Here is a 267,935-nt window from a genome sequence, read left to right as displayed (position 1 = left end):
TTTAAGATATAAAGTATTTTATTATTAAATTAAACTGACTTTAAGAGTCGATTTCATTTGACGTATATGCAATGGAATAAACATTTCTTAAGTCTAAACGTAGTATAAAGTTATGTTTACAGTCGAGTCCTTTTCGTTATAGTTGTCCTTTATTATCAAAGTGTTCTAACACGTTGAAGATGTGAAAATATATTTGAATGGATCATGATAGCGGTAAAGGTCTCCAATGCGATCATAAGCTAAATTATAACTAAGCAGTCAAATGTAAATAGAGTCTAATAGTACGTTTATATATATGAGGGTTAACCCACTGGATTTGGATTTAAATTGTCATATCCATTACTTTTACTTCAAATAAATCCCCTCAAAATAGGTTAACCGTACAAAAACTTCTAACGTAAACATGGCATAAGTATAACAGTACGTTTATGTAAATATTCTGATCTAAACATGATGTTTCTCTCAGTATTTCCCTTGGTAGAAGAATACAGGTAGATGCATCAACGGAACATTGATATGTCAAACATTTTTTAAATGATTTTTTTTAATAATCACATAATACACAAATCGTAACTTCGTATGGTATATATTTTTCAACAATTTTTACAAATTTCAATAATTTTTCATTTACAATTTTCAATTTCAAAATTGGTTTGACAGTTCATTGTCCCAGCAGCTGTGTCGATGTGACTGCCTGTATTCTTCCACCATGGTATTTTTCAATCGGTAATTTTAGAAAATCATATAGGATATAGATTTCTCAGTCTCTATTGTACAAAATCAATTTATTTAAATATTTAATGTATAATATATTTGTATAATATTAAGAAAGAAATTATTTATTATACATATGTAGAGTTTTCTTAAAGTGATCTCTTTATAAAATTAGAATTTATAATAAATTTAACTATTGTAAAAGTTTCAAAAGTACAAAATAAAACATTAAAAAAGAACGAAAGTTTTTTAGAATTTCTTTGAAAATTATTCCCATGTACAAAAAGTTCTACTGAACTTAGAGTTATTTTGGGTCTGTTCCAGAACTGCAAGAATGTAAAAGTCTTTACTACAATAAACGATTTTCCCTTTATGCTGTCGACAAAAAATTGCAAAGCTAGTAGATTCTTGCAGGTTCTGGAACAGAGCATTTGTAATTATTTAAAAAAGACACTCAAAAATTCCTGATTTGAGAGACAGCAACCATGGTACAATTAAAAGGTATGGTTAAACTACCAACTGATTACAATTTTATCTTTCTAAATGTGCCCGACGTCTGCCAAATGCGTGTATGTATTTGTTGTTTTAAAAAATAAAAACAAAACTTTTTCAAAATCAATGAGTGAAAGAAACTTAATTTGCTGGGCGCGCATTAATAATAGTTGTGTTCCAGTTCTTTTTTAGTAGTAAAACTAGCAGAAGAGAGAACAGTACGAAATGCCATTCTCATTTAGGTGTGCTCAAAAAATAAGGGAACGGAAAATTAGCAGAAATGCGCTAAAATGTCAACATTAAAAATTCCAAAAGAAAACAGTCTAAATCGGACTGGTGAAACCTTATTGAAATGGACGCCAAAATTTAATAAATGAGTATTGAAAATAAGTTAAAATTAATAATTATTTTTGAATGATGTTTATTTAGAAAGTTTTGTTTTCAGAATGCGTTGAAGAGTATTTTTTGTTTTTTTTTTTTTTGGTTTTAGAATGTTGAAATTGAAGAGTATTTAGAGGTGGAGTTTTCTCAAATCCATTTGTTGTTACGCGCGAACCAAGGTAGATCTAACAGGTAACCGCATCGGCGAATTGCTACAACAAAGCAACTTTTGTGGTCCCCTCAAATGTCAAAATTGGCATCTAAGGCGAAAAACATAGATTCGCCATGACATTTAAAAGTTGCGGCAAATTTGTTTCAACCAATCAGAAACGAGGTGTTTGTTTACATTTTATTTTGTGTCCCTCTCGTCGTAAACGAACGTCGCAATAAAAGTTTTTATTGTAAAACAAATAAGAGTAAAATAAGTATTAATTGTAGTATTGCGATATTTTTTAAACAAAGAAACTTATAATGACTATATTTTACTGGTTTAAACCGAAAGTTTTCCGGAACTGCAAATGACAAGAGTCTAATTCTTGCACTACTTCCCGTGATGTGCTTTGGGAATCTTAGATGTTGAGGCTAACTTAATTCTTAAAGCTGCACTCCATTCTAACCTCCTTCCTTCATGTTCTTTTAATTTTTTACTGGTTTCACTCTTAACTTACTCTTAAATTATTTGAAATATTATAAAAAGGTACTTTTAGGGAAGACAACATAAACAAATTTGTTGTTGCATTCATTTAGGGCGAATTCTTCATTACAACAATTTGTTTTGACATTTAATGGTGCCGTCAGCTGGGCTGATGCGATTACCTAGTACATCTACCTTGGCGCGAACATTGGAATTTATTAGTACATTTTTCAACCTTGTTAGCCCTGCCAATTAAATGTCAAATTTACAATTTGCACATTTCTGCTCGGCGAAATTCATGTAGCTAAAACAAGCAGAAATGTGCACCACTCAGCGCCATTTTTATACCCTACACCACATAGTGGTAAGGGTATTATGTCTTTGTGCATTTGTTTGTAACATGGAGAAGGAAACGAGATAGACCCATAGTTACTTTTGAGAACCTTCATAGAATCACTTTCTGAGTCGATTTATGCATGTCAGTCCGTCTGTCCGTCCGTCCGTCCGTCCGTCCGTCCGTCCGTCCGTCCGTCTGTCCATGTATTCTTGTGAACAAAATGCAGGTCGCATTTATTATCCGATTGAGATGAAATTTTCCAAACAATATATTTTTGGCCCAAGGACGAACCCTATTGAAATTGGTGAGAATCGGATCAAATTTAGATATAGCTCCCATATATAACTTCATCCGATTTCGGGTTAAATGTGCACCAAATGTCCACTATCAGTCCAAATCACCTGAATTTTGGCACACTCAACCGAGTTCGGCCTAGAAGCAAATATATCAAATTTGGAGAAAATCGGTTCAGATATAGCTATAGCTCCCATATATATCTTTCATCCGATTTGATCTTTAAGTCCCTCACATTCCTACTATGCACTCCACAACCGTGATATTTGGTACCAGGTATTAGATGGAGCACAGAAATAGCTGTTTTAAATTTTATCGAAATCGGTTCAGATTTGGATATAGCTCCCATATATATCTTCATCCGATTTCGGGTTTATTGACTACCAAATGGCCAATATCAGCCCAAATGGCCCGAATTTTGGCACATGTGACCGAGATTAGCCTTAAAGCAAATACAACAAATTTGGAGAAAATCGGTTCAGAAACAGCTATAGCTCCCATATATATGTTTTATCCGATTTGATGTTTAAGCCTCTCACATTCGTAATATGCACTCCACAAGAATGATATTTGGTACCAGATATAAGATACAGCCCAGAAATAGCTGTTTGTAATTTTATCGAAATCGGTTCAGATTTGGATATAGCTCCCATATATATCTTCATCCGATTTCGGGTTAATTGTGCACCAAATGGCCGATATAAGTCCAAATGGACTGAATTTTAGTACATCGGACCAAATTCAGCTTAGAAGCAAGTATATCAAATTTAGTGAAAATCGGTTCAGATATAGATATAGCAACCATATATATGTTTCATCCGATTTAGTGTTTTAGTCCCATACATTCGTGATATTCACTCCACTACCGTGATATTTGGTACCAGGTATTAGATGGAGCACAGGAATAGCTGTTTTAAATTTTATCGAAATCGGTTTAGATTTGGATATATCTTCATCCGATTTCGGGTTAAATGTGCACTAAATGGTCAATATCAGCCCAAATCACCTGAATTTTCGTACATAAGACCGAATTCAGTCTAGAAGCTATTACGTAAAATTTGGAGAAACCCGGTTCAGAGATAGCTATAGTTCGTAAAATGCACGATAGAATTAGATAGATATTGATTTTGTACCAAATATCTAATAGAGCTCTGAAATGCCCTGTATAACCCTTTTTACGAGAGCTCTACTAAATATGCATAGTGGTGTAGGGTATCATATAGTCGGCCCCGCCCGACTTTTGAGCTTTCCTTACTGGTTTTTTTTCGAGAGAGCTGCAAGTTTTGCTAGTTTTTGGAGTACGAGAACGCGTTGTAGTAGAATTAGCACTAATTAGTACTAACTTGTAGGTTCTGGAACACAACTAATATTAACCATATTTACCATGAAATTGAAAGATTGAACACTTTAGATCATATTTTTGAGAGAACATCCAGGCACTTCATTTATCATTCGCGCTATTTAACTCATTTTAAAAATGAGGAATAATATGAAAAAAAAATGAAAACAACTTGTTGCATATAATTATGTGTCATGTGCGTACTCACGCCATCTATACGCCACATACCGAAACTCGTATAATTTTGTCTGTCACACCAAGTGACATATGGTTTGTTTATCCTGTCATTTCAAAAAGGGAAATTTTAAATGTGGAAAACATATTGGAAATAGGGAGCCAATAAGCCATGTAAAATATTCAAAGTTCTTTCTTTTTATTTCTGGAGTTCTTGGCAGCAGGAAGTGGATCGAGCAAAAAGAAAATAGTAAAGTTTTTACCCACGTTAAATACAACCGGTGTAATAATACCCGCATATCACAAAACAAAATTTTAAAATATTTATTGCCTTTATTGCACGAAAAGAGAAAAAAAACCTCAATAACTTTTGAACAAAAGGAAGTAATCCAGCACCAAACACCTTTGCCAGCATCGATAACGATATTTGGACCACCGATCCCGACTCCTCTGCCCATCGTTGGATACGCTGTTGAGCACCAGGCATTCCGCGGTGCTGAGGTACCTAAAAATAAAAGAATATAAAACTGATATGGTGTAAAACGAGCTATTGACTTTAACTCATTACTTACCTCCAAACTTATTGATAATTACTTGCGACGGACGGACTGCCCATAAACCTAGAATAAAAGGGTATAGAAAATACGTAGCCTTAAGGGTAGACATTTCCTTTTGTTTTCTTTATTATTCGAATTTTTATTCTCATATCCTCTCCGAATAGATAGAGCTCTCTCTAGGCAGGTAGGACAGGTTATTAACCACCAGGAGTTAGTTGCTCCCATACACAAAAGCTTAATGTTGTCCCTTTGCTTTTACTCCACTTAAAATAGAAGAAAACTTTTTATTCAGGGTTTGAACTATAAAACTAAAATACAACACTCATACTTACGAGATTAACTGACGGATAATAAGCTCCATTGCCAGCAATCACCGCCATAATAGGACCTCTGTTCAGCATCCCTGGAAAAGAAAGAAGAGCAGCCATCTTATATTAAATTTATTAAATAAATACCCAAAAGTGGTACTTACCTAAGTTTCGTTATTATGTACAACGTTCAAAATTATAATACTTACGATTTTCGAATATTTTACACTAGTAAAAACTCTTTGCACTAGTAATAACCTTTTTTAACAATGTGAATTTCAAAGTTAAAATTATCCACAATTTTTTTGTATTAAAAATTAAGAACCTTGAATTAAAAATAAAATTATAACGATGGATATGAATTAAAATGTCTTCTCCATAAGGAAATTTAATTGAAGGTTAGGAGGGTGACGTGCTAAAGAAGAGGTAGGTATGGGGGCAATATGAACATGTTTTGATTGCCAAGGTGGAACAAGTGTTCCAGTGGGAGGGAAGAGCTCGGTTTAACACCTGCCGAGTACTTTCATGATTTTTTTTCCCATATAACTGGTTGCTTTTTCTTATTTATGCTGTGGTAAAAGTCATTAATAGTTTACTATTTCTCTCGGGCTCGGAATACCCTTTTTTTTTTTTTTTTTTTTAATTTTGATCAGTCTGGCATGATATTTTTTTTGTTTAACGTATTGCCAACCTAGTCAATGTCGTCAAGAACCACCCCCATCCGGCGAGCACTAGCCGTGCAAAAGCCAACATGCCAGCAATGACGATGTTTGATAGAAAACAGGAATTATGTGAAATCAACTGACGGTAGTACGTGACAAAATGGCGCCCACAACGTGGGGCCCGAGATGAAAGCAAAAAAATAATTGTAGCCATATATTATTTAAAGCAAGTAGGTCCCGTTTGAGTAACTCAAAGAGTCCTCCCGGCTGCCACTTGGTTTAAATAGTATACCTTTTGAACGATATTTCTTCATTTTCAATATCACGGTCCAATGTTAAAATCTCAGTCCCGACCTAAAGTTTTCTAAATCGGGGTCGTGAGGTGGAGATTTAATTTTGAATCACCAAACCTTTAGGCTACATATAATCGTAGGTCTTATCGCCAGTGTTAGTAACACAACGCATTTAATTGCCACGATTGTGTGGAGTTTTTGGGTCACATCCAATTAGTTTTTCATTGCAATAGCCATTTTTAACAATCATTTTGTATTCGAAAGGAATTTCGTTGTCCGGAGTCAATTCTTAGACAGAAACACTCATAGTATAGTCAACGAGATTTCTTTCGATGTCACTAGGTTGTTAAACCAGATTTTCCATATCCACAGTATAAAAAGTTAAAGCACAGGATTGCAGGAGGTAATTATTTTGTTTACCTTATTTCTTTTAAATCTGAAAGTAACATCTACTCTTCTAATGGCCGTCACCTAGAATCCTACCTTATGATATATTGAAAGACTTTTTGATATTATTTAATACATCATTATTTTCCTACCTCGACAGAAGTAGAAGCATTACTACTAGTATATATGTTTTCTTGATTTTTAGTTTTTATTTTTAATATTTCTTAGGAACACAGTTATTAGTTTACTATTAATTTTGGAATGGTTTGACTAGAAGTGGTAGTAAGCTACAGCCAAATAATATGGAAAACAACGAAGAAGCAGTTAATTCCGAGCCAAGGGTAGGGGCACAGAACACGCAAACTCAAGTTCCTACGAACAACCCACCAACTTTGCAAACCAACACTGGAACGGGAGGCATTGTCAGATCGTCAAGCGCTCCATCGATTGGCAGCGATGCATCGATCAGTCCGGATGAACTGAATAATACTATACTTTCTCCAGCATTTTCAAGTTTGACCGCTCAGAACGTAAGACGAGAATTTCGACAGGGGAATGGAGACGATAGATCGGAATTCAACCAGGCTAATAATCTGCAGGAAATGATGGCATCCATTGGGTTAGCACAAGCTCAACTGATGCGCAGTATTGAAGTGATTCGGCAGGTTCAGCGTGATCTACAGCAAGCACGGCCAACCGTGAGAAATTCCACCGAGGAAGGTTTGTCGGCTGAACACGCAGCTGGGATACAGACTCCAGCTATAGCTCCAATGACGAGCGCGCCACCGCCACTAACACGTTATCCGACAGTTGTAGAAAACACTCAATCAATGCACGGAATTAGGGAACCTCCTCCATCGCAGGCAGTTCGAAATGAGGCATCAGGAGCCGAGAATAACAATCCTATCATTGCGGTGGATACCAGAGGTCAAGATTATACGGGGAATCCAACAGAAATGAGACCTCAGAAGCCGTCGAATGCATCATCCTATCACGGAAATGTAGCTCATCAAAGTAGCAATCGAAAATACAAAGTTAAAGATTGGGGAATGCGCTTCAATGGCAGTGAGAAAAACGCAGATGCTGAACATTTTATCTTCTGTTTGGAGTCTACGAGGCAAGACTATGGTTATCCATTTGACGAACTTCTCAGGGAGTTCCCACAGTTACTTGAGGGTAGTGCCGAAAGTTGGTACTGGCAGCAACGACGAATTGCCCCGTTTAGGCACTGGAATGAGTTGAGGGAAGCATTTTTAGCCCAATTTCGTCGGTACCAGAATGAATTTCAAATTCAAAAAGAAATTATGGGTCGTCGTCAGATGCCGAATGAAACATTTGATGAGTTTTTCGATGCCGTGCTCAAAATGAGAAACCAACAACGATCTCCATATGATGAAAACGACTTGGTAGAGATCATGAAAGGAAACTTAAAATCATCACTTGCTTCTCTTATTTTCCCTATTCAAATTAAAGGGTTGAACCATTTTCGGCAGGAGGTCAAACGGGCTGAATTGATGGTAGCTGGACAAAGACAAGCATACCAGCAAAGAACGTTTCAACCACAGAAAGTACACGAACTAGAATACACAGAGGCCGAATCTGAATTGGACGTAGACGCTTTAGCAGTGTCCAACCGCTACACGTGTTGGAATTGCAGAAAGGTTGGTCATAGTTACATTGATTGTCCTGTACCCATATCAAAGGTGTTCTGCTTCAAGTGCGGAAGAGAGGGAGTAGTTTCCCCAAAATGTCCAAGGTGCCAGGGAAACTTGAATCGGAGCGTTCCTCGAACTGGGGAGGCGCGCTCCACCCAGACGGAGTCCCAGCAGGAACAGTAGAGGGAAAGTGTAACGCGAAGAAGGTAATCTTATTAGTCAACGAAAACAAGAGGGTGAATGAAGAGAAGCCGATATTACGAGTGTTGAAACCATTGCATGTAAGGAAAAAGGAATACGAAGAAGCTAGGTCGAGAATTTTCGGTGTAGTGTCCAATAAAGTAAAACGGGCTAGAGAAAGATACAACGAGAGAAGGAAATTGAGAAAGGAAATTGCATCTACTACCCTATATGAAGGTGAAGATTCGAGATTTTACACCAAAATTCACATTAATGGCGAAGAAATTGAGGGTCTTCTTGACAGTGGAGCAACGGTGTCTTGTTTAGGTAAGGGTTGTCTAGATCTGGTAGGAAAAATTGGTTTAACTCCTCAAGATTTCTTTTCTTTTGTTAAGACTGCAGATGGAAGTCCACACAAGATAACCGGGAAAATCCGTGCAGATATTACCTTCAATAATATGACTCACCCAATAGATTTCTTTTTGGTTCCTACACTTAACCGACAACTCTTCCTTGGAATTGACTTCATGAAAACCTTTAAAATGTTTGCGTCTATTGAGAGTCTCACCACCAACGGCGTCAGTCTTTGTGATGAGGCTGATAGTGGAACCAGTGATGACAGAACTGTTCATAAATTGTCTGATCCACAACGGAAACGTTTGGATGGGATAATAGCAAGATTTCCTTCTTATTCAACACAAGGCTTAGGCCGGACTAAGTCTGAGGTCCACACGATCGACACAGGTGACGCAACTCCAGTTAAAAGTAGACACTATCCTGTATCTCCAGCTGTACAAAAGCTCATGTATGCAGAGCTGGATAGAATGCTCGATCTAGGAGTCATTGAGCCGAGTGAAAGTCCGTGGAGTCATCCTGTCACTCTAGTCAGAAAGGGCGACAAAAATAGGCTCTGCTTGGATGCTCGTAAGCTCAATGCTCTGACGGTCAAGGATGCCTACCCACTCCCGCACATTGAGGGATTGCTTAGCAGGTTGGGAGATACCTATTTTATCTCAAGTGTCGATTTAAAGGACGCTTTCTGGCAAATCCCATTAGATGAGTCCAGCAAAGAAAAAACGGCTTTCACAGTACCGGGAAGACCACTCTACCATTTTACCGTCATGCCTTTTGGGTTGTGCAATGCGGCCCAAAGGTTGTGCCGTCTAATGGATAGAGTGATCCCTTCGGTACTGCGGGACCGCGTTTTTGTTTACCTGGACGATCTTTTGGTGGTTTCGCCAGACTTCGAAACCCACCTGGAGTTGCTGAAGCGCGTTGCCGATCTATTAGCTGAAGCAGGACTAACCATAAATGTAGCTAAATCTAAGTTTTGCTTCAAGGAATTAAGATATTTAGGCTACATCGTTGGAGGTGGTGAACTCAAACCAGACCCAGCAAAAATTGAGACAATAACTCGTTTTTGTTTTCCAAAAACCGCGAAACAGGTACGCAGCTTTACGGGGGCAACAGGGTGGTATCGTAGGTTCATACCAAATTACGCAATGATCGCCGCGCCCATTTTCGATACCTTAAAGAAGGGAAAAGTTTTCCATTTTACTGAAGAGGCAAAGATAGCTTTTGAAAAACTCAAGACTGCATTAATCACTAGCCCTGTCCTGACTCATCCTGATTTTTCTAAACATTTTTATGTGCAGTGTGATGCTTCTGATCTGGGAATCGGAGCAGTGCTATTCCAAAAAGATAGCGAAGGAGGGGAACATCCCATTGCTTACTATTCCCAGAAGCTCACATCGGCACAAAAGAATTATTCAGTCACGGAGAGAGAGTGCTTGGCGGTGGTTAATGCAGTAAAGAAATTTCGCCCTTATATCGAGCTTATGCCATTTACAATTATTACCGACCATAGTAGCCTGAAGTGGCTGATGTCGCATAAAGATTTAAGTGGGCGATTGGCTCGATGGAGTCTTCATTTACAATCATTTAGTTTCGATATAGAACATCGCCAAGGGTCCATGAACGTAGTACCTGATACACTGTCAAGATACGATATGGAAGAGTTGTCGGTAAATGTAGATGCTTTAATAGACCTTTCTTCATCAGCTTTTCAAAACGAGGACTATAAAGATCTTATAGATAACGTCAGTAAGAACGCGGATCGGTTGCCAGATATAAAAGTGATAGATGGATTCGTCTACAAAAGGACACAATTTTACGACGGCTCACCTACCAATGAAGATTTTGCTTGGAAATTGTGGATTCCATTGGAGTTAACCAATGGAATTATCGAAAAAGCCCATTGTCTCCCTGTGGCCTCACATGGTGGTTTTCATAAAACCCTAAAAAGAATCAAGGAGTATTTTTATTGGCCCCTTATGAATAAGCAAGTTAGAGATTTCGTCCTTAAATGTCAAGTATGTAAAGAGTCTAAATCAGCCAACATAACGCTACGTCCTCCCATGGGCAAAGAAGCCAATGTGGAGAGACCTTTTCAAAGAATTTTTGTAGATTTTTTAGGTCCCTATCCGCGTTCAAAGGCCGGCAACACTTATATTTTCATTGTCCTTGACCATCTTAGCAAGTACGTTCTTCTTAAGGCTATGAATAAAGCCAGTACTAAAAATGTGGTTAAATTCCTCATATCAGAGGTATTTCATAAGTTCGGTACACCCGAAGTACTAATTTCAGATAATGGACAACAATTTGTAGCAAAGGAATTTGAGGACCTTATGACAAACTTTGGTATCTCTCACGTGCGCACAGCAACTCATTCGCCAAAAAGCAAAGTGACTTCAAAAGGAACTTTAATGCTAAACTAGGACCTAAATTTGTAAAGTGCAGAATTGTTCGACCAATTGGAAATTGTCTTTATGAAATAGAGGATTTGAGAGGGAAATCCTTAGGAGTATTCCACGTGAAAGATTTGAAACAATAAGAAATGGTTTTTCTACCGCATCCCATAATAACAGAAGAAGTCCTCTCACGATCTGAATAACACCAGCAAAAATTTAATGTTTAATAATTATTCACGGAAAAATATTTTCCTTACGAGCTCATAGATTCATTTTCTCCTAAACTATATTTTTGTTATTATAAAGAAATAAAACGATTGTTCACTTACCGGCACAAATCCAAAAATAGATATATCATAAGATTACAGCGGCAAAGTAGAGATTTCTGCATGGTGGTTTTTACTCCTCATAGTTGGGCACAAAATCAGAATTTATTTGCTTTTCCACTTTAAAGTATAATCGCAACGTTGATTCGCCGTTAAATCCACAATCATTAACATTATTTTGTTTTGCTTTTATATTTCTTTTATGTTTTGATTCAAATTAGCCTTTGTTTTGATTTTGCTTCGCATTTGTTTTGATTCATTTCTTTCCTCACTTTCGTTATGTTTTTTTTTCCGTTAACCTTTTTGTGACTCTACACATGTACTCTTTATTCTCTCTCATAGCTGTATTTCACACTCTTTGATTTTACTACTCTTACACTTTTGCTTTTAAGAAATCATATCACAAGAAAAGTATGGTCGTATGCACAAATATTCCCACTATTACAACAACAGGAATAACGTAGGCTTTTAATTAATGAAAAAAACTTTTCTGATAGGTTTTTTTTTTAACAATGCTCACTTCTTTTTGTTTTTCACTTGCATAGCCAATTAATACGCATATGAAAATATAAATTATTGGACTTTTATTGCATACACAGATTTAGTATTGATGAAAATTATATTAATTCCATTTATACACTTTTCAACACACATAATTTATATCTTTATTATTAATATAAAATTGAATTTCTATATTTTTCCTTAAAATTTATATTCTTAGGCAGCACACATTTATTTTAGTAATTAAACGATTTTCTTAACTTTATTCTCTATTCTTTTAGTTTTAGATTATTTTCTGTTTTTTTTTCAATTACACATCGCTTTGTTTGCACTGAAGATGATCGACGATTTCTAGAATGAAACGGTTATTTCAACCCAGCAACAAACCTATCACATAGTACGCAACTCGTTGTGGTACAGTCGTATGAAAGCACAGCACAGTTATATGACGCCAACTCGATATTACGTTTATAACACTTTTTCATTCGTCGTTTCTTCTTTTACCCGTTACAATTTTATCTTATTAGGAAATTTCAGATTTTGTTTATTTTAGGATTTATTTTTTTGTAGCACATTAATATTAGTAAGACACTATTGGTAATCACAAAAAGTTTTTTTAAACAGCAAATTCTTGGTTTTTCTTTTATTCTTAATTGTATATATTTTTTTTGAAACCCCGGTATTCAATTGTATCGCCCGCACTTCAAGAAATTCACTACATATGTATGGTCTGTCTATGATAACGTAGCCAGTTCAGTAGAAATAATGACGCAGGCATATTTCATTGACAAAGAAGAGCTGACAAGATCGACGTCCTATCGAAAATAAAAGCGCTCCATTCAAATGAAGCTTTCTACAAATCATCGAACTTATTTTTCGCACTTTTTCCCTCCCATCCTTTTACAGTGATGTACAAAGGATGGTTGGGTTTGTCATGTGCGTACTCACGCCATCTATACGCCACATACCGAAACTCGTATAATTTTGTCTGTCACACCAAGTGACATATGGTTTGTTTATCCTGTCATTTCAAAAAGGGAAATTTTAAATGTGGAAAACATATTGGAAATAGGGAGCCAATAAGCCATGTAAAATATTCAAAGTTCTTTCTTTTTATTTCTGGAGTTCTTGGCAGCAGGAAGTGGATCGAGCAAAAAGAAAATAGTAAAGTTTTTACCCACGTTAAATACAACCGGTGTAATAATACCCGCATATCACAAAACAAAATTTTAAAAATATTTATTGCCTTTATTGCACGAAAAGAGAAAAAAAACCTCAATAACTTTTGAACAAAAGGAAGTAATCCAGCACCAAACACCTTTGCCAGCATCGATAACGATATTTGGACCACCGATCCCGACTCCTCTGCCCATCGTTGGATACGCTGTTGAGCACCAGGCATTCCGCGGTGCTGAGGTACCTAAAATAAAAGAATATAAAACTGATATGGTGTAAAACGAGCTATTGACTTTAACTCATTACTTACCTCCAAACTTATTGATAATTACTTGCGACGGACGGACTGCCCATAAACCTAGAATAAAAGGGTATAGAAAATACGTAGCCTTAAGGGTAGACATTTCCTTTTGTTTTCTTTATTATTCGAATTTTTATTCTCATATCCTCTCCGAATAGATAGAGCTCTCTCTAGGCAGGTAGGACAGGTTATTAACCACCAGGAGTTAGTTGCTCCCATACACAAAAGCTTAATGTTGTCCCTTTGCTTTTACTCCACTTAAAATAGAAGAAAACTTTTTATTCAGGGTTTGAACTATAAAACTAAAATACAACACTCATACTTACGAGATTAACTGACGGATAATAAGCTCCATTGCCAGCAATCACCGCCATAATAGGACCTCTGTTCAGCATCCCTGGAAAAGAAAGAAGAGCAGCCATCTTATATTAAATTTATTAAATAAATACCCAAAAGTGGTACTTACCTAAGTTTCGTTATTATGTACAACGTTCAAAATTATAATACTTACGATTTTCGAATATTTTACACTAGTAAAAACTCTTTGCACTAGTAATAACCTTTTTTAACAATGTGAATTTCAAAGTTAAAATTATCCACAATTTTTTTGTATTAAAAATTAAGAACCTTGAATTAAAAATAAAATTATAACGATGGATATGAATTAAAATGTCTTCTCCATAAGGAAATTTAATTGAAGGTTAGGAGGGTGACGTGCTAAAGAAGAGGTAGGTATGGGGGCAATATGAACATGTTTTGATTGCCAAGGTGGAACAAGTGTTCCAGTGGGAGGGAAGAGCTCGGTTTAACACCTGCCGAGTACTTTCATGATTTTTTTTTCCCATATAACTGGTTGCTTTTTCTTATTTATGCTGTGGTAAAAGTCATTAATAGTTTACTATTTCTCTCGGGCTCGGAATACCCTTTTTTTTTTTTTTTTTTTTAATTTTGATCAGTCTGGCATGATATTTTTTTTGTTTAACGTATTGCCAACCTAGTCAATGTCGTCAAGAACCACCCCCATCCGGCGAGCACTAGCCGTGCAAAAAGCCAACATGCCAGCAATGACGATGTTTGATAGAAAACAGGAATTATGTGAAATCAACTGACGGTAGTACGTGACAAAATGGCGCCCACAACGTGGGGCCCGAGATGAAAGCAAAAAAATAATTGTAGCCATATATTATTTAAAGCAAGTAGGTCCCGTTTGAGTAACTCAAAGAGTCCTCCCGGCTGCCACTTGGTTTAAATAGTATACCTTTTGAACGATATTTCTTCATTTTCAATATCACGGTCCAATGTTAAAATCTCAGTCCCGACCTAAAGTTTTCTAAATCGGGGTCGTGAGGTGGAGATTTAATTTTGAATCACCAAACCTTTAGGCTACATATAATCGTAGGTCTTATCGCCAGTGTTAGTAACACAACGCATTTAATTGCCACGATTGTGTGGAGTTTTTGGGTCACATCCAATTAGTTTTTCATTGCAATAGCCATTTTTAACAATCATTTTGTATTCGAAAGGAATTTCGTTGTCCGGAGTCAATTCTTAGACAGAAACACTCATAGTATAGTCAACGAGATTTCTTTCGATGTCACTAGGTTGTTAAACCAGATTTTCCATATCCACAGTATAAAAAGTTAAAGCACAGGATTGCAGGAGGTAATTATTTTGTTTACCTTATTTCTTTTAAATCTGAAAGTAACATCTACTCTTCTAATGGCCGTCACCTAGAATCCTACCTTATGATATATTGAAAGACTTTTTGATATTATTTAATACATCATTATTTTCCTACCTCGACAGAAGTAGAAGCATTACTACTAGTATATATGTTTTCTTGATTTTTAGTTTTTATTTTTAATATTTCTTAGGAACACAGTTATTAGTTTACTATTAATTTTGGAATGGTTTTGACTAGAAGTGGTAGTAAGCTACAGCCAAATAATATGGAAAACAACGAAGAAGCAGTTAATTCCGAGCCAAGGGTAGGGGCACAGAACACGCAAACTCAAGTTCCTACGAACAACCCACCAACTTTGCAAACCAACACTGGAACGGGAGGCATTGTCAGATCGTCAAGCGCTCCATCGATTGGCAGCGATGCATCGATCAGTCCGGATGAACTGAATAATACTATACTTTCTCCAGCATTTTCAAGTTTGACCGCTCAGAACGTAAGACGAGAATTTCGACAGGGGAATGGAGACGATAGATCGGAATTCAACCAGGCTAATAATCTGCAGGAAATGATGGCATCCATTGGGTTAGCACAAGCTCAACTGATGCGCAGTATTGAAGTGATTCGGCAGGTTCAGCGTGATCTACAGCAAGCACGGCCAACCGTGAGAAATTCCACCGAGGAAGGTTTGTCGGCTGAACACGCAGCTGGGATACAGACTCCAGCTATAGCTCCAATGACGAGCGCGCCACCGCCACTAACACGTTATCCGACAGTTGTAGAAAACACTCAATCAATGCACGGAATTAGGGAACCTCCTCCATCGCAGGCAGTTCGAAATGAGGCATCAGGAGCCGAGAATAACAATCCTATCATTGCGGTGGATACCAGAGGTCAAGATTATACGGGGAATCCAACAGAAATGAGACCTCAGAAGCCGTCGAATGCATCATCCTATCACGGAAATGTAGCTCATCAAAGTAGCAATCGAAAATACAAAGTTAAAGATTGGGGAATGCGCTTCAATGGCAGTGAGAAAAACGCAGATGCTGAACATTTTATCTTCTGTTTGGAGTCTACGAGGCAAGACTATGGTTATCCATTTGACGAACTTCTCAGGGAGTTCCCACAGTTACTTGAGGGTAGTGCCGAAAGTTGGTACTGGCAGCAACGACGAATTGCCCCGTTTAGGCACTGGAATGAGTTGAGGGAAGCATTTTTAGCCCAATTTCGTCGGTACCAGAATGAATTTCAAATTCAAAAAGAAATTATGGGTCGTCGTCAGATGCCGAATGAAACATTTGATGAGTTTTTCGATGCCGTGCTCAAAATGAGAAACCAACAACGATCTCCATATGATGAAAACGACTTGGTAGAGATCATGAAAGGAAACTTAAAATCATCACTTGCTTCTCTTATTTTCCCTATTCAAATTAAAGGGTTGAACCATTTTCGGCAGGAGGTCAAACGGGCTGAATTGATGGTAGCTGGACAAAGACAAGCATACCAGCAAAGAACGTTTCAACCACAGAAAGTACACGAACTAGAATACACAGAGGCCGAATCTGAATTGGACGTAGACGCTTTAGCAGTGTCCAACCGCTACACGTGTTGGAATTGCAGAAAGGTTGGTCATAGTTACATTGATTGTCCTGTACCCATATCAAAGGTGTTCTGCTTCAAGTGCGGAAGAGAGGGAGTAGTTTCCCCAAAATGTCCAAGGTGCCAGGGAAACTTGAATCGGAGCGTTCCTCGAACTGGGGAGGCGCGCTCCACCCAGACGGAGTCCCAGCAGGAACAGTAGAGGGAAAGTGTAACGCGAAGAAGGTAATCTTATTAGTCAACGAAAACAAGAGGGTGAATGAAGAGAAGCCGATATTACGAGTGTTGAAACCATTGCATGTAAGGAAAAAGGAATACGAAGAAGCTAGGTCGAGAATTTTCGGTGTAGTGTCCAATAAAGTAAAACGGGCTAGAGAAAGATACAACGAGAGAAGGAAATTGAGAAAGGAAATTGCATCTACTACCCTATATGAAGGTGAAGATTCGAGATTTTACACCAAAATTCACATTAATGGCGAAGAAATTGAGGGTCTTCTTGACAGTGGAGCAACGGTGTCTTGTTTAGGTAAGGGTTGTCTAGATCTGGTAGGAAAAATTGGTTTAACTCCTCAAGATTTCTTTTCTTTTGTTAAGACTGCAGATGGAAGTCCACACAAGATAACCGGGAAAATCCGTGCAGATATTACCTTCAATAATATGACTCACCCAATAGATTTCTTTTTGGTTCCTACACTTAACCGACAACTCTTCCTTGGAATTGACTTCATGAAAACCTTTAAAATGTTTGCGTCTATTGAGAGTCTCACCACCAACGGCGTCAGTCTTTGTGATGAGGCTGATAGTGGAACCAGTGATGACAGAACTGTTCATAAATTGTCTGATCCACAACGGAAACGTTTGGATGGGATAATAGCAAGATTTCCTTCTTATTCAACACAAGGCTTAGGCCGGACTAAGTCTGAGGTCCACACGATCGACACAGGTGACGCAACTCCAGTTAAAAGTAGACACTATCCTGTATCTCCAGCTGTACAAAAGCTCATGTATGCAGAGCTGGATAGAATGCTCGATCTAGGAGTCATTGAGCCGAGTGAAAGTCCGTGGAGTCATCCTGTCACTCTAGTCAGAAAGGGCGACAAAAATAGGCTCTGCTTGGATGCTCGTAAGCTCAATGCTCTGACGGTCAAGGATGCCTACCCACTCCCGCACATTGAGGGATTGCTTAGCAGGTTGGGAGATACCTATTTTATCTCAAGTGTCGATTTAAAGGACGCTTTCTGGCAAATCCCATTAGATGAGTCCAGCAAAGAAAAAACGGCTTTCACAGTACCGGGAAGACCACTCTACCATTTTACCGTCATGCCTTTTGGGTTGTGCAATGCGGCCCAAAGGTTGTGCCGTCTAATGGATAGAGTGATCCCTTCGGTACTGCGGGACCGCGTTTTTGTTTACCTGGACGATCTTTTGGTGGTTTCGCCAGACTTCGAAACCCACCTGGAGTTGCTGAAGCGCGTTGCCGATCTATTAGCTGAAGCAGGACTAACCATAAATGTAGCTAAATCTAAGTTTTGCTTCAAGGAATTAAGATATTTAGGCTACATCGTTGGAGGTGGTGAACTCAAACCAGACCCAGCAAAAATTGAGACAATAACTCGTTTTTGTTTTCCAAAAACCGCGAAACAGGTACGCAGCTTTACGGGGGCAACAGGGTGGTATCGTAGGTTCATACCAAATTACGCAATGATCGCCGCGCCCATTTTCGATACCTTAAAGAAGGGAAAAGTTTTCCATTTTACTGAAGAGGCAAAGATAGCTTTTGAAAAACTCAAGACTGCATTAATCACTAGCCCTGTCCTGACTCATCCTGATTTTTCTAAACATTTTTATGTGCAGTGTGATGCTTCTGATCTGGGAATCGGAGCAGTGCTATTCCAAAAAGATAGCGAAGGAGGGGAACATCCCATTGCTTACTATTCCCAGAAGCTCACATCGGCACAAAAGAATTATTCAGTCACGGAGAGAGAGTGCTTGGCGGTGGTTAATGCAGTAAAGAAATTTCGCCCTTATATCGAGCTTATGCCATTTACAATTATTACCGACCATAGTAGCCTGAAGTGGCTGATGTCGCATAAAGATTTAAGTGGGCGATTGGCTCGATGGAGTCTTCATTTACAATCATTTAGTTTCGATATAGAACATCGCCAAGGGTCCATGAACGTAGTACCTGATACACTGTCAAGATACGATATGGAAGAGTTGTCGGTAAATGTAGATGCTTTAATAGACCTTTCTTCATCAGCTTTTCAAAACGAGGACTATAAAGATCTTATAGATAACGTCAGTAAGAACGCGGATCGGTTGCCAGATATAAAAGTGATAGATGGATTCGTCTACAAAAGGACACAATTTTACGACGGCTCACCTACCAATGAAGATTTTGCTTGGAAATTGTGGATTCCATTGGAGTTAACCAATGGAATTATCGAAAAAGCCCATTGTCTCCCTGTGGCCTCACATGGTGGTTTTCATAAAACCCTAAAAAGAATCAAGGAGTATTTTTATTGGCCCCTTATGAATAAGCAAGTTAGAGATTTCGTCCTTAAATGTCAAGTATGTAAAGAGTCTAAATCAGCCAACATAACGCTACGTCCTCCCATGGGCAAAGAAGCCAATGTGGAGAGACCTTTTCAAAGAATTTTTGTAGATTTTTTAGGTCCCTATCCGCGTTCAAAGGCCGGCAACACTTATATTTTCATTGTCCTTGACCATCTTAGCAAGTACGTTCTTCTTAAGGCTATGAATAAAGCCAGTACTAAAAATGTGGTTAAATTCCTCATATCAGAGGTATTTCATAAGTTCGGTACACCCGAAGTACTAATTTCAGATAATGGACAACAATTTGTAGCAAAGGAATTTGAGGACCTTATGACAAACTTTGGTATCTCTCACGTGCGCACAGCAACTCATTCGCCACAAGCTAACTCTTCTGAACGAGTCAACCAAAGCATTTTATCAGCCATACGTTCATACTTAAAGGATAGTCAGACAGAATGGGATAAATATTTGTCAGAGATAGAGTGTTCTTTGAGATCATCGGTTCACTCCGCAATAGGTGTCACTCCATATTTCGCCCTTTTTGGAATGAACATGGTGAATCATGGTAGCGTATTTGCTCTAGCGCGAAAGCTTAAGGTTCTGCAGGATCCGGAGGCCAATGTCCTTCCACAAACAATAAAATTAGAAATAATCAGAGAGAAAATAAGAGAGAATCTCCACCGAGCATACCTAATAAATGAAAAAAAGTACAACGTGCGATCTAGGAATGTGAAATTTATACCGGGGCAGGAGATATATCGTCGTAGCTTTCAGCAAAGTGACTTCAAAAGGAACTTTAATGCTAAACTAGGACCTAAATTTGTAAAGTGCAGAATTGTTCGACCAATTGGAAATTGTCTTTATGAAATAGAGGATTTGAGAGGGAAATCCTTAGGAGTATTCCACGTGAAAGATTTGAAACAATAAGAAATGGTTTTTCTACCGCATCCCATAATAACAGAAGAAGTCCTCTCACGATCTGAATAACACCAGCAAAAATTTAATGTTTAATAATTATTCACGGAAAAATATTTTCCTTACGAGCTCATAGATTCATTTTCTCCTAAACTATATTTTTGTTATTATAAAGAAATAAAACGATTGTTCACTTACCGGCACAAATCCAAAAATAGATATATCATAAGATTACAGCGGCAAAGTAGAGATTTCTGCATGGTGGTTTTTACTCCTCATAGTTGGGCACAAAATCAGAATTTATTTGCTTTTCCACTTTAAAGTATAATCGCAACGTTGATTCGCCGTTAAATCCACAATCATTAACATTATTTTGTTTTGCTTTTATATTTCTTTTATGTTTTGATTCAAATTAGCCTTTGTTTTGATTTTGCTTCGCATTTGTTTTGATTCATTTCTTTCCTCACTTTCGTTATGTTTTTTTTTTCGTTAACCTTTTTGTGACTCTACACATGTACTCTTTATTCTCTCTCATAGCTGTATTTCACACTCTTTGATTTTACTACTCTTACACTTTTGCTTTTAAGAAATCATATCACAAGAAAAGTATGGTCGTATGCACAAATATTCCCACTATTACAACAACAGGAATAACGTAGGCTTTTAATTAATGAAAAAAACTTTTCTGATAGGTTTTTTTTTTTAACAATGCTCACTTCTTTTTGTTTTTCACTTGCATAGCCAATTAATACGCATATGAAAATATAAATTATTGGACTTTTATTGCATACACAGATTTAGTATTGATGAAAATTATATTAATTCCATTTATACACTTTTCAACACACATAATTTATATCTTTATTATTAATATAAAATTGAATTTCTATATTTTTCCTTAAAATTTATATTCTTAGGCAGCACACATTTATTTTAGTAATTAAACGATTTTCTTAACTTTATTCTCTATTCTTTTAGTTTTAGATTATTTTCTGTTTTTTTTTTCAATTACACATCGCTTTGTTTGCACTGAAGATGATCGACGATTTCTAGAATGAAACGGTTATTTCAACCCAGCAACAAACCTATCACATAGTACGCAACTCGTTGTGGTACAGTCGTATGAAAGCACAGCACAGTTATATGACGCCAACTCGATATTACGTTTATAACACTTTTTCATTCGTCGTTTCTTCTTTTACCCGTTACAATTTTATCTTATTAGGAAATTTCAGATTTTGTTTATTTTAGGATTTATTTTTTTGTAGCACATTAATATTAGTAAGACACTATTGGTAATCACAAAAAGTTTTTTTAAACAGCAAATTCTTGGTTTTTCTTTTATTCTTAATTGTATATATTTTTTTTGAAACCCCGGTATTCAATTGTATCGCCCGCACTTCAAGAAATTCACTACATATGTATGGTCTGTCTATGATAACGTAGCCAGTTCAGTAGAAATAATGACGCAGGCATATTTCATTGACAAAGAAGAGCTGACAAGATCGACGTCCTATCGAAAATAAAAGCGCTCCATTCAAATGAAGCTTTCTACAAATCATCGAACTTATTTTTCGCACTTTTTCCCTCCCATCCTTTTACAGTGATGTACAAAGGATGGTTGGGTTTGTCATGTGCGTACTCACGCCATCTATACGCCACATACCGAAACTCGTATAATTTTGTCTGTCACACCAAGTGACATATGGTTTGTTTATCCTGTCATTTCAAAAAGGGAAATTTTAAATGTGGAAAACATATTGGAAATAGGGAGCCAATAAGCCATGTAAAATATTCAAAGTTCTTTCTTTTTATTTCTGGAGTTCTTGGCAGCAGGAAGTGGATCGAGCAAAAAGAAAATAGTAAAGTTTTTACCCACGTTAAATACAACCGGTGTAATAATACCCGCATATCACAAAACAAAATTTTAAAAATATTTATTGCCTTTATTGCACGAAAAGAGAAAAAAAACCTCAATAACTTTTGAACAAAAGGAAGTAATCCAGCACCAAACACCTTTGCCAGCATCGATAACGATATTTGGACCACCGATCCCGACTCCTCTGCCCATCGTTGGATACGCTGTTGAGCACCAGGCATTCCGCGGTGCTGAGGTACCTAAAAATAAAAGAATATAAAACTGATATGGTGTAAAACGAGCTATTGACTTTAACTCATTACTTACCTCCAAACTTATTGATAATTACTTGCGACGGACGGACTGCCCATAAACCTAGAATAAAAGGGTATAGAAAATACGTAGCCTTAAGGGTAGACATTTCCTTTTGTTTTCTTTATTATTCGAATTTTTATTCTCATATCCTCTCCGAATAGATAGAGCTCTCTCTAGGCAGGTAGGACAGGTTATTAACCACCAGGAGTTAGTTGCTCCCATACACAAAAGCTTAATGTTGTCCCTTTGCTTTTACTCCACTTAAAATAGAAGAAAACTTTTTATTCAGGGTTTGAACTATAAAACTAAAATACAACACTCATACTTACGAGATTAACTGACGGATAATAAGCTCCATTGCCAGCAATCACCGCCATAATAGGACCTCTGTTCAGCATCCCTGGAAAAGAAAGAAGAGCAGCCATCTTATATTAAATTTATTAAATAAATACCCAAAAGTGGTACTTACCTAAGTTTCGTTATTATGTACAACGTTCAAAATTATAATACTTACGATTTTCGAATATTTTACACTAGTAAAAACTCTTTGCACTAGTAATAACCTTTTTAACAATGTGAATTTCAAAGTTAAAATTATCCACAATTTTTTTGTATTAAAAATTAAGAACCTTGAATTAAAAATAAAATTATAACGATGGATATGAATTAAAATGTCTTCTCCATAAGGAAATTTAATTGAAGGTTAGGAGGGTGACGTGCTAAAGAAGAGGTAGGTATGGGGGCAATATGAACATGTTTTGATTGCCAAGGTGGAACAAGTGTTCCAGTGGGAGGGAAGAGCTCGGTTTAACACCTGCCGAGTACTTTCATGATTTTTTTTCCCATATAACTGGTTGCTTTTTCTTATTTATGCTGTGGTAAAAGTCATTAATAGTTTACTATTTCTCTCGGGCTCGGAATACCCTTTTTTTTTTTTTTTTTTTTTAATTTTGATCAGTCTGGCATGATATTTTTTTTGTTTAACGTATTGCCAACCTAGTCAATGTCGTCAAGAACCACCCCCATCCGGCGAGCACTAGCCGTGCAAAAAGCCAACATGCCAGCAATGACGATGTTTGATAGAAAACAGGAATTATGTGAAATCAACTGACGGTAGTACGTGACATATGAATCATTCTGACAGGAAGCGGGCATAGCTTCAGGGCTGTATTTCTGTAGTTTTACGAAGCTGTTCTACGTTCTTATTGTACCATGGGTATAGCCATGGTACAATGAAGAGAAGGTAGGCCAACTTTGAAAAAATTGCAAGTATAGAAGTCTACCCGCTTGGCTTGTAATGTTAGAATTAGTATCAAAACTATAAAAAAACAAACAACTTGTTGCATTTATTTTGAATAAATAATTTAAAACCGCGATAACTGAATGAAAGGACAACACTTTTTTTCAAAATCATGTACTATGTATCTCTAAAGGATTATTTCGCTACAAAAACTATAGATTTTGTCGATGCATACGTTGAAATAAACATTTTGAAAACACCCGAATTTGAATATTTTCTGAACATTTTTTTTTGTTATTGAAAAGAAAACACATACATAAACAAATAAAGATGACTTATTAAGCCAAGAAAATAAAAAAATTAAAATCATATGGTATCATAGCCCTACCTAGATATCATTGTACCATGGGTATGATTATGATTTAAACGACTATAACTTCGTAATTTTACCATACGATAAAATTTCCAGTAAAAAATACTCATTAACCTGTATTGTGAGAATTTTCTCCCTCACGTGCAAATTTTGCGAAATGTTATCAAACAACATTCAGGAATATCTAGCAAGAAAGCAGCTGTTTCGCAAAATGACTGATCAAACTTTTAAACTGTTGGATAAACCCATATCAAAATGAGACTTTTTATAGTGTACAATTAGTTCCCTAATGATATGATACAACAATGGGACAAGAGCAAGATTAAACTACTAAATCCACTCGATTTCAAATGTCAATTCCATAGCGTATACGTCACGTAAATCCAGTGGATATTATTGCATTCTTTGTCCCATCAGCTGTGTCAATGCGTCTACCTTCCATGGTACACACCACATATCATGCTAACCATTCCCTTTGAAAACTCGTCATAGGAAGAAGAAGACTAGATTACTTACCTCTATTGTCGAAAGTGTGAAAAAATAAAATGATTAAAATACATTGAAAAAAACCAAGAAAATAGTTATTTTTTAGAATTTTTTACACATTTTTTTACTCGGCTTTTATTACACAAACTTCCACAAAGAAGTCAAAAATATAATACCAAAAAATATGAATATACATGACGATAAACGGCAACCTCCAGTGCAAGCAATTAAACAATTATCGCGAGACGAAGATGATGATGATGAAATGGAACGTATTCCTAGGCCACCACCACCAGTAGCCTCAAGGACACGTTCACAACCGCAGCCGACACCACAACAACAGCAGCATTCGCTTAATTCTCGTGCCAGTTCGACCACCGAAGAGCCCGAACCCGATTCCAGATATGAATGTGCAATTTGCATGAATTGGTTGAATGAGCCAGTTTTGACATCGTGTGGTCATCGTTTTTGTAAATCATGTCTGCACTCTTGGCTGAGGAACAAAAGTCAATGGTGTCCCATGGATAATAAAAAGATAACAGATAAAGACATATTTCCAGATAATTACACGAAAAGAGAAATTGAACAGATCCAATTGAAATGCCCTCACTTGGGTATGGGCTGTGATTATGTGTCGTCACCTTTGGAAATGGAACGTCACAAATTTAACTGCCCCTACCGTGGCGATGATGAGCCGGCTGAGGAAAAATGTCCATTTGCCAGTATTAAATGTGAATTTGTGGGAAGGCCAGAGACCAATGCTTTGGAGGTGCATCTTAAGGAAGATATGCCCCACCATTTGCAGCTGATGCTAAGAAGCCTGCAAAATACAGCCATCTCTACATGGAATCCCCAAAAACCACAGAAATCAAATGGACAAACAAATGGTCATGCGGGTGGATCAAGTGGTGTACCTCCTCCACCACCGCAATATGCCAACGGTGCTGAAGAACAACTAATACAGGCTATGTATCAGCGCATTGTGGTCTTGGAACAGAGGGCCTGTGAACAGGATGTTAAAATCGAAAATCTAAACAAGCAGCTTTCACTACAACGCACTCAAGTTGATCCTCGCTACTCCATGGGCACCATACTCTGGGAAATAGTAAATTTCCACAACTTAATTGATCATCTCAGGGCGAATACCAATAACTTGGTCTATTCGCGTGAATGTTATACCTCACCGTATGGTTATAAGTTTTGTGCACGTCTCAATATCCAACCAAAAAATCCACATCTCCTTAGCCTACATGTCCATCTGATGCAGTCGGAAAACGATCATCATCTGGAATGGCCATTTATAGGACGCATTCGTTTGTGTATGGTCCATCCACGGGATATGAAACTATCACAACATGATACGATCATGACTAAACCGGAAATTTTGGCATTTCATCAGCCAAAGGAGCGGATCAGTACACGGGGATTTGGCTTTGTGGAATATGCCAATATAACGGATATTATTAAGCGGGGATTCTGTGAAGATGATCGTCTATTGATTAAAATACAAATCAATATGGTGTAAGGTAAAGACAATTTGGGAAGATTTGCAGTGGAAGAAGACTCTGTTCCCAGAGGAAAAGAAAAAAGAAAAGTAAATTAAGGAATAACTAAGTGCATGTTATGTGTAAAAGAAAAGAAAAAAAAAACTGCAGATATCGTCACGTCCTCATGGTATTATACATTATAATACAAAAAAAAAAAGAATCCCAACTAGAAGAAGAAACCAAAATCGGAAAAAAAACTTGAACCTCAAATACTTGGGTACATGGAAGAAAGATATAAAGATTTGGTGTTGGATATATATTTTTGTATCTTACGCCAAACTTTAGTCAGGATAATATGTATTGGGGCATTGCTTTCAAAGGATTCGATATATATTCGTAATTTCTCAGAATCATTTTCTTCCTAGATTTCTTTTGATCCGCCAGCCATGTATTTTGCAAATCGACGTATAACTGTTAAGTACCCTTTTGAAATTTGAAATTGGTCCTGTTGGAATTTTGGAACGCCTCTCTATTTAGGACAAGCCTAAGAAAATTGGTAAATACATATACAGGGTGAGATGAATAAACTGCAACAAAGTCAAACTCCATAATTTTTTACATTCTTTTTTAAATCTTATTGAATGAAAGCAAAAATGTCGGAAATAGCAAATTGAATTGGTCACCATTGGCACGAATCATGGCCTTCAAACGGCCAATGACATCGTCACATGCTGCCTGAATGTTACTGTACGGTATTTTGGCCTATTCCCGGCGAAGCCCTTGCTGGAGGTGATCGATATTTTGGTATTTTTTAGTGCCAACCTTGCTTTCCAACATACTCCAGACACAATAGTCCAAGGGATGGGTGTCCGGAGATTTTGTGCGCTGGAAATAAAGCGAGCGACTTCATTTTGTATCAATTCTTGGGTGGCGCGTGCTGAGTGCAATGGTGATGAGTCCTGTTGGAATGTCCAAGGTCTGCGGTCAAAATGTTTGCGCGCCCAAGACTTTAAGACGCCCTCCAGAATATTTTTGCGATAATATTCGGTATTTATTCGTTTAATAAGGGCGGAGAGCGACCATCGGCTGTTATGGCGGCCCACACCATCAGCATGGCCGGCGCTTGAGTTCTGGTGGCCGCCCGAAAGTGCACATTTTCAGCTGACCTCTTTGGCAAGTAAACACGATCATTTTGTTTGTTTACAAACTGCTGGACAACGAATGTTTTTTCATCGGAGACGGAGAAAACCAAATCCGCAGTTCACCACTTTCGGCCAAGCGAAGCAACTCTTCGCTCTTTTGAGTCTATTTTCTTTCTGTTGCGGTGTAAGTTCTTACACTTTTTGGAATTTCAACGGCTTTACCCCGAGCTCATTTTTCAATGTTAGGCGAATGGAATGTTGCGATATGTTCAGCTCACGAGCCATTTTTCGGCCACTACGACGCGGGTTTCGATCAAGTCGCTTCTTTACTTTTCGAACCATTTCTGCTGATGTTGCTGTTTTCTTCCTTGACGTCCACTTCCTTGGACGGTTACGTCGGGTTACGCTACCAATATCGCGATGGTACGAAACACAAAAGATTTATTCACATTGAAATGCTGGAGTGCTCTAATTGATAGCCACTTGTGGTTTTCCAGCCAAATGTAAAGAAATCACACTATCACGCTTGAATTCCTTCCATCACGAATAACTTTTTTCCGGGAAAATTTCATCAAAATGCTTTTGTATGCTTGTAAGCAATATAATGAGCTGTCACGGGAATAATTTTAACAGCTGTCGGGCGAGTGGCTTGGAAATGACAGCAGTCTGGAGTTGGTTGCTGTTTTTTTATCTCACCCTGTATGTCCCAATGCAATTATGTGTTCCATTTCCACTGCAGTGTCCATCTAGTCAAGAAGACATTTTACACAGACCTCTGAATTCTGGCTTCAAGGAATTGCGGACTAAAATGTTAGAGATAAAGATATGCCTGTCCCACATCATCTTTTTCCGTTTTCCAGTGTATTCCACACTAAAGTTATGGATGACATAATAGGTTTATATTTGGCCTAGGAATATCTCCTTCAGGTTTCATTTAAATCTTGCTACAGATTTATATTAGAATCTCAAAAATGTATATTCATTATCCAAATTCAAATTTATGTCGCTCTTATGCCATGCCATATTGATTATATTTGGGGTATGTTATTTACTGCCTCGAAATACCACTGGTAAATTACATTCAAATCGTTACAGATTTAGTTATAACTCGAATATAAACCCATCATCTAGATGCATATTTTTACCGCACTAGGCATTCTATATTGAAGAGATTGAGTATGACACGTCAATGAGTGTGTAGAAGTAACGCTGGATGTTTATTCCGTTCTTAGAAATGGCTCAGAAAAATTGCATTTAAATTAGTAAAGCCATCAGATAGACCACACAATTTTGGTCTGAAAGACTTCTCGCATAACAATATATGAATTATAAATAAATAGCTGATATCCCCAAATTCAAAAACATGCCTCCGACATCGCATGACTCTTTATTTCCAAAAAAAAACTTCTGATTAAGAAACGTTTTAGATGTAGCGTATACATACACTTTAATACATAAATCGATATGATTATATGGCATCTCACATCGATAATATTTGGTATGGCAAGTTTTTGCAAATCAGATTGGATTAAGTTCTATTTCCCTTTAATAGTTTTCGTAGATTTAAACAACACCATATTCATTTCAATTTCTACACCAAAGCCTTTTAGAAATTCTTTTCTTATTGAATATATTCAAAAAAAAAAAAAAATGAGAATAGGATACCATACATTTGTACCCATATAATTGAGGTTCATCTTTCATATTATTTGAATGTAAACAATTATTTTTTCTGAATTATTGATTACCTCCGAAATATAACGATTATTTGCATTTAATAATTCTAAAAAAATAATAATAATAATAAATCACATTCTAATCTTGCAATAGAAACTGAAATGTAAACATAATGAAAATAATTACTTTTAAACAATTTAAGACTCTTGAGGATGTGCTTTGGAATATTCGAAAAAAAAATGAAAAAATATTGAGCAAAACAATTGCTGTAGTCTTGGTCATTTTCCCATAGTGGGTCCAATCCAATTTTTACCTTGGAGTTACCATGCGAAATTTAAATCTGGCCACAATGAGATATCCTGATGGGGTAGCTTTGTCAAAAAAAGTGGTATAGAAGCATTTTCGATGCTCTTTCCAAAAATGAGCACCACAAAGAATTTTCCGATTTGCCTTTTCGATGCTCTTTCCAAAAATGAGCAACACAAAGAATTTCCCGATTTGCTTTGTCAAAATAAGTGGTCTAGAAGCATTTTTCGCTGTTTTTTTTCAAATATGGACACCCCAAAGCCGTAGCCTTGGTCATTCTTTCATAGTGGGTTCAATCCAATTCTTATCTTCTAATCTGGCCACTGTGAGTTATACCGATGGGGTTGCTTTGTCAAAATAAGTAGTCTAGAAGCATTTTCGATGCTCTCCTCAAATATGGACACCGCAAAGTTGTAGTCTTGGTCATTTTCCCATAGTGGGCCCAATCTAATTCTTACCTTGGAGTGACCATGCGAAATTTAAATCAGGCCACTGTGAGATATCCCGATGAGGTTGCCTTTTTAAAAAAGTAGTCTAGAAACATTTTCGATGCTCTTTTGAAATATGGACACCACCAAGTTGTAGCCTTGACTATTTTCCCACAGTGGACCCTAACCAATTTGACTTTGGAGTGACCAGGTGAAGAAAATATTCTGTAAAAATCCACGCATATTCTTCTTGTTGTCTCTGAAAGAAAACCTTGGAAAGGAGGGTATATTAACTTTACCCTAAATATTCATCGTAGACCCCATAATCAGCATAAAATTCTAAGTCGATTTAGCGATGTCCGTCTGTCTGTTGAAATCACGATACAGCCCACATTATTTGACGTAGAGCGTCAACATTTCGCAGAACAATTTGTATCGTGTCTAGGATGTTTGATGATTTTTGCCACAGTTTTTCACGGATTTGTCCGGAAATTGGGGCTCCAGATCGTGTGGCGAAACATTGCATGTATAGGTCGACGTTTGGTATAGCCACCATACAAGGGTACCTCTCGATATTCGGTATTTTCATGATTTTTGCAACATTTTTCCATGGATTTGTTTAAAAATTGGAATTTGTTGGTCATGATGGGTTCTAGCTCCGGTGGCGAAACATTATGTATATTGGCCCACGTTTTGGTATAGCCCCCATATAACGGTACCTGACGATATTCGGCATTTCGATGATTTTTGCCACATTTTTCCACGGATTTGTTTAAAAATTAAAATTTGTTGGCCATGATGGGTTCTAGCTCCGGTGGCGAAACATTGTGTGTATTGGCCCACGTTTTGGTATAGCCCCCATATAACGGTACCTGACGATATTCGGCATTTCGATGATTTTTGCCACATTTTTCCACGGATTTGTCTAAAAAATTGTCTAGTTCCGGTTAAAAACATTGTATGTATAAGTCCATGTTTTGGGAAAGCTCCCATATAACGGTACCTCCCGATACACGGCATTTCGATGATTTTTTAAATATTTTTTCTCAAGAACTATTAGCAATTTAATCCTAAGTGGATTTAAATCCGATAAAGACATATTCTCGACAACTATTCGTTTGAATTTCATTTTCAAGAATTTTAAATTTATTTCATTATTTTGCATTTCAGATAAATAATAACATCCAAGCATCACATACTACATGTACACGTACAATTTTTCTCCAACTGCATTTGTTATTGCAATTTGAAGTCTTCCCAATAAGCTCAAATGAATTCATTCAAGAATCAAGCAATAAATAACTCAAACTACCTATAAAGGACTTGAAAATATGGATAAATAAAAAAAGCAAAATGCAAATAAAACGAAATAAAATACAGGAATTTTTGAAGAATAAAATCGCAAACAGAAGATAATCTATGAAAAAAAAATATATCAATTCACAAAAAAATAAAATATATTATCTCACTTAGTGTAATACTACTGTACTTAAAACTTTGGCATGGTCCAGCAAGGAAAAAATATTTTTATTCCATTTCCATTGTATGCTGATAAGTTAAGCGGTTTTGAAGTCCAATACATGGAAGACTTTCATGAAAGGAATCCACTTTTTTGATCTACTTTAAAAGGTGCGACGAAAGAGCTATTCCCATTGGAAAGATCTGAGAGCCTGCTTGAAGTTTGAAGTCCAACGCATGGAAGACTTTCATGACAGGAATCTACTTTTTTGATCTACTTTAAAAGGTGCGACTAAAAAGCTATTCCCATTCGAAAGATCTGAGAGAAATTTTTCTATGTCTGGCCTCAAAACTGTATTTGTTTTCTTAAATTTTTCCTAGACCATGTCTGAACATGCTACTATCCCACATTTATCCTCTAGACTTTAGACTTGATAAGCTATATGATATTGAAAAAAAAACCATTGTAAATTATTATTTCATCTATCTTTTAACAACAAAAAAAAAATTAAGACATTAGAAAAAATTTTCCAAATTTATTTTTAATTTTTGGAAAATTACTAATTTTATTAATTTAAAAAATAAAAATCAAGTTTACATTTGATATCTATTTTTTATGCATTCCCTCTATTACATCAATTTTGTTTATTTAATTTATTGAATATTGAAATATTTGTTATTATTTTATTACCAAACAATTGTGATTTTTTATAAACGTCCATATCATAATTTGTAAAAATTACCATTTATTCTATTTTTTATTATTTTTACTAGAAACCTACAACAAATACTTATAAATGTATGTACTTATTGTGGTAAAGAAAAAAAAAACAATTGCCAAATGACAAAAATATGTTTAAACAAAACATGCATATACAAAAAATAAAATATTTATGTTACAATAAATGCAATGAAAATATCAATACTTTTTTTAATACATTTTTTTCTGATGGACATCGAAAAAATATTTTTTTAAAATGTTCCCCCTCAGATGACCATTGTAAAAAATATATTTGTTTTTAAATCTCCTCTTTTGGGGTTAAAAAAAATACCTTTATAAATCCATTTTGGGGCATGAGCAAGAACCTAGGAAAATTTATAATGGAATGACCTTGCGAAATTTAAATCTGGCCATTATGAGATATTCCTTTGGGATTGCTTTGTCAAAATAAGTAGTCTAGAAGCATTTTCGATGCTCTTTCCAAAAATGAGCATCACAAAGTTGTAGTCTTGGTCATATTTCCATAGTGGGCCCAATCCAATTTTTACCTTGGAGTAAATATGCAAAATTAAAATCAGGCCACTGTGAGTTATCCTGATGGGGTTGATATGTCAAAATAAGTAGTCTGGAAGTATTTTCGCTGCTCTTTTCAAATATGGCCACCACAAAGTTGTAGTCATGGTCATTTTCCCATAGTGGGCCCAATCCAATTCTTACCTTATTCTAAATTTTTAAAAATGCAAAATTTAAATCTGGCCACTGTGAGTTATTCCGATGGGGTTGCTTTGTCAAAATAAGTAGTCTAGAAGTATTTTCGATGCTCTTTTCAAAAATAGCCTTGACTATTTTCCCACAGTAGACCCTAACCAATTTGACCTTGGAGTGACCAGGAGAAGAAAATATTCTTTAAAAGTCCACGCTTATTCTTCTTGTTGTCTCTGAAAGAAAATACTTTGGTTCTTGAGACATAATTTTTATAAATCCACAATTATTCCACTTGTGGTCCTTAAGATAATATTCTTTAAAAATCCATGTACAGGGTGAAATAAAAAAACTGCAACAAAGTCAAACGCCATCATTTTAAAACATTTTTTTTTTTTAATTTTATTGAATGAAAGCAAAAAATGTCGGAAATAGCATCAAATTTTAGCATCAAGTTTAGATTTCTTCGAATTGGTCACCTTTGGCACGAATTATGGCCTTCAAACGGCCAATGAAACCGTCACACGCTGCCCGAATGTTGCTCTGCAGTATTTTGGCCCATTCCTGGCGAAGCGCTTGCTTGAGGCGATCGACACTTTGGTATTTTTTAGTGCCAACCTTGCCTTGGTATCCGGAGACTTTGGTGGTCATTGTGCGCAGGAAATGAAGCGAGGAGCCTCATTTAACGTCATTTAACCATGTTACCATTCTTGGGTGGCGACATGGTACAATAAAAAGGTAAGTTAGAGCTCCCTGAGTGAGTGTGCCCGACTTCTGCCAATTTTGTGTTTGTATTTGTTGTTTTGAAAAATAAAAACAAAATATTTTCAAAATCAATGATTGGAACATGGTACGATAAAAAGGTAAGGTAGAGCTCCCAGCTGACTACAAATTTTTTCCATGTGTGCCCGACTTCTGCCAATTTTGTGTATGTATTTGTTGTTTTGAAAAATAAAAACAAAATATTTTCAAAACCAATAATTGGAAGAAAATTAAATAGCGGGGCACGCATTAATAATATTAACGAGATTTGCCATTGAATTGAAAGATTGAACACTTAGGATCATATTTTTGAGAGAAGATCCAGGCATTTTATTCATCCTTCGCGCTAATTGTCTCATTTTAGAAATGGCCAAAAATATCAAATCAATGAAAACAACTTGTTGCCTATAATTTTGACAGGAAGCGGGCATAGCCTTAGGGCTGTTTTTCTGTAGTTTTACGAAGCTCCTTATTGTACCATGGGGTGGCGCGTGCTGAGTGCGATGGTGCTGAGTCTGCGTGTCCAAAGCTTTAATACACCCTCAGAATATTTTCGCTATAATATTTGGCATTTCTTTTCTTATTTGGCATATTTTCTTTCAGTTGCGGTGTAAGTTCTTGCACTTTTTGGAATTTCAATGGCTTCACCACCACGAGCTCATTTTTCAATATTTGCCGAATGGAATATTGCGATATGTTCAGCTCAAGAGCCATTTTTCGGCCACTGCGACGCGGGTTTCGATCAAGTCGCTTCTTTACTTTTCGAACCATTTGTGCTAATGTTGCTGTTTCCATCCGTCAACTTCCTTGACTTCGTCGGGCTACGCTACCAGTATCACCGTAAAGAGCGATGGTACGAGACACAAAAGATTTATTCAAATTTAAATGCTGGGGTGCTCTAACGATAGCCACTTGTGGTTTTCCAGTCAAATATAAAGAAATCACACTATCTCACCAAAATGCTTTTGGAGGCTTGTAAACAATATAATGAGCTGTCACTGGAATAATTTTAACAGCCGTCGTACGAGTAGCCTAGAAATGACAGCAGTCTGAAGTTGGTTGCAGTTTTTTCATCTCACCCTGTATATATTTTTTGTAATTTTTCTTTCTTATTTAATAAAATGTAATAAAATCCATGTTCGACTTCTTGTAAACATATTTTTAAAATATCCATGCCTTGGGCGGAACATAAAAAATGTGTTTTTTTTTTTTTTCTTAAAAATACACTTTTGAAGTGCCATGGAAATTTTTAGACAAGGAATACTTGATGAAAAGATAGATGACATGCTTTTTTCTAAATTTATCGCAAATTCGCCAAGAATAATCCATCCATTTAGGGGTGGGACCCTCTTCAAAATGACAATTAAAGAAAAATACATATTATTTTTTTGATTAAATTAAGTTAATCTAATCTGAATTGTCTTTCTTTTTAAAAAAAAAAACAAGAGCTAAGTTTTGATCGATACATGTGTCCATTTCTTCTACCAAACTATCTAATCGTCAAGTTTTTTTTTTCAAATGTGCATTATATATTTAAAACACTTTCCAGCCTACATTTTGCGATTAGTCTTTCGTAAAAGTTTCCAAAGATGAGAACATTGACGTTGGGAATATTTTGCCTGCTCGCTGGCCTGGGTAAATAGAAAAACATTTTGAAATCCAAATCAACAAAAAGGAAAGCTAAAGTACCTTGTTTCCTTTTCCCTTAAGTTGCTGTGAGTTGTTCCCCCCTGCGCAGCAGCAGTGAGGATTTAATTGAAAATCGTGCCACTGGCAATGTCAAGTTTTATCTTTACACCAAAAGTAATCCCAGTACGGGCCAGCAACTTTTCATAAATAATGAAGATTCGGTGAAAAAATCCAATTTCGATAAGTCCCGAGCCACAAGGTGAGTTCAAGTTAGAAATTGTAAATTACTTGATTTATTTTTCCCTCTCCTCTCCAGAATTATTATTCACGGCTGGGGTGGTTCCTATACCTCCACTCCCAATAAGCCCATACGTGAAGCCTATCTATCCAAGGATAATTATAATATCATATCCGTTGATTGGAATGAATATGCAAAATTAAATTATGTTTCCGCCCGGGCCAAGGTTCCGTTGGTGGGCGAGGATGTGGCCGAATTTATTGATTTTCTAAATGCAAAATTTGCCATGAGCTTTGGTAATTTGGTGGTGATTGGCCATAGTTTGGGTGCCCATGTGGCCGGCTATGCTGGCAAAAACGTGAAACGTGGTAAATTGGAAGCCATTGTTGGCTTAGATCCTGCCTATCCCCTGTACAGCTACGATAGCCCGACCACACGTTTGGCTTCAACTGATGCCAAATATGTGCAGACCATACAGACGAACGGCAACGTAAAGGGTTTCCTTAAACCCATTGGCACAGCTTCATTCTATCCCAACTGGGGTCGTGTGCAACCTGGCTGCGGCACTGATTTGGATGGTGTCTGCTCCCACGGTCGTTGTGTCAGCTATTATGCCGAGGCCATTAAGGGTTATTCTTTTGCTCCCGTCTATAAATGTCAAAGCTATGATAATATTTTGGATAAGACCGGTTGTAATGTTGTCGATAGCAGTGCCCAAATCGGAGATCCAATGCAGGTTAAGCGTGTTAATGGCATTTTCTATTTTAAGACGAATAGTGCGGCGCCATTTGGACAACTGTAAAATATCGTTTTTGGGAATAAATAAAAATGCAAAAACTAAATAAATGAAATGATAACAGAATAAGCGTTGAATTAAATACTTAAGCGTTTACGACAATATTTATTTAAAAACAATGAAAAGTGTAATTTTTAAGCTATCATCTTTTTGACAAAAACTGGTTTAAACAGCTCACGAATTTTGTTTGACAGTCAAACATCTTTAGTTCGGTCTATGATCAACGTTTTCCAAGTCATTGAATGTTGTTCTCAAAGTGAGTGCTCTATTAAGAAATGGCATTGTTGTGTGCTTTTTTGCCCAGTTGGATAGCACTCAGCTGCGGAAAGGTAATTTTTAACTACCTCAACTGCCTTCCTGATTGTCAGAATTTCTGCCTTGAATAGGCTGTTGTTATTAAGCATATACGAGTTCTTAATGGTTGGATATTCGCAGTAGACTCCCACACCAGTGTCTTTCTCCATCTTATAGTCTTCTACTGTTTTTATAAAACAATTGTTGAAACAAACTGAATTAAAAGCAAACATACATTTCTACTTACACTTGCATCTCCTCCGTCCATTGGCACTTGGCGATGTCGTCGTCGTTGCTAGTTTCCGAGTTCTTTATTCTTTCATGATTTTCATTTTAAACTCCTTTAGAGTTTCACTAGGTTTTATTTCACTCTGTCCTCGCTGAAGCCTTTTGTTAAGATTCTTCTTTGTATCTTTGAAAATATGCCGCAGTGATTTATTTTCACCCTACTCATCACTATCGGAATGATGAAAATTTTCATAATCTGAATCTATCTTTGGAATTTTTAATTCCTCCCTAAAAATTATGGCATTCATTTCCATCATTTTACCACATCTTCTTCTTTTTCAAGATTAGTAACCTCTTCAAAATGCCAATGAAATGAAAAATACATTTTTCTTTTTGATTTATGTTAATTTAATCTTATCTGAATTGTCTATCAAATGGACAAGAGGTAAGTTTTGATCGATACATATGTCCATTTGTTCTTCATAACTATCTAATCGCCAAGTATTTTAAATATATTTTATTTAAAACACATTCCAATCTACACTTTGCGATTAGTCTTTGAGAAAATTTCTAAAGATGAGGACATTGACGTTGGGAGTATTTTGTCTGCTTGCTAGCTTGGGTAAATATGAAAATTGGAAATATTAGAAGAAAAAAAATTTAATGCACCTTGTCTATTTAGTTGCTGTAAGTTGTTCCCCCCTGCGCAGCAGCAGTGTCGATTTGATTGAAAATCGCGCAACTGGTAACGTCAAGTTTTATCTTTACACTCAAAATAATCCCAGCACGGGTCAGCAACTGTTCATAAATAATGAAGATTCGGTGAAAAAATCCAATTTTGAGAAAACCAGGCCCACAAGGTGAGCTAAAAATTAAAAAGATTAAATTGAAAATAGTTTAATTTTCCCTCTCCTCTTCAGAATTATTATTCACGGCTGGGGTGGTTCGTATACCTCCAGCCCCAATAAGCCCATACGTGAAGCCTACTTAACCAAGGATAATTATAATATCATATCCGTTGATTGGAATGAATATGCAAAATTGAATTATATTTCTGCCCGGGCCAAGGTTCCGTTGGTGGGTGAGGATGTAGCCGAATTTATTGATTTTTTAAATGAGAAATTTGCCATGAGCTTTGGTAATTTAGTGGTGATTGGTCATAGTTTGGGTGCCCATGTGGCCGGCTATACTGGCAAAAATGTCAAACGTGGTAAATTGGAAGCCATTGTTGGTTTAGATCCTGCATTTCCACTGTATAGCTACGATAAACCTGCCACGCGTTTGGCTTCAACTGATGCCAAATATGTACAAACCATACAGACGAATGGCAATGTGAAAGGTTTCCTTAAACCCATTGGCACAGCTTCATTCTATCCCAATTGGGGTCGTCTACAACCTGGGTGTGGCACTGATTTGGATGGCAGCTGTTCCCATGGTCGTTGTGTGAGTTATTATGCCGAGGCCATTAGGGGATATTCGTTTGCTCCCGTCTATAAATGTGAAAGCTATGATAATATTTTGGACAAGGACGGTTGTAATGTTGTCGATAGCAGTGCCCAAATCGGTGATCCCATGCAGGTGAAGCGTGTCAATGGCATTTTCTATTTTAAGACTAACAGTGAGGCACCATTTGGCCATTTAAAAGATCGTTCTTAAGCATATATAAGTGTAAATACAAAATAAATTAAATAAAAAATAAAAACATTTATTTTTTTTACAAAATATTTGCTCCAAAAATGTATATTTAATGAACTTCTTTTATTTTATAAAATCTACATTTATTTCAGATGAAATTTCATGTAACTGTAGTTTTTCCGCTAAGATAATTTTTTCCACGGCTGTATCACCTTTTCATATTACATCACGTGTTTCCTTTCTTTCCCTTATCGATCCCATTCATCCTTCGTAAAATATAAATGTCTATACAAAATTTCCAATTTCCTAGATTTGTTCTTTAAAAATATTTAAAAAATCAAGGTCTTCTAGCTCTTGATAATAATTTTTGAAATCCACATCGCTTTAATAGAGTTTTTATTGCGTCGCCGCTTAATAAGTAGACAAATACCAAAGTCACCAGTCTTGTCAAGATGATTAACTACCCCAGCTGCTTTCCTGATTGACATAATATCTGCCTGAAAGTGCGATGGTGCTGTTAGCTTTATACAAGTTCTTAAAGGAAGGATAATCCCAATAGACTCCAGCACCAGTGCTATTCTCCATCTAAGAGGATAGAGGAGGTACTGCTGATACTAATCAGTGTTATAAACAAATTATTGAAATAATTAATATTAAAAGCAGGTATACATTTCCACTTACACTGTCCATTGGTCATTCGCAATGTCGTCTTCGTTTCTAGTTTCAAAAATGATTGTTAGTTTAAAGTTTTTTGGTCGTTTCATGTGGATATCATGTTTTTCAATTATATTTGGAGGTTCTGCTGACATTGTCTGCAGACAGTTTTGGCTTCGAGCTAAAATTTTGATTTTTCGCGGACTTTTGCTTCCTTGCAGTTTTACAAAAATTTCTAACAACGATTTATTTTCATCCAAATCATCTTCACCTTCGGCCTTTTCAAAAGATGACATTGGATTATTTTCATAGGGGACATTTTCTTGTTCTTTGTCTTTTTCAAATTTTTCTCCAATTTTTTTGATTCTTCTACCTATCTTTTTATGAAGAACTATCAAAAAAGAGTTATTATTCAAATCATAATAATCATCATGATGAGTGCACATACTTAAATCATTATGTTCTATTTGAATCTCATCTATACACTCTTCAAAACTCTACTCCTGAATGGGGTCATCGGGAGGATATTCCTCAATTTTAACATTTAAATTATTAATTGATGTTGACACCGGCTCACAAGTTCACCCAGCTAATTACTTTTTTCGAACAGTGTTAAATGTTGGCTCTCGAGGAGATACTAATAAATTCGCCACATTTAGCATTATCGTAAGTTTGAAATTTAGCAATAGATTTGGGATGTAACATCCTTTTCTGCAAAACAAAAAGGGAGAGTATGAGTTTTTGCAAAATTTGAGATTGAGAAGTTCCAAATGGATATTCCAAATAAATCTTTCAGTAAAATGTAAGAATAAAGATTCTTATAATTTTTTTTGATAATTTTCAATTAAAATAATGAAAAGACAGGTCATTCATCTTTCGCGCTTTTTGACTCATTTTAAAAATGAACAAAAAATATCAAATAATTGAAAACAACATTTTGCCTATAATTTTAAATAATTCTGACAGGAAGCGGATATAGCTTCAGGGCTGTATTTCTGTAGTTTCACGAAGCTGTTCCACCTCCTTATTGTACCATGGTTTGAAATAATACGAATTCCCAAGCTGTCTAATATTTTAAAGCAACGCCGTTAGCATCTTTATTTTAAAGCAATGCCGTTTGAATCTATTTGCTTAATGACATTTCTCGCACATCAAAAAATAAATAAATGACTATAAACAAATAAATTATTATTAAAAATGTATGTTAATTTAATGTTAACAAATTAATGTTTAATAAAATCCTATTCAATATACACCATCAAGTGCATAAAGAGCTCAATAAATTGCAAAAACCCATGCCGCAAATTTTATTCATTGACGCCGTCGTCTTTTCTCCCTTGCTTATTTCTCACCCAAGGAAAAAATTAAATTAATTAAAAAACAAAAATAACAATAAATAATGGTTAAATCATGTAATAATAAATGTGGAGAAGTTTATTATCGAACCATTCCCGAATTTGGGTTAAGTATTTCCTGCGTCATTTGTGATGACAGCATATCTTTCGAGGAATTCTCGGAGCATTTTCAGAGCTTGCACTTACCCAAGAAAGAGGTGAATAATATAGGTCAAGGCCCGATTATAATTAAAAAAGAGGCCGGAATTTTGAATGAAGATGAAAAAATTATTTTACACGAAGAATTCTTTGCTGAGCCCGTAAATCCTGTGGATCCTTTATCAGGCGATGGAAAAAATGAGACTTGCGGCAATTTAAGTAACGAAGATGATAATGATGATAAACCTTTACAGTATATTATTAATAGAAGCAAAGCTGTTAGAAATCAAAAAGATTTGGATTCCAAACATGAAGATGGACAGGGAGAAACAAAAGTTTTTACAAACAATGATAATTCCCAGGAAGACGACGACGATGACTATGAATGGCCAGATGAGACGGATGTTCATGACAATAATGTAGGTAATTATAATTTTAAAAATTTACTTTAATAACGTATTTCTTCTTCTCTTTAGGATGGTGATACGAAAGGTGAGCCTCTGAAAGATCTCCCCTTTAAATGCCAGCTATGTCCCCGTTCTTATGCCATAAAACGTTCTTTGCAAAAGCACAAGCATAGTGCCCACAATCCGAATAAAGCAAAACGTAAAGCAGCCACCAAACTGCAATACAAATGTGAAGAATGTGAAGAGGTTTTTCGAACAGAGGCTATGTTAAGAAATCATAAATATAAACATACGGGAATATTTTGTGATATATGTCAAAAACCCTTTCGTCAAATTGGAACTATGCTGCAGCACAAAATACGCCACACGGGCATTAAGCAACACAAATGCGACAAATGTCCCAGGGAGTTCTTTACGGACAAGGAACTAAAATCTCATATGATAAGTCATGTTGGCATGCCGTTTGTTTGTGAATTGTGTGGCAAGCGTTGCAGAGATCGTGGTGTTTTGACAGCCCATATGCGTCGCCATACCGGCGAGAGGCCAGCTAAATGTAGCGTATGTGGTAAATGTTTCTTTTCGGCATATGATTTGAGTATACATGCCGTGGGTCATTCGAATGAACGACCATATCCGTGTGAAATATGTACTTCAAGGTTTGGTACAAAGAAAGCATTACGTGTTCATCGGCGTATACATGCCAAAAAACAAACCGGAGGATCAGGAGAGGAATTTCCCAATGAGAAACTTATGATAGTTAATCAAGAGACTGGATCTGTGGATATTAAAATCACCATTTGATAATGTTGACATAGATTTAAATGATGTAGTTTAGCTTATAAATTATAAGTTGCTTATCTTTATTTTTTTTTAAAGCATAACAAAACGATTTTCTTTATAAATGCTTGTGGCTAGTGGAATTCTTGTTTCTAAAATAGTCTGGGCAATTCCCACTTTTGCCACCATAAGGTAGGGGAGATTAAAACTCCCCACAATCTATTTAAAATAATTCCCTTGAGAAAAAAACAATGTTACTCGTACTTGCTTACATTACGTTCACATTTAATATCCATGAAGAGATACACTTCTGCCGACAGAATTTCAACTGGTACCAGCACCATGTATAAGCATATGCTTTTTCAAATTTCCCGCTTGCGTAAATGTCTTGCCGCATATACTGCAAACATGTTTCCTCTCTTCCGCTGGCAAATGGGTGCGCTTGTGTATACGCAACGCTTTGCGTAGACGAAATCTTGCATCACATATATCACATGAGAATGGTCGTTCGTCGGAATGTGTAACGGAGTGAATATTCAAATCATGTATGGAAAAGAAGCATTTGCCACACACTGGACATTTGGCTGGTCTCTCGCCCGTGTGACGTCGCATGTGAGCCGAACGTACTCCACCATCCCTACATCGTTTTCCGCATATCTCACACACGTGTGGATAGATGCGTGTATGCGATATCATGTGAGCTTTCAACTCTTTGGCGGTGAAAAACTCCTTTGGACATTCCTCACATTTATGCTCCTTAATACCGGTGTGACGTATCCGATGACGTCGCATATTGCCCATCTGAGAAAATTTTTGACCGCAGATATCACATACAATGCCGGTATGTTTTTTCAAATTGTGGGCCTTGAGATCACGTTCATTACGGAATTTTTCCTTGCATTCCACACACTGATGTTTATAACTCAACTTTCTCTTGTACATTTTGATGTTGTGCATTGCGGTGACATGACTACACAGTAATTCAGTGGACGAAAACGTTTCTGCACATAAGGGGCATGGTAAATTGACCTTCTTGGTGTTCGACTGCAAAGAAATTCAATAAAAAAAATAAAAATTGGAAAATTTGTGAAGAAAAAGTTAGGTTATGAAGAATTATTTTTTAACACAAAACAATGATCACATACTAATCAAAAAATCATATTCCCATCTAAAAATTGCATTAAAATCTTTCAATAGTCTTTCAAATCCCTACATCAAATGTAATTCAATAAAAAAAATAATAATTGGAAAATTGTAATGAAAAAGTTAGGTTATGAAGAATTATTTTTAACACAAAAAAGGATTACATACTAATCAAAAAAATCATGTTCACATCTAAACATTGCATTAAAATCTTTCAATAGTCCTTCAAATCCCTAGGGATAATAAATACATAACCTAACCTCAATTACAAAAAAAAACAAAGCATTTTTTAAAAATTTAGTGGGAAAAAAATAAATATGAAGCAAAAAGCCTTTATATTGAAATCATATTAATACAGGGTGAGATAAAAAATACTGCAACAAAGTCTAAAAATGTCGGAAATAGCATCAAATTTTAGAATAAATTTAGATTTGTTCGAATTGGTCACCTTTGGCACGAATTATGGCCTTCAAACGTCCAGTAAAACCGTCACACGCTGCCCGAATGTTGTTCTGCGGTATTTTGGCCCATTCCCGGCTAAGCGCTTGCTTGAGGTGATCGACACTTTGGTATATTTTAGTGCCAACCTTGCTTTCCAAAATACTCCAGGCAAAATAGTCCAACGGATTGGTATCCGGAGATTTTGGTGGTCATTGTGCGCTGGAAATGAAGCGAGGAACCTCATTTTGTAACCATTCTTGTGTGGCGCGTGCTGAGTGCAATGGTGCTGAGTCCTGTTGGAATGTCCAAGGTCTGCGGCCAAAATGTTTGTGTGCCCAAGGCTTTAATAAACCCTCCAGAATATTTTCGCGATAATATTCGGCATTTATTCTGATGCCACGGTCGATTAATACGAGCGGAGAGCGACCATCGGCTGTTATGGCGGGGCCCACACCATCGCCATGGCCGGCGTTTAAGTTCTGATGGCCAACCGAAGGTGTACATTACCAGCTGACCTTTTTGGCAAGTAAAAACGATCATTTTGTTTGACTACAAACTGCTGAACAACGAATGTTTTTCTCATCGGAGAAAACCAAATTCGGCAGTTCACCACTTTCGGCCAAGCAAAGCAACTCTTTAGCTCTTTTGAGCCCATTTTCTTTCTGTTGTGGTGTAAGTTCTTGCACTTTTTAAAATTTCAATGGCTTTACCCCGTGCTTATTTTTCAATATTTGTCGAATGGAATATTGCGATATGTCCAGCTCACGAGCCATTTTTCGGCCACAGCGACGCGGGCTTTGATCAAGTCGCTTCTTTACTTTTCGAACCGCTGCATTTCTGCTGATGTTGCTGTTTTCTTCCGTCCACTTCCTTGACATCGGGTATCACGGTAACGAGCGATGGTACGAGACACAAAAATTTATTCACATTTAAATGCTGGAGTGCTCTAACGATAGCCACTTTTGGTTTTCCAGCCAAATATAAAGAAATCACACCATCACACGCTTGAATTCCATCACGAATAACTTTTTTTCTGGAAAATTCTCACCAAAATGCTGCTTTTATGCGCTTGTAAACAATATAATGAGCTGTCACCGGAATAACTTTAACAGCTGTCGGACGAATGGCTTAGAAATGACAGCAGTCTGAAGTTGGTTACAGTTTTTTGATCTCACCCTGTACTTTTGGTAATTTACAAAATTTGTCGGTAAGTTAGCCACGAAATCAAAGTACTCGGTAAGACCTACCCATAGATACCAATGTTATCAACTTTAACTTCACTTTTATATAAAAAAAATAAGTTAGAGAATGGAATAATTAAAAAAATGTAAAGTACAAAACCTAACCTCAATGTTAAAAACAAAAGCAAATTTCTTTGAAAAAAAAATGAATTTGAAGGGTGGAAATACAAAAAACGCATATTTGGCTGGCTTCTTCGTGGATGAACAAAGGAGTTTTAGGTTGACTCAGTTCGATTTTGGCCCTAGGCTCCTTTGTTTCCGAAGAAGCCAGACGATGACTTAAGCCAGCCAGATAAGCGCTTTATCTATTCCCACCTTTAAGGCTTTTTGCTTCAAATTCATTTTTAGTTCAAAGAAATTTTGAAAAATGCTTTGTTTTTAACATTGAGGTTAGGTTTAGTACTTTTAATTTTTTACTTGGCCAAATATGCGCTTTATGTATTTCCACCCTAACAATGAAATCATATTTATGGTCTGATTTCTTTTTCTTGTTTCAAAATGTACACAGAAATAATATTCTACTATAATATAATTACACCTAAGTCTGTTTTTACACGGTAGATTGGTTCCAGAAGAAGCCGTGTAAAAAAAAAACGTGTAAAAAAGACATTGGTCTTATACAGAAATGGGTGATTTATTCCTAATCTCTAAAACCTATTAAAATTAGTGAAAAACAAGAATTTATAAGAACAAGAATTCATGAAATCACCGATTGCTTAATTGCAATTTCATTTTTTTATAGTTCTTATTGTGGCTTCATTTAAAGCGAACGTTTTACCAAGAGCAGTTGAGCCTTCTCCATTTCGAAGGCAATCTAAAATTTTAATCTTGGTTTCCAAAGAAATTGCCTTCTCTTTTAGTTTTTTATCTGACATTTCCTTTTAGGGATACATAAAATATTTAACAAAATTAAAAAACATAAATAACTGAATAAATACAAAATATTTTTTGGCTTACCTTTTATCTTAATGCGTTAAAATTAAATTTAAATTTAAAAATTTAAGTACATAACATTTCAAATCGTGCTAAATGGAATAAAATCGTGTAAATAAATTAAAAATATTCAATTTTCAAACCGTGTTATATCAAAACCGTGTACAAAAAGACCGTGTAAAAACAGACTTAGGTGTATTACTATTTCATAAAAAATTTTACAATTAATTCAATAACTTCCCTTTATTAGTAGCCCGATTTCATAGATTCACTTACTTTACGCTACGAAATAAAAATTCGCCTTCGTTTATTCAAATCAAAAATTCAATTTACATTTTATTTACATTCAATGCGCCTCCTTAGAATTACCTAAACTCCTTGGGCATTTGGCATAACATTGACGACATTGTCCGGTGAACCTTCAAACACCGTTGGAACATACGATTCCTCCGTGTTCGATTCATTCTTCGATTCTTCGCTGTTGTTGGTCTTTTCCTGAATATTACCATGTCGGCGCATGTGTATCCTTAGATGACCCGACTGGACAAATGTCTTGTCACAAATATTACATGAAAACTGTGGTGGCAAATGTATGAGTTTATGGACCCTCAAGGTTTTCTTTAGCTGAAATCTTGAGCCACATATTTCACAGGAAAATGGCCGCTCTGTTGTGTGCATAACAGAGTGGGTATTCAAATCGTGCACTGAGAAAAATCGTTTACCACAAACATCACATTTCGCCGGTCTTTCACCTGTATGGCGACGCATGTGGGCCGACAGATCACCACCATCACGACACCTGCGACCACATATCTCACAGATATAAGGTAATATTCCGGTGTGGCAAATGGTATGGGATTTCAATTCTTTGCTGGTATAAAATTCCTTGGGACATTCTTTGCATTTGAATGCCTTAATGCCACTGTGGCGCACACGATGTCGCCGCATATTGCCAGCCTGTGCAAACATTTTGCCACAGATATCGCAGGATATGCCCAAATGTTCTCGCAATTTGTGGCCCTTGAGATCACGCTGGGTTCGAAACATTTGTTCGCATTCATCGCATTTGTATTTGTAGTTCACTTTGCGGGATAGGACTTTGATTTTATGCCTCAACGACATGTGTTTGTTGAGAAATTTTAGAGCTTTGAAGGTGCGCCGGCAGATGCGACAGCTTAGTACTTCCTTGCTATCAATTATCTGCAAGAGAAGAGACAAGATGGAATGTGACCAAAAAAAAAACTATGGGAAATAAAGTAAGCGAACCTATGACTTTAAAAACAAAGCAAGAGTGTTTGAAGGTTCTGTGAAATATATATTCAATTTATTGTTTGGTTTTGAAAAAACATCGGGCTACTAAGGAAGGAAATTGAATTGAAAATGTGTTTCAAAAGGATATATTCTATAATAAAAATCAATTTAAAATCTTACTTCTAAATTCGGTTCATTTTCCACAAGACTATCATCCAACCAATCGGTGTCTTCTTCGGCTCCATCGTTATCCTCCACCGCAGACTGATTGTCGTTGTGATGAACTTGTTTGTTTGCCACACCATCATCCTTTGGCATTGGCATCATTCCCATGAATTCCATTTGCACTGTTTCAGTTGTGGACATAGCTGCCCTAAAGCCTCTTTTTCTCTCCTTGTGTTCACTGTTGGGTAGCATTGTTATGATCGATGATGCATTTTCCAATTCCTTTTGATGTTTCAGCTTGTGTGCCCTTAGATCACGTTCGATTCGAAACACTTGATCACATTCGTCACATTTATGTTTGTAGTTGACTTTTCGCGATAGGATTTTAATTTGATGCGCTGCAAACATATGTTTGTTGTGTAGTTTTATGGTGGTATATTTGCGGTGGCAAATATGGCAGGATAATTCATTTTGTTGCTGTTGTTGTTGCGTATGTTTGCCCTAAAAGATGGGAAGAAATTGAAAAATGTAGTAGTTGAGAGGGTGAGATGAAAAAAACTACAACCAACTTCAGACTGCTGTTATTTCTAAGCCACTCGTGCGACTGCTGTTAAAATTATTACAGTGACAGCTCATTATATTGTTTACAAGCGTACAAATGTATTTTGGTGAGAATTTTCCCGGAAAAAAAGTTATTCGTGATGGAATTCAGGCATGATTTCTTTATATTTGGCTGGAAAACCACAAGTGGCTATCGTTGGAGTACTCTAGCATTTAAATATGAATAAAGCTTTTGTGTCTCGTACCATCTCTCGTTAGCGTGATACTGGTAGCGTAGCCCGACGTCAAGGAAGTGGGCGGAAGAAAACAACAACATCAGAGAAAATTTGTTCGAAAAGTAAAGAAGCGACTTGATCGAAACCCGCTTCGCAGTAGCCGGAAAATGGCTCGTGAGCTGAACATATCCCAATATTCCATTCGGCAAACATTGAAAAATGAGCTCGGAAGTGCAAGAACTTACACCACAACTCAAAAGAGCTAAAGAGTTGCTTCGCTTGGCTGAAAGTGGTCAACTGCCGAATTTGGGTTTCTTCGATGAGAAAACATTTGTTGTCCAGCAGTTTGTAAACAAACAAAATGATCGTTTTTACTTGCCCAGGAGGTCAGCTGAAAATGTGCACCTTCGGTTGGCCACCAGAACTCAAGCGCCGGCCATGGTGATGGTGTGGGCCACCATAACAGCCGATGGTCGCTCTCCCTTCGTATTAATTGACCGTGGCATCAAAATAAATGCCGAATATTATCGGGAAAATATTCCGGAGGGAGCCCTGGGCACGCAAATATTTTGGCCGCAGACCTTGGACATATTCCAACAGGACTCACACCATCGCAACACTCAGCACGCGCCACCCAAGAATGGTTACAAAATGAGGTTCCTCGCTTCATTTCCAGCGCACAATGGCCACTAAAGTCTCCAGATACCAATCCTTTGGACTATTGTGTCTGTAGTATTACCAGCGCACAGTGGCCACCAAAATCTCCGGATACCAATCCGTTGGACTATAGTGTCTGGAGTATTTTGGAAGGCAAGGTTGACACTAAAAAATACCAAAGTGTCGATCACCTCAAGCAAGCGTTTCGCCGGGCTAAATGGACTAATATACCGCAGAGCAACATTCGGGCAGCGTGTGAAGGTTTCATTGGCCGTCTGAAGGCCATAATTCGTGGCAAAGGTGGCCAATTCGAACAAATCAAAATTTAATGCTAAAATGTGATGCTATTTCCGACATTTTTGCTTTCATTCAATAACTTAAAAAAATGTAAAAATTAAGGCGTTTGACTTTGTTTTTTATCTCACCCTGTGGAGTTTTCTTGGGAAAATTTGTTGAAGATCTAAAATAAGTTATTAACACCCGGAGGTCTTTAAAAAAAGTTTCTAAAAATTGATGAGAGTTTAAAACAAAATTTTGTTTCTAATTATCTTTTTAACATTCTCATTATATTCACCGTCTTAGCTCTTGGTTTTGACTGCTCCTCCTCCTCCCCCTCCTGTTTATTATTTTCAGGATTTTTGTTTAACATTTCCAATGGATTTTCTTCACCTTCCTGCACAACTGCTTCGTTGTTGATTGAATTTTGAAACTCCTCTGTTGTATTAAAATTATCCTCCTCTATCTCCTCTCGCTTCGCTTCTCCACCATAATTGTAGTCTGATTTTAAATTATGATTACATTTCAATGTGTGTGCTCTTAAATCACGCGGCGCCCTAAAGGCTTTCTCACATCCATCACAATGATATTTGTAATTGACTTTTCGGGAATATAATTTAATGTTGTGCGAATAGTACATGTGTTTGTTGTAGTTTTTCAACGATGTATATTGGCGGTGACAGATTTCACAAGAACGCTGCTCGGTGGTCTTTGCTTTCGTCTGGAAAAAAAACAGATTGGATTAATTTTAATTTGGATTTTGAACAGATCTATATAGTATCGTGTACATAATAGCATGGATATGGACGGAATATCTCATGGAATTTAGTCTTCCTATAGAATATCTTGTGAGAATTGTCATCCCAAGTAGTCCTGTCCTTCATTAATGAAAGTGTTGATTTTCATCACAACTAGAAATCGGAAAATTAAAAAGAGCAGAGACAAGGCAAATACCCGGCAAGGCAAAATGTATATTTCAACTCATGAAAACATGAAAACAATTGATTCAAATGAAAACAAAAAAATCAGTTTCCATTTTCCCAAATTCCACAAACGCCGAAGATTGCATTAGGGAAATACTGAGTGAGCGAAGAAGAAGATATATGAATGAGCTAACAGTTTCTTGGAGTCTTTCCAACCTAAACTTTAAATCTGATACTAAACAAGTAACTATTTTCCAAGGAAACTTTTTATAATAAATTCTTAAAACAAATGGATACAAACTTCTAGAATATATATAAATAAACCAGATTAAATATTAATTTTAAATTACAAAACTAAAATTAAATATTTATTACAAAATTTAACATTTGTACAAAACTTTTATGTATCTTGAATTAAGAGACCAGCGGACATGGTGGCCACATCATTTGCACCATCATTTTTAACAACAATTACAGCAGATTCTTGTATTTCTTTATTTGCAATGACGTTCTCAGTTTTCTCCATGGCAGTATCATGTCTAATCATGTGCGTTTTTAAACTACCCGCTTGCGCAAATGCTTTCCCACATATCTGGCAAATGTGTTTACGCGCTTCTGTGTGTATTCTTTTATGGATACGTAAAGCTTTCTTTCGTTGAAATGTAGCCGAGCATATGTCACATTTAAATGGCCTTTCGTTGGTATGAGCCACGGCATGGACATTCAAATCGTGAAATGAGAAAAAACTCTTCATGCAAACATTACATTTTGCTGGCCGTTCGCCAGTATGTCGACGCATGTGGGCCGTTAAGACACCACGATCACGACAACGTTTTCCACATATCTCACAAATCCACGGCATGAGACCAGTGTGACAAATCATATGCGATAGTAGTTCTTTTTTGGTATAGAAATCTTTAGAACATTCGCGGCATTTATGGGCTTTGATGCCATCATGACGCATTCGATGTCGTCTCATATTTCCCACTTGGGTAAATGTCTTGCCGCATATATCACAAAAAATGCCAGTGTGTTGAAATCTATGGGCACCCATTTCACGTTCTGAACGAAAAACTTTATCACATTCATTGCATTTATATTCATCCGCCGGTTTTTTGCCACTTCTTTTTCGTTTTCTCTTAGCAGCTGTTCCATTGGGATTATGTACCAGACGGTTGTGTTTTTCTAAACTCTGTTTGCTACGATATGATCGCTGACATATCAGACAGGGATGTGGAAGTTCAATATCTGAGTCGTTAGAGCTTTCCTCCGACTGAAATTATATTGAAAATGAAAAAGATAGATAAATTTGAACAAAATGAAAAACATATTTGTCAAGATCTTACTCAGCAAATGTGGAAAAACTTAGTAGCACAATGTAAATAAATTAGCAAATTAATTAAAAGGGAGGAAACACTCTGACCAAAAACGTTTCATTGAAGTTTTTTCGTTGAAAACAGTCCGGGATTTCGATCTACAGACTATTATTAAATCCTCAATTCAATACAATATGAAAATAGATTTTTAAGAAAATCATGTTTTTTCGTCAAAGTCTGGGAACAATCTATCGAATTTTTTGAAAATTTTCCGCTCAATTGATTTTCCTCATCTACAAATTGAGCCCTACAATGTGAGCTACCTTTACTCATTCATTAAATACCATACGGCAGTTGTATAAGCAACAACCCTAGTGAAAATATGGACCCTTTACAATTTTTATCTAAACAAATTTTCAAAATATCATTATATAAATTTGAAAACAGCTTTTTAATCTATATTTACCCTGGTATTCGCCTTTTTGTCCCGTTTCTCCAGCCAATCATCATCGTTATCATCATCTCCATTGCCATCATCATCACTATAATTTTTCGAAATATCCAGCTCATTATTAGCATTATCTACTGCCAACGATATTGATAGCTCCACCAGTTGGCTTGATGTCTCAAGACTTGAATTAACCTCCTGCTTTGGTAATTTATCACATCTCCGTTTCTTTGTAACCTTTTGTTCGTGGGATTTTTTGCTTTCATGCAGAATTTCCAGCAATGATCTATCTTCATCTAGATACTCTTCATTGTCACTAGCTTCACGGTCACAAATACTCTGAAGTGCCGGCACTTCAACCAAATTTCCTTTGGATAATTCTTCTTTAATCGGGTCATCAGGTGGATCCTCTTCAAATTTAATTTCCACCACATCACATGACCGGGAATTGGTTACCAAATCTTGCAGGCTATAGCTCTCCTCGGCCAGTGTTAAGTGCTGCGACTCAAAGTGTAATGCATACTTGTCCAAGCTTATTTTTTGGTCACACAGAATGCAAGTAACATTGAATACGGCTGGCGGCGAGGAGACACAGAATATTTCACCACATTTGACATTTTCATACGTTGGTAATTGGCCAATTGCTTTCAACATGTTTTAGGCAAACTTTTTTGCGGACTTTATGTGTTTTGGAAAACCTCTTTCATTTGCGTGCAAATGAAATTGCAAACTATTGCGCGTGGAAAACAAAAATGAAAGACGTCCCCAACGAAAGAAATAAGAAAACAAAAAGGAATGCCCGATAAAAAAGAAAGATAAAGCAAAATCCCCGAGGGACCTATGTTGTTTACGAATGAGACATGAGGAAATCGAACCCCTGGACACATTCATTAAATGAACCGTGGGAGTAAGTTCCTTCAACTCGAGGAAGAAATTGGCCGGCTTTAGGTCGTCATTTTGACGCCGTTACACACTAAATGCGAAATGAATGAGTATTTTTACCGTGTGAATTCAGTTCAGTAAAAACAATATACAATCCAGCATCACTCTTGTGCCGCCATAAAAACTAACGCCGTTATCAGATTTTTACGTCGGCAATATACTTACTGCAAACTCTGATGTCGGTCTGTTACTGTTATCGGCGGCAAAGCTTATAGGAATTACAGGGTGAGATAAAAAAGTGCAACAAAGTCAAATACCATAATTTTTACATTTTTTTTAAATATCATTAAATGAAAGCAAAAAATGTCGAAAATAGCATTATATTTTAGAATAAGTTTAGAATTGTTCGAATTGCTCACCTTTGGCACGGATATGACCTTCAAACGGCCAATGAAACCGCAACACGCTGCCCGAATGTTGCTCTGCTGTGTTATTTTGCCTGCACTTGCTTGAGGTGATCGACACTTTGGTATTTTTTAGTGCCAACCTTGCTTTCCAAAATACTATAGAGACAATAGTCCAACGGACTGGTATCCGGACATTTTGGTGGCCATTGTACGCTGGAAAAGAAGCGAGGAACCTCATTTTGTAACCATTCTTGGGTGGCGCGTGCGATAGTGTTGAGTTCTGTTGGAATGTCCAAGGTCTGCGGTCAAAATGTTTGTGCACCCAAGGCTTTAATGCACCCTCCAGAATGTTTTCGGCATCTATTCTGATGCCACGGTAGATTAATACGAGCGGAGAGCGACCATCGCCTGTTATGGCGGCCCACACCTTCACCATGGCCGGCACTTTAGGTCTGTTGGCCAACCGAAGGTGCACATTTCCAGCTGAGTCTATTTTCTTTCTGTTGCGGTGTAAGTTCTAGCACTTTTTGGAATTTCAATGGCTTTACCCCGAGCTCATTTTTCAACATTTGCTGAATAGAATATTACGATAAGTTCAGCTCACGAGCCATTTTTCGGCCACTGCGATACGGGTTTCGATCAAGTCGCTTCTTTACTTTTCGAACTGCTGCATTTCTGCTGGTGTTGTTGTGTTCTTCCGTCCACTTCCATGACGTCGGGCTAAGCTACCGGTATCACGGTAACGGGCGATGGTACGAGACCCAAAAGACTTATTCACATTTAAATGCTGGAGTGCTATAGCGATAGTCAATTGTGGTTTTCCAGCCAAATATAAATATATCACGCTTGGATTCCATCACGAATAACTTTTTTTCTGGAAAATTCTCACCAAAATGTTTTTGTACGCTTGTAAACAATATAATAAGCTGTCACTTTAATAATCTTAACAGCTGTCGGACGAGTGGCTTAGATATGACAACAGTCTGAAGTTGGTTGCAGTTTTTCCATCTCACCCTGTATATGTTTCCAAGAAACGACAATATGGCACTAGTTTTTCAATTTTTTAGTTAAAAAATATTCCTATACACGAGAGCCTATCAAAACTTGAAGGCAAATGAAAAGAGCACAAACATATTTTGATCTGTTTTACTAAGGTCTATTCATTGCCTACATAAGGTCGGCTAGTAAGCTTATATGAAATGAAAATTGCTATCAAAAACATAATTGTGTCCATGGCTCAAAAAGAAAGGTTGCTCAACTTCAAAGATTATATGTTAATCACTCACATTGAATATCAACATTATCAAAGGAAAGAAGAAGACTCAGTCAAGATTACTTCACTTTAAAACTTAATTGTGATTTAAAATTCAAAGAGGATCAAATCACAATAGTGCAAAACTATGGCCTTGTCAAATCACAATAAGGTCGGCCAGTAAACCCATCTGAAAACTAGGTTTGCTGTCATGATTGTGATTTAAAACTCAAGAAGAGTAAAATCACAGTGGTTTAACAACCACTACTGTCGAAATAGTCGTCTTGTTGGGAACGTTTTTTATTTAGATGTTGCAGGGCTCATTTGCTCTCTGCCCGCCTAGAATAGAAAAAGAAGATGGACGGACTCAATCCACCAACAAGAAGGCTAAGGGTTTTGGAATTGAACATACTGGAGGAATAAATATAAGATATGTGAAAAAGTATTTATTAAACACTATTCAAAAATGGAAAATAAAGGAAACTTTTGCGAAATCTTCGACTATCAAAGTAACGAACAGGAAAGCACAAACCCGGACAACATAGATTGTGGAACAATTACTTACAATAGCAAAACGCGCATATTGCAATTTATTTGTTTGTTTTGTAAGATAAACTATGAAAATATTGAATATTTTTGTCAGCACTTAAGCGAACATATTGATGATACGATCCCTGAAGACGTCGAAGAAGATCTTATAGAATACTCGGACTTTGATGAAATCGCTGGCGAAATCTACGAAGAACGGGAAGAGCAGCCCCTTGTGTCAAAAGATGATAATTTCTTATATAAATTAGAGAACGATGCAAGTAGTGTCATCTCTACTGTTGAATCGTTGGATAATAATGCCACTAAATCAGCATCGGAAGACTTGGAGCAAAGTGATTCCAATGACCATACTATGGAAGTTACTGAAGCAACATCCGATGAGTTATCCTCTTGGGATCGTCAAATTCCGTGTTATGCCTCAAGTGTGCCCGAGAGCGAGAAGTCGAAAATTGTTTCAACGGGCAAGACATTTGAGGAATGTTTTCTAAAAGAGACTAACATTGAAAAGATCCGTACGGAAGGAATTGTCATAGAAAAAGAACCACCAGTTAGATACCCACATAAGGTCAGTAGTTTTTCAAAAAGTGTTCAAATTTATTCCTAAAATTGCATTTCCAGAACAAATTCGCCAAGGAACTATTACGCCCGAAACCTAAACGGAAAAAAGTCACTACGGTAAAAGTTATTGCTGTAAAAAATCGTATTTCCGAAATATATGAACGCATAAAAAGTGAACAAACAAAATCACAACAGATACTGTCTTCCAATGGTTATCTAAATCAAAGTCATTCAACGGAGTCATTGAATTGTTCGGTCGAGGAACAAGATATCCAAGACAGTTTTGGCGATGACAAAAACAATGGAAACAGGAAACTAGTTGGGGAAACCCTCATTACGCTTATACCGGAAGGTGCTAAAATACCCAACGCTTTGCCATCACCAGCGGACGGACTTTCGAAAAGTATAAATATAACGACTTTGAGAAAGGGCGCTCCCAAAGAAGACCATCAGCCGAGTACATCTAAAAATAAAGATTCTCATGATACGAGACCCATTTGTCCAGCATGTGGAAAAATATTTCGCAGTCATTTTAGCTTGACAATACACAAACGTATTCATTATTTAGAATCGGACAGTTCCGTAAAGTTGGCCCTAGCCTGTCCGGATTGTAACCAATTATTTAACAAGCTGACTCAGCTAAAGCAGCACATTGAATCTGTCCACTATCCAGATGGCTTTGTTTGTAAAATTTGCAATCGCAAATTGAACAGCCTTAGTCTTCTCGAACGTCACATGATAAAGGTTCACTTGGATCGTCCCTTTAACTGTCAGCAATGTGGTAAAAATTTCTCGGATCCCGTAACGTTTGAGGAACATGTGATATCTCATAATTCCCATAAAGTACATAAATGTCGTATTTGTGGTCGTAAATACTCCACGGAGTTCTTTTTAATGGAACACATGCGCAATCACAAGGAGCAGATACGCCAGACATGTGTTGTCTGTGGTAAGGTTACCCTGCGCATAACACAGCACATGAAAATTCATACTCCCCGCCCAAAAAGACTGCTAAGCTGTTCGGTGTGCGGTAAAGTTTTCAATTTCAGTTCGGGGCTTAGTCATCATTTTAAAATTATGCACAAATTGCCAAGGCCTCCACCGAAAATGAAAAAAGATAACCCCTCCGCAAATGGGACAACAAAAAGGAGAAGGAAACCTCGTGCTCAGAAGAACGCCGAAGATAATATAAATATTATAACAGATACCTATAACAACACAGGGCAGATAATTGAAGAACCATCCGAAATACCAGATGAAGTATATAACGATGAAGATTTATCCGCCATAAAGGAATCATCACGTCATACTGATCATATTGATGAAGATGAAAATCCGACACATTTCAATCATTTGCTGGATCATGAAACCGGTTGCCATCCGAGTTTCGATCCGGAAGAAGTAAATCACAAGGAAGAAGAGGCAAAACGTGTCATTGTCGAACTCATACAGAATTCTTCTTATCCCTCATTTTTCCCTGACAATTTATCCTGTGTTTTAGAGGTAACCCCGCCTATAGCTGCTCGAGAAGAAACCATATCGGCAGTTAATAGTATAGTTCATGATTGTTAGTTGTAAGTGTTTTAAAGAAAGGACATTCACAAAACCTTATTCAATTTTTTGCCAAAGTAAAAATGCTACTCACAAAATCGGAGAAAATGTTTTTATTTTAAAACTACAATAATAATATATTCTATAAGAAACTCACCACGAATTTCATGCTTTTGTGCCTCGAATAATTCGTAATTTTCGGGATCGCTTTTTTTGCTATGTTAGCGCACATATTAATCTTTTTAATAAAGAAACATTGTGAGAAATTTTTGAAATCTTGATGGCAATTCTTCTAGAAGAAGTATTATAATTCTTTTTAATTGTAAACGTCATTCTTACTTGTTTTTTTAACTTACCTTTAAGTAAAATAATAGATTCTTGCAGGTTCTGAAACAAGGCTATTATATTACCATCCCAATATCTAATATTCAATTGTAGCTTTTTCGTAGTTGCATGGTAGAAAAATACAGGTATTAGATGCATCAACGCTTGGGAGCATTGATATGTCAAAAATTTTTAATTTTTTTTTAAAATGTAAGTAGATTTTTATATGTTTTCTTATACGACGTCATTTTGAGGTTATTTTAATATGCATTTTTCAACAATTTTTACAAATTTAAATAATTTTTCATTCAGCATTTTAAAATTCCAAAATTGGTTTGACAGTTCATTGTCCCAGCAGCTGCGTCGATGCGTCTACCTATATTCTTCTACCATGCGTAGTTGTGTGTATAGAGCTTTTTAAAGCCCTTTAAACCGAATAGATGCTGCTGTTTCCGATACAAATCTAATAACTTTGCACACTAATATGATATGTGGCCATCCATCTAAAGCCTTGTTTTCTCTCTCTCTCTCAGTGAACAAAACATTTGTTTGCGAAACTCATTTCGATCTTTAGAACCCTTTAGACCAATTTCTTTTCCTATCTTTTAGAACCCTTTTCCTGGGATTTGTTTTGATTTCGATATTTATTATTTTTTCTTCGGCCTTCTGTTTCTCCTTGTTTCTTATTGGTTTACTCCATTTTCTTGTTTGAACTTCTTGGCTTGAGTGGCGTCGCGGAAATAGCAAGACATCCTTCTCGGCTTGGAGACATATTAAGGGAATAAAATGTTAAAAGTCCTTCCACCCATCATAGGCAATCGAGCTAAAGCGAAATGCGGCGAAATTTACTTTCATAACTCCACCGAATTCACCATTTTATGTGTGTGTGGTCTGAAACATTTTGTTTTCGATGACTTCCTGTTGCACATCCAGAATGTCCACTTTGAAAACGACTTACTCAAAACGGAATCCTTTAGCAGTAAAGATGACACCAAATACCCAGGAGTGGAGATAAAATCGGAAGGTGAAATAAATATACCACCCTATGACCAATTGCATGAGGAAGAAATATGGGATAGCCAGGCATTAATTGGTGGAGAAGAAGATTTCCTTTCAGGTAATGATCACAACATCGATGGAGATGATGCGGATTCCGAAGAGGATAGTTGTGAGGAGGAATTTATATCGGTATTAAAAAAACCAAACAAAACCAAGGCGAGAGAAATGAAAAAAATTAAAAGTGATATTGAAGACGACGAAGAGGACGAAGATCATAGTTCGGATGAAGATTTTAAACCACCAGTAAGTAAGATCATCCCTTTTCAAAGCGAATGTATTTATAAAAACTAATTTCTTTTAGTTGGACGGCGAAGCGGCCACAACGGAGGCATGTGTGGAATGTGAACTTTGTTGCAAATCCTTTCGCAATGCTAGACTTTTGAGGGCACACACAAAACGAGTACATGATGAAAGTGGTATTAAGAAAGAAGTTCCGGAAGCGAAGGAGCATAAATGTTCAGAATGTAACGAAGTGTTTAACAAAAGAAAGCATTTGGACCAACACATCATCGAAATCCATGGCGGTTTTAAATGCTCGATGTGTGGGTTGCGCTACAAACAACGGCATCAGCTCAAAAGGCATGAAAAGACGCACAGTGCGGAGAAAAATTTCACTTGCCATGTTGAGGGTTGTGGGAAAAGTTTTGCGGAAAAATACTATCTGCGGCGCCACATAGATGTCCATAGAACCGATCGAAGTTTTGTGTGCGATTTTGAAAACTGTGGAAAAGCTTTTCACACAATGCGTCGTTTGCGAGCCCATCAAAAAATCCACACTAAACCGAAAAATCTCATCTGTGATGCCTGTGGCTATACATGCCGGGAAAACGAAACGTTGCGGGTACATCAGCGATCGCATACTGGCGAGAAACCCTATGCCTGTGAGGTATGTCAGAAGCGTTTCGTGTCCAGTTCGGCACTGGGTGAACATATGGCCTCCCATTCGACGGAAAGACCGCATATTTGCAAAGTTTGCAATGCCTCATTTGCCCGACAAAAGGCACTCTATCATCACAGTTTTCTGCATTCGGATGTTAAAAAATTCAAATGTAAAATTTGTGGTAGTGCCTATAAGCAGGCATCCGGTTTAGCTGGTCATATGCGTAAGCATAGGGAGGAAGGCATGATGTCAATGGTACCTGATAGAAGTAATATAGTGCCGGCCGCACCAACTGTGGTACCACCAACGTCGTCGTCTTTGAGGGTAGCCTATGTTCCACCAACGTATCAATTTAATGCGTTTTAGTTAGTAATTAAAGACCCACAATTAATTTAGTGTAAATAGTTAAGCAATAGTGTTACATAAAATAATAAACTAAATTTTTAGCGATTTAAAAAACCGTTCGAACTATATCAAAGATCACGATTCAAAACAACATGAGAGTCCTGTCACGCAGTTAATTCTAAACACCTTATCAAGTCTTCCTAATTTTCCTTCCCAGTGTTTGTGCCAATTTAAAACGAAATGTGGAGCGATTGTTTGTTTCCCCAATAATATCCTTATATCCACAATTTTTTTTCGGTTTACGAACACAATACATCTTAATTTATGTGGAAAATCGCCAATATGTGCATTACTGTTTGAGAAAATAAACAATCTCGTTCCTTTGCTCATTCAGTGAACATTACAGCTGTTTCATTGACTATCCCCTTATCCAAACGGTTAATCGGGGTTTTTGTTTTGATTTTTTTGTTTATACCCAAATTTACGCTTTGTTTCTCATTTCTAGCTCTCCAGTTTTTTCGAGCTGACAAACTATCGAGAAATTTTCGATATTTTACATCGATGGTTTGTCACCTCTAAATCAAAACAATTAGCTTCAAAATGCTAAAAAATTGTTTTTTACCCGTAAATTACAATAAACCAGGACAGTTATGCGGTGAAATATTCTATCAAAACTTTGACGAGTTCATATTCAACTGTAAATTGTGCAAAATAAAAATATTCGATTACTTTGATTTTGTAAAACATCTGAAAAATTCCCATGCCAATGAGTTATCAGACATCAGGAAGAACGAGGGAACAGCATCATGGAAAAATGAAGAAACGGAAGATGTTGAGTATATTTTAAAATGCAATTCCAGCGTTTCTTCCAACACTGCTGACCAAGTAGATGCTTTAACGAAGGAATTTAAGGTGGAGCAAGAGTTCATTATCGATGATGCTTATAATAATAATGAAGCGGACGACGATGATTATATGCCAGACGAGGAAGAAGAGAGATATTCTCTTCACTCGGATCCGGAGGAAGAGGATGAACCCAAAAGTATAATAAGAAATACCAATGTACCAAAAGAATTTCCCTGTGAGTCTTGTGAAAAGATATTTGTGACCAAACATCGTTTGCACTTGCACATGAAAATGGTTCATATGAGGGAAAGACCGTACAAGTGCGACTACTGTGATAAGTCCTTTTTCGAGAACAGTTCTCTGCAGAATCACATTGGCCAACATACCGGCTACAATTGTCCGACATGCAACAAAACCTTCTCAACCAAACGTAATTTAAAGCGCCACACATATTTGCACATAGAAACCAAGGAATTTGTGTGTTCCGTGGATAATTGCGGCAAAGCGTTCTCCAACAAAATTCTCCTAAAGGAACATGGACGTGCCCACAAGAGGGATATATTCATCTGCGAGGAATGTGGCTATAAGTGTCGCCAGCGAGAGTCGCTCATAGTACACAAACGAAGTCACACGGGTGAGAAACCATTCGGTTGCGAATTGTGCGACCGTAGATTTGGATCAAAACCCTTGTTGAAGGAACACATGGCGACCCACGAAACCGAGCGTAATCACATATGTGATGTCTGTGGCAAAAGTTTTAATCGGCCGAAGGCACTGTATCATCATAAGCACTTGCATTTGGGCATTAAGAAATATGTGTGTAAAGTTTGTGGCCAGGCGTATGCTCAGGCAGCAGGTCTATCGGCACATACGCGTAAGCATCGGGAGGATGCGGGACTATTTCCAAATGTACTCTCTAATCCGTTAAATGTAAATACTATTTTTAATAATATGTAAGCTGTTGAATAAAGAAGTTAAGTAAGTGTATTAAGGAGTGTTTTTTATTTCAATACTTTCTAACTTCCACTTTAATGTAATTAATGTAATTTTGCACAAGTCATTCCTTTGTCCCAAGGAAGATTTGACAACGATTTTTTGAGGGAAATATATCAAGTACAGCACAAAAATACCTTTCCCAAATTTTATCGAGATTTGTTCAGATTTGGATATAGCTCCCATATATATCTTCATCCGATTTTGATTTCATTGTGCACCAAACGTGTCATATTTGCCCAAATGGAATGGAATTAGGCGCTAACGACGAAATTGAGTATAGAAACAAGTGTGTCAAATTTGGTATAAATCGGTTCAGATATAGCTATAGCTCCCATATATATATTGTTCATCCGATTTGTTACAAGTCCTCATAAAAATACAATTTGACTTGCAGAATCCGAAGTGATTTTAAACCGAAAAAAATGTTCGTTATACATTTTTTGGAGAAGCTAAATACGGAATTAAAACCACTTTCGTTCGGAATTCGTACCTGGATGTACAGGGTAAGATGAAAAAACTGCAACCAACTTGCAACCAAATTTCTAAGCCATTTGTCCGAAGGCTTTTAAAATTATTTTAGTGACAGCTCATTATACAGGGTGAGATGAAAAAACTGCGACCAACTTAAGACTGCATTCTTTTCTAAACCACTCGTCCGACAGCTGTTAAAATTATTCCAGTGACAGCTCATTATATTGTTTACAAGCGTACAAAAGCATTTTGGTGAGAATTTTCCAGAAAAAAGTTAAGTAAGTCAAGCGTGATAGTGTGATTTCTTTATATTTGGCTTGAAAACCACAAGTGGCTATCGTTAGAGCACTCCAGCATTTAAATGTGAATAAATCTTTTGTGTCTCATACCATCGCTCGTTACCGTGATACTGGTAGCGTAGCCCGACGTCAAGAGAGTGACGGAAGAAAACAGCAACATCAGCAGAAATGGTTCCAAAAGTAAAGAAGCGACTTGATCGAAACCCGCCGATAAACGGCTCGTGAGATGAACATATCGCAATATTCCATTCGGCAAATATTGAAAAATGAGCTTGGGGTAGAGCCATTGAAATACCAAAAAGAACTGCAAGAACTTACACCGCAACAGAATGAAAATAGACTCAAAAGAGCTAAAGAGTTGCTTCGCTTGGCCGAAAGAGGTGAACTGCTGAATTTGTTTTTCTCCGATGAGAAAATATTCATTGTCCAGCAGTTTGTAAACAAACAAAATTGTCGTGTAAGAGGTCAGCTGAAAATGTGCACCTTCGGTTGGCCACCAGAACTCAAGCGCCGGCCATGATGATGGTGTGGGCCGCCTTAAAGCCGATGGTCGCTCTCCGCTCGTATTAATCGAATTAATGCCGAATGTTATCGTGAAAATGCTATGGAGGGTGTATTAAAGCCTTGGGCACGCAAACATTTTGGCAGCAGACCTTGAATATTCCAACAGGACAGAGCACGCGCCACCCAAGAATGCGCTTTATTTCCAGCGCACAATGGCCACAATGGCCAAATTGAAAAGCAAGGTTGGTACTAAAAAATACAAAAGTGTCGATCATCTCAAGCAAGCGCTTCGCCGGGAATGGGCCAAAATAGCGCAGAGCAACATTCGGGCAGCTTGTGACGGTTTCATTGGCCATAATTCGTGCCAAAGGTGACCAATTCGAACAAACTTAAACTTATTCTAAAATTGGATGCTATTTCCGACATTTTAGGCATTCATTCATTAAAATTTAAAAAAATATGTAAAAATTATGGCGTTTGTCTTTGCTGCTGTTTTTTTTATATCACCCTGTACGTGCTGTCACTTTTATTGTACATGTGTATTTCCGTGTGTATGTTACAAATTCCATTTTACATATGACTCATAATTCCTGCTATCGCACACTTTACATTACATTACATTGCGATGAAATTAAAATTACATTGTGATTAAATTGTATTTTCTATACCACAAATTAAATTTATATATATTTTCACACAACAAACAAACAACACTTTTGATTTAATTATATTTTTCCGATGGAAATAGGGATCGCTATGATCGAAAAAGTTCATATGTGCTTCACTCATGTATTTCTGCAATGTCGTCCATGTATCACACGATGTGTATAACTTGTACATATGGAAAATTGGACACAGCCTTTATAATATCGAAATGGCAAAACTATTAGATTTTTGCAGCCTCTGGAACAGAGCATATGTGACGCGGCGTTAAGCCGTCGGCGGCCATGTAATCTCATGCGGCTTCGCTATACACTATTGTGAATTGAATTTCTTCGAATAGCAAATCACAATAGAGTGTTTTGACAGCAAACTTAATGAATACACACAATTTCTTGGAAAATCATATTAAAACGCTGTAAAAAGCAATAAACTAAACATTTCTTTAAACAATATGCATTGAAGTAAACGTGAGGAATTGACGGCCAAGAATATCGAGAATATAAAAATATCAAGATTTGTAAAAACAGACACAAAAACAATGGATGGTTACATGAAAGAAGTCTTACGTGTTGCCGTGGCCCAAATTTGCCAAACCATTGGATACAATGCTACACAAACAGCTCCGCTTGAATTACTGCAAGATGTACTGGACAAGTTCCTTAAGGAATTCACCCGTGATCTTAGACGACAAGTGGAACACTGTGAGTCCTCTGCATTCCATAACAAAAACGAGTTTGTAATGATATTGTTGTTGTTTTTTTTTTAATTCTAGACAATCGCACAGAAGCCAACTTAGACGATGTGACATTGACATTGAACAGCATCAATGTGAATGTAAGTGAACTACTGGACTATATTAATAATGTGGAGCCGGTACCATTCGCAATGGAAATGCCAAAATTTCCGGCACGTAAAAATTCGTGTTTGAACTTTTTAAAACCTGGTAGTAAGGAGGTATTGACAAGGCCGGTACATGTACATGACCACCTGCCGCCTATGTTGCCTGCCGAAATATCACAACCCAGTGATACGGCACCACAGCCATCCACCTCCTCCAATTCGAATGGTGGACCAAGTGGTGTGGATATAAAACCCAACCCAGACAATTTAAATGTTGGAGATCAAAATAATGCAAATGGTATGTAATGTTGAGTGGATGTAATTGATTTGTTTTTCAAAAACGCAAGTTTGATTTTAGAGAATAATGTTAGTCCAGGACTGGCGAATCCAGCACAAAATGTTAATAAATCTACACTACAATCATTGTTTAAAAGCAACTCCAATTTTGAGGACAGCGATAGACCCAGTACCCGGGAGGTGAGCAGTGTGGTTATGACAACTGGTGGCTATATATCACCGGCTGTAGAGGGCAAAATGCCAGAAGCTATTGTACCCGATATAATAGGTAAGTGGATGGAAATATGGAGTAGATGAACTAGTTGGAAATGTTTTGTTTATTTTTTTAGATAAGTTAATGGGTTTAGATGAACCCCCTCCGCCCACACCACCGCCACCACCACGAGTTCCAACACCAGCACCTGTTGCATCAAGGCCAGCCTCACGCTCGGCCAATTCAACCCCCATACCGCTTACAGATCCAGTAAAATCAGAAGATAGAGAAAAGGAAAAAATTTTGCCCTCAGCCAGTAAAGAATCAAAGAAATCTTTAGAATTCAATGCCAATCATCCACGTAAGACCGATCCAAATGATTTGATGGTGATGGGAGGTAAAAAAGACCGTGTAATAAATCCCATGACAATGCCACCAAATCTATCGCCGACCAAGGCAGCCAAGATGAGTAAAAAGAAACAACAAATGGCCATGGCCATGGCCCACAATCCTGCTCTGCATCATCTAAATCCCAATAACTATGCAAATATGCTGCTGAAAAAGGCCAAGAAACAAAAACCGGGACTCATGCAAACGCACCCTCAGGCCCAAATGGATAAGCATGGCACCGAAAAGAACAGCAAATTAGATCCAGCTGAAAAAACCCAACGCAAGTACATTAAAATGCTCCAAAAAATGGCAAAGCAAGGCAAAATACCTGTGGAACTACTCAACAACATAATGATCACCGACAAAAAAACCAAAATTTTAAACCCACACATTTTGCCAATGTTACCGCCAGGTCCGGAAAGAATGCAATTGGAGAAATTGCTAAAGAAACATGTTAAGCAACGACAGAAACAAATGAAACAACAAATGATGCAAGAAGCTCAGAAACTGAAGAAGAGTTCAATGTCACAGCAACCGCCACCATTGGTGCCACTGTTCGCACCACAACCAACGGCAGCGGCGGCAGGAAAAGAAATGGGGACTGCAGCATTAAATCTAATGGAAGGCGAACAAAAACATAAAATTCCTGCTGAGCCAAAGAATGAGCCGACAAATCTTTCACCAACGAAACAGCCATTCTTGATGACCCCAACTACGGCGGGAGTAACGAGTGGTGGCGCACAATTACAACATTTAAGTCCAGTACCACCTCCAACAAAGTTACCCGATGGCAGTGTTCCTAAAACTTCAAAATCTTCCCTTATTCCGGTTGAGGGTACAGCTACAGTTGATTTAGAACATGTCGGAGATTCGCTTGCACCGCCTCAATTGACCCTCGATGGCAAGGAATTGAAACTTTCCAATGAACCAGATCGCAGCAAATTGAATATTTTTAAGAAAATATCAAAACAAAAGACCCCAAAATCTTCATCACCAACCCCGCTACGTTTACCCAGTGGTATGACAGATTCGCCAATTATAAATTTACCAGCTGGCACAGCTATAACCCCTGCTCCTGGACCATCATCGTCAAATGTTGGCCGTAATCTCTTCCCTCCTCTACCCAATGAAGCAACAGATATTATCAACCTAGATGACGATCCTGTTCCACTAAATGTGCAGCCCAAATCTCTGCAGGCCCCAGCAGGTGCCACAGATTTGACAACACCCATGCAAAGGGTATTTGGCGAGAAACCCTTAGGAACTACAACAACCCAACCACCGCCACAACTTCCAACCGGTACAACCGGTGCCGCTCCAGTACCTGGCGAGGATTTGGCAAATAAGCCCAAGAAAAGAGGCCGCAAACCGGGTAGCAAAAATAGCCCAAAGATTCCCGGCCAATTGCCGGCTAGTCTGCTGAAGAAAAGTAAGAAAATGAAAATGGATCCGAAACTTTTTAATCCACAAATGCCGTTACCGCCGGACTTGGCCAATGCCCTGGCGGTGGGGGCTGGCAATTTGCCATATGACAGCATGGCTGCCCAGCTGTTTGCCAACACTGCTATGAATCCCATGGAATGGGCTCAAAATAAACAACTACAACAACAAATGATGATTATGGCCGCAGCCAAGGAACGCAAGGAGCAGAGGAAGAAAAATAAAATGCTAAAACAAGATTTAATGGCAACAGCGATGCCCTCTTCCGCCAGCACATCTGGATCTGGAGGTGCTGTACCGACCAGCGAGGAAATACAAAACATAAATAAAAAGCTAATGAGAATGGATACGGTACTTAAACCGGCACCCATGCCAACGGGCCAGCCGACCAATGATCTGTCCGTGGAGACCAGTCTAATCACCGGCAAGAAATTGCCATCACCTTCATTGTTTCCCAACGCCTCGGCTGCACCTAACACTAACACATCACCCTTGAAATCCCCCGGAGCTGCAGCGGCCGCCTCCAAACGTTTAATGCAGGGTATGGAGGCAATGGCGGCAGCAGCAGCGGCTGGAATGGGACAGCCATTTATGTTACCAAATCGTCCAGCATTTCCCAATTTGCCCACGAACATGTTGTCCATGTTGCCGTTTCCATTCACAGCCCGCCCTGGTCTTATACCCAGTGGGATTTTTCCTACCCCCGGTCTGGGAACATTTCCAAACAATCCCAAAAATCCTCTTATACCGGGTATGTTTCCATTTCCGAATTTAAAGCAGTCTTCTACGTCAACGGCTTCTACTTCATCGGCCGCTGGTGACACCGGCAGCCAGGGAAGTGAAGATCTTTCTATGGCTAAAAAGAAGTCTTCAGAAAGAAGTTATTGCAATGTGGCACCTCTGGTGCCGGCTTTTCTGATCAAAGACTCTCCGGAGAGTTCAAAAACTTCCACCTCCGAACAGGCCCATGGTCATGGCGGCCATGACAATGAGTTGCCCAAGACGCCAAAACCTCGAAATTCCTCCTCCATAAGTTCAGCGGCTGCTGGTCATGACCATTTATTGAAAAAGGCCACCGATCCGCATACACCTGATAGTATGACCAGTGGCGTTGGTAGTGCCAAATCCATTCCCAATACGCCGGGAGGCGGAATGTCTTTGTCTAGCTTCGAGCAGTTAATGAAAAAGAACGAGAGTCCCATTGATATGGTTACAATGAATAAGGGCAACAAGTCAAGACTCAGCAACAGCGTCGTGCCTCCAATGCAGGATGCATGTTTGGACTTTTCCATGAATAAAAAACACACACCTCCAGGACTGGGTGGAACAAAGAAACAGCCGCCCATTACATTGAATAACGAACCCATTGAAGTGTCTGATGATTCGGATGAAACAAGTCAGCCACCACCAACTGTACCAGCACCGCAACTTCCGGTTTCTGTTCCAAAGCCCAATCTTCAACACCAGCCAATGCCAGTATCATCCACGCCCACCTCAGCCCCAACCCACTTTAGTATGGACGAAATGTTTGTACCAAATACAGCCAGCTCAAAACTGCCCTCATTTAGCCGCATTGGAGCTGGTGCAGTTCTCCATCATCCCGATTCCGACCTAAGCACCAAGGAATTGAAAAAATTGAAAAAGCAAGTCAAGAAAACCTCTCTAAGCATTACCAATAGCCTAATAAATCCCGAGCCTAAGACTGAGGGTGTTAGCAAACTGGCCGGTGGTGCCGATTTAATACCCCTATCCTCCACTGGCATGGCCTATTCATCGAAAAATATACCCTTCACCAGTTTAACAGCCAATGCCAATCCCACATTTAACACCACGCACAATAAGCCGGGTGATTTCAATGCAACGACTACAGATTCTGCTCCCACTCAACAACCAAGTACCAGCAGTTCTTCACTGTACGAAAATGTAACCATAACTGCAGCCATTCCATCGTCGGCCACCAGTAACCCGACATCTCAGTCTCCCCCCTCCTCCAGTGCAAATTTATTTGACATTCATAAGAAGCGCAAGGAACACAAAAAGATTAAAAAAGAACTGAAAGAGGGTAAAATCAAAAAGAAAAAAGACAAGAAGGATAAATCGAAAAGTAAGGAAAAAGCTGAAAAATATCTACAAACATCACCGAGCAAAGAGCGACTGGAGAGCGTAATGGGTGTGGGTGGTAGTTCAGTAACTGGTGGTGGGAACCCCATCAAAGAGAAGGATTTGCTAAAGAAACTAAAAAAGGAAAAGAAAAAGGAAAAAATTCGCAATTCTACAGCCTTGGACGATCCACCACCGGCAATGGCAGCTTCCCAAACACCCACAACAGTATTGGGGGATAATGAAAGAAAACCCAAAACATCAACTTCGTCGTCATCGTCAGTTAACCCAACAGCAATCAATGATGTGGAGTCACCGGCACCCACGGTCGCTAGTGCAACAACTCCAGTTTCTTCTGCTATACCCAAATTGACGCTTAAGCTGGGAAATACTCAATCACCTACACCACTAGATGATATGCATAAGAATCCCAATAGTTCTACAGCGACAGCATCAGCAACAGCCTCTGCCCCAGTGGCGCCCAAGTCACCTCCTCGGGAACCAGCACGAGAACCCTCACCCGAATTGGCTAGAATATCTCCGCTGGTAACAAGGCCACCCAAACACAAAGTAAATCCGGGTAAGTACAAATAACGATCTACTTCAAAACTGACGAAAATAATCAAAAACTTTTTTTTTGTAGATCCAACAGTTTCAAGCAACAGCGCCGGCAACACCAGCGCCTTGGATAGTTTTGGTGATTTAAATAAATCCAATACATCTTCCAATGTCAGTATGATTGTACCACCGCCCAGTCCTTGGCTTTCGGGCGGAACAATATCGGCTAGTTCGGTACTGTTGCCACATCAACTTTTACAAACGGCCAAACACGATATGGCTGGTGCGAGCAGCAATCAAACCATCGATTCCTCAAAATCGGCGGCGGCAGCACATGCATCTACGTCTTCGGCTGGCGATCGACAAAGTCCACTAACGTTAATCACCGAAACAAGCCGTCCCTCTTCATACATTGTAAGTAGAGATGAGCCCAATATAACAAATAGCATTTCAAATGACCTAACAACACGTTTCCAGGATGCTGAGGGCAATCGTGTATGGATATGTCCGGCATGTGGAAAAGTTGACGATGGTTCGCCCATGATTGGCTGCGATGGCTGTGATGCCTGGTATCATTGGTATGTATTACAAATAAAAATTAAACTAATTTTAGAGAACAAAAACAAAGAAAGGACTGGCAAGGGTGCTTGAGGGAAAGAAAGGAAACTGTTCACTTTGAACTGAATGTTTTTATTCTTGGCGTGTGCGGATATATTTTATTTAGTTCCTGTTTTCCGTACCCAATTCAAAATTACATTTCTTTCACGTGAAACAATAGATCTACTAATCTCTGTGTGGTTAAGCTTTGTTGGGGGTTGTGCACATCGAGGAAATTTAAATTTCCGTTTTATTTTATTACCGCAATTACCGTTTTATTTTAATCCTTGGCTGGGCGAGTGAAATACATATTCATCGACCCTCTCCTTTCGTTTCATTAGACTTTCCGGATGTGAATATTGGGAAACTAATTTGCCTATCCTTCATCGAACACCAATACGCTAAGCAAAACTTGATTTAATACTTTAAACATTTAATGCCAATTTTCTTTTTTCTTTCTATTTTTTCTTGCAGGGTATGTGTGGGTATAATTGTGGCGCCCAAAGACAACGAAGACTGGTTCTGTCGCGTATGTATTACTCGCAAAAAAGGCCTGCATGGCTCGGACAAAAAACGTAAACGCAATAAAAAGAAATAGATTTTAACATAAAATTAAAGATGACAAAATTATACATAGTTTTTAGTCAACAAAAGAAAAGTTTGTAGAAATTACATGAAAAAAAGGAAGAAATATCGTTATTATTATACATAAGTATATATTATAAAAAAATCATTAAATTTATATTGTATAGCAACGAAAAAAAATCAAAACAAAAAAGCCTGTTATAAAAAATAAAGATAACCCACATAAAAATTAAGTTAATTTATTACAAAGTCAACACATACACGGTGAGATAAAAAAAAACTGCAACCTTCTTCAGACTGTTGTCATTTCCAAGCCACTCGTCCGACACCTGTTAAAATTATTCCAGTGACAGCTCATTATATTGTTTACAAGCGAACAAAAGCATTTTGATGATTATTTTCCAGAAAAAAGGTACTGCTGGGACAATGAACTCTCAAACCAATTTTTAAATTGAAAATGTTGAATGAAAAATTATTTAAATTTGTAAAAATTGTTGAAATACGCGTAGTATAATAACCTCCGAATGACGTCGTATAAGAAAACATATAAAAATCTACTTATATTTGAAAGAACATTAAATTTTTTTTGACATATAAATGTTCCCAAGCGTTGATGCATCTACCTGTATTCTTTACCATGGTTACTATGAATTACGAATCGTGAGAGCGAACAAGGTGATTGAAATTGCAATGAGAACATGGCATAAGTCGAACAATCGACTATGAATAGTCGAGTACTCGGTTTTCACCCAAGTCCACAGTCGAGTTCTAGTTTCAGAACTTTGAGTACTAAAATTCGATTTTCTATCTGAAATATTAGACAATTTTCTTACGTGTTTTTAATTAATGACGCTAAATAATATAAATAATACCTTCGAAAAAGGATATCGACTGAAACACACATACACACACACATTTTAATGCGTTAATATAGGGCACTGTAGTGCGACATGCGAACATCGATTATTCGATTTTATTTTTTAGTTCTAATAGCATATTCGATAAGTCAAAAGTCGACCTAGATATCCCCATTTAGTAATCGATGCTCTAACATATCAAAAAAATTTCTTACGTGTCTAAAAAACGAAATGGTGATGGTGCGGCATTTTTCTAAATCTCTAAAACTTCTTGTTTGTGCATTTTTGTTTGTTCTGCACCTGCAGTCGGCTAGCTCCGAAATAATTAACAAAAATGTAGATCGTGTTCTAGATTTGTCAACACAATTAACGAAAGAAACCGTGAAAATTACTGCCGCTGACGATGCCGGCAAGCAATTCTCAAAGTATCAGTTAATCATTCCCACTGAGTTGCAATCGTCTCTCTCCTACATTTCGGCAAAAGACTCGAAGAAAAAAGAGCTTAAATTGCAAAAGGAGCAGAAAGACGATGTGACATACTACAATGTGGAGTTACCAAAAGCCGCCGCTAGCCACGAATTGTTCGTTGATTTGGTGTTTATCAAACAGTTACTACCCTATCCGGAAGAAATTAAACAATCCGATAAGCAGTTAGTGAAATATAATGGCCAGCTTTACTTCTACACGCCCTATAAAACTAGCGAACAAAAAACACAGGTTGTCTTAAGTTCCTCGAATATCATAGCCTATAATCAAACAAAACCATATACCGTGTCGGGTAGTAAAATCAAGTACGGACCATATGAGAACATTCCAGGTAAGTAATAATTAATTGAAAGCCCTTAGGAATTTAATACCAAAATGTATCTTTTCTTTGCAGCCTTCAACAAGGAAAAGCTTTACATCCACTATGAAAACCAAAGCCCTTTCATGACAGTCAATCGCTTGGAAAGAACCATACAAATTTCTCATTGGGGCAACATTGCTGTCGAGGAAAACATCCAGCTGACCCACTCTGGCGCTAAATTGAAGGGCTCATTTTCACGCTATGAATTCCAAAAGGATACTCGTTCCGGCCAATCTGCCATTAAATCATACAAAACCATGTTGCCAGCCTCCGCTTTTGGTGTCTATTACCGTGACAGCAACGGAAACATTTCCACATCCAATATGAATGTATTGCGGGAGTATGTTGATCTGGAGTTGAGACCACGTTTCCCTCTATTCGGTGGTTGGAAGACCCAATATACCATTGGTTATAACATGCCTTCCTTCGAATACCTATTCAGTGAGGGCAGCAATTATTTGCTGAAAATGCGTTTGATCGATCACATTTTTGATGACATGTTCATTGAGGAGGCTGTTGTAAAGATTATCCTACCCGAAGGATGTACTGGCATCAAATTGAAGACTCCCTATGCCGTCGAGAGGCAGGAAGATGGTTTGACCCACACCTATTTGGATACATTTGGAAGGCCCACAATTACCTTTTCGAAAAAGAATGTGGTGGAGAATCACATCGCCAATTTTGAGCTGACTTATAACTTTTCAAAAGTTTTGCTCTTGCAGGAACCTTTGCTGCTCATTTCATTTGTTTTTCTTATTTTCATTGTGGCAATTATTTGCAAACGTTTGGACTTTTCCATTTCCTCACATCCTCATAAAGATTAAGAATTCAGTGAGTGTATGCTTTTTTAGACATGTAATATTTTTAAAAATAAAAAAATGAAAATTTTGGCATTTGGCCGTATTTTCCGAGGAAATTTATCTGAAGATAAATATCTATTACAAAGGAGAATGTGTTTGTTAATTTTTAATAGCTCAGCAAATCTGTAAGTGATCAATGTGCGTGAAGATAAAAACGTTTTTAATTTTCGAACACTTTCAGTTGTATAACAGTGTATAACAGTTCAAAAACGTTTTTGTATATGAGCGGAAAATAAAAACGATTTTCTAGGTTATAATAAAAACGTTTTTCAACATCTTAGACTTTTAATCTAAGTCATTTGTTTGATATACGAAAACGATTTTTATTATCCCCTAGTAAATAAAATACTAATACAGAAATAAACACATGAAATGAAAATACATAATTTAAATTGTCAATGTGTAAGAATTATGATTATAAACATTTTTGCATTACATTTATTGCAAAAAAGAATTTGTTGAGAAAATCGTTCCGAATATGCATTGATCTAAGCATTTCATTGCAGAAATTTTGAGAAAAAAATTTATCATCGAAAAATACGATTTTAAAGGACAAAATATGTTTTGGCCTATATCTCAGGATCAAAAAAGGATACGCGTATATGGAAGGTATCGTTAGAAAGGTGATTCCTTCTACTTTCCGAATATGTATTGATCTAAGCATTTCATTGTAGAAATTTTGAGAAAAAATTTATCATCGAAAAATACGATTTTAAAGGACAAAATATGTTTTGGCCTATATCTCAGGATCAAAAAAGGATACGCGTATATGGAAGGTATCGTTAGAAAGGTGATTCCTTCTACTTTCCGAATATGTATTGATCTAAGCATATCATTGTAGAAATTTTGAGAAAAAAATTTATTATCGAAAAATACGATTTTAAAGGACAAAATATGTTTTGGCCTATATCTCAGGACCAAAAAAGGATACGCGTATATGGAAGGTATCGTTAGAAAGGTGATTCCTTCTACTTTCCGAATATGCATTGATTTAAGCATTTCATTGCAGAAATTTTGAGAAAAAAATTTATCATCGAAAAATACGATTTTAAAGGACAAAATATGTTTTGGCCTATATCTCAGGATCAAAAAAGGATACGCGTATATGGAAGGTATCGTTAGAAAGGTGATTCCTTCTACTTTCCGAATATGTATTGATCTAAGCATTTCATTGTAGAAATTTTGAGAAAAAAATTTATCATCGAAAAATACGATTTTAAAGGACAAAATATGTTTGGCCTATATCTCAGGATCAAAAAAGGATACGCGTATATGGAAGGTATCGTTAGAAAGGTGATTCCTTCTACTTTCCGAATATGTATTGATCTAAGCATTTCATTGTAGAAATTTTGAGAAAAAAATCTATTATCGAAAAATACGATTTTAAAGGACAAAATATGTTTTGGCCTATATCTCAGGACCAAAAAAGGATACGCGTATATGGAAGGTATCGTTAGAAAGGTGATTCCTTCTACTTTCCGAATATGCATTGATCTAAGCATTTCATTGTAGAAATTTTGAGAAAAAAATTTATCATCGAAAAATACGATTTTAAAGGACAAAACATGTTTTGGCCTATATCTCAGGATCAAAAAAGGATACGCGTATATGGAAGGTATCGTTAGAAAGGTGATTCCTTCTACTTTCCGAATATGTATTGATCTAAGCATTTCATTGTAGAAATTTTGAGAAAAAAAATTATCATCGAAATATACGATTTTAAAGGACGAAATATGTTTTGGCCTATATTCAGGATCAAAAAAGGATACGCGTATATGGAAGGTATCGTTAGAAAGGTGATTCCTTCTACTTTCCGAATATGTGCTGATCTAAGTAATTTTGGTAATATAAAAAAATAAAGCTTACTACAATTTTATAACAACGTCCATGTCGAGATTTGAACCCACGACACAGTAAATGTCAACAGAACTACTTAGCCGACTCGACCACAGCTTCGATGTGGACGGGTGGTATACTGTTGTTAATACTACTGAACGTAGGATAATACGTAGATCTCTTTTTGCTGTTGTCAACTTTGAAAATCGACACAAAATCGGTAACGTTAATCTCATTGATTTAACCCCTTAGACAGTGTGTTACAGGTCAACGTATGTAGGCATGTTTAAGAAACTACATATTCGCAACTATTTTGGTATTTATACTAATAATTGTACTTTTATTTTTAATTTGTATATATTTAAATTCTATAAATTATCCTATAAATTTATTGATTTATGTTAATATTTGTATAATTCCGTACTTATTTAGTTTTATTCCGTATTTATGAATTAAATTTTTGTACTGATAATTATGTTTATATTTCATTTAATTATTATATACATTTTTACTGGTAATTTTATTTTATTTTAATATTTTTATTTATTTTTATCATTACAGTTTTACGCTTGCATATCTATATTTTTACGTTAATTTATATTCGTGTTTTAATATTTTTATTTACGGTTTTATGTACAGTTATAATATTTTTTATATTTTTGTACTTAAACTAATACCTTTTTACATTTTTATTTATTTTGTTGTTAAATTTAATAATTTTATTGTATTGTAATACCAACACCACGTTATTTTACACATGCTGGTATCACTTCATACTTTTTATCCATTTGCATTTATGCGGCATGTCCTATCTAAAAAGCAAAAATGCAAAGAATGTGTAAACCGTTACTTTTCGCACGTACCATTGTTGTTGTGTGTGTTTCGAGTTGATCGTTTGACAAACAACCCTTGTTTATGTTTCCACGAAAAAAATGTTTATGTTACTTTTACAATTCTGGTTCACTGTCGCTGAGAGCAAGTTATAGCTCAAGTGGTAGAACGGTTGTGTTATGGTGTCCTGTGTCGCGGGTTCGAGCCCCAGTTAAGGTTTATTTTTTTTTAAATATAGTTTTTTTGAATATATTTTTTATTAAGAAAAATATTTTTCAAAGCAAGTACAGAATACAACTACTGTAGTACTCTTATATGTATTTATGTAAGTTCTATTATTGAAGTTTATATGTTGGCTGTATGTACTTATATGTATGACGTTTTAACGGTATGCAAGTTATTTGTAACTGTTACAGTAACCTTATGTTGTATAACTTATTCTGCAAAAAATTTTCGTTAATAAAAAAAAAAAAATAAAAAAAATCCTATTTAAAAAAAATGAATAAACACACCATGACCGGGGCTCGAACCCGCGACACAGGTCACGAAAACATAACCGCTCTACCACTTGAGCTATCACTAGCTCACAGCGATGGTGAACCAGAATTGTAAAAGTAGCATAAACATTTTTTTCGTGGAAACATAAACAAGGGTTGTTGGCAAACGATCAACTTGAAACACACACAACAACAATGGTACGTGCGAAAAGTAACGGTTTACACATTCTTTGCATTTTTGCTTTTTAGATAGGACATGCCGCATAAATGCAAATGGATAAAAAGTATGAAGTGATACCAGCATGTGTAAAATAACGTGGTGTTGGTATTACAATACAATAAAATTATTAAATTTAACAACAAAATAAATAAAAATGTAAAAAGGTATTAGTTTAAGTATAAAAATAAATAAAATGAAAATATAAATATAAGTACAAAAATATAAAAAATATTATAACTGTACATAAAACCGTAAATAAAAATATTAAAACACGAATATAAATTAACGTAAAAATATAGATATGCAAGCGTAAAACTGTAATGATAAAAATAAATAAAAATATTAAAATAAAATAAAATTACCAGTAAAAATGTATATAATAATTAAATGAAATATAAACATAATTATCAGTACAAAAAATTTAATTCATAAATACGGAATAAAAATAAATAAGTACGGAATTATACAAATATTAACATAAATCAATAAATTTATAGGATAATTTATAGAATTTAAATATATACAAATTAAAAATAAAAGTACAATTATTAGTATAAATACCAAAATAGTTGCGAATATGTAGTTTCTTAAACATGCCTACATACGTTGACCTGTAACACACTGTCTAAGGGGTTAAATCAATGAGATTAACGTTACCGATTTTGTGTCGATTTTCAAAGTTGACAACAGCAAAAAGAGATCTACGTATTATCCTACGTTCAGTAGTATTAACAACAGTATACCACCCGTCCACATCGAAGCTGTGGTCGAGTCGGCTAAGTAGTTCTGTTGACATTTACTGTGTCGTGGGTTCAAATCTCGACATGGACGTTGTTATAAAATTGTAGTAAGCTTTATTTTTTATATTACCAAAATTACTTAGATCAGCACATATTCGGAAAGTAGAAGGAATCACCTTTCTAACGATACCTTCCATATGCGCGTATCCTTTTTTGATCCTGAATATAGGCCAAAACATATCTCGTCCTTTAAAATCGTATATTTCGATGATAAATTTTTTTCTCAAAATTTCTACAATGAAATGCTTAGATCAATACATATTCGGAAAGTAGAAGGAATCACCTTTCTAACGATACCTTCCATATACGCGTATCCTTTTTTGATCCTGAGATATAGGCCAAAACATATTTTGTCCTTTAAAATCGTATTTTTCGATGATAAATTTTTTTCTCAAAATTTCTACAATGAAATGCTTAGATCAATACATATTCGGAAAGTAGAAGGAATCACCTTTCTAACGATACCTTCCATATACGCGTATCCTTTTTTGATCCTGAGATATAGGCCAAAACATATTTTGTCCTTTAAAATCGTATTTTTCGATGATAAATTTTTTTCTCAAAATTTCTACAATGAAATGCTTAGATCAATACATATTCGGAAAGTAGAAGGAATCGCCTTTCTAACGATACCTTCCATATACGCGTATCCTTTTTTGATCCTGAGATATAGGCCAAAACATATTTTGTCCTTTAAAATCGTATTTTTCGATGATAAATTTTTCTCAAAATTTCTACAATGACATGCTTAGATCAATACATATTCGGAAAGTAGAAGGAATCACCTTTCTAACGATACCTTCCATATACGCGTATCCTTTTTTGATCCTGAGATATAGGCCAAAACATATTTTGTCCTTTAAAATCGTATTTTTCGATGATAAATTTTTTTCTCAAAATTTCTACAATGAAATGCTTAGATCAATACATATTCGGAAAGTAGAAGGAATCACCTTTCTAACGATACCTTCCATATACGCGTATCCTTTTTTGATCCTGAGATATAGGCCAAAACATATTTTGTCCTTTAAAATCGTATTTTTCGATGATAAATTTTTTTCTCAAAATTTCTGCAATGAAATGCTTAGATCAATGCATATTCGGAAAGTAGAAGGAATCACCTTTCTAACGATACCTTCCATATACGCGTATCCTTTTTTGATCCTGAGATATAGGCCAAAACATATTTTGTCCTTTAAAATCGTATTTTTCGATGATAAATTTTTTCTCAAAATTTCTGCAATGAAATGCTTAGATCAATGCATATTCGGAACGATTTTCTCAACAAATTCTTTTTTGCAATAAATGTAATGCAAAAATGTTTATAATCATAATTCTTACACATTGACAATTTAAATTATGTATTTTCATTTCATGTGTTTATTTCTGTATTAGTATTTTATTTACTAGGGGATAATAAAAATCGTTTTTCGTATATCAAACAAATGACTTAGATTAAAAGTCTAAGATGTTGAAAAACGTTTTTATTATAACCTAGAAAATCGTTTTTATTTTCCGCTCATATACAAAAACGTTTTTGAACTGTTATACACTGTTATACAACTGAAAGTGTTCGAAAATTAAAAACGTTTTTATCTTCACGCACATAAGTGATCAGTGAGTCTTATGCATTTCAAGGAGCGCATTTTATTTTGTTGGAACACCGAATAAATGTATGTTTATTTTTACTTTGATTTTTTCATATTCTTTTTTCTTATTCTTACACTTTCCCCTGTTTCCAATATAATTCTATTACACTGCCTTTACACGGTGCAATTTTTAGCTGGCATTTTTATCAATTCTCTTTTAAAATTTCTGCGTAAATCTTCGCGCCTTTACACGGTGGCATTTTACGATAATAGTGCTTTGCATTTTTTCTGACATTTTATTTTATTCAGTATTTCGTATAGAGCTAATTGTTTGTAACAGATATTTATAAAGAAGTGATTTAAAATTAAATGTGTGAATCTAAAGAAGAAATGATGGAAAAAGTTATTGAGGAGTTAAATATAGCATTATTAACTTTTATTTTAACTTTCTTTTTTTACTTTTTAATACTTCCAAATAATTTTCATATAATTCACTATACAATTCAATCACTAAAAACATCACATCACAATAAAAGAAACGCATCAAAAATTACAATAAAGAAACGATATGAAATGTCAAAATCATAAAAAATTCAGAAGAAGCAAAAAGAGAAATGCAAAGAAAATGGCATGTAACCCTGTGCGGTGGCTTATCGTGACATTTTTTCTTCTATCCTTGTCTCTCTACACCTTTTACCAACAAAAAAAATGGCATGGTTAAAAAATGTCACCGTGTAAAGGCAGTGTTAGCAAATGCAAATGCCCCATAACAAGCAAAAAGCCATAATATCGGTTATACGTCACGCTTTTACGCTCTCTTCTAGTTAGAACTTGGCTAAACGTCAAAATTGTTGTTAAAGCATTCCGGCTGACAACGACGACGACTGCATGTTGGGAAATTAACACGCCAACAATTTCTTCTCCGGTTGGACGTTTTGTGACGAAAGTAAATAAAAGCCCGGCAACAAAATGCATCCCGATCTTACCGAGAGAATACTCCAACACTTGGATACCGTTGATAAGGTGGACACCTTGGACTTGGTGGAGGTTTTCGGTGTTGATCACCAAAAAATTGTCGGGGCCCTAAAATCGATTCAAGCGCATGGTGAGTTGGTAAATGCCGAGACAACATCACGAAAATCGTTGGAGGTCACTGAAGAGGGTCAAATGGTTGTGGCCCAAGGTAGTCATGAAGCTGTTCTCTATAATGCCGTTCCCCTTGATGGTATTCCACAGGCCGAACTAATGAAGAGTGGTCCCAATGCCAAGGTGGGCTTCAGCAAGGCCATGTCCCAGGGTTGGATAATGGTTGACAAATCTGTCAGTCCTCCATTGGTAAAGCGCAAAGTAGACAAAATTGAAGACACCGTCCAGCAAAATCTCATAGCTGTTGCTGCTGGAAAAACCGATTTGCCTGCAAATTTAGTAACCGAATACAAGAAACGTAAACTTCTGCAGGAAATCACTACCAAAAGCTTCGTTTTGACCAAAGGACCGGAATTCTCCACAACCCTTACCAAACTGGAAACCGACTTAACTGTTGATATGTTGGCTTCTGGCCTATGGAAAGATTTGAAATTCAAGGCCTATAATTTTGATGCCCTGGGTGCACCACCAACCCGGGGACATTTACATCCCTTGTTAAAGGTGCGCACGGAATTCCGTCAAATCTTCTTGGAAATGGGTTTCTCTGAAATGCCCACCAACAACTATGTCGAATCATCATTCTGGAATTTCGATGCCCTATTCCAGCCTCAACAGCATCCAGCTCGTGATGCTCACGACACATTCTTCATAAATCACCCAGCAAAGAGTTACAAATTCCCACAAGACTATCTGCAGCGTGTCAAGAAAGTACATTCCAGCGGTGGATATGGTTCCCAGGGTTATGGTTATGACTGGAAATTGGAAGAGGCCCAAAAAAATCTTCTACGCACCCACACAACTGCCGTCAGTGCTCGAATGCTTTATAAACTGGCCAATCAGCCGGAAGGTTTCAAACCAGCCAAATACTTTAGCATTGATAAGGTATTCCGTAATGAAACACTCGATGCCACACATTTGGCCGAATTCCATCAGGTCGAGGGTGTAATTGCTGATGTTGGCCTAACTTTGGGTGATCTTATTGGTACGCTGTATGAATTTTTCCGTAAATTGGGTATAACTCAGTTGGAATTTAAACCAGCCTACAATCCTTACACAGAACCAAGTATGGAAATATTTTGTTTCCATCCTGGACTGGGTAAATGGATTGAAGTGGGTAATTCTGGTGTATTCCGTCCAGAAATGTTATTGCCCATGGGTTTGCCGGAGAATGTAAATGTTATCGCCTGGGGCTTGTCTTTGGAACGACCGACCATGATTAAATATGGCATCAACAATATACGTGATTTAGTCGGGCCCAAAGTGGACTTAAAAATGGTGGAAGAAGGTCCCATATGCCGTTTGGAACGAGCATAAATACTTTGTTATTTTTAAAATGGCAAGGTGCGCGCGATTTAAATTATGTCAAACTTAAAATTTGTTTATTTAATATAATATTTATGTGATTGTAATTTTTTCTTAAATAAATTCATGAAAAAATACTTTTTGTATTTATTCCTGTTTCGAAGTCATCATATTTTGAAGGAAAGTAGGTATATATTTTTGTTAGGCTGTCTTTAAAGAAAATTTTAGTTAAAAAACGAATGTGAATTATGTAGAATATATAGGATTTGTACTGGTAGATGCCAAAGTTAAGGGGTTTCTGCAAAAATAAATTGTTTCTTAAACAACTCCATGTAAAAGTTAATTTAATATGCTCTTTTCAACAATTTCAGGCGATTTCATTATGTATTTTGACAGTTCATGGTACCATCAGCTGGGTTATACCATCGCTACACAAAAATCAATGTACAGACTGGAGACTGTTTAGGGCTATGCAGATCGATTTTGGCCCACGAAAACGATTTCCACACTCTTGTTCAACGAATTGATGTCAAAAAAGGGAGAAATGAATAATATTTTTTCACAAACGGAAAACTTTATGGTTTTTCCATAAAATAAATAAATTGATTAATGTTTATATTTTGATTTATTTTTTATTCATTTGTTATCGATAATTTATTTTCCTGGAATCGTCATAAATTTGACCCACCAATCGATTAGTAAAAAATCGACTTAGTTGTCCCTAAATTCTAGTTGTCTACCCATTCTATTGCAAAAAGTGTCCATTTAAAAGCTCGAATGAAATAAATATAAACAAATAGTTAATAACATTATATAAATAATAAACAAAGTTGTTTGGAGTGTTCAAATTGTATAAAAATATGTGGATTTCTTAAAAAATAAAGCGCAAATAACCAATAAAAAAGTTGGTACTCACGGTGAAATGATAACCTCTTGATAAATAGATGTAAAGGAAAAATTTTGCAAAAGAAACAATAAAAATTTAGTTTCTTTAAAAGCCTTAACGAAGGACGAAGATATTATTTGTGAGCAAAGAAACATCATAATACTGGATAAAAATGGCTGGATTCGTAATAAAGGGAGAGATCCCCGATTCGGCGGATGTTGGTCCCTGGACAAAGTCTCCGGTACAACAAGAGAACAAACAGCAATTAAGAAATTATCGCCTTAGACAGGATAACACCCAGCAACAACAACAATCATCGTCGTTTAGCGCTGCCAAGCCTATGAAGGATATAAGTAGTAACGGCGGTCTATTGAAATTAGCTTTGGAAAATGGTAAACGCCAAGAGACAAAAGGCAATCATTGTGGCGAAATATTTGTTACAAACAATGCAAAAAAATGGACGTTTGTGTGCACCTATTGCCAAAAATCTACCCGGGATATTGGAGAATTTGTGTGTCACATAAAATTCAAGCATATGGGTGGCATACACCACTCGGACGAGGATGACGATGATGATGCTGCCGATGAAAATAATGCTACACGTAAAGCCCACAATTCAATGGCAGAGGATTCTTATAATCAAGGACAAGATGTAAGTAAAATTGTTGGGTGCTTTTTTATTACTTGGAAGTCGGTATAATTTTTCATTAAAAAAAACTTCGCATGTGTGTATGTGTATTCTTCGAAAAAATGGTAAAAAAGTGACTCATGGTATACACATACTATCTACTTTTTTTCTTTAAAGTGTGCCCCATCGATTTTTTTCTACTTGTTTAGCATTTTTTTCAACTTGTCTTTACCTAGAGATAGGGGTTGTTTGAAATCTTTTTTATTAGTTGCTTGCTTTTATGTGAAAATAAAAAATGAAACAATGTGAAAAGTGGAATGAGATTTTTTTTCCAATTCGGGAGAATTTTATTTAAAAGAATTAATTTAAAATTAGAAATTATTAAAAAAAATATTTTGTCGCCTCTTTTTAAATTTTGAAATGAGGTTGTTGTTTTAACCGGGAATCAAATAATCATTAAAAAGTATATATACAGGGTGAGATGAAAAAACTGCAACCAACTTCAGACTGCGCTTCGCCGGGAATGGGCAAAATACCAAAGCAGAGCAATATTCGGGCAGCGTGTGACGGTTTCATTGGCCGTTTGAAGGCCATAATTCATGCCAAAGGTGACCAATTCGAACAAATCTAAACTTATTCTAAAATTTGATGATGTTTTCGACATTTTTTGCTTTCATATAATTAAATTTAAAAAATATATAAAAATTATGGCGTTTGACTTTGTTGCAGTTTTTTACCTCACCCTGTATTTCCATTAGAATTTTATAAATAAAAAAATATTTCTGCAAAATAGTTCTCCTTTCATTTCTTTAATACATATTTGAAAAGTTTTTTTTTTAATTTTTATAATTTAAAAAAAATAGAATTATTCAAATAATTTTTTTTCATTAAAAAATATATTTTTTCATATTTTTTTTAATTTCAATTTCCATATTTTATTTTCAGTATTTCGATTGCACAAATTATTTGGATGTTAATGTTCACATTGAAGACAGCGACGAACAGCAGTCCTCCTCCTCCAGATCAAGGAAAACTCCAAATTCGAAAACCAATCGAAATGGTGCAGATGTGGTTAATCTTTTGGATGAGGAAGAGGAGGAGGAGGAGCAGGAAGAGGAGGAAAATAAATATGATAATAATAAAACATCCGCACAGTATGAATATGAAAGTGTTGAGGATGACGAACAAGCCATACTCATTGAGGATGCCGACCAACAAAATGAGAATCCTCAACACATGGATGAAGATACCAACAAGGAATTCCTGCTACAAGCCATGGGCAATGATAACGATTCCCTGATAGACGATATTGCATCCATGGTTAAGGGCAATAAAAAGCGTAATCGTCCGCACGTTAAAGGCAGTTTTTCGTGTAAACTCTGTGAGAAGACCTTCCAGTATTTCTCACTGTATCGCAATCACATGATTAAGCATTCCAATTTCACACCCTTCAAGTGTGAATTTTGTGACAAGGGTTTCAAATCGAAACAGGCCATACGTTACCACATGAAAACCCATTCGACGGAAAAAGAATTTCAATGTCCGCTCTGTCCATCGAATTTTGCCACCTCGAGTGTCTTTATATCGCATGTAATGACCCATGAAAGTGCAACATGTTTTCCCTGTATGGTGTGTGGTAAAATCCTATCGTCGGAACATGAACGCGAGGAGCATGTGGAGACTCATTCCGAAGAACGGCCTTATAGCTGTTCGTTTTGTAGCAAACGTTTTAGACAAAAACACCATCTATCGAATCATTTAAAATTGCATTGTCGCTATCGTTGCGATTTTTGTAAGGTAAGCTTCAATTCGACCCAAACACAGCGGCGACCGTACGCTTGTCCCAGCTGTGAGGATATACCCGAGATACGACAACAAGTTGAAAGGCGTCGCGCCCTATTATTCAGGCCCAGCACTGATGTTCTTCCCATGGAATTTGAAAATGTTGTCTTGGATAATGTGAACTCATCCACTGCCACGGAATGTGTAGATTTGGATGCGGTGCCTTCCGATGATAATGATGGCGATGGTGATGACCAGAGTGAGGACGAGGGCAGTACAAGCAAAAAAATATACCCCCAATGTACATATTGCTTTAAGGCTTTTGCCCATGTTGAGGCCTTAAATTTCCACATAAAAAAGGTGCACAATCGTTGAGTTGTGGGATGGTTTTTTAACACCAAGTAGAGGATTGCATTTTCATTCCGTATTATTACTCTTTGGATTATGAGGCAAAACATTAAAAGGAGTACTTTTTGTTGTATGATTTACGCTAAGATTAAAAACAAAGTAGTATAAATAATTATATGTGTAATTTAAAAATAATTTATAATTATTAATGAACATATTCTGTTTAGAATTTTTGCTGAACTTTGCATCAAGAACTTCAATAATACAATATTGATGTTTTCGAAAAGTTACACTATCTTGAAAACTATTATAAGATCCAAGGCAATGATGCTTGATTTTTGATTTAGGAATAATTTGTAATTTAATTTTATAGGTATATCTGAACTGTATTTTTGATGCAAACTTTTATTCCATAAAATCTTGGCAATTATTTTTTTATTTATAAATTCAAAATTTAAAACAACAATTTCAGCTCTTAATCTAATAAGCCAATAAGTAAGTTCGTATTGTAAAATTTAGATTTTATTTTGAAATATAAGATATATTTTTTGGAATATGTTCAACCCATAACTCAAAACAAATTCCTAATTTAAGTTTAGAAATTATAAATTTTTTTATTATTATATTATTTCCCCAAGGACTGATAGTTGTATTCTGTCGTCATTTTTTTAAATGTATATAAATACATGCCGATATCAACATAATTTTTATTTCACATGAGTCCAATATCATTGCTGGAAAATTGATTAAACAAATGACAAATTTTATAAAAAAAAGCTGCATTGAAGTGGAATTTTGTTAAAAAATAACGAAGGTAAGGAAAAATCAACCTGGATCTTGTAACCAATCTTCAACTTTTTATACCCTCCACCTTAGAAAGAAGGGTATATTAACTTAGTCATTCCGTTTGTAACATTCCTAAATATTCGTCGTAGACCCCATAAAGTATATATATTCATAATCAGCATACAATTCTGAGTCGTTTTAACGATGTCCGTCTGTCTGTCACGATACAGCTCACATTATTCGACGTAGAACGTCAAAATTTAGCAAAACAATTTGTATTGTATCTAGGATGGTTGGTATTGAAAATTAGATATATTGGTCCACGTTCTGGTATAGTCCCCATATAACGGTACCTCCCGATATTCGCTATTTTGATGATTTTTGACACATTTTTTCATGGTACCTTCTGATATCCGTAATTTGGATGATTTTAGCGACATTTTTCACCGGAATTGTTTCAAATTTGGTATTTAAAGTTCAAAATGGATGGTACAGCCTATGACAGGAGATTGTCTGTGCTGGTCCACGTCTTCGTATAGCCCTCATATAACGGTACCTCCCGATATTTCGTATTTTGATAATTTTAACGATGTTATTTGCCGAAATTGTTTCAAATTCGGTATTTGAAGTTCGTAATGGATACTACAGCCTAAGGCAGAAAATTGTCTATGCACGTCTTCGTATATCCCCCATATAACGGTATTTTGACGATTTTAGCGACATTACTCACCGATTTTTTTTAAGTTTCGCATTTGAATATTGTAATGGCTTTAGACAAAAAAGACCATAATATAACAGCTACATTCGGAATTTTTAAGATTTTAACAGAATTTTTATCGGCTTTTATTGTTTTTGAGAATTGCCAAATTCGTTCCTATTGGTGGAGGGAATTCAAAGTTCGGCCCGGCCGAACTTACAGCTTTTTTACTTGTTTTTTTTTATTGAATGAAAGAAAAAAATGTCGGAAATAGCATCAAATCACGAATTATGGCCTTCAAACGGCCAATAAAACCGTCATACGCTACCCGAATGTTGCTCTGCGGTATTTTGTTGCTCTGCGCTTGCTTGAGGTGATCGACACTTTGGTATTTTTTTAGTTGAGTTCTGTTGGAATGTCCAAGGTCTGCCAGGCCACAATGTTTGCGTTCCCAAGGCTTTAATACACCCTCCAGAATATTTTCGCGATAATATTCGGCATTTATTCTGATGCCACGGTCGATATCAATACGACCGGAGAGAGACCATAGGGTGTTATGGCGGCCCACACCATGGCCGGCAACTTAACCGCCTAAATTCCTACTGGGCCCGAATTAACAGCGATGTGCAGAACATCTGCCCTGCTTGTGGCACAGCAGGGCAGATGTTGCACCTATTTCGCTGTCGAGCCAAGCCTACTCACCTAAGTCCAGTCTCGTTATGGACACAACCCATACAGGTTGCATCCCTTTTGAGACAGGCCTTAGATGCAAAACTAGATTGAATGGAGTCAGAAAATGGAAACAGAACGAACACAGCTGAATGAGCTGCTACAACAACAGCCATGGCCGGCGCTTGTGTTCTGGTGGCCAACCGAAACTGCACATTTTCAGCTGACCTCTTTCGCAGGTGAACACAATCTTTTTGTTTGTTTACAAACTGATGGACAACGAATGTTTTCTCATCGGAGAAACACTAAATTCGACAGTTCACCACTTTCGGCCAAGCGAAGCAACTCTTTAGGTCTTTTGAGTCTATTTTCTTTCTGTTGTGGAGTAAGTTCTTTGGAATTACAATGGCCTACCCCCAGCTCATTTTTCAATATTTGCCGAATTGAATATTGCAATATGTTCAGCTTACGAGCCATTTAACGCGGGTTCGCGATCAAGTCGCTTCTTTACTTTTCAAACTGCTGGATTTCTGCTGATGTTGTTGTTTTCCTCCATCCACTTCCTTGACGTCGAGCTACGCTACCAGTATCACGGAAACGAAGATTTATTCACATTTAAATGCTGGAGTGCTCTAACGATAGCCACTTGTGGTTTTCCAGCCAAATATAAAGAAATCACAATATCACGCTTGAATTCCATCACGAATAACTTCTTTTCTGGAAAATTCTCACCAAAATGCTTTTGTACGCTTGTAAACAATATAATGAGGTGTCACTGGAATAATTCAAACAGCTGTCGGACGAGTGGCTTAGAAATGACAGCAGACTGAAATTGGTAGCAGTTTTTTCATCTCACCCTGTTAGAATGTTTTTAAAACCGTTAAAATTTAAATTGATTTTTATTTTCGTCAAATAAATTTTCTAAAAATTAGTTATTTAATTGTACTTTTTGTACTATATCTATGGACAATTTATTAAAAAGAATATCGTAATTTAAAAAAAAAAAAGAAAAATATTTGCATTTAAAACATTACAAAAATTGATTTTATATACAAATAAAAATAATATTCTAAAGAATTTTTCAACACCAACAACATATCAAACTCTTGAAAAAAACATTGCCTCTGTCTCTGTACTTTACATTCCCTTAAAATAATAACTTATTGCCATGGTAGCAGAGCTCTTTTGTTTCAGTGGAAATGACGTCTTTGATATTTCTCCAACGATGCCAAAACTAAATCATCTGGTGATTTGGTATTAAAATCGAATGGTTTTATTTCATGTTTAACCGCTGTAGATGTTGTAGAATAATTGGCGAATTTCTGTGGCGGAGGCATGTAGTGCTTATCAACTAAAGACAAAAAATAACCCACAGCCGAGGGTTTTTGCACACAATTTGGTTTTAGTGGGACATGTGAAATGTCAATTTGACAATATTCATTAGCGGGTGTGGTTAATAACACCTTTGTTGATGATGCATCCAAACGATCACAGTCTATGAAGGGAATTTTAAAATCTATATCTGCATTGCCGGCTTGCTGTTGGCGCTGTTTATGTTTGTTATGGAAAATTCTTGAAGGAGGTGTGCCCTGATGTGTCGAATGATTGGTGGCCAAAGCGGCGGACAAATCTATGGCAGGTGGTAGATTGGCAGAGGTAGAGGCGGGAATGACGGCAGGATTTGATGAATGGTGGGTGTTAGCAGCATTTTCCTTAACATGCAATTTATTAATGGCTGTTGTTAGACTACTAATTCCACCACTACTATTGGTGGTGGCATTGGCAGATGTGTCATTAATGGAGTTGGTTTTTAGCATTGGAATTTCAAACATATTAACGCTGCCAAATGTTGGCTGCTGTTGTAAATCTGGCAACACAAAACCATTTTGTTTGGCTCCTTTGTCTTGCAATTGTTTTAGCAAAAAATCATTTAAAGGTGACCCACTTATGGTCGACGAGTGTTCCGATTTCCCACTAGCTATTTTTAATGTTGGTATTGTAAATTTGGGTGGACTAAATGAAGCAGCCTCACTGGTAGTTTTTGCGGCAAATTTATTCCTTATTGCATTTAATAGCAGATCATTTTCGTTGTTTTCTCGGGACGTATTACGTTCAATTTCTAAATTTTCCATGGCCTTGGCTTGCTATATCTTGTTTTTTCTTTTGTTAAATATTTACAATTAAATTAATTTGGAACGCAATTAAGAAAACAATGTTGGAGAAAACTTTTTTTCGCTTTGTTCGTTGGAGCAATTAGTTTGTTTGGAAAGTGGAAGACGCGATAGATAAAATTGAAATTTTTTATTATTATTTTTATAATTTCAGCGATTTTTTGTGTATTTTTATATTTTTTATTATTCTTCAATGCGAAACTGCGAATCTTTTGTTTGGTTGTTGTTTGTGGTTTTTGTGTGCCATCTGATAACAAACAAACGTCACAAAACGCAGTGTTGCCACCTCATGTGTAATTGCACATATTTGGTCTATTCCAGAACTGCCAGAGTGTAAGTTTTTACTACGATAACCGATTTTCCCTTTATGATATCGAAGAAAATTGCCAAAATAATAGATTCTTGTAGGTACTGGAACAGAGCAACTGTGTGTAATTTTTTGTTGCATTTGTGGTTCATGTGCAATTAGTGGCATGTGTAATTCAAGAGTAATTTATAGTTTTACTATTTTTAACACTTTTTTTATAATCCTTCCCTTCTCAAATGCTACTGCTAAAAGAATATTTAGCAGATGATTTTTGGGAAAAGCAGGAGTGAGTATGATTCCCATTTACTGCAGAATATTTGACACTTAAAAGTCTTGCTTTTCACCAAAATCGTTATACCAAAAAGCTAAAAAAGCCAAGTGAACATTTTCTTCGTCGGGACGAATTTACGATATTGGTGGCGATCAGCAAATATTGCAAAGCTCTCAGTTTCGGTTTGAAAAGCACTACTTTCTTTAATATAGAGTAATATGAAGATAATAACTTTAAATAATTGTAAAACAAATTTCATAAACATGCACAAACATATGTTTAGTTATCAATTATTATATAAATTTAATATAAAGTAAATTTACGTTTAATTTTGAGATATATAGTAATTTTTTTCAAAAAAAAATTTGATATATGTCTAATTTTTCTCTGAAATTTTCCTCCGCTTATAATATGCAGCTTCCTTGGTGACAACACTGACAAAACGTCATAAACAATGTCGAGATACGTTGGTAATGTCAAAAGGAATTTTTGTGATCGAAATCGCAGAAGAATATGTAAACAAATGCCCCACAAATATAAACAAGTGTTGACATTTAATTTGTTTAGATCATATTTTTAAAAGAAAATCTAGGCTGTCTAACTTATTTTAAAAATGCAAAAAAAAAAAATTAAATAAATTAAAAAAACTTGTTGCATGGAAATTTTACAGAAAGCAGACATAGCCATAGGGCTGTACTTATGTAGTTTTACGAAGCTGTTCTACCTCCTTATTGTACCATGGTTTTCACTTTATGATATAGGAAAAATGCAAACAAATTAACCTTCAAGATTCTGGAACAGAGCATAGTAGATTCTAGCAAATTCTGGATGATAGCATTTGGTGGACAAAAAATGCACGTCCTCTTTTTTTTCTCTGTGTACATTTTTCCCACATCTATATTCACATCGATAAGAAAAAAATCGAGCATAAAAAGTCGACCTAGTCATCTCTGAATGTCTTCAGTGTTGTATTTATGTTCAGAAGCGACAAAATTATTTTTATTTTTCATTTCTGTTCGGTGATAAATTCATTTAATTATTAGAAATTTTTGCTGGCAAAAATATGTTAATTGAACCAGAATTGTAAAACAAGTGCACGAGAATTGAAATTTTCTAAAATTGCGGTGAACTAGAAGTGATTAGATAGCAAAATATCCGCTGTGGAATATTCTGTGTGTGGTTAGTGAACGTCTCGTTGTCGTTGTCTTCTTGGTCGGTCCAGACAGGCAGACAAGGTAGACAGAATTAAGAGGGGGTGCTGACAGACAGAGGAGGGAGAAAAGAGGGAGAGAGAGATAAAAGAAAAATACGAAAAATTAGAATACCAAGCAAAACATACCTAATAAGAGACAGATACAAGCAAAAACTAGTAAGTTTCCAATTGGAAGTGCGACTAATTGGAATTGTTGTTATGGAGAGGAGGAGATACGTTAGAAGCTACTTTTATGATACATATTAATTTCCTTTTCTTCTTGCCCTCTAGCGCGGATGCTATAATCTGTAACATTTGGAATTTTTTCACTCAGGGGGTATCAATAAAAACTTAAACGTGTAATAACGTCCAAGGACGATAATCCAGCTGCCAACTGCTGTGCTAAAAACCAAAACCAAACAACAAATTATCCTCACCGCTGTTAACGTGAAATGTTGCCATTTACACCACAAGTCGTTAAACGTTTATTGGCATTAAAAAAGTGTAACGAAGATAGCGTTGAAGGCAAGTGGTCCGAAAAGGCTGTTAAAAATCTAGTTAAAAAGATCAAAAAGAATTCCTCGCTAGAAGAGTTAGAACGTGCCATATCAACACAAAACCCCAATACAAGGTGTGTTACCGTACCGCGCAGCAAACCCACTGCCTCGGGTGAAAACCTACGCAAGGGTTTGCCGCATGTCATATATTGCCGTTTGTGGCGCTGGCCCGATCTACAGTCACAGAATGAATTGAAAGCCCTGGATCATTGTGAATATGCATTTCATTTGCGCAAAGATGATATCTGCATAAATCCATATCATTACAAGAAATTGGAATTATCTATACTGGTGCCGAAATCATTGCCAACACCACCGGATAGCATTGTGGACTATCCCCTCGATAATCATACACATCAAATACCAAATAATACCGAATATAATGCGGCCACCATACGCAGTGCGTCATTGAGTCCACCGCAATATATGGATATCAGTAGAAATAATCCACAACAGCATATATACCAACAGCAAGATCCACGTTCGCCGAGCAATTTCTTTACGGGTAATATGAGTGGAGCTACGGCTCAACAGCAGCAGCAACAGCAAATGTCTACAAACAACTTGCCGCCCGGCGCCTGTAATATGGACTCGCAGTCGAGTGTTTTAAGTGTGGGCAGTAATAGTATGCCAAATACAGGCACTCCACCGCCTGGCTATATGAGTGAAGATGGTGATCCGGTTGATCCGAATGATAATATGAATATGACACGTTTAACTCCTCCGGTTGAGTCGGCACCAGTTATGTATCATGAACCGGTAAGTAGTACATTGTTGTACACCACTCTGAAGTTTTGAAAAAAATATTGAGAAGATTAAAACTACAATTTTTGAAGCCATTCTCCCAAAAAATTTTGAAAAACATTTAGCATGTTAAAACAAAAATTTTCAAAATTCTTGGAAAAACAAATGCTAAAATTAAAAACAAAAAATAATTTGTAAAGATATGCAATATTTAAAGAAACATTTAAAAAATCGATAGTAATTTTTTCTGAATATTGAAACCCATCTAAATTTCTAAACATCCTTAGGGAATATTTAAATCCATGTCTCTAGGAAGTATTCCATGTGCTTGAATTACAGGGTGAGATAAAAAAACTGCAACAGAGTCAAATGCCATAATTTTTATTTTTTTTTTTAAATTTTTATTGAATGAAAGCAAAAAATGTCGGAATTAGCATCAAAATTTAGAATAAGTTTACATTTGTTCGAATTGGTCACCTTTGGCACGAATTATGGCCTTCCAACGGCCAATGAAACCGTCACACGCTGCTCGAATGTTGCCCTGCGGTATTTTGGTCCATTCCCATCGAAGCGCTTACTTGATCGACACTTTGGTATTTTTTAGTGCCAACCTTGCTTTCTAAAATACTCCAGACACAATAGTGCAACGGATTGGTATCCGGAGATTTTTGGTGGCCATTGTGCGCTGAAAATGAAGCGAGGAACCTCATTTTGTAACCATTCTTGGGTGGCGCGTGCTGAGTGCGATGGTGCTGAGTCCTGTTGGGATTTCCAAGGTCTGCGGCTAAAATGTTTGCGTGTCCAAGGCTTTAATACACACTCCAGAATATTTTTCCGATAATATTCGGCATTTATTCTGATGCCACGGTCGATTACGATACGAGCGGAGAGCGACCATCGGCTGTTATGGCGGCCCACACCATCAACATGGCCGGCTGTCAATACCTGCATGGGTGTTATAGACAAAGCCATCCGAATCACAATCTTATGGATAGGCAACCTCCGCCCAGGCACGTAAGGAAAGACCTTCATGATCTAGAGAGATAGGTTCAGAGATATAAGAGATAGCCTCTAGATCGATAGACCTATCAAGCGGGACTGAATAGTATTCACTCTAACGCGGTCTCAGAAGTCATTGAAGGATATAGAGTGAATACTGCCCAAGGAGACCACCCCCCACCGTCACAGCTGAAGAACGAGAGCTGTGCCGACAAACCCGAGTAGTTTTGGCTCAATTACAATCCGGATGGTGCAACCGCCCAAAATTCCTACTGGGCCCGCATTAACAGCGATGTGCAGTCCAGTCTCGTTATGGACACAACCCATACAGGTTCCATACTTTTTGAGACTGAACTTAGAGACAGAACCACATTGAATGGAGTCAGAAAATGGAAACAGAACGAACACAGCTGTATGAGCTGCTACAACAACAACAACCATGGTCGGCGCTAGAGTTCTGGTGGCCAACCGAAGGTGCACATTTTCAGCTGACCTCCTGAGGAAGTAAACACGATCATGGTGCTTCTTTACAAACTGTACAACGAATGTTTTCTCATCGGAAAAAAACTAAATTCGGCACCATTTCACCAACACTTTCGGCCTAGCGAAGCAACGCTTTAACTCTTTTGAGTCTATTTTCTATCTGTTGCGGTGTAAGTTCTTGCACTTTTTGGAATTTCAATGGCTTTACCTGAGCCCGAGTTAATTTTTCAATACTTGCCGGATGGAATATTGCGATATGTTCAGCTCACGAGCCATTTTTCGGCCACTGCGACGAGGGTTTGCGATCAAGTCGCTTCTTTACTTTTCGAACCATTTCTGCTGATGTTGCTGTTTTATTCCGTCCACTTTATTGACGTCGGGCTACGCTACCAGTATCACGTTAACGAGAGATGGTACGAGACACAAAAGATTTATTCACATTTAAATACTGGAGTGCTCTAACGATAGCCCCTTGTGGTTTTTCAGCCAAATATAAAGGAATCACACCATCACACGCTTGAATTCCATCACGAATAACTTATTTAATAACTTTTTTTTCTACAAAATTCTCACCAAAATGCTTCTGTACGCTTGTAAACAATATAATGAACTGTCACTGGAATAATTTTAACAACTGTCGGACGAGTGATTTGCAAGTTTTTCATCTCACCCTGTATAATGAGCTGTCATTGGAATAATTTGAACAGCTGTCGGGCGAGTGGCTAAGAAATGGCAGAAGTCAGTTTTTTCATCTCACCCTGTATTTTTGTTTTAAATTTATTAAAAAAAATTAATTCTATTCCCTAAAAATGTTTTAAAAATTTTCTGTCTTTTTTTAGGCATTTTGGTGTTCCATTTCCTATTACGAATTGAATACACGTGTTGGAGAAACATTTCACGCTTCACAGCCGTCCATCACGGTCGATGGCTTTACTGACCCCTCCAATTCGGAACGTTTCTGTTTGGGTCTGCTGTCCAATGTCAATCGCAACGAGGTTGTGGAACAAACTCGTCGACACATTGGCAAAGGTGTACGCCTGTATTACATTGGCGGTGAGGTGTTTGCCGAATGCCTCAGCGATTCATCGATTTTTGTGCAATCGCCGAATTGTAATCAACGTTACGGCTGGCATCCCGCCACCGTTTGTAAAATTCCACCTGGTTGTAATTTGAAAATATTCAATAATCAGGAATTTGCTGCCTTACTGTCGCAGTCCGTGTCGCAGGGTTTCGAGGCAGTGTACCAGTTGACACGCATGTGCACCATACGTATGTCGTTTGTTAAGGGTTGGGGTGCCGAGTATCGACGTCAAACGGTCACATCCACACCCTGTTGGATTGAATTGCATTTGAACGGTCCGCTGCAGTGGTTGGATCGAGTTTTGACACAAATGGGTTCGCCACGCATGCCATGTAGTTCCATGTCTTAAAAAGTAAGAGGTTTTTTAAGGCATATCTTTAAAAAGAAAACCGAAAACGGAAAATACAAAAACAAAATATTGCTCTAGTGTACGATGATAGAATTTAGAGAAAAGATAATATATATCTACCTATAATATTTTCTTTCTTATGTTTCCTTTTATTTTAACCCCCTCAAAAAAAAAGTAAGCAGCATGCCCCTGAGAAAAAAAAAAATAGAATTGTAGTTTATCTCTAATATGTATGTATTAAGTGATGTTGATAATGATGTATTTTTAATCATAGTTTATATGATTTCTTTTTTTTCTTTTCTTTTGTTTAAACATATTTTTTTGCTTGCATTTGTTCCTTATTTTATTTTGATTTTTATTATTTTTTTTTTTTTTTTGAATATGAATTATGTGACATTATATTTTGCTTTGAAAGGTATATCACTATACAATTGTTGAGCTCCTAACATGTTAGTTATGTTGGTTAGTAGTTTGTGTGTGAATGTATAATTGTAGTACATATATCAATTTGTTTGTCTATTACTAAAATTGTGTAGCAAAAATAAATGTAACACGGAAAGTAAGGTGGTGTAATTTGTCTCATCCACTTCATGCCAACTTGCAGTGGAAATCGTTTATAACAAATGTTAAAAAAAAACGTATGTTTATTTATACCCTCCATCTTGGAAAGAGGGTATATTAACTTTGTCATTCCGTTAAATATTCGTCGTAGACCCCATTAAGTATATATATTCATAATCGGCATAAATTTCTAAGTCAAATCTACGACATCCGTCTGTCTGTGGGTTGAAATCAGGATACAGCCCACATTTTTTGATGTAGAGCGTCAAAATTTAGCAGAACAATTTGTATTGTGTCTAGGATGGATGGTATTGAAAATGAGATATATCGGTCCACGTTTTGGTATAGTCCCCATATAACGATACTTCCCTATATTCGGTATTTTGATGGTTTTTGCCACATTTTTTTTTACCGATTTGTCTGAAAATTGGTATTTGTAGGTCATAATGGGTTCTAGCTCCGGTGGTGAAACATTGTATGTATAGGTCCACGCTTTGGGGGGGGGGGCTATACCCCCCATATAACGTTACCTCCTGATATTCAATATTTTGATGATTATGGCCACATCTTTTTCATGGATTTGTTTCAAAATTGGTATTTGTAGCTCATAATAGGTTCTAGTTCCGGTGGCGAAACATTGCATGTATAGGTCCACGTTTTGGTATAGTCCCCATATAATGGTACCTCCCAATATTCGGTAATTTGATTGTTTTTAGCCACATTTTTTCACGGATTTGTGCGAAAATTGTTATTTGTAGTTCGCAATGGGTTCTAGTTCCGGTGGCGAAACATTGCATGTATAGGTCCACGATTTGGTATGGCCCCCATATAACGTTACCTCCCGATAATCCGAATTTTGATGATTATGGCCACATTTTTCTTCACGGATTTGTTTAAAAATTGGTATTTGTAGTTGGTAATGGGTTCTAGTTCCGGTGGCGAAACATTGCATGTATGGGTCCCCGATTTGGTATAGTCCCCATATAACGTTACCTCCCGATATACAGTATTTGGATGATTTTTGCCACATTTTTTCACGGTTTTGTCTGAAAATTGGTATTTGTATGTCATAATGGGTCCTAGTTCGGGTGACAAAACATTGCATGCATAAGTCCACGCTTTGGTGTAGCCCCCATATAACGATACCTCCCGATATTCGGTATTTGGATGATTTTTGCCCCCTTTTATTTAGGGATTTGTCTAAAAATTGGTATTTGTAGGTCATAATGGGTCCTAGTTCGTGTGGCGAAACATTGCATGTATAGGTCCACGATTTGGTATAGTCCCCATATAACGGTACCTCCCAATATTCGGTATTTTGAGTATTTTTGCCACATTTTTTTACGGATTTGTCTAAAAATTGATATTTATAGGTCATAATGGGTCCTAGTTCGTGTGGCAAAACATTGTATGTATAGGTCCACGTTTTTGTATAGCCCCATATAATGGAACCTCCCGATATTTGGTATTTTGATGGTTGTTGACACATTTTCCCATGAATATGTCTAAAAATTGGTATTTGAGGGTCATAATGGGTTCAAATGTTTCCTTTACTCTAAGGTGGAGGGTATTAAAAGTTCGGCCCAGCCGAAATTATTGTTTTCTTACTTGTTTTAAGTAAAAGCTATTAGTTATCCTTTTTCTTCTACTTAAAAAAACAACAACAGCATGTGGTAATTAAAAAAAAAATAAAATAAATATGTTTCTTATTTTATTTTATCTGGTAATTTTATAAGCCTTTAAATATTGTACCGAAATAAAGTCATCTTGACTGTAAACCCACATTTTCATGATCAGTTTCTGCTATTTGTTTTCAAATCAAATACTTAGACAGACAGACAGAAAGTTTTAAAGCCCATTGCCTCTCAATATATTCTTAAAAATTTAAACTTTTTTGGTCTGGTTCAAAACCAAAAAATTGGAACAAACAAAACAATTTTATTAAAAACAAAATTAAAAAAAAGAATATTTACTGAAATTAAATAATATTTATAACAAATATTTGAAATGATAAATAAATCTTAAAGATATTGGACGAAAATATAAAACAAACATGAATTGAAAAACGAAAGTAAACACAAAAATCAGGTGATAACTTAAAACAAGCAAATAAATATAGAACACATACGACATTCAAACGTAACCACATACATATATGGTCTGTTCCAGAACTGCAAAAATGTTTTTACTACGATAACCGATTTTCTCTTTATAATATCAGAAAAATTTTGTAAAAATAGCAGATTCTTGCAGGTTCTGGAACAGAGCAATAACAAAAAAAATTAAATTTCATTAAAGGCAACAATTTTTGAAAAAAAAATATTTTTTTCGTTTACAACATTATTTTGTATTTAAATAATTCTTTTTAATAAAAATATATAAAATAAAGTAAAAAAATTTTTTTGGTAAAAATTTAATTTTTTGTAAAAAATTTTTTATTGTTTTTATATTTTTTTAATTAATTTTTTTGTTAAAATAATATTTTATCAAAAAAAAAAAAATAAAATAAAATAAATAAAAAAATTGAAAACAAAATAATGTTGTAAAATAAAAAGAAATGTTTACTAAGACAATATTTTTGTTCAAAAAAAAAATCAATTTTTTGTTAAAAAAATTTTTTATTGTTTTTATTTTTTTCTAAAAAAAATATTTTTTGTTGAAAAATATTCTTTTTTTTTATTAAAATAAAAAACAAATGAAGACAAAATAATGCTGTAAAATAAAAAGAATGTTTAATAAGATAATATTTTTTTGTCAAATATATAAATCTATCTAAAATCAAAAACAATTTTTTTTAATATATTCTTCCTTATTTTTTGTCTTCAAATCATTTTTTTAATTAAAGAATATTTAATTTTTACTAAAATTATTTTAACAAAAATAATTAAAATTAATAAAGAATAATTTTTAGTAAATAATAGCTTTTTTAAAAAAATATTATTTTAATTAATAATTAAATTATTAATTTTTGATGTAATAATAATAAAAATATATAGTTTTTTATAAAAAAAACATATTATAAATATTATTTGTTTAATATTTATATTATTATTATATTATTTTAATTAATAATTCAATTCATAATCCTTTAAAAATTCTTTTAAAATCTTAAAAATACCGAATGTAGATGTTAGTTTATAACTATACCAAAACATAGACCTACATGGCCCATTTTCAATACCAAAAGTCCCTCAGACATCTGGTCATCTACTTCATTTCGTTCGGAAGCTATAGTGATTTCCACAGACGGACGGACATTGCAAAATCGACATAGAATTTTATGCTGATCAAGAATATATATACTTTGTGGTGTCTAAAATGTATATTTCGAGGTGTTACAAACGGAATGACGATCTTAATATACCCTCCATACTATGGTGGAGGGTATAAAAATATTATCTGTTGATGTTATCCTTTATTTTTTTAAAGAAAAAACTTATGAAAGGTTTATATTTTTTATGATTTTTTAACAAAAAAAAATTATTGGAAACATATTTCTTAACAAAACCTGTTGAAAAAAAAAAACAATTCTTTTCGAAACTGGTAAACATTACCGTCGTTCTTCACTAATAAACAAACGTTGTTTTTATTAAAACAACAAAAAAGGGATTAAGCCTGACCATTTTGCAACAACACTCTTTAAATTGTTACAAATTCCGTTTTTTGATAATTTTTTATCTTTCCATAATTTTTTTAGTAATTTTTCATCGTTTTTTAATTACAAAATTATTTTTTTGAAAAAATATTTTTTATTTTAATTATTCTGTGTTTTAATTTTTACAAAAACAATTATCTAACGAAAGAGAAGATAATATTTTTTATTAATTTAAACAAAAAAATATATTTTTGTTTCAAAACATTTTTGAAAAATATTTATTGTGTTTTTTTCAAATAAAGAACTTTTTTTCTTATTTTGGAAAAATTTTAATTTTTTTAGTTTTAATCTTGTTTGATCCCATTTAAATTTGTTAAAAAAAAAACTTATTTTATATTTTTTTATTATTATTAAGAACTTTTTTTCTTATTTTGGAAAAATTTTATTTTTTTAGTTTTAATCTTGTTTGGTCCTATTTAAAATTGTTACAAAATACTTTATTTTATATTTTTTTATTAATGATAGTTTCCACTTTTTTAGGTTTTAATTTAAAATTGTTAATTTTTTATTTATGCTAAATTCAAAATTGTATTTTTGTCTTTGTTTTCCGTTACAAAATTTTATATATATACATATGCAACTGGTATATTTGTTTGGTTTTTAATATTTGTTATAAAAATATGTATTTAAAGCGTCTTTTTGTAAACTTTTTTAATTTGCATTTTTATTTTGTTTTTAAGAATGAAAATCTATTTATTTTCGCATTTTTTTATTTGAAATTTCGGTACTGCTACAAAATTGTTTTTATTATCGTAATTATATATTTTTTTAAATTGGAATTTAATTCCCTTTTTTTGGTAAAATTTTAAAATTATCAAAAATAAAAATTTTATGCCTTGTCTTTGTAATAAAAAAATTGTGTATGTTTTGTTTTTATATACACTAAATCTGTTCTTGTTCTTTTTTTTTTACTTAAAACAAAAACAAAAAAACTATGTAAACATAAAATGTTGTAAAATGTTTTTTTTTTATAATTATCTTTTTATTTAATTATTCTCTTTAAACATAAAAAATGTATGTTGTTATTATATTTGAAATCAAACTAACTCGTAAATAATTTACAAGTAAGGGTGAGAATACATAAAGCGTTTTTTTGGCTGGCTTAAGTCATAGGCTGGCTTCTTCGGAAATGAACAAAGGAGCCTAGGGCCAAAATCAAACTAAGTCAACCTAAACTCCTTTGTTCCCCTACGAAGAAGCCAGTCGTTGACTTAAGCCAGCTAAATAAGCGATTTATGTATTCTCACCTTAAGCCTTGCTGCTTTTTACATACAACATGTATTTCTGACATTTAGCAGTCTAGGCCTTAGAATATTTGGTCAATTTGTAACAGAAAAACAGTATAATTTCCCAAATCGCGTACTAATTGGCATCTTGTGTTGTCTTAGGCTTTGTTTTTAGTTCTGAACTGGGAGAAAATATATGAGAAACATGCTATTTCAGAAGACTATATCTTGTCTCTCAAATAGAGCAAAATATTCCAATATGAACATTTGTAGGACACATAGAGGGTGAGATAAAAAACTGCAACAAAGACAATTTTTAAATTTTTTGTTTTAAAATTTTATTGAATGAAAGCAAAAAATGTGTGAAAAAAGCATCAAAGTTTAGGATAAGTTTAGATTTGCTCGAATTCGGTCACCTTTGGCACGAAGTATGGTCTTCAAACGGCCAATGAGACCGTTACACGCTGCCCGAATGTTGCTCTGCTTTGGTATTTTGGCCCATTCCCGGCGAAGCGCTTGCTTGAGGAGATCGACATTTTGGTATTTTTTAGTGCCAACCTTGACTTCCAAAATACTTCAGATACAATAGTATTGGTATTCTGAGATTTTGGTGGCAATTGTGTGCTGGAAATGAAACGAGAAACCTCATTTTGTAATCATTCTTGGGCGGCGCGTGCTGAGTTCGATGGTGCTGAGTCCTGTTGGAATGTCCAAGGTCTGCGGCCAAAATGTTTGCATGCCCAAAGCTTCAATATACCCTCCAGAATATTTTCGCGGTAATATTCGGCATTTATTCTGATGCCACACGGTCAATAAATACGAGCGGAGAGCGACCATCGGCTGTTATGGCGGCCCAAACCATCACCATGGCCGCCGCTAGAGTTCTGGTAACCATTTGCATTTACAAATTTTCAGCTGACCTCTTTGGCAAGTAAACACGATCATTCTGTTTGTTTACAAACTGCTAGACAACGAATGTTTTCTCATCGGTGAAAACCAAATTCGGCAGTTCACCACTTTCGGCCAAGCAAAGTAACTCTTCTTTAGCTCTTTTGAGTCTATTTTCTTTCTGTTGCGTTGCAAGCTCTTGCACTTTTGTGGAATTTCAATGGCTTTACGCCGAGCACATTTTTCAGTATTTGCCGTATGGAAAATTACGATATGTTCAGCTTACGAGCCATTTTTCGGCCACTGCGACGCGGGTTTCGACCAAGTCGCTTCTTTACTTTTCGAACTGCTGCATTTCTGTTGATGTTGCTGTTTTCTTCTGTCTTCCTTTCACTTCCTTGACGTCGGGCTACGCTACCAGTATCACGGTAAGGAGATGCATTTTAATGCTGGAGTGCTCTAACGATAGCCATATTTGAAAAACCAATGGAAAATAGGTTTTCCCGACAATGACAATATTGTAGATGTGGACTAAGGGAACAATAGTTGAAAACAGACTAATCTCGAAAAACCGCATCTGACACTTAAATGCCTAGAGGCATTAAACTAAATGAATATTCAAGGCTAATGTTTTTTTACCCTCCACCATAGTATGGAGGGTATATTAAGTTTTCCATTCCGTTTGTAACACCTCGAAATATACATTTTAGACCCCACAAAGTATATATATTTATGATCAGCATAACATTTTATGTCGATTTAGGGATGTCCGTCCGTCTGTGGAAATCACTCCAGCTTCCGAAAGAAATGAAGTAGATTGATAAAGGTACCTCCCGATATTCGATATTTTAACGATATTAGCGACATTATTCGCCGGAATTGTTTCAAATTTGGTATTTAAAGTTCGTAATGGATACTACAGCCTAAGACAGAAAATTGTCTATGCAGGTCCACGTCTTCGTATAGCCCCCATGTAAGGGTACCTCCCGATATTCGGTATTTTGATGATTTTAGCGACTGTCTGTGCAGGTCCATATTTTGGTTTAGCCCCCATAAAATAGTTTTTTTTTTTATTGACCGATTTATTTTTTGAAGTTTCACATTTGAATATTGTAATGACATATGACAAAAGTTGCCTATGCAGGTCCACGTCAGAATTTTTAACGGATTTTATTAATTTGAAAATTGCCAAATTCGATCCAAATGGTGGAGGGCTTTTTTACTTGTTTTTCCTAAGTCTTTAAGTTCAACAATTTTATATTTTCTTTTGTTGATGCCTTTGCCATTCTGCTTTCTTTATTTTTTATTACCTTATGCTCTCGCCCCCTCCTATTTCCTAATACAACTGCCCAGCAAAAAAATAAGGAAAAAAACATTATTAACAAATTGTTCAAATTGAAACCTCACAAAAATTAAAACATATATATACATTGAAATACATAATATATATTATTATATATATGAAATTAAGAACAAAAGAATAAAAACAGCAAAAGATAAACATCAAAAAAAGAAAGATATAAAAATAATTATTTTTAAAATAAGTTCATTAGCAATAATTACTAACTGATATATAATTTTGAATACAATATGCATACCAAAACCATATACATATACGTATAAACACATACATATAGAATGCAATAATAATAATATGTAGGAAATACAGGATCAGCCATTTACATTTCAATATATAATAAAAACAACAACAAAGACACCATCAAATCAAAACACATGAGCTGGGAATTGGAAGGCATGAAGCAAAATTCGTTTGCCAGACAAAGTTTTTGCACGAGATTTTCTATGTGTTCCAATACTATTTTCAGCCCATGTGCTCCAAAAAACAGAAATAACAATGAATTTAAAAACAATTCTTACAAAATATTTTATTTGTTTTCATAAAAGATTTTTTTTGTTAAATAAAATGACAAAGAAAACAAATTACTTTTAAGCATAGTATTTAATTAAACACAAAATGCATTACTATTTACAAAAGAATAGGCAGCAAAGAAAATGAGAAATAATCATATATATATATATACATTAAAAATATATATTTTATAATAAAATGAACTACTGAAAACACAAATTTTTGCAATTAAACAAAAACTAAAATAAGAAAATATATCATTTAAGAGAAAACTGTGTGAGCAAAAAAAAAAGCGAGAAGACACAGTAACATTATATATTTACGATGATAGAAATGCTGCAAAATAATATATTAAAAAGGAAAAGCTATAATAATAATTATTATTATTAATGATTAGTTAATAATAAAAAAAGAAAGAAATCGATAACATGTTTTAAAAAAGAAAAAAAAAATATTTACATATATATCATGCAAAGAACTTAATTATATTTAATATAAAAGTCAATAAACATATGTATCTACAAGAAAAACAAAACAATCAGAATTCAATATTTTTTTTGTAGGCTAATGTGTTTTTTTTAGAATTTTTGGTAATAATCCAAGGTTATGTTTTCTATTTAAGTCAGTATTTTTTTGCCATTGATTGACATTAATGGAAAATTTTTCGAGAGGGGAGGGGGAAATAATCGTCATGAAATTTCATTAAAAGCCATCGTTAAGAAAAGTCTGGAATCACACTATATTTTGGCTAAAGGTTTTAGCTGCAATTGGTGGACTTTTTTTTTTGGCGTGGTTACAATAATAGATGTGTCTGGTTACCCTAAAATATATAACAATTGATACTGGAAGTCGTCTGTTAACCCGAAATTTCTGCAAACGAGGGCGGTTTTGACATTTCTTTCAGTGAGAGTTTGCAAATTCTTGCTGGACAAATTTCTTCTTGCAATCTCTTGCAACTCTTCTTCTTCTCATTCATCGACATTCAATCAGATGTTTTCTATTGTTTATTTACTTCTTTTTGTGATTTTAATTTGAAAATATTGTTTTGGAATTAGCAAGATTAATTGTTTTTGGAGAACAACTTTACAAATTTGAAAAATATAAATATTAATATGTAATAAGAAAATAAAAGACTATTTACAACATTTTTAGACAAATGCCATTAGCAACAGGTTTAAAGGATTCCGCGGATAAAGATCAAATCTATCTTCCTTTTATTGCTCATATTTTTATTTTATTGCTAATTTCCTTTTTATTTATAAAACTTGTAAAATTGGTGGGCCTTCCTTTCTTTTAATTCTTTTAATGGGGGACAAATTGGTTTGTTTTGACAAATCAGCTGATTAGTTGCAAGCTTCTGCAGGAATACCGTCTGTTTATTTTTCGAAATTTCCTTGCAAAAGAGAATAAAACTACCTTACTCTCTCAGAAAGATGTTGCTGGACAATTCCTGCAGGAAAAGTAACCAAACACACCTATTCTTCTTGCAATCACTTGCAACTCTTCTTCTTCTCATTCATAGGCATTCAATCGCAAGTTTTCTATTGTTTGTTTATTTCTTCTTGTGCTTTCAAATTGAAATTTTTGAATTTTTTTTTTTTTTGAAAAAAAAGACTGCTACCAACTCCAGACTGCTGTAATTTCAAAGCCACTCGTCCGACAGCTGTTAAAGTTATTCCAGTGACAGCTCATAATATTGTTTAAAAGCGTACAAAAGCATTTTGGCGAGAATTGTCCAGAAAAAAGTTATTCGTGATGGAGTTCAAGTGTGATTTCTTTATATTTGGCTGGAAAACCACAAATGGCTATCGTTAGAGAACTCCAGCATTTGAATGTGAATAAATCTTTTGTGTCTCGTAACATCGCTAAACATTTTCTTAAATTTAATGCTATTTGCGAATTTTTTTTTGCCTTCATTCAAAAGTATAATAAAATTGAAAAAAGAAAAAAAAAATTATAACGTTTTTAAAATTCACCCTGTATACTATCCAATATTTCACCATAGGTGAGCAAACCAAAGAATTTTCAGAAATTGATACAAAACGCAAAATATCCATTACAAATTAATTTTATTATTTTTTTTATTTACTTTACAACCTCCTATATTCTTCTTAAAAAAACTTCCAACTTAAAACTAGATTTCCCTAAATTTATCAAGTCTTCCTTTTCAATTCTTAAAAACAAACTCTGCTCAATCCCCTTCAATTCGCTTTGGCATGCGATTTCATATGACCATATAGACCAGCATTTTGGGCAAAGGATTTCATGCAAATGTGACAGACATAAGTCTTTTCTCCCGTATGGATTTTCAAATGCTGTGTATAATTTGATTTGCGTTGAAATCTTGCCGAACATGTATCACATTGGTATGGCTTGAGATTTGTATGCACGAGCTGATGATCTTTAAGCTGCGACTGACTAAAGAAACATTTGCCACATGTCTCACATTTGTAATCACGTTGATTGGTGTGACGCTTTATGTGCGCCGTAAGATAACACTGGGCCGTTAGAACTTTGCTGCATATGGGGCAGGTAAATGTTTTCGCTTCACAATGCACCAGCTTTGTGTGCAGACGGCGAGAGTGCAGCGAATGAAAGAACTCGTTACAAAATTTACATTTATAGGGATTTTCACCGGAATGTAAACGTTTGTGTACCGATAGGTAATTGCGAAAACGAAAACCTTTGTTGCATATATCACAGACGTATGGCTTGAGGTCCGTGTGCGTGATGCGATGTATTTTCAGTTTATTATATTGGCGAAAACGTTTGCCACACTCGTCGCACTGGAAAGGCTTTTCGCCACTGTGTATCATTTTGTGGATCCTTAGATTATACAAATCATTAAATGTCCGATTGCAGACATCACATTGGCCGGATGTACGTTTCTTTTTCTTTTTAACAGATTTTTTGTCCATGGAGTTGTTGGTGTTGTGTGCATTGGTAGCTGGTGAGCTTGGTGTTTGTGAACTTTCGGATAAATGTGAATTTGCTGGAGACTGGGAACCACAAATGGAAGTTGGTGGTGTTAGATAGTCCATTACAGCGGAATTATTGAAATTTGTATTATCTTGGACTTCAAAGGAACTTGCGTTTCGTAACATATCGTTTTCTTCATTTCCCAATATCTGAAAATAAGGTAGAAATACATTAATGAATAATTTGAAATACCCAATATAGGCATAAAACTATAAAAAGTTAAAAAAATCCCTTTTTCTATAAAGTATTTGAAGATGGTGACAGGTGTTTTCCCTAATTCATAAAGTAATAGCTGACGAATTAGTGAAAACACCTGTCCCCATCTTCAAATACTTTATAGAAAAAGAGATTTTTTTAACTTTTTATGGTTTTATGCCTATATTGGGCAACAAATGTATGTGCTCGATAAAATTATGAGAAGTCACTTGCTTTTTGTTTGTTAGAAAGGGTTAATCGTTAATTGAAATTGAATAGTTAATTGAGCTATATAATATTTCCTATGATTAATTTGGAGCATTTCAGTGAAAGAATGAGGAAGTCGCTCTCTCTCTTAACTTGCATTTCATTTCGCTCCCAAGACACATTGTAACAGTTAACATTTTTATTTATGTTAATCATTCGATGTACATAACGCTTGTTTGACTTAATGAAGAAGAAGAATGCGTTTATGAATTTCTATTTTGTAAAATGATTTAAATGCAGAAATTTGGCAAAAACTATTCATATTTTAAAAACATCTGCGTGATGTGTTTTCATACAGTTAACCATTCAAAATTGATTGTCAGGATTACACAGTTATCTATGATTTATGTTTTTGCAGCATAATCATTTATTGTTTTGATTTTGTTATAAATTTAAGTTCATTTTTATGGTTTATTTATTTATTTTTATTATATTTGTCAAATAGCGTTTTTTTAAATAGGGTTTCAATTAATATGAACTTCTAATTCTTGTTATAAGCTGTGAAGAAGTCTCTCTTCCTCTTTATCATCATTCACATTTGATTGATAACAAAAAGTCGCAAATAGTTTAAATGAGTGTTATTCATTCACAATACATTACTTTGTTGTGTGGCAAAGAAAGTGGTAAATAACTACTTTTAAATTTTCAAACAAATAAAAATTAATAATCCATTTCATCATATCCATCTGCATTTGCTGTATGTTAATCATTCGATGTACATAACGTTTGTGTGACTTAATGAAGAAGAATGCGTTCATAAATTGATATTATGTAAAATCATTTAAATGGAGAAATTTGGGAAAAACTATTTATTCATTTTTTAACAACGTCTGCGTGGTGGGTGTTTTTATACAGTTGACAATAAGTCAACATTGATTGTCAGGATTACACAACTATGTTATTCGGAGATCTATGTTTTTGCAGCATAACCATTTTTTGTTTTGGTTTTGTTATAAATTTAAGTTAATTTTTATAGGTTATTTATTTATTTTTATTATATTTGTCAAATAGCGTTTTATTTAAATAGGGGTTTAATTAATATGAACTTATAATTCTTGTTATAAGCTGAGTAGCAGTCTCTCTTCCTCTTTGTCATCATTCACATTTGATTGTTAACAAAAAGTCGCAAACAGTTTAAATGAGTGTCATTCATTCACAATACATTACTTTGTTGTGTGACAAAGAAAGTGGTAAAATAATTATACATTTGCAAACAGGTAAAGATTAATAATACATTTCAAATAAGCATATCCATCTCTGCATTTGCTGTAAACCTTTGTTCTGTTCCAGAACCTGCAGAATTCTACTAGTTTTGATTTTTTTTCTTTTTTCGATATCATAAAGGGAAAATCGGTTATCGTTGTAAAATCATTTACATTCTTGCAGGGAACAGGCCACTTATGTATTATTACCCTATTAAATAGTTCTCATCTCTGATAAATTTATAAATATACATTTTAACAATGAGATATTTATCATAGGGGTAATTTTGACAAAAACTAATTCCATTATAATTGTACCATGAATAATACTTTCCTCTTGATGCAATTCTAAATTAACATCACAGTTAATAATATTAAAATATATCACAAATTACTTCATTATGCTGATAGCAAATCGATAATATTATTAAATAATTCTAATTTTAAATAACACCAACGGCCTTTGGAAGGTCATTACGAATAAATAAATTTCACATTGGAAGTAACAAAATAAAGAAATTTTTTGGATGACTTAGCACAAACAAATCTCTGATAGCTTAATTTAGAAGCATTTCATTGTGATAATACTCAATGTTGACAAAAAAATATGTTTACTTTAAACACCCTACAAGTGCATAGCAATATTGATAACATAACTACCTCAAAAATACCAGAAAAAAGGTATGTATATTATTTTTAAAACTCGATTGAAAGGTTCTCGGGGGTCCAGTGGTTATTCTGCTATAGTTAAGTGGTTGAGTTCATTGTTGTATAGATTAAGACAATACAAAGATTATTACTTGAATAGCCTTTGGAAGAACGTATCGTTTGAATGCTTGGCATTGATGTTATTTTTAAATAATAACAGTTGTAGCAGATGGTATTTTAAACATGTATGCCTTTGTTATAAATTATACAAATAATTGAGGGGTGAAATGCTAGCTCTTGAGGTGAGGTGATGTTTTTTTTTTGACTGGCTTAAGTCATCGGCTGGCATCTTCATAGAGGAACAAAGGAGTTTTAGGTTGACGTAGTTCGATTTTGGCCCTACGCTCCTTTGTACTTTTCCGAAGAATTTAGTCAAAAATAATAATTTTGAAAAAATTGTAAACATATGATTGCATGACTTTACCTTCCTAATTCTACCATGGCTTAATCATGTGATTAATCAATTAACATGGTAGAATTAAGAAGGTAAAGTCATGCAATCTTTAGAAATCCATTGTATACACACAAATCAGAGATGGGAACCTGTTTTTAGGCAGTGAAATTTGACAAGGTAAGTTACAGAAAATGCAGGGATGGGAATGCTTATTGGAAATGATTCTACCTTCTAAATTTTACCATGATTGTTAACAATTGTTTTTGTAAAAACAATGTTTGTTAATTTTTTAATTGGAAATCTTGGCAAGTCCTACATAATTTGAGAAACGATTTCCATTACTAGCTCAGCCATTTTTCTTCTTTTTCTTTTCCCTAATATCTAAATAAACCCACATCTATTAAATATTGTGACTCTGTGAGACTCATTTAGATTAGTTATTGTAAAATATTACCGAAAAATTGAATTAACAATTAAATTTTGTCAATATCAATAAATCATCTGCGATTACCTCGGCGCGGAACCAACAAAGTAGACACATGTGGGATTTTCGTTACATTTTATCAAATTTATTTGACGTATAAATAAAAAAAATAAATAAAAACCTAAACAGCATGTTTTACGAAATCGTTTACCCAAAATTCCACTAAGTAAGATCGAAATGAGAGAGACATTTTGACATTTGAGTTGCTGAGAGTTTGCAAATTCTTATTGGGAAAATTTAACCAGTATGAATTATCTAGTAACATCAGCTGTTCAATAATCAGTTGTTTTGTAAAAAACAAACAAACAAATTTAACTAATCTATTTTTTTTTTTTTTTTTGAAGAAAGAAGCTAATGTACTTATTAACAAAAAATGGGAAATAAAACGTAGGTAAAGATGAAAAATAAATAAGTTAAGAGCGGCTGGGGTGCTATCTTGTTCATTTTTTTGTAATGAAAATGTAAAATAATAAACTGCATCAAAATATATTTGCTAATTTGCGCTGAAGTTGTTTTGTTGAATCAGCTATTATCTTACAAATGTTTTGCAAGATGCTGTTCGTTTACTTTTTGATTTTTTTTCTCTCGATAGAAAAGAAATCGTATTTTTTCTCAGTTACTTCTTATTGAGCAAATGTTACTGGGAAAGTAAACGGACGAACCTAATAATGCATTTTGACATTAAATTTGGTAGTCAGCTGGCCATGTGTATATGTTTACATAAACAAACAACAGCTGATTGGCATTTATTTTATCTATTTTTAACATATTTATAGTAAAAATGTATTTAATTATATGATTTAAACTATATTTTATAAGGAACTGATAAAAAATAGCGTTATTTACATTACAATTTTAGAGATACAACTATTTGAACCGAACCATTAAATCGATACGGTTTTTGGTTCGGTTCAACCATGGTGCAATAAGGAGGTAGAACAGCTTCGTAGAACTACATAAATACAGCCCTGAGGCTACGCCCGCTTCCTGTCAGACTCATTTAAAATTATATGCAACAAGTTGTTTTCATTTTCTTTCATATTTGTCCTCGTTTTTAAAATGAGTTAAATAGCGCGAAAAATGTATGAAATCGCCTGGATTTCTCAAAAATATCATCCAAACTGTTCAATCTTTAAATTTCATGGCTAAACTGGTTAATAGCATTAATGTGCGAGCCGCAATGTACGTGTTCTCCAATCATTGGTTTTAAAAATATTTTGTTTTCGTTTTTCAAAACAATAAATACATACACAAAATTGACAGAAGTCGGGCACACTTAGAAAATATTTTAATCAGATGGTAGCTTTACTTTACCTTTTTATTGTACCATGGGTTCAACAGTTTTTTAGACAATGGTTTGGTTTACGGTTCGTTTCATTCAAAGAAATTATGGTTTGTTTCATAACCGCTTTGCAGCCCTGCAATAATCTACTTATGCTATAAATACATTAAAGGTGAGAATACATAAAACGCATTTTAACTGGCTTAAGTCATCGGCCGGCTTCTTCGTAAAAGACCAAAAGAGCTTTATGTTGACTTAGTTCAATATCAGCCCTTAATTTATTCTTTTTAATCCTACGCCCTATTGTTCTCTTACGAAAAAGCTAGCAGACGACTTAATCCGGTCAAAAAAGCCTTTTATTTAAGTTTTAAAAGACGTTTCTTTTGTATCAAGATCATTACTGAACATTCATGTGTGTGTTACATTTGACTCTATCATGATATCTAAATAAATCTTTAAGGTGGGAATACATAAAATGCTTATTTGGCCGGTTTAAGTTATCGGCTGGCTTCTTCGGAAATGAACAAAGGAGTCTAGGGTCAAAATCGAAATAAGTCAACCTACAACTCTTTTGTTCCTCTGCGAAAAAGCCAGCCAATGACTTAAGCCGGCAAAATAAGCGCTTTATGTACTCCCACCTTTAGAGTCTGTGTATAGAAAATACACACAAGCCGCTGGAACTATTTAGGTGAGAATACATAAAACGCTTAGTTGACTGACTTATGTCATAGGATGGCTTTTTCGTTGAGGAACAAAGGAGTTTAAGGTTGACTTAGTTCTAGGCTCAAAATCGAACTAAGCCAACCTAAAACTCCTTTGTCCATCTTCGAAGAAGCCAGCCGATGACTTAAGCCAGTCAAATATGCGTTTTCTTTTTCGGAAATGAACAAAGGAGCCTAGGGCCAAAATCGAACTAAGTCAACCTAAAACTCCTTTGTTTATCTACGAAGAAGCCAGTCAAATGTGCGCTTCCACCCTGAATTATTACGCTCTACCTTTACTGAACTTGCATAAGAAACAAAACCTTCTACAAATTCCCAAAAAATCTTGAGTCAACAAACACACCTAATAACACCTCAACACCTTATCATTTATAGATTGCTATAGTTGTCATATAGGTGCTGATATAAAAAATAAATAAATAATAAAAATGGAGTTTGACGTACTATTTGCTATTAGGTATAGATTCCAAATCTTTGAATCATTACAATGTTTGTCAAATTTAATCAATGTAACATAATAGTACGTTTATATATATGAGGGTTAACCCACTGGATTTGGATTTAAATTGTCATATCCATTACTTTTACTTCAAATAAATCCTCTCTAAGAAGGTTAACTCTACAAAAAGTTCTAACGTAAACATGGCATAAGACCTTTTGTTTTTAGTCATGATTTTTTATAAAGATTACCGACATACCTCATCGATTTCCTTCATAAACTCTTCGCTGTGATGTTGATATTTAAACTTTTTTATTCTCTCCAATTCGGTAACCCACAACTTTTCACATTCTTTATCGAAATAGTATTGTTTTTGTTCTTCGATTATTTTGCCAACATGACAGTCTCTCAGATGGCCGAGAAATCCATCCAAATGTGTGAACTGTTGTTGTTCTTCTTCCGGATTTTGTGAACACAGTTTACACGTATATATCGGTTGATCACAATCATTCCACGAATAATCGGCATAATCCAATAAAATACCATCAACATTCGATTCCTCCATATATTCAATTTTTATATCCGGTTCAGTGACAATTTGTTCGACGTTAGTTTTCCGGCCCTGTATGAAACGATCGAAACGATTTAATTCCGAAATAATATCATAACCGATTATCTCATGTTCATTTATAAAATCCAAAAGGATATTTGTAAACAAATGTTCCATATTGGCCATTTTTGAAAAAATAATTGGTTTTTAAAACTTTTCTAAGCAAATAGTAATTTTATACGTATTGGAAACTTTGCAATTTATATACTTCCCAACTCGCGTATTTTCTAATTACTAACCCTCTTTTGTGTGTTTCGGTCATTTAGCTTCTTTTTGCAATTGAACTTCGATAAGATAATTTGTATTTGTATGTGGGCATGTTTGGTACAAAATAGTTTGAAAGTGTCCATATGGGTATATTTTTTTGGTCTATCGATAAGAAAATTTCATACCGTGGTTCCTTATCAGTGCTTTATGTCGTGGTATCGAAACTGAGTTAAGAAACCTTTTTGGGCTCATTTAAATTAAACGTGTCTGGTGAAATTTTAATATGAACACTAGTTTACAGTTTGCTCATCTCTCGGAGATCTTAATCATCGATAGTAATAGATAATGATATGTCAATTATCACAGTGAAGAGATTTGATTTATACGTGGCTTAAAGGTGAGAATACATAAAACGCTTTTTTTGACTGGATTTAGTCATATGTCACAATTTTTAAAGTGTTTTGTCAAAAATAAGTAGATTTTTATATGTTTTCTTATATGACGCAAATCGTAGGTTGTAATGTTATATATTTTTTTAAATAATTTTTACAAATTTTTATAATCAAATCGGTTTGACAGTTCATTGTCCCAGCAGCTGTGTCGATACGACTACTTGTATTTTACCATGGCTTTTTTATAAAAGAACAAAGTAGCGTAGGGTTAACAGGTGCAAATCAATGGCCGAAATTGAACTAAATCAACCTAAAGCTTCTTTGTTCTTTTACGAAAATGCCAGCCTTTGACATAAGCCAGTCAAAAAAACGTTTTATGTATTCTAACCTTAAGATTTGGTTAAACTGTCATTTTTTATTTTGTTTATAGGGATACGTAGTTCGAAATTTGATTAGGAATTACCTTTATTTGTCGGAAAAATAAAAATTAATTAAAAGACTTTGGTCTGTTCAAGAACTGCAAGAAAGTAAAAATTTATACATCGATAACCGATTTTCCCCTCAAGATATCAAAAAATCTTATGATAATTTAATGATATTTTAAAAATGAGAAAGATATGAAATAAACGAAAACAACTTGTTGCATATTGTTTTGAAAAATTCTGGCAGAAAAGTGGAATAGCCCATGGTACAATAAAAAGGTACGGTAGAGCTACCAGCTGATTACAATTTTTTTTCTGAGTGTGCCCGACTTCTGCCAGTTTTGTGTATGTTTTAATTGTTTTGAAAAATAAAAACAAAATATTTTCAAAATAAATGATTGAAAGACACGTAAATTGCGAGACGCGCTTTAAAGCTATTCTCCAGTTTTGCCATGAAATTGAAAGATAGAACTGCTTAGATCATATTTTTGAAAAAAAAAAATCAGGCATTTCATTCATTTTCCCGCTGTTTATCTGATTTTAAAAATTAGGAAAAATATGAAAACAACTTGTGGCATCCAAATTTGACAGGAAGCGGACACAGCCTCAGGGCTGTATTTCTATAGTTTTACAAAGCTGTTATACTCCTTATTGTACCATGGAATAGCCTAAAGTTGAGAATACAAAAAAAGGTTTTTTAGCTGACTTCTTCGGAAAAGAACAAAGGAGAGGTGAGCCAAAATCGAACTAAGTCAACCTAAAACTCCTTTGTTCCTCTACAAAGAAGTCAGCCAATGGCTTAAGCCTGTCAAAAGAGAGTAGTATATATTCTCACCTTAAGGGTGGAAACACATAAAGCGCTTATATTCTTCGTAGATGAACAAAGGGGTTTTAGGTTGACTTAGTTCGATTTTGGCCATAGGCTCCTTTGTTCATTTCCGAATAAGCCAGCCTATGACTTAAGCCATCCAAATAAACGCTATATGTATTCCTATCTTAAGGGCTGTTTTTCTATAGTTTTACGAAACAATATTTTGTACAAAAAATGTTGTTCAAAAATCCCAAAAGGCCAGAGAGCGAGTATAAATAGAAATTTTGACAGTTGGTTCGCTAAGAGTTTGCTTTACTAGAAAATTTTACTCAGTAAAGTTTATACAATAACATCAGTTGTACTGTGTCCGATGCAAAACTGTTTACAAATTTTAGGCAATAACTTATTTATTTTATTAAATTTTTAATTTATTTAATTATGAAAGAAATGTCAAAATGTCTCTCGCGAACTGCTCTCTTTGCAGAACTTTTGTGTTCGGAAATATATTTGTTGTTATATATTCTAGGGTAATCAGACGCACCTATAGCTTCCCTGTACCAAAAAGCCAGTCAGAAAACAAAAAACCTTTTTATGCATTCTTACCTTTAAGGGAGCTCATTTAGGATGGAGCCGCATCATATTATTTGATTGGGAAATTAAAGGCCCTCTAAAGAAATCAAGGACATAACATAGCATATTTTTTCGTCCAAGATTTTATATTTAAAATTTTCATAGACATTGATTGTGTGTGTGATTGTGTTGTTTCCAACAGTGAAAACCAGTTTTACTCCTTTGTCAAGGGGAATTAAAAATTAAATTCCTGTTCGCCCAATAATGGACTAGATATAGGACGGGTTGAGGATCATAACATGCATCCAGTCAGCCGATGACTTAAGCCAATAAAAAACCTTTTTATGTATCTGCCTTTACTTAAGTCTTAGTTAAACCTTTATTAATAGGGATACATAGGTCGATAATTGACAAATGGTTGTTATTGATATTTTAATTTAAAATCTTGAATTTTGAGAGAAAGCCATAATACAAGACTTGTATTACTTGTACCAACGAGCTTGTGAATCCCCAATGCGTAATGAAAAAAACCCTTTCAATTCGTTTTTTTCTGCAAACGATTTAATAATTTTTGTTTATTAAAAAGTTATTTTGAAATAGAACAAATCAAACCACAATGCCGTTAAGCACATTATCAATAAACTGATCCCATTTTGTTTGCAACAACTCGTAGGCATTCTTCCGTTCACACTCATCAAATGTTGAATATTTCAAAGAATTCCATACCAATTGCTTGAGAGTCTTGAGGCCGGCATTGTTTGGCGCCATACTCATAATGGCATAATAGAAATCATAACTCAAACCCTTGGCATTCCAGAAACCAGGATCATCATTGCATATCACCATGGGTATGTCCTGGGCAATGAATAAAGCGCCGGGGTGGTTACGTAGATCCCATACCAAATGCAATATTTGATTGGATAACGGATTAACTTCAATGGCTATGTCACGGGCCTTCACCTCGTTCCATAACATGGGATGTTTTATCAAGGCATAGCCATGGCCAATACGTGTGGTGTTCAAGAGCAGGGCATCGAGGATATTGTAATCGATTGGGGAACCAAACCAATCTATAACAAAGCAAGAGAGAGCGGGAGAGAGTGGAGGGATATTTTTTTAATTTGTCTAAATTTCTAATATCTCACTTGTCTCGCCAGCATGGAAAAAGAATTTAGCCGTTTCGGGTTGCTGATTTAGAATGCTGACAAATTCAATCAAAGGCCTTCCCGTATCTTCTTGACCCACCAAATCAAAGCCAATCAATGTCTTGGGATACAGGGAACTGGTGAAGGGGAATATCAATTTAGAAAAAAAAAATGTAAATATTTCAGTTTCCTTATCCACTACTTACTGATACATTTTAAAGTTATCGAAACGTTGCTGTATTCCCTCAGGAGCGGTATTACGACTGGGCGAAATGATTATTTTAATACCCAAGAAATCTGGATGTTGTTGTCTGAATTGAGCCACCAGATGCATGAGTTCTAGCAGACAACGTTCCCCCGTAAAGGTGTTGTTATTGGCATCGTACAACTTAAAAAAAAACAACAACAACATATTAAAATACGAAAATAGAGATAACGAGATCAAGGAACACCCACCTCGTACATATTCATGCGAACTTCGGAATACATAATATTGTCGTCGTACATTTCCTGCAACATTTGCCAGTGATATGCCCGGTAGGCGGGCAAATATAGCAAAACATCGGACATGGTACTGAACATGTTCTGGAATCGGGTCCAGACACGAGTTATGGTTGGATATTCCACTGGAATGGACAATGGACAAAATTGAGGTTAGTTTTACACAATGTTTCACTTAACTTACACTCTGGCATGGGTGTATACAAATTGATAAGACCCTCCAATGATTGGTCATATCCTTCGGCGGAATCTGCCCGATTTCTTTCATCACTCACCAACACATAATCGCTCGTACAGTTATGCTTTTCGGGCATACGACGGAAACTCAATATACTAACACCATCCGATCGTACACATCTCAAGAGTCCTGGCATTTGGAATATATTTTCCACCACCCATTTCGAGGAGACTGTTGCCGATGTGTGAGCATGCAATAATGCCCCCTTGGGCATTTGTTGCAAAAACTGAAAGACTTTACTCTGTTCAATCATGGGTTTGGCTTTGAAGAAATGCATAGCGCCCACATTCTGATCGGCATCCTGAAAACCCCTAGCCAATTCATCATATTTGTAGCGGAGAAAAATTTCGTCGACTTGATTTTCACGTTCATTTAAAATCAAATGACCGCCTATACTGAGTAGATCCTCGGCATGGATGATGGCATCACGGGCAGTCATATAGGCTGGAAAATTGTTCAGATCGAAAAGTAAATTTATTAAATTAAATTTAAAAAAAATCTAATAAAAATCCTAAGTCAATAATTTACGAAAAATAATAGATTTTTTTAATTTATTTTTTTTTTAATTTTTAAATTATTTTAAATAATTTCATAAAAACCCCATTTATTTAACACCTTCCTTCAAAACTTGTGTTTTTTCGGAACTAATGTTCAGAAATGGCGAATTTTTTCAAATAATGTTTCAAAATTTGTGGATTTTTGAAGATAATTTTTCAAATATCGTAATAACGAAAAACATAATTGCAAACGTTAAATTTGTGATTTTTTTAAATCAACAAGTGAAAAAGCTCTAAGTTCAGCCAGGCTGATCTTCAAATACTCTCCGCCATTTTGGCAATTTTCAAAAAAAAGTAATATCCGTTAAAAATTCTGTTAAAATCTTAAAAAATACCGAATGTAGCTGTTATATTAGGGTCTATACGACGACTAGGACCTGCATAGGTAACTTTTGTCATAAGCCATTACATTATTTAAATGCGAAAGTGGAAACGGATATGCACAGACAATTTTCTGTCATAGGCTGTAGCATCCGTTACGAACTTCATATACCAAATTTGAAATAATTCCGGTGAATAATATCGTTAAAATCATTAAAATACCGAATATTGGCAGGTACGATTATATGGGAGTCATATGAAGACGTGGACCTGCACAGACAATTTTCTGTCATAGGTTGTAGTACCCATTACCAACTTCAAATACCAAATCTGAAACATTTCCGGTGAATAATGTCGCTTAAATCACCAAAATACCGAATATCGGGAGGTACGGTTATATGGGGGCTATACGAAGACGTGGACCTGCACAGACAATTTTCTGTCATAGGCTGTAGCATCCATTACAAACTTTAAATACCAAATTTGAAACAATTCCGGTAAATAATGTCGTTAAAATCATCAAAATTCCGAATATAGGGAGGTACCGTTGTATTGGGGCTATACCAAGACATGGACCTGCACAGACAATTTTCTGTCATAGGCTGTAATACCCATTACGAACTTCGAATACCAAATTTGAAACAATTCCGGTAAATAATGTCGTTAAAATCATCAAAATTCCGAATATAGGGATGTACCGTTATATTGGGACTATACCAAGACATGGACCTGCACAGACAATTTTCTGTCATAGGCTGTAATACCCATTACGAACTTCAAATACCAAATTTGAAACAATTCCGGTGAATAATGTCGTTAAAATCACCAATGAAGGTACCATTATATGGGAGCTATACCAAAATGTGAACCTACATCACCTACTTTCAATACCAAAAGTCCTACAGAAATAATACTCAGATGTGTAATATTTTATAAATCTACTTCATTTTGTTCGGAAGCTAGAGTGATTTCCACACACGGATAGACGGACAGACACGCTTAATCGACATAGAATTTTATGCTGATCAAAAATATATATACATTGTGGGGTCTTAAATGTATATTTCGAGGTGTTACAAACGGAATGTCAAACTTAATATACCCTCCATACTATAGTGTAGGATAAAAAAATCACCGGTTGTTTCGAAACTATCTTCATTTTCATTTGCTTTCACGAATTAAAAATATAATTTTATTATATCGTATTTTTTTTTTTTGTATTTTTTAAACGTGAATTTTAAATATTTTTTTAAAACATTTTGAAAATATATATTCTTAATCAAAATAGGCTTTGTTAGTAGAAAACATTTTTTGTAAAGAGTTAGGATTTTTTGGAGCACAAATTCTTTAACAATTTTTTTTTTAAACCGTGTATTTTGATGGATTATTATTTTGCGAATTATTGTAGAATTTTCATTTAATAGTCGTGATTTTTTATGAGATTCATGTTGTTTTATTTTATTTTGAAACTTGTGTTTCAATAAAAAAAATCTGCTTTCTATTTACTTTTCAAACACTTTGGTTTTTTTTTCAACTTATGGATTTTATATTTTTTTCTTTTTCTCTTTCAAGATGTCCTAAAAATTTCTTTTTGAGCGATCCACACAATTTCCATTTTATTCTTCACTTACATGAATTCGAATTCTGCTTTATAATTGCCGATTCCGTGCATATAGTTATGGCCATTATATGGCAAAAAAATAAGAGAAATTTTCGTTTAGTTTGAAACACCATCTTCACACCGTTCACAAACAACTCACAACTAATCGAAAGAAACGTCTATACTTATATACTAAGATCCAAAACGAATATCATTTATTTGGCATATGAGAAAAAAAAACTTTAACTTGGCCCACGACATACGTACAGATAAATATTTGTTGTTGCTTGTTTTAATCCATTTTGTTATTAGAGATTAATTAAACAATAAATAAAATATGTTTTTGGTTGTTGTTTAATTAATTAAATAACTTTCAATTAACCATTTGGATTAAATATGTTTCAATTCGATTAGATAAATATTGTCTCCATAATTTCCTGTAGGTTTTTGGTAAGAAATTCCCTAAGATATTTAGCAGACCTCAAGCGAAGTTGTAGTATGTAGTAGTGTGAACAAAAAGTAACGAGTCGTATGAAGCAGGCAGTTTTAAGAAAAGCTTAGCATACTTTTAGGCGCAAATGGTAAAGCAGCCACTTAAAGCAATCCCCATGCTTCCACTACTTAGAATGTGATGAACGATTCTTTACGTCATTTTCCATAAATAGGCCTATTTAAGCATTTGCCCAGTAAAACCCATAGCTTTAAACTTAAATTTTTTCCATTTTATTCAATATTTTAAATAAAGAAGTAGTTATTATAACGCTTATATTTGTATGTAATTAAAAAATGCTATTTTTGCAGAACTAGTTTTCAACTTTCGAGTTTATGTTTAAAAAAAATTAATAAAAACGGGAAGGAAAAACATTCAAATAAACGCAATGCAGTTAAAATATACAATAATAATTATATTTTCCCCAAGAGTTTTTTTTTCGTTTCAATAAAATTATAAGAAACTTCTATGGATTTCATTAATTACTTATTCTATTCATTACTATCTATTGTAATTTCATACACTAACTCCTCATCATCGTTTACATCGTCAGGATTTCCAAGCTCGTCTCTATGCTGTTGCAGATGATGGCTAAGTATAAACTCTTCCGCATCTTGTGGCTGATGATGGCTGCTTATTAAATGTTTAATGTCCTGCTCACTTATCATTTGTATTGTGCCCATATCAATGTCATGGCCATCCTCGTCCACTTCGTCGTCTTCCTCGAATTGATTAATATACTGTTCATTGGCTTCAAGAACATCCTCTTCGCCGGCCTGCTCCATTGTTTCACTTTTAGGCCGTAATTGTTGTTCCTGCTGTTCGAATTCTTGTTGCTGCTGGTCTTGCTGGTCATTTTGAGACTGCAGCAACGCCTCCTCTTCCAGTTTACGTCTGGTATTATTACGGCATTGTATTGAACGTTTGTGGGCATCGAAATAATTAATGTCGGTGAATTCCTCATTGCAGATTTGACACTCGAAATGGGTCTGATGTAAATGCATTAGCTTACGATGTCGGGCCATTTTGTGGGCATCACGACACTGCATGCCACAAAATGGACAAACTATCATCCGTCTCTTGCCCATGTGTACGGCCCTCACATGCTCCTGCAGGCTAAAGTTTTTGTAATACGACTTCGGACAGTGCTCACATTGAAAACGCCGTTTCTTCTCATGGGTCGCCTCTCGATGCCGTTTCAATTGGGTGTTCTGGGCAAAGGTTTTCCCACACACCTCACAAATGTGATCTTTTTCTTGATGCCTTCGTTGATTGTGCACCCTCAGATCTTGTTTTGTAGAAAAATACAATTTACAAATTTCACACACATATGGTCGGATGCCCATGTGTCGCCGGGCATGACCTGCCAAATATTTGCAATCTTTGTACGTTTCATCACAATAGACACATTGATAGCGATTTGTTCCCGGCACCAAGTGGGTTTTCAAATGTTTGGGAATCTTGGAGCGTGCCATTATTTCTGGACAAATGCCACACTCAACGGGTAGTTTCTCATCAGTCTCTAAATTGGATAGGGAAAACTCAACAATTGGTGTGCCATCCGGATCGTAGTCCACAATACAGGCCACAAGCTCATCGAACAGCATATACCTTTTGTGGGCCGTGTTCTTATCTTTATCGTCTTCCTGTGTCGTTGTTATTGTCTTAATTTCCTCTTTGGACTCTTCTGCATCTTCTTCCACAACGTGTTCAGGTACTATTGTCTCGACTTGGGTTTTTGTGTTGGCATTCTCATGTTCATCCCCTGTGCCTTCTTCCACATGTTCTTCATATTCGAATTCATCATCATCGCCTTCATTTCCTGTTACCAACGACTGTTCCACCTCCAACTGTTCAGCCTTAAGCAGCAGGCTATCGTGGTGGTCATTATTGGCATCCATTGTTTCAGGTTTGATAATAATGGCATTATGACCAATTTGCTCATCATCTTCATCCTCAAGAGCTTCCACAATTTCATAGTCGTCATGAATATATATTCCACCATACTCATCGACGTGTTCGTCGTGATTGTCCTCATCTATTTCTATGCAATCATCCCGGGCGTATTCATATTCAATGAAATTATCCATGTCCTCGTGAGCAGCAGTGTCACACATGCTACCCTCGTTTGTGATTGGCAAATATCCTTAAAAAAACTCGAATATAAATTAAATAATTCTTGATTTTCTGCGCGTTTTGTCTTCTGCAATAGGGATGAGTGGGCTGACTATCGGCTAAAAAAGAAAATAATCGATTGTTGACATGAACTATAGATTCCTGGTTTACTAAGCAATGTGTGATTTAGACTAGCCTAGCTTACATTAGGCAAGTATACTTGCTGTAAATTTATGTTTTAGGTTATGATTTAGACTAGCTAGAGATTATATGCTGCAATTTTTATCATTTTCTGTTGAACGTGATCTTGAAATTACGTAATGCTATTTTTTAAGCATTCTTTGAGTTGTTTGTCATTGCCTTTATTGTCATTGGTCAAATAAATAAAACAAATTTTTATAAATTGCAAAATGTCATTGGTCAAACCAATTTTGGGATAGAAAATTTTGAATAAAATAATATTAAAATTCGTAAAAATGGTTCAAAAATAAATATCATAACAACCTCCGATTAGCGTCGTATAAGAAAACATAAAAAACTACTTATTTTGTCATATCAATCATGGCACAATAACAAAAGGTAGACAAAGCTACCCCCTATATATTTTTCTTTTGATGTCCCCATTTTGTCAAAACAAATACACAGTTTATAAACGTGTGCGTATTGTTTTGAATTAAAAAGAAAATAATTTTATTTTTTTTTTTTTCAAATTTAGATGCAACAATAATGCATATTTTCAACGTTGTCGGGCAACTATTTTGAGACTGTCGGACATTATTTTGAGATGAAACAACATTGTCACTCTATGTTGGATTTAATTTTATGGAGAAACCCCAATATTTTTTTAATTCAATATTAAAAAAAGGAAAATTATTATATAAATTAGAACAACTTTTTGCATCTAATTTTGAATAGATCTGGCAGAAAGCTGGCATAGCCTCAGGGGTGTATTTCTGTAATTTTACGAAGATGTTCTACCTCCTTATTGTGCCCTCATTACAACTTGAACGAATATTTTTATAAAATAAACATAAAAATGTATGGAAAAATATATGAGGGTTGTTTAAAACACTCTTACTGATATTACTTAAGATTTCTGAGAAAATAAGATGTTTTTTTTTTAATCAGAAAACGTTTGTTTTAGATTCCACGTGGAAAAAAAATAAAACATTTTTTAGATTTTGAAAAACATTCCCCATAAGAAAAATTGTCAACGAAATGCATTCAGTTCATTCCTGTTCTCTGAACGATTACAATTTGCCATATGAAATTCTTTGCTGTGACCATTTTTGGTATTTCTGGGGGTGGCCCAGGTAAATATATTTTGGAATCGATTTCGATCCTATTTTGAAAAATATTATTAATCTTTTACAATGTTTTGCCGAATATAATTACAGAAACTCCGAGGAAATGGAAGTAAATGATGATGCCTGGTCAAAGGTGAGGTTTTATTTTGTACAGAAATTTTTAATTTCGAATGTAACATTCTCTTTTGTTGTTGTTTGTTACTTGCAAAGTTCTTCGCGCCACCAGGGATCCTCGGTAGTGCGCTTTTTAAATAGAAAATTTCTCAATGTTTGGCCGGCTCTGAAGCCTTTTTCCATGATCTCCAAAACATAGAGAGTAGCTGAGGAGAAATTGGAAAAATGCCAAACACCCAGTGGCGATGACTATGATAGACATTGTGTGGGTCGTGCCTTGGGCCAAGCAGTGGAAAATAACCATAAAAATGTTCATCACTCTCATGGTCGTCAAAATCAATGGGAGGACTCCTCGAAAAATTAAGATGGATATTTGGAAAACTCTACGAATGGAAAATGATTTGACCAATGTAAAACTCCATAGATACGGTTTTATAAATTTTTTAATTAGCAATAAAATATGTAATTGTCAGTAAATATTTGAATCAACAGAATTATCAGTTGGATGTCGTTTCTTTGAAAGGAACATGGTTAGGAAGGGGAAAGCTGTGTGGGGATTTAATCACATATAGTTTAATTGAAATGTATTTTGGCTGAAAATACATATTTTCGTTATCGATACCACAATCCCTGCCATTTTCCTGTGGCATGATGAGCTTCGATTTTCTATCAAACCATGTTTAATATTGCAATTGTTTCACAAAAATTCGCCACATTGGTACTTAAACTTTTGAGCAATGAGTTTAATTGAAATACGTTTGGATTGTCATATCAGCCTGGAAAAACCCAAAATCGCCGATAAGAAATAAGACACTACTATAAAAGCGAATTAATTTCCATCCAACTCACCTCATTTTGAAATCATTTTCAAAATAATAATGAAATTCATTGCTGTAGTTGTATTCTTATTAGTGGCACAGGTAACATTAGTACAAATTTTTTAAGTTTTTTTCCATTCTAACTTGCGTTTTTTATTAGCAGCGCTATGCTCACTCAATTTATGACGATACCCTGGAAGTAGGATTATCTGAGCATCATGTGGTAAAATTTTTATGGAATTTAGGTTTGAAATTTGTTAGAAAAAATGCATGCACTTTATTTATAGCCTTCCCTTGCCGTTGAAAAGGAAAATTTGCAATTGGAACTACATCCTATGGAAAAGTCACACTCCAAACGATCCCCCGGTGATAATATTAAAATTATTATAGTAAAAGCAGCAGAGAAACAAATGCGGATAACAGATACACAAGGGTTTTAGGATTTAAAGGTGAATTTTTAAGTCTGCCTAGGATTCAGCTTTGGGATATAATGTAACAAATTAAAGCTCTGATATATATATTTTTCCATTAAAATCAAGTGTCTTAAGTCAAGTATTGTAGTATAATTTGTTGTATTTTCGAAATAAAAAAACAAATTTAAGAAAAAATCTAATTCTAATCGTCTCAGTAATTTTATGGGAATATTTTTGTTGTTATAAACTCTATTTTAAGATTTTGCTTGTTCGTTGTCCCATGGTTAAATTTTAATGTGGAACATTTTCTCTTTTGACATCGCTCCATTAAAATTGAACATTTGTAAAAAATCTCTTTTTGTAATAGATAAAAATTTAAACAAAAACACCAAATAGGATGGGGTTATACCATGTCTACGGATTTTTTGTTTAAGCAATCCATAGTAAAATCATGTGGAGAACACTTTTCTGTTGAAATAATTTCACTAAAGTTAGGCATTGGGCCCTAAATCTTATATTTATTGGGAATTAGTACAAATTTAACCAAAAAACCCTTCTAAATATATAATAGTAAATAATGTTTCTCTTTTAACTTTGTAATTTCGTTTTTAACTTTTCGAAATATTTATTATAGACCCTACAAATTATATATATTCTGGATCGGCGTAAAATTCTTAGAAAATCTAGTTATGTCCGTCTCTCTGTTGTAATCGCGCTATCTTTCGAACGAATTGGTACATAAGGCTAAAATTTTGTATACATACATAGTTTACCAGTAGGTAGGTTAAGTCCGTAAATGGGAGATGTCGGTTCACGTTTTCGTATAGCCCCCAAATAACGGTAGCTCCCGTTATTCGGTATTTTGATGATTTCAGCAACATTATTCGGCGGAATCGATTCAAATTTCGCATTTGAAGTTCGTAATGGGTGCTACAGCCTATGATAATGCCTCACTTTAGTGAAATTATTTCAATAGAAAAATGTTCTCCACATGATTTTAATATGGATGCTTAAACAAAAAATCCGTAGACATGGTATAACAACATCCTATTTAGTGTTTTCGTTTAAATTTTGAGTTTTTTGTTTAAATGTTTATCTTTTACAAAAAGAGATTTTTTTATAAATGTTCAATTTTAATGGAGGGATGTCAAAAGAGAAAATGTTCCACATTAAAATTTAACCATGGGACAAAGAACAAGTAAAATCTCAAAATAGAGTTTATAAAAACAAAAATATTCCCATAAAATTACTCAGACGATTAGAATTAGATTTTTTCTTATTTTTTTTATTTCGAAAATACAACCAATTATTCTGCAATACTTGACTTTATACACATGATTTTAATGGAAAAAATATATATCTCAGAGCCTTAATTTGTTTCATTATATCCCAAAGCTGAACCCTAAACAGACTTAAAAATTCACCTTTAAATCCTAAAATCCTTATGTATCTGTTATCTTCATTTGTTTCTCTGCTGTTTTACTATAATAGTTTTAATATTATCATCGGTGGATCGTTTGGAGTGTGACTTTTCCATAAAATGTAGTCCCAATTGAAAATTTTCTTTTTCAACGGCAAGGGAAGGCTATAAATAAAATGCATTCATTTTTTCACCTTTAAATCCTTAAACCCTTGTGCATCTGCTATCTGCATTCGTTTCTCTGCTGCTTTTACTATAATAATTTTAATATTATCACCGGGGGATCGTTTGGAGTGTGACTTTTCCATAGGATGTAGTTCCAATTGCAAATTTTCCTTTTCAACGGCAAGACTATAAATAAAATGTATGCATTTTTTTTAACAAATTTCAAACCAAAATTCCATAAAAAATTTACCACATGATGCTCAGATAATCCTATATCCAGGCTATCGTCATAAATTGAGCGAGCATAGCACTGCAAATAGAAACCACAAGTTAGAATGGAAAAAAACTTAAAAAATTTGTAATAATGTTACCTGGACCACAAATAATAATACGAAAACAGCAATGAATTTCATTATTATTTTGCAAATGATTTCAAAATGAGGTGAGTTGGATGGAATTTAATTCGCTTTTATAGTAGTGTCTTATTTCTTATCTGCGATTTTGGGGTTTTCCAGGCTGATATAACAATCCAAACGTATTTCAATTAAACTCATTGGCCAAAAGATTAAGTGCCAATGTGGAGAATTTTTGGAAATAATTGCAATATTAAACATGGTGTAGATAGAAAACCGAAACTCATCATGCCACAGGAAAATGGCAGGGATTGTGGTATCGATAATGAAAATATGTGTTTTCAGCCAAAATACATTTCAATTAAACTATATTCTTTCCCCTTCCTAACCATCTTCCTTTCAAAGAAACGACATCCAAATGATAATTCTGTTGATTCAAATATTTACTGGCAGTTACATATTTTATTGCAAATTAAAAATTTATAAAACCGTATCTATAGAGTTTTACATTGGTCAAATCATTTTCCATTCGTAGAGTTTTCCAAATTTTCATCTTAATTTCCGAGGAGACCTCCCATTGGTTTTGACGACCATTAGAGTGATCAGCATGTTTATTTTCCACTGTGCTTATAAGCTGCATAACCCGGCCCAAGGCACGACCCACACAATGTCTATCATAGTCATCGCCACTGGGTGTTTGGCATTTTTCCAATTTCACCTCAGCTACTTGGATAACTCTCTCCATGTTTTGGGGATCATGGGAAAAGGCTTCAGAGCCGGGCAAACGTTGAGAAATTTTCTTTTTAAAAGAGCGCACTACCGAGGATTCCTGGTGGCGTGAAGAACTTTGCAAGTAACAAACAACAACAAAAGAGAATGTTACGTCCAAAGAATTTCATATTGCAAATTGTAATCGCTCAGAGAACAGGAATGAACTGAATGCATTTCGTTGACAATATTTGCTAATCTGCGATTCCCATAATTATTTTAAATAGTGCAAACTTTTACATTTATTATCAGTAACCTTAGGAAATTGTAAAATTATAACGAAAATTGCTGAATAATAATAAACTCAGATGATAGTCTGGCATTTAGTTCAATAAACCTTTAAATATAGTTTCAAGCATGGTACAATGAATTCAAGATAGGGCAGAACTACCATATGATTTTATTTTTTTTTATTTTTCTGGCTTAATATGTCAACTATATTTGTTAATGTGTTTGTATTCTTTTCAATAATAAAAAAATTTGTTCAGAAAATATTCAAATTTGGGTGTTTTCAAAATGCTTATTGCAACGTATGCATCGGCAAAATTTACAGTTTTTGTCACGAAATAAACCATAAGAGATATATAGAACATGATTTTGACAATAAATTTTGACCTTTCATTCAGTTTTTGCGGTTTAAAATTATTCAAAATCAATGCAACCAATTCTTTGCTTTTTTACTGTTTTGATAGTAATTCTGACATTACAAGCCAAACAAGTAGACCTCTATACTTGCAATTTTTTTCAAAGTTAGCCTACCTTGTCTTCATTGTACCATGGTTTCAAGGAAAATATATTCAAGATTACAAAACTACAAAATTTGATGAGGAATGTTTTTCAAAATCTAAAAATGTTTTATTTTTTCCACGTGGAATCTAAAACAAACGTTTTCTGAATAAAAAAAAACATCTTATATTATATTCATCTTATATATTTTCTTATATATTTTTCCATACATGTTTATGTTTGTTTAAAAAACAAGTAAAAAAGCTGTAGGTTCGGCCGGGCCGAACTTTGAATACCCTCCACCATTTGTAACGAATTTGGCAATTCTCAAAAACAATAAAAATTCTGTTAAAATCTTAAAAATATCGAATGTAGCTATTATATTAGGGTCTATACGACGACATGAACCTGCGTAGGTAACATTTGTCATGAGCCATTACAATATTCAAAAACTTAAAAAAATCGGTTATAATGTCGATAAAATCAAAATACCGAAAATCGGGAGGTACCTTTATATGGGGTATATGCGGTGACCTGCACAGACAATTTTCTGTCGTAGGCTGTAGTATCCATTACGGACTTCAAATATCAAATTTGAAACAATTCTGTTGAAAAATGTCCCTACAATCATTAAAATACCGAATATCAAGAGGTACCGTGTATGGGGGCTATACGAAGACGTGGACCTGCACAGACAATTTTCTGTCATAGGCTGTAGTATAAATTACGAACTTCAAATACCAATTTTGAAACAATTCCGGTGAATAATGTCGCCAAAAATCATTAAAATACCGAATATCGGGAGAAAGTTATATGGGGGCTATACGTAGACGTGGACCTGCACAGACAATTTTCTGTCATAGGCTGTAGTATAAATTACGAGCTTCAAATACCATATTTGAAACAATTCTGGTGAAAAATGTCCATAGAATCATTAAAATACCGAATATCGGGAGGTACCGTGTATGGGGGCTACACGAAGACGTGGACCTGCACAGACAATTTTCTGTCATAGGCTGTAGTATAAATTACGAACTTCAAATACCAATTTTGAAACAATTCCGGTGGAAAAATGTCCATAGAATCATTAAAATACCGAATATCGGAAGGTGCCGTTATATGGGGGCTCTACGAAGACGTGGACCTGCACAGACAATTTTCTGTCCTAGGCTGTAGTATCCATAATGAACTTCAAGTACAAAATTTGAAACAATTCCGGTGAATAAATTCGCTAATATCATCAAAATGACGTGAACCTGCACAAACAATTTTCTGTCTTAGGCTTAGGTAAAAAAGACATTCTTTATCAAATTAAGATTTGGAAAAAAATAAAACATTTCAGTTATTCAAAAAAAAAATCTTGAATGCATTTTTCCCCCATCAAAAGTGTATAGTTTATTGAACTTTTTGCCAGACATACACCTGAGTTTATTATTATTCAGCAATTTTCGTAAGAACATTGCGATTTCCTGTTGTTACTGATAATAAATGTAATGGTTTGCAAAATATTCAAAATAATAATGGAAAGCTAAAAAACTATAAAAACTCAAAAATTTCCAATGAAATGTATTCAGTTCATTACTGTTCTCTCTGTGTTCCTGTTTGAGATTCGAAAATGAAATTCTTTGCTGTTGCTGTTTTGGTATTTCTGGTGGTGGCCCAGGTAAATGTTTTTGTTTTGGCATCAATTGATTAGTTTTAAAGCTATTTGCAAAAATTCTATTCATTTTTCACAGTCCCTGGCCGAATATACTTACAGAAACTCTGAAGAAATGCGTGTAAGTGATGAAGCCTGGTCAACGGTAAGGACTTATTTTTTTACAACAAAAAAAAAATTGAATTTCCAAGGTAACATTCAACATTTCGTTATAGTCTTTCCTGCAAAGTTCTTCGCATCATCAGGAATCCTCGGTGGTGCGCTCCTTTAAGAAGAAAATTTCCCAACGTTTAGCCGGCTCTGAAACCTTTTCCAATAATCCCCAATTTAAGGAGAGAGTTATCCAAGTAGCTGAGGAGAAATTGGAAAAATGCCAAACACCCAGCGGTGAGAATTATGATAGCCATTGCGTGGGACGTGCCTTGGGCCAAGTTATGCAGCTTATTGGTACAGTGGAAAATACCAATAAACATGCCGGCAATCATTATTCCCATGGTCGTCAAAATCAATGGAAAGACTCCTCGGAATATTAGAATGGACATTTCGAAACTTTTATATTGAAAATGATTTGGCTAATATAAAATATCTTTAGAATGTTTTCTTCGCATAAATAACATAAAACTGTTGCTACATAAAATAAAATTGAATATTAGTTATCAATAATGGCGTTTTTTTTATTCAGAAAAATTTTTGAATTACCAGCTAGTAATAGGAAAGGATTCAATTGAACCTGGTGTTATTGAAAGGAGATTTACAGACAATTTTGTATCTGTTCGTTTTTGGTCCACAATAATCCCGCATGCATCGTCGGCTTCTGATTTCAATACTACCTACAGGGTAAGATGAAAAAACTGCAACCAACATCAGACTGCTGGCATTGCTAGCCACTCGTCCGACGGCTGTTAAAATTATTCCAGAAATAGCTCATTATATTAGCTGTGTCTGGTTACTTTTCCAGCAGGAATTGCCCTGCAACATCTTTCTGAGAGAGTAAGGTAATTTTATTCTCTTTAGCAAGAAAAGTAAGTAGATGGTATTCCTGCATAGATGGAAGTTTGCAATTAATCAGCTGTTTTGTCAGAACAAACCAATTTGACCCCCATTAAAAGAATTAAAAGAAAGGAAGCACCACCAATTTTACAAGTTTTATAAATGAGAAGGAAATTAGCAATAAAATAAAAATATGAGCAATAAAAGAAAGATAGATTTGGTGGGTTTCCCCGGAATCCTTGAAACGTCTTGCTAATGGCGTTTGTCTAAAAATGTTGGAAATAGTCTTATATTTTATATTTTTTCACATTTTCCAAAGTTGTTCTCCAAAAACAGTTAGTCTTGCTAATTTATTAATATTTATCAATATTTCAAATTGAAAGCAAAAAAAAAAGAAATAAACAAACAATAGCAAACATCTCATTGGCCCCATTCACACGAAAGTAATTTTTAGTCCAAACAAAAGTTTTCTTTCCAAAACACACGAGACTAATGAAACTGTCTTAAATTGAATACGTATACACTCAGCTTTGTGTGTGTTAGTATTTTTCATACCCTCCACCATGGTATGGAGGGTATATTAAGTTTGTCATTCCGTATGTAACACCTCGAAATAAACATTTTAGACCACATAAAGTTTATATATTATTGATCATCATAAAATTCTATGTCAATTTAGCGATGTCCGTCCGTCTATCCGTCTGTGGAAATCACTCTAGCTTCCGAACGAATTGAAGTAGATTGATAAAATTTTACTCAAATGTATATTATGTCTGCATGACTTATGGTATTGAAAATGGGCCATATAGGTACACGTTTTGGTATAGCCCCCATATAACGGTACCTCCCGATATTCGGTATTTTGAAGATTTTAGCGACAATATTCATTGGTATTCTTTAAAATTTGGTATTTGAAGTTCGTAATGGATGCTACAACCTATCACAGAAGATTTTCTGCGCATGTCCACGTCTTCGTATAGCCCCCATATAACGGTACCTCCCGATATTTGGTATTTTGATGATTTTAGCGACATTATTCACCGGAATTGTTTCAAATTTGGTATTTGAAATTCGAAATGGATATTATAACCTAAGACAAAAAATTGTCTGTGCAGGGCCACGTCTTCATATAGCACCCATAGAACAGTACCTCCCGATATTCGGTATTTTGATGGTTTTAGAGACAATATTCTTAGGAATTCTTTAAAATTTGGTATTTGAAGTTCGTAATGGATACTACAGCCGAAGATTTTATTCTAGCTACATTATTCACCGATTTTTTTTAAGTTTCGCATTTGAATATTGTAATGGCTTATGACAAAAATTACCTATGCAGGTGCATGTTGTTGTATAGACCCTTTTATAACAGCTACATTCGGTATTTTTAAGATTTTAACAGAATTTTTAAAAGATTTTATTGTTTTTTTTCAGAATTGCCAAATTCGTTCCAAATGATGAAAGCTATTCAAAGTTCGGCCCGGCCGAACATACAGCTTTTTTACTTGTTTGTATTTATTTTGTTTTCATGAGTGTGCATGTATTAGTTTTGTCCTGCTAATGCGGGGATCAAGCTGGATAAAATTTTAGTTTAACCAAAAACGACTCTCCTCACCGAAAATGCCTACAAGCTGCTTTGTTAGACCAGAACAATTACTCTCGTGTGATTTGGGCCATTGAATGTCGATGAACGAGAAGAAGAAGAGTTGCAAGTGACTGCAAGAAAAGATTTGTCCAGCAAGAATTTGCAAACTATCACTGAAAGTTCTTTCAAAATTTCTCCAACCGCTCTCTTTTGCAGAACTTTTGGGTTAACAGACGATTTCGAGTAAAAATTTTTATAAATTTAAGGGTAAGCCATCCGGCTTCGTTTTTCATTCAGAAATATATTAAAATTATCAGCTGGGGATAGCAAAAGAATGTGAATAAGAGATTAAAACTTGGTGTTGGGGATTCAGCCGACGAACCTGGTGTAATTGAAATGAGATACAATTTTGTATCTGTTTGTTTTTGTACCACAATAACCCCGCTTGTATTGCCGACGGCTTCTGATTTTAATCCTACTCATGTTACATATTGCAATTGATTTCCAAGAAAACCACCATTCGGAAAAAATCCCCACATTAGTAGTTAACCCTTTGACCCACGAATTGTATTCGCTTTTGAATTGTCATATCAGCATGGATCGAAGGTATTCCAAAATAAGAGATAAGAAATAAGAGACTACTATAAAAGCGAATACGATTTCATTCAAATAACATAATTTTGAGATCATTCAACGGAGTAAAAATGAAATTCATTGCTGTTTTCGTATTTTTACTGGTGGCCCAGGTAAAATGATTGCAACCTTCTAAGTTCTCCCATTCTTACTTGTGTTTTCTTGTTTGCAGTGCTATGGCCGTTCAGTTTATGAAGATTCCGAGGAAGTAGGATTGTCTGAGGATCATTTGGTATAATTTCTCTGGAATTTTAGTTTGAAATTTAACTGCATAATGACACATCTTATTTACAGCATTCCCTTGTCGTTCAAAACGGGAAATTGCAAACGGAGCTAGAGCCATTGGAGAAGACACTCTCAAAACGTTCCACCCGCGATGATATTGAAATTATCATAATAAAAGCAGCGGACAAGCAAATGTAGGCAACGGATGCATAAAGATATAAAGATTTAAAGATGGATATTTTGGGCCGTAAATGTGCCAGATTTAGAGAGCATTGATAAATATCAAATCAAAGGATTTCTTTTGTTCAGTGGCATATAATGGAATATCATGGTGGAATATGTTCATCAATTGAAAACATGTATTTAAAAATTGTAGTATTGTAGGATAATTTGTTAATTGTTTTAAATAGAATACAAAATTTAACCCAAAAAATAAAATTAAATTAAAACAATTTCATAAAAAAAACATTTTCGTTGCTTTTAATGTATCTCGGGTTTGCTTTTGTTCAGTGATCCATGATCAACATTTATGAAGAATATTTTCTACTTTGACAGGACTCCTCCAAAATGGAGCAAAAATTTAGGCAAAATCAATTCGATATTTGTAAAAGATTAAAAATTATCCAAAACAATAAAAAAAAGCTGTAAGTTTGGCCGGGCGGAACTTTGAATACCCTCCACCATTTGGAACTAATTTTACAATTAAAGAAATAATAATAAAATCCGTTAAAAATTCTATTAATATCTTAAAAATACCGAATGTTGGCATTATATTAGGGTCTATGCGATGACATGGATCTGCATAGGCAACATTTTTCATAAGCCATTACAATATTAAAATGCGAAACTTTAAAAAAAAAATCGGTGAATAATGTAGCTTACATCATCAAAATGTATGGATATCGGAAGGTACCGCTATATAGGGTTATACGAAGACGTGGACTTGTATACAAAATTTTTAGGCATAGGCTGTAGTACCCATTACAAACTTCGAATACGAAATTAGAAACAATTCGGTTTAATGATGTCGTTAAGATCATCAAAATACCGAATATTGGGAGGTATCGTTATATGGGGGCTATACCAAACCGTTGACCTGCACAGACAATTTTCTATCATAGGCCGTAGTATCCATTACGAACTTCAAATACCAAATTTGAAACAATTCCGGTGAATAATGCCGCCGAAATCATCAAAATATCGAAAATAGGGTGGTACCATTTAATGGGAGCTATACGAAGACGTGGACCGTCACAGACAATTTTCTGTCATTGGCTGTAATATCCATTACAAACTTAAAATAACAATTTTAAAACAATTTCGGCGAATAATGTCGGTAAAATTATCAAAATGCCGAATATAGGGAGATATTATTATAGGGGGGCTTTACCAACCCGTGTACCTGCATAGACAATTTTCTGTCATAGGCCGTAGTATCCATTACGAACTTCAAATACAAATTTTTAAACAATTCCGGTAAATAATGTCGCTAAAATCAATAAAATACCGAAAATAGGGTGGTACTGTTATATGGGGGCTATACGAAGACGCGGACCTTCACAGACAATTTTCTGTCATAGGCCGTAGTATCCATTACGAACTTCAAATACCAAATTTGAAACAATTCTGGTGAATAATGTCGCTTAAATCGCCAAAATATCGAAATAGGGTGGTGCCATTTAATGGTGGCAATACCAAAACGTAGACCTACTTGTCCCATTTTCAATACTAAAAGTCCTGCAGACATAATATATATTTGACTAAAATTTCATTTCGTTCGGACGCTAGAGAGATATCCACAGACGGTCAGTGCTAAATAGACACAGAATTTTATGCAGAATGACAAATTTAATATACCCTCCACGCTATGGTGGAAGGTATAATAAGAAAATATTAACAATAATGGAGATACTCTTTTGAAACAATATGCGATTTCCAATTAAAGTTTTTGCTTTGTTTTCTTTTTTAATTTTAATTACTGTTTAAAAATATGTATTAGATAAAATGTTTATTTTTTTAAATTTATAATTACTTTTAAAAATATGTATACTAATTACAATTTTATTTTCTTAAAGTCATTTTTTAGAATATTATGCATGATATATATGGTCATTTACATTTAATATTTTTAATTTATTACAATATTAATAACCTTTTTTATTTTTGCTTAAATCTATTTAAAATAAATACGTAAAAATATGGAAATATGTAGTAATATATTAGGGTGTATATGTATTATGTACGGTGTATATAATATCATTAGAATAAGTTTTGAAATAATAGATCTGGATGTGATAATGTCTTCTTTAGATTTCGAACACTTATGCGATTTTTTTGTTGCTTACGATCGGCTGTACATCTAGAAAAATATATGTAAAAAATGATTAATTTATGAAAAGGAATGAAAAGATACTCTGGATTCAAAACAGAATAAACTTTTTTGGCTTTGGCTCTTTATTTGGGTTTTAGGTTTTTTTGGTTATGGGATAAAGAGAAAATTTACTTTTTCTGACTCCCAAAACTCAGATTTTTTTATTTTGGAACTTTGAAGACATTGAGTAGATGAACCATTCCAAAAAAAAAAAAAAAAAAAACTGGATTATTCTACCTAAAAAAGTTCACTCTGTTTTCTCCATTTTTTTTCAAATGTACATGCTTATGGATGTAGAACACTTTTGACTAAGGATTTAAATTTTTATTAATATTGTTGTTGTTGTTGTTGCTGATTTGTTGGGAACGTGGTAAGGGTATTGGTAGATTATTAAAATGTGTTATTAAATTTGTTAAACTGCCACCAGGGGACATAATAGATATATCGGCTGGAATTCTTTTGTTTTTTTTTTGGAGGGGAGAAAAATTGGAAAAAATAAAACCAATTTAAATAAAATTTAAATGTTAAAAAAAAAATACTTCTTGGACTTACTCAAATATTTTCTGATGATACTCGATCATGATTTTAACACAGTCAGATAATATTTCACTTTCCTTGAGAAGGGCATGGATATCCTGCATGCGGGCTCCCTGTTGTACTGTGTGGAAAATGGATGGTGTTATGGAAATGGCCAGGGTCTCGGCACTTATGTGTTGCAGGGGGACTTTGGTGAGTCTGCAAAAAATGAGATAAACAATAAAAAGTATTTTATTATAGAAAATATTTCAAACTCACCTATTGAAATGGGCAAACAGATAATCCAAGGTATCTCGATTGATTTCGGGCAAGGATCTTATCAGTCTTCTTAGTATTTCCAATTTATTGGGTAGGTCCGTTAATACTAAATAAAACAATCAGAAAATATACAAATAAAAACAATTTTTCAAGTAACAAATTTCCCTTACTTACCCCACTGATTTGGTTTCCCTGTGAATGTCTTGGCCTCATTTGTCGATATCAGGGGACTTTTTATTTCGCGCAAAAACAACTTCAATACCCCCGTTAAGGTGTGTATATCGACATTTGGCTGTCTCAGTGCATTATAATCATTCGCATCAATACTGAAACGTAACGCCTGCATTTTATTATAATCTCCACACTGCCGATAGATTCCCTCAACGGGTTCGGTAGATTTTCGGTATTTCTCCTCGATTAACTGGCAGCAATCGACAACGATTTTTGGCACGGTACTATGGACATCATCTTTGAGTACCATTTCGATTTCCGTGTCGAAACAGGGTTCATCTGAAAGATAAAAAATAAAAAGATATATATTTAAGGTTAGGTTAAACATTTTTTTGAGGTTAGGTTTTAATGGCTTTTTAACTTGATTTCTAGGGATATTTATTGTAAGTTGAGGGTATTCGAAAGTATTAAGGTGAGAATACATAAAACGCTTTATTTTTGCTGGCTTCTTAGGAAAATAATAAATGAGGGTAGGACCAAAATCGAACTAAATCTACCTAAAACTCCATCGTTCCTCTACGAAGAAGCCAGCTTATTTGAAATGACTTTACAATCTAAATTTTACCATGTTTTACATGTTGTCAAAAGTATAATAAAAAAAAATTAGGCTACGTTTTCAATTCTGCCATACAATTTATTTATATTGTAGTAAAAAATAGCTTTCCTGATTTAGATTAGGCAAGTTTACTTACGGACTTTTTTCATTTGAATCGAATTCATGCATTTATATGAGGCAATTTGTTCTCAGCCTTTTCTGTCATAGTTTTGTGTAAAAATTAAGAAAAAAACACAAAAGGTATTGCCACCCACTTTCCTGCAGAGAGCAAGAAAACTTACCTAATGTAAATGCAATTTAAAAATAAAATTTCAATGTGAATCATGAAATCACAATCAATTGTTATTTTAAAAACGATAACCGCAAAGAATAAATTTATAATTAAATAATAATTAAAAACAGAAAACTATTTCAGTTTGTGGTTTCGAAAAAGTCAGACGACTTCTCGTAGAACCACTGTGTTCAACCTGGAGACCGAGGACGATTTTTGTTGTGGGAAATTGATGGAGGAAAGTAAATAATTAAGCAAATTAATATGAAAGTTATCGGAAAATTCGTTGTCTTTGGCTGAAGCATAGCAGATTTTCAATTTCAAGAATTTCTTTATCCTCTCATTCAAACCAATCATTTATCCGACGGTATTCTATTTCCACGGGAAGAATTTTGCTCCACGAATAATAGGAGAAAATAATTAGTGAAGATGGCAACGCGAATGGGTCTTTTTCGTACCTTGTGTAACCTATGTAGCATAAATTGGTGCACAAAGTGCTTTGGTTTTGTTAAGCAACTATTAAGCAGCTACTATTCGATAACTGCAAAAGTTTAAAAGTTTTTACTACGGTAACAGATTTTCCCTTTATGATATCGAAAAAAAATCGAAACAAAAAAGCTTTTTTGACTGGCTTAAGTTAACGGCTGGCTTCTTGTTTTTTTTTTCAAAATATTTAGATTTTAAGTTTTTCAAATTTTCTCCGATATCATAAGGATCTGATTAAAAAATAGCTGCATTTTTAATTTTATCGTGTGTATAAATATAAAAACTAATAACATTGCATGCTATATGTAACGTGGATGTTTTTTATTAGAAATAATTCAATTTCATTCATTTTTGCAAGCTAGATTTCGCTATAGAAAAATTTAATTTTCTGAGTGTTTGATATATCTACTTTTTCTCCCTCGGAATTATTTTTCGGGAGAAATGCTTGGTTATTATACCAAAAAAGTGAAAAGGTACGGAATTGTTATACGTAATTGGGATGATTAACCATTTGTTTTAAAGAACAATAAACTTTATGGTCCGAAATCGAACTACGTCAACCTGACTCCTTGTTCTTTTAGGAAGTAAAGGTGGGAATACATAAAGCGCTTATTTGGCTGGCTTCTTCGAAAATGAACAAAGGAGTCTAGGGCCAAAATCGAACTAAGTCAACCTAAAACTCCTTTATTCCTCTACGAAGAAGCCAGCAAATGACGTAAGCCAGCCAAATATGCGCTTTATGTATTTCCACCCTTAGTTTTGCAAATTTTCTCCGATATCATAAGGCAAAAATCGGTTATCATAAAACTAACTTACATTCTTGCAATTCTGAAACAGACCAATTGTTTTTCAAAATTAAGATCCTCATTTGATATGTGGAAAAATTCTTCTCCTCTAAAAAGTTGAAAAAGTAGCTGCATTTTGTATTCTATAGTGTGTATAAAAACTATTAACATTGCGGTATATATAACGAGGATGCTTTTTATTAGAAATAATTTAATTTCGTTTCTGGGCGTTGGAGATACCTACTTTTTCTCCCTCGGAATTATTTTTCGGCGGAAATGTTTGTTTTTGATACCAAAAAAGGGAAAAGAGAACAATTTCCGCACGGAATTGTTATTCATGATTGGACTGATTGTCCAGTTGGTTTCTAAAGAACAATAAACTTTATGGTCAGAAATCGAACTACGTCAACCTAACTCCTTGCTATTTTACGAAAGTAACAGCCCATGACTAAAACCAAAAATCCCTTAAGGTGAGAATACATAAAACGCTTTTTTGACTGGCTCAAGTCAACTGCTGGCTTCTTCGTGAGGAACAAAGGAGTTTTAAGGTGGGAATACATAAAGCGCTTATTTTGCTGGTTTAACTCATCGACTGGCTTCTTTTGAAATGAACAAAGGGCCAAAATCGAACTAAGTCAACCTAAAACTCCTTTGTTCATCTGCGAAGAAGCCAGCCGATGACTTAAGCCAGCCAAATATTCGTTTTATGTATTTCCACCCTTAGGTAAACTTGGTTCTATTTTTGCCCTAAACCCATTATTTATTTTCTGATGAAGCAAGCCGATAACTTAACTTAAGCCAGTCAAATAAGCGTTTTATGCACTATCACCTTTTGTTTTGCAAGGGAGATTTTCCATTAAAGGACTTGGCACCATTTTTCAGCTGTTCATTCTGGGGGCTTTGATCCCTAAAGACTGACAACAAGAAACAGAACCGAGAATTTTTCTCAAATCTCAATTTTTATATGTTAAATACCAAGAAAAAATAAATAAATTTCCACTTCATGAGATATGGAATAATTAAAGGTGAGAATACATAAAACGCTTTTTTTTAACTGGCTTAAGTCATCGGCTGGCTTCTTCGGAAAAGAACAAAAGGGCGTAGGGCCAAAATCGAACTAAGTCAACCTAAAACTCTACTGTTCCTCTACGGAGAAGCCAGCCAAATATGCGCTTTATGTATTCCCACCCTTAAGGTGCAGGCACATAAAGAGCATTTTCGACTGGCTTAAGTCGCCGGCTGGCTGGAAAAGAACAAAGGAATGTATGGCCAAAATCGAACTAAGTCAACCAAGGTCTCCTTTGTTCCTCTACGGAGAAGCCAGCCGATAACTTAAGCCAGTCAGAGAAGCGTTGTATGTATTCTCACCTTTAAGCCAGTCAAAAAGCGTTTTATGTATTCTCAACCTAATTGTTTTGACATGCCAAAGAAAGCCGAAAATAAGATATTATTTGTCGTTTTTGTAAAATATGCCACTCGTCATACGTAAATATTTAAGATATGACAATCATTTTTATTTGAAAAATGAAAGGTCGAGTTTGTTGGAAAACGGTTGCAATATTCGATTTGTCAAATGAGACTAAAATAACGTTAAGTTTTACGAAACCAACTCGATCTCAAAAGTCGATTCCAAAGCGTATACGTCAAATATATCCACATGATTTATGAAAACGATTTACGTGATGTATACGCTATGGAATCGTGATGTATACGTTATAACCATGGTAGAAGAATACAGGTAGTCGCATCGACACAGCTGCTGGGACAATGAAATGTCGATTTTGGAATGAAAAATGTTTTGAAAAATTATTGAAATTTGTAAAAATTGTTGAAAAATGCTACAAAAAATTTACTTATTTTTGATAGAACATTTTAAAAATGTTGACATATCAATGTTCCCAAGCATTGATGCATCTATCTATATTCTTCTACCATGCGCTATAACCATGGATTGAAACCTATATTCAAGTTAAATACAAAATAAAAATACTGCAAGTTTTTGACCTGAGTCTACAGTGCAATGAAATGTCTGTTCTTGTCGCCCTGCTTATCGTCTACCCGCTTCATTTCTTTGCCTTCTCGGTTATTTTTTTTTTTTGTTTATCTTCTTACCATTATAGATATTTTGATCCTTCAGCGTCTGTATGCTGGGTCGTTGTTTCCAGAAATTCGATAATTTAATCCAGGCCACCAGTTTTGAGGGTTGCACAACAATATTGGAACCACCGCCTGAGCCGGCATTTGCACTTTCCTTTTTGCCAAAACGTGGCGAACCGGATTTTTTCCTTTTACTTTGTTGTTGTTGCTGCTGCTGCTGTTGCATTTCCGTTTCCTTTGAAATCAATTCAAATTTCTTATTCAATTCTTCCAGGCGTGTGGCCATTTCGATGGCATTCACTTGTTGCTGATTCAACTGCAATTCCAAATCATTAATGCGCTGTTCAAGTCGGTGTATTTGTTTCGAACATAAAGAGGAGCAACACTGCTGCTGCTGCTGGAGACTACTGGACGTTGTCGCGGACGATGATAACGACGATGGACTAGAAGTCATGTTTAAAAGATTCGCCGTTGATGAAGATGTTGCCAGCGGTGGTGGCGTTGTTGTTTCATTTTCCAAAAGACGTGAAAGGTCACGAGTGCTTGAGCTTTTGAGCAGAGTTAGTTTTATGGGTCGCGGTCGTGGCTCCCTTTGGGGGAAAGCAGGTGGCTGTCGGGCGGCGACTAGACCACCGTTGGCACGTGCTATATGGCTGTTGGAACGCGTATAACTACTGGGTGTACGATCGCGCAAACAATCCATAATGGTTTTGGTTTGGGCTCTGCGTTCGTTGGCCGCCGAGGCTGCTGTGGCGATAAGCATGCCTTCAGATTCGCGCGCCTGTGGCAATTGTTGCGTTATGGAAGATGAATTGTTGGGAAACCAAGGCTCATTGTGATTGCGATACATGGTTCTTGTTGTTGTTGTTGTTAGTGGTTCCATTGTTTTTATTACTCAAACTCATTTATTCTCTCCTCGTGTGTTTGCGTGTGTTTGGTGTTCTGAGAGAGAGAGAGAGAGAGTAATCCAAAGGAAATGCATTCATTGAGAAAAGAAGCAAGAAAAAAAACAAAAACCTTAAAAGTGCTAATCTATCAAAAAGCCTGGGATGGGAGGCGTTAATGCCGGTGGAAGGCAGACGGGGATTTACCACAGTCCCAGCTATGTCTGATATGCACGAATACCAATGAACAAAAAAAAATATATATATCTTTGCGGTCAGTTTTGTTATTATTGTTGGACCATGTACATATTTAAATGAAAATTATTTATCTGGTCAGTGTTTTTATTGTCGACTTCTCTTTTGCTCTTTCTCTCATTGCAGATGGGGTTTCAGATGTTCCGCGTTATTATTTTTGTTTTGTTTTATTTAAGCACTGAAGCATAACCACTGCAAGTTTTGTTTGTTTTTCGTTTCTTTTTAATATGGGAATCTGGGCTTTAGAACCAAAGCAGTGAAGTTCTTGTTGAAATATCTATTTTTATGCACTTTGTTTTTCACATTTCTGGAATTTATTATTTAACCGGCATATTTTTATTTAACGGAAGATAGAATTATGTCTAAAAACGAAAAGCGTGCGATACGTTCTTTGTGACACTTGTGAAGAGACTAGGTGTTTCTCATGGTTTGTTTTTTTTATGGGCTTGGTAGTATCATATATCTTATCAGGAACCTGGGCATAGAAAAAAAAAAACAACAAACATAATAGTAGTAGAATTTGGAGTATTACTGAATTAAATCGCTTATCAGTTAGTGGTGTTAATAGTCAGAGATGGAAATGTTAAGATCTTGTGTTTTATTTCAATATCAAGTAGCTAAGTTAAAACCCAATTAATTGGAAAAATCTTCTACAACAATGGCAGATTTGAAGTGGTAATCTCATTTTCAAATCGGCAAAAATAATTTTCATACAATTTCAAAATTAATTCTGTAACTACTAAAGAAAAATGGCAAATTTTTTGTAATATTAAAGAAGTAAAAAAAGCTGTAAATGTGGGAATACATAAAACGCTTATTTGGCTGGCTTAAGTCGTCGGCTGGCATCTTGGGAAATAAACAAAGGAGCGTAGGGCCAAAATCGAACTAAGTCAACCTAAAACTCTTTTGTTCATCTACGAATGTCGGGAGGTATCGTTGTATGGGGGCTATACGAAAACAGGGACCTGCACGGACAATTTTCTGTCATAGGCTGTAATATCCATTACGAACTTCAAATGCCGCTAAAATCATCACAATACCGAATATCGGGAGGTGCCGTTATATGGGGGATATACGAAGGCTTAGACCTGCACAGACAATTTTCTGTCATAGGCTGTAGTCTCCATTTCGAACGTCAATTACCAAATTTGATACATTTCCGTTGAAAAAAGTCGCCAAACACATCCAAATATTGAATATCGGAAGGTACCTATATATGAGGGCTATATGACGACGTGAACCTGTATAGACAATTTTCTGTCTTAGGCTGTAGTATCCATTACGAACTTCAAATACCAAATTTGAAACAATTCTGGTGAATAGTGTAGCTAAAATCATCAAAATACCGAATATCTGGAGGTATCGTTATATGGGTGCTATACCATAACGTGGACCTACATGTCCCATTTTCAATACCAAAAGTCCTGCAGACATAATATACATTTGAGTAATATTTTATCAACCTACTCCATTTCGTTCTGAAGCTAGAGTGATTTCCACAGACGGACGGACATCGCTAAATCGGCAGAGAATTTTATGCTGTTCAAGAATATATATACTGTGTATGTGGGGTCTAAAATGTATATTTCGAGGTGTTACAAGCGGAATGAGAGACTTAATATACGCTCCATACTATGGTGGAGGGTATAAAAATAAATAAGTCTGATGTTTTTATGTTGAAGAATGTCTCATTCTTTCGTGATTTTATAACATTTTGCGTAATCTATTACAAAATAATGGGGTATCGTACATAGATTTTGTATTTTCACTTATTTCCCCCACAGCTGTCATATATATCCATATCAGCTGATTTGGGCCCTTTTTTATTTTGCTCACCTTTGTATTTTTTTCAATTTTTGTTTCCTCTTCTTTGAAAATAGTCATCAACTCGGTCTCCGAACATTCTACAAAAAAGACACTATATGCTCACTTAAAGGCTATGTTGCTCACAATCTTTAAGGTGGGAATACACAAAACGCTTTTTTGACCGGCTTAAGTCATCGGCTTCTTCGTAAAAGAACAATGGATTTTAAGTTAACTTAGTCAGTCAAACAAGGGTTTAATTTTTTCTCACTTTTAGTGTATTAGTAGTTGTAAGGTTATTTCCATAATGTTTAATCTCTCTTATAGATCTTCGTTTTTTTGCAAATAAATTAATCCTTCTCGTCTATTTATTTCATCCACTGTGACACCCAGTCTTCTTTAATTACAAATGTCCATCTCTGATTTGTATTGACTTTGTATTACGAATTTGTTTATTTATATTACGGTTCATTAGCAGTAATTTCTCTCGCTCTCACTCTCTTGTGCCCATTTTGGATTTCAAACTTCCCATATGGGGTTTAATTGCTCATATGTCATGAATGATCATAGTTTTTTTTTTGCCGATAAAAATCAGACCCTCTTCTCTACATTTCTCATTCACCGTCTTATCACTTATTAAACAGGTAAAAATAACGCATATGCAGGCCTTATGCCAACCGCCTGGTCATGTGTGCTGCTACTGGAGGAAGGGAAGGCTGGCTTTGTTTGGAGATTTTCATTTAAATTGAATAATGCTCTATTTGTGTTTTATTTTGAGTTTTTTTTTTTTTTGTTTTTTTGGGACACCAGTAGTGATTCACTCACGTCAATGGTGACGAAGCGCAAAACAATTGGGTGCCACTTTGAAGATCATATGTAACATTTGGGTCTATTAATTGAATATTTATTATAATTTTTGCATAGTTTGTTTTTTGTTTGTAATCTTATCTGACTTTTAATTCATTTCATTGTCATGGATCTGTCAGTCTGTCCGACATTCAGTCTATCTATGAATGAATGGCGTTGAATATTTGACTTTAATTATTGCATGCGATTAAGCGATTAAATCGCTTTCACACGAAGGGGATTTCCCATATACACACATACCTCCCTTTTCTAAAAGATACAATGTAATAATCTATAGTACTTCAATAAGAATGATCAATTGTTCTTCCGAGATCATCGACAAAGTTATTGAAAAATATTAAATTATTAAACTTTTAATTTTAAAATACCACTGTAACCCCATTTTAAACAATAATATTCGGTCCTGAATTTGCTGAGGTTTACCTTGACAAACATGGCCATGACCAACATAAAGGTGGGAATACATAAAGCGCTTATTTGGCTGGCTTAAGTCATCGGCTGGCTTCTTCGAAAATGAACAAAGGAGCCTAGGGCCAAAATCGAACTAAATCAACCTAAAACGCCTTTGTTCCTCTACGAAGAAGCCAGCCAAATAAGCGCTTTATGTAGTCCCACCTTAAGGTCGAAACTATTTTTAGCCAAAAAAACGTAGTAGTATTTGTACTACTTGGATTTGATTCTCTTTGAATTTAAAATAACAATTATGTCTCCTGATAGGAAACTTAAGGTGAGAGTACATAAAAAGCTTTTTTGACTGGCTTAAAGGTGAGAATACATAAAACGCTTTTTTGGCTGGCTTCTTCGGAAAAGAAGCGTAGGGCCAACCTAAAAATCATTTAATCCTCTATGAAAAAATCAGCCGATGACTTAAGCCACTCAAAAAAGCTATTTACGTACTCTCACCTTAAGTAAATATACATTTTGACAATAAGATGTTGTCAAATGAATAATTTTGAAAAAAAAATGTAAAGATATGATTGCATGACTTTACCTTCTTAATTTTACTATGAATTTTATGCAAAAAAAGACAAAAGAAATACAGGGTGACATAAAAAAAAATGCAAAAAAGACAAAGGCCATAATTTTTACATTTTTATAAATAAAAAATATTGAATGTAAGCAAAAATGTCGGAAAAATCATCAAATTTTAGAATAATTTTAGATTTGTTCGAATTGATCACCTTTGGCACGAATTATGACCTTTAAACGGTAAATGAAACCATCACACGCTGCCCGTATGTTGCTCTGCGGTATTTTGGCCCATTCCCGGCGAAGCGCTTGCTTGAAGTGATCGACACTTTGGTATTTTTTAGTGCCAAATTTGCTTTTCAAATACTCCAGACACAATAGTCCAACGGATTGGAATCCGGAGATTTTGGTGGCCATTGTGCGCTGGAAATGAAGCGAGGAACCTCATTTTGTAACCATTCTTGAGTGGCGCGTGCTGAGTCCAGTTGAAATGTCCAAGGTCTGCGGCCGAAATGTTTGCGTACCCAAGGCTTTAATACACCCTCCAGAATATTTTCGGGATAATATTATTCTGATGCCACGGTCGATTAATACGAGCGGAAAGCGACCATCGGCTGTTATGGCGGCCCACACCATCACCATGACCGGCGCTTGAGTTCTGATGGCCAACCGAAGGTGCACATTTTCAGCGGACCTCTTTGGCAAGTAAACACGATCATTTTGTTTGTTTACAAAACTCTGGACAACGAATGTTTTCTCATCGGAGAAAACTAAATTCGGCAGTTCATCAGTTTCGGCTGGCCAAACGAAGCAACTCTTTAGCTCTTTTGAGTCTATTTTCTTTCTGTTGCGGTGTAAGTTCTTGCACTTTTTTTGAATTTCAATGGCTTTACCCCGAGCTCATTTTTCAACATTTGCCGAATGGAATATTGCGATATGTTCACCTCACGAGCCATTTTTCGGCCACTGCGACGCGGGTTCGCGAACAAGTCGCTTCTTTACTTTTCGAACTGCTTCATTTCGGCTGATGTTGCTGTTTCTGTTTTCATTCGTTCACTTCCTTGACGTCGGGCTACGCTACCAGTATCACGGTAATGAGCCATGTTACGAGACACAAAAGATTTATTCACATTTAAACGCTGGAGTGCTCCTAACGATAGCCACATGTGGCTTTCCAGCCAAATATAAAGAAATCACACTATCACGCTTGAATTCCATCACGAATAACATTTTTTTTTTTGGAAAATTCTAAACAAAATGCTTTCGTACGATTGTAAACAATATAATGAGCTGTCACTGGAATAATTTTAGCAGCTATCGGACGAGTGGTATAGAAATAACAGCAGTCTAAAATTTGTTACAGTTTTTCCATCTCACCCTGGGGAAATATTTCAATGGGTGGTTTGATATTCCTGGCAGCATTGAAAGGATTTAGAAAGCCCAGTCGGTCAATTCCACTGCATACGGCTCAAATAAATCTTTCTATAGAAGGTTAATCCGAGAAAAAGCTCTAATGTAAACATACCTTGAAGGTGAGAATACACAAAACGCTTTTTTACTGGCTTCAGTCATTGGCTGGCTTTATCGTAGGGAAACAAGGGAGTTTTAGGTCGACTTAGTTCGTTTTATAATCTTACATTGAGAAAGAAATTTTCCCAATTCGAAAAATGTGTAAATTTGATGTAATAATTCGATTAATTATTCCCATATTAATACCTACCACCCATTGCAATTCAGAAAATTCTCAAATTTTACTGTGTTGGAGTATTATGAGTGCATTTATTTATTTCGAGAAGAAAACATGAAAACTTCAAAAAATACAACGATATTAACAATCTAAACAAAAGTAATAAAAATATATATAAAATTACTTGTATATCAATATGCAGCTGCCAACAAAATGGAAATATTGATAAATTTATATAACAATAGTTGTTGTTTGTTGTGTAAATAATGTAAAAAAAACAACGAGTAATACAGACAAAGACGATTGCTTGCTTGTTTCACAAAATAAAATAGAAATTCCCTAATTACAGTTTCATATTTTTAAGGCCATAAATTACTATTATTTCAAGTAGTTTTTTTTATATATTGTTAGTTTGTCTCTCTGTTTGTGTGTTAAAGTAAGTGTCTGCCGTTTGTCAGAAATAAAATACACATACAAACAAATGTAGTTTACATTCAGTGTAATCGTAACACAATTTAGTTTGTTAGTTAAGAGGTTAAACTAAAAGGTCAAAGGAGATGGCTTTTTGGAAAACTAGGTAAAACTGGAATGAGAATAAGGAATGAATAGGGAAAATTGGAGGTGTTGGCATTTTTTTTTTGTGTAATTAAAAGGAAGTTTATTAATTGTTAATACAAATATTTATTTAAGGACATTGGGGTTATCTGTTTGTAAATCATAAACAAAAACTATATTTTTTTAATTACATTTAAAGCTTCTTCAATTGAGGTATATACCGTCGTTCTGCAAATGTTAAGCAAATTTGATTCATTAAATATTCAAGGTTACTACCATGACGTTATTTAGTTATTATAGACAAGTTTTAAAACTGTCTGCATTGAATACTAATCAGCAACCATAGCCATGGAAGCAAAGGGGCAATAGGAGTGCAGTACTTACACAAATTTTAATTAATTATTTCATTGTTTTGTTCTTTTTGGGACAAGATTCGTTCGAGATTCTTAGATTAACAAAATTTATAACAACTTGGTAAGGTAAGGAGATTCAAAAACAAATTTCGGGAATCGACTTAATGGACAAGCAAATAGCTAACCACAAAGCACACTATGAGGCCCAAGAGACCTTGCTGCTGTTCACGTTTGGCTCCAGAAACGGCCGGTTTGGCATTTTGTTCACCCACCAAGGTGGATTGTTGCAATTGTTGTGATCCGCCAGCGGGTACTGGCTGCATGGGAGCCAGAGGAGCTGAACCCTCGGCTGGTGGTGGTGGTGGAGCAGCAGGATCCATGGATCCGTCGGCTGCTGGTGCTGCTGCTGGTGGCGGTGCAGGATAGCAGGCAATTTGTTCCACCTCCATCATTTTGCTGGCATCATTGGGATCGGTGGCATTCACACGAACCGGAACACAAATAATGCCACCCGGGGCGGGAGGAGCAGCTTGTTCGGGATTTGTGGCATTTGTCATATCAGCAGGCATGGGGGCAACAGTTGTATTATTCATATCTCCAGCGGTCATTGGAACCAAAGGTGCCAAGGGAGCCATTGGTGCAGCGGCGGCAGCAGCAGCAGCATCACCACTTGTGGCTGGAGCTGGTGTACCGCCAGCATTTATGATGGTGGCCCCATTGGCATCCGTGGCATTAATGGGTTGTCCTGTATTGTTGATAATGATGACACGATCACCCCCACCGGCAGCATTACCAGCAGCAGGAGCCTGTTCCACAACCTTAGTTTGGGTTGGAGTCAGGACATGACCCAAAATGGCACCTCCAATTGCACCGGCAGCTAGACCGGAACCTGTGGGAAGAGGAAAAAAAACAACAATAATGAGCTTCATTTATAAAAAAAAATCTCTTAAAATAAAAAAAAAATAGGAAGAACAAGTAAAAAATGCTGTAAGTTCGATCGGGCCGAACTTTGAATACCCTCTACCATTTGGAACGAAAACAATAAAATCCGTTAAAAATTTTGTTAAAAACTTAAAAATACCGAAAAAAGTTATTATATTATGGTCTATACGTCCACATGAACCTGCATAGGTAACTTTTGTCATACGCCATTACAATATTCAAATGCGAAACTTAAAAAAAATCGGTGAATAATGTAGCTAAAATCATCCAAATCCCAAATACTGCTATTTGGGGCTATACGAAGACGTGGAACTGCACAGACAATTTTCTGTCTTAGGCTGTAGTATCCATTACGAACTTCAAATATCAAATTTGAAACGATTCCGGTGAATAATGTCGCTGAATTCATCAAAATACCGAATATCGGGAGGTATTGTTATATGGGGGCTATACGAAGACGTGGGCCTACATAAAAAAATTGTCTATCTTAGGTTGTAGTATCCATTGCGAACTTCAAATATCAAATTTGAAACGATTCCGGTGAATAATGTCGCTAAAATCATTAAAATACCGAATATAGGCAGGTACCATTATATGGGGGCTATACGAAGTCTTGGACCTGCATAGATAATTTTCTGTCTTAGGCTGTAGTATCCATTATGAATTGCAAATACCAAATTTGAAACAATTCCAGTGAATAATGTCGCTAAAATCGTCAAAATACCGAATATAGGGAGGTACTTTTATATGGGTGCAATACGAAGACGTGGACCTGCAGAGACAATTTTCTGTCTTAGGCTGTGGTATCCATTGCGAAATTCAAATACCAAATTTGAAACAATTCCGGTGAATAATGTCGCTAAAATCATCAAAATACCAAATATCGAGAGGTATTGTTATATGGGGGCTATACGAAGACGTAGACTTGCACAGATAATTTTCTGTCATATGCTGTAGCATCTATTACGAACATCAAATACCAAATTTGAAATAATTCCTGTGAACAATGTCGCTAAAATCATCAAAATACCGAATATCGAGAGGTACTGTTATATGGGCGCTATATTAAAACGTGTACCTACATGACCCATTTTCAATACCAAAAGTCCGGCAGACATAATATACATTTGAATAAAATTTTATCAATCTACTTCAATTAGTTCGGAAGCTAGAGTGTTTTCAACAGACGGACGGACATCGCTATATGGACATAGAATTTTATGCTGGTCAAGAATACTATGGTAGAGGGTATAAAAATGCAATGCAATTTGGTACATTTTTTTCCGATTTAAAATAACTTTCTTCCAAATATTACAGATTATTTTAACGTTCGCAAAGTTAAGTTGTCCGTCGTCGTAAAACAATAATTTAAGCCAATTAGTAACAACCGGCAGTCAGCATTTGAAAGCCTTTCTCATAAGTTCACAACAAAGGAAATTCATATATTCACATCTTGTTTTTCTTGGAAATATGATTCACACATACGCGCTGTTAAGTGTTGAATTTCGTTGTTTATACACCTTCCCCCACAAATGAGGGGGTTATTGAAAAAAAGGCAACACAAAAGCAATTGGCAAACAGAAATATGCCAATACGCTTTTGATGGTCAAGAAATTCATGCGTTGCCCAAAAATACACAATTTGCATGACATGGAGATATTAGCAAACAACAAAATGGTTTATGGTTACCATAAGGCAAACAAAACTGTACTGAAATGATGAAATTGTTGTTATTGAATTTGTGGTAGGAAGACGAGGATGGATCACCATGCATTGGAGTTTTTTTGGTTTCCACAATCCAATAATTATCATTAGTTTTTAATAGTTCCTCAGTTTTCCCATATCATTTCAATAGAGGAAACTCGGGTAGAAAAGAAAATTTTCTGGAAAGAAGAATCTGAGTTTATGGAGAGATGCACCTTCTATTAAAATGTTTAAAATTTCTCTTCCATAAACTAAGTTTCATTTTCATGTAAAATTGTCTGGATTTAAATCGCTTCTTTAAGGAAAATAGTATCATTTATCAGCGCAGGTTTGACTGCAAATCTAGACAACTGTCTTTTGTCAAATATTTTTACTTTTATTTAGAGATCTCTTGCTAATCGATGTTTGTAGAAGTCATTAGCATGATCTTGACAACCCATGTTTTGTCACAATACTTCCATGGAGTAATATACAGGGTGAGACTGCTGTCATTTCTAAGCCACCCGTCAGACAGCTGTTAAAAATATTCCTGTGACAGCTCATTATATTGTTTACAAGCGTACAACAGCATTTTTGTGGGAAGTTTCCAGAAAAGTTTCGTGATGGAATTCAAGCGTGATAGTGTGATTTCTTTATATTTGGCTGGAAAACCACAAGTGGCTATCGTTAGATCACTCCAGCATTTAAATGTTAAAAGAATGAAACTTTCATGTCTCGTACCATCGCTCGTTACCGTGATACTGGTAGCGTAGCCCGACGTCAAGGAAGTGGACGGAAGAAAACAGCAACATCAGCAGAAATGGTAGAAAGTAAAGAAGCGACTTCATCGAAACCCGCGTCGCAGTGGCAGAAAAATGGCTCGTGAGCTGAAAATATCAATACTCCTTGCGCAAATAGTGCAAGAACCTTCACCGCAACAGAAAGAAAATAGAATCAAAAAGAGCTAAAGAGTTGCTTCGCTTGGTTGAAAGTGGTGAACTGCCGAATTGGGTTTTCTTCGTACCCGATGAGAAAACATTCGTTGTCCAGCAGTTTGTAAACAAACAAAATGATCGTGTTTACTGGCCAAAGAGGTCAGCTGAAAATGTGCACCTTCAGTTGGCCACCAGAACTCAAGCGCCGGCCATGGAGAGAGTGTGGCCCGCCATAATAGCCGATGGCCGCCCTCCGCTCGTATTAATCGACCGTGGGTGGCATCAGAATAAATGCCGAATATTATCACGAAAATATTCTTGAGGGTATATTAAAGCCTTGGGCACGCAAACCTTGGACATTCCTAAAGGACTCAGCAGACGCCACCCAAGAATGGTTACAAAATAAAGTTCCTCGCTTCATTTCCAGCGCACAATGGCCACCAAAATCTCCGGATACCAATCCGTTGGACTATTGTGTCTGGAGTATTTTGGAAAGCAAGGTTGGTACTAAAAAATACCAAAGTGTCGAATTCCGCAAGCATGCGCTTCGTCGGGAATGGGCCAAAATATCGCAGAGCAACATTCGGGCAGCGTGTGACGGTTTCATTGGCCGTTGGAAGGCCAAAAAAAAAATCGTGCCAAAGGCGACCAATTCGAACAAATCTAAACTTATTCTAAAATTTGATGCTATTTCCAATATTTTTTGCTTTCATTCAATAAAATTTAAAAAAATATATATAAAAATGATGGCCTTTGACTTTGTTGCATTTTTTTTATCTCACCCTGTATTTCAATATGGCAACAAACATGAAATTTCTGGATCAGATTGATTTAATTTACCTTTAATATTTTGTATTCATTTGAGAAGAGCTCGTTGGCAATGATTATTTAATTGTTTATTTCTCAGATTTATTTGAAAATCCAATAAATGGCATATAACCAATTTATTTATCATTGATCTCGGTGGTCTGAAGCTTTGCTGTTTGTTGTGGACAAACAAAGGGGGTAGATATTTTTGCCAGTGACTCGAAAAACAAAAAACAAGTTTAACACATGTTTGGATCTGTCACCGAGAGTCTACTGATGCATGAATAATGTACATAGCTTATTGCCATACACAATTGTTCTGCTTCAATAGAAAGCTTAACATGCAGGGGAGGGGATAACTTTGATACAAACAAACTAAGCAAATATTAGAAAGGAAGATAAGTAGTTAGTGATAATAAATAAATCAAAAGAAGAGTGATTTTAATTCATTATTATTTTTTTTCTGGAAAACCTAAAAATAAATATAAATTCTGGAAACAAAATAATTCAATTATATTAAAACCAATTGATAGAAAAGTGGGGGAATTAGAAGCAAGTAAACATAATATAAACATGAACCTGTGGCCATGATTTTCACATCAAAATCAAGGCTATATTTGAATGGATTTTATCTTCCATCCTCATTTTAGATTAAACCCTCAAAAAGGTCAATTTGAATGTTTACCCTTAACGAGACTCTTCCTCTGTTCCAAAACCTTCAACAATTTACTATAATTTCGTTATAATAAAGGGAAACTCGGTTATTGTAGTAAAAAATATTTACATTCTTGCAGTTCTGGAACAGATTATCCATGGGTTCGAAATAGTTATTTCACGGAATAAGTGTAAACTACAGAAATTTTTGATATAAATAAGAAAAATTCTCTACTATCGTGATATACGTTTCAGTTTGTCAACAAAAAACTCAATTCAATTATAAAAAAAATTGTCTACCAAGTTATGCGGCTCACGTTCATCAGGGTAATTCACACGAACTGCACAAAAAAAAACAATCTATGCAAAAAGTACCCACATCAGGTGATGAATTTACATTTTAATGTGACGATATCCAAGCTATGTTTAAAGTATAAGAGGTAACGTTGAGCAAAAATTGATATGATACATAAAGACATATAAAATTAGACTGATTTTTGAATATTTCTAATTTGCACTTGATTTTTAAGTACACACACTAACAATTTCCGGAAAAGTTCATTGGCAAGAAGGCTGCGAGATTTACTAATTGATTTCTGCTCTATGAGTCTTTTCACGGTCAGAAGATATATTTTAATTGGCTTATCATGTTTATTCTGGAATTCAATATCAAATTTGCCCAACTATGCTTTATACTGCAATATTTGTAATATAACAAATCATATTTCGTATATCTTGGGTATATGTCATTCTTTTCAAGACTTTATTAATCACAACACCTTCAGGATCCCTATTTTTCTATCTCCAATACAGTTAATTGTACCTTTCAAAACCTAGTCCCCTAAATCTACCTAAGTGCACTTAAATCTACCTAAGTGAACTTAAACTTAAATTTCAAATTAAAAACCTAGAACAAAAATAAAAACCAATGAAAAAGATTTCCTCCCATACTCACCAAAACCTAAACCAGATGATGTTTGTTGTGGTGGCGATGAATAGAGCACAGCACCGGGTGGCAATTGACCACCAGCCGGGAAATAACTAGCACCAGCTGGAACAGAATTAGCAGGATAATAACCACCACCACCACCTCCGGGGGCATGATAACCACCACCCATTGGATAACCTCCAGCCATGGGATAACCGCCGGGAACGTGTGAAGGACTATTGTACAGAGTGGCTCCTGGTGGCAAATTATTGGGACTGTGATAGGTGGCACCAGCCGGTAACTGTTGTTGGGGATATGAAGCTGAACCGTAATGGGTACCAGTGGCCTGATTGTAATTTGGTGGTGGTGCCCCATAATTGGGTTTCTGATATGCCGGTGGTGGTTCATGGAGATTGGTCTTGGCTCCTCCGGCTACGTTACTGGGCGAATAAGCTGGCGGTGGTCCAGCAGCACCATGTTGATTGTTGGGCACATTCCAACCAATTGGCTGGGAATTGGATGACGATGGAGCACTAGCCGGACGATTGGGTTGTGCATTGTAGTTGGGGTAACTTAGTTTCGCCTGGTCCGCATGAGAATTACCACTACTAATGGAATATGTGGGTTTGGTGACATGTGTATCCGGCTGTCTTCGGGTGGTGTGACCTCCACCCGATGATGTCTTACGACCACCACCACCCAATGCTCGCTTAGCCTCACTCAGGGGTGAAAGCACCAATAAGGCACTTAACACCAACCAGACAATGGCCGTGGTGGAGGTCCCACTAGTACGTGTTACCATTTTCGTTTTAATTTTTTTCGACAATTCTCAAACACCCGTCGCACTTCTACGTCGTTGTTTTGCTGGTTGAAAGTTTTAGTAAAGACTGATTTTTCGTTTGGTTCGTGGTTGCCGTTGTCCGAAGACAACAATAACAACAAGTTGTTTTTACTCTTGTGACTTGTAAATAATTTATTTATGGTTAATTGAATAAAACCTGTTTGGTGGGGGTGGCCCCTTTATGCTTCTTCCCTTCCACAAATATTTTTTTTCTGTTAAATAAATAAACTGCAATGCTGCTCTTCAATTGAAACGAACGGTTCGGGAGTATATGAAATGAATTTCGCGAACATGCAAACACGAATAAAGTTTACTTGAATTATTCATTTAAATGAACCACGGAACCAGTCGTTGCATATTGTAATTAGTTTTTCTTAAAATCAATGAAATATTTAAGATAGCATATTCTGGATATTCTGGAAAGGACGAAGGTATATAGATCATGCAAAAAAGCGGATCATAAATAACACATTGTATTTTGTTAAACAAGATTCATTTGAATGGCCATTACTGCTAAAAATTGAGCATAAATAAACAAATGACAGTTGCAAGCAATCTGGGTTGCCAAGTATTTTTGAAAATGTTTAGAAAGTTTTAGCAGTAAATGTAGAAAAAGAGCAATCTGCCAGAAACTGTTGTTACATGTTTCCAGAGAGAAAAAAAAATTGAAAAAGTACAATATCGGGAGGTACTGCTATATGGGAGCTATACGAAAACGTGGTCCGACGTTGCCCATTTACGAACTTAACCTCCAGTAGGCAAGGTGTAGGGTATAAAAATTGTATTTAAGGGGTAGCTTTGTTCGCATAGCCGATTGAACGTATCCAGAAGAGAATATCTCTGTACCCAGAAAAGGTATTAGCACAAATTGTAGCATTTTGTAAAGGTAAGAGAGTTAGCAAGAATTTGGCATCAATTTGTTTGACCCCCATAATGGGACCTTTTTGACTTTTTGGGGGTTTTATAAAAAATTCCAAAAAAATTGAATTGAAGAGATTTTACTAGAGTTAGACCCAAATAAATAAATTGACAAAAATAAATAGAAATAACGGGTTCCATCCATCCATTTACCGTCTCTGCTGGAATTCCCGAGAATGGGGAGAAATTTCGTAAATTAAATTGGTACGGAACTTATTCGAATAAAGAAAACAAAAAACTGATCATGAGACGATGGGTAAGAAATAACATATAAATAATGATTTGAAAAGGTATGGAGTTACGACTGAGGAGATGAAATCGTTTCCACTTTTTTATAGGTAGGAAGCTCTATTCCAAATCTTGCGAGAATGAAAAAATAGTGATAATAGTAGAACTCGTCCTTTTTTGCTTTGTTCCAGAACTGTAGGAATGTAAAGAAATGTTACTACGATAATAGATTTTCCCTCTAAGATATCGAAAAAAAAATCAAAACTACTATATTCTTCCAGGTTCTGGAACAGAGCATTATTGATATATTAAAGTGTGAGCACATAAGCAGCATCATGGCTAGGCAAATTAATGTCACATTATAAGTAAAAACGACGACAGGTTTCGAGTGGGCTCTTTTACGATGTCACAAAATATGCCATGCGAAGACTTCAAGCTCCTTACGTACTCTCACCTTAAGGCGTTTAAAAAATCGATAAATAATTCTCAATTGGAACCAACAGTGTAATAAGAAAAAAAAATCACATGAAACACATTTATAATTTATCTACAAAATATTCCTTTTATTTCTAGTGCATTCAGTTCAGCTACATTTCGAGCTCTTGTTTCCTCATCATCGTTTTTATGCAATATAAAGTGTTCTTTTACTAATTTAACCGTTGCAAATCGTTGTGGACACAATGCGCACTGATAGACATTTTCACCCAAATGGAATCGCAAATGTTTCGTTAACTCGTTCGACTGACAATAGGCCTTTTCGCAATATTTGCATTTGTACGGTTTTTCACCAGTATGTATGCGTGTGTGCCGCTGAAGTTTCTCATTTGTATTGAATCTAAAATATCAAAAAATAACTATTAATGGAATATATGAAAAAAAAAAAACCATATCCACTCTTACCGTTTTTCACAGAACTCACAAGAGAATGCTCGTTCGTTACGATGATACATTTTATGCTGCTTCAAAACAAACGCCCGCGTAAATCCTCTGCCGCACAAATCACAAACATGAGTACGCGACTTTTCCCGATGTACCACGGAATGTGACGATAAATCAGTTCGTGTGGTAAATGCTTTCGGGCAATCGGGACATGTGAATTGTCTTTCTTTTTTGTGACGGAATGTATGTTGCTTCAAACTGCTCGATGTGGTGAATCCTTTGCCGCATTCGGAGCAGAGGAATGGCTTTTCACCTGCATATATTTATTTTTCATTACAGGACAAAACAAGTATGGGTGGTATGTTCCAGAACCTCAAGAATCTACTATTTTTTTTTTAATATTTTTCGATATCATAAAGGGAAAATCGGTTATCGTAGTAAAAACTTTTACGTTCTTGTAGTTCTGGAACAGACCAGGGATTTTCAATTTTGGCCCTACCCTATCTACTCTAAAACCTCAACTTACCGCTATGTGATCGTAAGTGATCTCGTAACATATACGCATGAGGAAATCCTGAAATAGGCAAAATATTGTATTGAATTTGGGTTACAAGTCAGATCATATTGATAAAGTTAAATGTATACCTCTATCACAAACATTGCACACATATTTTCGTTCACGATCTTCTCCTGCTTTACGTTCATGCAGTTGTAAATGTTTCTTTAAGGATGCTTCAGTTTTTAGCTGCTTTTTACATTGCGTACAGGGAAATGACTCTTGGGTACTATTTTTATTTTTCGATTCACTGGACTTTTTATTCGATTTTGTAGATTTCTCCTTTTTTGTGGATTTCTTCCTACAATAGATAAAAAAAGGAAATAAGGAACAAGTATTGCAGTATTCCTATATACTACCTACTTTTCACCAAAGTTGCTATCACTGTCGGTGTCCAATTCAAAATCTATACTAAAATCGCTTGAACTTTTTACGCTTTTTATAAATTCCTCTTCATTGTCTTGTGCCATTTCATCATCGACAAACTGATCGGACTGAAATGAGTTTTGATCTATGAAAACATCTTCCTCCACTTCAGATTTCATTAATTTTTCGTCGTCCACATCCAAGGCCTTTTCGAACATATCAAAAAATGGATGTTCTTCCTCATCGTCTGGCTTTTTACTTGCAGCAGCAGCAGCAGTATCTGATGTTTGTAAGAGTTCATAAAGATGCCGTTCTACGCTTAAACATTTTTCTCGGAAATAATTGAACTCCTTTATATTGTTTGCGCATTCTATGCATATATTCTTCGGAAGCCTGTCATTTTGTTGTAATTTCAGCTGTGGAATGGAGATTTTTAAGAGTTCCAATAGAGTTGGTGGATGGGTTTGTTCTTCGTTACTGTTTACAATTGTGTTAAGTGGTAGCATTTGCTTGTCCTGCTTTCCAGTAGCCATCTCTTCTGCTTTCAGGGAGCCTGATCCATCATACATGCACGTACGGCACACATCTTCTATTTTAACAGGCATAATGACCACCGTTTTTTTGTTAAAATGACCAATATATATTATTTAAAGCATTTATTTATTTATTATTTTACTGTGTTCCAGCAGCTAGTTAGTACACCAGGAGCTTTTTGTGCCTTTTGCAATACAAAAGTAAAAACGTTCCAAACGAAACCTATAAGAAGGACAAAACAATAAAACATAGATCCCGATAAAAATAGGCAGAAAGTAAAATCCCAATTGCTGTTGTTTACGAATGGGACATGGGGGCAACGCAATCAGTTGCCATATTCATTAAAATGAGCCACTGAACTAGTCGTGTATTTTGGAAGAGTTGATGCCGAATTGAACTAAGTCGCACTTCGGAAAGAAACAAGGGGCAGAACATTAATGACTGATAAACATCAATCCTATGGGGTAATTGAGTTCAGGATAACATATAGTACGTAGGCCTATGAAACCACATGATTTTATTTTCTTGGTGTTTTCTTTTAAATATAAAAGTGTTCAGAATCATGGTATAATGAAGAGAAGGTAGGCCAACTTTGAAAAAATTGCAAGTATAGAGGTCTACCTGTTTGGCTTGTAATGTCAGAATTAGTATCAAGACAATAAAAAATCAAACAACTTGTTGCATTTATTTTGAATAAATAATTGAAAAACGCGATAACTGAATGAAAGGTCAACACTTCTTTTCAAAACCAGATTCTATATATCTCTAAAGGATTATTTCGCTACAAAAACTCTAGATTTTGTCGATGCGTACGATGAAATAAACATTTTGAAAACATCCGAATTTGAATGTGTCCTGAACAATTTTTTTTGTTATTGAAAAGAAAACACATACATAAACAAATAAAGATGACATATTAAGCCAAGACAATAAAAGAATTGAAATCATATGGTATCATATCCCTACCTTGATATCATTGTACCATGAGTACTACTATATTGCGGATTCTGGAAAATATTTAGAACCATATTATTATTATTTCTAAAAAAAATTGTAAGCTAGTTCCACGGCTCATTGCAATGAACTTTCCAGCTGATTGCATTGTCGTTATGTTGTTGTTTTTGTCAGGAGCTCGAGTTGAAATCTTCTGACAAACAAATCTCTGGAAAGGAGTAGAAATGGACAAAAATAGTTCCCCTATACTTCCACTGAAAGAATTATGTAGGACATGTACGGCCAGTAGCAGTGATGCAAATAAAATATCTGTAAAATGTATTTATGAACCCTTATTGGATGAGTCCGGAAGTCCATCAATAATGGATGTACTGATAGCGCTAGAACCCCAAATTGAGATTGGCTTCCTAGACGAACTACCAAAAATTGTCTGCATGACATGTATTCAACAATTACAGAAGACATACAAGTTTTTGGTGGCATATCGACACGCCAATGAAAAGTTACAGAAATTGTTAAAAGATGTTAAGTCCACGACAAAGGAAACTGTGCAAAAGGTGTCCCAGCAACAACAACAAATGCAAAATTTTGTGGACGATGACATTGATTCACTGTTGCCAGTAGATTATGAAATAGACATTATCGAGAAACATGTAGAGGAGGAGGATAATGTGGAAGTCGAGGATGTCGATATTAAATGGACAGATAATGATGCATATAATAGCGAGAGCCATGATGGAGAGGATGAGGACCATGGGCCCGGGTATGTCGGTATTAAATGGGTAGATAATGATGCCAAAATTAGCGAGAGTAGTTTAGATGAAAGGTAATAATGTCTTGATGTGCGTTCAATAATTAACAACTATTATTATTTTCAAATTTTTATCATAGCAATGATTTGTTAAAGGACATGGCACCATTACCAAATAGAACCACAAGTTGCGAAAAGGAGCAAATTAAATCGGCAATAGAACAGAAACCGGACTCCGACGAAAAGGAACCTCGAAAGAATAAAGATGGAACTTACAACTGCCCGGAATGCGAAATGGTACTTGATAGTGTGCCCAAATGGAGGCAACATGTCCAAACTGAACATAAACATGTAAAAATCAAAAAGCAGGGAAAAAGCTACAAATGTGAATTTTGTGGCAAAGGTTAGTTGCGGATGACTTGATTGTAAAAACAAGGGTAATTAAATTATATTCTGTATTTCTATCGAAGTGTTTTACCATGCCACTGCCTACAGGAATCACACGCGCACCCATACTGGTAATAGTTTTAATTTAGTGAAATTACTTCTTTTTTGTTATATCTTAAATCATGAACCACCACTTGCAGGTGAAGAACCATATTTGTGTGTTGAATGCGGCAAGAGTTTTAAAGTTCGAAGTAGTTTGTATACCCATATGCTGCGCCACAAGGGTGAAAAGAATATGCAGTGTCCCCAATGTCCGAAACAATTTGTCTGCGCCAGTGGACTCTATTGTCATATGTTAGTGCACAAAAAAGAGAAACCATTTGTGTGCGACACCTGTGGCGCTGCCTTTCATATGGCCTATATGCTGAGGAAACATAACTTATACCATAGGGGGGTAAAACCACATCCCTGTGAACATTGCGATTTACGGTAACATCTGCAAAGGAGTAAAATTCCATATTGGATGCCGAATGTCATAGTTTTATTGTTTCTTTTTTTAGATTTGTAACTGCCGAAAAGCTACGCCGTCATGTTCGTACTCATACGGGCGAGAAACCATATGTGTGCCATTATTGTGATCGTGCCTTTGCCCAGAGTAACGATTGTAATAAGCATATGAAACAACATGTCGGTGAGAACATCTATCAGTGTGAATTATGTCCTTTGCGTTTTCCCCTGGTCCGGGATTTGCGTGTTCATTTCGCAACACATAGGGTGAGGGAATTTTTCAAACAAATCGATAAAGGTATCTAAAGTAATAAAATTATTTTTCTAATTTTTTTAGAACGATGATGAAGAAACCCGTAAGAGAAATCTTGAAGCCCGAAAAATTGAAGTTCATAATTTGAGAATTAAATTTGGTTATAAAAAGAAAGATTAAAATAATGTAACAGCAGGTTGAAAACAAAAAGCACTTGATTTATTATTTAATGATTGTATACATATTGATATCAAATGAATATGAAGGAATCGTTCTTATTCTCGCGAGATAACTTTCGAATCGTCAATGCTATTAAATTGAAATACACATGAAGATACACAGGCAAATCGGAGTGAATAAGACTTATTCTGAATCAGAATTTTTTAGAAAGAATTAAATGAAACAAATTAAACGTATGCTATAACCCAAATGCAGACCTCTGTGATATAAGGCAACATTAGGGCCACACTCACTATCAATATTACTGTACAGCTGATGTGCCCCTTCGAGTATGAGAGAGCTTAAACAATGTGCAACAGTCTTCATGCTTTTTTATACCCTCCACCATAGTATGGAGGGTTTATTATGTTTGTCATTCCGTTTGTAACACTTCGAAATATACATTTTAGACCCCACAAAGTATATATATTCTGGAACAGCGTAAAATTCTAAGACGATCTAGCCGATCTGTCCATCCGTCTATCCGTCTATGGAAATCACTCTAGTTTCCGAACGAAATGAATTTGGTTGATAAAATTTTACTCAAATGTGTATTATATCTGCAGGACTTTTGGTATTGAAAATTGGTGAAGTAGGTCCACGTCTTCGCATAGCCACCATACAACAGTACCTCCCGATATTCAGTATTTTGATGTTTTTAGCGACACTATTCACCGCAATTGTTTCAAATTTGGTATTTGAAGTTCGTTATTAGTACTGCAGCTTATGACAGAAAATTGCCTGTGCTGATCCTCGTCTTCGTATAGCCACCATATAATCGTACCTCCCTTTTTTTTCGGAATTTTGAGGGTTTTGGCGACATTATTCACCGCAATTGTTTCAAATTTGGTATTTGAAGTTCGTTATTAGTACTGCAGCTTATAACAGAAAATTGCCTGTGCTGATCCTCGTCTTCGTATGGCCACCATATAATCGTACCTCCTTTTTTTCGGAATTTGGATGGTTTTGGCGACATTATTCACCGGAATTGTTTCAAATTTGGTATTTGAAGTTCGTAATTGATACAACAGCATATGACAGAAAATTGTTCGTGCAGGTTCACGCCTTCGTATAGCCCTCATATATCGGTACCTCTCGATATTCGGTATTTTGATGATTTTAGCGACATTATTCACCGGAATTGTTTCAAATTTGGTATTTGAAGTTCGTAATGGATACTACAGTCTATGACAGAAAATTGTCTGTGCAGGTCCACGTCTTCGTATAGCCCTCATATATCGGTACCTACACGGTATTTTGATAACTTTAGCGACACCGATTTTTTTCAAGTTTCGCATTTGAATATTGTAATGGTTTGTGACAAAAGTTGCCTATGCAGGTCCACGTCATCGTATAGACCCGAATATAACGGCTACATTCGGCATTTTTAAGATTTTATTTTTTTTGGATACATTCGGTATTTTTAAGATTTTAACAGACTTTATTTTTTTGAAAATTGCCAAATTCGTTCCAAATGGTGGAGGGTTTCAGAGATCAGCCCGGCCGAACTTACAGCTTTTTTACTTGTTTTACAATAAAAATAAACATTCTAAGTTTTTTTTTTTAGTTTAGGCTTACAACTTGTTAATTTATTTAGCTTTCTGTTAGTAGTAATATTGTATGTCTAAATTAGATTTCTATTTCTATTTTCTTAAAGAATATACCTTTAATTTCTGTGGCATTAAAAGCAGCTAAATTTCTGGCCCTTGTCTCTTCATCGTCATCTTTGTGTGTGCCAAAATGATCTTGCAGCAACCGTACTGTTGGGTATCTTTGTGGACATAATTGGCATTGGTAAATATTCTCACCCAAATGCATGCGCAAATGTTTAGTCAGCTCATTCGATTGGCGATAGGCCTTCTCGCAAAAAGTACATTTATATGGTTTTTCGCCGGTATGTATGCGCGTATGGCGATTTCGCTTCTCATTGGTAAAGAATCTAGAAACAATAAAACAATTTACAAATTATTTTTGAAATACCATTCGACCTATTTCAAACTTACCGTTTATCACAAAACTCACAGGCATAACGCCTTTCATTCGTGTGGAATATTTTGTGTTTCTTTAAGCGATATTCTTTGGCAAAGCCATGTCCACAAACATCACAAACAAAAATTTTCGGTTTGGGTTTGTGCTTTTCATAGTGGGAAACCAAGTCATTGCGAGCAATGAACTTTTTCGGGCACTCTGAACAGGCAAAGAGTTTTTCGGTTTGATGTCGTACAGTGTGTTGATTTAAATTGCTGGTGGTTTTAAAGGCTTTGCCACATACCTGACACAGGTATGGTTTCTCACCTAAAATAAAATAACAGTTTAAGATTTCTTGATTGAAGTTATTAACAAAAATTGACTTACCATTATGATGGCGCATATGACGCCTCAAAAGGTATGGATGTAAAAATGCTACAATAAAGAGAAATTATCTTAATATTGCGTACAATTATTGTAATTTGATAGGTTTGTATTACTTCTATTGCAAACTTGGCAGACACACTTGTTGCCTTCCCTCTTTTCTTTGTGAATTCGCATATGCTTCTTTAGGGAACCTTCGGTTTTACATTTCTTGTCACAAGCGGTGCACTGGAAGTAAACTTCGTCCTCATGATCACTTAGTTCCTCGCTTGATTCGCTGGTCTCTTCCTTCGTAATCGTAGTGCTTTATAGTAGGCAAAAACAAATCATAGTAACCTTTCAATAAAAGCACCCAAAACAACTTACACCACAAAATCATCCTCATTACGTTCTTCGTCCGGATCAAATATAGTCCACATTGGACTATCACCTCCTTCAACTTCCTCCACAACAACTTCTTCTCCTATCTCTTCGCCCACCTCCTCTACTACTTCTTCTATTTCTTCCACCTCCTCTTTGCATTTTTCCACCGGTAATTCTTGCAATTCTTCTACAACATCTGCCACCTCTTCTATACCTATTGCTTCTGCATTCTCCAGATTTTCTCCTTCATCGAGTTCGGTCTCATAAACATAATAGAATGAGTTTCCATTATCATTGTCATCTTCAGATTTTGCCATTATCATTGTTTCCAAAATGTCATCAAACTGATTTTCCACTTCCAAGCATCTTTGCTGAAAAACATAAAATTCCTTTGCTCGGCCCACGCAGTCGAGACAAATGTTTTTCGGAAGTTTGGCATTGGGATCCAATTTTAGTTGTGGTATGGACGCTTTCAGCAAGTCCATTATGCTAATATTGAGTTCTTCTATAGTTGTTGTTGCCAACGGCACCAACTCCCGTTCGATGAGTGGCATATATTCGAGTGTTCCATCGAAGATGCATGTGCGACACATTCGATCCAGTGACACCGGCATTATTGTTCTTGAAATCGTTCTGTTGCAGTATTTAGAATAGTTTTCGCTCAATTTTACACAACTTTCGTTTGAAATAAGACATTAATTCCGTGTAATTTATTTCCGAAATTAGGAAATTTCCAAAATTTACGTGTTTATCGTGTTGCACAAAATTCAAAAGCGTTCCAAACGATGCGAATGGCAGCACAAAAGGGAATAACCTCCAATGAGCCAGGCTAGACAACGAAGTTGAATGATATTTTTCAACGGCGCCGTCGCCATTTTTTGCAGGCCTACCTAAATACATGACGTACGACTTCGACGTTTTTTCACCACTAAAGTTAAATGGATGCATGGTACAATGTACATTGTATCATGAATGGATGTATTTATTGTATTTAAATGAATGCTACCGAAATTCAGGAACAAACGTTACTTATCCACTATGGTAAGTTAACAAAATCATAGAAGGATTTAGGGTTGGATTTAAAATTATTTTAAATCTTCTGAGGTAAAGATTATACAATCTACGAGAATCTATTCGCTTCGGACGTCAAAGGAATCAAGGCTTCAGAATCTGGCAATGGAAGCCATATTAAAATCACCAAGAATAGGTATACGGTCTGCGTCATTCATTAACGACTAAGTTGGGAATAAATGGGAACAATTAAAAAAGGAAAATCTGTACAAATGAAAAATAAAATTAAAAGATATTTTACCCTCCACCATAGTATGGAGGGTATATTAAGTTTGTCATTCCGTTTGTAACACCTCGAAATATACATTTTAAACCCCACAAAGTACATATATTCCTGATCAGCATAAAATTCCATGTCGATTTAGCGATGTCCGTCCGTTTGTGGAAATCACTCTAGCTTCCGAACGAAATAAAGTAGATTAATAAAATTTTACTCAAATGTGTATTATGTCTGCAGGACTTTTGTTATTAAAAATGAGTCATGCAGGTCCACATTCGGTATTTTTAAGATTTGAACATAATTTTTAACGGATTTTATTGATTTTGAGAATTGTCAAATTCGTTCCAAATGATGGAAGGTATTCAAAATTCGGCCGAACTTACAGCTTTTTTAATTGTTTTTTTTTTTGTTCTTCTTTTAATTTGCTGCGATTGTATTTGATTGCTTGCAAGATATGGACCGTGCGTTCTTGGATAATAGGGTTGTACGAAATATTTTATCACAGTGGACATGGTAAGTTTTTTTTTGTACGGCATGGCGGGTATGGTTGTCACACTCTTCTCGTGATGAAATAATTCAGGTAACAAGGACTCAGAAGAATTGTAGAAGAATACAGCATCAGCGCTTCAGAAATAAATACATTTGTATATGTTTTCTTATACGACGCCAATCGGAGGTTGCTATGATGTGCCTTTTTCAACAATTTTTAAATATTTTACGAATTTTTATTCAAAATTGGTTTGACAGTTCATGGTATCAACAGCTGTGTCGATACAATTACCCGTATTCTTCTACCATGGACTCTAATATAACTGCAAACTGCAGAGACTAATCAGCTGGGATTCGATGCTACTCTCAAATGACTGTACCTGTGCTCTTCACCATGGTCATACATAAAAAACACAATTTCCTTTCCAAACATAAATTTAAAAAATTGGAGTTTCTTTTAAAAGCAACAAGTATTTTAACAAAACAAATTACCGAATGACAGGCACAGTTGAATTAAAAAAAAATAGGAGTACGTCTTTGGATACATTGCAATAGTGCTTTCTAGGCCTAAAATCACGGCTCATTGACCATTTCAATCTCTTTTATATCCAAAATTAGTTTTGAGATTAATTACTTCTATTTTTCGGGCCTCGAGATTTTTCGTACGTGTTTCTTCATCGTCATTCTATCAAATAAATTAAACAAAATTATTAGATGTGATATGTGTTCATTAATAACAGTTCTCACCTTATGTGTTGCAAAATGAACGCGCAACTCTCGGACTAGTGGAAAACGCAAAGGACACAATTCACATAAATGTATGTTTTTCCCCACATGGATTCTCATGTGATTGTGACAATCCTGACTCTGACCAAAACTCCGATCGCAATAATGGCATTCAAATGGTTTTTCACCCGTATGAGTAATTAAATGACGACGTAGTGCCTTAATTGTGGCAAAACTAAAACAAATTAATGTAAAAAGGAATTCATTAACATTTTAGAATTGTAATCTTAACACATACCGCTGATCACAATTTACACAGGCATGGTTCTTTATGCCGGTATGTAAAAAACGATGTCTTTTCAGCAAATAGGCCGCATGGAAGGCGAAACCACAAATGTCACAGACAAATGCTTTATTGTCTTTGTGAACATACATATGACCATGGAGGCCACTTGTGTCTATAAATCTTCTTGGACACTGGGGGCACTGGACATTTTTCTCTCCCTTGTGACGTTTCATGTGGACCGTTAAAGACGCATTCGTTTTAAAACCTTTTCCACATTCGGGACAAAGGTGAGATTTTTCCTCTGTGTGTGCAGAAAAGAAAAAGTGTTGAAAAGCGTGGAGTTAGAAAAGCTACGTTAACCGAAACATACCCGAATGTATTTGTAAATGGGTCCTGTATTTGTACTCTTTGTCAAATACTAGAAAATTAAAGAAGAATTTCACAGTTTCTCAATTTGTTTTGGAATTATTTACATACATAAATACCTCTTCCGCAAAATTCACATTCAATTGGTTTTTTGTTTACTTGCTTTTTGTTCTTCCGTCGTCGATTGGACTTATCTTTATTGTCTTGAGTGCTCTCTGAAGATTCTTTGGCATCTTTACGTTCCATGGTGGTTCTTGATCTTCTAGATTTTGCAGTATGTTTCTTGTCTTTTTCATTTTCATACTGTATCCGATCGGGTGACATTGCTTTACAATCCAAATCACTCTCTGGCGAATCTTGAATATTTTTTGGTGTAATGTCCATTGTAGACTTTGGATTTTGCGTGGATTGGTTTTGAATTGGATCTGTTTCCGTTAAAACTTCACAGCTACAATAAACAATATATTTTTTATTAAAATACCTTTGAAAAATCGAGCAAACTAACTATTTACCTTTTATGATAAGTATCTTCACATTCATCTGTCCATACTACATCTATCAATTTCTCTTCCATCCTATAATAGTCTATATTCAAAGTTGTAGTCTTATCCTTACATATATTGTAATCGACTACTTCTTCGTCTAAAAAGGTATCCAATTTATATTCTACTTTATTATCTATTGTTTCCTCTTCGTAGAAATCAGGGTCCTTCAGTAGTTTGAGTAATTTTTTATTGGCTTCTTTATACGATTCCATAAACTCGTAAATACTTTGCAGTTGCTGAACACACGCCATACACACCTTCTTTGGTAATTCATCTGGGTACTCATCATTGCAGCTTTGTGGGACTATTATTGTTAATAGCTCCATTATTGTTGGACAATCTGGCTTCTCATTTAGATGGTCCGAAATGTTCTTGGCTGCTTCAGTGATGCCAGCAGAACATACTCGACACAAATTTTTTATAAAATGTTGCAACTTATTTTCATCCATTTCCTTTCCCTTTCTGACCTTTCTTCAAATACAAGGAATTTCTGGTTATACAAAATATATGCAAATGTCCACTCAGATAAATGCTTGAGTAGCCATGTAAATCATTAAAAAGCGATACATCTCACTTTCATGGGCCTTAGGGAATGTGAATTACTTTTTTTTGTGTCTCCTCGTCTCCTTGGCTCACTTTCTATGGAATAAAAGGTTTATAATGTGAAAAATCTGGGGTCCCGGGTCCGTCCCCCAAGAAAAAAATAGTTTCCAGGGATCAGGGTAAAAATACCTACCTCTGGAAAATATTTAAAAAAAACCGAAGTTTTTACTAAACTAGAGTTGTCCCGGCTTATGTTTTCCAATATAGGTTGGTCCAACCAATGTCCCAATATGTCCAATTCCTCAAATTCCAACCAATTCCTCCAATTCCAACTGCTCAACTGCTGCTTGCTTGTGCGCGTCGTTGTTTGTTCGCTTTGTTTGTTGGGAAACAAAAATGAAAGACGTCCCCAACGAAACAAATAAGAAATCAAAAAGGTACGCCCGATAAAAAAGAACAAGAAAGCAAAATCCCCGAGGGACCTCTGTTGTTTACGAATGAGACATGAGGAAATCGAACCGCTGGACACATTCATTAAATGAACCGCGGGAGAAAGTTCCTTCAACTCGAGGAAGAAATCGGCCGGCTTTAGGTCGTTGGCTGCGCTGCTTTTTTTGTGTAAATCCGAACAATTAGTAATGTTAAACCAGCTTAAATGTAGCACATCAATATATTTAATATTTTTATAATATTATAATATTCAGTTTCGTTTTTAAAAATTGTTTTTTTCCTTTGCCAAAATGGCGCCGCCCATCAGCAGCCTGCCGCCGTTATTTTCTACAACCTGGTGCTTGTTTACAACGCGGGGTTTCTCAAATGGGATTTATGCTTATATTAACTTTGTCATTCTGTCATTTGAATTAGCTTTGTCATTCCGTCTGTTACATCCCTAAATATTCGTCGTAGACCCCATAAAGTATATATATTCATACGATATCCGTCTGTCTGTGTGTTGAAATCACGATACACCCCACATTATTTGACGTAGAGCGTCAAAATTTAGCAAAACAATTTGTATTGTGTCTAGGATGAAATGAAAATTAGATATATTGTCCTCACATAACGGTACCTTCCGATATTCGGTATTTCTATGATTTTTGTCACATTTTTTCACGTATTTGTCTAAAAATTGGTATTTGTAGGTCGAAATGGGTCCTAGTTCGTGTGACGAAAACTTGTATGTATAGGTCCACGTTTTTATTTAGCCCGTTTTATTTAGAATATAATGGTACCTCCCGATATTCGGTATTTTGATGATTTTAGCGACATTATTCACCGGAATTGTTTCAAATCTGGTATTTGAAGTTCGTAATGAATTCGACAGCCTATGACAAAAAATTGCCTGTGCAGGTCCACGTCTTCGCATAGCTCCAATATAACAGTACCTCCCTATATTCGGTTTTTGATGATTTTAGCTACATTATTGTTGTGTCTTGTTGAGACTGATGAATAAATAATGCACGATCTTTACGTTATAATGATAATGATACTTTATTATAAATAACTTAATCTACGATAATGCAAAAAGGATCGAATTGAAAAATGGTGACCGGTTGCTTTGATTGAAATGTACGAACGAATACAAAACAAAGATGCTGTAGTGACAAGTGCCATATGTTGCCACATCGTCACGAGCAGAAAGTATCACAATACAATTACATGGAGTGTAACAATGACAAGTGGTTACGGATCTCACTTAAGTCACCACAATTCTCCCCCACTAAAACAAGGACATATATGATTACTACGATTAACGCTAATGGCGAACATAATCGCTTAAATACTGGGGTTGTCTCCGTTGCCTTGCAGAGGTACGACGACTTGGTGTGGACTCAGCATCAGCGTTTTGGGTAGAGGCTGATGGCGTTCCAACTGGTGCTTCGGTTCCGGCTGCAGTTGGTGTTGTGGAAGTACCGGGAACTTCTGGATCATTAGCATGTGTACTCAGTGGAATGTAGGGTGCCATAATTAGAGGCTGATGAGACTGTTCGCCATTCCCTGAACTAAAATCTGGGACCGACTCAGTCTGCTCAGTATCTGGAGAATAAGGCAGTTTTACATTTGTGAAACGGAGTTGGTCTATGTGGCGCTTGAAGACATAACCATTGTCGAGTTTTACCAGATAATGAAGGTTACCAAGCTTTTTAGAAATAATTCCGAATTTCCATACAGGTTTGTTTGGCGTATATTATCGGACTTGAACTCGGTCTCCCTCACTCAGTTTCCTAACTGGACAATGTGGCATAGATGACTGAGTTAATTTTGATGGCTTCAAGGCATCCAATCGGATTCGGATTTGTCTACCCAGGTACATTTCTGATGGGGATTTACCATTTCGAAGAGGTGTAGCTCGATATTTAAATAAAATTTCTCTTACTTTTTTAGATATCGGAGAAGGATCCTCTGCCATGGCTGCTAGACGCTGCTTGAGTGTTTGAACATTTCGTTCAGCTAGACCATTTGTGGCAGGGTGGCCAGGTGCAATGTATTTCTGGAAGATACCGGAATTAGTGCAGAAATTTTGAAACTCTTCACTTTTAAAAATCGTTGCATTGTCAGAGACAAGAACATCAGGGTATCCATTGCGTGCAAAAATGTTGTTTAACATTTCGATTGTTGACGTTGATGTTGGCGCAGAGGAGCACACCCCCACTTCTGCCCACTTTGATTTTGCGTCGACGACAACAAGAAATTGATATCCCTGATATGGCCCCGCGTAATCAATATGAATACGTTGCCAATTTCCATCCGGCTCCTCCCAAGGATGGAGAACTGCTTTCGGAGGATTTTTCTTTACCAAGGCACACGCAGAACAGGAACGTACAAATAGTTCAATATCTTTATCAATTGATGACCAAAACACATAACGTCTCGCCAATTGCTTCATCTTGGTTATACCTATATGAGTATAGTGTAACTCTTCTAAGACTGCCTCTTGAAGTGAAGTTGGTACAATGACCCTTTTCCCTTTGAACAATATGCCGGCATCGATGGTGTACTCCGAATCGACCACATTTGAGTTACGTAAATCGAACAAAATTTTGGAAAGCATTGCGTCATTCTTTGTTGCGTCTCGAAGTGATTTGAAATTTAATTTTATTGAAGTAATTTGATGTATTGTTGACCCGCAAATTGAATGTACTTCTTGATCAATTAAATTTGTAGTGCCAATCCCTGATTTAATTGGGGCCCTGGAGAGACAATCGGCATTGACATTTTCCTCGCCCTTTTTCGTACTGACTTCGTAATTATATCCAGTGAGGAAAGCGGCGTATCGTTGAAGTCGAGATGACGTCATTAGGGGCAATTTCGAATTTTGGTGAAAAATTCTTGATAACGGCTTATTATCCGTTATAAGCTTAAAAATTCGGCCAAATATGTACTCGTGAAAATGTTGAACCGCATACACAATTGCTAGGGCTTCCCTATCTAATTGCGAATAATTTTGCTCTGCTGGAGTAAGAGACCTTGAGGCAAACGCTATCGGTCTTTCTTGGCCGTCAATAATGTGCGACAAAACACCAGCTATCCCGGTGGGACTAGCGTCGCACGCAAGCTGTACCGGCAAATCGGGATTATACGGCATCAATACGCGATCGCTGGAAATTTCTCTTTTCAAAGCATCGAAAGACTTTTGGCATTCCGATGTCCATTTAAAAATAGCGTTTTTGAGCAGTAAATTGCGCAACGGGGTGGTAATTGTAGACGAATTCGGTATGAATCTTGCGTAATATGTTACCATACCCAAAAAACGGCGAACATCTTCTACACTTTCTGGTTGGGGCATTTGTAATATGGCTTGTACTTTTGAAGGTGACTTTTGGACCTTGTTGTGCCGCATTACGTGACCCAAAAACTCCATTTGATTGTCAAAAAATTTGCATTTTGCCATATTAAGGTGCAGATCGTACTTCTGCAACTGGGCTAAACATAATTTTAAGTTTGCTTTGCACTCACTCAAAGTCTCGCCATGTACCACGATGTCGTCAAAATAGGATTCTGTTTTGGGCACTTCCCGTAAAATTTGATCTATAATCCTATTAAATTCCGCCGGGGCAGTTTTAATGCCGAAGGACAGACGATTCATTCGAAAAGTCCCTTTGTGGGTCGAAATGGTTTGAATTTCGCTTGACTTTTGGTCCACTTGCACATGTAAATAGGCTTTGTATAAATCAAGCCGACAAAAATGTTTAGAGTCCCTGAGACTATTGAAAATTGCATCTATTTTCCGAATGGGGTAATGAGCATTCACAAGTCGCTGGTTGACTCCCACCTTGTAGTCAACGCAAAGGCGCACTCCACCGTCAGCTTTAGGGATGACCACCAGTGGTGACCCCCAGTCACTATTGGCAACCTTGGTGATTATGCCAGCCTTCTCCAACTCTTCCAGCTCCTTGTTAACACGCTCGGTTAAGGCGTATGGAATTTGACGCTCTTTTGTATAGGTTGGTGTGGCATCTTCACGCAATTGAAGTGAAACTTTATGGCTAGGGATGCAGCCAATCTTTTGTTGAAATACAGCTGAAAATTCGGAAATGTATTCTTGAATGTCGCTCGACTCACCGATAGAATTGGTAACCATGTTGTTCGACTTATGTTCGTCTAGCTCGTTTAGATTAATTCCTAGACGACGTATCCATGTACGACCAATTAACGCCGAACACCCGTCTGGGACAACGTAGAGATCATCGATGAATGAAACGTTTTTGTATTTTATATTTACTCGGACTTTCCCATCTGGTACGAATTTATCTTGGGTGTATGATCGGAAAACGATGTTTGTGGCGGTTAATTGGTTAGACAATTTTAATTTCCCAAATTCACTCCTAGGCAAAAATGAGTATCCAGAGCCAGAATCTACTTCAAAAGATACCACTCTACCTTCTATGAAGATATTCGCATAGTAACGCTCAGCATTGGCATTTGCGTAATCGTTACGGTACACATCCACGATTTTATAAATACCGTACGAATCATCACGTACTTGATTCGTGGACGCCTCCCTCGTACTGGGTTTACCCCGTCGTCCGGCATTAGGACCATCCGCCAAAAGTGAAGCAATGCAGACTTTTGCTACATGCCCTTGCTTGGCACACAAGTTACATTTAAGATTTTTGTTAGAGCGACACTCCTTCGCAAAATGATTGTTTTTGCCGCAGCGTAAACATAGACCGGCAATACCTAATTGCTCGTAATTGACTTTACGCTTCTGTTGCCCCTGACGAGATTTGAAATTTTTCGATGGGCTTTTATTAAAAATTTTATTTATATCCGTCGAATTTGAAGAATTTGCCGTTGCTTGGGACAATTCTCTGGCGTCCATCTTCGCAGCCTCTAGAGCCAATGCCTTCCCAACAATTTCATCAATTTTCGCCGTACTGGATTGAAGAAGTTGTTCGCGTACAGTATTGTCACAAAGGCCTCGAATAAATTGTGCCCTCAAAAACACATCGGCTATGGACGCTCCACATTTGCACGGTGAAACAAATTCGCACGAATTAATATCAGTACGGAGTGCAGCCACAAAATCTGCCACTGATTGCCCTTGCATCTGATATTTTGATAAAAATTTGTGTTGTGCCACCAACACATTCTTTTTCGGTGCTAAATGATTTTGCAAAATGGTTAGCAATTCATCGTATTGCAGATCTGCCGCTGCTCTGGGCGCTGCCAACGCCGTCACCATGTTAAAGTACTTCGCACCGATAGAGTTAAGAAGCAACTTTGTACAGTACTCCTTATTAGCACTGACGCCCTTCATTGCAATGTAGTTGTTAAACCTCTCTATATAATTGGTATACATTTCCTTTGCCGGATCAAAATGATCGAAGTTTGGTACCAATGTCGTGTTGATGCTGGTGTTGCTGCTGCCTTGCGCTGCACTTGAAGTAGGAGCACCCACAGTCATCTTCGATATATGGCTAAACAACGCCTTTTGCATATCCATAAACGCGGCAAATTGAGATGCATCCATTTTGTTATATTTGTGTTGTTGTTAAAAGCTTGCACTTGCTTTAATCGAAAAAAAATATGCAGAATATTAGTTTTCCAAAATAATATTCCACTTTTTACGCTCGTCGCCAAACTGTTGTGTCTTGTTGAGACTGATGAATAAATAATGCACGATCTTTACGTTATAATGATAATGATACTTTATTATAAATAACTTAATCTACGATAATGCAAAAAGGATCGAATTGAAAAATGGTGACCGGTTGCTTTGATTGAAATGTACGAACGAATACAAAACAAAGATGCTGTAGTGACAAGTGCCATATGTTGCCACATCGTCACGAGCAGAAAGTATCACAATACAATTACATGGAGTGTAACAATGACAAGTGGTTACGGATCTCACTTAAGTCACCACAATTATTCACTGAATTTTTTTATTCAAGTTTCGTATTTGAGTATTGTAATGCGTTATGACAAAAGTTTCCTATACAGGTCCACTTCGTCGTATAGACACCCTAATATAACGGCTAAATTCGGTATTTTTAAAGGTGAGAATACATAACACGCTTTTTTGAAAGGCTAAAGTCATCGGCTGGCTTTTTCGAAAAAGAACATAGGAGGGAAGGTCCAAAATCGAACTAATTCAAACTAAAACACCAATTTCCGCTTCGAAGAACCCAGCCGATGACATATGACTCATAATTTTTGCTATCACACACTTGCATATGAATATCTTCCCTTTATCTTTTAACGTAAATTTTACTGAATTTATGTTGCCATATTTTATATTGATAATATGGTAATAACAGCAAATTGTATTTACATAAAAAACGGATAACCTTAATCGTCTATTTTATATTGAAGAACTGAATTATAGATTTATTTCATGAAATTAATTACAAATTCGCATTTTGTTTATTATTTTTAAACTAAAATGAAGATGCCTTTGTGAAAAAAATGCAGTGAATAGCAGTTACTTTTAAAAAAAAGCTTGCCATATCTCTTTACTTTACTTTTCCTTAGAGGATAACAAAAGTGAAACTTTAAAGGTCTAAGTACATAAGAAGCTTAAAGTCATGGCTAGGCATATTTTGTGACATTTCATAAAGGGATTACAGAGCCGCACTAAAATCCTGCCGTTGTATTCCATTATAATTTGACATTAATATGCCAAGCCATGACTTCAATCTTTTTATGTGCTTGCATCTTAAAGGAATTATATAAGAACGGGCCATAGTCTAAATGTAAACTTATACAAGGTAATCTCATGTTTACATATGATATACAACTTTTTCATAAGATTTCATTGACATCATCCAACTTTCAAAATGCCCAGCTTTAACGTCTTCGTTCCTTCAGATATTCTTTATGCCAGCTATTTAAACTCGAAATCAGTTCCACTTTCCAAATAATTTTTGTGTAGCATATAGAGCACCCAAACTGACATCTTCCATTTTGAATTGTATTAAAATAACAATAAAAGCGAATACAATGAGAACCATCTGGAAAATAATAAAGAAGCACATCCATTACCAAAGAATGTTTAAGGGGTGAGGGTACATAAGCAGCTTGACATCATGGCTAGGTATTTTAATGTCAAATTCATGGTAGAAGAATTAAGGTAGATGCATCAATGCTTGGTAAAATTGATATGTCAAAATTTTTAAAATATTTTTTCAAAAATAAGTAGATTTAGATAAATTTTTGTATATGACACCAATAGGGGGTTGTTATGATATGTGCTTTTCGACAATTTTTACAAATTTCAATAGTTTTTATTAAAATTTTTCAATTTCACAATTAGTTTGATAGTTTGTTGTCCCAGCAACTGTGTCGATGTGACTACCTGTGTTCTTCTACCATGGTAAAATTATAGGGAACAACGGTGGCAGGATTTGTGTGCTTCTCTGGTATCTCTCTAAAATTTTTACAAATTTCAATAAAGGTGCGAGTACATAAAAGCTTGAAGTCATGGCTAGGCATATAAATGTCAAATTATAATAGAAAATGACTGCAAGATTTTAATGCGGCTCAGTAATCCCTTTATGAAATGTCACAAAATATGCCTAGTCAAGCTTCTTATGTACTTACACCTTAAATTTTCTATGGTAGAAGAATACAGGTAGAGGCATCAATGCTTGTGAACATTGATATGTCAAAAAGTTTTAAATGTCTTTTCAAATATAAGTAGATTTTTATGTTTTTTCTTATACGACGCCATTCGGAGGTTATTATAATACGCTTTTTTCAACAATTTTTACAAATATAAATAATTTTTCTTTCAACATTTTCAATTCCAAATGTGGTTTGACAGTTCATTGTCCCAGCAGCTGTGTCGATGCGACTACCTCCTGTGTTCCTCTACCATGATCAAATTATAGGGAACAACGACGGCAGGATTTGAGTGCGACTCTGTCATCCCTTTATGACATGTCCATGGCAGAAGAATACAGGTAGATGCATCAACGCTTGGGAGCATTGATATGTCAAAAAAATTTAAATGTTTTTTCAAATATAAGTAGATTTTTATATACTTTCTTATATTACGTCATTCGGAGGCTATTATAATTCGCGTTTTTCAACAATTTTTACAAATTTAAATAGTTTTTCATTCAACATTTTCAATTCCAAAATTGGTTTGACATTTCATTGTCCAATCAGCTGTGTCGACGCGTCTACCTATATTCTTCTACCATGGACATTTCACAAAATATGCCATGCGAAGACTTCAAGCTGTTTATGTACTCTCGCTTTTACTCGACACTTAAGGGTGAAAGTACATAAAGAGATTTTCTGGCTGGCATAAGTCACCGGCTGGCTTTTTCGTAGATGAACAAAGGAGTTTTAGGTTGACTTAGTTCGATTTTGGCCCTAGGCTTTTTTGTTTATTTTCGAAGAAACCAGTCGATGACTTAAGCTACACAGATAAGCGCTTTATGTATTCCCACCTTAACATTTGACATGCTTTACCTTTCCAAAGTTTTTAAAATCAATATCCAAAAAACTATTGCACGTGAATTTCAAATTTTGATGTAGTAATTGTAAAGAAAATTCTCTTACGCGGATTCTGAGTTGTTTAGGCTGATGTAGCGTTAATTTAAAATTATTTAGCAAATCGGCAATGGAACGATACTGAAATTTATAGAAGAGAATAATATTATTATTACCAAGTGGTTTTTAGTATATGATTTTCTATTTACCCTTCCGATACATTTTTCAGCAAAATAACACATCAAGAATATATTCAGAAGCAATATAAGTATGTATGAATAACGAACTGCAATGAGATGAAGGTTTTCAGATTTAAAATTGCAATGAATATTGTCACCTCTCAAGATAGACGAATAAAGGTAGATGCATCAACGCTTGGGAACATTAATATGTCAAAATTTTTTATATGTTTTTTTTTTTTTTTTCAAATATTTGTAGATTTTTATTTTTTTCTTATACCATGCCAGTCGGAGGTTGCTATAATATGCATTTTTCAACAATTTTTACAAATTTGAATAGTTTTAATTCAAAAATGTTCAATTCCAAAATTGGTTTGACAGTTCATTGTCCCATCACCTGTGTCGATGCGTCTGCCTGTATTCTTCTACCATGATGCCACCTCTGTAGGCTTACATGCTTGAGTTGTATACTTGGGTTCATAAATTACACGCAAATAGGCCCAGTTTACCGTGTAGACAATACATAGGCCATTGTGTATGAATAGCAGAAATATGGTAGCAGCAAAATAACCATCGACTTTTTCCACCAAAAACCAAAGTTTATTCAAGTTTTGTTGGGATTTTATTAAATTTTGAACAATAATGCCACATAGTTCCAAATCATGGGCCATATATCTATTTACCAGCGCCATTTGTGATTGTAGATTTTCCAAAGATTCATGAATTTCATGGATTATATCATAAATAATTTGTAGATATAACATATATTCAACCGATTTCACTTGTAAGGCGGTGAGAAAAAATGAATTGAAAATCTTTCCCAAAGTTGGCATATCACTAGCTATTGTCTCATAACTCAGATATGTAATGGAGGAAATCAGAAAAAATGTCCACATTCCAGAATTCCACAAGAGTTTCCATTTCAGAGACAAAGAGTTGCGTGTTTTCAAAGTTCTGGAGCAAATTTCATTTTCCAATTCCTGCAGCAACTTAAAAATTTCCCCAAGTTGTCGATTTCCAAATAAAGTTTTTATTTCAATGCAGGTCATCAAGAGCACAATCGAACCATGATGCAGATAGCTTATGATTTCAGTAATATTATCCAATTTATGACGTTCTACTGCCCCCTCGACAATGCAATTATGAGTATGTACAGTAAATAAAGCCAAGCCAAAGAGAATTCCGCAATAAATGGCATAGATTAGGTGAAATAATTTCCTTTTGATTAAACTCAAATTGCCATAGTACATATTGGGCGGCAAATTAATCCCAAATATAACAAATATCCACTGATATAATTTTATTAAATTTATATATTTCGTTGTAGAGTTCCGCGTATGATTTTCCATACTCCACATTGTTCTAAGGATCCATTGAAATGTGGTGCAGTATTTGTTAAAGTCTGGTTAAGATATTTGAAGGTGATAAAACTTGTGACAAATTAGATTTAATTAATATTGACATCGTGGCGTATACATAGTGACAACAGTCATACGCTCACATATTCTGTGGGTGACTAAAAGTACGTTTACACGGGTGGATCTCAAATGATAATTGCAATGTTTACATGTTTCCACAGCGTTTAAATTGCTAAAGACTTTTTTAGACGAAATGTTTATTGACGTCGTGGCATGGTAGAAGAATGCAGATAGTCGCATAGACACAGCTGCTGGGACAATGAACTGTCAAACCGATTTTGAAATTGAAAATGTTGAATGAAAAATTATTAAAATTTGTAAAAATTCCTGAAAAATCATATTATAACAACCTCTGATTTGCGTCGTATAAAAAAATAAAAACCCACTTATTTTTCATAAAACATTTTAAAAATTTTGACATATCAATGTTCTCAGGCGTTGATGCATCTACCTATATTCTTCTATCATGCGTCGTGGCGTATACATAGTGACATGGTAGAAAAATATAGGTAGTCGCATCGACACAGCTGCTGGGACAATGAGCTGTCAAAGCAATTTTGGAATTGAAAATGTTGAATGAGAAATTATTTAAATTTGTAAAAATTGTGGAAAACGCGAATTATAATTACCTCCGAATGTCGTCGTATAAGAAAACATATAAAAATCTACTTAAATTTTAAAGAACATTTAAATACGTATTTTGACATATCAATGTTCCCAAGCGCTGATGCATCTTCCTGTATTCTTCTGCCATGGTCAAAATCAGTCTCTTGTGTGTCGTCTGATTCTAATTCAGGAGAATTGTTTCAACATAAATATTTTGCCATAATTGAAAATGGAAACGAAAAGGTGAGTAAAGATAATAAATACAATTATAATATGTCAATAACAAATAAAATAAATAAAATAAATTATTTCTTCAATTCCAGCACGAAAAATCATCTACTAAACAGCTGCGGGCACTAGTTGATTATATGGAGTAGAATACTGAGTTCGGCAGAGGAGTGCCAATATTTGGAAGCAGCAGGCTCCTCCACATCATCCATAAAATATAGGGCATCAAAAATATTCATATTTTTATTTTTTTAAGCACAAATAAATTGAACACAATGTCTGGGAAACTCTGAATGTTATTTTGCTTGTTTGTTTACAACTGAACTGTCAGTTCAGCAGAGCCAGCTTACGTATGGTTGTATTTTTTAGAGCTTTTTCGCGTTTAAATCTGTCATTTTGGGCTTTTTTTTGTTAATTTTTTGGAAGGTATATTTAGCAACACTGAAGGTGGAAATACATAAAGCGCTTATCTGTCTGGCTTAAGTCATCGTCAGGCTTTTTCGGAAATGAACAAAGGAGCCTAGGGCCAAAATCGAACTAAGTCAACCTAAAACTCCTACGAAGAAGCCAGCCGATGACTTAAGCCAGCCAAATATCTGCTTTATATATTTCTACCCTGAGTCACGTAAGGTTTTGCGAAACAACGAACGAATGTTAGTGGAACGCATTCTGATACGAAAATGAGTGACTAGCTTTCGTCCGCACAAATTTTCTTTCGATATCGTGGAACAGGCTGTAAATTTGCGGTAAAAAGTCATGCATAAAGTATTACAATCTTCTAGAAAATACAATATAATCACAATGTAACCAAAGGAACTAAAATAACATATGCAAGTGTGTGATAGCAAGAATTATGAGTCACGTGTAAAATTATAATTTTGACATACACACGAATTATTATAAAAATATTTATTATTTCTATTAAGTCATATCGTACAATTTGCTTTGTGCCAATCATAGCTTCAATTTACTGATTCCAAATATTTTTCGGGTCGCAATTATGGCACCGGCTGTACCGTTTGTCATTTTGAATTGTATCAATATAATCATAAAAGATGTCACTGCCAAAATCATCTGAAAGAACAGGAAAATAAGGTTTTGATAATGGATAGAATAAAGGTGAGAATACAGAAAATGGTTTTTTTTTTGACTGGCTTAAGTCAACGGTTGGCTTCTTTGTAGAGGAACAAAGCAAAGACCTAAAATGGTAAAGACTGGACAAAATGCACTTTGAGCAAATGATTTGTGTCTACAATAAATAAAGTAATAACTTATGACAGAGGTATGTTAATATAAAGACAACAATTACAGAAGCTGTCATCCGCTTCTGTATAAATAATAAAAAATAAAAGGTGAACAATCCAAAAATATGGTTTCAAAATTCTATTCGATACACTTTTCCAAAAATATGCATATTGCCTTAGCGATTCAAATCAGTTAATATAGGTGATATCACAACAACAGATGTATTTTCACAGGGTTGCCATATTTTGATTGTGTTTTGTCCCATTTTTACACTTCTATGTCTTTGAAAAAAGGAGTTTTAGGTTGACTTAGTTCGATTTTAGCCCTACGCTCTTTTGTTTATTTCCAAAGAAACCAGGCGATGACTTAGCCAAACAATCGTTTTATGTATTCCATGGTAAAATTAAGAAGTTAAAGTCATTTCAAAGTAGGAATTTATGTAATTTATCTTGTCAAATGTCACTACATAGGATTTAGCAAATGAGTCTACCTCTATTGTTTTGCCATGATACTTACCTTGCCCAAAGTCTTCAAATCGATATCCAAAAAATCACTGCAACTAAATTTCAGTTTCTGATGCATCAATTGTAGCGAATACTCCCTCAGCCGAAACATAACCTCAACATCGTGAAATTTTAATTTGAAATTATATAATAAAGTTGACATATGGTTGTACTGCAAGATAGAAATTAATTAAAATCTTTAATAATTAAAAGATAAAAAATCAGCTGATACATACCTTGTCCATACATTTTTCGGTGAAATAACAAATGTGAAATAAATTCATAAGTAACATGACAATGTAGACAAAGCGAACTGTGAAAAATGTAAAAAGTGTTTATGCATGTTTCAAATTTATAATAACAAATCATAATATGGAAGGTCGATACAACTCTGTCAACATAATGATAGATTTGCGATGAATGTGACAGGTCATGACACAATCAGAATATAAATTAACTTCTCAAGAACCGGGAAAATATAGTTTATAAGGAGGGAACACATAAAGCGCTTATTTGGCTGGCTTAAGTCATCAGCTGGCTTCTTCGTAGAGGATTCGATTTTGGTCCTAGGCTACTTTTTAATTCCTGAAAAAAGCCAACCGATGACTTAAGCCAGCCAAAAAAAGTGTTTTATATATTCTCACCTTAAGATATTGTTATAATTTAAAAAAAATGTTAAAATATGATCGCACAGGGTTACCTTCTTAATTCTACCATGTATTAAAGACAACTTAAGACTCTATCAGACGAAATACTTTTTACATATAGATAGGGTGAGATAAAAAAACTGCAACCAACTTCAGACTGCTGTCATTTCTAAGCCACTCTTTCGACAGCTGTTAAAATTATTCCAATGACAGCTCATTATATTGTTTACAAGCGCACAAAAACATTTTGGAGAGAATTTCGCAGGAAAAAAGTTATTCGTGATGGAATTCAAGCGTGATAGTGTGATTTCTTTATATTTTGCTTGAAAACCAAACCACAAGTGGCTATCGTAAGAGCACTCCAGCATTTAAATGTGAAAAAATCTTTTGTGTCTCGTAACATCGCTCGTTACCCGTAGCCCGACGTCAAGGAAGTGGACGGAAGAAAACAGCAACATCAGCAGAAATGATTCGAAAAGTAAAGAAGCGACTTCATCGAAACCCGCGTAGCAGTGGCCGAAAAATAGCTCGTGAGCTGAACATATCGCAAATATTCCATTCGGAAAATATTGAAAAATGAGCTTGGGGTAAAATCATTGAAATTCCAAAAAGTGCAAGAACTTACACCGCAACAGAAAAAAAAATAGACTCAAAAGGGCTAAAGAGTTGCTTCGCTTGATCGACAGTGGTGATGAATTGCCGAATTTTGGTTTCTCCGATGAGAAAACATTCGTTGTCCAGCAGTTTGTAAACAAAGGTCAGCTGAAAATGTGCAAATGTAAATGGCCACCCGAACTCAAACGCCGGCCATGGTGATGGTGTGGGCCGCCATAACAGCCGATGGTCGCTCTTCGCTCGTATTAATCGACTGTGGCATCAGAATAAATGCCGAATATTATCGCGAAAATATTCTGGAGGGTGTTTTAAAGCCTTAGGCATGCAAGCATTTTGGACCTTGGACATTGGACATTCTAACAAGGCTCAGCACCATCGCACTCAGCACGCGCCAGCCCAAGAACGGTTACAAAATGAGCTTCCTCGCTTCATTTCCAGCGCACAATGGCCACCAAAATCTCCGGATACCAATCCGTTGGACTATTGTGTCTGGAGTATTTTGGAAAGCAAGGTTGGCACTAAAAAATACCAAAGTGTCGATCACCTTAAGCAAGCGCTTCACTGGGAATGGGTCAAAATACGGCAGAGCAACATTGGGACAGCGTGTGACGGTTTCATTGGCCGTCTGAAGGCCATAATTCGTGCCAAAGGTGACCAATTCGAAGAAATCTAAACTTATTCTAAAATTTGACGCTATTTCCGACATCTTTTGCTTTCATTCAATAAAATTAAAAATAAAGAAATTACAACTTATGGCGTTTGACTTTTTTGGAGTTCTTTTATCTCACCCTGTATATGTAATGTCAAACACAGAACATAGAAGTTCCAATACATCAGTAAAGTATATACGTACTTTTCCGATCACAGCGAGCCCTATTTTAATGGGAAAAATATAATTTAATCTAAAGAGTTGTTCCTTTATTAAGTGAAAATATATAAAACTAAATTTGCGGTGATGATAAAACCGTCTCTTGTCGTTTTATATTCGGCTAATATTATGGTAGAAGGATACATGCAATCATGGTGGAGGTATATAAAATAAGTCAATTTTGTATATGTTTTCCTATACGACCCAATCGAAGGTGTTTATGATATGCATTTGAGAACAATTTTTACAAAATTCAATAGTTTTTCATTAAAAATTTCAATTCCAAAATTGGTTTGACAGTTTGCTGTTGTTGATTTGCACACTAGTTTAGCAGTGTGTACCTCACTTTAGTTTTGTGAAAAATTTGGTATATTTTATAAATAAAAGAATTCATCAGCTATTTTTCATCATTTGGCAATTGCTGCATTGACCTTCCATCTATGTAAACACAACGACTTGGGGTGAGAATACATAAAACGCTTTTTTGACTGACTTAAGTCATTGGCTGACTTTTTCGGAAAAGAACAAAGGAGCTTAGGGCCAAAATCGAACTAAGTCAACCTAAAACTCCTTTTTTCCTTTACGAAGAAGCCAGCCGATTACGTAATTGACGGCGTTAAAAGTGATCATCCATTGGTAGAAGAAAGAGGTAGACGCGTCGACACAGCTGCTGGGACAATGAATTGTCAAACCAACTTTGGTTGTGAAAATGTTAAATTAAAAATTATTTAAATTTGTAAAAATTGCTGAAAAACGCGAATTATGATAGCCTCCGAATGACGTCGTATAAAAAAACATATAAAAATATTTATATTTGAAAAAATATTAGTAAAAAAAGGGTATTATGTTATTTCACCTTTAAGCTGGGAGTACATAAAGGGATTATCTGGCTGGCTTCTTCGGAATTGAAGAAAGGAGCCTAGGGTCAAAATCGATCTAAGTCAACCTAAAACTCCTTTGTTCACCTACAAAGAAGCCAGCCAAATATGCGCTTTATGTATTTCCACCTTTCAAACTTACAAATTTGATTGGTGTCATCACTCTCAAATAAACTCCGAACATAAGACCAGTTCACAGTGAACAATATTGCCACACCATTTTGATAGAACATCAAGCCAAGTGGCAAGGCGAAGTAACGATTGATTTTATGCACCAAGAGCCATAATTGACGCAATAACTGTTGATTTCTTAATAACTGATGGCTCACTAGATGTGGCAAATCTCCATGTACAGGTCGGGGAAAATCTTCCACATTACATTTGATTCCTTCCAAGGAGTTGTAAAGATGCTCCATTATGTCATTAATAATTTGCACATAAACTCCGTATTCTACAAATTTCAATTGAATGGCCACAACGAAGAGAGATATTATAATTTTAAAACTTAAAGGCATAAGACTGCCACCGGTCAAGAAATAGGTTAAATAGAGGAAATTTCCCGAGACAAAAATTAACCAAATTCCCGATATTCGAAATAACTTCCATTTAAGATAAACGCGCGTTTTTGCGACTTCATTCATTGACATTAACTCGTTTTCCATTTCTTGAATGTCCCTTAAAATTTCCCTGAGACGATTTCGTTGCCAAAACATTGAAGCTTCCATTGTTCCATAGGCAAAGATTAGGCCCGTGTTATGGCCATAACTAAGTAATTCCGTAATACAATCCAGTCGGTTCATCATGGTAAATGTATGAGCCAAGGTGTTATGTAGGCAATTTGCAAATATTGCAACGGCGAAAAGCAGTATGGCATAGAAGCCATAGAATGCCATAAATAGCTGCCTTTGAAATCCTTGAAAATCTTGCCGATATAGAATCGGTGGTAAATTTGAACCAAATATACAAAAAATCCATTGATAGAATTTTAATAGTTTTAAATATTCTCGATTCCGGAATTTATTCATTTTTTTAGTTTTCCGTTAAAGTGAAGAGGATAAGTTGCGACTAAGAACTGTATTCTAATGTTGCACTAACTCCGCAGCGGAGATTGTCAAATGAGATATGAATTTATAAGAAATGACTTTTATGCATCATTAATGAGTATTGGTCACTTTAAGGTATACAGAGAGGGAGAACAAGTAAAAAAGCAATAAGTTCAGTCGGGCCGAACTTTGAATAGCCTCTATCATTTGCAACGCATTTGGAAATTTTCAAAATTAAAAAAATAAAATCCCTTAAATGTTCTCTTTAAATCTTAAAAATACCGAATATAGCCATTATATTGAGGTCTATACGGAGACGTGGACCTGCATAGGCAACTTTTTTCACAGGCAATTACAATACTCAAATACGAAACATGGGAAAAAATTCGGTAAATAATGTAGCTAAAATCATCAAAATACAGAATATGGGGAGGTATCGTTATACCAGGGCTTTACGAAGACCTGGACCTGCATAGATAATTTTCTGCCACAGGCTGTAGTACCGATTGGGAACGTCCAATACGAAATTTGAAACAACTTCGGTGAATAATGTCTCTAAAATCATCAAAATACCGAATATCGGGAGGTGAAAAAACTGGGTGAGATGAAACAATTGCAACCAACTTCAGACTGCTGTCATTTCTAAGCCACTCGTCTGACAGCTGTTAAAATTATTTCAGCGACAGCTCATTATATTGTTTACAAGCGTTCAAAAGCATTTTGGTGAGAATTTTCCAGAAAAAAAGTTACACGTGATGAAATTCAAGCGGGATAGTGTGATTTCTTTATATTTGGCTGGAAAACCACAAGTGGCTATCGTTAGAGCACTCCAGCATTTAAATGTGAATAAGTCTTTTGTGTCTCGTACCATCGCTCGTAAGCGTGATACTGGTAGCGTAGTCCGACGTCAAGGAAGTGGAGGGAAGAAAACAGCAAAATTAGCAGAAATGCAGCAGTTCGAAAAGTAAAGAAGCGACTTGAACGAAACCCGCGTCGCAGTGGCCGAAAAATGGCTCGTGAGCTGAATATATCGCAATATTTCATTTGGCAAATATTGAAAAATTGGGCTCTGGGTAAAGCCATTGAAATTCCAAAAAAGTGCAAGAACTTACACCGCAACAGAAAGAAAATAGACTCAAAAGAGCTAAAATGTTGCTTTGCTTGGCCGAAAGTGGTGAACTACCGAATTTGGTGGTTTTCTCCGATGAGAAAACATTTGTTGTCCAGCAGTTTGTAAACAAACAAAATGATTGTGTTTACTTGCCAAAGAGGTCAGCTGAAAATGTGCACCTTCGGTTGGTCACCAGAACTTAAGCGCCGGCCATGGTGATGGTGTGGGCCGCCATAACAGCCGATGGTCGCTCTCTGCTCGTATTAATCGATCGTGGGATTAGAATAAATGCCGAATATTATGGCGAAAATATTTTGAAGGTTGTATGAAAGCCTTGGGCACGCAAACATTTTTCATTGGACGTTTGAAGGCCATAATTTGTGCGCCGGGCATTGTGATGTTTAGGGCTGCCATAACAGCCGATGGTCGCTCTCCACTCTTATTAATCGGCCGTGGCATCAGAATAAATGCCAAATATTATGGCGAAAATATTCTGGAGGGACCTTGGATATATTCCAACAGGACTCAGCACCATCGCAGCACTCAGCACGCGCCACCCAAGAATGGTTACAAAATGAGGTTCGCCGCTTCATTTCCAGCGCACAATGGCCGCCAAAATCTCCGGATAGCAATCCGTTGGACCATTGTGTTATCAGGAGAAAAAATAGATCTCGCGAGTTTATAAATAAAAACTAAATGAAAGATATCCTTCAGGAAGAATGAAACACGATTAATCCAGGATACACAATGTCATTGATAAAGTCTATGTCTGAACGTTTGAAAGAAGTTATACGACGCAAAGGTAAAGCAACTCGTTACTAGAATAACAATAAAGGTGGAAATACATAAAGCGCATATTTGGCTGGTTTAAGACATCGGCTGGCTTCTTCTCCGATGAACAAAGGAGTTTTAGGTTGACTTAGTTCGATTTTAGCCCTAGGATCGTGGCATCAGAATAAATGCCAAATATTCTGGAGGGACCTTGGATATATTCCAACAGGACTCCGCACCATCGCAGCACTCAGCACGCACCACCAAAGAATAGTTACAAAATGAGGTTCTTCGCTTCATTTCCAGCGCACAATGGCCGCCAAAATCTCCGGATAGCAATCCGTTGGACCATTGTGTCTGGAATATTTTGGAATGCAAGGTTGGCACTAAAAAATACCAAAGTGTCGCTCACCTCAAGCAAGCACTTCGCCGGATGTTCATGAGAATAGGATCCAATCTTCCTCTTCGATTGTCAATTCTATTCTCTACATCGGTGATGAGAAAAGAATTTTAGTTTTTCGTTTTTTTTTTCTAGTTTTTATTTAAAAATATGTACCTTAAGTACTACAGAAACAAATCCAAATTAACCTAATCGCAGCCACACAATTATTCTTATATATTCTAATATTGAATGGAGAACATTGTTGGGCTGCTTGTCATTTAATTCAAATGGTCTTGCATATCTACTGAGCGCATCGATATCTGAGCTTGTGGGTCATAACCTTTATTATCTCACACATTATCGTATGTGTCAACGCACAAGATCAGGTGTTCAGATGTGGTATTTTATGGCGGCTAGGAAACATGTAATGTTAAAATATTTAATTTTTATTGCTAAATTTTTCCAGCGCCCTAACCTCACTCAAAAATATATACAAAGTATTTTGTACACCGGGAATGGTCCAAAATACCGCAGAGCATCATTCGGGCAGCGTGTGACAGTTTCATTGGCCGTTTGAAGGCCATAATTCGTGCCAAAGATGACCAATTCGAACAAATCTAAATTTATTATAAAATTTGATGCTATTTCCCACATTTTTTGCTTTCATTCAATAAGATTAAAAAAAAATAAAAAATTATGGCGTTTGACTTTGTTGCAGTTTTTTTTATCTCACCCTGTATATGTATACACATTCATAAAACGTCGACGCTTATAAGGTGTAAATACATAAAGCACTTATGTGGCTGGCTTCTTCAGAAATGAACAAAGGAGCCTAGGGCCAAAATCGAACTAAGTCAACCTACAACTTTTTTTTATAGAGCCATAGTAGAAGAATACAGGTAGTCGCATCGACACAGCTGCTGGGACAACGAACTGTCAAACCAATTTTGATATTGAAAATCGTGAATGAAAAGTTATTGAAATTTGTAAAAATTGTTGAAAAATACATATCATTACAACCTCCGATTTGCGTCGTATAAGAAAACATATAAAAATCGACTTATTTTTGACAAAGCACTTAAAAAATGTTGACATACCTATGTTCCCAAGCCTTGATGCATCTACCTATATTCTTCTACCATGGAAGAAGCCAGCCAAATATGCGCTTTATGTATTTCTACCCATAGATTTGATAGTCTCTATCATGATAGTCTCTATCACAGGTAGATGAATCAACGCTTGGGAACATTGACATGTCAAAAATGCATATTTAAATATTAATTCAAATATAAGTAGATTTTTATATTTTTTCTTATACGACGTCATTCGGAGGTTATTATAATTCACGTTTTTCAGCAATTTTTACAAATTTAAATAATATTTCATTCAACATTTTCAATTCCAAAATTGGTTTGACAGTTCAGTGTCTCAGCAGCTGTGTCGATGCGACTACCTTTATTCTTCTACCATGGTCTCTATAAATGTCATACAGTTATTCATATGACATTTCATAGAAAAAATTATTCAAAATTTCAATATGAAACTTACTTTAAAATTCCGAACCCCCTATTTAAAGAATGCCAGAATCCGAAATAATGTCCTTTTTATTAGAGCAAATTTGAATAAATTATAATCAAATAATCTTCTCCTGAACTTTTACATTCATTGCTTGGTAAGTATCTAACAAAGAGTGTGTGTGTGTGTGTTTGTGTCTAGAATAAAAACAAAATGCAATCCTTTCATTTTCTTTTCTCTTTATCTGCTGGAATAATGCAACGAAACTTTGTATCCACTATCAGCAGCAACGACAAGTTAACTACCAACTAATAAAAAAAACTTACTCCTTTCTCCTTGAATTTTTTGGGTGTGGGTGTGTGTGTGAGTGTTTTTGGCAATTGCGGCGGTGGTTAAGTAACCACAGCCTGGGCTTATTGTGTGCCCTGAAGGCGTTTCAGTTCCCTTTTAATTGAAAAATTATAAAAGTTTTGAAAAGTTTCTTTTTTTTCTTTTGTGGGTGTTGAAGATTATCTACCACGACAATGTGATTGTCTCCGCAAGACCATAAAACGAAGGAAGTGTTAAATATCAGGATTAACACAAATAAAATAGAGCATGAAGGGGAAATAAATTGCGGGCTTTTTAAATTATTTTTTTAAAGGAAAATTGAACTTGATGCATGACCATCGTGCTTTATTTATCAATTTGATGTATGGCCATAGTGCTTTATTCATAGACATACTTGCATTAAACAAACAGCTTTACATTCTTGGTAGAAGAATATAGGTAGGCACATCGACACAGCTGCTGGGACAATGAACTGTCAAATCAATTTTGGAATTGAAAATGTTGAATGAAAAATTATTTAAATTTGTAAAAATTGCTGAAAAACGCGTATTATAATAACCTCCGAATGAGAAGAAATATAAAAATCTACTTATATTTTAAAAAACTTTTAAAATTTTTTGACACATCAATGTTCCCAAGCGTTGATGCATCTACCTGTATTCTTCTACCATGATAGAGACCATCAAATCTATGGGTGGAAATAGAATAAAGCGCATATTTGGCTGGCTTAAGTCATCGGCTGGAGTTTTAGGTTGACTTAGTTCGATTTTGGCCCTCGACTCCTTTTTTCATTTCCAAAGAAGTCAGCCAGATAAGCGCTTTTTCTATTCCCACCTTATAAGCGTTGATGTTTTATGAATGTCCATACATATACAGGCTGATATAAAAAAAACTGCAACAAAGTCAAACGCCATAATTTTTACATTTTTTTTTAAATTTTAGTAAATTTAAGCTAAAAATGTCGGAAATAGCATCAAATTTTAGAATAAGTTTAGATTTCTTCGAATTGGTCACCATTGGCACGAATTATGGCCTTCAAACGGCCAATGAAACCGTTACACGCTGTACGAATGTTGCTCTGCGGTATTTTGACCCATTCCCGGTGTACACAGTACTTTGTATATATTTTTGAGTGAGGTTAGGGCGCTGGGAAAATATAGCAATAACAAATAAATATTCTCACATTACATGTTTCCTAGTCGCCATAAAATACCACATGTGAACAATTCGGTGATCTTGTGCGCTGACGCATACAATAATGTGTGAGATAATAAAGGTTATGGCCCACAAGCATAGATATCGATGCGCTTAGTAGATGTCATGGTAGAATAATATAGGTAGACGCATCGACACAGCTGCTGGGACTGTCAAACCAATTTTGGAAGTGAAAATGTTGAATGAAAAATTATTTATATTTGTAAAAATTGTTGAAAAATGGGAATTATAATAACCTCCGAATGACGTCGTAAAAGAAAACATATAAAAATCTACGTATATTTGAAAAAACATTTAAAATTTTTTGACATATCAACGTCTCCAAGCGTTGATGCGTCTACCTGTATTTTTCTACCATGGTAGATGTACAAGACCATTTGCATGAAATGACAAGCAGCCCAGCAATGTTCTCCATGCAATATTAGAATATATAATAATAATTGTGTGGCTGCGATTAGGTTAAGCTCGATTTGTTTTCTGTAGTACTTAAGGTACATATTTTCAAATAAAAACTAGAAAAAAATAAAAACTAAAATTCTTTTTTCATCACCGTTGAAGAGAATAAAATTGACAATCGAAGAGGGAGATTGGATCCTATTCTCATTAACACCTGGCGAAGCGCATGCTTGAGGTGTTCGACACTTTGGTATTTTTTTAGTGCCAACCTTGCTTTCCAAAATACTCCAGACACAATAGTCCAACGGATTGGTATCCGGAGATTTTGGTGGCCACTGTACGCTAGAAATGAAGCGAGGAACCTCATTTTGTAACCATTCTTGGGTGGCGCGTGCTGAAAATGTTTGCGTGCCCAAGGCTTTTATAAACCCTCCAGAATATTTTCGCGATAATATTCGGCATTTATTCTAATACCACGGTCGATTAATACGAGCGAAGAGCGTACAACGGCATTTATGGCGACCCACTCCATGGCCGGCGCACGAATTATGCCTTCAAACGGCCAATGAAAAATTTTTGCCTGCTTTAATAGATCCTCTAGAATATTTTCGCCATAATCTTCGGCATTTATTCTGATGCCACGGTCGATTAATACGAGCGGAGAGCGACCATCGGCTGTTATGGCGGCCCACACCATCACAATGGCGCCGGCGCTTGAGTTCTGGTGGCCAACCGAAGGTACACATTTTCAGCTGACCTCTTTGGCAAGTAAACACGATAATTTTGTTTGTTTACAAACTGCAACTGCTGGACAACGAATGTTTTCTCATCGGAGAAAACCAAATTCGGCAGGTTCAACACATTCGGCCAAGCGAAGCAACTCTTTAGCTTTTTTGAGTCTATTTTCTTTCTGTTGCGGTGTAAGTTCTTGCGCTTTTTTGAATTTCTATGGCTTTACCCCGAGCTCATTTTTCAATATTTGCCGAGTGGAATATTGCGATATGCTCAACTCACCTGCCATTTTTCGGCCACTGCGAGGCGGGTTTCGATCAAGTCGCTTGTTTACTTTTCGAACTGCTGCATTTCTGCTGATATTGCTGTTTTCCTGCGTTCACTTCTTTGACGTCGGGCTACGCTACCATTATCATGGTAACGAGCGATGGTACGAGACACAAACGATTTATTCACATTTAAATGCTGGAGTGCTCTAACGATAGCCACTTGTGGTTTTCTAGCCAAAAATATAAAGAAATCACGCTTGAATTCCGAACACGAATAACTTTTTTTTCTGGGAAATTCTCACCAAAATGCTTTTGTACGCTTGTAAACAATATAATGAGCTGTCACTGGAATAATTTTAACAGCTGTAGGACGAGTGGCTTAGAAATGACAACAGTCTGAAGTTGGTTGCAGTTTTTTCATCTCACCCTGTATCCGATTATCACCTATTTCAATAGGGTTCGTCCTTAGTTCAAACAAATGATATGTGCAAAATTTCATCTCGATTGGTCAATAAATGCGATCTGTACTTTATTTACAAAAATACATGGACAGATGGACGGACATGCATAATTCGACTTGGAATGTGATTCCATGCAGATCTTTCAAAGGAACTATGGGTCTATCTCACTTCCTTCTCTATGTAATATTACAAACGCACAAAGACATAATGCCCTGACACACTGTGTGGTATAGGGTGGTGGTGTTATATGTTTACGGCGAATTCCCTCATCTGTCAACATTGTCGTAGTAAACATTTTTCAACTGTTATACAAATGTTTTAAGCAATGTTTATGCCAAATGTTGCGGCATGTTTATAAACATGGAGTGTTGATAACATGTTGCAATGTACGGCAACATTGCTATGTTGGAATGTTGCAATTGGAAATATTCATGTTTATAAACATTTGATGTATTGGAAAGACATTGTGGAGGTGTTTATAAACATGTTGTAGAACAATTGACAAACAAAAATATGTTCCTTCGTTTACTTTCCTAGTAACATTTATACATTAGAAAGACGGTAGCCTTTATTTGCATTTAAGTGACATAACTCTTTTTTAGGTGTGGGTACATAGGCAGGTTGAAGTCTTAGCATGGCATATTTTGTGAAACATTATAAAGGGATGCCAGAGTCGCACTCGAATCCAAGTTATGATGCCTGATTTGATTATTTGAAAATATTCTCTGCAAAAATATATCACGACTTTAGATAATTGTGTGCTTTTTTATAAAAACGCTAAAATTTCAAAACAAAAAAGTAATCGTAATCACTTATTTTTTATAGCCTTTGTATAATTATGTTGAAAATGCGTATTGTTGTTGTTGTTAATACCGTTAGGGATTTAGATCCTAGCTTTTTTTTCAAGATGTGACGCAAAGGAAAAAAACTTTTATTAATATAAAAATCCTAATAATTCATCATTTTGAATTAGGTAATTTTGAAAATTCTCTATCAGAAATTGTTGGAAGGCCAAGAACTACTGTCCATTATATAATTAAACAAGTAAAAAAGCTGTAAGTTCGGCCGGGCCGAACTTTGAATACCCTCCACCATTTGGTAAAAATTTGGCAATTTTCAAAAAAAAAAAAACAACAAAAAAATAATAAATAAATAAAAAATAAATAAAATAAAATCCGTTGAAAATTCTGTTAAATTCTTAAAAATACCGAATGTAGCCGTATATTAGGGTCTATACGATGACGTGGATCTGCATAAGCTATTACTATTTGTCATAAGCTATTACAATATTCAAATGTTGTTTATAATGTAGCTAAAATCATCAAAATACCGAGAAAAGGGAGATACCATGGGGGCTATAAAACGTGGACCTGCACAGACAATTTTCTGTCATAGGCTGTAGATCCTTCAAATACAAAATTCGAAACAATTCCGGTAAATAATGTCGCTAAAATCATCAAAATAGCGAATATCGGGTGGTACCGTTATATGGGGGCTATACGGAGGCGTAGACCTGCACAGACAATTTTCTGTCATAGGCTGTAGTATTCATTTCAAACTTCAAATATCAAATTTGAAACAATTCCGATGAATATTGTCGCAAAAATCATCAAAATACCGAATATCGGGAGGTGTTGTTATATGGGGGCTATACGAAGGCGTGGACCTGGATGGCCCATTTTCAATACCAAAAGTCCTGCAGACATAATACATATTTGAGTACATTTTTATCAACTTACTTCATTTCGTTCGGAAGCTTGAGTGATTTACACAGTCGGACGGACATCGCTAAATCGACATAGAATTTTATGCTGATCAAGAATATATTTACTGTGTGGGGTCTAAAATGTATATTTCGAGGTGTTACAAACGGAATGACAAACTTAATATATACTATGGTGGAGGGTATAAAAATGGAAAACACATAAAACAACTGAAAATAAGCCCTGGAGTGAACGTCCACGGAAACTTACAGATACACATGAGCGCCAAATTGTTTGTGAAGTTAAGAAAAATCCACGAGTTAATGCATCAACCTTAGCTAAAACTAACCAGGTGTATGCAGATATTGAAGTTACTTCCCAGGCAATAAGGAATATTTTGAAAAAAGACTAATTTCATCCACGACCAGCTATGAAAAAGCCGCACAGATCAAAGAAGAATTGAACACACGATTAAAGTTCTCCAAAATGTATGCATATAAGCCAGTCGAGTTCTGGATGAATGTAATTTTTTCTGACGAGAACAAGATCCTAGCATATCGAAATCCAAATACAGAGTTGGAAAACACGGTTAAACAGGGTGGAGGTGGTGTTATAGTCTGGGGATGTATGGCGTGGGAGTGGGTAATTTAAATATTATCAAGATAATGGCCCTAAACATTCTGAACATAAGCCCAGGAGTGGACGTCCACGGAAACTTACAGATGCACACGGAAACTTACAGAGGCAAATTGTTTGTGAAGTTAAGAAAAATCCACGAGTTAATGCATCAACCTTAGCTAAAACTACCTAGAAATATGCAGACATTGAAGCTACCTCCCAGGCACTAAGAAATATTTATAAAAAAAAAAAAAAAACAATTTCATGTACGATCTGCTAGGAAAAAGTCGCACAGCTCAAAGGAGAAATGAACACGCGATTAAAGTTCGCCAAAATGTATGCAAATAAGCCAGTCGAGTTCTGGATGAATGTAATTTTTTCTGATGAGAACCAATATAATCTTTTCGAATGTGATGGCAAGGTCCTAGTGTATCGAAAACCAAATGCAGAGTTGGAAATGGTGGTTAAACACGATGGAGGTGGTTTTATAGTCTAGGGATATATGGCGACATCCGGAGTGGGAAATTTATCATTCATTGTTGAAATTATGGATCATTTGAAATATATTGACCTTCGGAAGAAAAATTTACGCCCTAGCGCAGAAAAGTTGGGACTTGCGGGAAAAATTTAAATATTATCAAAGCAATGACTCTAAACATTCTGCAAAAAAATATAAAACTTTGGCTTTTGTACAACTGCCCTAAAGTGACCTCCAGAATCTCCACATCTTAGCACAATTTAACATCTTTGGGGTTATCAGGAGAAAAAAATAGATCTCGCGAGTTTATAAATAAAAGCCAAATGAAAGATATCCTTCAGGAAGAATGAAACACGATTAATCCAGGATACACAATGTCATTGATAAAGTGTATGACTGAACGTTTGAAAGAAGTTATACGACGCAAAGGTATAGCAACTCGTTACTAGAATAACAATAAAGGTGGAAATATATAAAGCGCATATTTGGCTGGTTTAAGTCATCAGCTGGCTTCTTCGTCGGTGAATAAAGGAGTTTTAGGTTGACTTAGTTCGATTTTAGCCCTAGAATACTTTGTTCATTTCCGAAGAAGCCAGCCGATGACTTAAGCCAGCCAGATAAGCGCTTTATGTATTCCCACCTTAAGAGTTTAATTTTAAAATAATTTTTCAAATGTCAAATACTTTTTTGTTCCTTTTTATACCCTCCACCATACTATGGAGGGTATATTAAGTTTGTCTTTCTGTTTGTAACACCTGGAAATATACATTTTAGACCCCACAAAGTTATATCAGCATACAATTCTATGTCGATTTAGCGATGTCCGTCTGTGGAAATCACTCTAGCTTCCGAACAAAATGAAGTAGATTGATAAAATTTTACTCAAATGTATATTATGTCTGCAGGACTTTTGGTATTGAAAATGGGCCGTGTAAGTCATCGTTTTGGTATAGCCCCCATATAACGGTATCTCCCGATATTCGGTATTTATATGATTTTGGCGACATTATTCGCCGAAATTGTTTGAAATTTCGTATTTGAAGTTCGTAATGGATATTACAGCCTATGACAGAAAATTGTCTGTGCAGGTCCACGTCTTCGTATATCCCCCATATATAACCGTACCTCCCGATATTCGGTATTTTTTTGATTTTTGCGATATTATTCACCGGAATTGCTTCCAGTTTCGTATTTAGAACACGTAATGGGTACTACAGCCTAAGACAAAAAATTGCGTATGCAGGTCTACGTCTTCGTATAGCCCCTAAATATCGGTACCTCCCGATATTCGGTATTTTGATGATTTCAGCGACATTATTCACCGAAATTGTTTGAAATTTCGTATTTAAAGTTCTTAATGGATACTTCAATCTATGACAAAAAAAATTGCCTATGCAGGTCCAGGTCTTTGAATAACCTCCATATAGGGATATCTCCCTATATTCAGTATTTTGATGATTTTAGCTACATTATTCACCGGAATTGTTTCAAGTTTCGTATTTTCAATATTGCAATGGCTTATGTCGAAAGTTGCCTATAGTCATATTCATGTACCTATTATTAGCCTATCACTGTTGACCCTCAATTATCTTAACATTTAACTCTCTTAATTTAATTCGAATTTTAAGCTCTCTTTCGTTCTCGTTCTCTTACTCCCTCTCTCTCTCTCTCTCTTCAGACATTATCAACCTCTCATGCCTCTCGCAATTTCTTTCAGTCTCACCCACTTAGCTCCCACCAGAATATTATTGTTATTATCTATATTATTATACATTCTTTCACAAAATTCTCAATTGTTGTACACATCTTGAACAAATATGTTGATGTCGGTTATTTTATTTAAAATTAAATTTAAAAAATTGAAAAAATAAATTCATTAATTTAACTTAAAAAACTGTTTTATTTTTAAATGTTTTATAAGAAACCTAAAACATAACTCTATGCAGGTCCACATCTTCGCATATACCTCAATATGATGGCTATATTCGGTATTTTTAGGATTTTAACTGAATTTTTAACGGATTTTTTTTTTGAAAATTTCCAAATTAGTTCCAAATTGTGGAAAATGGCAGCAGCGCATGGTAGAAGAATAGAGGTAGTCGCATCGGCACAGCTGCTGGGACAATGGACTGTCAAACCAATTTTGGAACTGCAATTTTTTTAATGAAAAATCATTCAAATCTATAAAAAAAACCAGTAAAGAAAGTCTTAAAGACGGGCGTGGCCGACTTTATGATACCCTACACCACTTTGCTAATTTAGTAGAGCTCCACATAACAATTAAAAGTTTTTTATGGGAGAATTCAATCATACACGCTATGATTATAATTATAATTTCAAGTTCAAAGGACTAAATATGCCGAAGCTTTTGTATCTTTTAAATTCGGACCCGGTATTGCCCAGTTGGTGCAACAATTAATTTGAAATCGGATAAAGATATATATGGGAGCCATATCCAAATCTGAACCGATCTCGATAAAATTTGGCAAAGATATTTCTGAGTTGTATTTGATATATTTCCCTGAATATCGTTGTTACGGAGTGCATATTACGGCTGTGGGTAACAAATATAACAAATCGGATGAATAATATATATGGAAGCTATAGCTATGTATATCTGAACCGATCTTCACCAAATTTGACATACTAGCTTCTAGAATCAATTCGGTCATAAGTGCCCATCCCATTTGGACAAATATTAGACGTTTGGTGCACAATAAAAGGTAAATCGGACGAAGTTATATATGGGCGATATATCCAAATCTGAACCGATCTCGATAAAATTTAGCAAATGTATTTCTGAGCTGTATTTGATATATTTCCCCAAATATTGTTGTTGCATAGTGCATATTACGGCGGCGGTGGACAAAAATAACAAATCGGATGAACAATATATATGGGAGCTATAGCTATATATGTGAACCGATTTCGAGCAAATTTGGCATACTTATTTTCAGGCCTAATTTGGTTGTATGTGTAAAATTCCATACTATTCAGGCTGATATTACACGTTTGGTGCACGATAAAAGGCAAATCGGACGAAGTTATATGTATGGGAGCTATATCTTAATTTTTACCGATTATCTCCAATTTCAATAGGGTTCGTCCTTGGGCCAAACAAATGATTTGTGCAAAATTTTATCTGGATAGGGCAAGAAATGCGAACTGTACTTTGTTTACAAAAATACATGAACAGACGGACAGACGGACATGCATAAATCGACTCAGAATGTGATTCTATGCAGATCATCAAAAGGAACTATGGGTCTATCTCGTTTCCTTCTGCCTGTTACAAACAAATGTACAAAGACATAATACCCTGACCACCTTGTGGTGTAGGGTATAATTAGAAAAATGCATATCATTACAACCTCCGATTGATGTCGCATAGGAAATCATATACAAATCCGCTTATTTTTTGAGAAAACATTTAAAAACTATTGATATATCAATGCTCCCAAGCCTTGACGCATCTACCTGTATTTATTTCAACCATGTGTGTGCCAAAGGAGGAGGAGAGGCATCGATACCTCTAGCCTAACCTCAACTTGTGTCTTGTGTCCAATGTCCTTTTTCCACTCTGTCACACTTGTCAATTAGTGAAAAAGCTATATTTGTGGCTGTTTGTCTAAACACACACATACGCACACACACAACCGGGCCCCATCACAATTCCAAATCTGATGTTTTGTCCTCATTATGCCATGATATCCTAGAAATCATGTCACTTTTCACAAAACAACCAACCAACCAAAAAAAAAAAAAAAAAAAAAAAAGAGGACAAAAGGATACAGGTCAATTTTCTGGCAAATTAGTAAACATCAGTCGGGCATTCACGTGCTAATTATGTTGATGTTTCGCTGCTAGATTGGCGAGGTGGCATGTGTGTGTGTGAGTCCATGAATGGAAGTGTAGAACTTTACAAATTATGGTAAATATTTCAACCGTTCTACGACAAGGTTTCATGGACTATGACCATGTGGCATGGTGGCAAGGGTAGTTCCCAGACTCCTCATATGCAACACATAATAGGTGACAATATGTCAACATTATGTTGCGAAAAAAAAAATATGAAATGGTTGAATAAATGATGGAATGCATGAATCCGTGTCATTCAGGGTGTTGGCACAGCACTAATTTGCATTTTACGGCAGGATTCCACTGCAATCAAAATGATGCTTAAAACCCCGAAATGTTAATATTTATGGAGTTATGAGCGTTTTAAAATAGCCTATTTTTATACCCTACACCACAAGGTGGTCAGGGTATTATGTCTTTGTGCATTTGTTTGTAACAGTCAAAAGGAAACGAGATAGACCCATAGTTCCTTTTAATGATCTGCATAGAATCACATTCATGTCCGTCCGTCCGTCCGTCTGTCCATGTATTTTTGTAAACAAAGTACAGGTCGCATTTATTGCCCGATCCAGATGAAATTTTGCAAAGATCTTTTGTTTGGCCCAAGGACGAACCCTATTGAAATTTGAGATAATCGGTCAAAATTTAGATATAGCTCCCATATATAACTTCGTCCGATTTACCTTTGATTGTACACCAAACGTTTAATGTTTACCCAAATGGGATGGAATTTGGCACATACGACCGAATTGAGTCTAGAAGCTAGTATGCCAAATTTGATGGAGATCGGTTCAGATATAGCTATAGCTCCCATATATACTCTTCATCCGATTTGTTATATTTGTTACCCACAGCCGTAATATGCACTCCATAACAACGATATTCAGGGAAATATATCAAATACAGCTCAGAAATATCTTTGCCAAATTTTATCGAGATCGGTTCAGATTTGGATATATCGCCCATATATAACTTCGTCCGATTTACCTTTTATTGTACACCAAACGTTTAATGTTTACCCAAATGGGATGAAATTTGGCCCATAGGACCGAATTGAGTCTAGAAGCTAGTATGCCAAATTTGATGTAGATCGGTTCAGATATAGCTATTGCTCCCATATATATTGTTCATCCGATTTGTTATTTTTGTCCACCGCCGCCGTAATATGCACTCTGCAACAACAATATTTGGGGAAATATATCAAAAATACAGCTCAGAAATATCTTTGCCAAATTTTATCGAGATCGGTTCAGATTTGGATATATCGCCCATGTACAACTTCGTCCGATTTACCTTTTATTGTGCACCAAACGTTTAATGTTTACCCAAATGGGATGAAATTTGGCCCATAGGACCGAATTGAGTCTAGAAGCTAGTATGCCAAATTTGATCGAAATCGGTTCTGATATATAGCTATAGCTCCCATATATATTGTTCATCCGATTTGTTATTTTTGTCCTCAGCAGCCGTAATATGCACTCTGTAACAACAATATTTGGGGAAATATATCAAATACAGCTCAGAAATACATTTGCTAAATTTTATCGAGATCGGTTCAGATTTGAATATAGCTCCCATATATAACTTCGTCCGATTTACCTTTTATTGTGCACCAAACGCCTAATATTTGTCCAAATGGGATGGAATTTGGCACTTACGAACGAATTGAGTCTAGAAACTAGTATGTCAAATTTGGTAAAGATCGCTTCAGATATAGCTATAGCTCCCATATATATTGTTCATCCGATTTATTATTTTTGTCCACCGTCGCCGTAATATGCACTCTGTAACAGCAATATTTGGGGAAATATATCAAATACAGCTCAGAAATACATTTGCAAAATTTTGTCGAGATCGGTTCAGATTTGGATATAGCTCCCATATATAACTTCGTCCGATTTACCCTTTATTGTACACCAAACGTTTAATGTTTACCCAAATTGGATGAAATTTGGCCCATAGGACCGAATTGAGTCTAGAAGCTAGTATGCCAAATTTGATGGAGATCGGTTCAGGTATAGCTATAGCTCCCATTTATATTGTTCATCCGATTTGTTATTTTTGTCCTCTGCAGCCGTAATATGCACTCTGTAACAACAATATTTGGGGAAATATATCAAATGCAGCTCAGAAATACATTTGCTAAATTTTATCGAGATCGGTTCAGATTTGAATATAGCTCCCATATATAACTTCGTCCGATTTACCTTTTATTGTGCACCAAACGTTTAATGTTTACCCAAATGGGAGGAAATTTGGCTCATACGACTGAATTGAGTCTAAAAGCTAGTATGCCAAATTTGGTGAAAATCGCTTCAGATATAGCTATAGCTTCCATATATACTGTTCATCCGATTTGTTATTTTTGTCCTCCGCAGCCGTAATATGCACTCTGTAACTACAATATTTGGGGAAATATATCAAATACAGCTCAGAAATACATTTACAAAATTTTATCGAGATCGGTTCAGATTTGGATATATCGCCCATATATAACTTCGTCCGATTTACCTTTTATTGTACACCAAACGTCTAATATTTGTCCAAATGGTATGGAATTTGGCACTTACGATCGAATTGAGTCTAGAAGCTAGTATGTCAAATTTGGTGAAAATCGGTTCAGATATAGCTATAGCTCCCATATATATACTGTTCATCCGATTTGTTATTTTTGTCCTCTGCAGCTGTAATATGCACTCTGTAACAACGATATTCAGGGAAATATATCAAAAATACAGCTCAGAAATATCTTTGCCAAAATTTATCGAGATCGGTTCAGATTTGGAAATAGCTCCCGTGTATATATATTTATCCGATTTCAAATTAATTGGGCACCAAATGGGCAATACCGGGTCCGAATTTTAAAGATACAAATGCTTCGGCATATTTAGTCCTTTGAACTTTAAATTCTGATTATAATCATAGCGTGTATGATTGAATTCTCCCATAAAAACTTTTAATTGTTATGTGGAGCTCTACTAAATTAGCAAAGTGGTGTAGGGTATCATAAAGTCGGCCCCGCCCGACTTTAAGACTTTCTTTACTGGTTCCTCTTTCAATGGAACTGCGATTAAAATGATGCTAAAAAACCCCGAAATGTTAATATTTACGGAGTTATGGTCATTTTAAAATTTGATATTTTTCGTCGTTTTCGGGAAATACGCTAGCATCACTTTACTCGGCGAATAAAATACATATGAGGTATAAAAACCACGTTAAGTTTTGCTCTGGTATTTCCGACCATGTTTTCTTGGTTATCAATTGATTCAAAATTAAATTACTATTAAATATATAAATATGAGTGTATATATACATACATACATACATACATATATAATTGGAATGAGAAGCAAGCAAGACCTCTCAATTGTTCTGTAAGTTATAGCAACAGAAGGTGTTACCTTACAATCAAATGAGAGTTTGATACGCTTGTGAAAACAATGAAAATTCTTTTGTTACTTGCGCTTTATTCTATTAGCCAGGCCATGGCCTCCATATTGAGCGACGATACAATTTGTAAGTTTACGGATTTTTGTGGTGAATTGGTATCTGAATTGCAATCTATAAACATATGTTCCTCTATACCTTTAGCTATATGTTCCCGGCCTCATTCCCAAACCGGGTTTTGTCGGGCCCGCATACCGGCTTGGTCTTTCAATCTTGAAACGAGGAATTGTGAAAAATTCATCTTTGGCGGTTGCGGGGGTAATTACAATCGTTTCGCATCCAAGGAGAAATGTGAAGAACAATGTATCGATAAAATTACCGGACCTAAATAAATATGCTATAAATATTGCGACATTCCAGGTTTGGAAAGAATTGAAAAATATGAAATTTGTGATAATTTTCAGAAAATGTTAAAATGTGCGAGAGGTACCATAAGTAAAATTAGTAAAAAAGACTTAAAGTCGGGCGGGGTCGATTTTATGATACCCTACACCACTTTGCTAATTTAGTAGAGCTCCGCATAGCAATTAAAAGTTTTTATGGGAGAATTTAATCATACAAGCTAAGATTATAATCAGAATTTAAAGTTCAAAGGACTAAATATGCCGAAGCATTTGTATCTTTTAAATTCGGACTTCGGTATTGCCCATTTGGTGCAACAATTAATTTGAAATCGGATAAAGATATATACATGGGAGCTATATGCAAATCGGAAACGATCTCGATAAAATTTTGCAAAGATATTTCTGAGCTGTATTTGATATATTTCCCCAAATATTGCTGTTACAGAGTGCATATTACGGCTGCGGAGGACAAAAATAACAAATCGGATGAATAATATATATGGAAGCTACAGCTATATCTGAACCGATCTCCATCAAATTTGGCATACTAGCTTCTAGACTCAATTCGGTCCTATGGGCCAAATTTCATCCCATTTGGGTAAACATTAAACGTTTGGTGTACAATAAAAGGTAAATCGGACGAAGTTATATATGGGGGCGATATCCAAATCTGAACCGATCTCGATAAAATTTGGCAAAGATATTTCTGAGCTGTATTTGATATATTTCCCTGAATATCGTTGTTACGGAGTGCATATTACGGTTGTGGGTAACAAATATAACAAATCGGATGAATAATATATATGGAAGCTATAGCTATATCTGAACCGATTTCGATCAAATTTGACATACTAGCTTCTAGACTCAATTCGATCGTAAATGCCAAATTCCATCCCATTTGGGTAAACATTAAACGTTTGGTGTACAATAAAAGGTAAATCGGACGAAGTTATATATGGGAGCTATATCCAAATCGGAACCGATCTCGTTAAAATTTAGCAAGGGTATTTCTGAGCTGCATTTGATATATTTCCCCAAATATTGTTGTCACAGAGTGCATATTACGGCTGCGGAGGACAAAAATAACAAATCGGATGAATAATATATATGGAGGCTATAGCTATATCTGAACCGATTTCGATCAAATTTGGCATACTTATTTTCAGGCCTACTTTGGTTGTATGTGCAAAATTCCATGCTATTCGGGCTGATATTACACGTTTGGTGCACAATAAAAGGCAAATCGGACGAAGTTATATATGGGAGCTATATGCAAATCTGAACCGATTTCGATAAAACTTAGCAAATGTATTTCTGAGCTGTATTTCTGATATATTTCCTTGAATATCGTTGTTACAGAGTGCATATTACGGCTGCGGAGGACAAAAATAACAAATCGGATGAACAATATATATGGGAGCTATAGCTATATATGTGAACCGATTTCGATCAAATTTGGCATACTCATTTTCAGGCCTAATTTGGTTTTATGTGCAAAATTCCATACTATTTGGGCTGGTATTACTCGTTTGGTGCACAATAAAAGGCAAATCGGACGAAGATATGTATGGGAGCTACATCTAAATTTTTACCGATTATCTCCAACTTCAATAGGGTTCGTCCTTGGGCTAAAACAAATGATTTGTGCAAAATCTCATCTAGATCGGGCAATAAATGCGTACTGTACTTTGTTTACAAAAATGCATAAATCGACTTAGAATGTGATTCTATGCAGATCATCAAAAGGAACTATGGGTCTAATTCGTTTCCTTTTGCCTGTTACAAACAAATGCACAAAGACATAATACCCTGACCTCCTTGTGGTGTAGGGTATAAAAATAAACGTTTACGGTCCTTGAGAGATACTTTTTTTAAACATTTTTTTTTTGTCCTTCCATGAAGGTCCTTCGAAATATTTTGTTAACTTTCTCACTTAAGGCAACGAAAATCCTTGAAAAAATATTCGTTTGTTGAATGAAAGGTCCTTGAAAAAATATTCTTTAAAAATCTACGTTTGTTGATTGGAAGGTTCTTGAAAAAATATTCTTTAAAAAATCCACGTCTGTTGAATGGAAGGTCCTTGAAAAAATATTCTTTAAAAAATCCACATTTTTTGATTGGTAGGTCCTTGAAAAAATATTCTTCAATAAATCGATGTTTGCTGATGGTTCTTGAAAAATATTCTTTAAAAAATCCACTTTTTTTTGATTGGAAGGTCCTTGAAAATTATTCTTTAAAAATCCACGTTTGTTGATTGGAAGGTTCTTGAAAAAATATTCTTTAAAAAATCCACGTCTGTTGAATGGAAGGTCCTTGAAAAAATATTCTTTAAAAAATCCACGTCTGTTGACTGGAAGGTTTTTGAAAAAAATATTCTTTAAAAATCCACGTTTGTTGATTGGAAGGTTCTTGAAAAAATATTCTTTAAAAAATCCACGTCTGTTGAATGGAAGGTCCTTGAAAAAATATTCTTTAAAAAATCCACGTCTGTTGATTGGAAGGTTTTTGAAAAAAATATTCTTTAAAAAATCGACGTCTGTTGATTGGAAGGTCCTTGAAAAAATATTCTTTAAAAAATCCATGTCTGTTGAATGGAAGGTCCTTGAAAAAATATTCTTTAAAAAATCCACGTTTGTTGATTGGAAGGTCCTTGAAAAAATATTCTTTAAAAAATCCACGTCTGTTGATTGGAAGGTCCTTGAAAAAATATTCTTTAAAAAATCCACGTTTGTTGATTGGAAGGTCCTTGAAAAAATATTCTTTAAAAAATCCATGTCTGTTGAATGGAAGGTCCTTGAAAAAATATTCTTTAAAAAATCCACGTCTGTTGAATGGAAGGTCCTTGAAAAAATATTCTTTAAAAAATCCACGTCTGTTGATTGGAAGGTCCTTGAAAAAATATTCTTTAAAAAATCCACGTCTGTTGAATGGAAGGTCCTTGAAAAAATATTCTTTAAAAAATCTACGTCTGTTGAATGGAAGGTCCTTGAAAAAATATTCTTTAAAAAAATCCACGTTTGTTGATTGGAAGGTCCTTGAAAAAATATTCTTTAAAACTCCACGTTTGTTGATTGGAATATCCTTGAAAAAATATTCTTTAAAAATCCACGTTTGTTGATTGGAAGGTCCTTGAAAAAATATTCTTTAAAAATCTACGTTTGTTAATCGGAAGGTCCTTGAAAAAAATATTCTTTAAAAATCTACGTTTGTTAATCGGAAGGTCTTTGAAAAAATATTCTTTAAAAATCCACGTTTGTTGATTGGAAGGTCCTTGAAAAAATATTCTTTAAAAATCCACGTTTGTTGATTGGAAGGTCCTTGAAAAAATATTCTTTAAAAAATCCACGTTTGTTGATTCGAAGGTCCTTGAAAAAATATTCTTTAAAAAAATCCACGTTTGTTGATTGGAAGGTCCTTGAAAAAATATTCTTTAAAAATCCACGTTTGTTGATTGGAAGGTCCATGAAAAAATATTCTTTAAAAATCCACGTTTGTTGATTGGAAGGTCCTTGAAAAAATATTCTTTAAAAAATCCACGTTTGTTGATTCGAAGGTCCTTGAAAAAATATTCTTTAAAAAAATCCACGTTTGTTGATTGGAAGGTCCTTGAAAAAATATTCTTTAAAAATCCACGTTTGTTGATTGGAAGGTCCATGAAAAAATATTCTTTAAAAAATCCACGTTTGTTGATTCGTAGGTCCTTGAAAAAATATTCTTTAAAAATCCACGTTTGTTGATTGGAAGATCCTTGAAAAAATATTCTTTAAAAAATCCACGTCGGTTGAATGAAAGGCCCTTGAAAAAATGTTCTTTAAAAATCCACGATTGTTGATTGGAAGATCCTTGAAAAAATATTCTTTAAAAATCCACGTTTGTTGATTGGAAGGTCCTTGAAAAAATATTCTTTAAAAAATTCACGTTTGTTGATTGGAAGGTCCTTGAAAAAATATTCTTTAAAAAATCCACGTCTGTTGATTGGAAGGTCCTTGAAAAAATATTCTTTAAAAAATCCACGTCTGTTGAATGGAAGGTCCTTGAAAAAATATTCTTTAAAAAATCTACGTCTGTTGAATGGAAGGTCCTTGAAAAAATATTCTTTAAAAAATCCACGTTTGTTGATTGGAAGGTCCTTGAAAAAATATTCTTTAAAACTCCACGTTTGTTGATTGGAATATCCTTGAAAAAATATTCTTTAAAAATCCACGTTTGTTGATTGGAAGGTCCTTGAAAAAATATTTTTAAAAAAAATCCACGTTTGTTGATTGGAAGGTCCTTGAAAAAATATTCTTTAAAAATCTACGTTTGTTAATCGGAAGGTCCTTGAAAAAAATATTCTTTAAAAATCTACGTTTGTTAATCGGAAGGTCTTTGAAAAAATATTCTTTAAAAATCCACGTTTGTTGATTGGAAGGTCCTTGAAAAAATATTCTTTAAAAATCCACGTTTGTTGATTGGAAGGTCCTTGAAAAAATATTCTTTAAAAAATCCACGTTTGTTGATTCGAAGGTCCTTGAAAAAATATTCTTTAAAAAATCCACGTTTGTTGATTGGAAGGTCCTTGAAAAAATATTCTTTAAAAATCCACGTTTGTTGATTGGAAGGTCCATGAAAAAATATTCTTTAAAAAATCCACGTTTGTTGATTCGTAGGTCCTTGAAAAAATATTCTTTAAAAATCCACGTTTGTTGATTGGAAGATCCTTGAAAAAATATTCTTTAAAAAATTCACGTTTGTTGATTGGAAGATCCTTGAAAAAATATTCTTTAAAAAATCCACGTCGGTTGAATGAAAGGCCCTTGAAAAAATGTTCTTTAAAAATCCACGATTGTTGATTGGAAGATCCTTGAAAAAATATTCTTTAAAAAATTCACGTTTGTTGATTGGAAGATCCTTGAAAAAATATTCTTTAAAAAATTCACGTTTGTTGATTGGAAGGTCCTTGAAAAAATATTCTTTAAAAATCCACGTTTGTTGATTGGAAGGTCCATGAAGAAATATTCTTTAAAAATCCACGTTTGTTGATTGGAAGGTCCTTGAAAAAATATTCTTTAAAAAATCCACGTTTGTTGATTCGAAGGTCCTTGAAAAAATATTCTTTAAAAAAATCCACGTTTGTTGATTGGAAGGTCCTTGAAAAAATATTCTTTAAAAATCCACGTTTGTTGATTGGAAGGTCCATGAAAAAATATTCTTTAAAAAATCCACGTTTGTTGATTCGTAGGTCCTTGAAAAAATATTCTTTAAAAATCCACGTTTGTTGATTGGAAGATCCTTGAAAAAATATTCTTTAAAAAATCCACGTCGGTTGAATGAAAGGCCCTTGAAAAAATGTTCTTTAAAAATCCACGATTGTTGATTGGAAGATCCTTGAAAAAATATTCTTTAAAAATCCACGTTTGTTGATTGGAAGGTCCTTGAAAAAATATTCTTTAAAAAATTCACGTTTGTTGATTGGAAGGTCCTTGAAAAAATATTCTTTAAAAAATCCACGTCTGTTGATTGGAAGGTCCTTGAAAAAATATTCTTTAAAAAATCCACATCTGTTGAATGGAAGGTCCTTGAAAAAATGTTCTTTAAAAATCCACATTTGTGGCCATTATGGTCCTTGAAAATTATGCTTCAAAAAATCGACGTGTTCGTCATTAAAGTCCTGAAAAATCTATCTAAATCGACTCAGAATGTGATTTTATGCAGATCATCAAAAGGAACTATCCTTTTGCCTGTTACAAACAAATGCATAAAGACATAATACCCTCACCACCATGTGGTGTAGGGTATAGCAAGTGCAGGAACTTACACCGCAACCGAAAGAAAATAGACTCAAAAGAGCTGCTTCGCTTGGCCGAAAGTGGCGAACTGGCGAATTTGGTTTCTCCGATGGGAAAATATTCGTTGTCCAGCAGTTTGTAAACAAACAAAATGATCGTGTTTACTTGCCAAAGAGGTTAGCTGAAAATGTGCACCACCTTCGGTTGGCCACCAGAACTCAAACGCCGGCCATAGTGATGGTGTGGGCTGCCATAATCGACCCTGGCATCAGAATAAATACCGAATATTATCGCGAAAATATTCTGGAAGGTGTATTAATGATATTCGGCATTTATTCTGATGCCACGGTCGATTAATACGAGCAGAGGGCGACAATCGACTGTTATGACGGCCCACACCATCAGCATGGCCGGCGCTTGAGTTCTGGTGGCCGGCCAACCGAAGGTTCACATTTTCAGCTGACCTCTTTGGCAAGTAAACACGATCATTTTTATACCCTCCACCATAGTATGGAGGGTATATTAAGTTTGTCATTCCGTTTGTAACACCTCGAAATATACATTTTAGACCCCACAAAGGATTGACGGACAGACGGACATCGCTAAATCGACATAGAATTCTATGCTGATCAAGAATATATAATTCTTGATCAGCATAGAATTCTATGTCGATTTAGCGACGTCCGTCCGTCTATCCGTCTGTGGAAATCACTCTAGCTTCCGAAAGAATTGAAGTAGATTGATAAAATTTCACTTAAATGTATGTTATGTCTGCAGGACTTTTGGTATTGAAAATGGGTCATGTAGGTCCACGTTTTGGTGTAGCCCCCATATAACGGTACCCCCCGATATTCCGTATTTTGATAATTTTAGCGACATTATTCATCGGAATTGTTTCAAATTTGGCATTTGAAGTTCGTAATGGATACTACATCCTAAGAGAGAAAATTGTCTGTGCAGGTCCACGTTTTGGTGTAGCCCCCATATAACGGTACCTCCCAATATTCGGTATTTTGATTATTTTAGCGTCATTATTAACCGGAAATGTTTCAAATTTGGTATTTGATGTTCGTATTGGATACTACAGCCTATGACAGAAAATTGTCTGTGCAGGTCCAGGTCTTCGTATAGCCCCCATATAAGGGTACCTCCCGATATTCGGTATTTTGATGATTCTAGCGAATTTATTCACCGGAATTGTTTCAAATTACGTATTTAGATTTCGTAATGGGATCTAAAGTCTAAGACAGAAAATTATCTGTGCAGGTCAACGTCTTCGTATAGGCCCCATATAACGGCACCTCCCGATATTCGGTATTTTGATGATTTTAGCAATATTATTTACCGGAGTAGTTTCAAATTACGTATTTAGAGTTCGTAATAGATACTACAACCTAAGACAGAAAATTGTCTGTGCAGGTCCAAGTCTTCGTATAGCCACCATATAACGATTCCTCCCGATATTCCGTATTTAGATAATTTTAACGACATTATTCATCGGAATTGTTTCAAATTTGGTATTTGAAGTTCGTAATGGATACTACAGTCTGTGACAGAAAATTGTCTATGCAGGTCCACGTCTTCGTATAGCCCCCATATAACGGTACCTCGGTACTTCGAGTGCGGCTTCTTCTTAAAAGAACCATCAGTTTGTTAAAAAGATTTCTGTAATCATCTATCCAAAAAAAGATCAAACTTGTAAGATTAAATAATGTTCTTCAATTTATTTAAATACTTTCAAGAAAACTGGCAAACATCAAATTAAGAGCTCTTTGTTAGCTTAACCGCGCCTGTTTTTCACGCACTGCCTCTCACACGACTCTTTGGATGGAAAACGATTAGCGTTGCCGCGACAACCACCATAATAGAAGAATTTACATGAATTGCTCTGTTTATTGTAGGACCAAGACGGCATTCGGGCACGACAAATTCCCACAACAGAACTAGGCAAATTGCAGGATGCTAAAAAGAGGACGAATTTTATTAAAAAAAAAAATAATCAAAAAAAAAATGAGAATTTTATAGATTTTTATAAATGAACTCACATGATTGTCCCGATGCCAAGGAAATCATGGCCACCACGAACAGAGTTATCAACAGAAGCCTTTTCATTTTATAATCTGCAGCAATGTAACGAACGGTTCAGACTAATCGAATGAGTTCAGTTTCTTTGCCCTATATATAAATGGAACAATGATTTTGTATTTTACCACCAACAAACCACAAGAAATCTATAGAAATATTTATTTCTAAATTAATATTCGCAAAGGGGTAAGTTACGCTTATTATTTGTCAAAGATGTGACCAACTCTGACTCATGGCCTATATATTAGCCCTAAACACTACTAATTATGTTATTTACTCTATATAACATGGTAAAATTAAGGAGATAAAGTCATTTCAAAAAAATATATCCATATTTGCATTTTCTGTCATTTACCTTGTCAAATCTTGCCGAATAAAAAACCCGGTTGCCCATCTCTGACTTCTGTGTATTTAATGGATTTATAAATATAAGGTGTGTCTGGTTACTTTTCCAGCAGGAATTGTCCAGTAACTTCTTTTTGAGAGAGTAAGGTTGTTTTATTCTCTTTTGCAAGGAAAATGCGAAAAGTAAACAGACGGTATTCCTGCAGAAGCTTGCAACTAATCAGCTGATTTGTCAAAACAAACCCATAAGGAGAATTAAAACAAAGGAAGCAATACTAATTTTACAAGTTTTTTAAATAAAAATGTTGGAAATAGTCGTTTATTTTCTTATTGTATATTAACATTTACGTTTTTCACATTTTGTAAAGTTGTTCTCCAAAAACTATTAGTCTTGCTAATTCCAAAAAAATATTTTCAAATTGAAAGCACAAAAAGAAATAAATAAACAATAGAAAACATCTGATTGAATGTCGATGAATGAGAAGAAGAAGAGTTGCAAGTGATTGCAAGAAGAAATTTTTCCAGCAAGAATTTGCAAACTCTCACTGAAAGAACTGTCAAAATTTCTCTCTCCAACCGCTCTCTTTTGCAGAACTTTTGGGTTAACAGACGACTTCCAGTAACAACTTGTAACAATTGTTACAAACTTTAGGGTAACCAGACACACCTATAATTTTATACCCTACACCACAAGGTGGTCAGGGTATTATGTCTTTGTGCATTTGTTTGTAACATGCAAAAGGAAACGAGATAAACCCATAGTTGCTTTTGATGATTCTGCAGAGAATCACATTCTGAGTCGATTTATGTATGTCCGTCCGTCTGCCCATATATTTTTATAAAAAAAAGTACAGGTCGCATTTATTGTCCGATCAAGATGAAATTTTACACAAATCATTTGTTTTGGTCCAAGGACGAACCCTACTGAAATTGGAAATAATCGGTCAAAATATAGATATAGCTCCCATATATATATCTTCGTTCGATTTGCCTTTTTTGTGCAGCAAACGTATAATATCAGCTCAAGTAATATGGAATTGTGAACATACGACCAAATTAGGCCTTAAAATAAGTTTGCCCAATTTGATCGAAGATATAGCTATAACTCCAGTGTATATATTTTTCATCCGATTTGTTATTTTTGTCCTCCACAGCCGTAATATTCCTTTATTAAATTAATAAAATACTGAAAACAGGTTTGTTTTTTCGACAATTTCCAATTTACTATTTATCAATTCACTTTCGAATTCAGAACCAAAATCTACTGCACTTATCGGAAGTAACATAGTTTCTTCAATAATTAAATCATCGCTTATATCTTCCATAATTTTTAAGCAGTTCATAGCTGCTGGTGTAAAAATCTTAGCGCAAGTCGAAATAAGAAATTGATACATTTTGTCATATGAACTTCCAGAATCAGACTGAAAATCCAAATTCAATTTCGTTAATAATCGGATTAATAAAAATTAAAAAGAGTCTATTTTTGTCATCATTCATTTTCTGATGTATTAATTTAGCCATATGGTCTGTTTCTTTAGTACTAGTGATTGAAAAGTAATATTTTACTCCACTATTCTAGGACACGTCTAACTGTACATCCATAAGCTAGCCACCGAGTATTTGACAGTTGTACAAGTTTTCGGTATCTGATACTGTCATTGCCTGTATTTATTAATTCAAATGGCCGCCTGTATTCTACGTTTCTAAAAGAACTTTTGCTAAAATATCCATAAAGTTCATAAACATGTTGACGAATTTTTATCAAGTATAAATGTGTTTAAAATTCATTATAAATTCCTAAAATATCCCCAAAAAAAATTTACAAATCCCCAGTAAAATCCCTATCCCCAATCGCATTTTTTTGTCCTTTTTAGGCATTCTAAACCCCCAAGGTTGGGGACAAATCCCCAAATCTGGGAACCCTGGTAATATGCACTCCATAACAACGATATTCAGGGAAATATATCAAATACAGCTCAGAAATATCTTTGCCTAATTTTATCGAGATCGGTTCAGATTTGGATATAGCTCCCATATATAACTTCGTCCGATTTACCTTTTATTGTGCACCAAACGTCTAGAAGCTAGTATGTCAAATTTGGTGAAAATCGGTTCAGATTTAGCTATAGCTCCCATATATACTGTTCATCCGATTTGTTATTTTTGTCCTCCGCAGCCGTAATATGCACTCTGTAACAACAATATTTGGGGAAATCTATCAAATACAGCTCAGAAATATTTTTGCTAAATTTTATCGAGATCGGTTCAGATTTGGATATAACTGCCATATATAACTTCGTCCGATTTACCTTTTATCGTGCACCAAACGTCTAATATTTGTCCAAATGAGATGGAATTTGGCACTTACGACCGAATTGAGTCTAGAAGCTAGTATGTCATCGGTAGTATGTATCGGTTCAGATATAGCTATAGCTCCCATATATATTGTTCATCCGATTTGTTATATTTGTTACCACAGCCGTAATATGTACTCCGTAACGACGATATTCAGGGAAATATATCAAAAATACAGCTCAGAAATATCTTTGCCAAAATTTATCGGCATACTTATTTTCAGGCCTAATTCAATCCATTTAATATCCATTACAATATTCAGATGCGAAATGTGAAAAAAATCGGTAAATAATGTAGCTAAAATCATCAAAATACCGAGTATCGGGAGGTATCGTTATATGCGAACCATACGAAGACGTTGACCTGCACAGACAATTTTCTGTCACAGGCTGTAGTATCCATTTCGAACTTCAAATACTAAATTTTAAACCTTTCCGGTGAATAATGTCGCTTAAATCACCGAAATGCCGAATATCGGGAGGTACCGTTATATGGGGGCTATACGAAGACCTGGACCTGCACGGACAATTTTCTGTCATAGGCTATAGTATCCACTACGAACTTCTAATACCAAATTTGAAACAATTCCGTTGAATAATGTCGCTAAAATCACCAAAATACCGAAAGTTAGGAGGTACCATTATATGGGAGATATCAAAGAAATATATATACAAAACGTGGACCTATATGGCCCATTTTCAGTGCCAAAAGTCCTGTAGACATAATGCACATTTGAGTAAAATTTTATCAACCTACATCAATTCGTTCGGAAGCTAGAGTGATTTCCACAGACGGACGAATAACGCTAAATGGACATAGAATTTTATGCTGATCAAGAATATACAGGGTGAGATAACAAAAAACTGCAACTGCAAGTCAAACGCCATAACTTTTTTTAATTTTATTAAATGGACGCAAAAAAGGTCGGAAATGGCATCAAATTTTAGAATAACTTTAGATTTGTTTGAATTGCTCACCTTTGGCACGAATTATGGTCTTCAAACGGCCAATAAAACCGTCACACGCTAACCGAATGTTGCTCTGCGGTATTTTGGCCCATTCCCGGCGAAGCGCTTGCTTGAGCTGATCGACACTTTGGTATTTTTGAGGGCCAACCTTGCTTTCCAAAGTACTCCAGACACAATAGTCCAACGGCGTGGTAACCGGACATTTTGGTGGCCATTGTGCGCTGGAAATGAAGCGAGGAACCTCATTTTGTAACCATTCTTGGGTGGGCGTGCTGAGTGCGATGGTGCTGAGTCCTGTTGGAATGTGACTGGTTGCGAAGGCAGGCACCACTTCGTTCGACGAGTCAGCTCTGGCAAGTACTCTCGCAATCATTGGTTTCAAAAACCATTCTTCATGTTTTGCAGAACACGCCACTGCTTCCTCAAACACATCAACCTCGGTTCAAATGGTGCAGGCGTGTGAATGGAATTGGAGCATCAAGCAGGAAATGATTCGGCGTCAACGGCTCGGATTCTTCTGGTGAAACTGGAAGATGGGTCAACGGCCTGGAATTGACCATATTTTCGGCTTCAATAAGGAAGGAACGAAACGTCTCTGGAGCGCCTGCTCCTACATCATGACATACAATGCTTTCTTTACGGATTGGACCAGGCGCTCCCAGACACCACCTTCACTAGGATTGCTTGGTGTGTTGAACATTCACTTTATCCCATAAGCCGTCAACTTCGATTTTCAGTACCTTGAAGTTCCTTGGCGATGTCGACGAAATTTGTCCCATTGTCGCTTCTAATGGTCACTGGGACACCACTTCGATTAATGAAGTTTCGAATACACAGCAGGCAGGCAGGCAAGTGCTACCCATCTTTTTTCTTTTTGACGCCGAATGGTAACATTAATAGGACCAAAATAGTCCAAGCCAGTATAGGTAAACGCTCTGACAAAAGACGTCACATGCTCCACAGGTAATGACGCCATTTGTGGCTGACGAGGCTTGGCACGAAGTATTTTGCAATACACACAGCTCGCTTGAATTCGTTTAAGTAGTTGACGAAGTGCGGGAACCCAAAAAGTGTAACGTACCTCACACATGACTGTGTTGAAATTAATACGTGGTTCCATTCCACAATAAGATATGTAAACGGATGATTTTTCGGCAAAATTATGGGTCTTCCAGCCTCTATTGAAAGGAATGTGGAATTTTCAATTCTTCCACGCACTCGATTTTATGATGAAGTTACCAATATAGATCAAATCTGGTGCGTCCGAATATTTATATCGTATTTATTAAGGTCCGATATGAAATGTTCAATATTGGTCCATTTTTTCAGAACCCTCTCCATAGAGGGTCAAGAGTTTGAATAATCAGAACAGAAGTCAAAATATATTTAAATAATCAAACATTGGCTGCGGGTATACGTCTGTCGGCAGAACCGACTGATACTTTTATACCCTTCACCATAGATACATGGAGGGTATATTAAGTTTGTCATTCCGTTTGTAACACTTCGAAATATACATTTTAGACCCTACAAAGTACATACATATATTCTTGATCAGCATAAAATTCTATGTCGATTTAGCCATGTCCGTCCGTCCGTTCGTCTATCCGTCTGTGGAAATCACTCTAGCTTCCGAACGAATTGAAGTAGATTGATAAAATTTTACTCAAATGTATGTTATGTCTGCAGGACTTGAGGTATTAAAAATGGGACATGTAGGTCCACGTTTTGGTATAGCCCCCATTTAACGGTACCTTCCGATATTCGGTATTTTTATGATTTTAGCGACATTATTCGCCGAAATAGATTCAAATTTGATATTTGAAGTTCGTAATGGATGGGACAGCCTACGACAGAAAATTGTCTGTGCAGGTCCTCGTCTTCGTAGAGCCCCCATATAACGGTACCTCCCGATATTCGGTATTTTAATAATTTTATGGACATTTATTCGCCAGAATTGTTTCAAATTGGGTATTTGAAGTTCGTAATGGATACTACAGCCTAAGACAGAAAATTGTCTGTGCAGGTTCACGTCTTCGTATAGCCCCCATATAACGGTGCCTCCCGATATTCGGTATTTTGATGATTTTAGCGAATTTATTCACCGGATTTTTTTCAAATTACGCATTTAGAGTTCGTAATGGAATCTACAGTCTGTGACAGATATGTGATACGTGTGAATTGTATATGCAGGTCCAGGTCTTCGTATAGGCCCCATATACCAGTACCTCCCTATATTCGATATTTTGACGAGTTTAGGTACAATACTCACCGAAATTGTTTGAAATGTCGTATTTGAAGTTCGTAATGGATGCTACAGCTTATGACAGAAAATCGTCTATGCTGGTCAAGGTCTTCGCACAGCTCCGATAGTTCCGAATTTGAATTTGGTAATGCCTTATGACAAACAATTCCTGTGTGGGTCCACGTCGTGTAGACACCAATATAACGGCTATATTCGGTATTTTTCAAATTTTAACAGAATTTTTTTAAGGATTTTATTTCCAAATTCGTTCCAAATAATGGAGGGCATACAAAGTTCGGCCCGGCCGAACTTACTGCTTTTTAACTTTTTATTGCATCCGCTTAATTTTCTTACCATATGCCAATTCAGTCAAAGCAACCCCCACTGCTTTCTGATAAGGTTTCAAGGTATTTTCCTATTCTCATCGCCTACAGATATCATTGCGAACTTTGACGCATTAAAAACAAAAATAACTGGAAAAACGTAGAGCCACTAAAGTTGCACGGCGCAAATCCCACAACGACCATTATTTTGGCGACACATATGCATGCAATTCAAATACAATGAGCGACTGTTACGGTATGGTACTGGTACTGGCGTTCCACATACAAGATGGGCCATATGGTGGCCACAAAATGTGCACGGTGGTAATTCCAGCATCAGAGAGTGAAGAAGAAGAACAAGCCACAATTAAACAAAAACAAACAAATCTCATTTCCAGAACGAAAACGAGAACGAGAACTCTCGTGGATCATTCGTGAGTGCACACATACACACACGCACACAACAAAAACTAATGACGCGTAAAGAGTGCGACATAATTAACCCTGGACATTTGAGTTGTATGTATCTTGTGTGTGTACTGCGTTCATACGTGGTATGAATTTACGTATGTTCGTACTGCGTTCACTTGTCGTTTTTTTTTTTTTTTCAATTGAAAAATACACCAAATATTGGTCCCTAGAGAGGATATGACAGATCATCGATGGATATGTCTACTTTTTGTCATTGTTTTGTATTTTTTTTTGTTTCGTGATAAATCACAGTGGTTAAAGGCTGGAAGAAATTATAAAAAGTGATTATTGTCACAGTTGTAGAATAAAACATTTCTTGTTTTTTTTTTTTTTTTTTTTTTTTTTTGGAGAAAACACAAGAGATGGATATTTACAGATCTTAAAGTCCTCAAAAATCATATAAACTTTTTGTTGCTTACTGTAGAAGAATATAGGTAGACGCGTCGACACATCTGCTGAGACAATGAACTGTCAAACCAATTTTTGGAATTGAAAATGTTGAATGAAAAATTATTGAAATTTGTGAAAATTGTTGAAAAATACATATCATTACAACCGCCGATTTGCGTCGTATAAGAAAACACATAAAAATCTATTTATTTTTGAAAAAAAAGAAATTAAAAATTTTTTGACATATCAATGTTCCCAAGCGTTGATGCATCTACCTATATTCTTCTACCATGGCCAGTAGTCGGCCACCACTTGCCAATTGTCGGTATGACATGTTCCAACAGTCGGCATATCGATATTTTTGTAAAGATAATTGATAATAATAAAAAACAAGTAAAAAAGCTGTAAGTTCGGCCAGGATTAACTTTAAATACCTTTCACCATTTGGTACAAATTAAAAAAATTTTCAAAAGAATAGAATCCGTTAAAAATTCTGTTAAAATCTTAAAAATAACGAATGTAGCCGTATATTAGGGTCTATACTACGACTTGGACCTGCATAGGCAACTTTTGTCATAAACTATTACAATATTCAAATACGAAACTTGAAAAAAATCTGTTTATAATGTAGCTACAATCATCAAAATACCGAATACCGATACTCCCTTCGAGAGTTATCGTGCGCACCAGCCAGCCAGACAGACCGACGGAGGGACATCGGTAGATCGACCCCAAATGTTCTGAAACGGATTTGGCCCAAAGAGACCTAGCGTCTAAAACCTTTATGAGTCACGTTTTGGCCGAATCGAATCATATATACCCTCTCTAGCCATATGACTGAACGTAAAATCAGCTGATATATGCCCTCTGAGGGTATAAAAACTAGAACTAAAAAATCATGTACTTGTTGTGAAAGCTCTTTACAAATATTATTCAAATTGTATGCTTCTTGGTTTGACATTTCTTTCTCCATGACTGTTCTATTGTCACAGTAAAGGTGAAGGTACATAAACAGCTTGGCATCATGGCTAGGCATATTAATGTCAAAGTATAAAGGGAAACGACGTCAGAATTCGAATGCGGCTTTGGAATCCCTTTATGATATGACACAAAATATGACTTGCGAAGACTTCAAGCTGTTTATGCAATTAGCCCTTAAAGGACTTCAAATGGCTTTAACTCATGTTTAGATATACCAAGTTTAGTGGGTTTCAACAGAATTTCATTTGACGTTTTCGCAAAGAAATTCGTTGTTCAAAACCACTAGATTTGTTATATGTAAACATGCATTAAGGCTCATCATACCTTGGACGCATGATCCATGGCAGAACTGAATTCTTCCGTAGATGCATCAACGCTTGAGAGCATTGATATGTCAAAAAAATGTAAATGTTTTTTCAAATATAATAAGATTTTTACATATTTTCTTATACTACGTCATTCGGAGGCTATTATAATTCGCGTTTTTCAAAAATTTTTTACAAATTTAAATAATTTTTCATTCAACATTTTCAATTCTAAAATTGGTTTGACAGTTCATTGTCCCAGCAGCTGTGTCGACGCGTCTACCTATATTCTTCTACCATGGAATAAACCAAAAAGAGCAATTTATGAAATCTGAATAAAGGAAAAGAAAAACCCAAAAATATTTTTGTAAAAACTATTGGTTTTCAATATATTTATGCCAAAAAACGGGAGAGTGTACTGTAAAACGATATTTCTAGAAACATTTTCATAAAGCGCGAAGAAGATGATCAGATGTTGATAGGAGCAACAACAAATAAACATTATAATAGAAAGTATGCAACAGAGAAGTGGAAGACAGAGATTCAGGTGACAATTACGATGGGGGCAAATAGATAATTTTCGTCCCATTAAAATCAATCAGAACGAAAAATTTTGCGAACATCAAAGCTAATGAATGAATGTCAAAATCAGTCACTTGTGTGTTTGATGTCGTCTGATTATAATTTAGGAGAATTGTTTCAACATAAATATTGCTATGATTGAAAATGGGAACAAAAAGGTGATTAAAAATAATAAATTTAATAATATCAAAATTCCACAAACCTAGAAAAATTCATTTTTCATTATTTTAAAAATGTAAAACAAAATCATACTGTTTGTTAGGTACTTCAAACAAATTCGAAACGTCTGTTAAATGTCTCTTTGAAGCTTCCCCACATCATCCACAATATATAAGGCAACAGAAATATTCATTTGTTTAATTATTTTTTAAAACACAAATAAATTGAACACAGTTACTGATATCGGAATGTTATTTTATTTGTTTATTTACAATTTGTTTATTTACAACTAAACTGTCAGTTCAGACAAAGCCAGCTAACGTATGCCCATGGTAGAAGAATATAGGTAGACGCGTCGACACAGCTGTTGGCACAATGAACTGTCAAACCAATTTTGGAATTGAAAATTTTGAATGAAAAATTATTTAAATTTGTAAAAATCGTTGAAAAACGCGAATTGTGATAGACTTCGAATGACGTAGTATAAGAAAACATATAAAAATCTACTTATATTTGAAAAAACTTTTGAATTTTATTGACATATCAATGCTGCCAAGCGTGGTTGCATCTACCTGTATTCTTCTGCCATGCGTATGTCTGTTTACTACTTTTTCCCATTTAAATCTGTCGTTTTGACGCTTTTTCCGCACAAATTTTGTTTCTTTCGTTGTCACAATAAATAATTTCTAAATCGGAAATAAGTCTATGAAACTTACACATTTTTATAGATCGCAGAAATACTTCAGCGTTTCGTGGCGCGTAAAGACAGAGTTAAAATACCGGAAATCCAGAGATGTTTTTTTTTTAATTTTATTTTATCTTCTTAATTTAGGTTAAATCTAGATAAATGAGAGCTAAAAATCCAATTCCTTTATAAATATTTTTCAAATTATACTCTTCTTGGTTTGACAAATCTTGACAGAACAACATCGATTTTAACAATTTGCGTTTAAGTTTTTAAAACTTTTTCTTAAAAAACCAGGTCATAACTGATCTATTGTCATGGTAAAGGACTTCAATGTGAAATGGCTTTAACCCACGTTTAGATATACGAAGTAGGTTTCAACTGAATTTCATTTGACGTTTTCGCAATGAAATTCGCTATTGAAATCCACTAGATTTGTTATATGTAAACTTACTTTAAGGCTCATCAAACCTGTGACGTTTGTATATCATAATTCAGGTACCTGTGTGTTAGCACCTGGCAATCTATTTTCTAGGCAGTAAAATTTGACAGAAGATTCAGAGATGGAGATTCCTGTTTGAAGTGACTTCACCTTCTTAATTTTACAAAAGAAAATCTCAATAATTTAGGCACCCAACACACTGTGCAAATGTGTCACAAACTGAGAATAATGAATGATATCGCTCACACTGACGTGCCCTACTCTTCATTTTTTTTGGTTTCCCAGATGTGTTGACGAACTGTTGATGGTATGTTTTGGTGTTTTTTTTTTCGGAGATAGATTGATTATTAATTTGTAAAATATTTTATAAATATTTATAATAAGCATGCCATTGATCAAATTTCCACACAGTTCAATTTCAACAGTTTCAACAGAAAGTGTTACACTTGACTTGTATTTCATATTTTTTAGAGGCGATATGAAGTCCGGTTTCCGAGAAAATAGATAAATTCGGAAAGTGCATATTTCCCAAAAAAAATAAATTAAAAACCCAAATAAATACAAGAAGAGTTCCTGAGATACTCCACATTTGTTACTGGTATTTGAGGCGGTGCACAGATCAATTTTAAACAATGATGGACTTTTTTGCTGATGGCGGATTTCAACAATTATTTGATGATTTAAATGAACATTATTCCGGCTCAGCGATATGGATTGATTCATCGGAGATTTCCAGTTCCGGTTACGATTACAACGATCCCAATAATGGGGTAGAGTATCCTGAAGAAAATTATTTATGCTGTGACCAGGATTATCATTTATTTGTAATGGAACCCGAAACAAGCACTCCAAGCTCAAACCACTTCAGTGAGGATAGTGAAAACCAATTACAAGCCAGTTTGGATTATCTGTTGAATGCCAGCTATGATCTAATGGAAGGTAATACAGAACTGGAATCCCTACAAAACACAAGCCTGGCCTTGCAAGCCAAAGAACTGAGTGATTGGGAGGAAAAATTCCTTGATAATTTCATTGAAATTCCTGAACTCATCGATTTTCTACCCGAAAAGACACCCCTGTGTACGGATAACTGCAATCATTTTCTACAAGAATGTGCCGAAAATTTAAAATTATTTGCAACACCACCAAGTTCGCCTGCCTCCTACTACTCCTCCAACAACTCCACGCCAGAAACAGCCAATGCCAAAAATGATGACGATGCAAACTCTCCCTCCCCGGATCATAGCAAAGAGAATGATAAAATCTACACCTGTAATTTTGGTGATTGTGGAAAAATTTACGCCAAACCTGCCCATTTGAAAGCTCACTTGCGTCGTCATTTAGGTGAGAAACCGTACGTTTGTAATTGGTCCGATTGTACATGGCGTTTTTCCCGCTCCGATGAATTGGCCCGACATCGACGTTCCCATTCCGGCATTAAACCGTATAAATGTGATTTTTGTGGCAAATGTTTTGCCCGCTCCGATCATTTGACAAAACATCGCAAGGTGCACGAACGACGGATTTTGGCCGCCAGTAAGGCGGGAAAAATCGATCTTGATGGTGTTATGCCACAATCTGTGTTGACCGTAAGACCGGGGCGTAAAAGGAAAAATCAATTATAGACACGTCATGTAGATCATTTGTTTAGTTCACATTATCATGTAAAAGAGGGGAGTGTAAACGTGACCATAGCCCATGGTAGAAGAATATAGGTAGACGAATGGACGATGAACTGTCAAACCAATTTTGGAATTTAAAATGTTGAATGAAAAATTATTTAAATTTGTAAAAATTATTGAAAACGCGAATTAAAATAACCTCAGAATGACGTCGTAAAGGAAAAAATCTACTTATTTTTGTTAAAAAAAATTAAAATTTTTGACATATCAATGTTCCCAAGAGTTGATGCATCTACCTGTATTCTTCTACCATATATTTGGGAATTCAAAATTTTAAATGAAAAATTATTGAAATTTATAAAAGTGTCTGAAAAAATGCATATTATAACAACCTCTGCTTGAAATGGTATAAGAAAACATATAAAAATCTACTTATTTTAGAAAAAAAAAAAAAAAACATTTAAAAATTGTTAACATATCAATCATGCTTGGGAACATGGTAGAAGAATACAGGAATACATAACTGCATCAACGCTTGGGAACATTGATATGTCAAATTTTTTAATATGTTTTTTTTTTTTGTCGAAAATAAGTAGATTTTTATACGATTTCTTATACGATACAAATCGGATGTTGATATGATATGCAATTTTCAAAAATTTTTACAAATTTCAAATAATTTTCATTCAACATTTTTAATTCCAAAATTGGTTTGACAGTTCATTGTCCCAGCAGCTGTGATGATGAGACTAACTCATGGTACAAGAATACAGGTAGATGCATCAACAGGTAAATGCTGGGGAGCATTGATATGTCAAAAATTTTGAATGTTTTCTCAAATATAAGTATATTTTTAAATGTTTTCTTATGCAACGCAAATCGGATGTTGATATGATATGCATTTTTCAACAATTTTTACAAATTTAAATAATTTTACATTTAACATTTTCAATTCCAAAATTGGTTTGACAGTTCATTGTCTCAGCAGCTGTGTCAATGTCATGGACTAACTGTATTCTTCTGCCATGTTCCCAAGCGTTGATGCATTTTCTAAGGCTATGTTCACACCATACATGTCATCAATGACATTTCTTCAAACTCATTTAATGTAATTATAGCCTAATTTTAATTTGTAGAAAACAATAATAATTATTAATTAGTTTTAAGTACAATGTTATAAATTTTTAAGGAGAAAAGAGTGCAATAAAAATAAATTCAAATTAAAGAAAAAACCTAACCTATTTTTTTACTCAATGAGATACGAGTAATGGAGCGACTTGTATAAAATAAGTCATAATGTTTAAATTATAGCTCATTTAGAAATATTGAAAAGTATGTTTCATGGCAAAACAATAAATTTAATATGGCAAACCTTTTCTGACGAACTGGACTTTGTCACTATTCAAATAAAACCTATTTCATATCTAAAATATTTCCGTATGACGAGTGGCAGATTTTACAAAAATAATAAATGTTCTTTTATTTTCAGCGATACTTGCCACGTTTTACATTCCATATTACAGAAATACCAAATTTATTTATCTGTTCTTGAACTTAAACACAAAAAGATATATATTTCAAACCATGGTAGAAAAATACAGGTAGATGCATCTACGCTTGGAAACATTGATATGTCAAAAAATTTTAAATGTTTTCTCAAATATAATTAGATTTTTATATGTTTTCTTATACGACGTAATTTGGAGGTTATTATAATTCGCGTTTTCAACAATTTTTACAAACTCAAATAATTTTTCATTCAACATTTTCAATTTCAAAATTGGTTTGACAGTTCATTGTCCCAGCAGCTGTGATGATGAGACTAACTGTATTCTTTTGCCATGTTCCAAGCGTTGATGCATTTTCTAAGGCTATGTTCACACCATACATGTCATCAATGACATTTCTTCAAACTCATTTAATGTAATTGTAGTCTAATTTTAATTTGTAAAAAACAATAATTATTAATTATTTTTAAGTATAATGTTATAAATTGTTAAGGATAAAAGAGTGCAATAAAAATAAATCAAAAATAAAGGAAATACATAACCCACTTTTTGTACTCAATGAAATACGATTAAAGGAGAGACCTGTAAAAATGAGTCATAAAGTTCAAATTATAGCTCATTTAGAAATATTGAAAAGTAAGTTTCATGGCAAAACAATAAAGGTAAACTCATTTGCTAAATTGAATATGGCAACCCTTTTCTGACGAACTCGACCTTGTCATTTTTCAAATAATATCTAAAATATTTTCGTATGACGAGTGGCAGATTTTACAAAAATAATAAATGTTCTGTTATTTTCGGCGATCGTTGGCACGTAAAAACAGTTTTACATTCCATATCTAAGGAATATCAAATTGGTTTATCTGTTCTTGAACTTAAACATATAAAGATAAATATTTCAAACCTTTATCTTCAGGAAACGTTTTCAGGATCAAATCCGCAGAACTACCAGCTAAAAAATGTACGCACGCCTATATAATGTACGTACGCCTATATTTAAGGAAGAACTACAAAATATAAATTTGACAATGAAGGGACATAAAAGAGAAAAATTGCAATCGTATGATAGCATGAGATTACCTTGGTAATTGTACCATGGAAATACGAGTAACATACGACCTATCCAATGTTCACATAAGTGTAGGGAACTATGGTTGGTCCATAAATACCAATTTTTAGTCAAATCATTGGAAAAATGTGGGAAAATTATGAAAATATTGAATATCCGCATGTACCATTATGTGGGGGCTCTACAAAAACGTACAATGTTTCGCCACCGGAGCTAGAACACATTATGACCTACAAATATAAATTTTTGACAAATCAATGGAAAAATGTGGCAAAAATCTTAAAAAAACGGAATATCCGAAGGTACCATTATGAGGGGGCTATACCACAACGTGGACCTATATATACTATGTTCCACCACCGGCGCTAGTACCCATTACGAACTACAAATACCAACTTTTAGACAAATCCATTGAAAAATGTGGCAAAAATCATCAAAATACCGAGTATCGGAAGGTACCGTTATATGGGGGCTATACAAAAACGTGGACCTACACATACAATGTTTTGCCACAGGAGCTAGAACCCATTATGACCAACAAATACCAATTTTTAGACAAATCCGTGGAAAAATACCGAATATCGTGAGGTAATGTTATATGGCGGCTATACCAGAACGTGGACCGATATATCTCACTTTCAATACCAACCATCCTAGATGCAATACAAATTGTTCTGCCAGCTTTTGAAGCTCTACGTCAAATAATGTGGGCTGCATTATAATTCCAACAGATAGACGGACGGACATCGTTAAATCGACGTAAAATTTTATGCTGATCATGAATATATATACTTTCTGGGAATGACAAAATAACTATACCCTCCATTTCAAGGTGGAGGGTATAAACAGTTTGATGTAAACAAAGCTTGATCTTAATATATCTTTATCAAAATACCACTGTGTGAACTTATTATAACACAGAAAGCTATGTACTGTACAAAACAGTGTTACTGCAGTACATTACCTAAGGCGCCATCAGACGGAATATGTATGTGTGTAAATGTTGGGTATATGTCAAACCATGGTAAAAGAATACAGGACGCATCGACACAGCTGCTGGGACAATGAACTATCAAACCAATTTTGGAATTGAAAATGTTGAATGAAGAATTATTTAAATTTGTAAAAATTGTTGAAAAACGCGAATTATAATAGCCTCCGAATGACGTTGTATAAGAAAACATATAAAAATCTACGTATATTTGAAGAAAACATTAAAAAATTTTTGACAAGCAATGTCCCCAAGCGTGGATGCGTCTACCTGTATTTTTACACCATGGGTGTATGTCAAACCATGGTAAAAGAATACAAGTAGATGCATCACCGCTTGAGAATATTAATATGTCAACATTTTAAAATGATTTCTCTTTTTCCAAAATATGTAGATTTTTATATGCTTCCTTATATCCTTCCTTATATATATGCATTTTCAACAATTTTAAGGAATTTGAATAATTTTTACAAAAATAAAAATTTATTAAAATTATACCTTTTATAGTTTCAAAATTGGTTTGACAGTTCATTGTCCCAGCAGTTTTGTCGATGCGACTACCTGCATTCTCTTACCATGTGTCAAACTTAACACGCAAATGTTCGGACCATGCACAATCTTTAGATCTAGATAAGTTGTCAAAACACTTATTGTGATTGGAATCACTATACGAATGATAAACAAATAGTAACCTAACTACGACATTGCGTCTGATTGGTTTAACGCCCTATTATTGAGCCATTTTTTGACTGGTTTAAAGGTGAGAATACATAAAACGCATTTTTTGACTGGCCTAAGACATCAACTGGCTTTTTTTGTAGAGGGGCAAAGACCTAAAATGGTAAAGAAAAGACAAAATTAATTCCGAGTAAATGGTTTGTGTCTATACTATCTAGATAACAGTTCATGACAGGACAGTTTTGAAAAATCCAAAAATTTGGTTTTTTTCCATAGACTTTTCAAATTAATTGCATATTGCCTAAGCGGTTTATTTTTTATCAATTCTCTTTTAAAATTTCTGTGTAAATCTTCGCGCCTTTACACGGTGGCATTTTACGATATTAGTGCTTGGCATTTTTTCTGACATTTTATTTTATTCAGTATTTCGTATAGAGCTGTATTGTTGTGCTAATTGTTTGTAACAGATATTTATAAAGAAGTGATTTAAAATTAAATGTGTGAATCTAAAGAAGAAATGATGGAAAAAGTTATTGAGGTATTAAATATTGCAGTGGAAAGCTAAGATTTCAGTAATAAGCTTGATGTCGGCATTGTTTTGTGGCTATTAGATTGTTGTGAAACAGTGGCCAATATGCCTATTTATTAAAATGTTTAACTTTTATTTTAACTTTCTTTTTTTACTTTTTACAACTTCCAATTAATTTTCATTTAATTCACTATACAATTCAATCATTAAACACATTACATCACAATAAAAGAAACGCATCAAAAATTACAATAAAGAAACGATATGAAATGTCAAAATCTTAAAAAATTCCACCCTGTGCGGTGGCTTATCGTGCCATTTTTTCTTCTATTCTTATTTTCCTACACCTTTTACCAACAAAAAAATGGCATGGTTAAAAATGCCACCGTGTAAAGGCAGTGTATGTCTTTGAGCAAAGTAGTTTTAGGTTAACTTAGTTCGAATTTGGTCCCAGGCTCCTTTGTTCTTTTCCGATGACTTAAGCCAGTCAAAAAGGCGTTTTATGTATTCTTACCTTAAAGCCAGTCAAAAAAAAACCGTTTATGTACCCTCACCTTTAATAAAGTTTTTTTAAACAATTAATCACTTATCACTTACGTATGTTAACTATTTCCAAATAAATTCTTATACAATTTAATTTATTTAAGACTTTTTGGATCGTTCCGTAAAAAGTCCCGGCTTACAAACACGTTCACATTCTCTTTTCGTTGCAAAACGATTAGGATTACCTTCACAGCCACTGTAATAGAAATGCCAACAAGATCCGGTATTGTCATCATAGGCCCATTTTATTACTCTTTGTGTGCATCGTCCGACAGCGGCAGCAGGATGGGCGCATCTTCCTCAATGAGAAAGTGGGATTTTAAAATACTAAAAAAAGTATAGAAATATTCACTTTATTTCATACTATTCAAACCCAGTGCCATGGAAACTATCGCGACAATAAAAAATGTTAGTACAATGGATGTTTTCATTTTGGTTAAACCGATTGGGTAAATGAGCTAACCTTCTGGGTTTTGTGAAACATTAAATTACTTTAGTTAAAAAATGTTCTTAAAATAAACCAAATTAAACCACAGACCGCATAAATCACAACCACAATTCCAATTTAGAAAATTACACATATTGGAAATTTTCAATTAATAATGACAGGTATAATTATAGAACGTTTACACTAGCACTATTTATTAACAATTTCAAATCCACTCTGAATATATATAAGAAACATGCACATTTACCCGATTCAAATCAGTTTTATAGCATTAGCTCAGCTGGTGATTAACACTTTCAAAATGAAACACTTCATTTTACTGACATTATTCATTTTTATGGCCGTTCCAGGGAACTTTACATTCGAGAGTAAGTTTTTTTTAGATATTCAAGGTGAGATAAAAAGAAACTGCAACCAACTTCAGACTGCTGTCATTTCTAAGCCACTCATCTGACAGCTGTTAAAATTATTCCAGTGACAGCTCATTATATTGTTTACAAGCGTACAAAAGCATTTTGGTGAGAATATTCCAGAAAAAAAAATTATTCGTGATGGAATTCAAGCGTGATAGTGTGATTTCTTTATATTTGGCTGAAAAGTGGCTATCGTTAGAGCCTCTCCAGCATTGAAATGTGAATAAATCTTTTGTGTTTTGTACCATCGCTCGTTACCGTGATACTGGTAGCGTAGCCGCCCGACGTCAAGGAAGTGGACGGATGAAAACAGAAACATCAGCAGAAATGGTTCGAATAGTAAAGAAGCGCCTCGAACGAAACCCGCGTCGCAGTGGCCGAAATATGACTCGTGAGCTGAACATATCGCAATATTCCATTCGGCAAACATTGAAAAATGAGCTCGGGGTAAAGCCATTGAAATTCCAAAAAGTGCAAGAACTTACACTGCAACAGAAGGAAAATAGACTCAAAAAAGAGCTAAAGAGTGGCTTCGCTTTGCCGAAAGTGGTGAACTGCCGAATTTGATTTTCTCCGATGAGAAAACATTCGTTGTCCAGCAGTTTTTGAACGAACAAAATGATCGTGTTTACTTGCCAAAGAGGTCAGCTGAAAATGTGTACCTTCGGTTGGCCACCAGAACTCAAGTGCGGGCCATGGTCGCTCTCCGCTCGTATAAATTAACCGTGGCATCAGAATAAATGCAGAATATTATCGCGAAAATATTTGGGGCACGCAAACATTTTGACCGCAGACCTTGAATATTCCAACAGGACCCATCCATCCAAGAATGGTTACAAAATGAGGTTCCTCGCTTCATTTCCAATGCACAATGGCCACCCAAATCCCCAATCCGTTGGACTATTGTGTCTGGAGTATTTTGGAAAGCAAGGTTGGCACTAAAAAATACTCAAGCGCCGGCCATGGTGATGGTGTGGGCCGCTATAACAGCCGATGGTCGATCTCCGCTTGTATTAATCGACCATGGCATCAGAATAAATGCCGAATATTATTTCGAAAATATTCTGGGCTCGCAAACATTTTAGCCGCAGACCTTGGACTTTCCAACAGGAATCAGCCACCCAAGAATGGTTACAAAATGAGGTTCCTCGCTTCATTTCCAGAGAACAAATCTAAACTCGAACAAATCTAAACTTATTCTAAAATTTGATGCTATTTCCGACATCTTTTGCTTTTATTCAATAAAATTTGAAAAACAAAATTATGGCGTTTGACTTTGTTGCAGTTTTCTTATCTCACTCTGTATTTTATTTATTTATTATTATTTACTAATAACTTCTCTCGTTATTAATTAGTTGCATGTGTCCTTCCCACCGCTGTTGTAGGACCGTGCAAGAAAACAATACCGTCATGGTCGTATGACAAAAAAACTGGATCTTGTAAATTTTTCAATTACGGTGGTTGCGAAGGTAATTCCAATCGTTTCAAAAGTCTGCTCGATTGTAAAACAAAATGTAAGCCGGGACCGTTTACCCATCCTAGAATGGCCTAGGCTTTTAACCTCAAAAAACAAATGTTAGCATTTACCGTGTTGGAAAAAAGCTGGACACAATAATATACATTAAGGATTCAAATCAATTTGTCATGTTTAAACTTAAATTTTAAAGATGTTTTTAAATAAATAATCAAGTTAAAGGGGCTGTGATGTCGATTCGAAAAAGAAAACTGTAGAGAAACACCATGTCAGAACATACATATGTTTGAAATGTAAACAATACAACAAAAAAGGAATCTTTTTGAAATAGGAAAAAATTACAGCCAATTCCACGATATCAAAAGAACACGTTCGCACACCTTTTACACGACAAACAGCTGATTTCCGTCCCACTAACATTTATCAGAAAAAGTAAGCATTTCAGTGTAATTTAGCGTTCCATTATCTTTTTTCTTTCGCACTTTTGTTGTATTTTTTACTGCCTTTTCGCATCTAAATCTGTCATTTGGCGCTTTTTTTTTTTTTGTTTAATTTCGTGATTAATTTTTTAAAGATTTATTTAGCAACACTGAGTCATGTGCGAAAGAAAGAACGCATGGTAGAAGAATACAGGTAGTCGCATCGACACAGCTGCTGGGACAATGAACTATCAAACCGATTTTGGATTTGAAAATCTTGGATGAAAAATTATTGAAATTTGTAAAAATTGTTAAAAAATACATATCATTACAACCTCCGATTTGCATCGTATAAGAAAACATATAAAAATCTACTTTTTTTTTTACAAAGCACGTTAATAAATTTGACATTTCAATGTTCCCAAGCGTTGACGCACCTACCTATATTCTTCTACCATGAAAGAACGAATTCTGATACGAAAGTGAGTGATTAGCTTTCGTTCGCACAAATTTTCCTTCGATATTGCGGAACAGGCTGTTAATAAAATTATAAGGACATTGAACATGTTAGAAGAATATAGGTAGTTGCATCGAAACAGGGACAATAAACTGTCAAACCAATTTGGAAATTGAAAATTGGGAATGAAAATTTATTCAAATTTGTAAAAATTGTTGAAAAATACTTATCATAACAACCAATTGTTGTCGTATAAGAAAACTTATAAAAATCTACTTATTTTTGAAAAAAAAAAAAAATAAATTTTGACATATAAAAGTTCTCAAGCGTTGATGCATCCACCTGTATTCTTCTACCATGAGTATTTAACAGAAAGTCATATGACTAATACACTGAGCGAAACAGAAGTTTAATGCCTAGCCATGAATATGCCTAGCCATGACTTCAAGCTTCTTATGTACTTAGCCCTTAAGTCATTGGCCGGCTTCATCGGAAAAGAACAAAGGAGGTTAGGGTAAAAATCGAACTACGTCAACCTAAAACTACTTTGTTCTTCCACGAAGAAGCAAGTCAACAAATTTTTATGTATTCTCACCTTTAACCAAAATTCGTTAACTAAATTTGAAACTTAACGAGTACCGGTTTGAAAAGTATACCAACATACAATTGGATTTTACCGATGTGGAAGAAATCCCCCCCAAACATGGTACAATAAAATAAAGGTAACCTCATATCAAATTAGCATTCCCAGCTCTACATTTTCTGTTCCAAATTTTGATGCATAAAGCACAGTTCCTATCTCTGGTTTTGTGTGTATACACTTAATTTATGATTATAGATTTTTACAATGCGATTTTGTCAAATGCATAAATTTGAAAAAATTGTAAACATATGATTACATGACTTTACCTTCTTAGTTCTACCATGCTCCTAACATTAAATAGAGAAATGTTCAGGCGTTTGATTGTAGATATAGAACAATGGATCGAAATGATTCAAGTATAATAAATTATTAAGATAAAGCCATTTCAAATAAGCATAAGGAAGCCAACATTTAAAAAAATGAGTATTGAAGACGATAAGTTAAAATTAATAATCTATAATAATAATTAATAATCTGATTCCTCATTCAGCCAGTCCTCTTCATCCAAAAGTAAATACATCAGTTGCTCCATATTTTCTCTTTTTGCTTTTTACACGACAAATGTTAGTTTTTCCTTTAGTTTTTAAGTTTATCTTTTTTCTTTACATTTGTTGACACGCGCGAACTTTGAAATGTATCAATACATTTTTCAACCTTGTTAGCCCTGCCAATTAAATGTCAAATTTCCAATATGCACATTTCTGTTCGGCCACTCCACTCAGCACCATTTTTTTCTCGAGAGAGCTGCAAGTTTTGCTAGTTTTTGAAGTACGAGAACGCGTTGTAGCAGAATTAGTACTAATTTGTAGGTTATGGAACACAACTCTTATTGTTAAAAAATATATTTTTTAATCCATTGTACTTACAGAAATCAGAGATGGGAATTAGTTTTCTATGCAGTGAAATTTGACAAGGTAAATTTCAGAAAATACAGAGAAGGGTATGCTTATTTGAAATGACTTTACCTTTTTAATTTTACCATGGAACGGGGCTTACATCACTAACTCAGCAACTTACCTTTGTGCCTTTTCCTAGATAACAATCAAATACTCCTGTCAAAAATTAATGGCCATCGATTTATTAGTTGCCTATCTCCAGCCAATATCATGTTGCCACATTGAAGTTATAACAAGGGTATGGTAATCTATACCAGTAATTTTTCAGCAGCAAAACTGCTTGCAACAATGAGCGGCACACGGAGCTATACAAATTCGGTTTATATAAAATCAATAAAAATATATTTATGGATATTTTCTTTATTCGGTCAGACGTTGCCACCCGTTTTAATTAATAAAAATAATCATAAATTCTGGTTATATTCGTTGATGTTCGGCATCTATTTAATATATTGCATACTGCTTGCTATTTTGGCCCTCTATACGTCACACGTACATCATCAATTTATTCTAAACAATTCGGTGCAATACGATTTAGATGTTATTACCAAAATTTTAAGTTACGCCCAAAATTTTCTCTTGGTGGGCGTGCAAATTTTCATAGAAATTAAAACATTCTTTAATGGCAACACTCTACGGGATCTGTTGGAGCTATTGGCCGATTTGGAACATGAATTGGACGAGCAGTGTCAGGATTTATTTACAAAATCCTCTCTTAAATGGAAATTGCTGAAAATTTCTGGTCTAAGTTTTATGACATTGGTTGGCCTGCTATTATATCTGGGACAATTTTTGACACAGGACACAATGGATATTCCATTCCGAATTGGAATTCTGTTCTTTATGGCTGCCATGCAAATGAAATGCATTGAATATACGGTTTATCTACAAGTTGTCTATGAATTTCTGGAGACTCTATGGCGCAACTTAGTGATGATAATTGAAAAAATCGAACATCAACCATCAAACTTTGAGATGATTAATCGGCTGTTAAAAAATCAGCTGATTTTAAATCGTATACTCTTCTTTGTAAATCGTCTGGGAGAATATTTTGCCTGGCCTATGTTGATGGTGTTTTTCTATAACGGTGAAGCGGTCTTGAATATTTTCAATTCGGCATATATTAAACATTTAAATCAAAAGCAGGATGAATATGTCCTTTGTAAGTATTATGGAGGAAATGTTATTGAATATATAATTACGCCTATGATATGTACATTTCTCTTTTGCAGTTCGTATACTTTACATGTTTATAATGTTGACAAGCCTTTTTATTGTTAGTGCTCTCGCCCAAAGGTGTATACGCAAGGTAAATATATATAAGTATGTGAATAGTCAATTATACAGAGTGAGCTGAAAATATGCAACAAAGTCAAACGCCATAATTTTTAATTTTTTTTTTACATTTTATTAAATGAAATCAAAAATGTCGGAAATAGCTTCAAATTTTAGATAAAGTTTAGATATGTTCGAATTGGTCACCTTTGGCACGAATTATGGCCTTCAAACGGCCAATGAAATCGTCACACGCTGCCCGAATGTTGCTCTGCAGTATTTTGGACCATTCCCGGCGAAGCGCTTGCTTGAGGTGATCGACACTTTGGTATTTTTTAGTACCAACCTTGCTTTCTAAAATACTCCAGAAACAATAGTCCAACGGATTGGTATCCGGAGATTTTGGTGGCCGTTGTGCGCTGGAAATGAAGCGAGGAACCTCATTTTGTAAACATTCTTGGGTGGCGCTTGCTGAGTGCGATGCTGCTGAGTCCTGTTGTAATGCCCAAGGTCTGCGGCCAAATTGTTTGCGAGCCCAAGGTTTTAATACACCCTGCAGAATATTTTCACGATAATATTCGGCATTTATTCGGATGCAGCGGTCGATTAGTACGAGCGGAGAGTGAAAATCGGCTGTTATGGCGGCCCACACCATCACCATGACCGGCGCTTGAGTTCTGATTGCCAACTGAAGGTGCACATTTTCAGCTGACCTTTCAGCAGTTCACCACTTTCGGTCAAGCGAACTAACTCTTTAGCTCTTTTGAGTCTATTTTCTTTCTGTTGCGGTGTAAGTTCTTGCACCTTTTGGAATTTCAATGTCTTTACCCCGAGCTCATTTTTCAATATTTGCCGAATGGAATATTGCGATGTGTTCAGCTCACGATCCATTTTTCGGCCACTTCGATGAGGGTTTCGATCAAGTCGCTTCTTTACTTTTCGAACCATTTCTGCTGATGTTGCTGTTTTCTTCCGTCCACTTCCTTGACGTTGGGATACGCTACGCCAGTATCACGGTAACGAGCGGTGGTACGAGACACACGCGATTTATTCACATTTAAATGCTGGAGTGCTCTAACGTTAGCCACTTGTGGTTTTCCAGCTAAATACAAAGAAATCACACTATCACGCTTGAATTCCATTTCTTGAAAATTCTCACCAAAATGCTTTTGTTCGCTTGTAAACAATATAATGAGCTGTCACTGGAATAATTTTAACAGCTATCGGACGAGTGGCTTAGAAATGACAGCATTCTGAAGTTGGTTGCAGTTTTTTTATCTCACCCTCTATATCTTGATCAAAATACCACTGTGTGAACTTATTATAATACTGAAAGCTATATACTGTACAAAACAGTGTTAATACAGTACATTAGTTAAGGCGCCATCAGGCGGAATGTGTGTATGTGTCATGGCAGAAGAATACAGGTAGTCGCATCGAAACGGCTGATGTGGCAATGAACTGTCAAACCTATTTTGAAATTTAAATTTTTGAATGATTATTGAAATATGTAAAGGAGGTTGAAAAATACTTATCTTTGACAAAACATTTTAAAAATTTTGACATATCATTGTTCCCAAGCGTTGATACATCTACCTGGATCCTCTACCATGATATGTGTCATGGTACAATAAGAGGTAGGAACAGCTTCGTAAAACTACAGAAATACAGCCCTGAGGCTATGCCCGCTTCCTGTCAGAATTATTCCAAATTATAGGCAACAAGTTGTTTTCATTTATTTGATATTTGTTAGTCATTTCTAAAACGAGTCAATTAGCCCGAAAGATGAATGAAATGCCTGGATGTTCTCTCAAAAACGTGATCTGAAATGTTCAATTTTTCAATTTCATGGCAAATCTAGTATGTTTCTTCCAATTATTGGTTTTGAAAATATATATATATATATATATATATATATATATATATATATATATGTCCAGAGACAGTTTCGGGGACAGCAAAATAATTAGAATTTGAATGGATTTTATAATAGTACTTTCTTCAATATACAGGTCTAACTCGATTTCGATTCAACATTTTTAATTGCTAGGCTTGTGGGGCCCTTGATATATCTTGTGACATATTTGGGAACATTATATACGTTGTGGTAATTTTGAACCATTGTCCTTCAAACATTCACAACGTATAAGATCAAATGGGTTGCCACCAAATTGTTAAATTTATGTAGCATTGCGTCATTTTATTATCGGCGTTGATAGAAAACGAATCAGGCGCTGAGAAAATTAGACAAACAGCTGACAAACTGAACTAGTCTGGTTCTAGTTCACATCGTTCCTTTCTCGGAAATGAATTGAACTCGTTTGTTTTATCAAAACACAACACAACATTTTACAAACATTTATAAAATAAATTCAATTAAAACTAGTCCGCAGGTGTTGAAGCAAAATAAAATACCCTACAATGGCATTACCCAGGAAGCTGGTGAAATAATGATAACCTTTCCTTCCGTTATCACGCTGGTTTTAATCATGGCTTCAATGGAACCGAATCTACAAATTTTGCATTGAAACGTTGGATTGAATATGGCAAAAGAGCTTCAATATGTCACTGCCGCAAGGACATGGTGAAAATCTCAATGGAAACGTTTGTGAAACGTTTTCAGCCGATAATTGGTTGAGAGGTGTTGACTACGGTTGTCATCCAGAGTACCCGGACAAAATTTGTCCAGCGCCACCACCCACCATTAATGAATATACATATTTGAAGAGAAAATCCTCCGAATGTTCAGAAAGTTCACAGCAAAAACGTGGTTGTTCCCTAGCTTTGCGGGATGATGCGACAATTTCAAATACTTTGGAAATGGAAAACTCACTCGACGATGGTGGTATGCACTCGGAACACCATTTATTGAAAAAAGTCCCTACCTTAAAGCTGCATAAAATCAATGTAGATTCCAATGATTCACCACAAAGTACTGGTGGTGGTGGTGTTATATAAAAGTCCATTGACTATAATGCTACTGTGGCTGTACAAATTCAACTTATATGGAATGCGTTGCCATGTCCGACAGTTGGAAAAAATCTTCTCACTAATGGTTTTATAAAAAATACCAAACGTATGCGTTTTCAAACTAAAACCATACTCTTGAGTCTTTATTATACCCTTCACCACACTGTGGTACAGGGTATTATGTCTTTGTGCATATGTTTGTAACAGGCAAAAATAATCGAGATAGACCCATGGTTCCTTTTGAGAATATGCATAGAATCACTTTCTGAGTCGATTTATGCATGTCCGTCCGTCTGTCTGTCCATGTTAAATTGTAAACAAAGTACAGGTCGCATTTATGATCCGAATTGGATGAAATTTGGCATAAGTCACTTATTTGGCCCAAGGACGAACCCTATTGAAATTGGGAAAAATCGGTTCAGATTTAGATATAGCTCCCATATATATATTTAACCGATTTAATGTAAACGGTCCCTATATATCTTTCGATTTGCACGAAATTTGGTACAGCCTAATCATTTAGGTCTAGAATGATGTCTGCCAAGTTTCGTGAAAATCGGTCCAGATTTAGATATAGCTCCCATATATAGTTTCGTCCGATTTCATGTAAATGGTGTACCAAAATCCCTATATATACTTCGATTTGCACGAAATTTGGCATAACGTACTGAAGTGAGCCTAGAGTGGTGTCTGCCAAGTTTTGAGAAAATCGGTTCAGATTTAGATATACCTCCCATATATAGTTTCGTCCGATTTCATGTAAATGGTGCCCCAAAGTCCCTATATATCTTTCGATTTGCACGAAATTTGGCACAACGTACTGAATTGAGCCTAGAGTGATGTCTGCCAAGTTTTGAGAAAATCGGTTCAGATTTAGCTATACCTCCCATATATAGTTTCGTCCGATTTCATGTAAATGGTGCCCCAAAGTCCCTATATATCTTTCGATTTGCACGAAATTTGGCATATCGTTCTGAATTAAGCCTAGAGTGATGTCTGCCAAGTTTCGAGAAAATCGGTCCAGATTTAGAGATAGCTTCCATATATAGTTTCGTCCGATTTCATGTAAATGGTGCCCCAAAGTCCCTATATATCATTCGATTTGCACAAAATTTGGCATAACGTACTGAATTGAGCCTAGAGTGATGTCTGCCTTGTTTCATGAAAATCGGTCCAGATTTAGATATAGTTCCCTTTTATTATATATTGATTTTAAGTAATTGATGCACCAAGGAACCAATAGGCTGATAGGAACAAAACGTTCTGAAATTAGTATAACCTAACCTGTGACAAATTTGTTTGAAATCGCTTAATATTTGGATAGAGCTTCCATATATATATTTTCGACCGATTTCAAGTAAATTGACATCAAATTTTGCACAACGTACAAAATTGAGCATAGAATTACGTAGTTGCGTTTTGTAGAAGTACAGACATAGCCCAACGGATGACCTATTTATATTTGTTTGAAGTCGATTTACATACTTTATGGATAGATCTAGGTAGAGTCACATTTAGATAAATATCACATATTTTATTTCATCCAATTTCATGTTAATAGTCCTGTTTAATATACCCATAGTGGTGAAGGGTATCATAAAGTCGGACCCGTCCGACTTTACTACTTTCCTTACTGGTTTTTTGTTATATATTTGTGTGAATTAATTAATGTTCTTTAGTTTTTGTATAAATCGGAGAACTTTATTTTGATATATTATTAAAATAAATGTTGAGAAATAATCAAAAAATTTGTTTGCAAATTCACAAGTTTTTCTCTTGTGTATGAATACAGAAAAACATCCCCTATTTATTATACCCTTCACCACACTGTGGTACAGGGTATTATGTCTTTGTGCATATGTTTGTAACAGACAAAAGGAAAGGAGATAGACACATGGTTCCTTTTGAGGATAGGCATGGATCACTTTCTGAGTCGATTTATGCATGTCCGTCCGTCCTTCTGTAGATGTTAAATTGTAAACAAAGTACAGGTCGCATTTATGATCCGATTTGGATGATATTTGGCACAAGTCACTTATTTGGTCCAAAAACAAACCCTATTGAAATTGGGAAAAATCGGTCCAGATTTAGATATAGCTCCCATATATAGTTTCGTCCGATTTCATGTAAATGGTGTACCAAAATCCCTATATATCCTTCGATTTGCACGAAATTTGGCATAACGTACTGAAGTGAGCCTAGAGTGATGTCTGCCAAGTTTTGAGAAAATCGGTCCAGATTTAGATATAGGTCCCATATATAGTTTCGTCCGATTTAAGGTAAATGGTGCACCAAAGTCCCTATATATCATTCCATTTGCACGAAATTTATATATAGTATATAGTAGGCATATAGTACTGAATTAGGTCCAGAATGATGTGTGCTAAGTTTCGTGAAAATCGGTTCAGATTTAGATAAATCTCCCATATATAGTTTCGTCCGATTCTATGTAAATGGGGCACCAAAGTTCCTATATACCTTTCGATTTGCATGAAATTTGGCACAGCGCACTGAATTAAGACTAGAATGATGTACGCTAAGTTTCGTGAAAATCGGTTCAGATTTAGATATAGCTCGGATGCGGGAGTTACACTTAATTATTAACAGGTGCTTAGGTATTCAAATATTATTTAGTAAACCATTACCACACTGGAGGGCGGAAATATAGGGGTGATCGCTTTGAAATGCTCCATGAGGTTGCAGTTATGGTCAAGGACAACGCCTTTAATTTTCGGTGATGATCAGATAATAATTTTGGGCTGAAGTGGACCAAAAACTTATTTTTTTGTGTTTTTACGAGTCGATTTGTAGGCCACAGGCCGAATAGCACAACACAACCCACGGTGAAGGGAATCTAGACAAGCACTTAGAAGGGCTGTACTGAATATTTGTTTACCTCTAGTCGGCCAAGAGGGTGCAAATATTGCGAAATATTGCTCAAGCTCAGAATATAGAACTACAGGAATTCAAATTTTCGTTGAAGTTGTGTAGGGTATCATATGGTCGGCCCCGTTCGACTATACTGCTCGGCTCACTTGTTTTTAATCTATTTTTTTTTTTACTTATGGCTAAAATATCCTCCGTCACTTCAAAATTTTTATTTCCGCCTCAAAAAAAATCTTCCCAAAAAAATAAAAACACAAAATTATTAAGTTTATGGCAATAAATAAATTAATTATACAACAACAAAAAAATATAAAAAATGTTTTATTATTATTAATTGGGTACTAAAAAACCGATTGGATTATTAGGATTCGAGAAATGCGTTTAAGAATCACTATTGCCGTCACTTGATGCTGACTCAATTAATCGGCTATATCTTCAAGAGTAGATCGGAATAACAAAAAATATGACACCGAGAATGGGGGCCTTTGGTGCACCTTTTACATAAAATCTGACAAAACTATATATGAGAGCTATATAAAATCTGAATCGATTTTCTCGAAACTTAGCACATATCATTCTGGACCTAATTCACTACCCGGTGCCAAATTTCGTTCAAATCGAAATATATGAAGGGACTTTGATTTTCTTTTCGCGGTCTTCAAAGTCTCTTTATAGTATCCAGAGTTTTATTAAGTTGATTGAAATAAGTAGTGAATATATTTTCATTTATAATTTTGTTTTTTAATTTTTTGGTTCAACATTACAACAACATTTTTGACATTTATAAACCGATTGGATTATTAGGATTCGAGAAATGCGTTTAAGAATCACTATTGCCGTCACTTGATGCTGACTCAATTAATCGGCTATATCTTCAAGAGTAGATCGGAATAACAAAAAATATGACACCGAGAATGGGGGGCTTTGGTGCACCTTTTACATAAAATCTGACAAAACTATATATGAGAGCTATATAAAATCTGAATCGATTTTCTCGAAACTTAGCACATATCATTCTGGACCTAATTCACTACCCGGTGCCAAATTTCGTGCAAATCGAAATATATGAAGGGACTTTGATTTTCTTTTCGCGGTCTTCAAAGTCTCTTTATAGTATCCAGATTTTTATTAAGTTGATTGAAATAAGTAGTGAATATATATTCCCTTCTTACGTTTATAAATTGAAAGGCTTTTTCGCGGTTTTTCACTATTTACATTGTGTTTTCGTTGCATCGGGGGTTCACAATAATCACACAACACCACGTGTGTATACAAAGTTCAATAAGTTGTCGTTTTTAAACGACATTTAATACACATTCATATAAAATTCCATAAGTACCCACCTCAACCACCCAACAGAAATAATATAATCGATTTCATTTCCATTGCTTTCCCTTACTATATACTTCATATAATCCATTGAAAAGCTTATTTCCCCAATTTCAGGATACCAGTCTTATCGGTTCAACCAAATACAAACAGTATCAAATTTAGTACACAGTAGTACGAACCCAACCCACTTAACCCAAACATACACCCCACAGTGATCCTAAATCCAAGTTTCAGGATTCCAACTCTATTGGTTCACCCACGATTCAAATTGTACCAAATTTAGTACATAGTTGTACCAATTTGCAAAACTTCTTACATGCCCAAATCCTACACCCCCACAGTCATCCTTAATACAAGTTTCAGGATTCCAACTTTATCGGTTGACCCACAATTCAAATTGTACTAAATTTAGCACACAGTAGTACGAATTTCCAAAACATCCTACTTAACCAAACCAACACCGCCACAGTGATCCTTAATCCATGTTTCAGGATTCAAACTCTATCGGTTCACCCACAATTCCAATTGTACCACATTTAGTGCACAGTAGTACAAATTTCTAAAACTTCCCACATATCTTAATCTTACACACCCACAGTGATCCTGAATCCAAGTTTCAGGATTCCCTCTATCGGTTCACCCACAATTTAAATTGTACCAAATTAAGTACACATTAGTACAAATTTCTAAAATTTCCTACATATCTCAATCTTACACCTCCTCCTTAGTAGCCAAAAGTATTAATTTCTTAAACCGAATCCTGAACCTAATCCTACACCTCTGCAATGATCCTGACTCCAATTTTCATTGTTCCCGCTTTATCGGTTCACCCAAATCTAAATTGTACCAATTATAGTCCGATTTAGTACTTTTCGTACACATAAGTAAACAATTCCAAAATTACGTACAAATCTCAATCCGACGGTAATGTTAATTTCAAATTTCAGGATTCCAGCTCGATTTGTTCCTCCGAAAAAAATTTGTACCAAATATATTACTTTTCGTACCCATGAGTCACTCTTTCAAAAACAATCTCTTTAAATAGACCCTACATCTCAACCCTAATTCGCATTTCAAATTTTTAGCTCAATTCATTCACATGCTACGAAATTGTACCAAATTTAGAACTTTTCGCATACTTATAGTTCGAATGTCCAAAAAACTCTTTGCTATATATATTTTACACTCCATCAGTGACCCTCATTTAAAATTTAAGAGTTCTACCTTTACCGGTTCGCCAAATACAAATGTTATCTTATTTAGTACTTTTTGTACCATTCTAGTACGAATTTCCGAATTCATTACATATATCATATATAGCATATACCTGTTACTTCGTTAGCGAATGTGGGAATAATTTAAACATATATTAACATATTATGTTATTTTCACAAAATACTGCATATGTCAGAAAAACAAATAAATCTGCACATTAATATCTACCATAAAATGAATTTGAGTACCATTTAGTACTCCGCAACCATCCAACAAAACTTCCTGCATACCCCGATCCTACACCCCCACAATGATTCCAAATTTGAGAATTTCAAATCTATTGGTTCACCCACAATTCAAATTGTACCAAATTTACTACACAATAGTACCAATTTCCAAAATTTCCTACATACCCCAATCCTACACCTCCACAGTGACCCAAAATCCATGTTTCTGATTCCAACTCTATAGGTTCACCCACAATTCAAATTGTACCAAATTTAGTACACAGTAGTACCAATTTCCAAACCTTCCTACATACCCCAATCCTAAACCCCCACGGTGTTCCTAAATCAAAATTTCAGGATTCCAACTCTGTTCTGTTCACCCACCATTCAAATTGTACAAAATGTAGAACACAGTAGTACCAATTTCCAAAACTTCCTACATACTCCAATCCTACACTCCACAGTGATCTTAAATCCAAGTTTCAGGATTCCAGCTATATCGGTTCACCCACAATTCAAATTGTACCAAATTTAGTACACAGTAGTACCAATTTCCAAAACTTTCTACATACCCCAATCCTACACCTCCACAGTGAAACAAAATCCAGGTTTCTGATTCCAAATCTATATGTTCACCCACAATTCAAATTGTACCAAATTTAGAACACAGTAGTACCAACTTCTAAACCTTCCTACATACCCCAATAATACACCTCCACAGTGTTCCTAAATCAAAATTTCAGGATTCCAACTCTATCTGTTCACCCACAAATCAAATTGTACTAAATTTAGTACATAGTAGTACCAATTTCCAAACCTTCCTACATACCCCAATCCTACACCTCAAAATTTCAACATTCCAACTCTATCGCTTCACTCTCAATTTAAATTGTACCAAATTTGGTACACTTAGTACAAAATTCTAAAACTTCTTACATACCCAACCCCACAGTGATCCCAAATTCAAGTTTCAGAATTTCAACTCTATCGGTTCACTCATAATTCAAATTGTACCAAATTTAGTACACATTAATACAAATTTCTAAATCTTTTACATATCTCAAGCTTACACCTCAACAGTGATCCTGACACCAAATTTAATGATTCTAGCTCTATTAGTTCACCTAAAAATCAAATTGTACCAAATATAGTACCATTTAGTGCTCATAAGTATTAATTTCTTTAAGTTATTGTAAATAAGTAAGTATTTTTTGGGTACTGTATTTAGTTATTATAAGTTTTCGGTCGGTTTTATATTACCATGAAGTGAATTAAGAAATGACAAATTAAATGAAATGAGTACACGAAAACGGCTAAAGATGTATTTTATAAAAAAATATATATAAGTACTATAATAATAACATAAGCCAAAATAAATTAATAATGAATATTTTTATTCATAAAAAAACACGTTTTCAATACTTATTAAAGAATAGGCTTTAAATTTAAATTAATCGTCAATAAAAATTTTACAGCATTCATAGAATTAATAAAACATGATAAAAATATTTTGAAATAAAATTATTGTAATTGTGTGTGCGTGTGTGTGAACATATCCCATACATGGGCAAGAGTATTTCATATGCATGAAAAGCTTATATCACTAAAAAAAGTAAGAAAACACTGGGTCCGTGGAATGTTGTGGCGGTGACTGTGTGTTGAAAGTGGGGAAATCTGAAAAACAAGCTGTTAGAAACAGATTATAAATTAATACTAAAACTTGTTACCAAATTGTTTAATTTCCTCGAACGGCAACTTTTTTTCGCTGGTTGTCTATCCATGTTTTTAATTGAGCCGGTGTTCTTTTACATAGGCAGATATTTTTTTCTATAGCTGCTGCACATTGCTTTATGGAAGGCAACTTCTCCAAGGCCAAAATATCTCCAAATGTTTCTTTAACGGAATCAATTTCAGCACTGCTCCACCTCTTGCGTATTGTCCGTCCGAAAGGGGATGCTAAAATATTGAAAATATTGTTATTTGTGTAGTACTAAGTTGGTTAAAATACAGCTAAGTAATCAAAAATATTAAGAATTATAGTTTCTACAATTTTTACTTACTACTACGTCTCTTCGGTTTTACCATATCTGTTTCTGAATCTTCAGAGTTTTCCTCCAAACCTTCATATTGCATACTCCCTTCGTTATCAGAAACTATATTTCTATTAGAATTACTAGTTTCGATACTATTTTGCAAATTGCACCCAGCAGCCGATAATAAAATTTTTGACACGCTTGTAATTTCGGCTACTGGCACCGGTACCCTATATATGCTTTTGTGGATGTCTTTGTGGTGGCCTAAAAAGTTAGCAAGTCTATCAACCGTCGATTCTTGCACGTTCAGCAATGAGGTATATGTTGCTATGTGTTTTCGCAGTTTTGTGCCTCTAAGTGTATCGGGAATCAATGCTCCACACTCTGATGCAAATTTTCTCAGCAAAGGACATGCTCTGCAGTAACTTTTTGCTAAGCTGGACTTACCAGGCGCACTAAATATATATGGATTTGTCTTGGAAATGCCAGCCTTTTCTCTGAATTTAAGAATAATGTTAATGGACTTAATACACAGTGGGTCGAGCAAAACGCTCACGGTTCTTCCTAACTTTCCCCGTAACGTGATTCGAACGAATTGTTTGGCGAAATTAATGGATTGTTTAGAGATATTTTCCAACATGCCAGCTTCTACACAATCAGTTATTTGTTCCTTTTTATTAAAGTTTTCAATTGTTAACCTTTCAATTTCCCCAGCTCTTCGTCGATTGAATACTTGGATAAATATTAATGTAGATTCCAAAAGTTTTTTCCAGGAAATGAAATTGTAGTTTAAGCATAATTCGGCGAAGGAATCAAGCATTATAGTTCTTAAATAATCATACAAAATTTTGATATCGTTTTTACTTGGCAAGTCATTAGTTTTTGTCCTTTTCCGATTTTCGAGATCTTCCAGAGCTTTTTTGTTGATTTGTACGGGTGTTTCCTCTACCCAAAGAGAAATAAAATTGTCTAAGTTACATTTAGAATCTTCATTTTGACATTTAATAAATTCATTTCGTTGTATCCGTGCGCATTTTTTTATTAAAGATGACAAGGATGTGGCAACAGCTGGCGTTGCGAATCCTTTATCAAAGGTCCACTTTGCTGTTTTTCGAAGTGCCTCAATAGCATTATCGAACAAATATGGTTTGAATATATCTTTCAATTCGGATATCTCCGGCACAATTTTCATAAATTCTATTTTAAATCTACCCAAAAGGCGCATGTTTGCTCGGATTTGATCATGGTGGTGACTTTGAGAAAGTTTTTCGGATAATCTGTTACCATATCGGATAATTAATTCGTCGAAACGTATTGCTTTGGTTATGTTATCATTTCGGAGAACAGGAAATATCGTTGTTTTCATTGCAGGACTCGCAACATGGTGTATATATTGAGTTAATTTTCGCCCTTCAATAAAATTTGATCTGGAGTTGTGTTTTTGAACACATTTCCTACTGTGTTGTCGTGATGCAAATTTTGTATAAAATCCTTTACATTTTGGACAGCATATATAGTCGTCGGCTTTTCGGTTTGTTTTTTGTTGTTGTCGTCTAGATACAATTAAAATACCAGTGTTCTGATCACTGCATGTATTGTGTATGAAATCTCCTTGTTTTCGAATGTCTTCAATTAATTTTAAACGTTCTTTGCTCAATTTGGGAAGTGCCATTGCTTGTTTAACTAGATTTTCGTTTTTATGTTTTAAGAATAAATGTCGAGCAATTTTGCACTGCAATGTTTTGCAATACATGCAAAAATGTCTTTTTAGTTTTGATTTTGAAAACGGAACTCTTAACGAATCTATCTGAATTGGAGCGGTGTTAACTTCTACAATGGAACTTGTATTTACTGTTGTATTTTGTAAAGATGAATCCGGTAGGTATTCTGACACAGATTTGTCATTATATGGCATAGAGGAATCAAAACTTTCTGTAGCCAACGTACTTCTATTACCTGATGATTTAATAGCAGTAGAATTTTTTAGTCGTTGGGTTTTAAGCACTGCATTTTTAAAAGAAACAGATTCGCCACTTGATGAAGTTTCATCCCACGTTGACTCTGAAGTGTCCGACAATATATGATCACTTTGTTTGGAATGATTTTCAGATGAAGGAATTTCAATACCAGTCACTTTCGTTATAACAGGCTCCGATTCGTCTAGTAGTGTGTCATTTTTGTTACTTTTAGAGGGATTATAATCTTTCGAGTTCATCGTGCTTTTTTGTAAGACTGTAGAGTTCTTAAGATGCCCTTGTTTTTTTGCCAAACTTACGTCAAAAGCATTTAAAGAACATTCACTACCAGAATTATATATTATTTCGTGATTTCTTACATATGATGAATAATTTGAATCTTCTCCCGATGTTTCGTGATGGTTTTTATTTTGTAGTTCCATTGAATTGCCATTTATAATTTCTGGTTCTGAACTCTTCTGGACATTTGTTGTAGAATTTGGTATACATTTATTTACTTCATATGTAGGCTTTTGGTCTACATGTTTTGAGTGACTTTGTCTTCTTTTCATTCGCTTTAATTCCAGAAGTTTCTTTTTGTCATCTATAGAAAAACTTTTTTTTATTTTTGCTCGTATATAATTTGTTTACATCAGATATTCAAATACTTTAAATGTTTAAGATCGTCAATAACAACAAAAGGGTTATGCGCTAGTATGCAATTAAAAAATTATTTTCAAAGTAGTGTTTTCTTCATAACAAATTTATATTATGAAATGTGGAAAATTATATATAAATTTATAAATGTTTTATCATTTTTCTGTATATTAATGACAATCTCAGACACCTTGTATTTATATTTTTGAAGTAATCATATGTGTATGTAAAACATGTGTAGTGTAAATTAAATTCCAAAACGATAACGTCATGGTACTTCCAAATATAGTAAAATGATTAGTTGTGAATTAAAATTATCATCATTGTGTCGAATATGTCTACGCTAAATAACTGTTTGGGAAGCAATATATGTTTTTGTTCAATAGTGTATATGTCTTATTTTTTAAAAGTAATATACAAAATCCATATATTGATTGACGAACTCACCATAAGATGCAATTAGTTTTGCAGAATAAAAACCACCTCTATATTTCACAACACAATCACTGCCTTGGAGTTGTGTTATAGTTTTTGAGTTAATAACAAAATAATCATCAGTGTCGTAAGCAACCAAGCTAAAAGTTTTTAGGCTGTAAACAATGAAAATGTTAATAAAACTACGCAACAACAGTTACATCATGGGTAGGCATAGATATGGGTTATATAACATATTCCAAGTAAGGTTTTATAATCAGGTGGTTCTTGTTTGATTATTTTATTTAGAATAAGAAGGTAAATAAAAACTACTTCTTTTTCTTTTCAAATATCTCTTATATGTATTAAACAAGAGAAGAACTACACATATTTGGAATCTATATATGAACCAATTTGATCTAAACTTATTGCATATCTATACCAATTCGTGCAAATTTATAACTAAATCGAATATAATTTATTTTAACTGAAAAATTGTGCAGGTTCTTGTAAAAATATATATACTAACTTACCTTTGTAACATTTCATTATTTATGGACGATGACATATTTTGTATAGAATCCCTTACAGTTTCCATCGCTTGTGATGAATAAGTATTCTTTTGTTTCGGCTGTGTTTCTTGCCTTTTGGCTTCGTCTTCTTTTATATTCTTTAAATTAGAAAGTTCTTCCTTGTTGTCTAGGAAATGAAACTGTCAATATAACTTTAAATACACCTCTTACATTAATTTACCGCTTTTTGCTATTATCGTTCCCAGATAGGATCCGCCTTTGTATTTAAAAATATATCCGTCCCCGTCAAATGGTTTGGTTTTTTTTGTGTCTACGACACAAAACTCGCCATAATTATATGACACTAATGAAAACATACTATATAAAAACAAAAAATAAAAATATAATCGAAAAGCGATAATAATGCTGTTAATATTGATGTGAGAACCAAACTAAAATATTTTCAAAAAATTTATGTTTTAGGTTGATTTTCGGCTTCTCCTGATGCTTGAAAACATATTCTTTAAAAATTTTCGCCTTCTGTCGATGCTTGAAAATTTTTTTAAAGAATCCACGTCTTGTGTTGTTTTTTGAAAATTATTTTAAAAAAACCTACGCCTTGTGTTGGTTTTATATATTTTATAATATATTTTTAAAACAATCCATCCTTTGTATTGGTTCTTGAAAAGTAGTTTTAATAAATCCAAGCCTTCTCCTTGTCCTTAAAAAATATTTAATAAATCCATTGACTTGGATTTTTTTTAAGAATATTTGTTCAAGCATCAACAAAATAGATGTTTTTTTTGAGAATATTTGTTCAAGCATCAACAAAAGTCGTGCATTTCTTTAGGAATATTTTTACAAGATTTTTTCACAAATATTTTTACGTATTCCTTGAAAAATCTTCTTAAAAAAATATACGCATCAAACAATATTGAAAAAAATCCTTTTTTTTTAATAAAAAAATCAAGCGTGAACTTTTTTTTAAAAATTTAAGAAGCAAAAATATTTTCAAAGACGTGGATTTATTAAATAATATGTTCAAGAGCGTGGATTTATTAAATAATATTTTCAAGGACGTGGATTTATTAAAAATGGTTTTCAAGGGCGTGGATTTATTAAAAACTATTTTCAAGGACGTGGATTTATTAAAAATTATTTTCAAGGACTAACTGAAGGCGAGGGTTTATATAAGAATATTTTTCAAGGCCAACTGAAGGCGAGGATTTATTACACAACATTTGTCGAAGGATTCTTATAAATATTTTTAATTCTTGAAATCTTTAAAAAATTCTAGCATCAAAAAATAGTTTTTAAAAAATTCTTAAAAAATCTACGTTGATGCTTGAAAAATATTTTTTCACAAATATTTTTACGTATTCCTTGAAAAATCTTCTTAAAAAATATACGTATCAAAAAATATTTAAAAAAATCTTTTTTTAAATAAAACCAGTAAGGAAAGGACGAAAGTCGGACGGGCCTGACTATATGATACCCTACACCACTCTGTGTATATGCAGGAGGTGCTATTGGAACAACATAAACTCAAATAAAAACATAAACTAAAAACAAACTAAACTTAATGCAATTTGGACTAAATTCAGTAGCCTGTGCAAAATGTCGTTGCAATCTGACACACATTGGGTTTTCGTGCACTATATAGATGAAATCGGCCGAAAATAGATATGAGAGCTATATCTAAATCTGAACCGATGTCAACAAAACTTAACATATGTTAAAATATACTCAATTTGGTACGTTGAGCAAAATTTTGTCGCAATTGGATAAATATTGGGGGTGTGGTGCACCATTTAGATGAAATCGGGCGAAAATATATATGGGAGCTATATCCAAATTTGAACCGATTTTAACAACTTTTAACATACGTTATTCAAGGCTCAATCTAGTGGGTTATACAAAATTTCCTCGCAATCGGACAAATTTTTTGGATATTTTGGACCATCCGATAAATATTGGGTATGTGGTGCACCATTTAGTTAAAATCGGGCGAAAATATATATGGGAGCTATATCTAAATCTGAACCGATTTCAACAAAACTTAACATATGTTAAATATTGGGTATGTGGTGCACCGTTTAGATAAAATCGTCCGAAAATATATATGGGAGCTATATCTAAATCTGAACCGATTTCAAAAGAAAATAATTCACGTCATTCTAGATTAAAATTTGATTCGCTGTGAAAAATTGCGTCGCAATCGGAAAAACATTGGATCTTTGGTATACTATCAATTTCAATAGGGTTCGTCCTTGGGCCAAATAAGCAGGCTCGCCAAATTTCAACTCATTCGGACAATAAATGCGACCTGCATCAGTTCACAATAATACATGGACAGACGGACGGACATGCATAAATCGACTTAAAACGTGATTCTAAGTAAATCTGTAAAAGCACCTATGGGTCTATCTCGTCTATTTGTGCATGTTACTTACAAATGCACAAAGACATAATACCCTGTACCACAGTGTGGTGTAAGGTATACAAATCAAGCATCAACAGAAGGCGTGAACTTTTTTAAAAATTTAAGAAGCAAACATCAACAGAAGCCGTTGATTTTTTTAAAAAAATGTTTTCAAGGACGTGGATTTATTGAAGAATATTTTCAAAGACGTGGATTTATTAAATAATATTTTCAAGGGCGTAGATTTATTAAATAATATTTTCAAGGACGTGGATTTATTAAATAATATTTTCAAGGGCGTGGATTTATTAAAAATTATTTTCAGGGACTAACTGAAGACGAGGATTTATATAAGAATATTTTTCAAGGACCAACTGAAGGCGAGGATTTATATAAGAATATTTTTCAAGGACCAACTGAAGGCAAGGATTTATTACACAATATTTGTCGAAGGATTCTTACAAATATTTTTAAATCTTGAAATCATTAAAAAATACAAGCATTAAATAATAATTTTTAAAAAATTCATAAAAAATTTACGTTAATGCTTGAAAAATATTTTTAAAAAATACTCGCCTCAGTTGATCCTTGAAAAATATTCGTTAAAAAAAGATACGCTTTCAGTTTGTCCTTGAAAACTATTCTTTAAAAATGTTCGGTTTCTGTTGATGCTTGAATAAATATTAAATAAATTAAGTGTTGGTTCTTGAAACTTATTCGTTAATATATCCACGCCTTCTGCTAGTCCTTGAAATTATTCTTTAAAAAATACACGCCTCAGTTTGTCCCTGGAAAATATTCATAAAAGAATACAAGCCTTAGTTGGTCCTCGGTAAATATTCATAAAAAGTACAAGCCTTAGTTGGTCCTTGGAACATATTAGTTAATAAATCCACGCCTTCAGTTAGCTCTTGAAATTATTCTTTAAAAAATCTACGCCTTCAGTTGGTACTTGAAAATAGTATTGCAGAAAAATGTATTTCGATTCAAAGCAAAATTAAATGACACATATTTCAAATCCAATGAGTTTGGTCGTAAGGCACTCGAATAAGTTCGTATAGAATAGGTATGTCTGGGTACTTTTCCAGTAATATTTACTCAGTAACTTCATTTGAGAGAGTAAGGGAGAAAATACTTTTCCAGACAAAATATTACAAAAACAAACACATAGAAAATTGTTTTTGTATGCAAAGCTAGTGTCAGTTTGATATGTCGTAAAATGCAAACAAAATACACAAAATATCAAAAATTTTATTTATTTTAAAAACATATATTTTTGGCATTTACACAATAAAATTTAAAAACATGAATGAAAATCTTAAAAATTCGTAATTCTGTAGCTTCACCGTCATTCCTCTGATTAGGACATTTCCAGCGATATGTGCAAATCTTACCAAAATGCTGGTAATCGGCAATAGTTCAATGAAATGGGATTTGTTGCTTCAAACGTTCCCAGTAGGGAATAGAAGTAAATTTTATATGAATGGGCATTGTGCTGCCGTTGTGATTTTTTTATTCCTGAATTTTATTCTACAATAGATGAAGCCCACACCAAGAATTCCATCCGTTAAAACGATATCACAACACATGTAATTTTTTGGTTTAGGGGCCGCCCTATTTATGTATGTATATATTTATACATATATGTAAAACAAATAAATCCTGCGTTATTTATTAATTTTTTTTTTGTCTGGAAAATGAAAATAAATTTCTGATACAAAACAAGGCGTGGATTTATTGAAGAATATTTTTCAAGGATCGACTGAGGCGTGGATTTATTGAAGAAAATGGCCTTAGTCTAGTTTAGGCCCCTCGAGGATGGTTTTTAAATTTTTATCACATGGGGTCCTAATTACGACTGGGTCCTGATTTTCAATGGCAAACTGAAGGCGTATATTTATTGTATATTATTTGAATAAATAATGAAATAATAATGAATAAATTAAAAAAAAAATCCACGCCTTGGCTCTGTGGTGCACCACTTAGGAGAAATCGGCCGTAAATATATATGGGAGCTATATCTAAATGTGAACCGATTTCAACAACTTTTAACATACGTCATTCAAGGCTAAAACTAGTGTTATGCAAAATGTCGTCGTAATCGGACAAAGTTTTTAGGCATTGGTACACCTTTTAGGTATAATCGGGCGAAAATATATGGATTTAGATTTAGATAAAGTCTGAATAGATTTCAGCAAAACTTAACATATGTTATAATATACTCAATTTGGTACGTGGAGCAAAATGTTGTCGCAATCGGATAAATATTAGGTCTGTGGTGCACCATTTAGATGAAATCGGTCGAAAATATATATGGGAGGTATATCGAAATCTGAACCGATTCCAACAAAACTTAACACAGGTCATTCTAGGCCCAATTTCATCCGTTCTGCAAAATCGCACAAACAAAATTTATTTCACGTTATTCTATATTAAAATTCGATACTCTGTGCAAAATTACGAGGCAATCTGACGAACATTGGGTCCTTGGTACACTATCGTAAAATCGGACGAAAATATATATGGGAGCTATATCTAAATCTAAACCGATTTTCACCAATTTCAATAGGGTTCGTCCTTGGGCCAAATAAATAAACTGTGCCAAATTTCATCTCATTCGGATCATAAATGCGACCTGCATTTTGTTAACAATAATACATGGACAGACGGACGGACGTACGGACATGCATAAATCGACTTAGAAAGTGATTCTACGTATATCCTCAAAAGTAACTATGGGTCTATCTCGTATATTTTTGCATGTTACATACAAATGCACAAAGACATAATAGCCTGTACCACAGTGTGGTGTAGGGTGTAAAAATGTCAATGAGGCAGGCCTGGTATAACTGATTGTACCCTCCTCCATTAGAAATCTTAAAAAATCCAAATTTTAATGGTATGAATAGATTTTAGCTATTTAAAAAATCTTATGAACCTATATTGGACGAAAGGTTCTGTCAAGAAGTCGATGACAAATTTTCTTGATTCCGGTAGTCAATGATCAAAATTTCTTAAACAAATTGTAGATATCTGGTATACATTGAAAAAATATATTAACATATTGCAGGAAGCATGTAGATGATGACAAAATATTTTTATACCCTACACCACACTGTGGTACAGAGTATTATGTCTTTGTGCATATGTTTGTAACATACAAAAGTATTTTTTGTTTAAATTTATAATTTTTCAAACTTACCAGATATGACTGACATATATACCCAATAATTGCACTAAATCTCGGGTTAAGGCTTGATATTCGATTAACAAATTTTCAAAATTGTTAAAAAAATTGCGAAGTACAAAATTTGGACGCATTTGGATATTCCGTTCGCTTCATATAAGATTTATAAGTTTCCAAAATATTGACCCTTTGTGGGGAAGGTACTGGAAAAGTGGGCCGATATGTCCCATCTTCCCACATTATACTAGTTTGGTTAAAATATTAGCTTGCGCAAAGTTTGGTTCAAATCGGATAACCCTTTCGCATGATGTTATAAAATTCATATTCAGCAAAATTGTGACTTTTTGTGTGTGGGAGGTACCAGGAGTGGACCGATATTCCCCATCTTTGAACTTGATTCAAGTTTGGAAGAAATATTACGATGTGCAAAGTTTGGATGAAAGTGGTTACTGCCTTCGAGAGTTATCGTGCGCACCAGCCAGCCGGACAGGCACACAGACGGACGGGCATTTGTAAATCGACTCCAAATTGTCTGAAACGGATTTGGTCCAAAGGAACATGGGGTCTTAAACCAATATTTCAATGAGGCACATTTTTGTCGTAATAAAGTGTATATACCCTCATAAGCCTTAAGGCTGAGGGTATAAAAACTGACGTCTCTGGTAGTCTCTGATAAAATATTCCTAAAAATTTAATAGGCTCCTAGTAGTCGATGAGAAATATTCTTACAAATTTGTAGATATCTGGAAGGAACTAAAAAAAACATTCTTAGAATGTTGTAGTCCATAAAAAAATATTTTTAAAAAATTGAAAGTATCTGGTAGTAGCGGAAAAATATTATTTAACAATTATATGCCTCCGGTAATCTATAAAAAATATTCTTAAACAATTCTAGGCCTCTGGAAGTCGATTAAACAGATAGTATTAACAAATTGTAGGCATTAGATAGTCGCTGAAAAAATATTTTTGGAGTAAATATATACGCCATAGAATGCAAATGTTATTTTTCACACATAAGTCGAGGTCAATTGGACCCGCTAAATATTGACCGATCATCATGAATTCAGCTATACTTATTCGTTGACCATATCCCCTTCTCCGAGTAAAATTCCGTTATGTTTGGGTCATAATTGTGGCCTCTGGAGCGACCAGAAAAATAGACAAAAATAAACTTTTTGGTCCATTTGAACCCCAAAACATTAACCCATCATTACCAAAAACAGTAGGGGTCTTCTTTAGCCAATACCGGAAATACATATTAAATTTCGTGATGATTGGTCCATAACTGTGGTCTGTATCGTGTTTACAAATTATAATAGACAGACGGACGGACGGACACACATGTCTAGATCGACTCAGCTAGCCGAGATATGACGATCGATATGCCAAAAGGTGGGCCTAGGACCAATATTTCGCGGCGTTACAAACTTTTGGGGCCGCACAAAGCTATTATACAACCTAGTTGTGTAGGGTATAACTATATCATTGTCAAAGTTCCATCTCTCACTTACCAATTCAGTAAATCTTGCAGCGTAATTTTATACGGATCCTTTGATTTGCCATATCAAATATTTCATATTTTAAATCTTCAAAATTGACCGCCACAGCATTACATGCCCGAATTTGTTCAAGAATACCACTAAAGAAATAATGTAATGTTTGGACAGTCAAATAGCCATTGTGCTGGACATCTAATATGCGAAACAAATAATGTAACGATTGTAGTTCATGACGATTATGCAAACACAGAACGAAATCTAGGAAGGTATTCACCATCAAAGGTACGACATTCATCAAAAGACTATACCACCGTACAAACTTAGAAACTCTGAACTGAATAGGGGGTAACCGGAATGGCATTGCACTTTGGCAAACAGGCGACATTGGCAGTGGCAGCTTGCACAACTTTCAAGTAGTCGTTGTAACTAATCAATTGCTGACCCATTGGTGTCACTTGTGCACAATATTTTTCCAATATCGACCACAACGTATTCAATTCCTCATTATCCAGCAGTTCTTGTGACGTTTTTGCGTAGGTTTTGCCTTAGGGTTCATGGAAAATTTTCGGTACAGTTCAATATGTTGGATGGTTAGGATTTGGTTTTCCATTTGCTGAATTGGATTTATTGGCACCAGCACATCCACCACTGCTGCTGATTTTGAGCGGTGCATTTTCATCAAATTTATGCATTTCTTCTTCGCTGGGTTTCTTTGTTTACACTTAAAGATTTTCAAATGCTTTAATATTATCCGGATGCAATTCAAGTTATTTTTGTAATTTAATAGAAATATTAAATGTGTTTTTGTTTGTTTAAGAATTCTTTTACACACAGATATTTTATCTACAACTTTATGTAAACACAGGCTGTTACTATCAATTGTGTGATCTCTTTGAAATTGAATAGAGCGGGGGATTACTCTCTTGGTTTGTCAGACACATAGCCCATTTAACAGGTCATGTAAGGCCCATTTATAAGGTCAAACAGTAAGACCAGATGATTTCATCAGTGCTGTCAAAATGCGTTCTATTTTAAATTAATCGTTTGAAAGCGTAAACAACGAATTTTACATTACGGGGGTATTTCAATCAAAATGGAAGAAAATATTCGCTTCTTACATGATCTGTTATATGAGCCTTGAGGTCATGTAAGAAGAGAATATTTTGGTCTATATTTTTTCAACTTAGGCGTGGATTTATTAATTTATTTTTTCATCATATACGTGTTTTTTTTAATGTTTTTTCAACGTAGGCGTCTAAAGAGTGAACCATTATGATAATTTTTGATAGTGATAATTGCGGCCCAACAAGAAACCAAAAACAAATTCGGTTGAACAAACTTCCAAAAATACCGAAAATTTGGGGCTACCGCTATATGCAGCTTTACCAAATCGTGGACCCAAAAAAACCTTTTTCAATACCAAACATCCCAGGAGTAGTATATATGTTCTTTCTTTAATCTTGCGAGCGATATCGTGATTTTAACAGACGGAATATATACCTTATGGGGTCTTTGGAGAATATTTGAAGGTGTTGCAAACAGAATGACAAATTTACAAAGTTATACAAATATAATATATATGTCTGTTCCAGAACCTGAAAGAATGTAAAATGTTTTACTACGATAAGAATTTTTCCTTTATGACATCAAAAATAGTAAAACATAGTACATTCTTGCAGTACGGGAAGAGGCCAATAATATAAAATATTTTACTCACCTTGTATAAAGAACAAAATACCAATGGTACGCCGATAGTTGATGCTTGACTTGATTAAATTCAAAGAAAAATTTTCAAAGGTCCGCTAATTTGTCTGCGAAGTTAAAAATCCAATTTTATGGATGTGCCAGACATGTAATCTTTCTAATCTTGTTAGAATTTGTCAGGTTTTCTAGTGAGGATAAATCTCGTCCTATCAAAAAGAAAATTGATTAAATCACAAAAAGCAACGACAAAAATTGTGTATTTTTTTATTTTATGGCTGCTTTAAATGTATGTCTCCTCTTTGTAGGCTTGTAACTTTGCAAATATATATATACATATGCAAAGTTATAAATTGACATAATTTTTACAAAACAATTTGTTTGTTTACCACCAGCCGTCAAAATGTCGTCAACATTTTCAATACAAAATATAATATAAAATATAAAACGTTTACTTACCTTGTAAAAAGAAAAAAAAATGCTAATAGCACAAAATAGAAAGGTACGCCGTTGATGCTTGAATTGTATCGTTGCTGCTTGAATTCAAAATGATTGTTGATGCAGGTCAATTGATTTTATTAACCGGTAGCCATTTACGATTGTGACTACTTTCGACTAATAACCTGTAATCATTTACACATTAAAGCTTCATAATATGAAGCACTGTATCGATTTATCTTGTTGGAATTGTTCAAGTTTTCTAGTGAGGATAAATCACCCCCTCTATCGAAAAGAATATTTACAAAATCACAAAACGCAACGATAAAAATTATGTAAATTTATTTCTTATATTTGCAAAGAAGATATATAAATTAACATTACTTATTATAAAACAATTTGTATATTTACCACCAGTCCAAAAAATTTAATAGTACGTTTACATTGTACCGGATTCCGTAACCAAGTGGGTTTAAATTGTTATATGCCAAATAAATCCCCATAATGTAGGTTAAAACCATGGCATAATTATAGAAGGTAGTTTCATTAAAGATATCGGTATTGGCAGCGCTTTTTAAATTTGGAAATCATCTATCATTTTCAAATAAATTAAAAAATATTACCATAAACTTTTGTGCACGACCAGTGGCATATTTTTAATATATTTGAAACATAATATTGTCTAACAGTTCCGCGTACTTTTTCTTGGATAAACCATTTTAAAATTACAAATACTTATGCTTATTACATATATACATATGTATATTATTATATAATGATCATGAAATTCAAAATTTGTAACAAAAATACTTCTTGCCACTGAGCACATGTTGTGCGTACATTTCGAAGAAGAATATTTCCATTTACATTTTGAAAGCAGAATGTTGTCAAAGTCAAATTTATGAAAAAATTGTATTCGTATGTTGGCAAAGGATTACCTTGTAAGTGCCGATTAATATACAAAATATGAACCGTTTATATGCCTTGTAAAGTCGAATGCCACACTAAAGTGATTTCATGAAACAAATTACACGAAATTATGAGTTCTTAGATCGAGTTCCTCAGCTGAACATTTTTTTTAAATTAATGTAGTGCTGAACTCGATGTAAGGTCGCCTACTTTATCATGAAATTACTTTAGAGGGCATTTACATTGTTCTGGATTTAGAAAATTCAGTGGGTTTTAAAAAAGTTCTAATGTACATTCTGTTTTAGTGTGACAAAAAGAAAAAAATAGCCAATATATTTATTAGCTAAACCATTGCAGCATTTATACCCAACGTGTTTAATGATTAATCGTCATTTAATCATCATTTGGATAGTCATATCGATAATGTCATTTATTAAATCACAAAAAGCAACGACAAAAATTATATTTTGTTTTTCATTTTATGGCTGCAGCGAGGAATTTATGTAAATTTACGCTACAAGCCTACAAAGAAAAAAATGCACATATTTTTTTACAAAACAATTTTTTCGTTTACATCCAATCCATAAGAAATCGTCATTTAAAATCAAACAAGTAAAAACGCCGTTAAGTTCAGCCGAGCCGAACTTATTAACTCGCCACCATGATCTGGACATTAAAAGTACATGTAATCGATCGGTACTTTTATATATATCGTTGGTTGTGCCATGGTAATTTTTTGATAGGACGATTTGACACACGGCGAGAACGAAGTTACAGCCAATTTGCATAAAAAACGGGGCCATAATCCTCAAAATACCGGTACCGCTATATTGGGGCTGTCGTAAATTTTTATATGATATTTTTTGTGGGAAGATTTGCAACCCTATCTAAATTCAAAATACCGAATTACAATCAATTCGATTGAAAGTCAATTCGGGCTATCTTATAAAGTAGATGAACATTTATAATTCTCGCTTCAAAGACTTACCAAAAATCTTCAAACGTTTTTAATTTTGATTTGCCATTTGCAAACATCAAAGACATAGAAACGTAAAGACTTGACAAAATGCATTTTGGAAAAATAGTTTATCGAAACATATGTAGGGGGCTTCTGGCATAACAGAGGCATGTAAATAATAAAAACGCGAATAAGAGGGAAAAGGTGCCCCCTACATATGTTTCGATAAACTATTTTTCCAAAATGCATTTTGTCAAGTCTTTACGTTTCTATGTCTTTGATGTTTGCAAATGGCAAATCAAAATTAAAAACGTTCCAACTGCTACAAAGGAGGAAGAAGAAAAACTTGACAATAACGAAGGTACTTAAAGTGAAGTGACGATTAGGGTGTGGCAGTGAATCAAAGGAGCTTAAGCAAACAAATGAACCCTTCGAAAATGCTTGGGCCATGAAAATACCAGCCTTCAAGCCAGTGGATAATCCAAATGGACTGGTGGAGGAGAGTTAATTTGCCACACTATTCCCGAAATATCGTGAGAGGTATTTGAAACAAGTCTGGCCATTGGTACAACAAGCTGTTGCTGAATATTATCTGAAAGCTGAACTGGATTTAATTGAAGGCAGTATGGTGGTGAAGACAACACGTAAAACCTGGGATCCCTACATTGTCATCAAGGCACGTGATATGATTAAGCTAATGGCTCATAGTGTACCCTTTGAACAGGCCAAACGTGTGCTACTGGACGAGATTGGTAGAAAGAAAAATTCTTCAAAAGACATCAACGTTTAATTGGTCCCAGTGGTGCCACTTCGAAATCCATTGAACTTTTAACTGATTGTTATGTTTTGGTTCAAGGTAACACGGTCTCGACATTGGGTCCCTATAAGGGTCTACAACAGGTTCGTGATATTGTCATCGATACCATGAACAATGTGCATCCCATTTACAACACCAAGGCAATCATGATCAAACGGGAACTTATAAAATATCCAAAATTGGCCAATGAGGATTGGTCGCGTTTCCTGCCCAAATTCTAGAACAAGAATATCAGCAAACGTAAACAAACCAAGGTTAAGAAACAAAAGAAGGAATACACACCATTCCCACCGGCACAACCCGAAAGCAAAATCGATAAACAATTCTTCGGCTTCGGCTGAATATTTCCTTAGCAAAGAACAGAAACAACAACGCAAGCAAGAGGAGGAGAGTAATGCCAAACGATCTGAGGCTGCGAAGAAACAAGAAGAGAAACGTCAAAAATAGTTTATCCCGCCTACAGAAGATTCACCGTCGTCAGCGGCAAAGAAACGTTCCGCCGATGGGCATGATAATAAGTTGGAAGTTAAGGCGCTTAAAGCCAAGTTGGCCAACGCTAATAAGAAAATGAAAAAGGCGTAGTATAATTAAGCTTTTCAAAAGGATTTCTTTGTAATCGTAGTATTTAAGTTTTATACCTTTCTTATTACATGTACTTTAGTGGAAAATAAATAATAGAGATTTTTTACTGTTTGTGTAAAGAATTGTGATTGAGGTGAATTTTATTTGAAGAAGGATAGTAGATAGAAATTGGAAATATTGTAATTTTTGTAAAAATTGGCTTCGTATATGGAATGATTGATTATTTTTATACCCTTCACCACACTGTGGTACAGGGTATTGTCTTTGTGCATATGTTTGTAACAGGCAAAAGGAAACGAGATAGACACATGGTTCCTTTTGAGAATATGCATAGAATCACGTCTAAGTCGATTTATGCATGTCCGTCCGTCTGTCTGTCCATGTTAAATTGTAAACAAAGTACAGGTCGCATTTATTATTCGAATTGTATGAAATTTGGCACAGCTCAGTCATTTGGCCCAAGGACGAACCCTATTGAAATTGGGAAAAATCGGTTCAGATTTAGAAATAGCTCCCATATATGGCACAACGTACTTAATTAAGCCTATGAGGTGTGCGAAATTTCGTGAAAATAGGTTCAGATTTAGATATAGCTCCTATATATATATATTCGTCCGATTTAAGGTAAATGGTGCACCAAAGTTCCTAAATATCTTTCGATTTGCACGAAATTTGGCACATCGTACTGAATTCAGCCTAGAATGATGTGTGCTATGTTTCGTGAAAAGCGGTTCAGATTTAGATATAGCCCCCATATATATTTTCATCCGTACTGAATTGAGTCTAGATGTGTGCTAAGGAATTGAGTCTAGAATGATGTGTGCTAGTGTGCTAAAAAAATCGGTTCAGATTTAGATAAAGCCCCCACGTATATTTTTGTCCTATTAACACGAAAATTTGTACACCTCATTCTAGGCTTAATTCAGTACATTGTGCCAAATTTCGTGCAAAGTACAGGGCAAAATTATGATCCGATTGATATGCAATTTGGTAAAGCTCATTTATTTGACCCAAGAACTAGGGTTCGTTCGTTGAAATTGGAGAAAATCAGTTCAGATATACCACTCATATACATTTTCGAACGATATGGTATAAATGGTAAACCCAACCAACATCCAAAGTTTGTTCGATTAAAATTTATTTAAATCGGAACTGATTTCAACCGATTTCAACAAAGCTATATTAAATGGTTTGGTATGTATATGACCATTTATATTAGAACAAATTTAAAACATGTGGTTCAATTGTGTAGCTGTGTACATTTTCGTTTCAATCACAAAAAAACTAGGTATCTGGTACACCATTTAGATGAAATCAGTCTAAAATGTATGTAAGAGTTGTATAATACAGGTGTTGGGCAAATCCTCCTTCAAAATTATAGATATTGGTCCACTTTTTGTGGTAAGAGGTATTATGTCTTTTTGCATATGTTTGTAACAAGCAAAAGTTAACAAGATAATGTTTAGTTACTTTTAAGAATATACATAGAATACGTTTGTCTTCTGTCCGTCCTTGTTAAATTGTAAAAAAAGTACAGGTCTAATTTATGATTCGATTGAGATTAAATTTGGTAAAGCTTATTTGTTTGACCCCGGAACTAGGAAATTGGACAAAATCAGTTCCGATCTAGATATACCACTCATACACATTTTTGTCCGATTTGATATAAATGGTAAACCCAACTTCCAAAGCTAGTTCGATTCATTATAGGCTCAATTTTATACGTTGTGAACAATTTCGACTTAATCCGACAAACATTGGGCCTTAGTGCACCATTTAGGAGAAATCGACCGAAGATATATATGGGAGGTATATCAAAATTGGAAACGATTTCAACAAAACTTAACACATGTCATTATATGCTGAATTTGATACGTTGTGCAAAATTTCGTCGCAATCGGGAAAAATTTGCGTTAATTAGTGCATCATTTAGGAGAAATTGGCCGAAAATATATATGGGAGCTATATCAAAATCTAAACCGATTTCAACAAAACTAAACACACGTCATTATAGGCTCAATTTGGTATGTTGTGCAAAAATTCGTAACCGGAGAAAGATTGGGCCTTTAGTGCACCATTTAGGGAAATCGGACGAAAATATATAGGGGAGCTATATTTAAATCTGAACCTATTTCCACCAATTTCAATAGGGTTCGTCCTTGGACCAAATAAATGAGCTGTGCCAAATTTCATCTCATTCAGATCATAAATGCGACCTGCATTTGGTTTACAATAATACATGGACAGAGGGACATGCGTAAATCGACTCATAAAGAGATTCTTATTCGAGTGACTTACGACTAAACAGTTCCGATGTTTTGAAAAATATTTCATTTATTTTTGCTTTGATTCATTGCCTATATATAAGGTCTACCGGGAGGCGAATTCATGCCTTAGTTTTCCTGTGCTGTCAAGCGTTTACATCGCGAAAAATCAACCATAACAAGGTAAAAATACAAAATATCTTTCGGAATATCACAATAGTATTATTGTGCACGTATACTTTTGTTGGAATAAATATATTTTTCGTATATTTATTCTTCGAAAAATTAATTTTGACATTCAATGAAGACTACAGCTGGCCTTACCGGCAAACCATATAAACAAACCTTGACCAATATACATCACATATATCGGCAATCTATGCAATTTCATGTCAAACTTAGGGACTTTGATGTTTATTTACTACTTTTTAACATAATGTAAACATGTATGGCAAAGCTCGTTTGTATTGTTTGATAACGGCGCTAGTTTGTTTGATAACGGCGTTAGCATCGTTTGAGAACGGTGTTAGTGGCCTCGGAAAATTTTCCGAAACACGGCAACTCTGCCCAACATAAAATATTTAATTTTATAAAAAAATTGATATTACCGATGTATATAAAGGTATTTCTTTTACATAAGGAATAATATTAAGCAGATATTCCTAAAAAGCAATCAAACTCAATTTGTATATAAAATGTCCCCAAAAGTTGAATGTCCCCAAAACTTCCGCTAGATCTATAATTTATCGGGGACTGTCCCCAAAAAACTAAAATGTCCCTAAAAATATCATTGTATCGAAAACATGTCCCCAGAACTATCGCTGGACATATATATATATATATATATATATATATATATATATATATATATATTTTTTTTTTTTTTTTTCAAAACAATAAATACATTTACAGAAGTCTTACCTTTTTATTGTACCATGGGTAGATGCATCAACGCTTGAGAACATTTATATACAAAAAATTAAATGTTTCTTCAAAAATAAGTATATTTACACATGTTTTCCTATACGATGTCAATACGAGGTTTTTATGATATGTATTTTTTATTAGTTCTTACAAATTTGAATAATTTTCATTTTCAAAATTGGTCTGACACTACATTGTCCCAGCAGCTGCATCGATGAGACTACCTTTATTCTTTTACCCTGACTTTCGTCATGTATTTCATAACTGAAATATCGTCCATGTATCACACGTTGTGTGCGTATGGAAAATTTGACACTACATATGTAAAACCCTTGCCGTCTGATAGCAGCTTTAGTTTTGCCATTGACCTAACCTAAAACTTTTCCACAAAATTACAGTACAACTCCATCGGTGCATTGATCCACAATGTAAATATCTCATCCGATGAATGTGATTTATTTATGCGTTTGCGTGAATACTCAATGCAAATGATGCATCAAAAGCTAGTTTTTACCTGCAATGGTTATATGGACATCGATTTCAAATGTTATGGAAAAGTGAGTATGTCAAATATCTATTTTGTGTTTCAATGATATACTCATGGTAAAATTAAGAAGGTAAAGTCATTTCAAATAAACTTTCCGATCTCTACATTTTCTGTAATTTACCTTGTCACAATTCACTACATAAAAACAGGTTCCCACCTCTGATTTGTGTACGTGCCATGGATTTGTAAATGACAATGAGTGGTTGTCAAATAATTTTTGAAAAAAAAAAATTGTAAACATATGATTACATGACTTTACCTCCTTGATTCTACCATGGATATACTCAGCTGTTTTCTTCTTATTTGGTTACAGATACTGTTGCTTATATCGTCGTATGTCATAATACTGGTGCAATTTAAAATGGAAGAGTCGAGCAAGGGTTCAGTAATAGCCCCGCAACGCATGTTTGGAAAAAATATCTAAAATGATGCAATGATTTAGCATAAGAGTATTTTTCAAAAAAAAATCATCCTTCATAAATTTATGTATAATATATATTTAATTATAAAGTGTATTAATTGTGAGTTATTGTCATTTTTATATAATTCTTTAATAAAATATTTTTTTCTTCTAAATATATATCTAATCAAATTATTCTCAAGTCAAATTGGTATGTTGGGTTGTTATCGTGAACAAATTTAGCCGCGCAAGCTTCCATTCGCCTTTCTCAGTCTGTCATCCAAAAACACCTTCACCCATTAAAACTATTTTCACCGATTTTTTTAATCCATTCTAATTCGTAACTAACCCATACAAATTTAGAAAATAAAACATATTCTTTCCTCCTGTTTCGCGTTCTGGCGGGCTGGTTTTTGTTTGTTGATTTTACTGGGATGACATAACTTTGAGCTCTGATTAATCGATAAATCGATATTTTATTGCATCGAAACATGGTGGAATAATGTAGGTATATACACAAGAAATTTAGAAACCAAAAAAATGGCAAAACTGGTAGAAATAGAAATAGACATGGTACAATAAGGAGGTAGAACAGTTTCGTAAAATTACAGAAATACAACCCTGAGGCTATGCCCGTTTCCTGTCAAATTTGAATATAGTAAGTTGTTTTCATTTATTCAATATTTTTCCTCATTTTTTTAAATCAATTAAACAGCGGGGAAAGTGAATGAAATGCCTGAATTTTCTTTCAAAAATATGATATGGGCAGTTCTATCTTTCAATTCTATGGCAAAACTAGCGAATAGCTCATGACAGAAGAATACAGGTAGATGCATCAACGCTTGGGAGCATTGATGTGTCAAAAAAATTTAAATATTTTTCTCAAATATAAGTAGATTTTTATATGTTTTCTTATACTACGTCATTTGGAGGCTATTATAATTCGCGTTTTTCAAAAATTTTTACAAATTTAAATAATTTTTCATTCAACATTTTCAATTCCAAAATTGGTTTGACAGTTCATTGTCCCAGCAGCTGTGTCGACGCGCCTACCTATATTCTTCTAATAGCTTTAATGCTCGTCTCGCAATTTACACGCCTTCCAATCATTAATTTTCAAAAATATTCTGTTTTTATTTTTCAAAACAATAAATACCTACACAAAATTGGCAGAAGTCGGGCACACTTAGAAAAAAATGTAAACAGCTGGTAGCTCTATCTTACCTTTTTATTGTACCATGGAAATACACAAAACTATTTCTTCGAAAAATAAATTGATTTTTAAATGTTTACCTAATTTCATCCAGAGGTTGTAATTTGGTCTGTTCCAGAACTGCAAAAATGTGAATTTTTTACTACGATAACGGATTTTCAGGACATCGAAAAAAGGTTCAAAACTAGTAGATTCTTGCAGGTTCTGGAACGGATCAATATATTGGTCTGTTCCAGAACTACAAGAATTTAAAAGTTTTTACTACGAGAACCGACTCTCCCTTTATGATATCGAAGAAAATTGCAAAACTAATAGACTTTTGCAGGTACTGGAACAGAGCATATATGTATGTATTTTTCAAAAATGTTAACAATTTTGAAGGATTTTTTATACAAAATGTTGAATTGCATTTCGATAAACTTATTGTAATGAGGTTCTGGAACACAGCACATATTAACATTCATACACCCAAATAAATGACATTCTAACAAGTAAATGAATTTTTTATGTAATTATTTTACATTTAGTTTTATTTTGTTAATTTTTAGTCTGTACCAGAACTACAAGAATTTAAAAAGGCTTGCTGCGATAACTAGTTTTCCAATATGATATCGAAAAAATAAAAAATATTGGCTCACTCCTTCTGGTACCTTTCCTAAAAAAGAAAAAATTACCTCCTAGAAGGAGAAGCAATTATTCGATTTTGTTTAAACCTTGCTAATATTTGTGTCAGTGCTAGTTCAGGTGCGGACAATATTGGTTTACTCTTTCTTGTACTTCCCCCACAAAGAGTTAACATTTTTGAATAATTATGACTCTCGCAATATGTGAATCCAGTCACTGATTTCTTTTAACTTCGTATATCTCAATGTTTTTACCAACCCTAGATCTTTTGTGAAGATATCATGGCTCAATAAGAAAGTTTGCTCAACTTCAAAGAAACTAGAAAAATGCAACTCTGTGCTGGAGTCTTATAGTATCAAATAGACTTAAATATGCAACAGTTGGCTTTGTTTATTTTTAATTCTTTTTAACAATTTTTTATTGGGAAAACCCCGCGAAACAAGAATGGAATTTCGGGGTTATTCCACGAGGAGGAATCTAAAAAAGTAGGACAATAAAGTTTTATAACAAAATTGTGCAATTTGTTACCCATTTCGTTGAAAATTTGCAACCATTTATTTTGCAACCAAATTTGAAATAATTTCAAATTATTGTATTTTTTATTCAAAACAATACACACACATACACAAAATGTAAATATGTTTGACAGAATAAGGGCACCAAAAGAAAAAAAATTGTATTTAGGGGCTTTGTTCCATGGTACAATAAAAAGGTAAGGTAGAGCTACCAGCTGATTACAATTTTTTTCTAAGTGTGCCCGATTTCTGCCAATCTTGTGTATGTATTTATTGTTTTGATAAATGAAAAAATTTCAAAACCAATGATTGGGAGACACGTACATTGCGGCTCGCGCTTTAAAGCTATTGACCAGTTATGCCATGAAATTAAAGGTTGAACAGTTTGGATCATATTTTTCAGAAAAAAATCAGTCATTTCATTCATTTTTCACACTAACTCATTTATTTTAAAAATAAGGACAAATGTGAAAAATGAAAACAGAAAGCGGGCATAGCCTCAGGGCTATATTTCTGTTTTACATAGCTGTTCTACCTCCTTATTATACCATGCTTTGTTCTACCTTCTGTAATTGTGCCATGTATATAAATAAAAAATCTTCCCAACCCATATATTTTACATTTTTTTAATGTCAACTTTTGGACATAAATGCCAACACGCGGCAACACTGTTTGTTTGAGCAAGCAAAACAAAAAAAACCTCTACTATTGTGATTGAAACAAACTCATACAACAAATGTCATTCGAATGTAAACATTGAGAGCATCGAGTCGTGCTATCGCACTCGCAAGCCAAAAAAGCGAAACAACAACAACAACAAAGGAGAGACACAAGCAAACAAATTTCCAAGAATTTTGAAAATTTAAGTGCCCATTAAAGACAAGAAATCTGTGAAAAGTCCAATGAAAACTTAATAAAATGAATAGTGTATTACGTCCAGTATCTAATTCCAGCAAGAAAATGAAGAATCGTTAAAGATCCTTGGCAAAAATTGCAAAATTATCGAGTGAAGAAAATTCAAATTCCAAGAAAAACACACACTAAAATTAAACGGATTCTAGGAACGAATTTGAAATCACGTATATCTACATGAACTGGTTTTAGCTGGAATTTACCCAAAAAGAGTGTACTGGAGGTGGCTAAAAGGTCTTTTGGGGGGCTGAAAAATCCTGAAAAGTGGATAGATTTTGAAAAATAACAAATATTTTGGTGGAAAAAACTACTACGACCAAACATAAACAATCATGACTAATATCAATAAAATAATCTTCGTTAACACACTGAAGGTGCTGTTATTGTTCTTGTCATCGCCATGCCATGGTTTCCGCAGGGAAAGTCGTGCCCTCTATCATCATCC

At 35.0% G+C, this 267,935-nt stretch overlaps 25 protein-coding genes, 6 long non-coding RNA genes and 1 pseudogene across 40 annotated transcripts in view; 18 read left to right on the top strand and 14 right to left on the bottom strand.

Moving 5' to 3' along the window:
• Positions 1 to 4,386: 4,386 nt before the first annotated feature.
• Positions 4,387 to 5,513, bottom strand: LOC131800772 (uncharacterized). Its single transcript, XR_009341531.1, has 3 exons — positions 5,255 to 5,513; positions 4,938 to 5,185; positions 4,387 to 4,870 (listed from the first exon to the last, which is right to left on the bottom strand). It is a non-coding gene; the product is annotated as an uncharacterized LOC131800772 (long non-coding RNA).
• A 7,753-nt stretch (positions 5,514 to 13,266) lies between these two features.
• On the bottom strand, positions 13,267 to 14,045 carry LOC131800858 (uncharacterized). The gene is made up of 3 exons (XR_009341613.1): positions 13,788 to 14,045; positions 13,471 to 13,718; positions 13,267 to 13,404 (listed from the first exon to the last, which is right to left on the bottom strand). It is a non-coding gene; the product is annotated as an uncharacterized LOC131800858 (long non-coding RNA).
• Positions 14,046 to 24,471: 10,426 nt separating this feature from the next.
• LOC101890213 (TNF receptor-associated factor 6) lies at positions 24,472 to 31,384 on the top strand. The gene is made up of 2 exons (XM_059118698.1): positions 24,472 to 26,013; positions 30,698 to 31,384. Exon 1 carries the CDS (start codon positions 24,672 to 24,674, stop codon positions 26,010 to 26,012), a length of 1,341 nt encoding a protein of 446 aa, XP_058974681.1. The 5' UTR covers positions 24,472 to 24,671; the 3' UTR covers position 26,013; positions 30,698 to 31,384.
• Positions 31,385 to 34,649: 3,265 nt separating this feature from the next.
• On the top strand, positions 34,650 to 35,856 carry LOC101892112 (phospholipase A1). Its single transcript, XM_005185505.4, has 3 exons — positions 34,650 to 34,805; positions 34,881 to 35,058; positions 35,116 to 35,856. The coding sequence occupies exons 1-3, from the start codon at positions 34,760 to 34,762 to the stop codon at positions 35,837 to 35,839; spliced, it is 948 nt and encodes a 315-aa protein (XP_005185562.2). The 5' UTR covers positions 34,650 to 34,759; the 3' UTR covers positions 35,840 to 35,856.
• An 892-nt stretch (positions 35,857 to 36,748) lies between these two features.
• Positions 36,749 to 38,041, top strand: LOC101897541 (phospholipase A1-like). The gene is made up of 3 exons (XM_059118699.1): positions 36,749 to 36,977; positions 37,038 to 37,215; positions 37,276 to 38,041. The coding sequence occupies exons 1-3, from the start codon at positions 36,932 to 36,934 to the stop codon at positions 38,009 to 38,011; spliced, it is 960 nt and encodes a 319-aa protein (XP_058974682.1). The 5' UTR covers positions 36,749 to 36,931; the 3' UTR covers positions 38,012 to 38,041.
• Positions 38,042 to 38,044: 3 nt separating this feature from the next.
• Positions 38,045 to 39,008, bottom strand: LOC131800857 (uncharacterized). Its single transcript, XR_009341612.1, has 2 exons — positions 38,672 to 39,008; positions 38,045 to 38,604 (listed from the first exon to the last, which is right to left on the bottom strand). It is a non-coding gene; the product is annotated as an uncharacterized LOC131800857 (long non-coding RNA).
• Positions 39,009 to 39,832: 824 nt separating this feature from the next.
• LOC101892450 (zinc finger protein 99) lies at positions 39,833 to 41,474 on the top strand. The gene is made up of 2 exons (XM_005185507.4): positions 39,833 to 40,556; positions 40,614 to 41,474. The coding sequence occupies exons 1-2, from the start codon at positions 40,044 to 40,046 to the stop codon at positions 41,343 to 41,345; spliced, it is 1,245 nt and encodes a 414-aa protein (XP_005185564.2). The 5' UTR covers positions 39,833 to 40,043; the 3' UTR covers positions 41,346 to 41,474.
• Positions 41,475 to 41,582: 108 nt separating this feature from the next.
• Positions 41,583 to 51,863, bottom strand: LOC101892625 (zinc finger protein 431). 3 transcript variants are annotated; one of them, XM_059118694.1, is made up of 5 exons: positions 50,910 to 51,863; positions 48,503 to 48,925; positions 46,511 to 46,996; positions 45,449 to 46,279; positions 42,248 to 42,365 (listed from the first exon to the last, which is right to left on the bottom strand). In XM_059118694.1, exons 1-4 carry the CDS (start codon positions 51,543 to 51,545, stop codon positions 45,449 to 45,451), a joined length of 2,376 nt encoding a protein of 791 aa, XP_058974677.1. In that variant the 5' UTR covers positions 51,546 to 51,863; the 3' UTR covers positions 42,248 to 42,365. The 3 variants fall into 3 exon arrangements, with proteins under 3 accessions (XP_058974678.1, XP_058974677.1, XP_058974676.1); XM_059118695.1 differs by lacking the exon at positions 45,449 to 46,279 and having other exon boundaries at positions 41,583 to 42,365; positions 50,910 to 51,862; XM_059118693.1 differs by lacking the exon at positions 42,248 to 42,365 and having other exon boundaries at positions 45,356 to 46,279; positions 50,910 to 51,862.
• A 1,752-nt stretch (positions 51,864 to 53,615) lies between these two features.
• Positions 53,616 to 56,198, top strand: LOC101892801 (RE1-silencing transcription factor). The gene is made up of 2 exons (XM_005185509.4): positions 53,616 to 54,546; positions 54,600 to 56,198. Exons 1-2 carry the CDS (start codon positions 53,899 to 53,901, stop codon positions 56,109 to 56,111), a joined length of 2,160 nt encoding a protein of 719 aa, XP_005185566.2. The 5' UTR covers positions 53,616 to 53,898; the 3' UTR covers positions 56,112 to 56,198.
• Positions 56,199 to 56,947: 749 nt separating this feature from the next.
• Positions 56,948 to 60,531, top strand: LOC101889589 (zinc finger protein 569). Its single transcript, XM_059118747.1, has 4 exons — positions 56,948 to 57,716; positions 57,775 to 58,718; positions 59,093 to 59,145; positions 59,276 to 60,531. Exons 1-4 carry the CDS (start codon positions 57,201 to 57,203, stop codon positions 60,499 to 60,501), a joined length of 2,739 nt encoding a protein of 912 aa, XP_058974730.1. The 5' UTR covers positions 56,948 to 57,200; the 3' UTR covers positions 60,502 to 60,531.
• A 2,289-nt stretch (positions 60,532 to 62,820) lies between these two features.
• LOC101893150 (mucin-2) lies at positions 62,821 to 69,710 on the top strand. The gene is made up of 7 exons (XM_005185511.4): positions 62,821 to 63,178; positions 63,250 to 63,615; positions 63,676 to 63,882; positions 63,944 to 68,317; positions 68,381 to 68,709; positions 68,773 to 68,873; positions 69,367 to 69,710. The coding sequence occupies exons 1-7, from the start codon at positions 63,016 to 63,018 to the stop codon at positions 69,488 to 69,490; spliced, it is 5,664 nt and encodes a 1,887-aa protein (XP_005185568.2). The 5' UTR covers positions 62,821 to 63,015; the 3' UTR covers positions 69,491 to 69,710.
• Positions 69,711 to 70,504: 794 nt separating this feature from the next.
• Positions 70,505 to 72,126, top strand: LOC101889760 (dolichyl-diphosphooligosaccharide--protein glycosyltransferase subunit 1). Its single transcript, XM_005185493.4, has 2 exons — positions 70,505 to 71,151; positions 71,215 to 72,126. Exons 1-2 carry the CDS (start codon positions 70,566 to 70,568, stop codon positions 72,003 to 72,005), a joined length of 1,377 nt encoding a protein of 458 aa, XP_005185550.2. The 5' UTR covers positions 70,505 to 70,565; the 3' UTR covers positions 72,006 to 72,126.
• Positions 72,127 to 78,668: 6,542 nt separating this feature from the next.
• On the top strand, positions 78,669 to 80,399 carry LOC101889932 (phenylalanine--tRNA ligase alpha subunit). Its single transcript, XM_005185494.4, has one exon. It carries the CDS (start codon positions 78,784 to 78,786, stop codon positions 80,272 to 80,274), a length of 1,491 nt encoding a protein of 496 aa, XP_005185551.1. The 5' UTR covers positions 78,669 to 78,783; the 3' UTR covers positions 80,275 to 80,399.
• Positions 80,400 to 80,978: 579 nt separating this feature from the next.
• On the top strand, positions 80,979 to 84,621 carry LOC101890095 (gastrula zinc finger protein xFG20-1). The gene is made up of 2 exons (XM_005185495.4): positions 80,979 to 81,800; positions 82,722 to 84,621. Exons 1-2 carry the CDS (start codon positions 81,321 to 81,323, stop codon positions 83,931 to 83,933), a joined length of 1,692 nt encoding a protein of 563 aa, XP_005185552.2. The 5' UTR covers positions 80,979 to 81,320; the 3' UTR covers positions 83,934 to 84,621.
• A 5,139-nt stretch (positions 84,622 to 89,760) lies between these two features.
• LOC101890260 (mothers against decapentaplegic homolog 3) lies at positions 89,761 to 96,825 on the top strand. 2 transcript variants are annotated; one of them, XM_005185497.3, is made up of 3 exons: positions 89,761 to 89,986; positions 90,291 to 91,315; positions 93,622 to 96,825. In XM_005185497.3, the coding sequence occupies exons 2-3, from the start codon at positions 90,452 to 90,454 to the stop codon at positions 94,210 to 94,212; spliced, it is 1,455 nt and encodes a 484-aa protein (XP_005185554.1). In that variant the 5' UTR covers positions 89,761 to 89,986; positions 90,291 to 90,451; the 3' UTR covers positions 94,213 to 96,825. The 2 variants fall into 2 exon arrangements, with proteins under 2 accessions (XP_005185554.1, XP_005185553.1); XM_005185496.4 differs by having other exon boundaries at positions 89,761 to 90,176.
• Positions 96,826 to 104,555: 7,730 nt separating this feature from the next.
• LOC101890892 (uncharacterized) lies at positions 104,556 to 121,340 on the bottom strand. Its single transcript, XM_059118746.1, has 8 exons — positions 119,451 to 121,340; positions 115,927 to 116,424; positions 115,698 to 115,867; positions 115,448 to 115,629; positions 115,242 to 115,378; positions 114,709 to 115,166; positions 111,344 to 111,823; positions 104,556 to 105,540 (listed from the first exon to the last, which is right to left on the bottom strand). The coding sequence occupies exons 1-8, from the start codon at positions 121,063 to 121,065 to the stop codon at positions 104,614 to 104,616; spliced, it is 4,467 nt and encodes a 1,488-aa protein (XP_058974729.1). The 5' UTR covers positions 121,066 to 121,340; the 3' UTR covers positions 104,556 to 104,613.
• LOC101893817 (adenosine deaminase 2) lies at positions 114,636 to 118,646 on the bottom strand. Its single transcript, XM_005185515.4, has 6 exons — positions 118,490 to 118,646; positions 115,927 to 116,424; positions 115,698 to 115,867; positions 115,448 to 115,629; positions 115,242 to 115,378; positions 114,636 to 115,166 (listed from the first exon to the last, which is right to left on the bottom strand). Exons 1-6 carry the CDS (start codon positions 118,590 to 118,592, stop codon positions 114,703 to 114,705), a joined length of 1,554 nt encoding a protein of 517 aa, XP_005185572.2. The 5' UTR covers positions 118,593 to 118,646; the 3' UTR covers positions 114,636 to 114,702.
• A 7,312-nt stretch (positions 121,341 to 128,652) lies between the features above and the next one.
• LOC105261940 (uncharacterized) lies at positions 128,653 to 129,467 on the top strand. The gene is made up of 3 exons (XM_011295040.3): positions 128,653 to 128,810; positions 128,884 to 128,949; positions 129,020 to 129,467. The coding sequence occupies exons 1-3, from the start codon at positions 128,763 to 128,765 to the stop codon at positions 129,335 to 129,337; spliced, it is 432 nt and encodes a 143-aa protein (XP_011293342.2). The 5' UTR covers positions 128,653 to 128,762; the 3' UTR covers positions 129,338 to 129,467.
• A 2,501-nt stretch (positions 129,468 to 131,968) lies between these two features.
• LOC101890718 (uncharacterized) lies at positions 131,969 to 132,700 on the top strand. The gene is made up of 3 exons (XR_225639.4): positions 131,969 to 132,122; positions 132,182 to 132,241; positions 132,304 to 132,700. It is a non-coding gene; the product is annotated as an uncharacterized LOC101890718 (long non-coding RNA).
• Positions 132,701 to 134,363: 1,663 nt separating this feature from the next.
• Positions 134,364 to 141,379, bottom strand: LOC101890546 (uncharacterized). Of its 2 annotated transcripts, XM_020037480.2 has the most exons (6): positions 139,842 to 141,379; positions 135,575 to 135,910; positions 135,401 to 135,506; positions 135,158 to 135,340; positions 134,887 to 135,061; positions 134,453 to 134,593 (listed from the first exon to the last, which is right to left on the bottom strand). In XM_020037480.2, exons 1-5 carry the CDS (start codon positions 140,707 to 140,709, stop codon positions 134,914 to 134,916), a joined length of 1,641 nt encoding a protein of 546 aa, XP_019893039.2. In that variant the 5' UTR covers positions 140,710 to 141,379; the 3' UTR covers positions 134,453 to 134,593; positions 134,887 to 134,913. The 2 variants fall into 2 exon arrangements, with proteins under 2 accessions (XP_019893040.2, XP_019893039.2); XM_020037481.2 differs by lacking the exon at positions 134,887 to 135,061 and having other exon boundaries at positions 134,364 to 134,593.
• Positions 141,380 to 146,921: 5,542 nt separating this feature from the next.
• On the bottom strand, positions 146,922 to 154,264 carry LOC101891065 (skin secretory protein xP2). Its single transcript, XM_005185500.4, has 2 exons — positions 153,176 to 154,264; positions 146,922 to 148,088 (listed from the first exon to the last, which is right to left on the bottom strand). Exons 1-2 carry the CDS (start codon positions 153,948 to 153,950, stop codon positions 147,361 to 147,363), a joined length of 1,503 nt encoding a protein of 500 aa, XP_005185557.2. The 5' UTR covers positions 153,951 to 154,264; the 3' UTR covers positions 146,922 to 147,360.
• Positions 154,265 to 155,670: 1,406 nt separating this feature from the next.
• LOC101894168 (zinc finger protein 184) lies at positions 155,671 to 164,074 on the bottom strand. Its single transcript, XM_059118745.1, has 10 exons — positions 163,260 to 164,074; positions 163,010 to 163,197; positions 162,897 to 162,944; positions 162,545 to 162,836; positions 162,174 to 162,480; positions 156,934 to 157,574; positions 156,660 to 156,871; positions 156,541 to 156,588; positions 156,036 to 156,327; positions 155,671 to 155,970 (listed from the first exon to the last, which is right to left on the bottom strand). The coding sequence occupies exons 1-10, from the start codon at positions 163,868 to 163,870 to the stop codon at positions 155,679 to 155,681; spliced, it is 2,931 nt and encodes a 976-aa protein (XP_058974728.1). The 5' UTR covers positions 163,871 to 164,074; the 3' UTR covers positions 155,671 to 155,678.
• On the top strand, positions 158,530 to 160,552 carry LOC101891412 (zinc finger protein 625). Of its 2 annotated transcripts, none has more exons than XM_059118697.1 (6): positions 158,530 to 159,250; positions 159,355 to 159,578; positions 159,646 to 159,693; positions 159,763 to 160,051; positions 160,123 to 160,336; positions 160,407 to 160,552. In XM_059118697.1, exons 1-6 carry the CDS (start codon positions 158,649 to 158,651, stop codon positions 160,500 to 160,502), a joined length of 1,473 nt encoding a protein of 490 aa, XP_058974680.1. In that variant the 5' UTR covers positions 158,530 to 158,648; the 3' UTR covers positions 160,503 to 160,552. The 2 variants fall into 2 exon arrangements, with proteins under 2 accessions (XP_058974680.1, XP_005185559.2); XM_005185502.4 differs by having other exon boundaries at positions 158,531 to 159,250; positions 159,316 to 159,578.
• Positions 164,075 to 165,468: 1,394 nt separating the features above from the next.
• LOC101894337 (zinc finger protein 28 homolog) lies at positions 165,469 to 168,082 on the bottom strand. Of its 2 annotated transcripts, XM_005185517.4 has the most exons (7): positions 167,696 to 168,082; positions 166,927 to 167,598; positions 166,534 to 166,862; positions 166,419 to 166,466; positions 166,061 to 166,349; positions 165,784 to 165,997; positions 165,469 to 165,721 (listed from the first exon to the last, which is right to left on the bottom strand). In XM_005185517.4, exons 2-7 carry the CDS (start codon positions 167,406 to 167,408, stop codon positions 165,629 to 165,631), a joined length of 1,455 nt encoding a protein of 484 aa, XP_005185574.3. In that variant the 5' UTR covers positions 167,409 to 167,598; positions 167,696 to 168,082; the 3' UTR covers positions 165,469 to 165,628. The 2 variants fall into 2 exon arrangements, with proteins under 2 accessions (XP_005185574.3, XP_058974674.1); XM_059118691.1 differs by lacking the exon at positions 167,696 to 168,082 and having other exon boundaries at positions 166,927 to 167,661.
• A 6,353-nt stretch (positions 168,083 to 174,435) lies between these two features.
• On the bottom strand, positions 174,436 to 176,759 carry LOC101894501 (uncharacterized). The gene is made up of 3 exons (XR_009341530.1): positions 176,658 to 176,759; positions 176,428 to 176,589; positions 174,436 to 174,959 (listed from the first exon to the last, which is right to left on the bottom strand). It is a non-coding gene; the product is annotated as an uncharacterized LOC101894501 (long non-coding RNA).
• Positions 176,760 to 179,783: 3,024 nt separating this feature from the next.
• LOC109612960 (putative gustatory receptor 98b) lies at positions 179,784 to 180,982 on the bottom strand. The gene is made up of 3 exons (XM_020037478.2): positions 180,864 to 180,982; positions 180,641 to 180,799; positions 179,784 to 179,953 (listed from the first exon to the last, which is right to left on the bottom strand). Exons 1-3 carry the CDS (start codon positions 180,918 to 180,920, stop codon positions 179,834 to 179,836), a joined length of 336 nt encoding a protein of 111 aa, XP_019893037.2. The 5' UTR covers positions 180,921 to 180,982; the 3' UTR covers positions 179,784 to 179,833.
• A 28,796-nt stretch (positions 180,983 to 209,778) lies between these two features.
• On the bottom strand, positions 209,779 to 210,266 carry LOC101889500 (kappaPI-actitoxin-Avd3c-like). Its single transcript, XM_005189983.4, has 2 exons — positions 210,122 to 210,266; positions 209,779 to 210,038 (listed from the first exon to the last, which is right to left on the bottom strand). Exons 1-2 carry the CDS (start codon positions 210,186 to 210,188, stop codon positions 209,857 to 209,859), a joined length of 249 nt encoding a protein of 82 aa, XP_005190040.2. The 5' UTR covers positions 210,189 to 210,266; the 3' UTR covers positions 209,779 to 209,856.
• A 10,615-nt stretch (positions 210,267 to 220,881) lies between these two features.
• On the top strand, positions 220,882 to 222,062 carry LOC101889326 (Krueppel-like factor 3). The gene has a single exon (XM_005189982.4). It carries the CDS (start codon positions 221,045 to 221,047, stop codon positions 222,035 to 222,037), a length of 993 nt encoding a protein of 330 aa, XP_005190039.2. The 5' UTR covers positions 220,882 to 221,044; the 3' UTR covers positions 222,038 to 222,062.
• A 5,861-nt stretch (positions 222,063 to 227,923) lies between these two features.
• Positions 227,924 to 229,908, top strand: LOC105262521 (uncharacterized). Its single transcript, XR_009341529.1, has 2 exons — positions 227,924 to 228,168; positions 229,569 to 229,908. It is a non-coding gene; the product is annotated as an uncharacterized LOC105262521 (long non-coding RNA).
• A 13,472-nt stretch (positions 229,909 to 243,380) lies between these two features.
• On the bottom strand, positions 243,381 to 257,473 carry LOC131800856 (uncharacterized). 4 transcript variants are annotated; one of them, XR_009341610.1, is made up of 7 exons: positions 256,847 to 257,128; positions 256,404 to 256,596; positions 247,820 to 247,956; positions 247,600 to 247,765; positions 247,100 to 247,242; positions 243,735 to 243,963; positions 243,381 to 243,681 (listed from the first exon to the last, which is right to left on the bottom strand). XR_009341610.1 is itself a non-coding variant. In XM_059118690.1 (7 exons), exons 2-6 carry the CDS (start codon positions 247,953 to 247,955, stop codon positions 243,856 to 243,858), a joined length of 777 nt encoding a protein of 258 aa, XP_058974673.1. In that variant the 5' UTR covers position 247,956; positions 256,847 to 257,473; the 3' UTR covers positions 243,381 to 243,681; positions 243,735 to 243,855. The 4 variants fall into 4 exon arrangements, 2 of the variants coding, with proteins under 2 accessions (XP_058974673.1, XP_058974672.1); XM_059118690.1 differs by lacking the exon at positions 256,404 to 256,596 and adding an exon at positions 246,376 to 246,599 and having other exon boundaries at positions 256,847 to 257,473; XR_009341611.1 differs by lacking the exons at positions 256,404 to 256,596; positions 256,847 to 257,128 and adding an exon at positions 254,699 to 255,446.
• Positions 257,474 to 259,071: 1,598 nt separating this feature from the next.
• Positions 259,072 to 260,219, top strand: LOC101897846 (KRR1 small subunit processome component homolog; annotated as a pseudogene).
• Positions 260,220 to 267,309: 7,090 nt separating this feature from the next.
• The window catches only part of LOC101895582 (cytokine receptor), a 7,803-nt gene continuing 7,177 nt past the window's right edge, over positions 267,310 to 267,935 (top strand). Inside the window, exon 1 of the mRNA XM_005192029.4 lies at positions 267,310 to 267,935. This exon is cut by the window's right edge and continues 1,050 nt beyond it. Coding sequence (XP_005192086.2) covers positions 267,823 to 267,935 — 113 coding nt within the window. The 5' untranslated portion in view covers positions 267,310 to 267,822.

The sequence above is a fragment of the Musca domestica genome, unplaced genomic scaffold (genome assembly GCF_030504385.1).
Source record: "Musca domestica strain aabys unplaced genomic scaffold, Musca_domestica.polishedcontigs.V.1.1 13, whole genome shotgun sequence".
Classification (NCBI taxonomy): Eukaryota; Metazoa; Arthropoda; class Insecta; order Diptera; family Muscidae; genus Musca; species Musca domestica.
Note: the sequence above shows the minus strand (reverse complement) of the source record. Positions and strands in the feature narration are given on the sequence as shown.

Excerpts from the sequence above, each read along its gene's own strand:
- LOC101890213 (XM_059118698.1), top strand. The coding sequence starts at position 24,672 with ATGAATATACATGACGATAAACGGCAACCTCCAGTGCAAGCAATTAAA.
- LOC101892112 (XM_005185505.4), top strand. The coding sequence starts at position 34,760 with ATGAGAACATTGACGTTGGGAATATTTTGCCTGCTCGCTGGCCTGG. Across the intron at positions 34,806-34,880 it reads TTGCCTGCTCGCTGGCCTGG|TTGCTGTGAGTTGTTCCCCC; the intron begins GTAAATAGAAAA and ends TTTTCCCTTAAG. Across the intron at positions 35,059-35,115 it reads GATAAGTCCCGAGCCACAAG|AATTATTATTCACGGCTGGG; the intron begins GTGAGTTCAAGT and ends TCTCCTCTCCAG.
- LOC101897541 (XM_059118699.1), top strand. The coding sequence starts at position 36,932 with ATGAGGACATTGACGTTGGGAGTATTTTGTCTGCTTGCTAGCTTGG. Across the intron at positions 36,978-37,037 it reads TTGTCTGCTTGCTAGCTTGG|TTGCTGTAAGTTGTTCCCCC; the intron begins GTAAATATGAAA and ends TTGTCTATTTAG. Across the intron at positions 37,216-37,275 it reads GAGAAAACCAGGCCCACAAG|AATTATTATTCACGGCTGGG; the intron begins GTGAGCTAAAAA and ends TCTCCTCTTCAG.
- LOC101892450 (XM_005185507.4), top strand. The coding sequence starts at position 40,044 with ATGGTTAAATCATGTAATAATAAATGTGGAGAAGTTTATTATCGAACC. Across the intron at positions 40,557-40,613 it reads CGGATGTTCATGACAATAAT|GATGGTGATACGAAAGGTGA; the intron begins GTAGGTAATTAT and ends TCTTCTCTTTAG.
- LOC101892625 (XM_059118694.1), bottom strand. The coding sequence starts at position 51,545 with ATGTTGAAAGCAATTGGCCAATTACCAACGTATGAAAATGTCAAATGT. Across the intron at positions 48,926-50,909 it reads ACAAAAAGGCGAATACCAGG|ACGAAAGCAAAGACCACCGA; the intron begins GTAAATATAGAT and ends TTTTTTTTCCAG. Across the intron at positions 46,997-48,502 it reads CAAAACCAAGAGCTAAGACG|GGCAAACATACGCAACAACA; the intron begins GTGAATATAATG and ends CCCATCTTTTAG.
- LOC101892801 (XM_005185509.4), top strand. The coding sequence starts at position 53,899 with ATGGAAAATAAAGGAAACTTTTGCGAAATCTTCGACTATCAAAGTAAC. Across the intron at positions 54,547-54,599 it reads CAGTTAGATACCCACATAAG|AACAAATTCGCCAAGGAACT; the intron begins GTCAGTAGTTTT and ends TTGCATTTCCAG.
- LOC101889589 (XM_059118747.1), top strand. The coding sequence starts at position 57,201 with ATGTTAAAAGTCCTTCCACCCATCATAGGCAATCGAGCTAAAGCGAAA. Across the intron at positions 57,717-57,774 it reads ATGAAGATTTTAAACCACCA|TTGGACGGCGAAGCGGCCAC; the intron begins GTAAGTAAGATC and ends AATTTCTTTTAG. Across the intron at positions 58,719-59,092 it reads TATCAATTTAATGCGTTTTA|TGAACATTACAGCTGTTTCA; the intron begins GTTAGTAATTAA and ends TTGCTCATTCAG.
- LOC101893150 (XM_005185511.4), top strand. The coding sequence starts at position 63,016 with ATGGATGGTTACATGAAAGAAGTCTTACGTGTTGCCGTGGCCCAAATT. Across the intron at positions 63,883-63,943 it reads TATTGTACCCGATATAATAG|ATAAGTTAATGGGTTTAGAT; the intron begins GTAAGTGGATGG and ends TTATTTTTTTAG. Across the intron at positions 68,710-68,772 it reads GCCGTCCCTCTTCATACATT|GATGCTGAGGGCAATCGTGT; the intron begins GTAAGTAGAGAT and ends ACACGTTTCCAG.
- LOC101889760 (XM_005185493.4), top strand. The coding sequence starts at position 70,566 with ATGGTGATGGTGCGGCATTTTTCTAAATCTCTAAAACTTCTTGTTTGT. Across the intron at positions 71,152-71,214 it reads ACCATATGAGAACATTCCAG|CCTTCAACAAGGAAAAGCTT; the intron begins GTAAGTAATAAT and ends TTTTCTTTGCAG.
- LOC101889932 (XM_005185494.4), top strand. The coding sequence starts at position 78,784 with ATGCATCCCGATCTTACCGAGAGAATACTCCAACACTTGGATACCGTT.
- LOC101890095 (XM_005185495.4), top strand. The coding sequence starts at position 81,321 with ATGGCTGGATTCGTAATAAAGGGAGAGATCCCCGATTCGGCGGATGTT. Across the intron at positions 81,801-82,721 it reads CTTATAATCAAGGACAAGAT|TATTTCGATTGCACAAATTA; the intron begins GTAAGTAAAATT and ends TTTTATTTTCAG.
- LOC101890260 (XM_005185497.3), top strand. The coding sequence starts at position 90,452 with ATGTTGCCATTTACACCACAAGTCGTTAAACGTTTATTGGCATTAAAA. Across the intron at positions 91,316-93,621 it reads CAGTTATGTATCATGAACCG|GCATTTTGGTGTTCCATTTC; the intron begins GTAAGTAGTACA and ends GTCTTTTTTTAG.
- LOC101893817 (XM_005185515.4), bottom strand. The coding sequence starts at position 118,592 with ATGGTGTTTCAAACTAAACGAAAATTTCTCTTATTTTTTTGCCATATA. Across the intron at positions 115,868-115,926 it reads GTATACACCCATGCCAGAGT|TGGAATATCCAACCATAACT; the intron begins GTAAGTTAAGTG and ends TGTCCATTCCAG. Across the intron at positions 115,379-115,447 it reads GATAACTTTAAAATGTATCA|TTCCCTGTATCCCAAGACAT; the intron begins GTAAGTAGTGGA and ends CCCCTTCACCAG.
- LOC101890892 (XM_059118746.1), bottom strand. The coding sequence starts at position 121,065 with ATGTGTGACACTGCTGCTCACGAGGACATGGATAATTTCATTGAATAT. Across the intron at positions 115,868-115,926 it reads GTATACACCCATGCCAGAGT|TGGAATATCCAACCATAACT; the intron begins GTAAGTTAAGTG and ends TGTCCATTCCAG. Across the intron at positions 115,167-115,241 it reads TTTCCATGCTGGCGAGACAA|ATTGGTTTGGTTCCCCAATC; the intron begins GTGAGATATTAG and ends GCTTTGTTATAG.
- LOC105261940 (XM_011295040.3), top strand. The coding sequence starts at position 128,763 with ATGAAATTCTTTGCTGTTGCTGTTTTGGTATTTCTGGTGGTGGCCCAG. Across the intron at positions 128,811-128,883 it reads TATTTCTGGTGGTGGCCCAG|TCCCTGGCCGAATATACTTA; the intron begins GTAAATGTTTTT and ends CATTTTTCACAG. Across the intron at positions 128,950-129,019 it reads GTGATGAAGCCTGGTCAACG|TCTTTCCTGCAAAGTTCTTC; the intron begins GTAAGGACTTAT and ends ATTTCGTTATAG.
- LOC101890546 (XM_020037480.2), bottom strand. The coding sequence starts at position 140,709 with ATGGAACCACTAACAACAACAACAACAAGAACCATGTATCGCAATCAC. Across the intron at positions 135,911-139,841 it reads GGATCAAAATATCTATAATG|ATGAACCCTGTTTCGACACG; the intron begins GTAAGAAGATAA and ends TTTATCTTTCAG. Across the intron at positions 135,507-135,574 it reads AGGGAAACCAAATCAGTGGG|TATTAACGGACCTACCCAAT; the intron begins GTAAGTAAGGGA and ends TGTTTTATTTAG.
- LOC101891065 (XM_005185500.4), bottom strand. The coding sequence starts at position 153,950 with ATGGTAACACGTACTAGTGGGACCTCCACCACGGCCATTGTCTGGTTG. Across the intron at positions 148,089-153,175 it reads ATCATCTGGTTTAGGTTTTG|GTTCCGGTCTAGCTGCCGGT; the intron begins GTGAGTATGGGA and ends CTCTTCCCACAG.
- LOC101891412 (XM_005185502.4), top strand. The coding sequence starts at position 158,649 with ATGGACAAAAATAGTTCCCCTATACTTCCACTGAAAGAATTATGTAGG. Across the intron at positions 159,251-159,315 it reads GAGAGTAGTTTAGATGAAAG|CAATGATTTGTTAAAGGACA; the intron begins GTAATAATGTCT and ends TTTTTATCATAG. Across the intron at positions 159,579-159,645 it reads ATGTGAATTTTGTGGCAAAG|TGTTTTACCATGCCACTGCC; the intron begins GTTAGTTGCGGA and ends TTTCTATCGAAG.
- LOC101894168 (XM_059118745.1), bottom strand. The coding sequence starts at position 163,870 with ATGCCGGTGTCACTGGATCGAATGTGTCGCACATGCATCTTCGATGGA. Across the intron at positions 163,198-163,259 it reads AATGAGGATGATTTTGTGGT|CACTACGATTACGAAGGAAG; the intron begins GTAAGTTGTTTT and ends CCTACTATAAAG. Across the intron at positions 162,945-163,009 it reads CTGCCAAGTTTGCAATAGAA|CATTTTTACATCCATACCTT; the intron begins GTAATACAAACC and ends TCTTTATTGTAG.
- LOC101894337 (XM_005185517.4), bottom strand. The coding sequence starts at position 167,408 with ATGGATGAAAATAAGTTGCAACATTTTATAAAAAATTTGTGTCGAGTA. Across the intron at positions 166,350-166,418 it reads CCATTTACAAATACATTCGG|AGGAAAAATCTCACCTTTGT; the intron begins GTATGTTTCGGT and ends CTGCACACACAG. Across the intron at positions 165,998-166,060 it reads TGTGTAAATTGTGATCAGCG|TTTTGCCACAATTAAGGCAC; the intron begins GTATGTGTTAAG and ends AATTTGTTTTAG.
- LOC109612960 (XM_020037478.2), bottom strand. The coding sequence starts at position 180,920 with ATGTTACTTATGAATTTATTTCACATTTGTTATTTCACCGAAAAATGT. Across the intron at positions 180,800-180,863 it reads CCGAAAAATGTATGGACAAG|TACAACCATATGTCAACTTT; the intron begins GTATGTATCAGC and ends TCTATCTTGCAG. Across the intron at positions 179,954-180,640 it reads ATTTGAAGACTTTGGGCAAG|ATGATTTTGGCAGTGACATC; the intron begins GTAAGTATCATG and ends CTGTTCTTTCAG.
- LOC101889500 (XM_005189983.4), bottom strand. The coding sequence starts at position 210,188 with ATGAAAAGGCTTCTGTTGATAACTCTGTTCGTGGTGGCCATGATTTCC. Across the intron at positions 210,039-210,121 it reads CTTGGCATCGGGACAATCAT|CATCCTGCAATTTGCCTAGT; the intron begins GTGAGTTCATTT and ends TCCTCTTTTTAG.
- LOC101889326 (XM_005189982.4), top strand. The coding sequence starts at position 221,045 with ATGATGGACTTTTTTGCTGATGGCGGATTTCAACAATTATTTGATGAT.
- LOC131800856 (XM_059118689.1), bottom strand. The coding sequence starts at position 245,712 with ATGGCACTTCCCAAATTGAGCAAAGAACGTTTAAAATTAATTGAAGAC. Across the intron at positions 243,964-244,067 it reads AAAACCGAAGAGACGTAGTA|CATCCCCTTTCGGACGGACA; the intron begins GTAAGTAAAAAT and ends TCAATATTTTAG.